This window comes from Monodon monoceros, unplaced genomic scaffold (assembly GCF_005190385.1).
Source record: "Monodon monoceros isolate NGI ecotype Baffin Bay Population unplaced genomic scaffold, NGI_Narwhal_1 Super_Scaffold_14, whole genome shotgun sequence".
NCBI classification, from domain to species: domain Eukaryota; kingdom Metazoa; phylum Chordata; class Mammalia; order Artiodactyla; family Monodontidae; genus Monodon; species Monodon monoceros.
The window spans coordinates 4,150,827-4,439,184 of NW_021703770.1; positions in this window are offsets into that span (position 1 = coordinate 4,150,827).

Here is a 288,358-nt window from a genome sequence, read left to right on the forward strand (position 1 = left end):
TTCATTTAAATTCTTAATTTGCATTTTAAACGTAAGTTTTCTCAAACCATTTCCAAACTTAAAATAGTTGCCAAACTTTGGTATAAATAAGTACAAAATATAAGTGTATTCCAGAACCTCAAACGCACAAAACAAACATCAGAATCCTTAAATGGGGCCTGGTCTCTAAATTTTAAGTAAGAAGACCTAGGTTAAAGTCAGAAGTCTGCTACTTTTTGTTGTCAGTTTGGACAAGTTACTTTAGCTCCCAGGGCCTCAGATTCTGTAAGGGATAATGGTAAATACCCCATGGTTTGATTCTTTTATCAGATTTCCCCAAGTGAATGAAATTCTTTGAAAAGCAGATCTTGTGGCTTATTTTACTTAATCCTCAATTACAAGTAAGCTACTAAGTTTATACTAGGCACTCCATTTATACTGAATGAATGAATTTTCATTAGACAGATTAATTTATATAAAATAAATTAAGAAAGACTAACGATGGAACAAGATAGGTAAATAGAAAAGGAAGAAGAAAATAATGGTACATCTTAGGTGTTCTCAACCATGACATCCCCAAGGCCCTTCAGTATTTATTTATTGGTCATACTTCCACTTCCAGCAGTAACACTTTCTCAATCATAGACGCCCCATGATTCCATCTTTTCTCCAGCATCATATTGGCTCTCAAAGCTGGGCATAGAGAGAGAGACAGTTTCTGTTTCAGGAATCATTTTCTAAAATCATGTTTCCTGTGAGAATTCTGCCCTCCTTCTAATCTTCTAACCTTACGTGTGTACGTGTGTGTGTGTGTGTGTGAGTGTGTGTGTGTGTGTGTATATATATATATGCAACATATAGAGATAATATATTAGGATCATTTAAAGTCTCAATATTAAGGTTCCCTTGAAATTTAACACAGAAAAGAAAGCAAAAATGGCCAACATTAATAGAACTTTACATATTTTTATAGAACCAGAGCTGAATTAATTGTAGGAATAAGAACATAATATTAACTTTTTGCATTGCATATAAAAAACATTGACTCAGCTTGAAATTCAATTCTTTTTGCAGAAATTATTGCCTAATAACAACAAAAAAGGAGTGAATAGAAAATAGCATATCAGTGATGCGATATAAAACACAACAAACACTAATGCTTCTATGTGAGACAGTAATATTATTCTGTCTATTCAAGAATTTTCATAAGTTGCCTGTCTCCCTTGATCCTATACTTTCAAGAAATCCCAACACTCTCATGTCCTACATGATTGCTATAACATAGTTACCCCCATTATTCAACAGTTTATGAGATAAAGAGGGGAGAAGTATTAGAGAAAGTATCTGTTATCAAAGGTAAGCCAATTTTTAAGATTTTCTTTTAAAAATTTCTATTTCCTAAATGGAGAGATTATTTTCTTGAATCATAAGCATACAGACCCTTCTTACTGGTTTCTGCTCTAATTCATTTCTGTCTTGGCTTCCGTTCTTTAAAAATTATTTACAGCTTGTTTCTATGGCTGCTGCTACCTCAGTTTCCTCATAAACGCTTTGCCTAATTCTTTATTATTTCTCTATCTACTTTTGTTTTTCCCAACCTAATTTGACTTCTAGGATCTAACTACTTAATACTGATTTGTTAACTTCTTATGAGAATAAGATAAACAAGTCAGTCCAGAATAGGACTGGAGAAAAATGAATCAACAGTGCCACAGCAAAAATTGCACTGGACAAAGTTAAACAGTCAAGGAAGATTTCATTCAAGGCTATTGCAATAGGGGAGAGCGACTAGAACTAAGTCTACACTCCAATCTGCTGCGACAAAGGGCAGAAGGGTTTTTAAAGGCTGGAGAGAACTACCAGATAAAGCACTGGAGAAATTCAGTAGGGAGCTTAATCACTGGGATGTGTTGGACACACTGGGTTATCTCCTTATTTTGCAGATATTTTCATCTGTGATTAGACCATCTGTGTTTGCTAACTGGCACCCACCAAAGTTCCACAGGATAGGGATAATATCTTCTTTGATGATTACATTTCCAAAGGACAGCTCCCAGGTTCTTGAGAAAGATATGCCTGCTTTGTAAAACTGGCAAGAGGCTTTTGAAAAGATTTACCTATATCTAAAGGGGGCAGAGAAAGAATTTACAGTTGCAAGTATTTTAAAGAAAATTCTTAGGAAAAGGGAAGTCAGTGCCTTGAGTCAGGAAGAAGCCTAACTAAAGTTCTGTCAAACTTAGGGCAATGTTAAGACATCTGTAAACAGAAAACTGCATAAAGCAGGATTTCCCATTCTTTTGCAAGGTTTTTGCTTATTTGTTTGTTTTTGTTTTTCTTCCCAATTATTCTATTTCCTATCTCCTTTACTTATTAGTAGATCTTACACTTAAAAAACAAACACACGTTTAATGATGAAATATATTTTGGAAATATAATATTGTATACAAAGTTAAAGTTATTTTTGGAGGACTTCTCAGAGTCTCACTTACGCTGATATTCATTATGAATCTTACAAAGAAGATTGTATTATGCAGTGTTTACAGTGGATTGTTTTTAACAGAAATATCTTCAGGTTTAATTTTATATAGAGTCAAATATGAGAACAATTACTCTAGAATATACTGTTTTCTAAAATATGTTTCGGTAAGTTACATCATTTCTCTGTCAGGATAGGAGGCAAGAAATACCGGAGAAAGTAAAACAAATTTTCAAATTTCTTTTTTTGAAAACTTTATTTATTTGCTAACACATAAATTATTTGACTAAGTCATATCTGCCTTCATTTGTCATAAGTCTTGCAATAATTATTCTATATAAAATACAAAACACCAAAACTAAAAGTGTATAACCAAAGAAACATCTTATTATTTTTCAATTCTTCTGCTTTTCAGAAAAATTTGATTTTACCTGTCTACATTTACAAGATTAAAAAAAAAACAAAAATGATTCATAATTTATCTTATGACTTCTCAGACTTGGATCTTGGCTAGATCAACTGAACCAAAATCAACTTCTGTTTCAATAGCCAACATTAACCAAATAGCCAGAAAAGAGCCTATGCAATTTTAACTTCACTAAATGGTCTAAATAATGCCCATCTTTGTTTCACCCACACCACTGATGTACGGATATGTTGGAATTACTTGGTTCTGAAGAGCAGAGTTCTATTTACCCTTCAGATAATCATCTTCTGGAAAGACTTAACTTAAAATATAAAATAGTGTCCACAGAAAACTTGCAAAAGGACTCCCCTTCCCCAAAACAAAAGATACCAAGTTGAGCAGTTGGAACTGGCAAGAGAGACAGAGCAACACCAAGCAGCCCATTCTGGGAAGTCTCTTTGTCACTCTGGGCCTGAGATTCCCCTCCCCCAATGAGAGACACCTGGAAGTTCAGCTTGGGAAATTTTTCCCTAAAGGCAGAACCACCAGGAACTAATCGAATGCCTGGAGGCACCATATTTTTTTTTAAAAGTCAAAATAGCATTATAAGGGGTCTGAAAATCACTGAAACCACAACCCACAAAATTAGACTATCACCTTACGTAGAGAAAGCATGTGACGAAATCCAACACCCATTAATGGTGCATTTAACAAAATCCAACACTTATTCATGGTATAAACTCTCAACAAGTCAGGAATAGTAGGGAATTACCTCAACTTGATTAAATATTATCTACAAAAAACTTACAACTAACATCAAATTTAATGATGTAAGACTGAAATGCTTTCCCCCTAAGATCAAGAACCCGGCAAGGAGGTCCACTCTCACCAATCTTATTCAGTATAGCACTGAAGATCTAGCCAGAAAAAAAGAAATAAAAGGTATAAATGTGGGAAAGGAAGAAATAAAATGGTCCTATTTTCAGGTGACATGATTGTTTACAAGGAAAATCTTAAGGAATTTATAAAAACTTCTATAACTAATAAGCACATTCAGCAAACCACAGGATACAAGATCAGTACACAAATTTTTTTTTTTTTTTTTTTTGCGGTACGCGGGCCTCGCACTGTTGTGGCCTCTCCCATTGCGGAGCACAGGCTCCGGACGCGCAGGCTCAGCGGCCATGGCTCACGGGCCCAGCCGCTCCGCGGCATGTGGGATCTTCCCGGACCGGGGTACGAACCCGCGTCCCCTGCATCGGCAGGCGGACTCCCAACCACTGCGCCACCAGGGAAGCCCCAGTACACAAATTTTAATCACAATTCTAAATTCCAGCAAACATGAAGAAACTAAAATTCAACACAGTATGATTTACAATTGATCCAGAGAAAATGAAATATATAGATGTACATTCGTTGAATATTATAAAATGCTAATGAAAGATCTAAATAATGAAGATCTAAATAAACAGAGAGAAATACTATGCTCCTGGTTTGGAAGATTCAACATAAAAAATATATCTATTCTCACCAAATTTATCTTCAGGTTAAATGCAATTCCTAACAAAAATCCCAGTAGGATTTTTTTTTATAGAAATAGGCAAAATTGTTATGAAATGTATATGAAAAGGTACGGGCCTAGAATACCCAAAACAAACTCGGCAAAGAAGAATAAAGTGGGAGGTGTCACTCTATAGCGTACTGAGACTCACTGTGTAGCTACTATTATAAAAACAGTGTGGAATTGGTGAGGACATGAACACATAGATCATGGAACAAAATAGAGGACACGGAAATAGAATCATATAAATATGCTGAACTGATTTTTGACAGAGGAGCAAAAACAGTTCAATGGAAGAAGAATAGCATTTTCAAAGAATGATGCTGGAGCAGTTGGACATCCATAGAGGGGATAAATGGACTTCATCTTAAACGTCATGCTTTATACAAAAGTGACCTCAAAATGGATCACAGATTTAAATGTAAAACATAAAATTAAACTTTTCTAGAAAAAAAAAAACAGAAATCTTCAGGATTTCTATAGTTAAGCAATGGGTTGTTTGACTTGACACCAAAAGTACAATCCATAAAAGGAAAAAAAAAAAAGAGAAAACTGAATATAAAAATAATTTTTAAAAGTTTCCATGAAAGTACACATGAAAAAGATGGAAGAAAAAGTTACAGAATGGTGCATAAAAGGGCAAAATAAAACATACTTATATTGAACATACTGTTCAATATCTTAACTCTGTGCATAGATACACAAATCACACATGTGGTAAAACTGTATAGCGTTCAGCACCTGCATACACATACAAGTGAGTATAAGTAATACTGCGGAAAACTGATTAATGTTGGTGCACTGTATAAAGTGCATGAATTGACACAGTATCGATCATTATCAGTATCCCAGTCCTCACAGAAGAAAGGACAAAGGTTGCAAGGATTAGTAGGTGGCAGAGTCTAGATCTGAAACCAGGCATCCTGGCTACAAAGCCTATTCTTAACCAGCCTACGTACGTACCTCCCCTTACTGAAGGGAGAGATGGAAGTGTGGGGAGCCCATCTGGAAATCAGGCACAGCTTGGATTTCTATTCTGGTCACTAATTCTCTGAATGACTTGTGCAAGTTGTCATTTCTTCTCTAGGTAGCATTTTTCACATGAAGTTAGAAATATAGCTTCTGCTATTACGTAGACCTGAGTTTAAATTCTGTCTCTGTGATTTTGGGCAAAGTGCTCAACCTTTCTGATATCCCTTACGTCTCAAGCATATTCTCCTTAAGGAATGTTATATGTATTAGGTGAGATCACACTTGAAAAGTGTTTTGTTCATCACTTGGAACATAGAAAATATGCAATATAGTATGTTCTTTTTTTACCTCAAAGTAGAATAAAGGAATTATAAGTGAACAATTTATCTTTGAGATTTTATGATACAAATATCTATTTTTAAAAGTCATATTTAAATCACTTCAGAGGTCCTTATCATTGCCAAGATTTTATGAAATTTATATGATTGGGATTTGTTAGTAAATGTGTCAGGGGGAGTCACTAATTACCTTCCAGTAATGTTATTTTAATTTAAAAAGCATTTAGTGAGGGTCTAATATGAACCAGACATTGGAAAAAAGGGAAATGAGCCCATCAATCCTAGAGAAAGTTCTATTCTGGTAAAAGCAAAGTCTGCAATACAAATTCTCTCTAGAGCAGCATGCCTGGTAGAACTTTCTGTGGTGATGAAAATGTTTTATATCTGCTGTGCTGCTGATACCACAGTCTCTAGCCACATGCAGCTACTGACTGCTTGGAATGCGGCTACTACAATAGGGCAATTGAGTTTTAATTTTATGTAGTTAATCTACATTAGACAGTCACATGTGGCTGGTATCTTCTGTGGAGCAGCATAGGTCTGGGGGAGGAAGTGTACAATAAGTGAGAAAGCTTTAAATTTAAGAAGGCAAAGCAAGAAGCAGGTGAAAAAGCAGAATAGTGAAGTCTATCTTCTTTACTTTCTTTTTTTGTTGATTGCATATATGCTAAAATAAGATATGTACACCCTCACATTTTTAGATTATATTATAAAACTTTTATTTGGGGTTAAAGTACTTGCAAAGGATACACTAAATATTGGCAATTTTAAATTCAATTGTTATTTTATTTTAGAAATGAGTTGAAAGCTAAATACCAAAATAATTTGAAACCCATCAAAATTCATTTAGAGCAACCAGTAAATAAGTTCCTTTTAATAGTCTAGAATAGTATAATATTCATTTTTCTCCTAAAATGTACATTTCTATTCAAATTCTATCTCAGAATTTCATTGTAATGAATATTTTATGTTTAAAGTATTTCATCAATAAATACCCATAGTTCTTTGCAATAATTTTTACAAAAATAAAAATCTTTGTGATCATCTCTAATGCTAACACATTTTTTAAAAATTATTGATTGTACTTATCATTATCATTATGAGAATTAACAGGCTATTGACGAGATAAATGTACTCCCACATTCACTGTAGCGTTATTCACAATAGCCAAGATGTAGATACAACCTAAGTGCCCATCAACGGATAAATGGATAAAGAAGATGTGTGTGTGTGTGTGTGTGTGTGTGTGTGTGTATTTATATATATATTTCATTGTGTGTATATATATACAGATATATATCCCTTCTATAGATATATACACACACAATGAAATATTTTTCATCTGTGAGAAAGAAGGACATGCTGTCATCTGCAACATCAGGGATGGACCTTGAGTACAGTATGCTAAGTGAGATAAGTTAGACAGAGAAAGTAATCAAGTACTGCATGATTGCATAATATATCACCTATATATGGAATCTAAAAAGGCCAAACTCAAAACAAAACAAAACAAAAAAAAGCAGATAATAGAATGGTGGTTACCAGGGCCTGGGGGATGGGGGAAATGGGGAGGTGTTGGTCAAAGGGCACAAACTTTCAGCTGTAAGACGAATGAGGTTTGAGTCTAATGTACAGCATGGTGATTACAGTTAACACTACTGTATTAAATCCTTGAAAGTTACTGAGAAAGTAGATCTTAAATATTCTCACCACAAAAAAGAAACGGTAATTATCTGAGGTGATGGAGGTGTTAGCTAACGCTACAGTGGAAAGCATCTTGCAATGTATCAGTATCTTAAATCTACACTTTGTTCACCATAAACTTAACACAACATTATATGTCAATTATATATCAATAAAGCTGAAGGTAAAAAAAGAAACACATCGAATGTGTTAAAATCATCCAGCCAGTAAGCTAAAGGACCAAGTTGACAACAAAGTCTTTGTTCAAGGACTCTATCTCAATTGATCCAATATGCTCTGGAAGTGTCTACACGCCAAGACAATGTATTATATTAAGTTTCTGGGTAGGTGAGGGACAGGCTCTTATGCAAAGTGGAAGAAGGACAATTGTGAAAGGGGCAGTGGGGAAGGCAAGTCTCCTACAAAGGCCCTTTACTAGGCAGATCAATATTAAGAAAGAGGAAATGAGGAAGATCTTGTAATCAACTCCTTTAAAACTGCTGATGCTATCTGTTTCCATCCTACAGATGCACCTTCTCTGTGTAGATGCCCACGGTGTGTTTCTGGAGCAGCTGGCTGTATGGTGTGCCTGGAGCATAATGTACGAGGAGCAAGAACTTGTGGCCAGATTAGGACAGTATCATACACACGATGACAGTCACAGCTTCTACCCAAATTACTGACACATCCATTCATACATGTATGCATATATGCATTCAGAAGGTTTTGTGTTCAGGGACTTCCCTGGTGGTGCAGTGGATAAGACTCCGTGCTCCCAATGCATGGGGCCCGGGTTTGATCCCTGGTCCGGGAGCTAGATCCCACTTGCATGCTGCAACTAAGAGTTCGCATGCCACAACTAAAGAGCCCACATGCCACAACTAAGGATCGGGCAAGCCACAACTAAGGAACCCACGAGCCTGCCTGCTGCAACTAAGACCAAGTGCAACCAAATAAATAAATACATATTTTTAAACAAAGAGAGGTTTTGTGTTCACATGTGTGCCAGACACCCAGCTAAACCAGTAGTTCTTAATCTTGGAGGTGACTCAAAGTCAGAAATGGAGATTTACAAAATTCAGTTACTGAATCAGACTCTCCTAGGTTTTTATTTATATATTTTAAATTTATAAAGAAAAATTTAACATTCAGACAGGAAGAGCAAACTGTGTATAAAAGTGTAATGGGAAGACAGTTAATAGCCAATCCCAGACAAGAGGCTCTTACAAGTGAGAGGAAAGAGAAAGAGAGACATCATTTTAGCAAAGAGGCAGAGCAAGAATGTGAGGGTTTTATCCAAACACATGCTGTGCTCCACCTCAAGGCTGATGCTTTCCACCCCATCCTGTTTTCCCTCACCCTCTTCAGGACCTCACTTATGACATGGGGAGTGGCAGAGTTGGCATAGACAGGGTTTGTTTAATGAAAAGATGTAAATATGCACTTTCATAATGCTGGCGGCAGCTCGGTACAGTTCAATTGAATCCCAGCAAGATTATTCCTGCCCCAAATTGCTTTAAATACGGTTATATTTATTGTGTATTATCATATCCTAAATTACTTTTCCTATTTTATCTGCCTTTGTCCTTAATCATCAGGCACGTCACCCTAGTCACTGGCAATTTCAAGGAAGATTTTCCGTTTTGTGTGTGGGTATTAAATTGAGATTCTTTTAGGGTTTGAGCTTCAGCAGATGCATGGATTCATTTATTTTTTCATCACTCACTCATTCAATACACTCCCCTTGTGACCCCGAGCTAGATGACGCACTGAGCTGGGAGTCGAGGAACAAAGAGAAGAGGACACGTACCCCCTATGTAGGCAAAAACCCCTTCCACTGTAAGAAATCTGAGGCTTAAGGTGGTGTGGTGACTTTACCAAAGTTCCATAGCTCAGTGATGGCTAAATAATGATAAAATATTTTACATGTCTCTTTGTGTTTTGTCTCTTTACTATATATTTATGTTAGGGCTATGCATGCCTATTCATGAGGAAGAAGACTCCTGATGACAGAGATCCATAAATATGTCCACATCTACTGGAACTATGAGTTGCCAGATTTCTATCTCAGAATGACCATGCCTTTCTCTTGCTCGAAAACCATGCACAGCTTTTGAAATGTATGCAGGGCTGGTTTTAATTACTTGCTTCATAAGGAATCCTGTGATAATCACACCCTAACCTTCTTCAATAGGCTTTTCTTGCATTCCACCTTGCCTCCACTTGTATTTCTGGAATTAGAAATTTCATGCATATCTGACGAACCACGCATTATGATGTTACATACTTTTGTAAATATTGTTCCATTTACCTAGATTCCCATACTTGCTGCATTGTCACGTGGGAAAGACCAATATTCCTTCAAACTCTCTCCAACCATCTTCTCTGAAGCTTCTCTGGAGTAACCTCTGAGAGGGTCAGGCTCTACTCTCTCGGAATACACACCGCTTTAATATTGGGGAACACCCTGCTGTCCTCTACCTACTTCAACTTTCACTATTATTTATTTCTATTTCCTGGGCTAGTCAAAGAAGAGAAATTCTCAATTTTTTTCATCTCTTTCTTAGTCATTAGTTAGTAAGCCAACATGTCATAAATAACCGCACACACATTCTCTTGTGTGTAAAATATATACGAAAATGTATAATGGAAAAAAACCCCAACAGAACAGAAGTTTATTTTTGCTCATATAAAAATACCATGGGGCTTCCCTGGTGGCGCAGTGGTTGAGAGTCTGCCTGCCGATGCAGGGGACACGGGTTCGTGCCCCGGTCCGGGGGGATCCCACATGCTGCGGAGCGGCTCGGCCCGTGAGCCATGGCTGCTGAGCCTGCGCGTCCAGAGCCTGTGCTCCACAACGGGAGAGGCCACAGCAGTGAGAGGCCCGCGTACCGCAAAAAAAAAAAAAAATACCATGAAGGTGAAAAACAGTTCAGCAGGGCAGGGGTGCCCCTGACTGCAGGCTAACGGGGCACTGCCCTCTTCATCAGATGGCTTTTGAGGTCAGCCTTGGACTTGTCTCCATTAAAGCCAGCTGCTGCAGATAAGGGCATGGAGAAACATGCGTGAGGATTTTAGAAATAGGTGCCATCACTGCTACTGTTCAACTTTCACAGCAAGACTTTAGCCATGAAGCCACTTCTGAATGCAGGGGAAGCAGGACTAGGTAGTCTAGTTGTGTGCCCAGAAGAATAAATGGGTTTTTGTCCAAAGCTGTCAATCTCTGTTAACAATATAGACTTCTGTTCACCAAACATTCATTTGCATCTTTCTTCCTAAACAGAACTCTATTCATCCTTCCTTAAAGGAGATGGCCCAACGTACATCCCAGTTACCTCATCCAACTAACTGGGGTTTCTGGGTGAAGAGCAGTCCTCTCTGTTACGTCTAGATGTGGCTTACTGCGCTCGAGATAATTAGGAACTACAAAGGAATAAGCACTCTTCACTATTCAGGCACCACAACACACACACACACACACACACACACAGTATTAAAATAAGAACAGGATAAGCCTGTTTTTAAAAAACACCCATTAAAAATATAGATCTATATGTAATAGACAAAAGTACACTTCTTATATTTAATATAAGGTGTTTCTCAATTTTCATCGGGTTGAGTTAAATTTGTAGACTCAGAACAGGAGGTCTCGTTGTCCTCCCCTTCCCTATGGTAATTGTCTTCCTACTGCCAACGTGCAGGGTTTTTTGATTTAGACACAGAACCTGAGTTCTTGGCCTTCCACTCTTCGTCAACTCCTGTGTACTAGCTCTTTCCTTTCCCTGTAATTATCCTCCTCCGTCTCTTCTGGCTCCTTCTTGCTATTCAGTTCTCTAAACTTAAATGTCACCTTCTCTGGGTACCCAATCCAAGGTCATCAGGCATTAACTATATAACACAACATCAAATTTACTTTCATAGAATGTATCAGCATCTAAAATGATCTTTTTCATGTATTTGCTTATTGTCTGTCTCCCTCCAGCTAAAGCCAGCTCCATGACAGCAAGGTTTTGTCTGTCTTATTCATTGCTTTTACTTCCATCACCTGGAATAGTATCTGATGTATATTTGTCACTCAGTAAATATTTGTCTAATTGATTGATTAAGTAATGAATAAGTCATTCCTCTATTTTGAGCCTCAGCAGCTTCATTCTGGCTTCATTCACATGTAAATTCAAACTGGCCATCAACACACTGTAAAGTCTACAAGTCTAGTTCTCAGAAGCAGTACAGAGGAGTGGTTAAGGGATGCTTTTTATTGCCACTTATCCATGGGTTTTAATGCCAGCTGTCACTATGATTGGCCACAGGACAGTTATTTCAACTTTCTTTCTCTTTTTTAAAATAAATGTATTTATTTATTTTTTATCTTTGGCTGCGTTGGGTCTTCGTTGCTGCGTGTGGGCTTTCTCTAGTTGCGGCGAGCGGGGGCTACTCTTCACTGTGGTGCGCGGGCTTCTCATTGCGGTGGCTTGTTGCGGAGCACGGGCTCTAGGCGCACAGGCTTCAGTAGTTGTGTCACAGGGGCTCAGTAGTTGTGGCTCGTGGGCTCTAGAGCGCAGGCTCAGTAGTTGTGGCACACGGGCTTAGTTGCTCCGCGGCATGTGGGATCTTCCTGGCCCACAGATCAAACCCGTGTCCCCTGCATTGGCAGGCGGATTGTTAACCATTGCACCACCAGGGAAGTCCCTATTTCAACTTCTAATTCTAATTTTCCTTATTGTAAAATTGGAATAATTAAAATATTATCCACAGTAGGTTGTTACATGAAATAAATGTTATAATACCTATAAAATACAAAGTTGTTCAGTAAAGGTTAGCTTTGATACTATTCATATTTTTAATTCCAATATCTCTTGGTCTCTGGGATCTTTTTTACAGAAAACATGATGGGTTGAATCTGTAAACGACAGGGTAGCCCATGAAGGCAGGGACCGGCCATTAATGTGTCATGAACTTTAGTGTCCATTAGTCTTTCCTATTGAGGTCATTGGCTGTCCATGAAGACCCTGCATTTGTAATGACTTTGGGGATGCTTTCATCCCTGAAGGCAGCCAGATGTTCCTCTAACTTTGGGTACCATAGATGTCTTTGGATTATAAATAGTGTTCTGTCTCATTAATTATGGATTTAATATTCACTTCCTATTGAAGTAATAGACAACTAATTGTGCTAATAAGTTTAAATTGGATGTGTGCTTATGAGCTTCAGTGTTATACTGTGGCATGGTTTCAAGCCACAATTTAGCTACTGGGGAGAATGAGAGCGGCTGGTTTTGTTTTTGTTTGTTTTTCTATTTTTCTTCTTTTCAATTTGGTAGTGGCCAGGAGCCTGTCAGACCCAGCTCTGAAATTACTGCAAAGACTATGATCTCACGCTAGTTACACCTCGTCTTTGAGACTCATCTTCTCTATCTTTTAAATAGAGTTAACAAGTAATACTAGCAAAATGTTTTGTGTTTGCTACTTGTTAGGCACTGTCCTAAGCACTTTACATACATTTACTCATTTAAACCACATAACAGTTCTATTAGATATGCTAATATCATCACCCCATTTCACAGATGAGAAAACTGAATTACACAGAGAATTAGTAAACTGTTTAAGATTGCACAGCATACAAAGGTAGGCTATCTGGCTGTGACATCTGTGTTCTTGACCACTGTGACACAGTGCCTCTAAACTGAAGCATCCACTGAAAGGAGACATGAATCCTTGAACCTCTTATTAAAACTTCTCTGTTCTACCAACTTAGGTAACTCTCCTGGAAGGTAAGTACAAGGCTTTAGGTATTGAGCAGTACCTTGTTTACCATAGACTCTCAATATATTTTGGTTTCCTTCCCTTCTGTTTGCCCTGTAGGTGAAGTGGTAGACTGGAAAACCAGCTCTGAGAAGCACTGGATTGCAGCCCAACACCTAAGCTAGAATGTGACAATGGAACCAGACAGCTCCTCACACACATCAGAGAGAACCACGAGGGCACTTATCTGTTATGTACTTACAGAAAGATACTGTCCTTTTTACAGGTCTCCTCCACCATGCTGTTTTATGGTAGTGGACAGGGAACTTATTATCATGCCATGGAGATAAAGGGTGTGCAACATCAAAGTCTAGCTGCATACACTGTGTGATCTAGAGGCCCTCATTTGAAAAGACCTTGTCAACATCTCTTGTTTCACTGGAACCAGAAGAGTCTAATGCAGGGGACATGGGATCACTGTATCTGTGACACATCATGTGGGCATTTTCTGCCAAACTTACACTTGGTAGCTTTGATGTACAGACCACTTTTCTTCTGGTGTCTGTTCGTCATCAATACCCCAGGGGAAACCTTCCAGTACATGCTATAACTCTCACTTTTGGAACTGTCTCAAATTTATAGCTGTCCCTAAAGTTTTCACCTCTCCTTTTCTATCCCAAAATGAAATTGTCCAAAACAGCCCAAAATTTAGGGACTAAAGAGAAGGCATGAACGGGGGAATGAAGTGAGAGGACTTGGCTCTGTCGTGGGGCAATTTCTTAGTAAGAGGTTGATAGCAAATGCCCTGGGAGTTATCAACACGAGGCCCCAGTGAAAGAGACCCTATCTTGAAGATGCTGGTTTACATGAGGAAGGCATAACCAAGTGATTTGTCTATCATATCTGTGGAAATGTATTATGATGGGACTATCAGGGTCCCAACGTTCCTGCATGTGATTTATAAAAATTGAGCAATGTCATCAAAAACTGGACTCAACATTTCTTTCTCTCTCTTTTTTTTTTTGGCGCTACCTCTATGTAGCTTTTTATCATGGGCAGCTGGAAGCCACGCGTATTACCTTGTTTACCTTGTCCTACTCTTTAAAACTTAAAAATCTCCTTTTCTCTATCTCCGCTGACAATTTCTTACTTCAGAACTTTATCTTTTGGTCATACATTATCAAGCAATTAAAAATAATGATACACCCTTATGGTCAGAAGCTTTAGGAGGAACACTGCCTTACCACACAGTACCCCATGGAGGCCAGCAGAGAAGGATCTGGATCAAAAGAGGGAGACTCCCCAACAGAAGATGTGCCTCAAGGGGCATGATTCATTCTCTGGTACGTAGCTACCCCAAACCAAGAGATGATTTTCTCTCCACTGACAACCTTGGACTCTTGAATCCTCTGAAAGTCATTTATTGATAGATACCAATGAGGAGAACAAGTCTAAGAGACTAAGAGACTCTCTTTTTCTTTATGGCTCATAAAGCAATGCCAAAGGGATTTCCAAAGAGGAAACAGAGATGTCTTCTTTAATCTAATATTCTCCAAAAGTATTTTTAAAAGAAAATTTTATGTTATCTATTTTAAAAAACCATACAACTATTGATATCTTCACCAAATACAGAGAAAAAACTCGTGCAGCAGTCTCCGACAAACCTCTTGGGGAATACTGTTCTAATTTACTATCTTCATTTAATAGATGAGGGATCTGAGAATCAGAAAGATGGCATGACTTGCCTATGGCCCCCAATTATTCAGCAGCAGATCCAAGACCTAAACCCAGAACTTCTGAATAATGGGTCAGGGTGAATTTCTATTATACAAGGTTGCTTCTCTATGCAGCATTTAATCATCTTCACTTTGGTCTTATAAGGGATAAGAAAGCAGGTTTTGATCAAGAGATATTCACGAAGAACCATGAGGGCACTGCTTTCCCAAAGGTGGATGGCCAGGCATAAGCCACCAACTGTGGGGCACAGCAGGGGGAAGAAGATCAAACAAAGGCCTTAAGCATATATGATGCACACCACATATTCGGCTAACTGCTTTATATATGCTATTTCAGATAATTTACAAATCAAGTCCATAACATGCACGTAATTAGCCCTAATTTACATGTGAGGATGCTAAGTTTCCAATATGTTAAATAACATTATCATCTCTCCCTTCAGGTAAGCTGTGAATCTGGTTCTCAACCTTGGGTCTACATGGAGATTCTATAGATGGAAAGACTGAATCAATCTGCTTTTGAATCTTACCAAGGGTTAGGGAAGCCCCTACAGAGAAGAGAGAAGCAGAAGTTCTTTAGAAGTTGATTTTTCTATCCTTTTTTGTTTCTTAGTCGTTCTTTTGTTTTTCTTTAATAAACTTCCCTCTCCAGTTCTCTTATCTGGATCCCTGCACACTGCTGACAGATGTTTCATTCTCAGTTCTCAGAGGAGACATCAATACCTTTACTATTGTGAAGAAGCGACATGAGGTAAGCCTGTGCATGTCACCTCAACTATGTGAAAACGTGAGTGTGATGGGGAGTCCAGCTGTCTCATGCAACTGCATTACTACTGGGAAGAGAACGCAATGTGAGCCCGTGGACTCTTTCAGAATCTGCAAAATGCCATGGGATACAAATGTCAACCTCATGTTTTCTTCAATATCCTGCAGCAGTGAGTACTGAGCTCTCAAGCCAACATACAGAGATGATGTTGGGAAGTGTAGTCAGTCATCTAAAAGACTTATTTCAAGGGTCACGGAGAGCATCTCCCTGCCTTTACTGATTTTGTGTTGCTAGCAATGCTCACTTTAGTTCTTGAAGATATTTTTTTGCTAAGTACCTTCTGATAATGTCTTGCCACTTTCCTTCATTTATACTATGCTCCAGTCACTTGACACTACTTGTGGATGCTGACACATGCTATGCACTATCACATCTTTGTGCCATTCCATATGCTGGCTCCCATCCTCTTCTCTGCCTAGTGAACTCTTAAAAGCAGTATAAACTTTTTCAGAGTCACCGTCCACACTGAGTTGATCCCTTCATTGTCTGAGTTCCCCTGGTACTTGTAGAGATCTCCTACCATCTGCCTAGGTTTATGCTAAGTTTTGGTTTGTTGAGGATCAACTTGCCATACGGTTTTTGTCCTGGTAGAGTTTTTTATAATGCCCCACTTACATACTCAAATGTACATGGTTAGGATGATAAATTATATGATCCTCTACTCTTATCCTGCTGTGGATATTCATCTATTTCCTTCCCTAGATTGTGAGCCCCTGGTAGGTCATGTATCACATTTTATATGTCGTAGTAGCCCCTGTGGCTACCATAGTGCTTGACTCAATAAACTTTTGTAGAGTGAATGCAAACAAATATTTCCCAAGGTCACCCAGGTCTGTCTTAATCCGTATTTCCCACTCTCTGCAAGATATCACATTGGAAATGAGACTAATTCATAGAGACACTGGCTGACGTCTTTCTCTTCCTTGAAAGCAAATGCTATGTTTTAATCAGCAGTGCACACAATACCACAGATACTCTGACTACTACTAATTGCTAACTGTGGCTTCAGGTTTCCTATAATTTAGATGTGGTGCCAGGTAGTTTATGTGTATTATCTTACTTAGTATTCTCAACAATGCTGTGAGTGGTAATATAATTTTAACCAATTTTACACCTAAGAAAACTGATATTCAAAAAGTTAAAATAATTTATCCAAGGTCATAGTACTTATAAGTGGTAGATTTGAGATTCAAACTTATGTTTCTCTACGTATAGATCATATTATTACATATACAGTACATATATTTTTTACCTGATGGGAATCCTTAATTTCTTCATTTATGTCAGATTTTTTTCTATATCTACATCTCTACCTGTATCTTTTTTTTATAATTTTCTTTTATTAAACCAAAGAAAGGTTTTTATTATTTATTTATTTACTCTGGCTGTGTTGGGTCTTTGTTGCTGTGCGCGGGCTTTCTCTAGTTGCAGCGAGCGGGGGCTACTCTTCATTGTGGTGCACAGGCTTCTCATTGTGGTGGGTTCTCTTGTTACGGAACACGGGCTCTAGGTGCACGGGCTTCAGTAGTTGCAGCACATGAGCTCAGCAGTTGTGGCACGCGGGCCCTAGAGCATGCAGGCTTCAGTAGTTGCAGTGCATGGGCTCACTAGTTGTGGCTCGTGGGCTCTAGAGTACAGGGTTAGTAGTTGTGGCACACAGGCTTAGCTGCTCATCGGAATGTGGGATCTTCCCGGACCAGGGATCAAACCCATGTCCCCTGCACTGGCAGGCAGAGTCATAACCACTGTGCCACCAGGGAAGTCCCCTATATCTATACCTTGCCAGATATTTTTTCTCCCAGAAATCTAAGCCCTGCTTCAGATGTCTTCCGAAAAAAAAAAGTCAGAATATACAGTCTTCCTAGCTGACATTTCTGAAAGAGAGGCATCTGGACAGAATTGGCAGTTATTGAATGGCATGTGATTTCTTCACTGTTCTCTATAGAGATACCCATTATCCCTTGAGCCAAACTAAAGGAGAGCCTGATATCAAATTCTTTCTTGCCTTCAGCCCCAGTGGAAGGAATTTAATTCTTGGCTTATTCCACAAAATCCACCAACACATCTTTCAATACTTTAAGCCAGAGACATTGCTAAAGAAATTTTTCATCACAGGTGTCTGGTCCACATGGGAAGTGAGGTTCTGTATCCACTTATGAGCTGTGTTTCACATCTTATTCTATTAATGATGCTGCCTAAGTGCAAAGAACTGTTCAATACATAGTCCCAACAGGCATCTGTTAACTTTGGACACATACCGAACACTTGACAGTTCACAGTTTTTGTGCATTATCTCCCTTGATTCTGATGAGATAGGCAGAGTGGAGATTAATGAGGCTGTTTTCCAGAAAAGAAAAATTAGACTAAGAAAGTTAAATGAAACAATCATAAACTAATAAGAGCAGAGATGGGTCTCTAACTTTTGTCTTCTAACTCCAATTCCAGTTTTCTTTCTACTCCTTGTATTCTGTCTTGCTCAGTTATAGAACTCTGAATTATTAAAAGTTAGGCTATTTTACAACCAGATCATGGGATATCTTGAAAAAGTTAAATTCATGAGCCATTTATTTAAAAAGTATCAGTTATGGTTGCACATTAAAATATCTCCAGAGACCAGCCCATATTTGGAATAAGTGAAAAGCAGAGTTCAGCAACCACTGTTGTGAGAGCCATTAGTATCTGCACAGGGCAAGCCAGCGAAAAGGCATTCATGCAAAGAAAGACTGATACGCCAGCTTGTAAACTGTTTTCAAATTCAGGATAGTCTCATACTCAAACCAGAATTCCTCAAACTTTTAAAATAAATTTTCTACAAAAATAATGTTCCAGAGTCAAATACATTTGGAAAATATGGAATCTATATTGTGTTCATGAAAATTCAAAGTGTAATTAAAATATTAAAACCTCTGAGAAGTCTTTCACTTAAAAATTAAATTTTAAAATATTTATTTTTGCTAGAGTTTTGTATTGAACAATTTAAAATGAGACTTTTCAATCCATTTGTATACATACTACTATCTTTGGTGTACATTTTAAGATAACTTGCTTAAGACAGTACATCAGTTACTGAAGGACACTTAAGGTTTAAGAATTTGTATCTCTCTTCATATTATTTTAGTTTCCCTTAAATTCCACTGACAGAATCTGGAGTAGTAAATCTAGGACCTGTAAGCACAACGTTACAGAGAGAACAGCAACAGATTTCTTTCTGGTATACAAGCCATTAGGGTAAATGAAAGGTTTTCTTTGAACCCTTGACAGGCACTTTTCAATTGATTCTATTATTTGTTTTTCACAGCACACTAAAACCAAAGTAAATCCACACAGTATCTCCTGGTGATGCTCTTCTTTGTGGTAGAGATACCTAGACCACAAGTCCAGATATCTGAAGCATCACTTTAGGTTTTACACTCTAGTGTGTGTGATGGTTTTAAGCTGTGTCCACGGTTCTTTAACAATCCTACCTGCAAAAGGTGAAGCCTACTTCCCTCCCCTGGAGTTGTTCGACAGGCATATTTAATTCTGACACACACAGAACACTTTGCAGTACACAGCTGAGTATTGTATGTTGTCTTTACTGATCCTGATGAAATAGAGACTTAGAGACTCTCTTCTAATGAATAGAATGTGGTTGACCCTGGTGGTGAAGCTGTCAGCAGTGAGAAGAGATGTAGTATGGAGTTTATGTTAAACCTCAGTGGACAAATCCAACTGCAGGTCCCTGGGATTCTGAAGGAAGCCCATTCCATCAACAACAAGAAAATGTTACGCCCTTTTAGAAACGGTGCTTGGTGTGTTACTGGACTCTGGTAAGGATGGAACACTTGATCCTGGGACACTACAAGACAGGGCAGGTCTTTTCTCTTTGTAGCTTAAATTAAAGTTGGTCAGACTGCTAGAGCCTCTTTCTTTGTGAATCTCCAAATATCAGCACCTTAGGATATTTTCACTGGATCATTTCAACTTTTCAAGAAAAGTATCTCCAATGTAATTCTTGAGGATGCAGGTGAAATTGCTAAGCTGCGTGCTGGCTGTGAAGAGTAGGTCTGGGAAACTGGGGGTTTAAGTAATCTGTATAGAGAATCACAACTGATAGCCACTACTCCCCACCCCACTTTTCCACCACATGTTTCAAAACCAGCTCATAGCCCAGGGTGTTTGGTTTTCCTCTGGAGTGCTCTCAGGGGAACTGCTTCATATTTTAAGAGAATACCCCTATGAAGTCTCTATGTTATAACTTCCTCTCTAACTTTACCTTTTTGAAACTTGCTGCAATTACTTGTGTGTTACTATCTCCTCCCATATTACCTTGGGCCTTATGAGATACTACTTTTTTAAAATTGAGTTTTACTACAATTTTATAGGGGTCCTAAAAGGGGAACCAAATGCCTGTTGTTAATCAAGCACCTTAAATTCTAAGTCTAAAAATGTTTTATTTATGTTGAATTGCCTAGTATGAGGCAGTGACACCCTTTACATCAATCTTTAAGATCCACAAGTTAAAAAGAAATATGAAAAAAATGAGATGACATAGATCAATTTTCTGAACTTCCATCTCTCTAACAAGCCAGATATATGGTTCTTCATACTTTTTGATGTCAGTCTTTACTGAATATCCAGTTTGTGCCACTTTATTAAGTGCCTTAAGATGCTGTGTCTCAGACCTACTAGAGAATGGACTTGAGGATATGGGGAGGGGGAAGGGTAAGCTGTGACAAAGTGAGAGAGTGGCATGGACATATATACACTACCAAATGTAAAATAGATGGCTAGTGGGAAGCAGCCGCATAGCACAGGGAGATCAGCTCGGTGCTTTGTGACCACCTAGAGGGGTGGGATAGGGAGGGTGGGAGGGAGGGAGACGCAAGAGGGAAGAGATATGGGAACATATGTATAACTGATTCACTTTGTTATAAAGCAGAAACTAACACACCATTGTAAAGCAATTATACTCCAATAAAGATGTAAAAAAAAATTAAAAAAAAAAAACCAAGTGGAAAAAAAATAAAAAAGATGCTGTGTCTGATCCTCGTGACAACACATGGGTATTGTTTCAGTTATGCAAGATGAACAAGTTCTAGCAACTTGTCTCTATACTTCTGATAACATCTGGCTATCTGGTACTTCACCTCAGTTTAAAGGTGCTTTCCCTCTTTAAAATAATATTTTTTGTTAGATAGGATGAGTAATGATTAGTGAATTCAATAAATATGTATTCCAGGCTGTGCATTTTGTTGTTTGCTGGTGATAAGGAAATGAATAAGAAACAGCCATGGCCCTAAAAAATTTACATTTTAGTGGTAGTAAAGATATGTAAACAAGTAATTACAATATCACCAAAATTACAAAAATTATAATTATATTAGTTGCAATATTTATTCTAAATAGATATCTATAACATGAATTGGGATCAGGCATCTAACCCTTTCTAGGGATGCCCCCTCCACTTTAGGCTCAGAGTTGAAAGTAAGTTAATACCGTAAATGTCCCACACGTAACTCCAATAAGGCAACTAAGGAAACATGAAATGATGAAAAGCCCAGCCACTGGAGGCAGGCAGATATGGATATGAGTCCTATAATTCCATTTAGCAAAGTCTAAGCTTGGAATACAGGTATCACTTAGATTCTCTAGGCTTTATTTTACTCATCAGTACAATGGGAGAATTAATATCTTGCAATGTTGTAATAAGTATCAGATATAGCATCATAACTGAATTGGCTAGCTCTAGACTTTGTCCAGACTGTGATTGCTAGGGAATCGGGAGGTAGAAGTTTATTTCCCAACAATATGCTACTCAATGAGAAATTTTACCACAAGGGAAGGAAAACTGCATTCAGACAATCTAACGAGGGACATATATACTAGAAATATTACTATAATTAGGATATTTGCATTTGTCATAAGTGGAGGCTCACATGCTCCAGACCTCTCTGAGAAATTGCAAGAGTGGGATTCTAAAACAGATATGTCTGACTGTAGAGTCAGGGTTCTTTTTTTTTTTTGAGTTTTAATTTTTTTAAATTTTTTACAAATTTTTAAAAATTTATTTTATTGAATAGTTGATTTATAATGTGTTAATTTCTGCTGTACAGCAAAGCAATTCAGTTATACATATGTACACACTCTTTTTCATATTCTTCTCCATTGTGGTTTATCACAGGATATTGTGTATAGTTCCTTATGCTATACAGTAGGACCTTGTTGTTTATCCATTCTATTTCTTTTTTTTTTGGCCACGCTGCGTGGATCGTGGGATCTTAGTTCCACAACCAGGGACCAAACCCATGCCCTTGCAGTAGAAGCACAGAGTCTTAACCACTGGACCACCAGAGAAGTCCCTATCCATTCTATATGTAATAGTTTGCATCTGCTAATCCCAAACTCTCAGTCCATCCCTCCTCTACTCCCCCTCCCCTTTGGCAACCATAAGCCTGTTCTCTATGTCTGTGAGCCTGTTTCTGTTTCATAGACAAGTTCATTTGTGTCATATTTTAGATTCACATTCAAGTGATATCATATGGTATTTGTCTTTCTCTTTCTGGCTTTCTTCACTTAGTAGGATCATCTCTCGGTCCATCCGTGTAGAGTCAGGATATTAAACCACTTTACTGTTCTCCTTCTCCAAGTAATCTCTTCCCAGACAGGCAATAGTTAATGAAAACTTTGTTCAATGAGAAGTGCTGTCCAAATGCAACAGATTCTTGCTCCCAACTACATTTCTTAGATGCGATCTTTATAGCTATTTAAAATAGTATATCATAGGAGGTACAGACACTAACATTGCTGCCTGGGTTTAAATCTTAGCTCTGTCACTTACTAGCTGTGTGATTTTGGACAAGTTATTCAATTATATGTGTTTCAATTTTCACATCTATATAACACAGGACATAATAATAGAACCTACTTCATATGATTGCTGGGAAGATTAAATGAGCTAATATATGTCAAGTGCTAAATGCAACACATGTGTGAGATGTTATTACTATCAGGGTTAGGGTTTGAAGCACTGGGGTTTGAGTGTTGCCAATCACAGGCAGAAACAGTACACTGAGAAGCAATGTATGGAGAAAAGATAGCCCTTTTGACCAGTAGGGGAGGATAACCAGAGAATACATGCAAAGGGTGGTCCTGATAAATGCAGGTGTGAAATGAATTCATGTTCACAGTCTCACTCCAGGATGAGAAACTTCCCACTCATTCTAATAGTTTGTAAGAGCCATCACTTTCTCTAAAGCAAAATTAAACAAACAAGAAAGATAACTGCTCCTCACTGGAAGAATTTCTCAAAGGTCAGCAGATCATTTTCTTTTGTGATTCCAGTGACTAAAGACACATGCATACACATAATTTAGTTTCGGTCCCCAGCAGTGGCAGAAATGGGGCTACTTTATGATAACAATATGAAATGGCTTAATTTGAAGAGGGATTGTGCAATTTTATTCTCTTTTCAGCTTGGACAGCTGGTGTGTGCAAGCACACAAGTACACTAAGGAGGCAAAGACAGGTTCTTCTTGCGAACCATGAGAGTTCCTTAGGTGTCAGACAGCCCATGATATCCCTTAGGCAAATAATAGCAATTATGCCTAGAGAAATGCCAAGGTGTAATGAAACAATTCTGAAGACCTAAACTGTGGTGCATATTCAGCCACTAGCCAGAGCTGAGAGTCTGCAGAAGCCCATTTACCTCTCTGGTCATCAGCAGCTTCTTCTAGTAAGTAAGAGAGTTGATGTAAATGGCCTCATGTTCCTTTCAGGCTAACATTTATCTGCAAGGTACTTCTTGTTCCATTGTGGTTGATGTTTGTTTCTTTGTTTTTAAACCCAGGGGCTTGTAATAGTCTTCTCAGGTCTTTTTGCTTCCGGGAATCGCACCAGTTCTTCCCCTCCCCCTCTAAGACTTTCAACTGATTAGCTTCTCAACCCCATCACAGGGCTGGACACATAATCTAAATTCGTCAGAATATGATTTTTTTCTGGCCGCATAGCCTTAGCTGGGCCAATCACAAGCGTTCCTAGAAATTTTGATGACACCATGAAAATAAACCACTCTTTTTCTGCTCCTCTGAATTTCTATTGTAAGAAGGATATTATTCCTAGAAGCTCCTGTAGCCTCATGTGCCACTGATTTGGAAAGATCTTGCCTAAGTATGAAGATAAAATCTCCAAATTCCATCCTTTGAACACGTGGATTAAGCCATACCTGAAGCTGTTTGTGACTTCTGTTTCATTTGCACAAGCTAATGTTTTTGCCCATTTCACGTTCCATTTGTTCAACTTGACTCTCTGATACTTGCCACCAAAAGCTCTCCGGCTAATACACTGTAGTTGAGCAACAGAAAAAACGTACCTTTGACAGTTGAAATTTAGCCTCTGACAACACCATTAATGCACAAATGATCTGTAATATCTTGGACAAAGCATTCACCTATAGTGAGATTTGGCTTCTGTGTTTACAGAATGATTCCCTAAATGGTGACTCTACATTTTATTAGATTTCCACTACTTGGGTTTATATCTTATCTCCTTTATGAAACTGTAATCTTTTTAAGGATTTTTTTTCAAATTTTGATCTCTATAATGCCTATTGTCTAGCAGACCAGTGTATGTAGGATGAAACAAAACACTGAAAATCAGCCTATGTTATATTTTTAGGAATTTCTTCATAGGCTCTATTATATGGTAAGATGGCAACTGCCTGAATTAAAATCATTTTACCATCTTCCCCTTTGTTTCCTGAGTATTTCATGGCCAGAGACCATGCTGACAGCTGTTCTCCACTGCAGTGCAAAATATTCCTGCAACAACGATGTGTTATTTGACCAAAATTTGTCAGTGCAGAAGACATCACATAATAATTCTCAACATTCGTTCCATCTAAAATTTCACATCAATCAATTAAAAAATTTCAACCTCTTAGCCCTCCTACCTGATGAACGTCCTGGAGAAGACGGAGCCTTCCAGAGTTTCTCAGTGTGACCCAGGTAAGCAGCCTGGAGTGGTGGAGAAGAATCGAGTGCCTCACACTCTCCCAGCTGCTCAAACCTGAAAGAACATTGTTGAACTCATCTGTAGACACAGGCTGCCATTCAGTATGACCTCCACTGAATCAGAGCCATACACGTCACTCACTGACATGTTCTTGACTATAAGAACCATCAAATAAGCCAGTCCCCAATTTGATGACGCTGTTTACAGCAGCAAGTGGCCAGGGAACAGAGAGTAGAACTTCCACATGTGGTGTACCAGGCCCCAATTCTGAAAACAGTGGAATTGCCTCTTATGTACTTAACTGTATTTAGCCCTTGAAACCACGCAGGGCATTATGTGCCTGAGAGCAGGGAAAACACTCAGAACAAGCAGAGATCAGAGGGTACTGGAACTGCAGAGAGGAGCAGCCAGGATATAGAATGTCTGAAACTTGTACTGGGTTTTGTTACAGAACTAGCCACCCAAGTTGTTGCTGCTAAAATTTCTTAAGTAAATCAATAACAAACTGGTTAAATCAGATTTTGCTGTTGGATTCCTGCCAATGGTTCTCAAATTCTACTCCTTGGAAAGGCAAGATTCATGACGAGCTCTCGAGGAAAGAGACATGGTGAAGATATGTTTGAAGGGAGAGGGTAGTCACTGTAGCAGGAGTCAAAGAGAATATAGCAGATTTCAGGCTTCCTTTCCCCATTTCAACAAAAGAATCTAAATATTTTACACATTGAGGTTTCCTGTCAGATTTTGTTTGGATAAAATAAAGGGATGGTGCAGATAAATGAAAGTCACTCTTCTAGGTCAGGTCAGGGACCAATGGGCAACATACCTTCTGATCATGACACTGCACAGGCAACAGGAAAGGTGTCAAAAACACCTATTAAGGGAGATTTTTCACATCCAAGAACATAGGAAGATGTGTGTGCTGTTGAGGGGAAGTTCTATAAATGATGTGGAAGACTGTGATAACTGAGAAATTGGGTGTGGGGGACTGCAGACTGCAGCACTCAAGGGCGATGGGCTGAGCGACGTGTTCCATCTACAGGCAGATGGCAGAGCTGTTTGTGCATCTAGCTCCCTTGGTTGAGCATAGGGCCCAAAAATTTTTTCTAAAAAGTTTTTCTATGGTTGCTTCTGAGACTCAAAGTATTATCGATCCATGTCTTTTTGGTTCATTTGACCACGTTAAGCTAAAATGTATGTGGAAAGTTGCTGAGGCAGTCATTAGACAATTTCCATCTGGTCTTATTTCTGGGCAAGTTTCTGGCTCATCACCCTTTTCTGAAACAAACTAAAGTCATAGAATTTTGTTTGTTTTTGTTTTGTTTATTTTTTATTGTTTCCCTCCTCTTGTTGCTTCTCATTTTTTTTTAACCTCCATTGTCCACTGATTAAATGTATTTTTACCATAGAGCAACGGCATAAGGCACAGTCCCTCTCCTCAAGAAGCTTGGAGTTCGGTGAAAAAGACAAGCATATGGGACACTAACTGCAAAGAATTAGGTGTAATGGTTAAGAGCCCAGGCTTCAGGATCAGAGTAACCGGGATGGATCTTGCTCCTGCAGATTAATGTCTTGCTGACCTCAGAACATTCACTGATATCTCTGTATCTCAGTCCCCTGATATGAGCGATGGAGAAAACAAACATACCTGCCTAACAGGGCTGGTGTGAGGACTAGCTGAGGTAAAATACATGGGTGTTGAACAGAATGATGGCTCCCCCAAAAGATGTCCACATCTTAATCTCTGGAACCAATGCATATGTTACTTTATGTAGCAAAAGGAACTTCGCAAATGTGATTCAGTTAAGAATTTTAAGACAGGAAGGTATCCTGCATAATTTGAGTGTGCCAAAAGTGGTCACAAGGGTCGTTAGGAGGGAGAAAGTAATTCCAGAGTCAGAGAAGGATGTGTGATGATGAAAGCAGAAGTCAAAAAGAGAAGCAGGAAGATGCTACTCTCATAGCCTTGAAGATGGACAATGGGGCCATGAGGAACAGAACACAGGCAGCTTTTCAAGATGGAAAAGGGAATGAATTCTCTCCTGGAGCATCCAGAAGGAATGCAACCCTCCTGATACCAGTAAGACACATTTTTGATTTCTAACCTCCAGAGCATAAGATAATAAATCTGTATTGTTTTAAGCCCAAGTTTTGTGGTAATTTGGTGATAGCAGCAATAGAAAACTGATACAATATGAAGAGCATTTAGAAAAGAGCTTAGAACATAGAAAGTATGCAGTAAGTATAAACCATAGTAAGTAATAAAAGAGAGGAAAGTGTGGCAAGAAGATACACATCTTGGAGGATTCAGATGAATCAGAATTTAGCAGACAGAACATACCACTACTGTGGAAAGCTCATGGATTGTGATCCACCAGTTTATGACCAGCATGTCCTTTGGCAAATTACTTAACCATATGGAGCCTCAGGGCCCTCATCTCTAAATAAAGGTAATGATGCAGGTCTTGATGGGCTGTGTGAATATGCACTTCTGTAATTACATAATCATTGAGCTCTTTCTCTTGACTCCCAGCTACTCAGGAGCAGGGTCTATTTTTTATGCCTCAGACCTAACACTGTTAGGACTTAATAGAGTTTTGCTCAATAGATATAAGTGTGTGCAAAGTAGTATGAAAGCAAAGAGACGGGAAGGACTCACTGCTTGCAAGAAGATGGGGCTTTGGGAATGGTTCAGAGAGATGGCTTTTGAGCTGGTTCAAAATAAGACAGATGCACAGATTTCTACCTCAATTTACTCTCCATTATGAGATACGTTTAATGTAAATAGCTATCGCTTACTGAGCATCTACTATGTTCCCTTTATTAATGCAGTATTTCTGATCTTCCAAGTCCTTACAATTTATTATGCTCCTTTTACACAAAAGGGAAGTGATGCTCAAAGAGGAAAAATAACACATGCAAAGTCACATAACTTACAAGGAGTAGAGTCAGAATTCTAAGTCACTCTGTCTTATTCCAAAGAATCCTGCCCAGATCCCTGACATAAGCTCTTGGGGAGGGGCAAGACAGACAGGCAAGTGCTGGTGCTGACTTGTGATAGATCTGCATTCATTTTCATCCTCCCCTGCCAGGCTCCCGGTTATGCTGTCCCTGCTTCTGAGGAGAAGCTTGCAGCATCTCTAGGTCCCAGCTGCTACTCTGTCTGACCACAGTACTGAGAAGGATATCTCTGATCCCAAAGATGGCCTACCTGATTCCTCATCTTTCCTGAGGCCTCAGAATGTTCCACAAACACGAGGAAACAAGTCTCTGGTGGGGTCCCGTTCAATAAACGTCTAAGACCTTCCTTGGTTTGCAATCAGGATAGCATTTTGGGAAAAGGTGTGTCTGAGTGAAACTGCCCTGTTTCTTGCAATTCAAGAGAAACCTAACCACGGGTTGTCCTTGCTGTCAATCATGCATGCTGTGTCCCACGCAAGGACACGACTTTTAAGATTCTGCAAGAAATAATCCTGGATGTGACACTTTTTTAAAGCAACACATTATTTTTAGGACAAAAAGCTTACACTGTTGATTCATCACTTAGTATTTTTTGTCAAAGTCCTCTGCATCTTCTGTAAGTCCATTCTTTTCAAAAAGGGGAAAAAAAATAACAGAGTAAAGTGGTTCACCCAGAGAACTGAAGCCAGGATCAAAAACAATGTAACAGTAACCAGACATTAAGCGATTTCATTCTGAGTAAAATGGTGGCCTTGAGCAAGCAAAGGGGTCCAGAAAGTTATGACAAATCCCAAACATATTTACAACATTTGGTCTTTATATGCTTTCTTTAAAATAAAAGGGTCCGTAACTCATATCATATTCTCAACTGAACCCATGACTTCAAAGTGGCAAAAACCTACTTCTCCAGCTGATAACTAAACTCATTTCCAATCACAATATTATTTTTCCATGGCATCATTATTCACATCATATTGCAGACAGTCTGCTGCAGGTACAGGAGGGATGAATAGTCAGAACACAGGGTATTTTTATGGTACTGAAACCACTCTGTATACTACCATACTAACTGATACATGCCATTATTCATTTGTCCAAACACATAGAAAGTACAATGCCAAGAGTGAACCCTAATATTAAACTATGGACTTGGGGTGATTGTGACGTGTTAATGTTCATCAGTTATAACAAAATGTGCCACTCTGTTGGGGGATACAGATAACAGGAGAGACTATGCATGTATGGGTGCAGGAGTTGTATGGAAAATCTGTGTACCTTCCCCTCAATTATGTTGTGAACCTAAAATTTATTTAGAAAATTTTTTTTTAATTTTTAAATTAAAAAATTTTCTTAATAAAAATATATGTTTATTAAGCACACACTGTGTGGTAGGCAACAGTCAGAACAAAAGAGCAAGCAAGGTAGTCAAGGTTCTTGCCTGCAGGTACTTAAGATCTGAAGGGAGACATAATTAAATACAACAGAAATGAAGCTGGATGATGGTCCCATAGGGGTGTTCATAGGAGCCCTAGGAACACTGTGGCCAGCCAAGCACCTGACTGGGTAGGGTAGATCAGGAATGTTCTTCATGGTGATTTTAAGACTGGCTAATTGCACCTAGCTGTGCAGGCTGAGAACTACACCGTAAGAGGTACCATTCCCATAGTTGTGATGGGAATCATCTTCCTTGGAGGTGATACAGTGGAGTGGCCTTGTCCTATGTATAAATAAATGAGTAACTACTATATATCTGCACCTTTATATTTTTGGAGGACAAAAGAGAATAAGTGAGCATCCCTTCTATCCTGAAGCTTAAGTTTTAATAAGAACCACAATCCTGAATGAAAAATACAATCACAATAAATGTTACAGTTTGTGACTAAGATGATCATAAAATTTATTATTAAAATGGAGACACTTTTAAGAGAACAGGAGATGCTTTGTTATGCTAGAAAAATAGGAGTAAACAGGACTGTCCCCAGGAAACCTAAATAGATGGTCCCCCCTGCTTTGATGGGCAGTGAAGACATCAAGAAGTGGATGTCAACAAGAGGATCCTGAGTTACTCTCTCAGAATGAGTTATAGCTAAGGAAGTAGCAGCTTAGCAGAGCAAATGTGGGCCAGATAAGCCTCCACCCTGCAACTGTCAACTTTCCACCTTTGGTAAAAGTAAGTCAACAGGAGGCAAGAGGATGAATGGTCCTGCTAAAGGCACTGAGTACCTGCCAGCCTTGCTGAGGTATGAAGGAATGTGGGCACTAGGAGATGTACAAAGAGGCCAGATCTTCTGGTCCAATTATGTAGATTAGATTTTTTTCCTGAGACAACTGGAAGTCATTTAAGTATGCTAATCAAAGATGGGACATGACCCATTTTGTCCTTAAAAATATCTCTGGCTGTGGTAGGGAAATGAATTAGAGGAGGCCAGGCAGGAAGAAGGGAGGACAATTTGAGGGCGCTGTGATAGTACAATGTGGTGGCCATGGGGGAGGGGCAGGGGGATGGACAGAGTAGACAGAGCTGCGGGCTATTCAGGAGGTAGAATCACTAAGATTTATTGATTGAATGTAAGGAACTGAGGGGGGAAAGGGAAGTTCGAAATGCAATTTATTAAGAATGTTAAGTTGAGAGAAGGAGGGACATTTATGAGTTCACTTTGCTGAGTTTTAAGTGTCCTAGGAATGTCCAAGTAGAGACATTAATAAACATGGTAGACATGAGGCTAGGATTTTGACTAGAGACAGAGCTTTGAGATCAATTATAATTCTAATGTAGATTGACATATACGAATGAAAAAGTTCTCTGAATTTAATGAGAAGAGAGAGACATAAATAGAATTTAGAATTACCAGTATTAGAGGCAAAAGAGCAGAACTTTGGAAGATTCTGAGAAACAGTGCCCAGAGAGGCAGGAGGACATCCAGAAGAAAAGGGAGTAATCCTTCCCCCCAGAGAGACAAACAGACATGGAAAGAGAGAGGTTCAAAAAAGAACTAGTAGGTAACAACAGTCACTTATTAGTATCACAAATTAGATGATGATCGAATATTTAAACTATACTTAATTAAAAGTAAGACACCAGTAACCCAGAAGAGAATAATTTTATTTGCTCTTACTTCTCCCCTTTCTCCACATCCACACATTTACTAGAAGACAATTCCTTACGGACAGAAATTCTGTATTACCGATCTCTGGGTATTCAGTACAGGGAACAACGTCCAGCTCATGGGTGATGCTCAGTAAGCATTTGTTATTAGATTCATGGAAAACAAATAAGAAGAACAGAACTGTGGAGAATGCTTTTCTAGAAATCTTGACTTCCAATGCAGAGGCAGCCTGAAGGCGTGGTTATCTCAATTAATTTTAAAACAAAATTAATTCTGAAAAAGTACAGGAATGGACTGAAAATAGTATGCTCTAAGTAAAGAAGTTTCCACCCAGCCTAGATTTGACAAGTCGGGAATGAAATTGAACAAGATAGAGCATTTTTAACCCTCAGCCAAAATATGCCAAAATCCATCTCTGAAGCCGGTCTTAATCACAGTCAAATTTCTCCTCAAAGTGCATTAAGGTTATATAAGCCTCTGGGCTCCATTCAATTGAGCAAGAACTCTTTCTGTCTCTTGTGTTTTTTCCCAATTATCATCATCGCGTTATTAAGGCAACAGATCATACTTAAGTATGTTCTTGACAAGTTCTAACCAATTTAATATAAAGTTGAGAAATGATTATTTAAGGAGAACACCACACAAAGTTTACTGAGGAAGAAATGCAGATCTTCCACTTTGCAGACCACCACCCAGAAATTTGTGTTTTGGTAATATCAGAGCTTTTCTTCCTCTTCTTTGTTTATCCATTTGACATTCTGTTCTCCCATGAAATGTATCTGAAAGCCCAGGAATATGAATGTGAATATGGCAGGTCAGGGGACTTTATCTATTAACCACTATTATCGATATTGCTTTCTTGTTTCTTAGAAGAAAAAGAGGACTCCAAATTAGACTGAAACTTGGATTTCCTTTTCAGTGTATTTCCTGGTGTCATTCCTTCCTCTCTTATTCCTGGCTTGCTATGCCTGAGGCAAAACATGAAATTTTCCTAAGTCAGGATAACCACAAGGCTACTGACATCATTGAACTGCAGCCAAAAAATAAAATCAGAATTTGTTTCTCTCCAGTTTCTCATTACATACAAAATGTAAATTGTTATCTACTAACCCACTGTTGTTTCTTGGTCACTTGCTGATAAAAATCACTCTGGAGAGAGCCTGTCTTCCAATTAGGGTTCACGTCCCCTCCTTTCCACACATACTGCAACTCTTCACACATTTCAAGATCCAGCTAAATACAACTTCTTTCATCAAACATTTCCCTATGTCTTAAATTGACATTAATCTTTCCATAATCTTTGTCATACGCCTCTACAATTTCACTTCTGAATGTCTGTTTACATGTATATACAATTATTCGCATGCCTGTCTAGAACATGGAAGAATGCCATTATTTTTGGCATCTTTTATAGCAGGGGTCGGCAAACATTTTGTGTAAAGGACCAGGGAATAATATTTTAGGACTGTAGGCCATATGGTATCTGTTGCAACTACTCAATTTGCCATTGTAGCGAATTGAAAGTAATCATAGACAGTATGTAAATGCATGGGAATGACTAAGTTCCTATAAAACTTTATTTACAAAAATAGATGGCAGGCCTGATTTGGCCCATGGACCATAATTTGCCAACCTCTGTAACAGAGAATCTGTAACATCCCCTTGAATATTCTGAAAAAAATATTCACTGCATGAATGAAAAAAATGTATGAATGGACTATAACAGACAATTCCCTTTTGTTTTCCTCAAGTTTACGCCACATATTAATCCCGGAATAAGTAAGCATCAGACGATGAGAGGCTGTATTGTGAATTACAGTATTTCCCAAAATGTGGGATAAAAACCATTACTACAAATGGCTTTTTGTAGTTCACAAAATAAATTTAGGAGTTAAGAAACTTGCCATTAAACAGTATAATTCACACGGTTTTAATTAAGGTCTCAGTTTAGTGCTAATCTCTCTTAAACACTATAATTTTCCTGTTCGAAAAGAAAAAAAAACCCTGCAAACAACAAAAGAGCAAGTCTTCAAGCAAAGTATATAACATTAATACTGTTTTGTATCTATATTTAAAATTATTTATTATAGATATCAACCCACCATACACACCCACATATTTCTTTTAAAAAACATTTAACTCAACAGAATTAACTTCAAGCCATGAAAAGATATGGAAGAAACTTAAATGCATATTACTAAGTCAAAGAAGCTGATCTAAAAAATTTACATATTGTATGAGTCCAACTATATGACATTCTGAAAATGGCAAAATTACGGAGAAAATAAAAAGATTAGTGGTGCCATGGATGGGGGGGAGGGTATAAGTAGGTAGAGCACAGAGAATTTTTAGGGCAGTGTAACTACTCTGTATGATATTATAATGGTCAATACATGTCATTATGTATTTATCCAAAACCATAAAAAGTACAACATCAAGAGTGAATCCTAATGTAAACTGCACACTTTGGGTAAGTCTGATGTATTGACTTAGGCTCATCAATTATAATGAACGTAACACTTTGGAGGGGGATGCTGATATTGAGGTAGGTTGTGCATATGTGGGAGCAGGGGGCATACAGAGAGTCTCCATAACTTCCTAGCAATTCTGTTGTGAATCTGAAACTTTCCTAAAAAAGTCAATATATATAGTAAGCAGAGACTACGTGACAGGTGATAGAAATAACAGGGTTGAGTAAGGTAGGCAAGGTTCTTGTCTGCAGGTACTTCAGATCTGTAGGGAGATTGACAATTAAATACTATAGAAAAAAGCTAGATGATGTTATGATGGAGGTGCTAATGAAGCCATAGGAACACTGTAGCCAGTCAAGCCAATTCAAACACAGAATTAATGGATTTATTTTTAAAAATCATAATTAAGTGGCATGCAGGCGAAGTAAAAAATTCTGAAGGTGACGTGAATGACTGCAGTTAGAGAAATGTTGCAATTTTAAGGATGGATGGTTGGGTTACTCTCTAATGAAAATAACTCTCTTCAAATCATGGCCTTGCCATCGACAAGCTCTATGGCTTGAGGAAAATCTTATGATTACCTAAAGCTAAATTTCCTCTTTTGTAGAACAGATCATAGAGGGTCAACTTACATAATGCATGTTAAAGTTCATTATAAACCACTGTACAAATTTCAGTTATTAATGACAAATCTAGTTCATCCTGAATCTGAGAAGCTTTCAGCAGGTTTTTCTAAATCATTAGTATTTCTTTGCAGCCAGTGCCTGAGACAAAAACGATCAAGTGTTTTATTAAACATGAAGACATCAATTTTCTGTTTTAGAATCAATGTACAGACATACTTGACCACCAGTTTAATGAAAAATGTAGGCATTAGTAACTCATTTTGGTTGTAAAATTAGTTATTTAACATATAACTACATTCTAATTTGTAACATGTTTCTCAAAATTTAGTGCCTTGTCGAGAATGCCTTCTTTTAGGAAATTTATTGCTCAGTTTTACTCTAGCCTTATAATATTAGCAATAAATCCAAGAGTTATATTATGGCATTTTTCAATTGATTAAACTGAAATCATGGGTACAAATTAAATGTTAGTGATTACATTTCACTGCTGATCTATAATACGTAATTTATGTAAGATACGTTTTAAATGGTCAAAGTGTTCAGAATATTCAGAGAGAATTCATCCAAAATATACCTCAAAATATGATTTCTCTCTGAAATATCACCAAAAGTAAATAAAAAGCTTTATAAGCCAAATGATCTTCATAAGAACAGAAATTAATTGTATTAACGGTGTCTGGCACATGGTAGGAATTCAGTAATTGGTAAAGGTCCTGCATTAGTTTCCTCCTGCTGCTGTAAGAAACAACAACAAACTAAGTGGCTTAGAGCAACACAAATTGATTATCTTAGATTTCCAGAGGTCGGATGTCCAAAACTGGTCACACTCGGCTAAAATCAAGGTGTGGGCAGAGCTGCATTCTTTTGGGAGGCTCCGGGGAAAATCTAGTCTTTGACCTTTTTCAGCTTCTAGAGCTGTCTGCATTCCTTGGAAGGCTCACGGCCCCTTCCATCTTCAAACATCTTCAAACCAGCAACATACTTCTTCACATCTTGGACCTCTGCTTCCATCAACACATCTTCTCTCATTTCAACCCTCTTTCCTCCTCCTTATAAGGACCTTTGTGATAACATCAGGCCCATTCTGACAATCTGGAATAATATTCCCAACTCAACATCCTTACTGCTAGCACATCTTCTAAGTCCTTTTTGCCATGTAAGGAATAATATTCCTCACCTTAGGTCCCAGTGATTAGGACATGGACATCTTTGGTGAAGAAGATGGTCATTATTCTACCTATCATAGGTGTGTAAGATCAATTTTTTAATTATTAAAGGTTTCATTATATCAATTCGCTACTACTCTTGCTATATTAGCACAGTCATATAACTGTTAAATACTGCCAAAATATTATTTTTTGTCCCGTAAAAGTATTAGTGTCTAATGATAACATCCAGCGTTCATAGAGCACTGCTTTGAGTGCTTTCCATGCAGTATTTCACTTAGCTCAGGAAACTGAAAAGATGCCAGATAGAATTATTAATATATAGAAATTATAGGATGCATGAATATGGTTTTATTTTATTCAAGAAGAAAATTCATTCAAAGTTAAAGTATTACCAAGTACACAGAGATCTACTATAATTTATCAATAAGAAGTTCAAAGGAGATTGGGATTGACATATATACACTAATATGTATAAAATGGATAACTAATAAGAACCTGCTGAACAAAAAATAAAATTCTAAAATTCAAAAAAAATTTTTTTAATTAAAATCAACATAAAAATAAATAAATAAAAGGTTTTATTTAAAATTAATTATTCTCATGGGCTAATAATTTGTACTTTAAAAGTAATAATAAAATTCACACAGAATATTGCTTATACTGTTAATTTACTTTGTAATACATTTATTCTTTTGCATTGCAAGATGAAAACATATAAAATGCAAAAATAAATATATTTGTCCTACAACAAATCACAAGAAAGTTTTTGTTACCAATTCTTATTTATTCTGTGCAGCATTTTGTGAGTTAAGCCTGGCAGATATTATTACCCCCTTTTATAGATGAGTATCTGAAGTCAACAGGTGCTAAGAGACCAGTCACAGCTGTGCACACAGTAAAGGTTGGAGATAACTCAGACATAAATCTCCATACTCTAATCCTGTTAATTTTTCACACATGTGAACATAAAGTATTATTACATTTACTTAGATTGTATTATTTGTTAACCCAAAACAATTTGGTGCCAAAGAAAAAAATGAAAGGGAAAGAATTAGAGGGATGAAAAAGGTCAGCAGTAGAGATCGAGGCAGAGGCAGAGATACGTTAAACTGACATCTATGATGAAATAGTTATGCCATTATATGCCTGTGGTTAGAATATAGGGGCAGAATGTCCCTAATGTTAAATACTTATCTTGCCTCTTCTAGTGTAATTAATCTGACCCTAAAAACTATACGTGAATGTTGATTTAATGAAATTGTTGTTGGAGATTATGAAAGAGACTTTGGTTTTTGTCTTAGGTCCTACGGCATAGTAATTTTAATAAATCTTCCAGCCTAAAGCAAAAATTAAAAGACTATCACTCTCTTCCCCCACTCTACAGCAGTGTCTTAATTATATGTTAATTTAACAAGCTTCCATGATGTCAAGACAATTTTCCAAACACCTCAACACCATACCTGGAGCGTCTTAAGATACATCCCTTCCATCATAAGCAGCCTCAGAATCTTTTTCCTGTACTTTGCTTGTGATCATTTTACTTTCTCCAATTTAGCTCTCTAAGCCTCTGGCTGTAAGTTTTTATTTTCTGTTATATGATATGTATGGTGCCAATATCGTTCAATATGTTACATAAACATGAAGGTAGAGATTGGGGGGAATGTGTCTCCAAGCCGAGGAATGCCAAAGATTGCCAGCAAATCACCAGAAGCTTGGAGAACAGATTCTTTCTCGGAGCGCACAGAAGGAATAAATCCTGCCAACACCTTGATCTTGGACTTCTAGCTTTCAGCATCGTGAGACAATACAAATCTATTTTTTAAGCCACCCAGTTTGTGGTACTTTGTTGTGGCAGCCCCAGCAAACTGACACAGTGACTACCCTTAATTTGCCTGTCGACCCTCTGGCCACAGAATGGTTGCACTTCTTTCCCGAACAAAACACACTCACAACCTCCCAAGACACTCAAAGGTCTCATCCCATTACTACTTCAGGCTCAAGCTGGAGGTCCAAGATCTCATTATCTAAATTAGATCCAGATGTGGAGGGAGCACCTGGACTCTGGTTCCTCTTAAGCTTAAAACTTGTGCATTAAAGAGACCTATGATCTGCAACTCCCCATCCCCTCAACATACACAAAATATTCAGTGGTGAGCCAGGCATACGGAAACTGTAATAGATAGTTCTCTTCAAATAAGAGGAAATAGAAGCCATGCAACTGTCAATGACCTATAGTAATTCTGAATCCAGGTGGGCACACGTTTCTAGCTTTTTAATTAGGAAATGATTCCCTGAAACTGATTCCTGTACCTTTTTCAGCTCTGGGCTGCTCCCTCTGAGACAACTTTTTCCCTATAAAAATTAGTATTTGTAGCTAAGTAGTTTTCTCTGCCAGATTATTGCCCATAATTAGTGATCTAAAGGGTTATTTTAATTAATTTTTTCCCCATCTCTCTCTCTCTTTCAATCCAAGCTGGTATAATTTCCTTAAAAGCTTTATGGGACTCCAGTATATCAAATCATATTCCACTTTATTAGCCACACCCATATTTATATTTTGAAACTTTGAAAAACCTGTAAAGCTACAGTGAGACAAAACTCAAGATTCGTAGGGGCCCTATTGTTTGAATGAATGGGTCTACAGGTCATATAAGTAGGTCTATATGACACTTAGAGATCCATTTGTTTAATTAAGAGGGTCTTTGAAGTAACTCCTTACATCTTTCTGAGGTCTCATCAGCTGATTTTGCAATATATCCTTGATTTGAAGTTTACCATGAGGCCACATGTCAAATGAGTGGCACTACTCTGAATTTGATCTTGTCCCTTGGGCTGTTTTACTTTGACACCATTTGCTAGTTAGAAATGTGGCTGATGAGAAACAGTTTTATGTTTCAAACCAGATAAATCATGAGTCATTTATATTCCCCATAAATTATGTTAAAAACTCAAATAGGTTCTTCTTTAACTGGTCTAGCTCTACCCACACCTTTTCATACACATCTAAAAGGAACCAGTTAGCACTTTCAACATTCTGCCTAAAAAAAATCTCCTTACTCAGATCCACCAGTTCCTTAATACATAAATATACGCATACATATATATGTACAAGTATGTATATATTATACACACACACGCAGGCACGCATGCGCGCACACACACACACACACACACATGACCACAGGTGACAATTTTGCTGAACCTTCCAACACCACGAAACACAGTTCATCTTTTCTCCTCCATCCAGTGATACTTTTCTTGCTGCCCTTCAAGCCTTCACCAAGAGGGTCCTCAAGCCCAGCTCAGATTCAGTGTACTAACCAGACCCAAAGCCAATACCACCTGTTTAAGGTAGCATTCTGATTCCAGAGACCAAATCATGTTCCCAGTGTCTAATGCTACACCATTAAAAAAAATCTCAAAACTTAGTGGCTTAAAAGAAACTTTAATTTTCCTCATGATGTTGTAGTTCAGGTATTCAAAAAGAGATCCGCCAAGCTGATTACCTGATTCACAAAGGATCAGTTAGGATATGGGATCACATAGGGCATCTGAGGTAGAGGATCCTCTTCCAATGTGGCTTCTAGTCTCACATCTAGTACCTTGATGATCCTGTCCAAGCTCTCTTTCCTCCTGCTCTTTTATCCTCCAGGACTTCTTCTCATGGCTTGACTTTCTCACAACAGGGTGGCCTCAGGATAGGTAGACTTAATCTAGTGCTGTTGTCCCCAACAGCAAGTTATCCAAGAGTGAGTATTCCAAGAGGCAGGAAATGAAAGCCACCAGTCTCCAAAATACCTCAGCACTGACACCAGCAGCATCACTTCCTCTGTATTTCATTATTCAAAACATACACAGAGCCCACTCAGATTCAAGGGAAGAAAACATATACCTCAACTCTTAAAAGGAAGAGGGCCAAAAATTTAATCTATCACACTTACTTTGCACTTTATGACTTTGCACAAATTATTTAACCCTCTCTGAATCTCAGCTTTCTCTTCTATTAAGAGTAGATGAGATAAATCATAAGTATACCATACTGCTAAGGCAAGAGTTAAATGAGACATCAAGGGTGCAGTGCCTATTACAGTAAACCTGGTATAGAACAATCAATAAATAGTATCTGTGATGAAAATGATTATATTAGCATGAAAAACATTTCCATTTGCTTGTATCATCATAGGAGCAGTTCACATTACAGTATCCACTGTTAACAATTTAGACGTAGTTATTTTCTGATACATATCTTCAGCAGACAAGGAAATCCCATGTCGAAAAGGAGAAACGTCTATGGAACTGTGAGTGGGCCACACATCTCTTTGGGGATGTAAGTATATACTTTATATTTATTACCTGTTTTTTTTTAATATTACCATAGTTTGTAAAATCTCAGCTGGGGTTTATTAAGGTATTGTTTATAAAGATGTGCTGCATAAATATGCCTGACCTAAGAAGAAAAGCAAAGCAAAAAACACCAATTTCAGAAGGTATCAACAAATCTGCCAAATACCTCTAGAAATACAGGCACAACACACACCTCCCACAAATTTAGTAGAATAACACAATAGGAAATCACCTACAATGGTCATTTAAAACTTACATAATGGCTCACTTCTGGAGAAGGGTGGGCCCTTGCCCCTTGTGTCAAACTACATTATGCCCAACCTTCTCAACTTTATGCCCTTCATCTTCTTGAGAACATGTTCTACATCTCTGGACATAGAATGACTCTCTTAGGATCTTTGCTTGTACTGGCATGAAAGGCTTTCTCTGCTCTTTGTAACTACAATTATGGGACCAGATATTGTATAATGAAATTAACAATGAATGCATTTTAAGAAGAGGTGGGATCAAAATCTCAAAGTCTTAGCCAAGCAATTTGTTTACTATTTGTCCTTAATGGCATTATAATAGTATAAGTGTGTCAATCACTGTAATCATGGTGGTTTACTAGATCATGCCACTATGTCTACAGAGGTTGTATGGGAGTCAAGACATCTAATTCAGCATCTCATTGAATATAATTAAGAGTCTTGCCTCTTTCTCTCTTTAGGATTATTTTCATCCTAATGCTGGTTCTCCTAGCAATGAAATGCCAGCAGCAAATGAGACTATGTTCAGAGCCAGCAAAAGAAAGTGTGCTTTTCTTATAGCACTGGAAGCGAGAGTTCTAATATTTACTTTGAGTTGACCATGTAGCTCACAAATCAACCCCTAATAACAACAATAACGATGGCTACATTTTAATGAGCACTTACTATGTGTCAGGCACTATTCTAAACACTTAACTAATAAGATTTAATTTATTCTTCTCTATAAATATGTAAAGACATGCCTATAACTATTCCCATTTCATAAATATAGAAAATACAGCATAGGGTTATTAAAAATGCATACATTTAGGCTGTGAAGGAGCTCAGCTCTGACCCATGCAGCAGATTAACTCTGGATAACTTTTATTTAATCCTGCGCTAACCTTCCTTGCTGAGCCAATAATCTATTAAAGAAAGTGTTGTTTGTCTTGCCTTAAGGCCATCAAGGGCCCCTTTCCAGAAGCCATGGCCCACATGTACGAGGAGTGCTCAACTGAATGAAAACATTCGTTTAATGGGAGAATAAGACCACTAGGCATAGAATTTTAATTAGCAGATTTCCCAAACATGCTCTGTGACTTAGCTTTGTAGCCTCCAAAGGGCCGCCACATAAAAGAAGAATGATTCAGGCCAACATATAAGGCTTAAAGCAACAACAGGCAAAACTCAGGTCAATATAAGGAAGTTCCATTTTCTAAACACAGAATGAGATTCTAGTAAAATGTGCACCCAAAACTGACCATAGATGAAGCACCATGGTGTTTGTTGTCTAGTTCAACAAAAATGATTTTCCTGGAGTGATGGCTACAGCACCTGGCTTGAGTGAGTTTAAAGGGAATGAAATATAAAGAGGGGAGCCAGGTTGAACAGAAAACTCTTCTGAGTTTTACTGTAAAGGAGAGTAAAGAAGCAAAGGTTGAGATGAATGAAACATTATGTTTTACTTGTTTTATTTTGCGTAAGGTGGGAGACATTTCAGCCAATTTATCTTCTGGTACATGTGGTTTAAGAAGGAGGTACATTCATAACTTTGGTGGAGTATTTCTTATTTTTAGTTTATGAAGAGAAGTTAAGTACAAATAAATCATGGTCATCAATTGAGTGGGTGGAAGGGAAGGACACTTGGAAGTTATCACCTTAAGCAGAAAATAGCCTGGGTAAATATAAAGTGATAGGACAGTGCTCAGGGCCCATGGGAAACTTGTGAACTGAAATTAAATGAGATACCATTAAACCACAGTTGCATCTCTTTCCTTTAACCAAGTTGAGCATGTGGGGAAAAGTACAACACAGGATCGATGTAATATTTCTGTTTTTCCAGGGACAGAGGACTGAGTACTTGTTAGTGATTGCAAGGGAGAGGTTACGATGATGGTCTTAACTGGTTTTATAAGGAGAGAGCCCAGGACAGTGTGAAGGCCTGTGGAAAGATAGCACAATCAGTGGGTTTGATGCCCCTGGGAATTCGTCACATTCTTGAGAATGAGGTTTGGCAGGGAAGCCTCATAAGCTTTGCACAGGTTGCACTGCTATCCTTTTGCTTAGCTAGTGTTGTACATGGTCTTCTCAAAGTTGTTCCAAATACCTCTCTCTTCAACATTTTTTTTTTTTTTTTGCGGTATGTGGGTCTCTCACTGTTGTGGCCTCTCCTGTTGCGGAGCACAGGCTCTGGACGCGCAGGCTCAGCGGCCATGGCTCACGGGTCCAGCCGCTCTGCGGCATGTGGGATCCTCCCAGACCGGGGCACGAACCCGTGTCCCCTGCATCAGCAGGCGGACTTCCAACCACTGCGCCACCAGGGAAGCCCTCTCTTCAACATTTTTAAATTGAATATATAACTTAAATATTCAGTGTGTTCTACTATGTCTAAGAACCTCACTTCCATGAAAGAATGCTGCCCAAATTAGAGTACACACAATTTACCTCACAGACTGCAATTCCAACATAGTAAATGAAAGCGATAATTCTGTGCTTCAGGCAAGACCTCATGTGTGTTTGAGTGTGTGTGAGTGTGTGTGTGTGAGTGTGTGTGTGAGAGAGAGAGAGAGAATTTTCTCTCAATGGAAAAGCCTTTGCATTAAGCCACTCTCCTTTTTAGTCACTGCAATTCAATGAAACAGACCACAGTAACAAGCAGTTTGTTCCAGGTTTTCAACATTCAATGCAGACTCCATTTTCAATAATTCACATTTTCCCAGGTGTGCTGGACATTTGTTGGAGCTTAATCATTTTCTCTCTTTCATGAAATTAATTTTCTAATACATTTTTAGTATAAATGAGACTGTGAGAAAGAAATGGCCATTACTCCCTGTCAGAATAAAAGGGAATTTTTAAAGATGCATGATTGCAAAGAAGTTGGAACCAGGCGGTTGCTAGCACAGACAGTTTATTTCAGTAACTATTTATCTTAAGAGAGAAATAATTATAGTTAAATGTTAACAAACATTTTTAACATCTATTTTTTTCCAATTATTGTTCTAGACATTGGTGATTATAAGGTGGGTAAAACAACAGTCCTGCTTTACAAAATAGTAATAATAGAAAGAATAAATTATTTAACAATACATTTTTATAATCATCTTACTTTTATAATGACGGTGATAAATAAGGTTGTAACTATCATTATCACTGTCTTTCTTTTAGTGTAGTTGACAGATAAAAGGACTCAAGGGTTGAATTTTGAGGAACATCAATTAGGATGAAGTTACATCCATAAAAGAGAAAACAAAGGATTGTATAAGCTCTCCCCTCCCACATACATGTAGGATTGTGTTTTCTGTAACCCTTGTGGTTGGGTTGATAATGGGGGGAAGAGTTAGTTGATCTTAAATGTTTCGTTGTAATACTCCTTCTAGATATCCACCACCTTGTTTTAAAACAGCATCTTTCTTTGCAGATGGACCATATCAGCACTACTTCTCAAAAGGCTGTGGGATGTGTGATTGTATTCTTCCACCACCACAGCCTAGAGGAGTAAATTAATCAATTTGGTGCTAAATGGCAGCTGAAGTGATAAATGCCATAAAAGAATTACATAATCTTATATAGCACTGGTCAGAGGAGTAATCTTAGTGTTGCGATACCTTTATATGGGGTGAGACAGCCATAATCACATCTCCTTACAGAGGCTATCCACGAAATTCTCTCATAATAATGGAAGGACATTTTGCTTTTGTCTTAGATGATAGTTACATGGACACTTAGCTCCAATATATATCTATTCTGGGAAGATTATCGTGGCTCTTAAAATAAGGCAGAGATTTTTTTCCCCTAAATTTCTTTACTTTCTCTAGTATTCTTAGTGGATTATTCAAGCAAAAAAAAAAAAAAAAAAAAACAATGGCTAGAAAAGATTTAATTCTCACTGGCATTTGCCATTTAACTATAATGACCTCATTATTGGCACACCTTAGCAGAAACCTGGTGAACTAATTTAGTAGCCAGTTAGCTTCCCAGCAGCCCCAGCTAGATTGTTCAGGTTGCAGGTATGTATGCCAATTACAACAACAAAACACTTCAAAATAAGCACAGTAGAGAGTGTTAAGCTACTTAATGTGTCATGTTAAGATTGCCTTGTCCTTTATTCTTAAAAAAGTCAGGAAGACAGCTTACAGGAAACAAATTGCTCAGACAGGTCTAGGAAGTACATATTGAGATATTTCTCCATATGGAATCTCAGCACTATGATGGCAGGGAAGGGGCCATAGTAAAGGTAACATATAAATGAAGTCATGTGCCATGGAGCCACACACTGGGTCCTTAGTAATAATGAACCACAGCAGTCCTTTTTGTTAGTTCAAGAATCCTTGGATGATTCCAGTTTTGTCAGAAAAAAATAATACTTGAAAGAAAATGGAAAGGCTTGGGCATAAAATAGCCACCCTTTATTGAGGATTACATAAATGCTAGGGTTAAGGATTAAGGATGAATTAAGATTATCTAATTTTACAACAATCCTGCATGATATTATTTTTGCCGATATTTTATGTCAAATGAAGAATCTTGGTTAAATTTTTTTATCTTACATATATGATATTTAAATATTTTAAATCAATAACCATTTTTGTGCTTTTTCAATGACATACTGTATTAAAACTTTGCAGTTTTGAAATACAGAGGTTAGATTTGAGGGAATGAAGATTGGCAGTTGGGAGACGAGGTATTTCGCTATTGAAAAAGTGTAGGGAAGAAGTGAGGATAGAATCAACTAGAGTAACAAGCGAAGGGATAATAAATTACGCATGAAGGGAATTTGCCAGGAAAAGCCAGAACTTGGACACTGGTTGGATAACTGAGATGTTGAAGTAGTGTGGGTGAACCGTTAAATGATGATGTCACTGGTTGACACCTGAACTGGGGAGAAGCATATTTGAGACAAAGTTGGTGAATTCCTTGTTTTAGACTTACATATTTTGAGATGCTGATAAGGCAACTAAATTTTACACTGTGCCCTAAAGTCATCCCATCAGATGGCAGAAATCATCACCTAGAGCCATTCTATCACAAAGCTGTACCTTCAGAGCATACCTCTATTCTGGGAGCCAGACCTTATATTTGACTGCCTACTCAATTATTTTGCTCAAAATATTTAGTGTCTTTTGAATTAACTAAGCCTTAATTCAAGGTTAAACTTTTGAATGAAGTTAAAATTGATAACGTAGTCAAGTTTTTCAGTAGAATCACATCTGTGCCTAAACCTCCAGCCTGTTTTGCAGCATTGTTCTTCACCACTGTGATCTGCTGTGCGCCTTTAAGAGTGGCCAGCTCTGGTCACTCTGGCTTGTCACTTTTTGTGCTTGTCTTTCCTTAAACAAATCGACTGGAATGTGTTCAGCTGCCCCAACCTTCTTCCCTCCATTCTTCTTTTATCTCATTCTCACCAAAGTGTTCTTCAAGTCTTAGGTTCAGTAAAACTTTTGTGGAAGCTTCAATTAGTTGCCTAGACTTGGTTATCTACTTCCAGCACTAATATCCTCAAGAGTGCACTATAATTTTAGCACTTATCACATTTGAATCCTGTGTATTAAACTGTAAGCTCCATGATGGCAAAGAAAAATGTATGTTTTGTTTCCTCTGAATTCCCAATATTAAGCAAAATATCTAACATTTAATATGTACTCAATAAATACTTGTTGAATGAGAAAAGTAAGACTAAGCCCACAGACCAATTTTATTTATGAACTTAGATGTAAAAAATTAATAATGGATTATCAAATCATATCCAGCAGTATAATAAAAGAATTATTCAACATAATAAAGGAAAACATATATAAATATTAATGCATACCTTCAGTTTAAAAGTCTTATAAATTATGTAAGTAATAAGAAGGTAAGTGTATCTAAGTGTGATGAAACAAAGTCAAAACTGGTAAAAAACAAAAAAAATTAAACAGTAAATAGGATTAAATAGTGAAATGTTAAAGCCTTTGATTACTGTGAAAAAAATCAAGAAAATGTGCACCATCACCACTTTATTCAACATTGTCTTGGAAGGTCTAACTAATACCATGAGGTAAGAAAACAAAATTTGTAATATAAATATAAAAGAAGGGACAAATGTATCTTCATTTGCATTTGATATGATCATACATGTAGAAAGTTCAGGAACCTTAGTGAAAATAATTTAAATCAAAGGAGAATCTGTTAAGATGAATAGATGTAAGAAAATTGAAAAACATATCAAAAATAATCTAAATTGTAATTATAAATATACTAAACTTATGTCCTGGCCTAGTGTGTTAGAAGAGCCACTCATATGATTTGAAATTAGGGTGCAATTTCAGGGCTGTAGAAGATGACGTTAAATAAATCATTATTATGAATATCACTTATTGGGTGCTGACCATGAGTCACGCACATTGCTAATTGCTTTACAGCTCTTGGCTTGTTCAATCAACATTTTTTGACAAGAATTATCTACCTTTTCATATTAAGATACCAAGCCCTAAAATGTTTAAGCAACTCAACTGCAGTCACAAAACCTGTAAGGCAGAGAACAGGGATGAAGAGGTGACCTCTTGAATCTAATGCACTGTTTGTAATGAATGAGATCCTGTCAGCAGACACACTGGGGAGGGAAACATGTTGGCTCTGGAGGCTGCCAGGTTCCCAGGGTTTAGGGCCATGTTCCCAAATTGGCTGGGGGCCAGCTGGGTTCCAATTACTTCTGCTAGACATATATCTCACCCAACTGGCCTCCCCTGGGGCTTCTTTTATTTTTTTTTAAATATATATTTACACTTTTATTCGAATTCTTCAGAACTGTGAACAACAATTGGGCAACATATCAGGCAAAAAACACATAGAACATCAACATCCTTTAAACTTGCACCACTTACATATTTACATATAAAGTTACTGTATAGGGGCTTCCCTGGTGGTGCAGTGGTTGAGAGTCCGCCTGCCGATGCGGGGTACGCCGGTTCGTGCCCCGGACTGGGAGGATCCCACGTGCCGCGGAGCGGCTGGGCCCGTGAGCCATGGCCACTGGGCCTGCGCGTCCGGAGCCTGCGCGTCCGGAGCCTGGGCTCCGCAGCGGGAGAGGCCACAGCAGTGAGAGACCCGCGTACCGCAAAAAAAAAAAAAAAAAAAAAACAAAGAAAAAAAATAATAAAGTTACTGTATATATAAAAAATATTTTCAAGGACTCACGGGCTTGGGAATATTCAAAAGACATTACTGCTACATTTCAATATTTACCAAAAAAAGCCACAAAATAATTTCAAACATTAAGCCACTGCAAAGAAACATCGGATGTAAAAAAAAAAAAAATTATAAAAATACAAACTTTCAAGAATATCCAAGACAAAACTCTCAGTGAAGTGCCCCTGAAGTACCTAAACATCTACAATTAAAAACGATTTTTCTTACTATAACCAAAGTCAACAGAAACACAAAGGAAATTTTCAAAGTATGGCAAACAGCGACAACCTCCTACGTTACAACAAAACGCCCCAACCTGTTACCTTTGGAAAGGTGCGAGAGCATAGAACTCCAGGGCAAATGGTTACTTCCAGATAAATGGCCACAGTTCTCTAAATGAAAGCTAAGGGACCTAGGAGGGTCATTCAGGGTTTGACAGGAAAGCATCAGGGCAGCGCTGAGAAGACAGTGTCTTGCAGAGGCATGTTAAGCAAACTAACATTCTGGCTAGGCCTACAGCCTGCTAAATAGACAAGCAGCATCAGGAGCTGCCTGCCTCCCGGGGAAAAGGGCAGAGATAAAAAGAGCAGCAACGTATTTTTCTTGTTTGTTTTACTTTTCGCTTGTTTTCTTCTTTTCCCCAAAGCTCCTTTTATCTGAGGAAATGTCCTAGACCAATCCATGTGTTAGTGGTTCAGCTGCTCTGGGCTGGTCTTTTCTGGGCTAGGCCTACTAGGCTAAACTCCAGGCTTTGATTCAGGGTCACATCAGCAACACAGAGCTTCATCACTCTGGGAACATCAGAAATGTACCTCACGTTCTTCTCATGGTAGGAAGGCCAACATGCAGGGATCCCAAGCCAAACACTGGTGAACATTCCATTAGTAAAAGCAAGTCACTTGGATAAGCCCAAAATCAATGAGAGAACATACATCCCACGTGGAGGCGCTATGAGGCCACAAGGCAGCACAAAGGATGAAAGGACTGAGAACAGTAATCCAAGCTACCACTCTTAATTCACATAAATGTTGTAGAAATGGAAAAGTGTTCCATAGTTTTGTCCTTCCCAAAATTCATCCATATCAATTTTACCTACAAGATATTTTTCCATATCTATATACCACCCATATGATTACTTCCTTTCTGGTTTCCTTTTCACTGGTGGTTTTGCAAATTTATAGAAATCTATATTTAAAAAGAGCTTTGCATGGCGACTATACTTAACAATACTGTACTGCATATCTGAAAGTTGTGAAGAGAGTAGATCTTAAACGTTCCCATCACCAGAAAAAAAGTTTGTAACTATGCATGGTGATGGGTGTTAGATAGACTTATTGTGGGGATCATTTCACAATGTATACAAATATCAAAGCATCATGATGTACACTTGATAGTAATATAATGTTGTATGTCAATAATACCTCAGTAAAAAATATTTTAAAAAGCTTTGTTTCACCATCTTAAATGAAATAATTTGTTTTACTCACCATTAATACAAGATAATTATAAAAATAAATGATTTCTTTTAAATTATAGCAAGATACTGTGGCTACCAGAAGTGCTGAACCTCTCTTTCTTAAATATGTAATTAGCAAGTGCTATAATAGTATAACGTAATAAACCTTTCTCCTTGAAGTCATCAGGAGAATTTAAAAGAAATGAATGATGATGATGCCGTCATGATTTATTTAATGCTCTGTCTCAGCACCACCTAAAATCAACTCCTGCACTGATAAAACCATCTGATGTACCAAATTTGGGAAACACAATCCTAGTAAAATCCCTTATTTCCCATTATACACATGGGGAAAATGGTACCCAAACACTGCGAGACAAGACCAAGTTCCCACAAACAATATCAGAGACAGAACTAAAGCATCATGCTTGTCCCAGTGTTGCAGAACACAGCCGATTGTGGCAGTCTGCCTCAAAGTACTTCAGGGATGAGTTAACACTACTTAATGAGGCAAGATTTAGAAAGAAAAGGAGAAACATGAACAGAGTTGATATAGGGGAAGTCGATGAGAGCAGGGTTTTGTTTATGGCTCTGGCACTGATTCACTGTTTATCCCTGAGTAGCTCGATTAATCTTCCTGCATCTGTCTCTTGTTCCCATTTGTAAATGAGAGGTAATGAATGGGCCTTACAGAAATGATAGGAGGGATTAGTAATAAGGTAATGCATGTTCATTGCTCTGAGCTCATTAAGGAAACAGCTCTGTGTATAGATGCAGCATGTTGCTGTGATCAGAAAGGCAACAAATTAGGAGAAAGGATAAAAGGAAGAAAGGAGAGAGGAAAAAGAAGAGGGGTGAAAAAAGAGCAAGTGAAATAAAATGAAATGGCAATGGATTAAGAAAGAGGGAAGGGGAAAGAAAGAAAAGAAAAAATATGTAATAATGAAAGAAAAATAGATTCAGAAAAAGTAAGACTAAATTTACATGGATCTGAGAGTCTTGGCTCTAATTGCCAGCTGGAGGAAATAAGTAGATCAGAACATAAAACAGTACAAAAACATGACAGACAACCCAAGCTGTGGGTTAACCCGATAGTAAGCAGATTTTGTTTCCACCAGCTCCATAGCTATGGGAAAGTCATTTTACGGCCTCTAGCTTTCCTCATCTGTAAAAGGATGATGCTGAAAAGCTTTGAGATATCTTTCAGAGAGACTGTATGAGTACAGGATGTTAAGAAAAGCTGAAAAGAGAATACTGGCAGAAAGAACATTGGAGGAAAAGCAAGGAAGACAAACTGCCACACATGAAGAAGTCATTTTACTTTCTTCAGATTGTAAATAATAATTACAATCACTTTCAGTGAAGAAAAAAAAACATTGCCTTTTTGAACCCTAGAGAAAACCAGTCTCTGTCAATTCACTGTCCAAAAACTCTCTGTCAAAAAAGGCAGGCAAAATTATTAGCTCTCTCTCTTTTCTCCCCCTCTTTCTCTTCAACCTATATAAAAATTAATTTTTTAATATTTTAAAAACTGATTTTTTTAATGAAAATATTTCAGTAGCAATGGAAACTGATGCACCAGGAACCTATGGGAAGGAAAAAGGAAGAAAAAAAAGAAAAACAAAGGAAGAAGGACAGAAAGGAAGTAAGCAAGAAAGGAAGGAAGAAGAAGGGGGAAAGAGAAAGGAGGAAGGAACTCACTTGGATATGTCTCATGCAGATAATGTTCTTTTGAGAAGTGGTACAAGCATGTTTGGCCTTGGCTGGGAGAAAATTCTCTCAAAAAGGAGTTAACTTAGGTAAAGGGAGTAAAAGAAACAGATGCTACCATTTACTACAGTTTTCAGGACTAGATTTCTTATTCCCCTTCACCCCCAAAGTTTGCACCACTTCATATCACTGTTGGGCTTTTCCCTCTTTTCTGCAGACATTTCACAGTTCTAGAGATGAGGGCTACTTTTTACCCTGCATACTGACCTGTCCACCAGTTTCAATGTACATGTGGAGCTGTCCCCGTGGCTGAAGTCCTGCTCCTACCTCAGGCCTCCTGGGAAGCCCAGATCTGCCCTGGTTACCTACTTACCTGGTGCTGGTGTTTATTTCCTGCCAGGTCATCAGGAAACACCAGCCCTTAACATCCCCATCCTCCTCAACTATCCACTTGGGTACCCTGGCTGTTTGGCACCAAATTCCTCAGTCCCCATCCCGATTCCAATTACAGTTGACCCCTGAACAGTACCAGTTTAAACGGCGCAGGTCCACTTACAGGCAGATTTTTTTCAATACTATAGCACTACATGATCTGCAGTTAGTTGCATCTGTGGATGCAGAACCGATAGGAAGGAACCACATACACAGAGGGCCGACTATAAATTATACTGGGATTTTCCACTGCGCAGAGAGTGGGCGCGCCTAATTCTTACCACGTTGTTCAAGGGTCAACTGTGTGTGATTACACATTACCTATCTTTCTACACTTCAGTTATCGTGTTTTTCCTGCCAAACTGCCTGAAGACCAGGCAATAGCTCACTTCATAACACTGGAGAAACCGAGGCTCACTCATGGAACTATGCAGCTTGGACAGCCCTTCAAGAGAGAACTAGTCATTCAACGGCGAGGGTGCTGGAAGCTGATAGCCTCCAGCAGCAGAGCCTTTGGGGTCCCTTGCAATGTTTGACAAGGGCCAAGACATCAGGATGGAGAAGGGAGGGTTCACTGACTTGGGGACACTCCCTTAGGATATCTCACTTAATACACTGATGAGGATTCCAGGGCTTAGTAGAAACTATTGTCCCTTGAGGCCTGGGAAACTGATAGCCCAAGGTGAGTGAAGTTGAAATCCCCGAATTTCTATAGCAGATGGTTCAGGAAGGGATTAATGGCTGAGAAAATTCAGCATTTTCAAGTGTATGTTATGTGATGACATCAAATGACCTCCCCCTGCCCCCAGCACGGTGGGGAAACCCGGAAGACTCATCCACAAGGTGCCGGTGAGAGAAGCCCTAGAGTCCCTGAGAATTGCAGTGGTAGCCTTGCCCTGCAGGCCAGAGCTAACGGTGGGAGGGGTAGTCACAGAGCTGGGTTCATTGATAAAAACGAGGATGATGGTACCGTGAAGCAACAGAGGCCAGGTGGAAGTAGTTAACCAGAAGTCCAGGAGAGGCCAGAGTGGCAGCCAAGTAGGCTTGGTCTGCCGAGCACTGTGGAGATGATTAATGACATATGGCATCCTTAGGAACAAAATAGAGGCAAAACAGACAGACAATGAGGGTACTGCTTACTATATATACTAATAATTTTTTTTAAAGAACAGAACAGCAAGAGGACAAAGGAAGTTACCCTAATAAAAAGTAAAGATCAGCTGCCCAAATCCCAGACCTGAAAACATACAAATAGTCAACAAACTCAAAATTTGTTCATTGAAAAATCTAATAATTTGGCTGTACCCCGGCAAGACTAAGTAAAAGAAAAACAGTATCAATATCCAGAATGCAAAATGATACATCAATATAGATCCTACACGTAAGAAATGTAGTAAGAATATTGTTTAATAATAATTTCATGGCAATAAGTTGAAGTTTAAATAAAAATACAAACTCCTATACAAAAGAACTTAAAATTGACACAGGAACTAACAGAATATCTAGTCTGAAGTCTATTAACAATAGTAAATCTTGACTACTCTTCCCCAGACAAAATCACTCCTGTCCTGAATGCTGTCAGGAACAAATATTTCTAAACATTTAAAAAAGAAAGAAATCCAATCTTACATAAACTCTTTGAGAAAAGTGGAACAGACTGAAATCATTTTATGATGCAACATAACGTTGATACCAAAATACGACAAGGACGCTACGATGTGGAGACTTATAGGCCAATCTTTTTTATGACTACAGATGACATACTCTTTAATAAAACATCATCATGCTGAATTCAGGGATACACAAGCAATATATATAATAAAACACAAACTGCATTTATTTCAGTAATTAAGTTTGGTTACCATAGGGAATCAAGGTAATTCTCCACATTAATAAAAATAAGGAGAAAAATTATTCGATACTCTCAACACAAACACAAGAAATCTGTATTAAAATTCAACACCCATTCTTAGCAGTGCTATCTGATCAGATATCCCTATTATTTCTTCAGTGAATAACAGACATTTATGGAGTAACAAGTCTATCTACTAAAACTATATGTAGAGAAGCCACGATAATCAAGGTGTTGAAAATGCTACTCGGACTGTTCATTTGTGGTGGTGTCAGTTTTAGATGTCAGAGTGGACCTGCTATCCATAACCACTGCAATTTATCCTAGTGGCTGTATCTGTTTGAGACTCAGTTTCCCATGCCCCTCATCCCAGGAGAGTATCTAATGTCAGGATCTGGATCATTCTTGTAAGTGTTTACCCTATGGTAATTAAAAAGATTATTTATTCCCAAGTATTGGAGCATATTGCTTATTTTGTAATCTGTAACTTAAATATCACATGTGTCTCCTATCCCCACAAACTTTACACACCAGAGAACAGAACAGTGATTTTTTTTTTTAAGTCTTCAGTGGATTGGAAGCCAACAATGACATTATTTAGAAAGTGAATTATTGTTCTATATAGGTATTTCTGGCCTCAGAGAATTGGTTCCTGAATCACTTCATTTTAATTGTGAGCTATTCCTTAGAGATTTTCTAGTGAAACCTTCTTATTTTACAGATGAGGAAATTGAAGTTAGGTGATATTATCAGGCAGGATTAATTAAGTCTGGAGGACTGAGAAAATCTTGGCTTCTTCTAATAATGTTTTCTCTATGCAACAGATGATCTTCTCTATTTCTCACTGAATTAGCAGAAAAGGTAATTATAAGATAAATCTCATCTTTAAAACCTCAAATAAAACAAAAGTAAATTAAAACACATGAAACATTCTAAGACTTCTCCTATTTGCTTAGTATTTAATAATTGCCTACTTAATGAATAAAAAATAATTGCTTCAAGCTAAACGGTGGAATGATTAAAGGGTGCTCTAGGGATTAAAAAACAAACAAACAAACCACAAACCCAAGCTGAGACAGGCCATATAGGATGTAAGAAATGTGGATACTCTAGAGGAAAAATGGTGCTTTAGGATGAAAGAAGATACATAGTTTTTCTGAGATCATATCTTGACACATGATTACTCATCCCAAAGTTAAAACGAGAGCACCAATGAAAAGAAAGAAGTCTGGTTTATGAAAATATAATCTTTTCTTTTACCAATTCAAAAACCATTTCTTGGCAAAAGCAGAGGAAGAGCACAAGCAAACACATATTGGAATGAGAGAGAATGAAAAATTCAGCAAATACCAAGATAACTGGAGTTTGGAAGCAGCCTTTAATGAAGTTAGAAGTAATGAGGTGAGAGGCATACTTAAAGATCTGATGAGGGAGGTTTCTGTGGCAGTCATTAGGCGGCTAGTTCTTCTCTTCTGAACACATACTGGGATTGTTTTCTGACTAATATTGGCGAACAGAAGTGACATTTGAGGATTCCTGGCCAGAGTATGTGATTTCTGGTTTGAGAACTTCCAGAACTCTCTTTTCCCTCTGGTAGTCAACAACATTCAAGATGGTGGTTGTTCTGTTAGCCACCATCCTAAGTAAATATATTAAGTAAAGATCCCCTGTGACCCATGATGCATAAGTTACATTAGTGAATACTAAAACTTTGCTGTTCTAAAGTTTTGATTTGGGGAGTGGTTGTTACCAAGCGTAACTTCATTTGCCTGTTATAGTCTCATAAGAAATTTCAGAATTTGGGTCTGTATACTGTCCATGGACGAGTTTAGTTATCCCAGAACCACGATGCAGCAGGCAGTTATGTGCCTATCAGGTACCCCTTCAGGGAAGAACTTGTCTGCATCTACCAGCTGCTTGAAGAGATTGTTTCAGCTGCAGGTAAACACCACAGGCATGCTCACCTCTCTGCGGCAACTCACACCTAATGGCTCACTGCGACGGGGTCTAAAGACTCGGAAATTTCAGGCTCATTCTAGACAACTGTGCTGAGCCAGTTTCGCTCCAGCCCTGCCCGCGGAGCGGGCTGAAGCTGTTCTCAGGCTTACGTCATAGCTCAACTTCTCGCCCTGCCCAAACCGCTTCCTTCCTCTTCCTTCTACAGGTGGACACCAAAACGAGTAATGGAATTCTCCAGAAATGAGCACTGACCAATGCCAACGCCCCCCCTCCTCCCCAGAGGACATGAGACCCGCCTCTGACCGGCCTGGGTGGCTCAAGCTCTCCCCAGACCCCTGGACGACTTGAAAACCAAGTGGCATCTCCAGGCCAAAGTCTGGCCGACTTGAGCAAGCCTTGGAGGACTACGTTAATTCTCATTCCTTCTAGAAAAGGCCCACCCTGCCAGGAGCGCGGCCCTGGAACCAAGCCTGGTTCCCGCTCTGAGGAGCCGCGGGGACCCCCCGGCCGGCCCAGGACGCTTCTGGTCCCGACAACAGCGCCCCGTGGCGCGACCCTCGGGAGGCTGAGGCCCCGGCCCCAGGTCCTCGAAGGCACAGCCGGGGCTGGGATGGGCGCCCACCCCGCCAGACCAGGGTTTCCCTTCCCCGACGCCGCGCAGCCGAGGGTACCAACCTGGGCGGAGAGCGGCCCGAGGAGGCAGATGACCGAACGCTGACGCTTGTGGGGCAGCGGTCGGGCCGCGCAGGACTCACCCCGGAGCGGCGGCGCCTCCCCTTCCACGGAGACCCTCTAGGCGGCGTCCCGGCGCTACGCCTCCTGCGGCCCGGAAGGCCGGGGCCGGCGCCAACGGGGCTGATGGAGCTTCCGGCGTGGGGCCGCGGGGGCGGGGCGGGCGGCCTGGGACTTCCGGGTTTAGGAAACGGCCCTGCAGCGGAGGCTTAACCAGCTCCGGGGACTGCGCGTGGGCGTACGCGCCCCTCAGCCCGCAGGAGGCCGCCCGAGACGACGCGGCGGCGCCGGTTCCCCGGGAGCTCCCAGCGGGCGGGCGGGCGGCCCCGGGGCGGGCCTACTCCGCGTGTCCTGGGCTCGGGCCATCGTGGACGAGCTGCAAGGCGGCCCGAACGACGTGCACGCGATGCAAAAGGAGACCCTGCGTCTCAAGAGCCGGCCGAGGCGCTGCGGGAGGCGCTGGAGGCGGGTCGGGGTCGGTGTGAGGGCCTTGAGTTGAGAGGCCCGCGCAAAAGAGAAACTCGAACTGTCCGAGAGCAGGTGGTCCAGGCCCGGAGCCAGGCCTCCGGACGGCCTTGACTTCCACGTGAGCCTGAGGAAGAGCAGAGGGGCATCCATTCACTGGAGGAGAACGTTGAACAAAAGACGAAAGAAAACGAGGAACGAACTGACCCGCGTCTGTGACGACCTCCTTTCCAAGATGGAGCAGATCTGACGTGGAGTCGCCGACCTGCTCAGCCTCCCTCCTGTCTGTCCCGCGCGGTCTGCTAGAAGGTTTCATGTTCTTCCTGCTCTTCGCCTCGAGTCGTTTTCAAATTCGATTGCTTTGAAAAGAAGACTAAAAATGTTGTCTTTAAAGTTTAAGAAAAAAAAAAAGTCACCACCTGGTAAATGCGCTGCATGATTAACTCTGCCTCAGAGAATAAAGGCAGGGAACGTCGGTGCTAGGAGTCTAGACCGCAGGCAGGAAGATGGGGTGTTGTAGATGCATCCCTCATCGCTTGGCTGGCAGTGAGGACTCCATCAGGGGTGTTGGGGGAGCACGTTCTGTCCCTGGGTACTGTGGTGGCCCAGTTGCTCAGACTCTCACTGGTCATGAATTGGGATATTATTATATCTGTGGGAGCACATGCACTCCTTGATACAGTGTTTCAGCCATTGGAGAATTTGGGGAGAAATAGCAAGGAAAGCAGACCTGGATGGCTGTTTGGAGACTTCATGAATGATCCAGAGGAAAAATAAAAAACAAAAGACAGCGAGGGAGAGGCTGAAAGCCATGAGTGAAAGCCACAGGGTCTCCTTTGTACCATGAAAATAAGCTCTTCTGCATTGGAAGTTTAGAGAAAGCCGAAGACAAGTACTGGCTCTTAATTATCAGATAACCAAGTGCCAAAGGATGTTTTATTACCAACCAAGGCACAAGCTAAGGACCCTAATTGAGAAAGAATGAAACTTTTAACATTTGAGATGGGGACATATGGATTCTATGACCTTAGGATCTTGAATTCCCAGATTCACCTGAAGTGTATGAGTCGTCTGAAGTGGTCCACCGTGTCCTATTAAGAGTGAGTACCCTACTGTTTTTTAAAGATAATTAAGATGTTTCTGTCTTTCAATACAACCCTCTATCCAGGAGTTGCCCCCACTTTTCTTACAGGATACTAAGTCTCTACCTAGTCTTAAACCACTGAATAATCCAGCCAGGAGCATATTGGGTCTGTTACTAGAAGAAAGGGACTATATCCCCAAGGAGCTGTAAGACTTAGCCAGCATAAATTGATAGCAGCTAGGAGGTGTATGCCCAGAAGGCATAAGGACTCTGAGGGTGGTTATTATAGGGGACTAGGAAGCAGTATTGGATAATGGAGAGTTTTTTGTTTGTTTGTTTTTTAATTTTGGAGCATTCTTCCAAGATAGAAGCTTTAATACTCTGGCAAAGACCCTAGGAAATGGTTCACACTTGATACTAGGCTGGTTCCTAGAAGCACTTGAAAAACAAGTGCTTTCATGTTATATGAAATTTAAATATCTGAATTGCCAGGGCAGACAGTAGAAGGAGGATTTAAAAGTCCCAGGGAGGTGGTCACACCCTACCTGGAGTGTCCTGTGTCGTTGGACGAGTGGCATGGGTATAAGATGCCCAGCCTTTTTGGCTCGATATGGGACGTTTGCTGAGCCATTTTGTTCCCGAGCTCTTCCTACAGTTAGACAGTGTCTTTGTTGGAACCTCATAGAAACTCAACTTTTCCCTTTGCTCTATCCACTTCCTTCTTATCCTTTCCAAAGGAATTGATCCCATTTGCGCTCCATCATAGATGCACTGCGTGCTCATCTACGTATTAGCACAGCAGAAGCCAGTTTGTGATGCATGATTACAAGCATCTGGAGACAAATTTGTGGGCAAGTGAGTTGCTGAGCACCAACTGCTTGCCAATCACCATTCTGACATTCATTTTATTGAATTACTTATCATCATCTCCATTTTACAAATGAAAATATTGTTTCAGATTATGACTCGTTCATGATTGATTAATAAGTTATGCAGTTAAGTCTCATGTTTCCATTGTAGAAGCTTTTTCTTGCCCTATTGTTGTCTATAAAATGGTTTCTTCCAAAAAGATCTTCAGAAACCTACTGGTTACACAAAGTTTCAATGAGATAAGCATCAAGAGAACAGGCTTAGGGACACCCATCCTGCTCAAGCCAAAGTAAAGCCACCTTTATCCATTTTAACACTGATTCAAATAAGATTTTGTCCAAAAGAGATGCTACTGCTACAAAAAAAAAAGGAAATCACTGCCCTGTTATGACAAAATACAATTAACTGAGCTTAGCAGAAGCTTCAGAATTGAAAATGAATTATCTTGAATATTTTACACACACACACACACACACACACACACAAACACACACAGACAACCCCATTGTGACTATTAGGATACTTAGAATTTCAGATCACAAAATCTTCCCTTTAGTTAATTTTATCATTGTTATTTTTACCATGGTTAATTTTACCAAGATTATTGTACCATATGATCTTGGTAATTACAATGTACATAACAATAAAATCGCTAACTTTGCTATAATGTTTATGGGTATAAACATACTGTGAGAAAACAAATAATTTTGAAATTCATAAGGCTTAAGGATATAAATATTGAACTGGAATATAAAACGTCTGAAATTATTTCAGTTTGGGGGGGTACATTTAAGGCCAATGTTACAGAGATAATTATGTACACAAAAGATTTATAGGATGCCTGGGCATCAATTATTTTATGAAGAATGATAATCATACCTTAAAATTATATTGTGACACTCAAAATATTCCAAATTTTATTTTCAGTAATATTGATTTCCACTTTATCAATATAAAACTCTTTCAAATGTTTAAATTTATGTGTCACTGGATGCTTTTATATATTATGCAGTATTTTAATATCACAGTCCAAAATAAAATCAACCAAAATGGAACAAAACAACAAAACATAGATAGGTCAACTCAGTGACCAACAATGATATTAAACACATTTGAACAACCAGATGCCCACATGAGCAATTTTTCTGTTCTTCACAAAATAGAAATAACAGTAAATCTTTAGTGTGACAACTGAAGTACTGTTGTCATGAGAAAGAAATCCCATTTTCAATATTTCAAAAATACAGTTCATTTATCTTTATATATTTTGTAAAGCTTCTTTTGAGAAAACAGAGTATCATAAAAAAAGATATTGACTATAAAGTCCCAAAACTTCAATTTCAGCAAACTTCAAGATTTCATGCCTCTGAATTAGAAGTCCAAATATTTAAGAAATATAATCTTTAAGGTTCAACTTGAGAGAGGTATCCACCTCCAGTAACTGACCAGCAATATTATATTACAAGTATAGCTAGCAGTTATCCAAATATATGAGCAGTGTTGAGATTATATTCTATGAAGAAAGGAAGTCAATGTGAGTTTGGAAGATAGCTTATAAGAGATGTGTGCTGGGCAAGAAAGGAAAATATATGGAGATGGAGATGGGGGTGGGGTGGGAGAGATCTCAGGAATTTCTCCTTAAAACCCAGAGAAATCTAGAATCCATGCTAGATCATGACCATTACCTTCCTGTCTACGTCTCTTTTGTTAAATACTGCAATAGTTTCCTAACTTTTCCAGGATCCACTCTTAATTCTCAATTGATTCTCAACAGAGGCAGAGTGATTTTTTAAAAATGCAAACATAGTTGTGACATATATTTCCTTAAAACCTTTGAAGGGCTCCCCACGGCTCCTTACCACAATGGCCACAATCCTTAGTTTGGCCTTTTGAGTAATGTGGACTTTTCAAGCCTCATCTGCTTATATGCATTCCTCCTTGCTCACTGTGTGTTGTCAGGCCGACTTTCCTCAGTTTTTACAAGCTGGCCATGCAATTTCCTCTGTCTCTCTCTCAGTTTATCAACTCCTACTCATCTTCATATCTCAATTCAACTCTTAAATTCTTCTGGAAGGCCCTCCATGATGCCTACAGACCAGATCTGATTTCTGATATGCACTGTCCACTTTTGATTTTTTTAAAAATTTATAATACATTTTTTTATTACAAAGTTTTGTAGGTCTGATTAACATCAGACTCTACCAGTAAACTATAGGCTCTGTGAAGGCAGACTTTTGTCTGTTTTATTCCCTTTCTGGTTTCTATATCAAGCACTGCAAACCTCAATAAATGTTTGGGTGATTGTGTGAATAATTAAATAAATAAATAATTGATTCTTATTGGTTATCTGTTGGGTCCAATCCAATCCTCGTTCATATAGAAGTGTTAGGTTAATCTAATTATGAACTTACTTTCTGTTCCTAGGAGTAAAGTTCAAAGTAGAGTCCCTCAACAACAACAACAACAAAAAAGTTAAAATAGGGAGAGGAACTCTTGACCCAAGGAACAATCCAGAGCCACACCTTGTATGAGGCCATGGTAGATCATGGTCTATGTATATGGTATCCCCTGGAATGGAGCAGCCATACCCAAAGCTCCTGGAGAACACAGCCCTGACTCCATGAACTGGGAAAATACTAGCAACCTTTAATGCTGCTTCCTACCTTCTCTGGGCCAAATTTAAAAGAAAAAGTAAGAGCAGAGATGGAGGAAAGAAGAGAACACTTAGCTAAAGAGGAAGGGTTCAATTTTACAGCATATTCCAATCCAGATGGATGTAGTGCAGCTAACAGTAGAGAAAAGGTGGAGTATTTTTTTAACTTGCCTGCAGGTCCTTGAGGAGTCATATGCTCATATTTTAAACATAAATTCAATCCGTGTGGTTATAATTACATTTTGTCAGCTGGATTTATAGTTAAGACACTCAGGCTGGAACTAATTTAGGGGGATGTCTAGTGGCCAAAGAAATAAAATTTTGTTATAAATTGGTATCTTCTTTGGGTGCCCCAACCCACAAATGGAGTTTCAGGGACCTCTACCAGGCTCTACCGATAAGAGGGTAATAGGTCTAGGTATAGAAAGGATTCATGTGGGTCAAGGTATTTGGGTTTTATACATACTTCAAAATATCCATATTATTAAGACATTAGATGGATAAGCTAATACTTTAAAATGAAAACAAATTCTATATTAATGTTTATCATCATCATCACCATTATCATTTTCATTATTGTAAAACGTATTTCTGTAACTTATGTACTACCATTTAATGTACCATTTAATAGTTTGGGCAGGGGGCGGGGGACAGTTGCCTTGATAAAAGACTGAAAGCAAGACAAACCTGGTTTAAAGGTTTGGGGACACATTTTTGTTTCCCTAGCCCCTGCCAGAATCATAGGTGCAGGCAATTCAACAAATCAAACTGCATCCCAAATATAACAGTCCCAAAAAGATTAGTGTAGGATATGAACCATTCGCAGTTTAAATATTACCCTCCTACCTTTTCCCTCCCACAGCTGGAAAAAAACCCTGAATTCCAAAACAATTCTCAGGGCTATTAGTAACAATTTTTGAAATGGTATCTTTCTGAGAAAAAAATACAAAGATCTTGTTATATCTTTAAGAAAAATAGTTAAAAGTCACAAATGGTTTTATTCATCTTTATTTTTTTCCCATAAGAGAGGAAAGAAAGTAATTAACTATATGGTAGGTGTTAGGGAGGCTTTAAGCTGATATTGAGGCGTTTTAAGTGGGTCTCCTGGAATAACTCTACATGTAATATTGCATTTTGTCCTCCTAACTATCCAATAAAGTAGATTATACTCTGTCTCCATTCTATAGATAAGAAATTTACCTGTGCTCCCTCACTACATGGAGTAAGCAGGATTCAAAAACAAGTGCTCACATTCTTAGGCACTATTTCAAGAATAATCTCTCCTATTACCAAGGATATTAATTAGTAGAAATTAAATGTGTTATGCCAGTAACAAGGTTAGGGCTTTAAGATAAACAAATGAGATAAAGAAAAGTGATTGCAACCGCAGGAATGAGGTGAGAGAGGGACAGATTGTGACCCCAAACCAGTGAGGCCGAGACTGCCTAGGACTAGACTGTGAAGGCTCCACTCCCAGGAACCCCAGTGTACAAAGGCTCCATCTCTAGTTAATTATATTGTAAGTAGAGAAGTCACATATGAATTTGGAGGATAGGAAATAAAGAGCAAAGAGTGGAAGAAGAGGGCCATGAGAGGAGTTTGGGAGAGGTTGTGTTTGGGGTGTGATAGAGCATGAGATCAGAAGACATCAACCTGAGCAATAATTGAAAGGCAAGACATGGGCTTGAGAAAAATAAGAAGATAGTCTATGGAGGTCGACTGCTGAGAAGTTCTTGGAGACCACAGAATTTAAAATCCCCCTTATCCTTGTATTAGCATTTCTTCACCTGTTCTGTTAATTCATGAGTGGAAACTCCATTATTGGGAGACAATAAGGCAAAAAGAATTTATGCCTCTCGAAAGATGGAAATGAATGAAATGTGCAGTTGCTAATCCTTACAACAGTGTTTAGGGTCATCTATAAACTCACCAGCTGGTATTTTTAATGCCTCAATTAAAATTTCTCCTGTTTCTTCACTCTCAAATTAGTTCTAATTGATATGTGGAATTTATTTAATTTATTGAGGTTTTATAAAATCTTGGCACTCTGCTAAGTATTTTTACAGAAATCATTCTTGCCTCCATTTATTCATTAAAAATTTTGATTACCACCAATACTGTAGGCATTGTAAATGATTCCAAAGATGCAGAAAAGAGTGGCCAGGTGTTTTATCCCTTGATGTTTTTGCTCCTGCTGCTCTTTCTATGAGGACCATTTATCTTCTCTCTCAGATAAGCAAACACCTACTTGTCTTTCAAGACTCAGCTCAAACATCACTATGTGATTATGTGATTGGATCTTTCTAATGTACTATAACTACATAAGGGCAATATCCTTGTCTGATTTATTTTCTATTCCGAACACTAAGAAAACTATCTGAAAGCAAGTTATTGTAAAGAAATATTACTTGAATTACATATAAAATGAACATATAAATGAATAAGAGAGGTAGATATTGTTTAGGTGGTTTAGTACTAGCGTAGAGAACAGATGATTTCATCATACTGTGGTATGAGCACAAACTGATAAGAGCGAACAAAGAAGTAAGAACCAATCAATATAATACAGTGGAAGGGGCACTTGAGTCCAATGGGTTGGTAAGAGAAAACTTCTCAGAGGATGTCATTTTAGCCATGAGATGTGATAGAAAATCAGCAGTTAAGTGGGGAAATAAGGGTGAAGGAGTAACTGAGCAGAGAAGTAACTTTTAAAGGTTTTCCTTGCTAATATTTTGGGTACTCCAGGACTTCTCTGACTGTAAGTCTGTTTTTTTTTATGTTATTACTCTGCCCTACCTCCAAATCAACCACCCCTAGGTTAGATGAAGAACAGCTACATTTATTGAGAACCCCAACTATATCCCAGATACAACATATGTATAAAGAGATTATATAGATAAATAACTGAAAGATGGTAGATGATTAGATAAATATATATGCAAATGATAGGTCAGATAGATAAATACATATATTCTAGATGCATAAAAAAACAATTCATTTTAATTCATATGCTAATTTACATTTAGTAGTCATAGGCTCAGAAAGGATAAGGTCTTTGACCAGACTCCTACGGTTGGTAATGTGATCTCCCTGAAGGTTTATGGCTTTGTATTAATTACAACAAATCTTGGAAACAGATATACTTATACATTTAAAATACATTTTAAAATCCAAATTGAATTCATACTCTGGAAAACACATTTTATTAACTTCTAAAGCTGACAGCTTATAAAAATAACTTTATTTCAGCCTCACCAATCCTTTATCTGCATCATTAAAAAGCATGAGGTAGTCTTATAATATTTCTTAGATATTGTAATAAACTTTCAAACTTTTTGTTATTGAGGCTCAGAGTAAATATTTTCTAACATCCAACTGTACAGTTATCTGAACTGACTACAAATGTCATATAAAGGCCACACAATTTCTTTAACCTCTTATATGTTGTGGACTCAAATAAAAACAAGAAGGCATCAAGAGGACATTCTTATTGGCCTATATCAAGAAGTACTATAATAAAGAATAAACCTATTTTGTCCAGGCAAGTGGCCTAAATCCACAGGATTTTATGTATCTCTTTAGTGCTTTGGAAAATGAGAAGAATAAATTAACACTCAATAAGATCGACAGTATGCTGAGGAACAATAGGAATGGCATTTAATAAGAATGCCATGTCCCTAAGATGAAAAGCAATATGAAAACGCTAAGTCCAATTTCCATTAGGCTACAATTTTTAGTTTTTAGATGAACAGTTTGAAGAAAATGATCTATAATTAGAGTTTTCAGAAATATGCAAATAAAACAATGGCATTAGATTAAAAAACTCTCAGAAAAGATTCAACTATGCATTTAGAAGGGATATTTCTAGAGGACAAGTAGAAGTCAAGAAAAATGCTTAAGGAGATGTACTGTAGTAGAACAAACTGATGGTCTGTTGACTATCAGACAGTATTGAATTTATCAAATTGCATAAATTAGGAATTAAGAAATCAGATCTACTGCTATGGCCATTGCACTTCACCAGAAAATAGATTTCCTCATATTTAGGTATACTGTCATGAGGTAACTCAGTTTCTCTTAGGAAAATAGTTGAAGAAAATGCAAAGGAGAAATTCTGTTTTTTTATATACTGGATAAGTTAATGGAAAATGATCAGGTTTCCAAGCTATAATGAGATCCTGACTTGGTTATGAATCACCATTATGTAAAGTTATAACTGGGATATGAGCTCACTGGTAGGAGTGAAAGAAGAATTATAATCCATAGTCTACTCTGATCTTTTTAAAATTCATTTTATTTTTATTTTTTTGCTTTTAGTAACTTTATTCATAATAGCCCAAACACAAAATAACTCAGATGTCTGTCACCAGGAGAATGGCAATCGACCATGATAAATATGTATATTAGAATATTATTAAAGTCACTCAGCCGCTTGTTGGCTGAGCAGAGATAAAATGTGCGTTTATTTACTCCACTTCTCATCTCTCCTCAGTCCCACAAGATGATTTTTCCAAGTCTCATCTAAATCTCTATGTACTTTTCAGTAAAGCCAACCCTATGACCAAGACACGGGAGCTCCAAGACTTTCTCTTTTAAAACTCTTCCTTCCTTCTCTCAAAGGGAAGTCCTCATCGTTTTATTCACTATAGCCTCTAAGAACCTGCCACCTTGCATCTGGTTCATGAAACTTGGATCTAACCATTGCCATAACTGATGGTGGAACCAACCCTGCTCTCAGCAGGAGAGGACATGAGCATTCAGGTGCCCTGATATTCCTGGGCCCTGGTTTTACCTAAAAACTTTTACCTTTTTTTTTTCGTTTTTTTTTTGTGCATTATAAATGGTATTTTTAAAAAACTTCACTTACTAATCATTCATTGGCAATATGTGAGAATGGAATCTAGTTTTCTTATATTAACCTTGAATCCTATAATCTTGCTATATATACTTATTAATTCCAGGACTTTTGTTGTTGTTTTTGTTATTGACTCTGGGATTTTCTTTTTTTTTTCCTTAAAACTGAGAAAAATATATGATTTCACAACATGGTTTCTATGGTATCAAATTAGGAGTACTATCACTATCAATTAATATAACTGGTTGGGCAATACTTGGGCTTTTTTTTTCTCTGAATTTTATTTTATTTATTTTTTTATACAGCACGTTCTTATTAGTCATCTATTTTATACACATCAGTGTACACATGTCAATCCCAATCTCCCAATTCATCCCACCCCCACCCCACCCGTCCCACTGCTGCTTTCCCCCCTTGGTGTCCATACGCTTGTTCTCTACATCTTTATCTCAATTTCTGCCCTGCAAACCTGTTCATCTGTACCATTATTCTAGGTTCCACATATATGCGTTAATATGCGATATTTGTTTTTCTCTTTCTGACTTACTTCACTCTATATGGCAGTCTCTAGATCCATCCACGTATCTACAAATGACCCAATTTCGTTCCTTTTTATGGCTAATATTCCATTGTATATATGTACCACATCTTCTTTATCCATTCATCTGTCAATGGGCATTTAGGTTGCTTCCATCACCTGGCTATTGTAAATAGTGCTGCCATGAACATTGGGGTGCATGTGTCTTTTTGAATTATGGTTTTCTCTGGGTATATGCCCAGTAGTAGGATTGCTGGGTCATATGGTAATTCTATTTTTAGTTTTTTAAGGAACCTCCATACTGTTCTCCATAGTGGCTGTACAACTTACATTCCCACCAACAGTGCAAGAGGGTTCCATTTTCTCCACACCCTCTCCAAGCATTTGTTGTTTGTAGATTTTCTTATGATGCCCATTCTAACTGGTGTGAGGTGATGCCTCATTGTAGTTTTCATTTGCATTTCTCTATTAATTAGTGACGTTGAGCAGCGTTTCATGTGCTTCTTGGCCATCTGTATGTCCTCTTTGGAGAAATGTCTGTTTAGGTCTTTTGCCCGTTTTAGGATTGGATTGTTTGTTTCTTTAAATATTGAGCTGCATGAACTGTTTATATATTTTGGAGATTAATCCTTTGTCCATTGATTCATTTGCAAATATTTTTTCCCATTCTGAGGGTTGTCTTTTTGTCTTGTTTGTAGTTTCCCTTCTTTGCAAAAGCTTTGAAGTTTTATTAGGTCCCATTTGTTTATTTTTGTTTTTATTTCCATTACTCTAGGAGGTGGATCAAAAAAGATCTTGCTATGATTTATGTCAAAGACTGTTCTTCCTATGTTTCCCTCTAAGAGTTTTATGGTGTCTGGTCTTACATTTAGGTCTCTAATCCATTTTGAGTTTATTTTTGTGTATGGTGTTAGGGAGAGTTCTAATTTTATTCTTTTACATGTAGCTGTCCAGTTTTCCCAGCACCACTTACTGAAAAGACTGTCTTTTCTCCATTATATATCCTTGCCTCCTTTGTCATAGATTAATTGACCATAGGTGCGTGGGTTTATCTCTGGGCTTTCTATCCTGTTCCATTGATCTATATGTCTGTTTTTCTCCCAGTACCATATTGTCTTCATTACTGTAGCTTTGTAGTATAGTCTGAAGTCCAGGAGCCTGATTTCCTCAGCTTCGTTTTTCTTTCTCAAGATTGCTTTGGCTATTCAGGGTCTTTTGTGTCTCTATACAAATTGTGAAATTTTTTGTTCTAGTTCTGTGAAAAATGCCATTGGTAGTTTGATAGGGAGTGCAATGAATCTGTAGATTGCTTTGTGTCATATAGTCATTTTCACAATGTTGATTCTTCCAATCCAAGAACATGGTATATCTCTCCATCTGTTGGTATCATCTTTAATTTCTTTCAAAAGTGTCTTATAGTTTTCTGCATACAGGTCTTTTGTCTCCCTAGGTAGGTTTATTCCTAGGTATTTTATTCTCCTTGTTGCAGTGGTAAATGGGAGTGTTCCTTAATTTCACTTTCAGATTTTTCATCATTAGTGTATAGGAATGCAAGAGATTTCTGTGCATTAATTTTGTATCCTGCAACTTTACTGAATTCATTGATTAGCCCTAGTAGTTTTCTGGTGGCATCTTTAGGATTTTCTATGTATAGTATCATGTCATCTGCAAACAGTGACAGTTTTACTTCTTCTTTTCCAGTTTGTATTCCTTTTATTTCTTTTTCTTCTCTGATTGCCATGGCTAGGACTTCCAAAACTGTGTTGAATAACAGTGGGGATAGTAGACATCTTTGTCTTGTTCCTGATCTTAGAGGAAATGCTTTCAGTTTTTCATCACTGAAAATGATGTTTGCTGTGGGTTTGTCATATATGGCCTTTATTATGTTGAGGTAAGTTCCCTCTATGCCCACTTTCTGGATAGTTTTGATCATAAATGGGTGTTGAATTTTGTCAAAAGCTTTTTCTGCATCTATTGAGATGATCATATGGTTTTTCTTCTTCAATTTGTTAATATGGTGTATCACATTGATTGATTTGCGTACATTGAAGAATCCTTGCATCCCTGGGATAAATCCCACTTGATCATGGTGTATGATCATTTTAACGTGTTGTTGGATTCTGTTTGCTAGTATTTTGTTGAGGATTTTTGTATCTATATTCATCAGTGATATTGGTCTGTAATTTTCTCTTTTTGTAGAATCTTTGTCTGGTTTTGGTATCACGGTGATGGTGGCCTCATAGAATGAGTTTGGGAGTGTTCCTTCCTCTGCAATTTTTTGGAAATGTTTGATAAAATTCACCTGTGAAGCCAGCTGGGCCTGGACTTTTGTTTGTCAGAAGATTTTTAGTCACAGTTTCAAATTCATTACTTGTGATTGGTCTGTTCATATTTTCTATTTCTTCCTGGTTCAGTTTTGTAAGGTTATACCTTTCTAAGTATTTGTCCATTTCTTCCAGGTTGTCCATTTTATTTTCATAGAGTTGCTTTTAGTAGTCTCTTAGGATGTTTTGTATTTCTGTGGTGTCTGTTGTAACTTCTTCTTTTTCATTTCTAATTTTATTTATTTGAGTCCTTTCCCTCTTTTTCTTGATGAGTCTGGCTAATAGTTTATCAATTTTGTTTGTCTTCTCAAAGAACCAGCTTTTAGTTTTGTTGATCTTTGCTATTGTTTTCTTTTTTTCTATTTCATTTATTTCTGCTCTAAACTTTATGATTTCTTTCCTTCTGCTAACTGTGGGTTTTGTTTCTTCTTCTTTCTCTATTTCCTTTAGGTGTAAGGTTAGATTGTTTATTTGAGATTTTTCTTGGTTCTTGAGGTAGGCTGGTATAGCTATAAATTTCCCTCTTAGAACTGCTTTTGCTGCATCCCATAGGTTTTGGATTGTCATGTTTTCATTATCATTTGTCTCTAGGTATTTTTTGATTTCCTCTTTGATTTCTTCAGTGATCTCTTGGTTATTTAGTAATGTATTGTTTAGCCTCCATGTTTGTGTTTTTTATGTTTTTTCCCCTGTAATTCATTTCTGATCTCATAGCCTTGTGGTCAGAAAAGGTGCTTGATATGATCTCAATTTTCTTAAATTTACTGAGGCTTGATTTGTGACTTGAGATGTGATATATCTTGGAGAATGTTCCGTGCACACTTGAGAAGAAAGTGTAATCTGCTGTTTTTGGATGGAATGTCTTATAAATACCAATTTAATATATTTGGTCTTTTGTGTCATTTAAAGCTTGTGTTTCCTTATTAATTTTCTGTTTGGATGATCTGTCCATTGGTGTAACTGAGGTGTTAAAGTCCCCCACTCTTACTGTGTTACTGTCGAGTTCCTCTTTTAGAGCTGTTAGCGGTTTCCTTATGTATTGAGGTGCTCCTATGTTGGGTGCATATATATTTATAATTGTTATATCTTCTACTTGGATTGATCTTTTGATCATTATGTAGTGTCCTTCCTTGTCTCTTGTAACATTTTTTATTTTAAAGTCTATTTTATCTGATATGAGTATTGCTATCCAGCTTTCTTTTGTTTTCCATATGCATGGAATATCTTTTTCCATCCCTTCATTTTCAGTCTGAATGTGTCCCTAGGTCTGAAGTGGGTCTCTTGTAGACAGCATATATATGGGTCTTGTTTTTGTATTCATTCAGCAAGCCTGTGTCTTTTGGTTGGAGCATTTAATCCATTCACGTTTAAGGTAATTATCAATATGTATGTTCCTATGACCATTTTCTTAATTGTTTTGTTTTTGTACGTCCTTTTCTTCTCTTGTGTTTCCCACTTAGAGAAGTTCCTTTAGCATTTTTCGTAGAGCTAGTTTGGTGGTGCTGAATTCTGTTAGCCTTTGCTTGTCTGTAAAACTTTGATTTCTCCATCGAATCTGAATGTGATCCTGGCCAGGTAAAGTAATCTTGGCTGTAGGTTCTTCCCTTTCATCACTTTAAGTATATCATGCCACTCCCTTCTGGCTTGTAGAGTTTCTGCTGAGAAATCAGCTGTTAACCTTATGGGAGTTCCCTTGTATGTAATTTGTCATTTTCCCTTTGCTGCTTTCAGTAATTTTTCTTTGTTTTTAATTTTTGCCAATTTGATTACTCTGTGTCTCAGCATGTTTCTCCTTGGGTTTATCCTGGATGGGACTCTCTGCACTTCCTGGACTTGCATGGCTATTTCCTTTCCCACGTTAGGGAAGTTTTCAACTATAATCTCTTCAAATATTTTCTCGGGTGCTTTCTCTCTCTCTTCTCCTTCTGGGACCCGTATAATGTGAATGTTGTTGCATTTAATTTTGTCCCAGGGGTCTCTTAGGCTGTCTTCACTTCTTTTCATCCTTTTATCTTTATTCTGTTCCACAGCAGTGAATTCCACCATTCTGTCTTCCAGGTCACTTATCCATTCTGCCTCAGTTGTTCTGCTATTGATTCCTTCTAGTGTATTTTTCATTTCAGTTATTGTGTTGTTCATCTCTGTTTGTTTGTTCTTTAATTCTTCTAGATTTGTTTTAAACATTTCTTGCATCTTCTCAATCTTTGCCTCCATTTTTTTCCCAAGGTCCTGGATCATCTTCACTGTCATTATTCTGAATTCTTTTTCTGAAAGGTTGCCTATCTCCACTTCATTTAGTTGTTTTTCTGGGGTTTTATCTTGTTCCTTCGTCTGGTACATAGCCCTTTGCCTTTTCATCTTGTCTGTCTTTCTGTGAATGTGGTTTTTGTTCCACAGGCTGCAGAATTGTAGTTTTTCTTGCTTCTGCTGTCTGCCCTCTGGTGGATGAGGCTATCTAAGAGGCTTGTGCAAGTTTACTGAAGGCGGGGACTGATGGTGAGTAGAGCTGGCTGTTGCTTTGGTGGGCAGAGTTCAGTAAAACTTTAATCCACTTGTCTGCTGATGGGTGGATTGGGTGTGGCTGGGTTCCCTCCCTGTTGGTTGTTTGGCCTGAGGCAACCCAACGCTGGAGCCTACCCGGGGTCTTTGCTGAGGCTAATGGTGGAACCTTGGAGGGCTCACGCCAAAGAGTACTTCCCAGAACTTCTGCTGCCACTGTCCTTGTCCTCACGGTGAGACACAGCCTCCCCCCGCCTCTGCAGGAGACCCTCCAACACTAGCAGGTAGGTCTGGTTCAGTCTCCTATGGGGTCACTGCTCCTTCCCCTGGGTCCCGATGCGCACACTACTTTGTGTGTGCCCTCCACGAGTGGAGTCTCTGTTTCCCCCAGTCCTGTCAAAGTCCTGCAATCAAATCCTGCTAGCCTTCAAAGTCTGATTCTCTAGGAATTCCTACTCCCATTGCCTGACCTCCAGATTGGGAAGCCTGACGTGGGGCTCAGAACCTTCACTCCAGTGGGTGGACTTCTGTGGTATAAGTGTTCTCCAGTGTGTGAGTCACCCACCCAGCAGTTATGGGATTTGATTTTATTGTGATTGCGCCCCTCCTACCGTCTCATTGTGGCTTCTCCTTTGTCTTTGGATGTGGGGTGTCTTTTTTGGTGAGTTCCAGTGTCTTCCTGTCGATGATTGTTCAGCAGTTAGTTGTGATTCTGATGTTTTTGCAAGAGGGAGTGAGCGCACATCCTTCTACTTCGCCATCTTGAACCAATCTCCTCGACTCTGGGATTTTCTACATAGGCAATCATATCATCTGTGAAAAAAGACAGTTTTATTTCTTCCTTCTCAATTTGTATACCTTTTGTTTCCTTCTACTGTCTGATTGCACTAGCCAGGACTTCCTTAATGATGTTAAATAGAAGTGGTGAGAAGGGACATCCTTGCCTTGATTCCAGTTTTAGGGGAAGAGCATCTAGTTTCTGACCATTGAGAATGATGTTACATTGGTTTATCCAACTGACCCCTGTCCATGGAGGGCAAGGAGAGACCAGCGAAAGAGGCAGTCCACTCCAGATTGTTATATGGCAGGTTAAAAAGCAAGGAAATTTACTTACCAGGCTTGTCTTGTGTCACTATAAGATGAGTAGGTCTCTGCACCCACCCACCAGAATCTTAAAAGTTTATATAGAGGCCTTAATGGGGTTCAGCCTCATATGCCATCCAGATTATCTCAAAAACTAATTGCTCTTTCAAGACTGTGTCCTTAAAAATGGCTCCCACGGTGGGCAGAGTGTATGTTCTGAGGAAGGGGAGAGAGTGAGGAGCCTGCAATTGCTGGGCTCCAGCTCTCAGATCAGCCAGTGGTCACATCTCTCAATGACGTCTTCTAGTAGTTAGCTGTTGGGTTTTTTGTATATGTTTCTTATCAAATTGTGGAAACATCTATTTCTAGCTTGCTGAGAGTTTTTATCATGACTAGGGGTTAGATTATGTCAAATGCTCTTTCTGTATTTATTGGTATCATCCTATGATTTTTCTTGTTGATATGATGGGTTACATTAATTGGCTCCTAAATATTGAACTATTCTTGCATACCTAGAACAAATCCCCGCTAGTCATAGTACACAATTATTTTCATACATTGTTGAATTCAATTTCCTGTTGTTTGTTGAGCATTTTTAATCTATGTTCATGAGTGACATTGGTCTGTAATTTTCATTTCTTGTATTTCTTGTATTGTCTTTATCTAGTTCTAATATTAGAGTAATCCTGGCTTCATGGAATAAGCTAGGAAGTATTCCTACTGCTTCTATTTTCTGGAAGAGATAATGGAGAATTGGAATCATTTTTGTCCTTAACCTTTTTAGAGCCATCTACATTTTAAACAATCTTATGAACTTCTTCCCAGAATGAAATTTCCAAAAGTGCATAGTGAAATTATCATTGGTGATACAAGAAGAGGACTCACTGCCTCTGTGAGCCTGAAGCTAAGTGCCCAATGGTTGCCCTGGGACTGTTAGTTTCAGCAGGTGCAGCTGTTGGGAAGAAAAGCTGGACATGGAGTAGATGAAAGCAACAGTCAACTGGGAGCCATCGGGCACATCTGTGTTTTTCAGTCCCTGTGTCTGATCTTTCCAACCTTGGAGAGTAATGATGTCTGCTTCATTCCTTTCTTCTAAAACATGAGTACATTCCTCTCTTGGCTGATTCTTAGCTAGACTTCTATTACATCTACAGAGAAGGAGAATCAGGGAAATACAGTTCCCAGTCTTAGACAAGTTGGCCTCACAAAGTCCATCCCATGACGTGAAACAACTTGCCTAAGGTTTTCTTATTATTTAATATCCCGCATTTCTCTTAGTTTAGCCTGAATGACAAGATTTTCCCTCTATGTTTATGATCCTACCATCCACTCACACAGAGAAGGGGGAGGACTACTGTTACAGATCAAGATTAAGATCAGTACAATATTTGTCTACTTATTAGGGGGTATAAATGTCACTTTAGATGAATATCGTTCAATTTTCTTCTCCTGTGTCACCTTGTCATATTTGTTTGTAACACTTAATGTCCATCCATGTATCTGGTGTCATAAAATTGGCCTATGAGCATGCAGGGCAGAGGATGGTAAAAAAAGGAAATTTTTTGAATAAAATATTTAGTTACATCAAGTGTCTACCTTAAGGAGTCTCTCTCTAAGATTAAAGAGGAAATAAGTTTTCTCTTTACCTTGTTGTACTTCTAAGATTTGATCTGCCCCCTTTTTTTTCTTTAATCATATGAATGACAAGACTTTTAGGACAAATTAGGTTTTGAACTTGGGAGAATTCCAACATTTGTACTAACTTATTTGTTTAGTGTGCTCAAGGCCTTTGGCCACTTGGCAGAGGAGACAGAGTGGATGAGAAGTGCCCAAATTTTACCCCTTCTTTAACATTGCACAAGAGGTGACCAGAATATCAAACCTCCATCTCAAGTTCAAAAAGACATATCGGGCCACTTTTTGTAGAGGTGGAATGTTGAAAAGGAATACATGTCATAGCACACAGTAGAAAGGTCTTCCCCCTCTCTTTTTTTTGTAGCAGTCAGAGTGATAAGGGTCAGAGAATGAGTCCATCACAGAAGAGTGCAGACGTTTTTGCTTTGAACTCCCATACAGATGACTGCCCACCCCCCGCTCCAGGCCACAGGGCAGCTGTCCTGCCCTGATAAGATCTCAGAAGGCAAGCAACTTTCTGTCTTTCCTGAACTTCTGTTTTCTGATGCATGTGTGTATGTCCTTCCTTTCACTGGATTGAAAAATTCACACTGTCTGAACCAGGTTGTAAGAAGCCTGCGGAGGAAGACTGCAGTTTGTTCCAGGTCAGTCATTTTCATCAAGCTGAGGATGACAGAGTGAGTTCCCATTATTAGAGCTCTCAAGGGAGTCGGGGGTCCCAGACTTACAAATGATAACTATTAACACGGTGTGTCTTTTTTGATTATCTGCCTCTTTTCTTCATGAGATTGCTTTGGATAGAATTCTGATATGTTGTGGTCATTTAACAAAACTTTTCATCAGTAGTTATTTTAGGGTCCCACATGAGGCCAAATTTTATAGTGGTGAAAAGTATGATTTTTTTCCCGAAGTTTTGTTTCTCTGCATAAACTCTAAAGCACTTTCAGAAGTAGTACATCAGGTTCAGAATCTAGCCGTCTCCTCACAGCTATTAGTAGAAATTTTTCCCACTTTAGAAATTAGAAACCTGAATCTGCGAGAGAAAATCAGTTCTCTCTTTTCCCACAGCTATGAAGTGGTTAAACTAGGATTCCAATGCAGGTCTCTCATTCGGTAGTAACTATGAGCTTTTAAATTTTTAATAATGCCTTCTGTAGTTTAACTGATGTCTCAGGAACCTCTATTTCTCTATCGAGAATGGAGTTGTATAAGGATACTCTTATTCACAAAGTGGAGATCTTAATATAATTATAGATTTTAATCTAGTCATCGTTATCATACCTTATTTTTTGTATAGAAATATATAATTTAAACAAATCCGTTCTGTAAACCAAACTATGGTTTTTAAAGAAGTAGGCATTTCTATCTTCATGTTTTTCCTCTATTAGGAAACTAAAGATCTAAGAGTTGAGTATATGGGGATTTTAGGAAATATTCTTTTTTTAAACCTTGTTTTTAAGCAAGGCTGAAAATCTTTCCTCCATGTTTTGCTTTTGGAAACTTTTTGGCATTCTAGGTGCATTTTCTAACTTTATTTAGAATCCACACAAGGGCTCTAAACCTCAAAGGCATGTAAGGATGAAAGGTTGAGTGCTTTGGTTTGAATTATAATTTTTGGTGACGCGGCACCTTTCATCTGAGAATTCAAAGCCATCCTCAAGAAAATACATTCATTATTCCAACACCCCTTTGAGGCTGCTAGAACCTACTTAGAGATGGAGAAGCAGAGACATAAATGGGGAAAGAGAAAGACTGAAGATTTATTTTTAAAAGCGGAGGCACAATCCCACCAGCTACCCCAACTTCCCATTCTGTTCTTCTGCAGTTGGAACTCACTCTGCCTAGAATGAGAAGGTGTTATTTCTCCAGGAGCTCATATTTAAAGGCTCAGTTTCTGCACATGCCACACCCTGTTACGAAGTTATCCTAGAAAGAATATGAGGAGAGAGGGTGGGAGAAAAAAGCCAGACTTTGTAGAGAAATGACACAATGGTTGATCAGAAAACTGAAAACACGGTCAGTGAACCCAACCCCTCATATGCAATATTCAGGTGAAATCTCTTAATTCTACTTAAGCTCTATCTTGGGAACCCTTTCGTTCCTCCCTGTTATCAACGAACTAGTTGGACCTTTCCCCTGGGCTGTTTCAGCAGCTTCCTATCTAACTGTCCTGCTTCAGTCTCTCTCCTTTCCAATTGAATTTTCACCTACAGCCAAAGAGATTTTTTTAAATGTCTTTTTACTTAAAATCATCAGTTTTTTAAAATAAAATTTATTTTACTGAACTATTCTGAAAGTACACTGCAGACATCATGGCATTTCACTCCTAAATAACTCAACATATATCTCCTAGGAATAAGGACATTTTCCTATATACCCACAATACTGTTATCACACCTAAGAAAATGAACAATAATTCCATATTAGTTAGTACCCATTCCATGTTCAAGTGTCCTCAGTTACTCACCCAGTGTCTTTTCCCCCCAGCTTTATTGAGGTGTAATTGGTATACGAAAAACTGCACATAATTAATGTATACAATTTGGTGAGCTGGGACATATGCCTACAGTCCTGTTATCACCGCAATCAATTCTTAACCTCTGTACAGAGCCAGTAGGTGGCAAACACTTTTGCTTGGGACAGAGCCACCCTAACAAAAGTGGCCTTAACACAAATTTCTGTCCACGTCAGTTGACATTCCTTCCCCCATGCTCCCAACTCCACTTAAGCTAGTGTTATTACTTGCTACAAACACTGCTTCGTAGATTCTTATCACATTAAACTTTTCCTTCTTCTCCAGACACTCAGCAGAACGTTTCACCCCTCTGTAGTTTTGTGACAATCATTTCCTCAGCCTGCCATGTTCTTTTCCACCTTTCTGCTCCTTTGTCTGGCAAATCACTGTTTAGACTTAATACCATTTATTCATAGATCATCTCATTAGACCAGAAGACTATGTTGCTGATGTGTGTGTGTGTGTGTGTGTGTGTGTGTGTGTGTGTGTGTGTCCCAGCATTTAAATTCTGTTGATTCTTATAGTTTTGCATTATGATCCTCCCTGTTCAGTTTGTAGAATAGGAGAGAGTTTGCCTTGATCCTCTTAGGGTCCCTGGCTCAGTTGAAAATTAAACTGACAAAGAGACGAACAGGACAAAAAGCACACAGATTTATTTAATACAAATTTTACCTGATACAGGAGCCTTCATAAGGAAATGAAGACCCCCCCCAAAAAAAATAGTTCAACTTGAATATTTTTATGCTACATTTGATGAAAACTAGACAGTGGTGGAGAAGTATGACAAGTCAAAGAATATGAGTCAAGGGTATTAAACCAAGAGAAACTTAGCAAGTCCTGTTTGTGTGGATTCTTCTCAGTGTCTCTTTGTCTTTGGAGGTAAGGATGCTCATTTTCTCCAGCTATAGGGAGGACACCTCTCAAAGGAGGGGTTTATGACCTGCTTCAGGGGAGTAGGGAGGGGGGAAGGTCAGAGTGAAAGGCAGAATGCTTCTGATGTTTCCTCAGACTACTTCAGCTTAAAATATTCGGTATGCCAAGGTGCAGTATTTTGAGGTGTGTTCTGAATGCCATCAAGCTTTAATGTCCTTTATGGCAACACCACATCTCATTCACTCTGTATGGATCTGAGTACCTGGCAAAGAATGGGGCTGGAATCAGTATACATATGAATATACATATGAATTTATAAATACGATTACTCAATAAATATATTTAAATAAGGTACCTTGAGAAGCACACAACCCAATTCTATGTGCTCGTGTAACAGACACTGTTTCCAGTCGTATCTCAATGTTCAGTGTTCCCGTGCACAACTGCGGCTTCATACTGCAAGTACCCGCAGCTCTGCCAGACATCTTTCATGCTTAGACAGTGTCTAAAGTCACTATGATTTTAAAGGTGACCCCTGCAGGAGTAGCTCCAAGTTGTCATGAATGGGGAATTGCTGTGTGACTACTCCAGCCTCCTTTCCCTTTAGTGGGAAAAGTGCTAAAGAACATCCGTGCTGACTCCCAGAGGTTGGCAGAGGGATTGAGCTTCTGTTTTCCAAAGCAGTAGCCTGCCCACTAATACATTGTGTATTAACTTACATCTCTTCTCTATCTCACTCCCCACTTCCCTACCAGAACATTTTAAGTCCTTCCACCTAATAACCACTTCTACTGAAATCCTTTTTTGAGGACCTGCTTCTGGAAGAACCCTCCCTAAGACAACTTATTATTTTTAGCCCACAAAGCTGTAATCATGGAATGATAAACATCAGTTACACTGACCTGACTCTCCAGGATCTTTCTAATGGAGTTCAGCAGGAAGGTGTCAGGATGCCACACAGCGGGGAATCTGAGTTTGTACTCCAAGCAGGAAATTACTTTTCTGATCAAGAGAGTTTTAAAATACCTCTCATATTGCCATAATGTGCAGAATGTCATCTAGAAAATAATCCAGTGATTCAAGAGAGTAAGGACAGGGTGGAGCAAAAGCTCACATTAAAGAGAGATGCGTAGAGTCAATCGGAAGGTGTTTCTGAACTTGAAAGCAGGTAGCTAGCACTTTGCAGAACAAATTGGAGGAAAGCAAAACATCAACAGAAGTCAATAAAAGATGTTCTTTGTACAAGATCTTCAGTTAACATTGAGAGTAAGGATTCTGAGTCAAAGAAGCAACAACTTCAGCCCCGGAAACCTCAGGACAAGCTACTGAGTTGCATCTGAGAAGAAGTACACATGCACACAAAGACGAATTCAAGAACAGACTTACCCCGGAGCCTGACCTGGTATCTGGCATATAGTTGGCATGCAGTAAATGCAAGAAGTGAATGACATTCATGTGGAGCCAGGACAGAGTCCCTCCATTAGGCTCTGCTAACTGATGATGACTAACACTTACTTGTCCAAATGCAAGCTAAGTGGCACCTGCAACAGAATCACCAGAAAAAAAGAATTTGTTTGTAATGCAGATTACTGCATGTCACCCAGAATTACTGAATCTGAATTTCTCAGCAGTGGCCTTGACAAAATAATGGCTTAATCATTAGAGAAAATGAATAGCTAATATTTACTAAGTGTGTATTAATTGTCAGGCACTGTTCTAATCACTTTACATGTATTATTTTAAAATCCGTAGAATCTCCATGAAATAAGTAATAATATTAACTTCATTTTATTAGTGAGGTGTCTGATGCAAGGAGGTGTTAAAGATCTTTTCCAAGGTTATGCAGTTAATAGTGAAAAAGCTGGGATTTGAACCCAAGATGCCAGATTCCATAATACTTGCTCTGAACCAAAATATGACACTGCCTCTCCCTTAAAATTATTCATTACAATACCTAGTCCATTTGTGTCTGAGGGTGGCTGTGAGGGGACTCAGGATACAGCTGCTAAAATCCACACATGAAGGAAAGGTGTTCCACTAGGCACGAATAACTGTTAACTCTGTAGTGAGATTTATTTATTAGGGTGTGAGAAACAAAAGCCAAGTAAGAGGGAAAGGGTCTGAGTATGACACTGATAATGATCTGTAACCTACTCTCATATTTATGTTTATAACAGTAAAAGACACTTTTCTCTGATGTTTCCTACATCTTGATCTCTTATACAGCCTTGAAAACCATATGAGTCAGGTCATTACCATGTTATAGACGTGAACACTGAGTCTCAATGAAATTAGGTGATCTCTTCTAGCTACACAGCTACTATGCAGGGGATCCAGAATTTTTTTTTTTTTTACATCCTTATTGGAGTATAATTGCTTTACAATGGTGTGTTAGTTTCTGCTTTATAACAAAGTGAATCAGTTATACATATACATATGTTCCCACATCTCTTCCCTCCCTCCCACCCTCCCTATCCCACCCCTCTAGGTGGTCACAAAGCACCGAGCTGATCTCCCTGTGCTATGCAGCTGCTTCCCACTAGCTATCTATTTTACATTTGGTACTGTATATATGTCCATGCCACTCTCTCACTTTGTCACAGCTTACCCTTCCCCCTCCCCATATCCTCAAGTCCATTCTCTAGTAGGTCTGTGTCTTTATTCCCGTCTTACCCCTAGGTTCTTCTTGACATTTTTTTTTCTTAGATTCCATATATATGTGTTACCATACAGTATTTGTCTTTCTCTTTCTGACTTACTCTGTATGACAGACTCTATGTCAATCCACCTCACTACAAATAACTCAATTTCGTTTCTTTTTATGGCTGAGTAATAGTCCATTGTATATATGTGTATATGTGCCACATATTCTTTATCCATTCATCCGATGATGGACACTTAGGTTGTTTCCATCTCCTGGCTATTGTAAATAGAGCTGCAATGAACATTTTGGTACATGACTCTTTTTGAATTATGGTTTTCTCAGGGCATATGCCCAGTACTGGGATTGCTGGGTCATATGGCAGTTCTATTTGTAGTTTTTTAAGGAACCTCCATACTGTTCTCCATAGTGGCTGTACCAATTCACATTCCCACCAGCAGTGCAAGAGTGTTCCCTTTTCTCCACACCCTTTCCAGCATTTATGGTTTCTAGACTTTTTGATGATGGCCATTCTGACCGGTGGGAGATGATATCTCATTGTAGTTTTGATTGGCATTTCACTAATGATTAATGATGTTGAGCATTCTTTCATGTGTTTGTTGGCAATCTGTATATCTTCTTTGAAGAAATGTCTATTTAGGTCTTCTGCCCATTTTTGGATTGGATTGTTTGTTTTTTTCTTATTTAGCTGCACGAGCTGCTTTTAAATTTTGGAGATTAATCCTTTGTCAGTTGCTTCATTTGCAAATATTTTCTCCCATTCTGAGGGTTGTCTTTTGGTCTTCATTATGGTTTCCTTTGCTGTGCAAAAGCTTTGAACTTTCATTAGGTCCCATTTGATTATTTTTGTTTTTATTTCCATTTCTCTAGGAGCTGAATCAAAAAGGATCTTGCTGTGATTTATGTCATAGAGTGTTCTGCATATGCTCTCCTCTAAGAGTTTGATAGTTTCTGGCCTTACATTTAGGTCTTTAATCCATTTTGAGCTTATTTTTGTGTATGGTGTTAGGGAGTGATCTAATCTCATACTTTTACATGCACCTGTCCAGTTTTCCCAGCACCACTTATTGAAGAGGCTGTCCTTTCTCCACTGTACATTCCTGCCTCCTTTATCAAAGATAAGGTGACCATATGTGCGTGGGTTTATCTCTGGCCTTTCTATCCTCTTCCACTGATCTATATTTCTGGTTTTGTGCCAGTACCATACTGTCTTGATTACTGTAGCTTTGTAGTATAGTCTGAAGTCAGGGAGCCTGATTCCTCCAGCACCGTTTTTCGTTCTCAAGATTGCTTTGGCTGTTTGGGGTCTTTTGTGTTGCCATACAAATTGTGAAATTTTTTGTTCCAGTTCTGTGAAAAATGCCAGTGGTAGTTTGATAGGGATTGCATTGAATCTGTAGATTGCTTTGGGTAGTGTAGTCATTTTCACAATGTTGATACTTCCAATCCAAGAACATGGTATATCTCTCCATCTATTTGTATCATCTTTAATTTCTTTCATCAGTGTCTTATAATTTTCTGCATACAGGTCTTTTGTCTCCTTAGGTAGGTTTATTCCTAGATATTTGATTCTTTTTGTTGCAATGGTAAATGGGAGTGTTTTCTTGATTTCACTTTCAGATTTTTCATCATTAGTGTATAGGAATGCAAGAGATTTCTGCACATTAATTTTGTATCCTGCTACTTTACCAAATTCATTGATTAACTCTAGTAGTTTTCTGGTAGCATCTTTAGGATTCCCTATGTATAGTATCATGTCATCTGCAAACAGTGACCGCTTTACTTCTTCTTTTCTGATTTGGATTCCTTTTACTTCCTTTTCTTCTCTGATTGCTGTGGCTAAAACTTCCAAAACTATGTTGAATAAGAGAGGTGAGAGTGGGCAACCTTGTCTTGTTCCTGATCTTAGTGGAAATGCTTTCAGTTTTTCACCATTGAGGACGATGTTGGCTGTGGGTTTGTCATATATGGCCTTTATTATGTTGAGGAAAGTTCCCTCTATGCCTACTTTCTGGAGGGTTTTTATCATAAATAGGTGTTGAATTTTGTTGAAAGCTTTCTCTGCATCTATTGAGATGATTATATGGTTTTTCTCCTTCAATTTGTTAATATGGTGTATCACGCTCATAGATTTGCGTATATTGAAGAATCCTTGCATTCCTGGAATAAACCCTCTTGATCATGGTGTTTGATCCTTTTAATGTGCTGTTGGGTTCTGTTTGCTAGTATTTTGTTGAGGATTTTTGCATCTATGTTCATCAGTGATATTGGCCTGTCGTTTTCTTTCTTTGTGACATCCTTGTCTGGTTTTGGTATCAGGGTGATGGTGGCCTCGTAGAATGAGTTTGGGAGTGTTCCTCCCTCTGCTGTATTTAGGAGGAGTTCGAGAAGGATAGGTATTAGCTCTTCTCTAAATGTTTGATAGAATTCGTCTGTGAAGCCACCTGGTCCTGGGCTTTTGTTTGTTGGAAGATTTTTAATCACAGTTTCAATTTCAGTGCCTGTGATTGGTCTGTTCATATTTTCTGTTTCTTCCTGATTCAGTCTTGGCAGGTTGTGCATTTCTAAGAATTTGTCCATTTCTTCCAGGATGTCCATTTTATTGGCATAGAGTTGCTTATAGTAATCTCTCATGATCTTTTGTATTTCTGCAGTGTCAGTTGTTACTTCTCCTTTTTCATTTGTAATTCTATTGATTTGAGTCTTCTCCCTTTTTTTTCTTGATGAGTCTGGCTAATGGTTTATCAATTTTGTTTATCTTCTCAAAGAATCAGCTTTTAGTTTTATTGATCTTTGCTCTCGTTTCCTTCATTTCTTTTTCATTTATTTCTGATATGATCTTTATGATTTCTTTCCTTCTGCTAACTTTGGGGTTTTTTTGTTTTTCTTTCTCTAATTGCTTTAGGTGCAAGGTTAGGTTGTTGATTCGAGATGTTTCCTGTTTCTTAAGGTAGGATTGTATTGGTATAAACTTCCCTCTTAGAACTGCTTTTGCCGCATCCCATAGGTTTTGGGTCATCGTGTCTCCATTGTCATTTGTTTCTAGGTATTTTTTTATTTCCTCTTTGATTTCTTCAGTGATCACTTCGTTATTAAATAGTGTATTGTTTAGTCTCCATGTGTTTTTATTTTTTACAGATCTTTTCCTGTAATTGGTATCTAGTCTCATAGCGTTGTGGTCGGAAAAGATACTTGATATGATTTCAATTTTCTTAAATTTACCAATGCTTGATTTGTGACCCAAGATATGATCTATCCTGGAGAATGTTCCATGAGCACTTGAGAAAAATGTGTATTCTGTTGTTTTTGGATGGAATGTCCTATAAATATCAATTAAGTCCATCTTTTAATGTATCATTTAAAGCCTGTGTTTCCTTATTTATTTTCATTTTGGATGATCTGTCCATTGGTGAAAATGGGGTGTTAAAGTCCCCTACGATGAATGTGTTACTGTCAATTTCCCATTTTATGGCTGTTATTATTTGCCTTATGTATTGAGGTGCTCCTATGTTGGGTGCATAAATCTTTACAATTGTTATATCTTCTTCCTGGACCGATCCCTTGATCATTATGTAGTGTCCTTCTTTGTCTCTTCTAATAGTCTTTATTTTAATGTCTATTTTGTCTGATATGAGAATTGCTACTCCAGCTTTCTTTTGATTTCCATTTGCATGGAATATCTTTTTCCATCCCCTTACTTTCAGTCTGTATGTGTCTCTAGGTCTGAAGTGGGTCTCTTGTAGACAGCATATATGTGGGTCTTGTTTTTGTATCCATTCAGCCAGTCTGTGTCTTTTGGTGGGAGCATTTAACCCATTTACATTTAAGGTAGTTATCAATATGTATGTTCCTATTCCCATTTTCTTAATTGTTTTTGGTTTGTTATTGTAGGTCTTTTCCTTCTCTTGTGTTTCTTGCCTAGAGAAGTTCCTTTAGCATTTGTTGTAAAGCTAGTTTGGTGGTGCTGAACTCTCTCAGCATTTGCTTGTCTGTAAAGGTTTTAATTTCTCCATCAAATCTGAATGAGATCCTTGCTGGGTAGAGTAATCTTGATTGTAGGTTTTTCTCCTTCATCACTTTAAATGTGTCCTGCCAGTCCCTTCTGGCTTGCAGAGTTTCTGCTGAAAAATCAGCTGTTAACCTTATGGGGATTCCCTTGTGTGTTATTTGTTGTTTTTCCCTTGCTGCTTTTAATATGTTTTCTTTGTATTTAATTTTTGCCAGTTTGATTAATATGTGTCTTGGCGTGTTTCTCCTTGGATTTATGCTGTATGGGACTCTCTGTGCTTCCTGGACTTGATTAACTATTTCCTTTCCCATATTAGGGAAGTTTTCAACTATAATCTCTTCAAATATTTTCTCAGTCCCTTTATTTTTCTCTTTTTCTTCTGGAACCCGTATAATTTGAATGTTGGTGCATTTAATGTTGTCCCAGAGGTCTCTGAGACTGTCCTCAGTTCTTTTCATTCTTTATTCTGCTCTGCAGTAGTTATTTCCACTATTTTATCTTCCAGGTCACTTATCCATTCTTCTGCCTCAGTTATTCTGCTGTTGATCCCATCTAGAGTATTTTTTATTTTATTTATTGTGTTGTTCATCGTTGCTTGTGTCATGTTTAGTTCTTCTATGTCCTTGTTAAATATTTCTTGCATTTCTCTATTCTATTTCCAAGATTTTGGGTCATCTTTACTATCATTATTCTGAATTCTTTTTCAAGTAGACTGTCTATTTCCTCTTCATTTGTTAGGTCTGGTGGGTTTTTATCTTGCTCCTTCATCTGCTGTGTGTTTTTCTATCTTCTCATTTTGCTTATCTTACTGTGTTTTGGGGTCTCCTTTTTGCAGGCTGCAGGTTCATAGTTCCCGTTGTTTTTGGTGTCTGTCCTCAGTGGCTAAGGTTGGTTCAGTGGGTTGTGTAGGCTTCCTGGTGGAGAGGACTAGTGCCTGTGTTCTGGTGGATGAGGCTGGATATTGTCTTTCTGGTGGGCAAGTCCACGTCTGGTGGTGTGCTTTGGGATGTCTGTGGACTTATTATGATTTTAGGCAGCCTCTCTGCTGATGGGTGGGGTTGTGTTCCTGTCTTGCTAGTTGTTTGGCATAGGGTGTCCAGCACTGTAGCTTGCTGGTCGTTGAGTGAAGCTGGGTGCTGGTGTTTAGATGGAGCTCTCTGGGAGATTTTCGCCATTTGGTATTATGTGGAGCTGGGAGGTCTCTTGTGGACCAGTGTCCTGAAGTTGGCTCTCCCACCTCAGAGGCACAGCACTGACTCCTGGCTGCAGCACCAAGAGCCTTTCATCCACACGGCTCAGAATAAAAGGGAGAAAAAGTAGAAAGAAAGAAAGAGGATAAAATAAAATAAAGTAAGATAAAATAAAGTTATTAAAATAAAAAATTATTAAGAAAAAAAATTTTTTTAAGTAAAAACTACGGACAGGTAGAACCCTAGGACAAATGGTGAAAGCAGAGCTATACAGGCAAAATCTCACACAGAAGCTACACATACACACTCACAAAAAGAGGAAAAGGGGAAAAAATAATAAATCTTGCTCTCAAAGTCCACCTCCTCAATTTGGGATGATTCGTTGTCTATTCAGGTATTCCACAAATGCAGGTACGTCAAGTTGATTGTGGAGATTTAATCCGCTGCTTCTGAGGCTGCTGGGAGAGATTTCCCTTTCTCTTCTTTGTTCTCACAGCTCCCAGGGGCTCAGCTTTGGATTTGGCCCCGCCTCTGCGTGTAGGTCGCCGGAGGGCATCTGTTCTTCACTCAGGACGGGGTTAAAGGAGCAGCTGCTTCGGGGGCTCTGGGTCACTCAGGCCGGGGGGGAGGGAGGGGTACGGATGCGGGGCGAGGCTGCGGCGGCAGAGGACGTTGCACGAGCCTGAGGCACGCCGTGCGTTCTCCCGGGGAAGTTGTCCCTGGATCCTGGGACCTTGGCGGTGGCGGGCTGCACAGGCTTCCAGAAGGGAGGTGTGGATAGTGACCTGTGCTCGCACACAGGCTTCTTGGTGGCGGCAGCAGCAATCTTAGCGTCTCATGCCCGTCTCTGGGGTCCGTGCTGTTATCCGCGGCTCGCGCCCGTCTCTGGAGCTCCTTTAAGCAGCGCTCTTAATCCCCTCTCCTCGTGCACCTTTTGGGAGGTCTGAGGTCTTCTGCCAGCGTTCAGTAGGTGTTCTGTAGGAGTTGTTCCACGTGTAGATGTATTCCTGGTGTATCTGTGGGGAGGAAGGTGATCACTTCTTACTCTTCCGCCATCTTCCTTGTTTTCCAGGGATCCAGAATTTAAATTCAGCTCTGGGATATGGTTGTTTGCCCAATGTGGGGTAAAAGGAAGACATGAGTGAGTCAGAGAATAGGAAAGAATAAGAATATTAAAATATATGTAGTAATTTGAACTCAGTGTTGCATATCTATCACCAGCAAAAAGGAAACTTATTGATGGGTCGTATGGATGCTTGCAAAGTACAAGATGGATAAATGACATCTTTTAAACTGTTTTGCTGGTCCTTTATAAAACTGGCCTTTGTAGTTTATTTAGTTTACCAACAATCATGGTGCTACAATCCATGCTTTAGGATCTGATCACAATGGTTTCAAAGTTGAAATGTTTTAAACGTGTAGGCATTGTGCTTTGGCATACGCAAAGTGTTAATTTTTAAGTTAAAGCTAAAAAATAGTTTTGACATTCTCAGTCAAATTTAGTTCTTACTAAATATAATATTTAAAGGTGGTAAATGAATTTTAACCTTTCACAAAAAGACATAGGAAAACCAACATATATCGTGTTAAAATGTCCCAGTGTGTTTTCCTCCGTGCATTTTTCAAATGGAATATCCCCTTCCTTCCTCTTACATCACCCATCCACACTCTAATTTTTGCTTAAATCCTTCTGGTTCGCAAACTTACCATCTACATTCCTTATTCCATATTTGCTCCTCCTCTTTCTTTAGCCAGGAAGAGTCTCCCTCCTTCTCTACTCTGTCAATCTCAACATGTCCTTCAACTGTTTGCTCTTACATAGCCTTCGAAATGCCTCTGTCCTCTCTTCTCTCCACTGACAGGTTCCATGAAGAATTTGAATCAGCTTCCAGACCAAAATGATTGAGTTCTCTGCGATCGTGATGCAATATTTTACCAATCTCTATTAGTACTTCCCTCACATAAGTACGGTTTTGAGTAAGCACATGCCCATCTCATTTCATTGTGGGCTCTCTGAGGGCAGGAGCTGAATCCTGTTCATTCCTGATAGAGCCCTAGTGCAGCTGATAGGTGGCAGGTTCCCAGGTCGTGGCTGCCTAGCATGCACTGAATAACGATACTGTGTTTTCTCCCTCCTCTTTAATGGAACCATTTGAGCCACGGTAATGAGGAGTTAGAAGTAGCTGTCAGTTCCCCTCTTCAGTGACAAGTATCAGGCCAATATGTGATTTCCTCAGAGGATATTGTCCAGATGTGACTAATATGCAACAAACTGCTCTCTAGCAAACCTTACCTCAGTTTCCATTATGAATTCTATAATGTGTTTGCAGGTGCCTCTGCCGACCCTGAAAGATGCGCACACCTAAACCACATAAACTCGTGCCTCATTGCCAATTCCAGAGAGGCAGCCTTACTCATATTCTCTGAGTCTTGAATCTCTGGCCCCATTCCTGCTGCCTCAGCTTGCGTGGTATGCCTCTTGCCTTCAAACTCCCATGCCGGATGTCGCTGACCTCAAGAGGAAGTATAAAGCATACTTAGCTCTTAGAATCATGCTTTCAGAAGGTGTAGATGAGAAGTAGGTAAGGACGTTAAAAACTGGGCACAGTATGTGCCCCGAGTCATGCAGGTGTGGGGCACACTTAGTTGAAGCCCCTCATTTTACTTCAAAGCAAGGGGTCTTAGCTTTCTACAGCACTGAGCTACTGCCTCCCAACTCTCATGTTTGTTTAGAGTCACAACCACACAAGTCTGTAGCAGCCAGTAGAGTAAAGTAGTTGAGGGATGCCAACTGGAGCGAGACAATAGGGTATGTGTGGGCACCTGGCTAACTAGGGTGGATGTCCATCCTGATGGCACCCCATTCAATTTTTAAACACTGTGTGGCCTAAACAAGCATGTTAATTGTCAAGTTCATCCCTTGGACCACATTTTGTAACCAAAGACTGGTTGGTCTACTTAAAATATTCCATAAACCCTAAAATCAAAAAGAAAAAGTAATACATTGCAGTGGTATAAAGTCTTAAAAATAAGTTAAAGAAGAGTTTATATAAATAAATGAAGTCAGATCCATAGTAGGTCAAAGAAAACAGATAAACAGGACAATAACAAATAAGCATAAGTGCAAATTCTGTAATTTTTCCTACTACTTTTGCTGTTAATTATATTTTTATTAATTACCAGAGGGATAAAAAGGAAATGTGCCAAATGCATCTAAGATTTGGAAAATTATTATAAAACAAGCCATTCAGTTTAAAAACAATATAACCGTCAACTTTAAGGTTCTGTTTTAGCCTCTCTAAAATTCAGTCATCTTTTCCTCCTCAGAACTAACCACTGTCCTGAGATTTGTGTTTATCGTATCTTTGCTTTGTATTCATAAGCAATACCGTGTTTGGTTTTTAATGTTTTTAAACTTTTCATAATTGACAGCATACTCCGTGTGTTATTTTACAACGTTCTTTGTTTGCTTAGCCTTATACTCCTAATCACCCATGCTTTTAGTGTGCCTGTATTCATCCTTTTTTTATTGCTTTATAGGCCACTATTTATCCATCACCTTGCACTACTGAGAAAATTACAGCTTAAAGTTTCTTGTACTTGGCTCCTGGAGCATTTATGCAAGAGTTTCTCTGTGGCTTCTTAGGAGGGGAGTGGTAGGGTCACAGGTACATTGGACACCTTGTGTAATTCTGCACGAACTCTTGGTCTCTCCTGTAACTTGGAAAATGCCTCTGATAAACCATCTCTTGAAAGTTGGCCAGTTTTGTTTTGGCAACACTACATCTTAAAGATGCGTCATGCATCTCTCATTTCCTGCCCCCAGGTTTTTCTGCAGAATCAGTGGGAGACACCTGCCAGACTCTGCTCAATGCTCACTCTATCTTCCTGCACGTATGCCTTTGTCTTAGGCCAACTCACCCACCTGGTAGGCAGAACTCTGACACTACCAGACAAGGGCAAACTGCTTCCAAAAGTTCTTGTATCAATTTACACTCTCACCAGTAGGGCTTAGGATGTTCCACCCTTGACAAGACATAATACTGTCTGACTCTGTGCTTTTTAACTTCACCAATCTGGGATCTGTGACATGGTATCTCAGTGTCTTTCATCATTCATTTCCTTGAACACCAATGAGGTTGACCATCTTTTTTACACATTTGGTAGCTATTCCTACGTACATTGGTACACTTCCTATGTGAAAGGCCTGTTGAAGGTGTTTATCTACTTGGTTGATTTTTTCTAATGGAATAGAAGTCACTCGTTATAAATTTTAGGTACATGTATTTTCAGATTTATATTTTACAAAACTATCCTCTCACAGTTTGCCTGTGTTTTCTCTTTTGATGTTTTTTGATGAGCAAGTATATTTGATTTATTGTCATGGGGATTACTAATATTTTCCTTTCCTTTTAGAATATTCTTAGTTTTGATTTAAAAGTTTCTTTCTAGCCTGAGGTAAAAAAAGTTTCTGGATTACTTTCTACAAATTGCATAATTTCGCTCTCACCTTTAGATAGTTAATCCACACAGAATTAATAACTTTGCATCATGAGAAGTAGGGCTCTGATTTTACTTTATTTTAATATGGAAAATGAACTTTCTCAGAGCCACTTACACAGATATTCCTACTCCCACTAGTCTGATGTGCCAGATATTCCATAATTAAGCTTACAAATCATCAGGGGTCTCTACCCCTGCTTTTATTTTTCCCTATGAATCTTTACCTCTATTTTATGTTCTAGACTTAATGTCTTAATTAGTCCACATTTATAGTAATATTTATTATCCAGTAAGGCAAGTCCTCATATTCATCTTCTACGAAAATGTCTTTATTATCCTTGACTCTTTGCATTTCTATTAAAATTTTGTAGTCATCGTGTCAATTTCCAAAAATATTCTGTCAGAAATTGTGTGCAGCATTTTTGAAATTATGACTTGATTTGGGAAAGATTAGTTATGATATTAAAATTTCCAATACAGGAATACTATCATTTCTCTCTACATTATTTCCTTTTACTTAATATTTTTTTAAATAATTTTCTTGATAACTATGCAAACTTTTGGTTACATTTATTCCAAAATTCTGTATATTTTAATATTATATAAAAGTACCATTTAAAATTAAATATTAAAATATTTTTGCTAGTGAGAAGACATGATTAATTTTTTGTATATTACTATTTTTATCCAGTAAGTAGACAATCTCTGTATTGATTCTCATTATATATATCTGTGGCTTATATTGTTTTAAGAAATCATACCATTATTTAGGAACAAGAGATTTGCTTCTCTTTTTATTCCATATTCATTGTATTTGCTTCTATTTCTGTATAAAAATTGATGTGATATCCAATGCAGTAATAAACACATGTGGGTATGACGTACATCCATGCCTATTTTCTAATCTTATAGGGAATGTGTTCAATACTTTACCATTAAATGTAGTGTTTATATTTATTTTTATAGATATTTTTCATCAGATTAATGAAATTGCATTCTATTCCTAAAATAGCCAGAATTTTATTTTGCCTTATTTTTGTTTGTTTGTTTTATTTTCAATCAGTGCTTTTTGAATTTTATCAGATGCTTTTACTGTGTCTATTGAGTTAATCATATGCTTTTTTTCTGTTAGTATGTGAATTGGAGAAACTTCTGCCTGTAAATTAAAATTCAAACTTCATCCTGGACACACAGCTAAACTCCACTTTGCCCCCCTCCCTTTCAGTTACATATGGCCGGGTGCTTGGGTTTTAGCTATCAGAATGTAAGAAGAAATGACCCATACCGCTATCAGGCCTGGCCTTATGAATCCTCCTTGATCTCTCCTCCATCATCTTTCTCATCCCTAGTTGGTAGGGATGCAAATAACCACAGCATACTTGGAGCAAAGACAGCAAAGCCTCCCTCAGGTCAGGTTTCTGAAAGTGGTCTATATTTTTAATATTATGAGACTACTCACATGTCATTTTTCTTCTTGAATCAGTTTTATTGAGATATGCTCTGAATAGTTGTCAATTTCATGTAAGTTTTCCAAATTTTGGCATAATTTTTGTAACATCCTCTTATTAAATATATCATGTTGGCAGTATCGGCACTTCTATCTCCTTTTAAAATTCTAATATGCATTGTTCATTTTATCTTTTAAAAGAAACAACTTTTGAATTAGTACATTCTCTCAATTTTTTTGTTTGATTTATATTTTATTAATTTTGGGTTTTACCTTCATTATTTCATTCTACCTAGCTGTGTTGCGTTTGTTCTACTGTTCTTTACATAAATTCCTGAGACCAGATGCATAGATCATTAATTTAAAACTACCTTCTCTAATATAAATACTAAACTGTATATTTTCTTAAAAATACTGCTTTAGCTCCAACTCAGAAGTTTTTTGATGTGATATGTTATAGTTGGATTCCCAATATTTTTCATTTTATTTCATAATTGATTCTTTGATGACTAGGTTATTCATGCATATACTTTTAAGCTTATTTCGTGTGTTATGGATTTTTACCAAAATTACATATGCTCAGAAAATGTATTCTGTAAGTTACCAATTACTTCACATTTTTGAGACTACCTAAATGGCTAATATGTGGTCAGTTTTTGCTAATAAACTTTATGTGCTTAAAAAGAATGTGTATTATGCAATTGCTAGATGTTTTATATGTGATCATTAGGTATAGGGTTTCCAGGTAAAATACAGGATGCCACGTTAAATTTGAATTTTAGGTGCACATATTTTTATGTTCCAAAATATTCATTGTTTATCCAAATTCAAATTTAAGGAGGCATTCTATTTTTTCTTCTCCTGCTCAGTCTGGCAACCCTACTTATATCAATCCTATTAATTTTGTTGTTTTAATCTTCCATATTATTATTTTTGTCTGCTTGATCTATTAGTGAGAGAAGAACATTAAAACTTTCCCTGTGATTTTGGACTTGTCAGAGTCTTCTTGTATTTATGTCAAGTTTCATTTTATACCATTTGAAATTATATCATTGCACACATACAAATTCACACATTTATATGTTTCATGTATTCGGTTTTTTCTTAAATTATTTATTGATCCTCTTGAGATCTAGTAATGATTTTTGCCTTGCATTCTGTTTTCCCTGGTGTCATTATAGCTACAACAGCTTTCTATTTGTTTGTGTTTCATTCATTCAACACGTATTTATTAAGTGTCTATTATATGCTATGTACATACCAAAGAAATAAAAACAAAATAAGTCCCTGATCTCACAAAGCTTGCATTCTAGTGGTACAGGATAAACAAATTAGTAAAATATATACTGCATCATATGATGACATATGCTATAAAGAAAAATAATCAGAGAAGAGAGATAGGGAGTGCCAAGGTTGGCCTCACTGCTCTCAGAAAAATATGGAGATTAGACTGAGAGATGAGAGATGACCTGGGTTTCCTTAATTTATTTTAGTGGCTCATGGAAAGAGGCAACAAGAATTTAAAGAGTTTAGTTCTGATAATCTCAAGGAAAACATATGCACTGAGGTTGTCAGTATTGGGGGATGTGGTGAATAGGTCCTTGCTCTAAGTTCTAGGGCCTCATCCTCACTTCCACTAATAATTGAATATTGGGTAATAGGCAGGCCTTTTCCCAACACAGGAGATGCCAAGCAAGTGACTTCTTAATTCCTGACTTTGGAGGTAAGGAGTGACATGGATGTATACATAAATAGAGAGGGCAATATAAGCAGACTATATAGCAGAACTCACAGAGGTTAAACATTTCTTTTGTCAGTCCAAGGGTCACTGATCTTTACCCTGTGCTCTTTGCATTTTAAATATTTATTCAAGACTTATAGAGATGAGCAATGTTTAGCACTCTGAAAATGACTGCTTTTTAAAATTAATTTGAACCTCTTCCTCATTAAGAATACTACAAATTTTTGAAAGTTCACATAAAGTAAAAGACAGCTTAATAAATTTTTATAGCTTGAGAACTAACATAATATCACTGAAGTCTAGAAATATGATATTACCAAAGCCTTAGGAGTTCTCACTGGGACTCACTGTAAGCCCCTCGCGGGGCCTCATCCAGTCTCAGCGCTCTAACCCTGTAGTGTACCTTATTTTGTTTATTTGACTCCGTGCTGACAGTGCATGTTGTGTGTTGTGTAACGTGTCTTCCATTTCCTGAGGTCAGGAAGACGTCTTGAGGTCACGCTGAGAAAGAGTGGCTAAGCCAGGAGCAAATCTGAGTCTGAGGAGTTGCAAAGGTTGACCTTCCCACACTGCCAGCAAGGCGCTGGTCCCATCTGAAAACCCAGCCAAAAACCAAAAACTTGTGCGCTGGAAATATGGAGTGGTCCTTATTAGAGTTGTACAATATGTAGTGTGAATGAATCATTTGTCATTTCTTATTAATGAGCTAGATCCTGCCTTGGATGAACAGGGAAGAATAAACAAGTACTTCAGAGCAGTCTGCTAAGCAGAATGGAACAAATTCTGCAGCCTTGGGCACGGGGTAGTGTTCAGTAAATTATCTTTGCCCATGAACTAAATGGCACCCTTAAAGAGTTCATTCACCTCACATGGACGAGCAGTTTACATCAGATCACAGATTCTTCACCTCCATGATCCTGCCTGCTGCTATTATCTCAAAGATTTGTCACTGTCCTTTCACTTACGTTTCTGGATCAGGCTGGGGAATTGGATGGCTTTGAAGGCATAGACAGTTTTTCCTTTGCTAATCTTCCAGACATGAATGTGCATATGGTGAACTTCTTTACGGGAGGGAAAAACTATGGCTTAGAAATGTTTTGAGGGATGGAAGGACACATGTTCTTATTTCATGTAGCATAACCCCTTGCTGAGCTGTGATTTGGGGTTACTGAAAAAAACAATTAAACAAAGCACATTTATAATTAGTATATTAATAGTGGTTAACTTTAGTGACTTTTTTTAGTATCTCGTACTGTATATTTTATGTACCTGTAAACAATAAGATGCTTTAGATTTAAAGTACTCTACTTTTGGGGACTTCCCTGGTGGCACAGTGGTTGGGAGTCCGCCTGCCGATGCAGGGGACGCGGGTTCGTGCCCCGGTCCGGGAAGATCCCACATGCCACGGAGCGGCTGGGCCCGTGAGCCATGGCCGCTGAGCCTGCGCGTCCGGAGCCTGTGCTCCGCAACGGGAGAGGCCACAACAGTGAGAGGCCCGCGTACCGCAAAAAAAATTTTTTTAAAGTACTCTACTTTTAGATGTCAAACGCACACAGGCACGCACACATACATGTATGTTAATTTATTTAATTTTCAGTGAACAGATGGCAGATATCATTAGCCAGATTTTAAATATTTAGAAACTGAGGTTTAGAGAAGTTATCATGCCTGAATTTACACCAATAAGTGGTAGAAATGGAATTCAACTTGCATTAATCTAAAGTGCATGCTATTAAATGCTGTGCCTGGGCACTGGAACTTAGTCCGTCGTGGACTAAGACCAGAAATGGGGTAGATTAAAAGGATTCAGAAAATAGAAGTTGATTTGGTGCTTGGAAAATACATGTCAGGTAATTAAATTCAAGAATAACAGTAAAATGAGAACAAATGTCAAAAACTCTCAACAAATGAAAAATGGGATACAATTAATAAGTTGAAGTGGTCACAGATCAACTTAAAATTAAAGGAAATGAATAGTGACATAGTTTATGTCTTGGCATGGCACTATTCTTGGCCAGTTTCACAATGGCCGTATAAGTGTGTGTGTGTGCATGTGTGTCCAGTAGCACTTTATGAGTCGTTTTGGATTTGATCTTCACAACAAAACCAGCAAGGTAGTAATTATATTCCCCAATTTACAAGTGAGTAAACTGAGGCAGAAAGAGACTATATTAACTCTAGAAGGTCAAAAGTCAACATGTAGTCAAGTCAGATTTTAAAACCAGGTCCATTGGGTATTGATTTCAGTGATTTTTTTTTCCCCCTCTGTATCTTCCTGTACCTTTGTCAAGTGTAGGGATGCTTACTAGTTCTGAGACTCTCAGTGAAAGATCTGTGTACCAGTGAGACTTAGAAGTGACGATGGTCAGGAAATGCCTTCTACGGGCTATTCTTTGGTGAGGAAATGCTGAATTTGAAATTACTTTTATTATTTTAAAGTTGATTAATAACTAGACAGGAAAAATATGAGGGAAGGGTTGAGAAGTCGATGCTGTGCCTTTGTGATGCTCAAAATTACACAAAGAGTCACTCTTCTGTAGCACAGTTATCTCTTTTGTTTCACATCATCTTAATTCCGCAAGTGTTTATCAATTTCATTGCTTTTGCAATTCAATTCAGACTTTCAATGGAAAGCGTACTTTCAAACTTCTTTTAACATAAAAACTCAACTTTTTCTTTGCCCTTTCTCAGGGACATTTGAATCTTTTCTGGATTAGATAAAACATCCTCCCCTTCTGGGAATGGATACCTGACCCTTATATGTCTGAAGAAAAATCCTCTTTGACCTTGAAAAATAGGGGAAGAGACCAGCATTTGTGTTTGAAATGATTTGGGCTCCAGTTTTGCAAATAATTAAAGTTCTTCCTGAGCAGACACCCAAGGCTATTATGGGAGACAAGAAGAAAATAGGGTTTTTAAAGGAGGGATAAAGGGGTTTGGTTTTAAAGTTTAAGAGGCAGGGGAGGAGGGGCATGGAGGGAAAGGTGAATGCTGGGAGTCTCAGAGCTGGATCTGTGCCAGAAAGATGTGAGTGTCAGCTGGTAGGTGCTTTGTGGTGGGTTTGCAGGAGGGCCCCTGTGAGAAGCATCACTCAGGTGCTTGGGGCTATGATGGATTAGAGTCATGTCTTTAAGGGCTGAGAGCTTCATGCTCACCTGAGCCCAGGTATGTGCTAGATGACATCATTTTCTAAGGACAGAGAAATCCATGCTACTGATAATGCAGGTGTCCTCACCAGCCACAGACCAGTCACTTCAGCAATGGGAGTGAGGTCCAAGTGATGCCACAGTGCTTTCCTAGACCCCCTCCAGGCACTTTCTGAGAAAGCCCCCGTGCAGCTTGCCCCCTCCAAATGCTAAGAACATTTACAAGAATGAAAGGAGACCTCTACACCCTTGTCAGGGAAGGAGTGGTTCTTTCACTGTACCTGGCATTGAATTGGGCATAACACAACCATCCAGAGCTGGTACACTGCAGCTAGATTACAGAGATCGTGGTAAGCATGCTGTAAATCATCACTGACTGGGCATGTAAGGATGAAATTACAGCAGAACTACTGTGTGCCAGGCATTGCTATAGTAACTGTGTATATTTTATGATCTTAATTCCCTTTCTTTTTTAACTCTAAAGATTACACAGTGAGGTAGATATTTTCATCTCCTCTTTAAAAACAGAATGAGTTGAAGCTTAGAAAGGTTTACAGAATTTGCTTATGATCACTCTCATTAAATGCAAGAACAGGATCAGATACTTTGTTGTTCTAGCATCAAAGCTTTCCTTTTCTTTTATGATATAACACTGTTTTTTTGTGCTAATTCTCTGAGTGGCTTTAGACAAATCATTTAACTGCTTTGGACCTGAAACCACACAACTAAGGAAGGTAGAACAAAATGATTATCCTCTACACTTTCTTATAGGTTTGCATTCCAGGGTAGAGATGAGGAGGGGTGGGCCACCTTTGCAAATGGTTTCCCCTTGAATAACACATGCTAGCATATATTGAAATAACAAACTAAGTATATCAGAACTGTTGAATCTCTGCCTCTCTGTCTCTCTCATTCCTGCTTTGCTGTATGTGCTTTTCTTGGAGATTCTGGGAGGAGGTGGGAGTGCAGCAGGGTTCTTAAAGCAAGAGCAGCCTTGCCTTAAGTTTGCTTCTTAGACCAGAAGGTCTTTACTCTTGTCCTGGACAGGTAATGGAACTGTGGTAATTTCAAACCTATCCTTCTTTCACCATCATCATCAAGAAACAAACAAGTTCTAAATGTATTTAGGGGACATCTGATTGCTTCCTCTCTGTTCTGAGTGAGTCTTCTCTGAAGGGTCATGGTTGATATGGGAACAACGAATGGAGGATGCTTCTCAGAGTGTTTCTCACGGTGAATCATGCCAGCTCCTCTGTCACCCCCAGGTTGTCTACTTGGATTGATATGGAAGGCTTTATGAGTTAGAAAAATATAACCAAAGATAAATTCCACAGTATTGGGTGATGAAGCAGGAGAGGGTGAAAGACCAGCAAACTCTGATGTCATTCCAGAATCCTTCCTCTGAGACGGCTCCCAGAAAGGAAGGTCACACAGTATTCAAGGCAAAATAATGGCAGGTTCTGAGTAGAAGTGTCCCTTAGATTTAACTAGTGAAGGGAGAAAAATAAATAAGGGGTGAGCAAACATCCTTCACACATCCCTCTCCTCTAAGGTGTCACCACTAATCCCTGTCAGATGCCACGCTGAGTTGGAGAATGTGGTGGACACTTTGAAAGAAGTGCAGTGGCACCCTCATGATGTGTGGTGCTTGTGGAGACATCCCCAGAGGCCATGTTTTGTGTAACACTGTTACATCCCCATCTGGTACCATCTGGCTACTCTCCTCCCAAATGAGAAGGTCAGACTGGGAAAAAAAAAAAAAAAAAAAAAGCCAAAACCTTGACTTTAATATAGATTCAAATGGGTGGGGGGAGAATATGAATCTGTCTCCATTTTTGAAAGTATCCTTGCTCTTGAAATGATGTAATTATCAGCTGATCGTGTGCTGGCATTGCTCTTATGTTTACTGTCTGAGCCACCAGCCTCCTTTAGTAGGTCTGCGTGTTCCACAGTGTGTGCTGAGATGGTCAATAAGGAATTGCAAAAGGATGGAATGGAAAAATAAAAAGGCTCAAGCCTTAGCACACGATTTACTAACTCTGAGGTTGAAATCTCTAGCAGGTGGGTCTGCACTGGATGGAATAAGATATTTTTCTTGTGGCTGGAGACACACAGAACCCAGGTGGAAATGAGAGTCATATTTGAGGAGAATAGGGACAAAATGAAGCATCATGTCTGCAGTTCAGTTGTTGCACAGAAGACCAGAAATGAGTTCATGGATTGGGGTACCTGAGGACAGGTGAGCGGTAGAAGACAAAGCAAAACAGCTTAAGATGTAGACCATGACCAAGCAACATGGGGTGAGAAGAGTCTGATCCACTTTGGAACCCAGGCTTTCTCCCCAAGAAACCTGTGTTCTAGACTTAGGTTGACGTCCTGGTGGTAGCGATCAGCCAGGAATTGTTGTGGAGCTGGGGAGGAGCTTAAGGGCATGGAGCAAAGGGTGATGGAAGTTCCCTTTCTGAGGAGAGTTAAGCATAGTGATCACAAAGACTGTCTAGAGTGTCAAACCTGAAGAGCCAGTTTAGGGAGACACAGACAGGTTTGAAGCAGAGAATCTAAGCCGAAGTCAGCAGAATCTGAAGCACTGAGCACTTCCCAAAAGGGAGGTATCCAAATAGAGGGAAAAAGCCTCAGAGGGAGATGCCTCTGTGAGAAGGGAAACATTAAGAACACTGGGCTTGTGTGGATCTTGGATATTGGACCATTGTTCAAGTTTAGTCCAACTGTTTAAAGGCAAAGAGATAGCATGGACCCTGAATAGCTATTAGGAAGCAATTCAGTCCCTTGAACCACAGTTTTCTCATCCACACAATGAAAAAAAAAAATGATGCTCTCCAACATAAATTATAAGTATCAAATAATGTAATGGATGTAAACAATTGTATAAATAATTTAAAAAATACTGAAGTATTTTACTATGTGCCAAGCAGTGTGTTCTATGCATTTATCTCATCTGTTTCTCCAAAAACATAGTGCGAGTGTATCCTTGCAACAACCCTGTGAATTACAAATGCTTTTTATCCCCAGGAAAGTAGGTCAGAGAGAATCTGGGTAGTTTGTCACTGGTCACACAGCTAGTAAGTAGCAGAGCCAATATTTGAATCCAGGAACTTATGCCAAAGCTCAAGGTTATGACTACTAAGCTCTGTGTCCACTCATGTTCTAATCCAGGTGACAGTCTGGCAGGAGGATCTGCACAGGAGGGTGGTCCAGATGAGGGGCTGTTAACATTTAAATGCCTGTTGCCAAACAAGGTTTAAAAAGATATCTGAGCAAACCTATCCTTCCTGGCTGACTTACCTCCTGCCCTTTTACTGTCTTTCTTAGAATCTAAGAGGCATCATCACTGACATGTATTTATGGTAGTAGCGAAGACCTGGATGTTCTAGCACTGCTCCATTATGGTCCATTGCATCAAATGGAACAGTGGAAGCTTCTTTTTCTCTCTTCCATCATCATCTTCATGTAACAGGAATTGAATAGGCTGGAGCAGCTACTGCTGATCATGGTCCACATCGATTTTACCAGCTCCTTTAGTTGTTAAAACTCTGTGGATGATCCCTAAGACTGCATCAAGCGCTGAAAGTTTATGAAACTGTGACTTACTGAGCTATTTCTATCAGCCCCCATAAGAAACAAAACGTGTTTAAAGGTTTGATTCCTCCACATGATTACAAACTTAAAATACCGATGTGAAATGCAAGCAGACATTTATGCTTGTCCCCTTCTGTTGTTACTTGCCCATGGTAGATGCGAAAGCATAATACTTCCATTCCCTGTACCTTGATAGCAGAAACTAACTAGCATTAATTTTTATACCTTAACACAGATACAAACACCCAGATACAGTCTGACACATGATCGTCTTACACACGGTCTAACACGAGTGGTTCTACATTACAAACACACATCTGCAGACTAACACATATAGTCAGACAAATGTAGCTCCTCACCAGAGTATACCGCTTTGTCCTCTTTCTTCCTCTGTCTCTTTGTTCTTCCCACTGTTCCTTAACGGCTTCCTCATCTTTACACACTGCTTTTTGTTGGTTTTGGTTGGTGTTCACTTTCAGCAAGGTACATATATGTGTTCATGTATTAGTTGAACACATATTTATTAAGCACCCACTGCCTGGCAGGTTATGCTGTATGTCTAGGCTGAAAGTATGAATGCGTCACACAAGTTTCTCTCCTCATGGAGGATGCATTCTATTGTCAAGAGACAGAAAAGACAAAAGTCAGTAAACAAGTATCATTTCAGAGCATGAAAAATGAAAATAAAAGCGAATTTTCACCTTCGGAATGCATTTTCACTCTACTCTCCATTCACTCAACTATTCTCAGGCACTTAGTATCTGCCAGAAAGTATGTTAGGGGCTGAGAATAAAATGGTGGAAAATGTAACCTCCAGCAGGGCAAATCACAGTAGCTCAGGGGATGAAGGGAGATCAGGAGACACATACGACCCAGAGGTAAAGAGAGTGGATCCTTTCCAAAACAGAGATGTGTGTGCCGTAGACGATTGCATTAAAACACAGTGAGCCAGAGGACGATACACGGAGCCACTAGTTATTTGTCCATGGAGATATTAGATGTTACGGGGTGGGGGGCTTCCATGGCCTCATAAACTAATGTGTGAGTAGCAGGTAAAGTGGAGAAAGTGAACGGGGCCCCTTTTGTATAATGTTGATGTTGAATAGGAATAAGGTAGGCTAGTCGATTTATGGAGAGGCAGTTATGAAAGGATGTTTTTCAAAGTGAGTAAAATCTTATGTTTGTAAGCCAAGAGAATGTCAGCAGAGGAGGAGGGCAGTTGAATATAAAGGAAAGAAAAAGGGAGCAGGGCTCAAAGGAGCAGACCATGGAGGTGTTCAGGATTTGGGCAGATGAAGTAGTTCCCCTTCCAGAGACTGGAGGAAAGGAAACAAAGACGTGTGTTGTTGTGCATACGTTTAAGGCCAAGGCGAAAGAAATTGAGGGAGAACAACGATCAATTGGCGTCCTTTGTCTTTGTCCTAATAATTGTATGACTAAGATTCAAAGTCTCTCTGTCTCTTGGTCCCTCATCTCTAAAACAAAAATACTGTACCTCACAAGATGACCCTTACAGAACTAATGGGAGGATGTGATGAGGTAACATGTAAAAGTGTTATAACAGTGCTTGGCACAGAACAAGCACAAACTGCTTCCACTCTTTTATTATTTATTGTGTATGTATTTGCTTGTATGATGATGATAATGACAATAATTAGAAAACTAACGGTTTTACCCAGTAACTCATGATTACCCCTTAGCTCCACGTTCACCATTTATCTCCAAACTCCAAAATAAGCATCTGTAACACATCTCGTGGCGGTTTGTACTTGCTGTATCATAGGCACAAATTCTAAATTCAGCTCTGTCTCCAAGGCTGCCGTCCTTGAAACCAAAGCAAGCTGTGCTTTTGGCATTGCCGAGGCTCAACATTATTAAAAGGACATGGGTAACAGATTCACAACACCCTTCTGGTTTGATATTTGGCAACTTGCTATTTCATATGATACAAATAATCATAAAATGCAACAGCATCCACTTATAATTTTATAGCAGTTGCTCACATTGCCTTTGCCAGGTTTCCCATAATAACTTCACATATAATTAGTATATAATCTTCAGGCATAAATAACACTCTAATTAGTCTATAATCTATAATTATACTTACAGGGAAGGTGTACATATGTGTAAGTGTGTGTATCCTTGAACTGAGGCAGGCTGAAAAGAACACAGCCTTTTTTTAATAAAGGAAATAAAAGGGATTATGTAGATTTTATGTGTAAACTATTCTCAGTGCTATTAAAGAGTAGGGGAAATTACATAAGCCCTGTTCAATGACTTGCTGTCCTCATATCATTCACGGCAACACCTCTATTTACAAAACGGCAGTAACAAATGTGTGTCTTACTGGTCACGACTGAGCAAGCACATCTTGAGCAGCGGATACGCAGAGAAGACAACAGGGCCTCTGGCTGCTCAGCGCTCGTGTTCAGTGTGAAGGACGGAAATGACATCGTTATATAGTTTAAGTATTGTTGTAAAACCTTTTTCCCAGATGAAGAGATATTTAGAGATTAGTAAGTAAACTAATCATAAAAATTGAGCTTGACTTTGAAGGTTTTTAGATTAAAATAATATATTCTTGTGACACCACCATTTTAAGATACGAATCAAACTATTTGGAAAGAAAATGATTAGGAAATACTTGGCCCCAGAAGATCAACCAAGAAGTTAATCTCTTATGTCTGGAGCCAAGTATACAGAGGGGAAAGAGCTTGGCAGTTGAGCAGGAGGGAAGAGAGAAGGGGAGATGGGGATGGACAGAAAAGTGTCTTCTTTTTAAGGTGCTTACCAGAAATGTTAATGAAGGAAATAGGGAAATAAAAAATTTTCCCCTGATTTTGTAAAAAAAAATCCTGCTGTCAATTAACAAAATTTGAGATATGAAAGTCTGCAGATAAAAGGGTTAAGAAGGAATTACATGTGCCTGAGTACATCTAAGCTTCCCTAAAAGAATCAGAGAATGACATCAAAAGAGGACAATGTGATTAAGACTGAGACAATATTAGGTTAATTCTAGACCGTGTTTAATTCCCAGAAGGACCTGGTCAGAAAGACGTTTCTATTCCAGAACAAGCATCTGTTCAATCTAAAGGATGGTCCTAAGGGAGAATATATTTACTTCAGTTTCTTAGTTGTTTGCTTTTCACCTGCTTGTGACCATAATTGGATGGAATCATTTATTTGTTTGCAATTTTCTGGTTGTCATGATCACTTGTGACCTTATAATATGAATCTTGTTTATTAGGAAGTTTAAAGTTCAGCAATAGCTTTAGCTATGCAAGCCATGAACATAGGCGGTGAAGAATACATGTTAATAACATTCACATGTGTCAAATGTCGAACGTGTCAAATGTAAATGTGTCAAATGTAAAACATAAAATAAAAAGATGTTTTCCTCTTTAGGATGGTTGAAATATGACAGAATATGACTAAAATTAATCCATGCAATCATTCAGTCAAAAAAATATTTTTGAGTACTTTCTACCTACTTGGGAGTTTAAAGCTAATGGTGACAGGTGAAATGCTGTCCTGACGATTGATGTGGAATTCCACACTTAGGACATGACTGCAGTTGGGTTACAGCCATGGCTCTGGGGAAGGTGGTCAGTAATACACAGCAAGTGGATTTAAAGAACTTGGAATACTGACATTCAGGCATCATCTGGGAGAATTTCTAGGCAGAGTCATAGGACTCAGATCAAAAAAAGTGGAGTGCCAGGGAGGGCAACATGAAGCAAGAAATTTAAGAAATCAGCAGGGATGGGGATTATCATCATCTGGGAACTCTTTTCTGAGAACGCTCAGGACAGGCTTTATAACCAATGTGTAGACCCTTGACAAAGGAAATAGAAAGAGCGTCCGGAAGTAGATGGGACCCACTGAGAAGCCTGGTTTAGACAAGTGGTACTATCAGAACCAGTGGAGGCTATGCACAGGAAGCTGACAGATAGATGTAGTGTTTGATAGCAAGTGACAGATTCCAACTCAACTGACATAAATTAGAGTCTCACATGGCCAAAAGGATCACATTTAGGCTTCGTTTCAGTCTTAGAAGAATCAGGGATTTCCAATGCTGTCTCTTTCTCTGTTTTTATTTTACTCTCCTCAGTGATGACTTTATTCCCAGGAAAACTTTCCTTGAAGAAAAAATGGTACCGTGAACTTTGAGACTGTGTTTACTGGTTTAGGTGTTACAGAGAACTTAATTCCCAATAGTTCCATCAAAATATCTGGGCACGTCTTCCATCGCCCCAATCTTGACTATGGTTCACAGGTCTTACCCCATTACTGTTGCTAGGAGGATACTGGTGGCATCCACACCACATGGACCTAGTGTGGAAGGATCACGGTTCCTAAAGGCAAATCAGGTGCTGTGGCCTGGAGATGGGGGGATGGATGCTGAGCAGTAGATGCATCCTCTGAAGGGGATTGTCAGACTTTTCTCTCTCAGGTATGCACACACACACGTGCATGCACAACTCTTAGACTGTAAATATAATTACAAATTGTCTATAAGTAGGCAAGTGGTAAAGGATTAATGCAGACAAGAGAAAATGTAACTTCTCAGTTGCACATAGAAAAAATGTGCTCAAAGGAATGAAAATTAGAAAAACAATGGGTAGCATGTTTCATACTAATCTAGCAAATTGTTCCATGAAATGAATGGCTGCTGTAAGTGTAAATTATTGCTGGTTACTTTGGAGCATTTTATTCTTCAGCCTATGTCAATAGACTTAAAAAGTATATATATATTGATCTGGTAGTATTGATTTTTGGAAATGAACCTAAAGAATTAATACAAAGGAAGAAAAAAGAAAGAACACACTATATAAAGATTATTTCAGTGTTACATGTAGCAAAAATGAAGTGCATATGAAAATTAACATTGAGAAGAATTTTTTTTTAACAGCACAAAATTATCAAGTTATCTTGAACAAGTTATTCAATCTCTCTGAAACTTAATTTTCTGATTTATAAAACATTACCTGTTTAATAGTATTTATTAAGTTAAGAATGAATTGATAGGGTGTGTAACGCACCTAGTGCAGTGAATATAGTTGGTTGGGAAATTATAGCTTTTATTAAAACTAGAATCATAATTAAATTTAAGTTTTATATAGTACCAAGAAGAAAGTGCATTACATAATGTTAAATAAAAATAAGTCAATAGAATAAATGCACATGAATAAAAAAAATCAGGGATTCCTCGTTACCATCACTGTTGTGTTAGGGTAGCTGCTTATGATAGCTTTTTTCCCTTCATTTTCCAAATTTGCTTTGACCCTATGTCTCATAGAAGATGTTGGTGACTCTTAGAACAACTAATGTATGTGAAAGCAGATTACAAAATGAATAGTGTCGTACTACAAAAGAGTGATAGTGACTACTTCAATGAAGTGAGAGAGACAGGGGACTTGCAGTACTAAATTAACATGTCATGGTAAAATACAACAGTATTTCATACATAAAATGAATACTTAAGAGGTTGGATATCTGTCCCTGCTCCCTGGAGGAGAAAGCTCTGAAGACTGGGTGGTATGCCAGGGTCTTCCGCAGGGCAGAGCGGTGGGGTTACTCATCCTTCTCTTGTCAAAGCCTGTGTGAAAGCAGCTTGCTGAGCCCAAATGATAACCAAATGAGAGCTTACTGGGTTATAAATCTAAATATGTTAGGGACTAAATGAAGCCAGTGTAGGATCAAGTTCAAAAGAGATAGGAGAAAGTGAGAATTTGTGCATAGTAGCTCAAGCTATTGCTGGTTTTATTTGAAGCTCCTGTGGGCATGGACACAGAGATGCCTTAGGTCATTAAAAGAACAGACCGGAGAGTGAGTCTCCAGCAGACAGAGGCCGGACATTGGAAAGAGGAGATCTGGGTTCTGACCGGGACCATGAGTGGTTACCAGAATGGCCTCAGGTGAAAATTTTTGATCTCTCTGAACTTCAGTGCCCTCCAATATAAAATGTGGCACAGATATCTGCCTTCCATGCATGGTCGCTGTGAAGAACAGAGGTGACTAAAGGGGAATGCTTAGCCATCACCATGTGGTTCCTCCCAGGGAGGTATTCTGGTGGATAAAACATAACCTGTGCAAACAAAGGTAAATTCTCAATAACCTGGGTTCTTCAATTCCTTTACTGTATATACACACACATATACATATACACATACACATACATATATATGTGTGTGTGCGTGTGTGTATGTTTCAAACTCCATGAAGGGAATCCAGTGTTCCCTCAAGATTTCTTAAAACCTTTTTTTTAATACCTACTGCTCTCACCTCAAAAGTGTGACATCCTCATGCCTCTTTTTGCCTTCTGGCACTCTAGCATTCCTCCTGACTTTCAGAAGTCCAAGAATCAGTCTTACCAGGCAGAACCCTCCTTAGAATATAATGTCAGGGAAAGACCAGGTAACAGATAACAATATGTACAGACAGAATTGTATGCATTTAAGGGAAATGTGGTAATACTTGGTGTACACTAGAGTCTCAATAAATAGTAATGTTATTATTATTGTTGTTGTTATACTTTTGGAAAGCCCATCTAGACTTTTGAGTTGCACTGGTCTCTGATTTTCTGTGATTAGGAGGGTAATAAAATATTTTTCAATGAGTTTTAATGAGGATTATATGAAATGGCCTTTGCTATGTTCACAAATTGGTATAAAGAATTCCTCTATGGGATATCTACCTAATAAAAAAGGATGGAATGACATTTGGGCTAGGAAATCACTGGCTTTTTATTGATCAAGGCATCTAATGAAATATTTGTCTTTTTCCTTTAAGTAATTAATATGCTTTTCTTTCTTCAGTGTTTTTCAATTCACTTTTGTTCAGTTGAGCATGTAGGAATGAGTCATCTTACCATGTGCTAGAAAATAGTGATAAAACCTAGGAGATATAGAGCTGAGTATGTCATAGTTGCTCTGGGTTTTGAGTGCTGTATATGAAACTGATGGGGCAGAGAGCTGATATGAAGGGGATCGATGCCTCCAGGCTCCCATCCAGCCTCACTCATCCCATCACCCATATGCAATAATTGCAAGGGAACATGACAGAAATACAGTCTATACTACTTATAGATTAGGCTCACCATACTCGGAGACTAATAGTCGTCAGCTTCCCATGACACATAAAGCAAGTACAGTCTTCCTCACTGACAAACTTTAATTGGCCATACGTGAACAATTGCTGTCTGTAACGAACGGTTACCTCCAAGAATCCCCAGCAAGCTCTCAGACAGACAGTAAAATATAAGGATTCCAGAAACAGATTGCTTGGATTTGTTTCAAGCAATGCCACTTTCTCACTGTACATTCCTGGACAGGTTAGTTTATCTTTCTGTGCCTTCATTTCCTCATCTGTAAAATGATGACAGTAATATTTCCTGTCTTAGAGTTGTGAAAACTAAACAAGCAGTTATATATGAAGTGGTCAGATCAATGGTTGTCCATAAGCCATAGCTGTTAATGTTGTTATCTTACCAGTGAAGCCTGGTGTTGTTCAAATCTCTCTCTCTTTCTCACTTGTACATCTTGAGTATATCTAGTAAATGTCTCTTGTTTCCTATTATCAATGCAGATATCTCAATAGCAATAATGTTAACACAAATAACAATTTTATTGAACATTTACAGTGAACCAGACACTGTGATGAATGAATTATATCACTTGGGTCGCAACATTTTTCTTAGGTGAGTAATACCACTATCCACACTTTATAGATGAGGCTTGGAGACAAGATGAGGTCCAGCTAAGGCACACGTTTTTAATGAGGTGAGCGATAATTGAAACCCATGTATCTGCTTCCAAAGTATCTGTCGTTATTTGTGAATGTTCATCACCTCCCTGAGTTAGGCTCTTACATTTCCAGCCTGAGCTATCATGGAATCTTCCACGTGGTCTCTCTTCCTCCACTTTGTCCTGTATTATGTGGATAAGTGAGGTTTTCTAAAAGCAAATCTAACCGTGTTAGTCCCAAGCTTGAGATACTTTGATGGGTGTATCAACAGAATAAGATCTAAAGTCCAAAATTTGACCTAATAGATCCTCATATCTGGCCCTGGCCTAACTTGTGCATTCCCATCTCTTCCCCCAGCCCTGTCCTTTGGTTATTGTAATCCGTAGCACTTCTGGAATATATGATAATATTTCCTCCCTCTTTGTCTTTATGTATTTGATTATCATTGCTAAGTCTGTTCCACTATTCTACCTGACTCCCTTTCCCACCTAGAAAATTCCTTAGTCTTTGAGACTTGACTGCACCAACTAACTGTGAAGCTTTTATGACCTTCCTTAGATGAATAGAATGCTTCTTTATTAAAACCTTTAGTATACTTTTTTTTTCCTTTTAAAAAATCCAGGGACCATGGCATGTGGTGTCCTCCCAGTACTTGAGGTGTTTAGTTGTCTGATACAGTGCTTTATTTCTGAAAGCACAGAGTTTGGCACATAGTGAATGTTTAATAAATGTTGCCTTATTGAATTATGTAGATGTAGCAGGATAAGCTGAAACTGTCACTGCTGCTATCAGGGGCTGATAAGTTATGTGAGATTTAAAAACAAACTGTTTGGACACAGCACCATTAATACCAGATGACTGAGAGCAGGAAGGAACATGCCATTAGTCAGGGTTCTAATTTTGTGAGCAATAAGGTCAGTCAGTTTAATAGGAAGGATATGGATCTTCTATGCAGACTGCAAGGAAACTTATTAGAGTAAATTAATTGTTTCTACCAGAAAATAATTTTAATGGTAGAAAATTATGTTTTCCTTTATATTTTTAGGAGGAAATGTGCCTCTGTGTCACTGGCAGAGAGAAATAGGTTTGTTGCCATGAAATCAGGAAAAGTTTAAACAGGGGAAGACTCTATTGGACATCCTCCAAAGTCTGAGGGGAAGAATTTGCAAGACATAAGAAGGAACTAAATCCAGCTTTCCATTACATGGTGGAGAGACATTGGCAGGTCCTGTAGAAGGAAAAATGGCTTCCAGGAGGCCAAGGGAAGGACTAGGAGCTCGACAGGAGCTCGGCAGGAGCTCAGCAAATCGCTGGCATCCAATTAGTCTACTTTCCAAATACCTACAAACAAGAAAGCAGATTAATTAAAGTTACTGTACCTTTTTAAATTAAATAAAATTACTCATACCTCACATTATATTTAGACTAGAGGGTGTGAGCAAGGAGCTATTCAGAAAGTGAATTATTCTGTGGTCATCTGATAAGTGCTACCTGATAAATTATAAAGCAAGAGACAGGGCTTCCCTGGTGGCGCAGCGGTTGAGAGTCCGCCTGCTGATGCAGGGGACACGGGTTCGTGCCCCAGTCCGGGAAGATCCCACATGCCGCGTAGCGGTTGGGCCCGTGAGCCATGGCCGCTGAGCCTGCGCGTCCGGAGCCTGTGCTCTGCAACGGGAGAGGCCACAACAGTGAGAGGCCCACGTACCGAAAAAAAAAAAAAGCAAGAGACATCCTTGGGCAGCTATTGTATGTAGTCTAAGAGACAGAAAGATTGATTCCCTTAATTCCTGGTCCATTATCCTGGAAGAACATTGAGAGACAAACACTACAGGCCAGCAAGACATACATTTGTGTATGAAGGCATCTTCCCTACATGGCACTCAGAGCACCAATAACAGTAGCTTTGAATTGTATTCCTTGTCCAGAAATACATGGTACCATCTAGCAGTTCCATGAATTCTATAAATAGCATGGTGATAGCAATTAAATAATAAAGATAAGAACATCTTTCATTTACTGATTGTCCCTTGTACCTGACACCATAGTTCGTCACTATATTGATATCTTCACTCTTTATAAGACACTACTCTAAACATAAATTCTAGTATTCCCATTCTATAGGTTAATAGGTTATGTCAGAGCATGTCATAGAGTTTACTTAAGGCTAAATTTCTATAAAGTGGTGGAGTTGACATTTGAATCGCAGTCTGTTTGTCTCCAAAGTCCATAGTTTTTCTTAGTAGAGCATCCTTCTAACACTAATTAATTCTCTGGTAGTATTCATAAATATATTCATATCTGCCAGTAAAGAGGGGAAAGTCATTGCTAGATAGATGAAGGAAGTGAGGAAAGGAAGTAAGTTTGTCTGGAGTCATAGAACAGAAAGGAAGAAAAGGAAGAAAGATGCCATAAATAAAAGAAACAGGATAAATGAAAAGTTTCCAACTAAGAACCCAGGTTTCTCACCAGATGGTTCCTAAGAATAAAAGGCCTAAAACGACTTAAAGAGGATTTTCCGTGAGGCAAAGTTAGGTCTCCTAAAAATTCTCAGCTTGATAAGTGCAAATTAAATGTAAAAATAGACATTTTTCATAACATCCCCTATGGAATCTTATACATTTCAAACTTCAAGAGAAAAGTGGATAAAATTGAGTGGAACTGTCAAAATGCATGGGCCTAATCTGATGCAGCCCTCACTAAGACGGGATTTGCTGGTTGGAGCTGAAGCACTTCTTTTAGTCTTTAAAATCATCTTTCATGGCTCTCCTCACACACGTCCTGTGTTCCTAGATCCAAGAGCTTTGCCGTCAGGGTCTAGGATGGCTTCTCAGCATCTACCTGCCTAAGCTAGTGCCCAGCGCACACCGGGTTCTCACTAAGTTTCCTGTTTTTCTTCAAATCCAGCCTTTGCCACTTACTTTCTGTGTCATCTACAACAGGTTACCCAGTCACTGTAACCATCTTTGTCTCAGTCTCCATATGTGAGTTCAACTAGCAATGATAATAATATCTGTCTTAGAGAGTTGTTGACAGCAGTGTTTGAAATAACATGTACAAATGCGTGGCACAGTAGCTAGCTCCATGTCGAAAAATAGACTCAAGGCTAGGGCTTAGAGGATATGCAGAATGGAATAAAATACTTCTCCTGATTTCAAAGAATCTATAATCTAGCCGAAGAAGGTACATTTAAAACAAGTTGGTAGAATGGAATGAGCTTTAAAGTCAGGCATGGGCTTGAAAACTGCTTTTTTCCCTTACTGTGTGATCCTACCTAAAATCCCTGAACCTCATGGTCAACTTAAGTAAATGGATCCCATAATACTTATCTCAGGGAGGTGTGTGAAAGTTAGAGATATTGTAGGTTATAAACTGCAAGAAGTGTGGCCTATTGTAGATACTCACAAATCATATGCATAATCATTGTTAATTCAAATAACAAACTCAGGAAAGCAATAATCCAAGATTATATACATAGCAAATATCATTGGGGGAGCATAAATGTATACAATGCTATGGTAATTTAGGAGAAGAGAGGTGCATTTACTTGGAGACAGGAGGACATGAAAAATACTAGAACAGGATTTCAAGAAACAGATACAAAATGGGGAAACTTTTAAGCAGAAAGAACAACTTAAACAAAATGGTGGGTTCAGGAAACTTGGCATGGATTTATGTAACAATATTTGTTCATTTTAAAACACGGTGTAAAATGCATAACAATGAAAAAGATTGAGGTTTGGATTGTGTTTGATCTATAGGTAAAGGACAACCACTGAAGCTTTGAGAGCAGGAAATATTATTGCAGATATTTTGGAAGGATAATTGCAAGCCAGCTACAGATTTAAAATGTAGGGAAATATACTAGGAATAACAACAGTTAGAATAAGGTGTCAGTAGTCTAGCTAGCAAGCAAGTAATGATAATGGCTAACATTATGATTATTTACTATGTGCCTGATAGGTACTCAATGCTTTATTTTTATTTTTTTAACATCTTTATTGGAGTATAATTGCTTGACAATGGTGTTAGTTTCTGCTTTATAACAAAGTGAATCAGCTATACATATACATATATCCGCATATGTCCTCCCTCTTGCGTCTCCCTCCCACCATCCCTATCCCACCCCTCTAGGTGGTCACAAAGCACCCAGCTGATCTCCCTGTGCTATGTGGCTGCTTCCCACTAGCTACCTATTTTACATTTGGTAGTATATATAAGTCCGTGCACTCTCTCAATTCATCCCAGCTTACCCTTCCCACTCCCCGTGTCGTCAAGTCCTTTCTCTACGTCTGCTTCTTTATTCCTGTCCTGCCACTAGGTTCCTCAGAACCATTCTTTTTCTTTAGATTCCATATATATGTGTTAGCATATGTATCTATTTTTCTCTTTCTGACTTACTTCACTCTGTATGACAGTCTCTAGGTCCATCCATCTCACTACAAATAACTCAATTTCGTTTCTTTTTATGGCTTAGTAATATTCCATTGTATATATGTGCCATATCTTCTTAATCCATTCATCTGTCAACGGACACGTAGGTTGCTTCCATGTCGTGGCTATTGTAAATAGAGCTGCAATGAACATTGTGCTACATGACTCTTTTTGAATTATGGTTTTCTCAGGGTATATGCCCAGTAGTGGGATTGCTGGGTCATATGGTAGTTCTATTTTTAGTTTCTTAAGGAACCTCCATACTATTCTCCACAGGGGCTGTATCAATTTACATTCCCACCAACAGTGCCAGAGGGTTTCCTTTTTGCCACACCCTCTCCAGCATTTACTGTTTGTAGATATTTTGATGATGGCCATTCTGACTGGTGTGAGGCGATACCTCATTGTAGTTTTGATTTGCATTTCTCTAAAGATTAGTTATGTTAAGCATGCTTTCATGTTTTTATTGGCAATCTGTATTTCTTCATTGGAGAAATGTCTATTTAGGTCGTCTGCCCATTTTTGGATTGGGTTGTTTGTTTTTTTGATATTGAGCTGCATGAGCTGCTTGTATATTTTGGAGATTAATCGTTTGTCAGTTGCTTCACTTGCAAATATTTTCTCCCATTCTGAGGGTTCTCTTTTCGTCTTGTTTACGGTTTCCTTTGCTGTGCAAAAGCTTTTAAGTTTCATTATGTCCCATTTGTTTATTTTTGTTTTTATTTCCATTTCTCTAGGGGTGGATTAAAAAGGACCTTGCTGTGATTTATGTCATAGAGTGTTCTGCGTATGTTTTCCTCTAAGAATTTTATAGTGTCTGGCCTTACATTTAGGTCTTTAATCCATTTTGAGTTTATTTTTGTATATGGTGTTAGGGAGTGTTCTAATTTTATTCTTTTACATGTACTTGTCTAGTTTTCCCAGCACCACTTATTGAAGAGGCTGTCTTTTCTCCATTGTATATTCTTGCCTCCTTTATCAAAAATAAGGTGACCATATGTGTGTGGGTTTATCTCTGGGCTTTCTATCTTGTTCCATTGATCTATATTTCTGGTTTTGTGCCAGTACCATACTGCCTTGATTACTGTAGCTTTGTAGTGTAGTCTGAAGTCCAGGAGCCTGATTCCTCCAGCTCCATTTTTCTTTCTCAAGGTTGCTTTGGCTCTTTGGGTTCTTTTATGTCTCCATACAAATTGTGAAATTTTTTGCTCTAGTTCTGTGAAAAATGCCATTGGTAGTTTGATAGGGATTGCAATGAATCTGTAGATTGCTTTGGGTAGTAGAGTCATTGTCCCAGTGTTGATTCTTTCAATCCAAGAACATGGTATATCTCTCCATCTGTTTGTATCATCTTTAGTTTCTTACATCAGTGTCTTATAGTTTTCTATATACAGGTCTTTTGTCTCCTTAGGTAGGTTTATTCCTAGGTATTGTATTCTTTTTGTTGCAGTGGTAAATGGGAGTGTTTCCTTAATTTCTCTTTCAGTTTTTTCATCATTAGTGTATAGGAATGCAAGAGATTTCTGCACATTAATTTTGTATCCTGCAACTTTACCAAATTCATTGGTTAGCTCTAGTAGCTTTCTGGTAGCATCTTTAGGATTCTCTATGTATAGTATCATGTCATCTGCAAACAGTGACAGCTTTACTGCTTCTTTTCCGATTTGGATTCCTTTTATTTCTTTTTCTTTGATTGCTGTGGCTAAAACTTCCAAAACTATGTTGAATAATAGTGGTGAGAGTAGGCAACCTTGTCTTGTTTCTGATCTTACTGGAAATGCTTTCAGTTTTTCACCATTGAGAGCTATGTTGGCTGTGGGTTTGTCATATATGGCCTTTATTATGTTGAGGTAAGTTCCCTCTATGCCTACTTTCTGGGGGGAGGGGGTTTATCATAAATGGGTGTTGAATTTTGCCAAAAGCTTTTTCTGCATCTATTAAGATGATCTTATGGTTTTTATTCATTAATTTGTTAATATGGTGTATCACATTGATTGATTTGCACATATTGAAGAATCTTTGCATTCCTGGGATAAATCCCACTTGATCATAGTGTATGATCCTTTTAATGTGCTGTGGATTCTGTTTGCTAGTAGTTTGTTGAGGATTTTTGCATCTATGTTAATCAGTGATATTAGCCTCTAGTTTTCTTTCTTTGTGACATCTTTGTCTGGTTTTGGAATCAGGATGATGGTGGCCTTGTAGAATGAGTTGGGGAGCGTTCCTCCCTCTGCTATCTTTTGGAAGAGTTTGAGAAGGGTAGGTGTTACCTCTTCTCTAAATGTTTGATAGAATTCGCCTGTGAAGCCATCTGTTCCTGGGCTTTTGTTTGTTGGAAGATTTTTAATCACAGTCTCAATTTCAGTGCTTGTGATTAGTCTGTTTGTATTTTCTGTTTCTTCCTGGTTCAGTCTTAGAAGGTTGTGCTTTTCTAAGAATTTGTCCATTTCTTTCAGGTTGTCCATTTTATTGGCATATAGTTGCTTGTAGTAATCTCTCATGATCCTTTGTATTTCTACAATGTCAGTTGTTACTCCTCCTTTTTCATTTCTAATTGTATTGATTTGAGTCTTCTCCCTCTTTTTCTTGATGAGTCTGGCTAATGGTTTATCAATTTTGTTTATCTTCTCAAAGAACCAGCGTTTCGTTTTTTTGATCTTTACTAATATTTCCTTCATTTTTCATTTATTTCTGATCTGATCTTTATGATTTCTTTCCTATGCTAACTTTGGGGGTTTTTTGTTCTCCTTTCTCTAGTTGCTTTAGGTTTAAGGTTAGGTTGTTTATTTGAGATGTTTCTTGTTTCTTGAGGTAGGATTTTATTGCTGTAAACTTCCCTCTTAGAACTGCTTTTGCTCCATCCCATAGGTTTTGGGTCATCATTTTTTCATTGTCATTTGTTTCTAGGTATTTTTTTGATTTCCTCTTTGATTTCTTCAGTGATCTCTTGGTTATTAAGTAGTGTATTGTTTAGTCTCCATGTGTTTGTATTTTTTACCGATTTTTTTCCCTGTAATTGCGAATTAGTCTTATAGCGTTGTGGTCGGAAAAGATACTTGATATGATTTCAATTTTCTTAAATTTACTGAGGCTTGATTTCTGACCCAAGATATGATCTATCCTGGAGAATGTTCCATGAGCACTTAAGAATAAAGTGTTTTCTGTTGCTTTTGGATTGAATGTCCTATAAATATCAATTAAGTCCATCTTGTTTAATGTATCATTTAAAGCTTGTGTTTCCTTATTTATTTTCATTTTGGATGATCTGTCCATTGGTGAAAGTGGGGTGTTAAAGTCCCCTACTATGATTGTGTTACTGTAAATTTCCCCTTTTATGGCTGTTAGCATTTGCCTTATGTATTGAGGTGCTCTTATGTTGGGTGCATAAATATTTACAATTGTTATATCTTCTTCTTGTCCCTTGATCATTATGTAGTGTCCTTGTTTGTCTCTTGTTGTAGTCTTTATTTTAAAGTCTGTTTTGTCTGATATGAGAATTGCTACTCCAGCTTTGTTTTTGTTTTTGTTTTTGTTTTTTGCTGTATGCGGGCCTCTCACCGTTTTGGCCTCACCCATTGCGGAGCACAGACTCCGGACTCGCAGGCTCAGTGGCCATGGCTCACGGGCCCAGCCGCTCCGCGGCATGTGGGATCTTCCCGGACCGGGGCACGAACCCGTGTCCCCTGCATCGGCAGGCGGACTCTCCACCACTGCACCACCAGGGAAGCCCCCAGCTTTCTTTTGATTTCCATTTGCATGGAATATCTTTTTCCATCCCCTCACTTTCAGTCTGTGTGTGTCCCTAGGTCTGAAGTCGGTCTCTTATAGACAGCATATATATGGGTCTTGTTTTCTAATCCATTCACCCAGTGTATGTCTTTTTGGTTGGAGCATTTAATCCATTTACATTTAAGGTAATTATCAAAGTGTATGTTCCTATTACCATTTTCTTAATTGTTTTGGGTTTGTTATTGTAGGTCTTTTCCTTCTCTTGTATTTCCTGCCTAGAGAAGTTCCTTTAGCATTTGTTGTAAAGCTGGTTTGGTGGTGCTGAATTCTCTTAGTTTTTGCTTGTCTGTAAAGGTTTTTCTTTCTCTGTCGAATCTGAATGAGATCCTTGCTGGGTAGAGTAATCATGGTTGCAGGTTTTTCCCTTTCATCACTTTAAATATGTCCTGCTACTCCCTTCTGCCTTGCAGATTTTCTGCTGAAAGATCAACTATTAACCTTATGGGGATTCCTTTGTATGTTATTTGTTGTTTTTCTGTTGCTGCTTTTAATATTTTTTCTTTGTATTTAATTTTTGATAGTTCGATTAATATGTGTCTTGACATGTTTCTCCTTGGATTTATCCTGTATGGGCTCAATGCTTTAAGTACATTATTTTCTACATCCTCACAATTATGTACTATTTTAATCTGTGTTTTGAAAATGAGGAAACTTAGGTTTAGAGAGGTTGAGTTAAAGCTCTAGGTCGTGATTTAGTTGAGTCATTTTGGGCCTAGGATTCAAATGAGGCATGTTTCACATCAAAATCTACGTTCTCAAATGTTTCACACACTGGGTTATATTTTTTAAATTCCAAATGAAGAGACAATATAAAACAAGGCCTATCCATGAGGATAATGTCTGGGCCTTTAAAAGAGGTAAACTATTTTGTGCTTGCATTTGTCTCCCTGATTTGGAACATAACTCCAAAAAGTTAAACACATACTAATTTACTACATAGTAAACACATAATTATATACATATATGTATATTTATATATATATATATATATATATATATATATATATACACACATATATGTATATAATTTGTTTTTTGAATGGCTAAATGAGTGACTGTGCATATTTTCTGCCAGGCCTGTTAGACATGGGGTATACTGACATCAATAGTCTGGTCTCTCCCCTAGCTAGGAGTTCTCCCATGGCAGTATGTGGAAGAAGCATAATACCAGGCATGTTCTTGGCGAGTGACATAATGAATCTTCCCATATCTACCTTGTTCTTAAAATCCTGCAATGACCTGACAATGGTCCCTTAAGTTCAACCTCAGGAACATGGCAGAAGAGGCCCTTGTGGCAGGGACTGTGGTTAGCTTTCAAGACTTAACTTTCTCTCCTTTTCCCTTATGCCTGGGGCCAGCACACTGAGTTTTTTAGACATTGCTTAAACATGTCACGCTATTTCATGTTTCCTTATCTTTTTACTTGTCATTTCTTTGATCTGGGGTGCTTTTACATGTTTTCATGCTGTTTTTTTCTGGCAAATAAAGTCCTTTCCCTCTGCGGCCTCCCGTATGAACTCTCCCTGGGGCTGTGCTGCTCACATGGTTGGTTGCTCTCCCTTTTCCAGCACATTGCCCTTCCCTCCACGCTTTTTTTCCCCACTGTGTCACAAGCACCTCTTTTCTGCTTTCTAAGCACCCAGCATCATGCACGGGCCAGGAAAGTCAGACAAAATATTTATTCATTGAATTGAAATACTTATATAGCACTGAACACTAATACGTTTTTTGGGCCGTGTTGGGTCTTCATTGCTGCCGTGGGTTTTCTCTAGTTGCGGCGAGCAGGGACTCTTGATTGTTGTGCGCGGGCTTATTGTGGTGGCTTCTCCTGTTGCAGAGCACAGGCTCTAGGCATGTGGGCTTCAGTAGTTGTGGCATGCGGGCTCAGTAGTTGTGGTTCATGGGCTCTAGAGCACAGGCTCAGTAGTTGTGGTGCACAGGCTTAGTTGCTCTGCGGCATGTGGGATCTTCCTGTACCAGGACTTGAACCCGTGTCCCCTGCATTGGCAGACGGATTCTTAACCACTGCGCCACCAGGGAAGCCCAACACTAACACTTTTAAAAGTATTTAGTTGCCTATTTGTTCTCTCCATAAGAGGACCATAAACTAGTTGAAGATAAGAAAAGTGGGTTAGTTAACTTAGTATCCATAGTTTGCAGGTGCTTAGAACTGTTTATTCACTGAATATATAATAACTATTCTGTCCTAAATTGTAATTCTACTCGGGAAGTACTGCTCATGCACTTCATCTCACCACCACAGTAATCACTGTCATCATAACATCGCCATCAGCCTTTCAACACCAACACCACCAAATCATTGTCACCAAACTAATTTGTTTGGTGGCCAAATTATAAATGCTTTGCAATAAGACATAAGGTTAAAATCCTGGTTTATCAGTTACTAGCTGCATGAACCTGGGCAATATCCTTATCTTTAAAATATGTTACTGAGTCCAAGCTTGTACTTCTTGCCGCTCAACAGGCCAGTAAATTAAGAGACGAGTTGTTGGGGCAAGGAATAGTAACTTTATTCGAAAAGCCAGCAGACTGAGAAGATGGTGGACTAGTGTCCCAAAGAATCATCTTACCGGAGTTAGAATTCTGGCTTCTTTTATAACTAAAAGGGGAGGGGGTGTGGTTGATTGTTGCAGACTTCCTGGTGTTGGAATCCTTTGTTCTCACAGCTGTCCACAAAGGTCAGGTCACAATGTTCCTGTAATCTGCCAACAAAACAAGTGTTATTCTCCGTTCTGCAACTTTTTATCTCTTTGTGAATGGAAAATTGTCATACCTTTAAAGGTCAGAGCCTTGAGAGTGAGCTGTCCTGTATATTTCAGGCTATAGGCAATATTCTTAACTTGTAACAAAAGCAATAGAATACAAAGGTTAAAGGAAAAGATCCAATATGGAGTCAGATTTGATCTTCCCTATTACAAATAGACACACTAATGCCAATCCATAGGTGTATAATGGTGTTTAAATTAGAAAGGACTGCAAGTGCTTAGTGTAGTGATAAGAATAGAGTAAGGGGTAAATGCATGGTATATACCTCCTCCTTCCTCTGTTTCAGCCCATGCTGTCAGCTCAGATGGATGCCCCAGTCCCTTCTGAAACCAACAGATTATGACAGTGCCTTTGGTGGTCAGCAGGCCCCTGCATTAGAGCCGTAAGAGGGGATCATGGAGGTCTAACTATCAGGGAGCGAGTTCTGCTCAACATTGGGCAAGAAAATGAGCTCATCATTTCATAGACTTATTACTAGAAGAACAGGCAATATCAATAACGTGTAGGAGGTCCTTGATGGTTGCACCTCAGTAAAGATTTCGTTTAGCCAGGAGGTTTTTCTTTCTCACCACAGAAAGATTTGTGGCTGAAATTCCCTTTATCATTGTAACAAGGCAGATAAGGCCTTTCTTGCAGGCTGCACTGCCTTCTATAATCTGGTGGCACATCAGAGAGCACAGAACCTAGAACATAAATTCAAAGGTTCAGTGAACCGTAGAGCCCCCGCATATGAATAAGACCCTGCATTTTCTCAAGCTAGCACTTCTGAAGAAAACTGGGTACTAGTTTTGCAGCAGTATATTGAAAACTCACATTTTCTCAAAACTGCAGGTACTTGAGTCTGATATCTCAGAATGAAAATATCCAAGCACTAGAATATGTTTAAGGAGAAGGGGAAAAGGAAAGAAATAAACGTTTTAATTCTACGTAGAAGTTCGCTGCTTATCCCTTCAAGTGTGCTGTCCCGTTTACTCTTGCTAACCAACCATAAAGTCATGGCTCTGCCCACTTCCCAGGTGTGACAGTGAGATTTTGAGAGGTCAAACAGCTTGTTTTAGTAAAAGAGATTCATAACTGGGGTCCCAAACCCCAGAATTTGACTAAATCCTGTGTGTTTTTATCTTCCCAGGAAAACTATAAATATTTTAATGTCTTAGTCACAATGATCTTAGCCAAGCATTTGAATCACCCAAGTCATTAAACAGCTACAAAATGGGAATACAATTAGTCTTTTCTGAAAATATTATTGGGAAGATAAAATGGAGTAATACACACAAAATATAATTTGATCGTTGTCTCACAGTTAGCAAATATTCAATTAATGTTAGTTATTTTTTAAAAGTGTTTGAGAATGACTGGGTCATAGATGTATTGTTAACTTTTTAGGAGTCAGCCAAGCATTCTCCCAAAAGGTGTTTGTACGTACTTCTGTCAGTTCCACATCCTCACCAGTGTGAGGATGTTTAGTATTGATATCTTTTTAAAATTTAGCTCTTCCAGTGTATGGCAAAAGGCATTTTATTGTAGTATCAGTTGGCATTTCCCTGATGACTCAGTGATGTTTAGCACCTTTTCATGTACTCATTGGCCATTCATTTATCTTCTCTGTGTAGTGTTTATTCAAACTTCTGCCCATTTTCATTACTTTTTTATGGCCAAATTATAGGAGTACTTCACACACACATATACATACACACACATATAGTTCTTCAGTTTGTGTCATCCTATTAATTTTCTTAGCAGTAATTTTTGAAAATCAGAAGTTTTATTTATTTTTTTAAATTGAAGTATAGTTGGCTTATAATATTATATTAGTTTCAGCTCTCCAGCACAGTGATTCAGTATTTTTATAGATGATTATGCACCATACTGAAAGTTTTATTTTAATGATAGCAAATTTATATATTTTAATGTCTAGAGTTTGTTTTTCTTTTAATGTCCTAACATGATATTGCCAACCCAAGCTAGTAAAAGATATTCTCTACTGTTTTTATCTAGAAACTTTTTGGTTCTAACTTTGAAGTTTGTTATGATGCATTTTGAATTCATTTTTCTGTATGGACAGAGGTAGAGTTTAAAATATTTACTCCAGATAGATGAAAATGTATGTCCACAAAAAACTTGTGTAAGAATATTCATAGCAGTGTCATTTAAAATAGCCAATAACCAGTAAAATGGTAAATGTCCCCCAACACAGAAACAAATAAAGTGTGTGTCATATTAATACTACTCACTAATAAAAAGGAATTAGCTACTGAAATATGCATAACATGCATGAATCATAAAGCCTTATGCTGAATTTAAGAAGCCAGCCACAAAAAGAAATTAATGTATGATTCCATTTATGTGACATTCAAGCGCATGCAAAACCAACCTGGTGCTAGATACAAGGAAATATTTAACTGAGGAGGTAGGGTTGATGACTGGAAAGGGTTAGGAAGGGACTTTCATTATATGTTGTATTTTGGGCAGTGATGCATGGGTGTAGACAGTTGTTGAAGTCAACAAATAGTATAAAATGTATGCATTCTATCTAAAAAGAGTAAAAATTAATTAATTAATTAAAAGACAGGAGTGACTGGTTACATGGTTCTCTGCATCAGCCAGCCAGTTAATGAGGGGACGTGCGCTAAGACTTCTCCTACCTTCAGAAACTCCTACTTCCTCTCCTCTGTTTCTGACCGGGGCCACTCTTCACTTTGGCCACCTGCGAGTCCAACATTCCCCTCCCTTGTGTATGCAGCCACAGCTCTGCTGCCCACGTCTTTCACCAACTGCAGATAGCTGCACATTATTAAAAATCAAACATCATGATATCCTCCTCATTCTTGCCCTCCCCTTGTAAACTCTTTGCCCACTGATACATCTAGCTTCTAAGAATTAAAATTAGGAGTTTATTTGACATTGAAGAAACTGAAGCTCAGAGAAGTTAAATAAGTTTTCAAAGTCACGGAAATATTTTTTAAGCACTAAAATCCAGATCTGTGTGAGCACAAATATGCTTGTTCCACTCTAATGCATGACCTGAGAACAAGAGGGCTTTTAGAGTCATCTTGAACAAAGTTGCATTCTGGAGGAAATGGTCCAATAGAATCTGCCTGTTTTAAAATAGAGCAAACACTTTTGGCCCTTCAGATTCCTACATGTATCAGTACCGAAAAGCTAAGTATTTCATGTCAGTTCGAGGAAAATTATGTTAATTTACTGTATATTAAATACATTCTTGTCTCTGTGTCCCAAAGTAGTATTGAGTTTAGTGTGTCTAATTTTACTTCCCTCTCAATTAATTTATGTATTATTACTCAATAAATATTGATTAATTCATTTATCATTCATCAAACACCTAATCTGTGAAAATCTGAGTGACTCTACAGAAAAACATATGTAAAAGAGAATTCCGTATTCAGCACGTATTTTGTTTAAAGTGCCTTCTTCTTGCCTAGTTTTAATATATAAATGCAATATCTAATTTTTTGAGCATTTACAGTTGAGGTTTGGGAAATAAAAACATTTCTTTTTTATTTAGTTTATCACTTTTACACTACTCTATCAACATTTTTAAAGGTTTTAAAGTAGCTAACTAAAAACCAAAAAGGAACCAAAGAAACAAAATTAACAAGCAAACAAAATGATTTCTATATTTTTCAACAGAAATCTTAAACATAACTGAAGAAAGTAGGACAAAAATAATAGTAGAAAAAACAAAACCAGAGGTAGTCTGGTCCACAAATACAGAGTTTCCTATAAACTTGCTATTGTTTGGCAACTAATTTCATTCTGATTTTACTGGTGGTCCCTTCAAAGAGGGAAATACGAAATTCTGCAGTTCCATTTTAAGAAAAGCAGTTGCTCAATAGAAAACAATTATTACCTCTTAATAAGTAGGAGACTGTAGTACAATGAAAAATATTTTCAATTATATTGGAAGGGGGACTATTTTTAATGAAAATTCTTCAAGAAGGTTGATAAAATAGCACCAAACCATAAAGCATGACTACTGATTCTAAAAAACTTCAGCTGTGACTCACATCAATTCCAAATATTAATAGAAGGACACTTTATCTATTTCTAGAGGAATAGACATACTACAGAACTTGCTTTAAATCGTATGAAAAATAGCAACCTTTATGATTATTGGACACCTGTATGCCAGAATTTGTGACAGACAGGAAGAGATTTCCTGTTTGCAACCACAGGGTTTTAAAATTCCACCAAGACAGAAGGTAAATGCGAGACAGTTATAACAGGAGTTAAAATAAAAGAGAAAAAGACCTCTGCTTCTAGCTATGGAAAACTAGATAGTATCAGATTAATATTCCCAAGGAGAACAATTTGAAAAACTGGATAAAATTTTTAAGAAGCATATGTGTTTGAAGCCACCACAGAGCTACCAAGCTTAGAGAACTTGAAGGGAAAAAAGTTCTGTAAGTAAGGGAAAAATAGAAAGATAATCCAATAGGTATGCCAGTTTTCCACACAAGAAATTTACTAATTCCTTAACAATGGCTGAGAGGTTGAAAAGCAGAACAGAATTAGGGGAAAGGCTGAAAAGCTAAAATGACTCAGTATTCTAACAGATCTGGGAAGACACAAGTTGGATGACAAGATCCACCAGGAAGAGGGTCCCTAATAAACATGTAGCCTCCCAAAGGGCTACGTATGGGAGGAAAGGGTGAAATGGAGATGAACAAGCTCTAATAAAGACTGAATCCCAGTTTCAAGTCATATTAATCTCAGACTGGTTTAAGGTGATCTGTTCCTATCCTAACTATTTGGGAGAAGGGAAAATAAGTTTTAAGGCAGGAATATAACACCATCCAGAACCTTAAATAATTTCTAAAGTATCTCATGGCATTCAGTTAAAAATTAGCATGCATATCAGAGACAAAAATAAAACAATCTAAAATTGAGATGAAAAAACTAGACAGAAAAAACACTCAAGAGATCCATATATTAAAATTACAGGACAGAAAGTGAAGTGCAATATTGTGTTTGTGAGAATAGATGATTTGATGGATACTGTCAACAGAAAATAAGAATCAATAAAAATAGAGTTATAGTGAAATTCTAGGTGATAAAATAAAATAATTGAAATTACGAACTCAATGCATGGTATTAACACAGATTAACATTAATGAGAAGAAGATTATTACACTGAAAGATATGTCAGTAGAATACATCAGGACTAAGATGTGCAGAAGAAAGAAAGGATGAAAATGAAGAGGAATATTTTTGTATTTAATGAAGGAAACCTACAAAAAGTGGAGGGATATGTTACAACCATGATTAGAAGGCTTTGGTATTTTTAAGGATTCAGTTCTCCCTAATCTGATCTATCAAGTCAATGCAGTTTCATTTGAACTCTGAGCTAGGAGACCAAAGGGCCAAGAAAGTGAAGACAGTTTTCAAGAATGATAGAGTCATTTGTAATTCACTACCAGATATCAGCCTTACAGAAATGCATTAAGACCATTGGTTAATGGTATTAGGATAGACACATAGATTAATGGGAAAAATGAGTTCAGAAACAGATCTACTTTTATGCAGCATTAGATTTTTAAAAAGCAAAATGTACACAAATGGAGACATATTCTTTCAAATAAGGATACTGTATCAATTGATATTTATATGCAAAAATAATTTGGCTTCTATCTCATATTTTAAAGTCATTCCAAATGGATTTTAGATATAAATATGAAAGCTGAAGAGACAAAAATTGGACCCAATACAATGCCTGTCAGCAAAGGAATGGATATTAAATGTTTATACAATGGGACAGTTATAACAAGAGTTAAAATACAGTAGTGTAAATAAATGAAATACTGCTACATTCGACAAAATTAGTGACTCTGACCAATAATATGTTGTTGGTAATAAAAGAACTATAGTACAAACTTTACGATTATTTCATATGTATATATGTGTATACGTATGTGTGTGTATATATATATATATATATATATATATATATCAGGCAACACTAATCCATGATGTTAAAAGTCAAGATGATAGTTATTGGGAGAAAGTGGTGGGATAGTGACTGGGAGGGGCATTAGAGATATTTGCGAGTTGCTAGTTATATCCCATTTCTTGATGGTTACCTAGGTGTCTTGTTTTGGAAAATGCATTTACCTTTACACTTAAGATTTGTGTATATCTCTCTCTTTCTCTGGAGCAGGCATGATTATCTCCTTTTGAACCATCTAGAACCACATAGAACAGGGTTACACACAAAAGAAAGATGAAAAACATTCTTTTAACTAAACATGAAAAGATGTTATCTGCCTTCATTGACACTGAGTGAAACCCTGGAGAATCACATCAAAAGAATATATTCAGAGGTTGTGGGGCTGTGGGAAGGTAGACTGCGGAAAGAAAGGGAAATGTTCCATCAGAGAAGTTAAAACAACCTGTGTATCCTTTAATGGGACTCTTCTGCTATGTCTTGCCATTGCCCATCTTATCCTAAGGATGTGCAATCAGGTGATGGAAAATTAGAGAAGCATTGTCTTACTCTCCAATATGCACAACAAATCATGGCCACAGTATTTTTTCAAGTTTTAAATGGTGTATGTTTTATTATGTCCTTTAAATACAATAAAGGTTGTATTCCCTTGAAGTTTTTAAAGACTATTTCAAAAACACATGATAAATATATGTGGATAATACTTCTTCTGGGAAGATGGAGGAGATGCAGTGTTCTCTTTTCCTCCTGCTAAATACAACTAAAAACTTTGGACATTATATATAAATCAAACATTAAAAACTCTGAAAGGTGGAGAGAAGAAGGCGTATCAGCTAAGGGATAGCAGGACCTGAGGAATGACACAGTGGAGAGTTTGCTTTTGACCTCACATATCCCAGACTTGGAGCTGAAGAGGCTGGCAAACCAGAAACACACACACACACACACACACACACACACACACACACACACACACATGTTTTTTCTGGCTGAAGGACCAGGAAGGAGCAACCTTCTAATACCTCTCAACTTCAGCCAGATACCACTGAAATACCGGTGTCCTACTGTACTCACACCTGCAAATTCCCAACGGAGAGCCTAGACTTCTGCATTTGCCTGGCAAGACTGAGCATCAACCTTAACATTAAACCTGTACAACAATGAATTCAAAATGTATCACAGAGTTAAATTCGAAACATGAAAGTAAAGTTTTTAGAAAAGCACAGAGGTGAAAATTTTCAGTATGGAGAATAGTACAAATGCTCTTAGCCTCCATACCAGAATTACAATTCATAAAAGGAAAAACTGACAAATTTAACTTTATCAAAATAAAAAAAAAATGTGTGCATTGTGGAAAGTCCTGTTTAGAAGATGAAAAGACAACCTGCAGACTGGGAGAATATAGTTGCAGTGTCTAGTCCAGTCTTGTAGTGTCTAGTCCTACAAAGAACTCTCAAAACTCAACAGAAAAAAAATCCAGTTAAAACATGAGCACAGGACATGAGCATCCATTTCTCCAAAAAGGATATAGAGACTTCAAATAAGGACATAAAGACCCTTTCAATACCACTAATCATTAACAAATGCAAAATAAACCCACAATTATTTATCACGACCCTTCCTTCTATCAGAAAGACTAAAATAAATATATGGTTACAACGCTAAGTGCTGGCGAAGATGTGGAAAAACTGAATTGCTTGTGCATTGCTGGTGGGAATGCAAAATGTTGCAGACACTCTGGAACACAATTCGGCAGTTTCTTAAAAGACTAAACATGCAGCTGCCATACAATCCAGGAGTTGTACTTTTGGACATTTATCCCAGATAAATAAATTCTCATGTTCACACACACACACAAAAATCTGAACACAAATGTTCATACGAGCCTTGTTCATAAAAGCTCCAAGCTGGAAAGGACTCAGATGTCCTTTAGTGAGCAAATGATTAAACAAACTGGGGTACATCAATATCATGGAATACTATTTAGCAATAAAAGAAGAATGGATTATTGATACACACAACACCTGGAGAAATCTCCCAAGAATCACGTTGAGTGAAAAAGCCAATCTCAAAATATTATATACTGTATGGTTCCATTTCTATAACATATTTGAAATGAGCAAACACTTCTCAGTACTTCAATCCATGATTTTATTTATCAGAAACACATTCTTTACTTGACTTCCAATGAAATGGAATTTTTGTTTGGCATCCCACAAAGTAACTTCTTTAGAGAATAGGTTGATATACATGAAGTTGATTTTAATTACCTTTTTCTATTCAAAAGACATATACGTATTCTTATTTTTATTTTTTTGTATAAATAATATGTTCACATGGTTCAAATTTCCAAGTGCTTAAAGAGTTTATGGTACAGTGACTCCTGCTCTCAATGTTTCCTTTCTTCCTAGACAGCCTCGTAATTTATTACTTTGTGGTATATCCTTCAAAAGTGTTTTTGTCTTAGCCCTGGAGCTTCATATAATTTTAATTGATCTGTGTTTATCAAGTAAGTCTCCAGATCTCTGATTTCTTTCACCCACAGCACTTCAAGTTTTTGTTTTTAACTTTCCTGCTTATAGTGTTCTCCTTACAACATCCTTCACATATCAAATGGGGTGACTGTTAAGTATTAACCACACCGTGTCTCTCACTTCTTGTTTTAAAAAACTCCCCATTTTTTTTCCTTTTACAAAGAAAATGAAACCTTAACTCCTAACAATGGTATCTGCTCCATATGATTGGCTTCCTGCCCTCACCTGTGACATCAACCTAAACAGTCCCCTCTGTTCACTACACAGGGACTTTGCATTTGCTGTTCCCTCTGCCTAGAATGCTCTTCCCCAGATCTTCTCAAGCTCTTCTGGCTTTCAGAGCTCTGATTAAATATTACTTTTTCATAGAAGCCTTCTTTATATACATCCTGTCTGAAACTGTCCTTCTCTATCAGCATCCTCTACTTCACACTACCAAATTATTCTACTTAATTTTCTTTGCAGCATTCCACAATTTAAATAATCTCTTTTATGTATTAGTTTAGTTTTTTTTCAATCTGACTGATCTCAAAAATATATGCCTAATCAGGATCAGGACAGTGATGTCACTTGTCTTGTTGACAAGTGTATTTTCAGATCCTAGAACAGGACTTGAACACCAAGGGTAATTGAGAAAGTATTTGTTGAATGTATAAATGAATGAATAAAGCACTAGGTAATTACTACACAAGTTATACGGCCACCACTTGTATGACTTAGACTAAGTTATGGAACCTCTGTGGGATATTTTTGCCATGTCTAAGTGGGCAAAATTACATACGATATTACTCAGAAAGTCATAATATTAAATCTATGATATATTTTAAATAATAGATATTATATTGGTGATAACTCTTTTCTGCCTTTCTTCCTAAGATCCTCATAGCTGGATCCTAAGGGAAGTGAAAAGAGGTAGAAGACAGAGGAGGAGAAGAGGGGGAGGTGAGGGAGGGGAAGATGAGAAGAGAGAAAAGGAGGAGCTACAGGGAAAGAGGAGAAGAGAGAATTCTAAAAGGCTAAGATCTGAAGAAAAACTAAATATAGTCAGTTCATTGAGTGTGCAAACTTTCATTCAGTTATTCAACCACATAGTGTTAAATTAGGGATCCTGCCAAGGTAATGTCAGAGTTTTCACAAAATTTGATGTACGTACTCATAAATTACAGGGTTTATTTAATCAAAAAAGAGACAGTTATTTTCAGGGGCAGGTTAAGCATTTTTTTTACAAAAATAAAGGAACAACCATTTGATTGTTTGGGGAGCTCTGGTACCCAGGCTGTATATTTCAGCATATAAGCCAACTTAAGTTAGGACAAAACAGACAGAGTATAAAGAGATATAGGTGAATCTGATACCGACCAGGGTTCTTGGCCTTCCCCAATCAATAGAAATTGACTAGAGGCCAGACAACAAATTCAGGCAAGGCTTTATTGAGGCCCCTGCTACAGCAGGGGGGATTGAGAACAAGTAAGAGGTTCCCTTGCTCGCTCCCTTCCAAGGAGGGGCAAGCTGGTTCCTTATATGGGGTGAGGGAAGGGCTGTGTCCACGGGTTGGGCTGGAGGGGTGGCTTAGTTGTTTTGCCCACCCCTTAGGTGGTGTTGAGTGCAGGGCGCATGAGCGGTACCCTGCTTTTGCTCCCGACCTGTTTTTGCTCCCAGCTCTTCAGAAGCAGCAGTTGGGGGTTTTTTTGGTCTTTTTGTCCAGAATTTGCCCCAACTGTGTGTGCACACAGTTATTTTTAGTCTCTTACAGTTTCTTTGTATTTTTTTTGCTGGAGGAGACGTTTCTCCAGGTGCGAGCATTGCAGCACTGCAGCTAAGGGTCCCAGGTCCCAGCCTCAGGTCGGAGTTAAGTTTGCCAGATTTTAGAGTTAACTCAACTTGGAGGCTACATAAGTTGGGGGCTGATTTTGGATGCATGTGACAGAAAAATAAAATAGCAATGGGTTAAAGATGATGGCACCCTCTACTCAACCCAAAATACAACCCAGACTTGCGTCAAACTTACTACATCAAATTCAAACTCCAGGATCTCTGAATGTCATGGGAACTTCTCCATCAAGTTTTCATCTGACTCTTTGCCAGCTAATTACCTTATGGAGAAGAACCATTTTAGTATAGGCTTCTGCTGTATAGACCTGAGTTTGACATCTATTTTAGAATACCGATTCCTCAAATACTTAGTGGTTAGCCAGAATGTTTGTCTATAGTTAATTTTATGTGCAAATAATCACAGCCAAAGGTATTACATCATGGATTTCAAACACGATAGTGTTTGCCTCTTAACCATGACCCTCTCTGGTCCATTCCTCCTTTTCTTTAGTAGCTTAAGGTCATTTGAAACAATAAGCTTAGACGGGAAATCCACTGACTCAGTGCTCTTAGACGGAAAATCCACTGACTCAGTGCTGGTCTTCCCAAAGTCTAGGAGGAATACTTGAAGAATTGGTGGGGATTTTGAAAATGATTCTGTGCCACATTCTTTTTTTTTTGTTTGTTTTTTGTTTTGTGGTACGCGGGCCCCTCACCGTTGCGGCCTCTCCTGTTGCGGAGCACAGGCTCCGGACGCACAGGTTCAGCGGCCATGGCTCACGGGCCCAGCTGCTCCGCGGCACGTGGGATCCTCCTGGACCGGGGCACGAACCCGTGTCCCCTGCATCGGCAGGCGGACTCTCAACCACTGCGCCACCACGGAAGCCCATGTGCCACATTCTTAAGTTCTGCTCTGGTTGCCATTTTACAGTGACCCCTTATGATTGTTTAAAATTTCTATACAAAAACAATTTTTTCCAACCTTGCAGTGCTACAAATACTATGTTTCTCAATGAGCTTACAATACAAGCCACACACAGATAGCACATCCCTTAGCACTGTGATGTTTCCTCCTTTTCATTCTGCGGAGTGGCATGGTGTAATATGAGTTTATCTCCATCATGTACAAGTTGAACATATATTTCACTTCACTTGGTGTAATCCTGACTTACATACCTCATCCAGACATATTTATCAATAGTTCTCCCTGTTACTGCAGAAGAGTCTGGGTTTGGAAGATAAATTATGTTTATTTTCTCTTGTCAGACTTTGCTAAATGGATCAACAAGAAACTATACACATCACCATTCTAAATGTTTTCTCCATGTTGCCTAAGACCCCATACTTGGTCCATTGCATGGCCTGAGCCTAGAGATAAAGCAAACAGTAGTTAGGCAAAATGATTTGACACTGCTTGAAAGCAGTCACAAGCTCTCCAGACTGCAGTGGCTAGACTCTTCTGCCTGCTGATAAAATCTTTCCACTAAGCTAATGTCACATTTTAGATTCTCATAGCAGTAGCATTCTATTTTTTATACCAAATTCTATATGAGCTAGTGATTAACTTTGACCATGTTTAAAAAATACCTAATAAATAGTGGCTTACACAAAGATGTTCACATATCTCAACAGAAGAAGAATAAGTGATATTATCATCCCATTCTAGGACGGCAATTTTCAAATTGTGCCTCTGGACACAAAGATCCCCAAGACACTTCCAGGGGGGTGATGAAGCCTACACCAGTTCCATAATAATACTAGGACATTACTAGCCTGTTTCCATTTTGTGAAACACTTACATTAATGATACAAAAGAAGAGGTGGCTGAAACTGTTGGCATCTTAGTACAGGTCAGGGCAGCAGAACCATCTATAATGGTAAACATTTGTCTCTTTATTGGCTTATGCTCAAAGAAAGAAGAAGAAAGTCTGTTTTACTTTAAAATGCCTTGATAAAGCAACAAAAATACTAATTTTATCAAATTATGAGACTTGGATACTTATATTTATAATATTCTGGGTGGCACAATGGAAAGTACATATAAAGCATTCCTGATGCAATCATAAGCACAATGGTTGCCTCAAAAAATATTGTGTGTGTTTAAATTGAAAGCTGAACTAGGTGCTTTTTTCCTTGACACTATTTTTCACTTGAAAAAATTACTTGGAGACAGACTGTTTTCAGACATCGGTGTGTGGCAGGTATTACCTCAGGAACAAACTAAGTGAATGTGTCTCTTCGAATAAAACAGTTAATATCATGTGTTGCCAGAGATGATATTTGAGTTTATGAATGAAAATAGAATTTTGGAAAAACTGTATCACCCACTCTGAGATTGGTTGTTTCTCAACACTTAAAGGCTTAGGAAAATATTGGGAATATTAACAAATTATTTTTTTATGTTTTAAATATGCCAACAGTTAGAAAACCTACATAAATCAGTGAACTAATATTTTTAAATGAGTAGGGCGTGATGTTACAAAATCATACACAGGTAAAATACCCACTCAAAGTGCAAGACAGACCAATGGATGTTTACGTAACACAGTACAAAGAGTTTGGTCTGGATTTTAGATTCTACATTGCAATTCATTTTTAAGAAACTTAACACTAATCAAGTTTGGTTTAGGATCAACGAAAACTGTCTACAACTATCTAAAACAGTTATTAAAGTACACTTTGCTTTTCCAACTACTTATCTGTGCAAGGCCAGATATTCTGTATTATATTTAAAAAGTTAAATAAAATAAAAGCTCACAGCAGATTGAATGCAGCTGCTGATACGTGAGTTAAGCTATCTATTATTAATATAGGCATTACAGTTCTTTCAAATATCTAAAATTAATGCCACTGTTCTCTCTAAATACTTTATTTTTGAAAAATATAAACATGTAAAGCACGTTTTGAAAATATAAACCCATAAAAATATGCTATTCATGTTAACCTGTAATGTGATTAATATAGTTTTTTAAAAATAAATTTTATTTATTTATTTATTTTTGGCTGCGTTGGGTCTTCGTTGCTGTGCACGGGCTTTCTCTAGTTGCGGCGAGCAGGGGCTACTCTTTGTTATGGCGCACGGGCTTCTCATTGCGGTGGCTTCCTTTGTTGCGGAGCACGGGCTGTAGGTGCGCAGGCTTCAGTAGTTGTGGTGCACAGGCTCAGTAGTTGTGGCTCGTGGGCTCTAGAGCACAGGCTCAGTAGTTGTAGTGCACAGGCTTAGTTGCTCTGTGGCATGTGGGATCTTCCCAGACCAGGGCTCGAACTCATGTCCCCTGCATTGGCAGGCGGATTCTTAACCACTGCACCATCAGGGAAGTCCTATAGTTATTATTTTTATTTTTTAATTTTTGGTTGCGTTGGGTCTTCGTTGCTGCACGTGGGCTTTCTCTAGTTGCAGCGAGCAGGGGCTACTCTTTGTTGTGGTGCGCAGGCTTCTCATTGTCGTGGCTTCTCTCGTTGCAGAGCACAGGCTCTAGGTGCGCCGGCTTCAGTAGTTGCAGTATGCAGGCTCAGTAATTGTGGTGCACTGGCTTTAGGGCGCACAGGCTTTGGTAGTTGTGGCATGCGGGCTCAGTAGTTGTGGCTCGCAGGCTCTAGAGCACAGGCTTGTTAATTGTGGTGCACGGGCTTAGTTGCTCTGGGACATGTGGGATCTTCCTGGACCAGGGATCAAACCCATGTCCCCTGCATTGCCAGGCAGATTCTTAACCACTATGCCACCAGGGAAGTCCCCATATAGTTAGTTTTAAATGAATAATGAATAAGTTAAATAATGAATGAGTAAATAAATAATAAGTTAGTTTTATTAAAATGAATAAATACATATTTAATTATTTCTTAATTTAGAATTTCTAACATGCTAATTATCAATAGATATAACCAATATAAGCATAAACTCTCTTGAACATTCAATAGAGGAAACTTGTGGCCAAACTACTTGAGGGTTACAGATTTATAAGGTGAATAATTACAACTTGAAAAATATGACCTCACCCTTTTTTATGAATACATAAGTAATGATAGATCATTAAAACCAATAAGATTAAAACAGAAAAGAATATTTTGATACCTATTGCTAACTTCTTACCTATAATAATAGATTAAAAGACTGAGGATCAAAAGTTTTTAAAGTTTTACCCAAAGTTAAAGCGTTAAGAGATTCAAGCAAGGGTCAACAGAATGGCCCATTTTCTCAGAAATATATTCTCCTAAGCTAGAGAAATTAATAATTGTGGCAAAACTCCATATCTCACATTGCCGATGATACTAAAATAGTTATAATAGCTTTACAAAAATTAATTCAGGGTGTCAAAAGAGCTTTAAAATACTCATACCTTTTACTCAATAAATAGTTTTAAAAGCCCAGAGTGATCAAAATGTGAATTGGAAGCAGATCAACCTTAAGCACCTAAAAAAATTGTAAACACAGATATTTTTCACAATATCATTTATAATAGTAATGTGCTGGAAATAATGTATATACCAGAGAGTAGTAACAATGGGATATTCTGCAGCCAGAAAAGTTACGTGTATGAAGCGTATGTGGATACAGTGTGGTCATAGAGAGGACATGACCACAGGTTGACCCAAGAGCGGGACTGGAGCAGTTGGAGGCTCCACACTCCCTCCCCTGTCCTTGGAATGTGTGTTCTCCCCACAGTTTTTACAGTGGGAGCTGTTCCAAGGACACAGCCTTGAGAGAGCGTGTGTGGTTGAGACCATCTGGATGGTGTATATGACAGAACCACATTAAGACCTCTCTATAAACTTTTCAGACTCTATCTTGCGGCACGAGACAAGCGTGGTGTGTAAGTCCCTTGCCTGTTGAACCTGCTACCTGCCAGTCGGGAGTAGCCTGGCTCTTTCTTCAGTCTCTTCTTGCTCTCTTTGTCCTCCTTGCCAACACTTATATTAGACACTGCTAAAGCAGTACTTACAGAGATATGTATAGTTTTAAATACGTCTGTCAGGAAGCAAACAAAAAAGGATACAATAAATTACATGTTAAATTCAAAATATTGTAAAAGTATCAACTAGCTGAACCCAAAGGAAAAGAGACAAAAGTAATAAAGATAAAGGCATGATGAATGAAGTAGAAAACGTAGCAACCAAAACAATAGCAAATACTTCTAAATCAAATTAAAAGATCTCACTTTAAAAGTAGGTTAGACAGATCTTTGGTCTGGGAATATTATTTGAGAAAAGGAAATACATCTGAGACTAAAAATTAATATTATGGACCATTATACACAAATACATTTTAGAACAAGAGGAAATATGTAACTTCATAGATATTAAATGCCAAATTTTGTCAAAAACAAACAGAAAACTCATAAACTAATATGTATTAAATAAACTAATGGTCAAAGACCTTTCCTTCCATAAACTCCAAATAATATCATCAATAAATGTTCACAACATGCCATACTTACCAGTAAGAGTTAAATTGTTCAAGAAAATAGAAGAACACTTGGCATATGAATTAATGAGGTGATTATTATTTGATTCAAAACCAAATGAGGAAAATGCATAAAATGAAAATTATAGGCTAAATTCACATATTAATACACAATCAGAAATTATAAATAAATATTAGCTATACAAACCATACATTTTATTACAAATACATAATGACTGCACTTAGACCAAAATGGAATTAAACTAGAAGTCAATAACAGAAAGATAACTGAAAAATCCCAAGATATGTGGAGATTAAACAGCACAAGTCTAAATAACACACACATCAAAGAAAAAAATCTCAAGAGAAACTTAAAATATTTTTTAAGTGAATGAAGATGAAACTATCAAAATTTGTGGGATTCGTTGAAAGCAGTGGTTAAGGAGAAGTGTATAGCACTGAATGCCTATATTAGAAAAATGTTTTAAAAGATCTAAAATCAGTAATCAAAGTTTCCACCTTAGGACACTAGAAGAAGAAGAACAAACTAAGTTCAAAACAAGTAGAATAAAAGAAGAAATAAGAATTAGAGAAGAAATCAGTGAAATGGAGAACAGGAAATTAATAAAGTCAGTACAAATATAAGCTTGTTCTTTGGAAAGATCACTAAAATCAAGAATAGCTAGACTAGGCTTCCCTGGTGGCACAGTAGTTAAAAATCTGCCTGCCAATGCAGGGGACATGGGTTTGAGCCCTGGTCCGGGAAGATCCCACATGCCGCGGAGCAACTAAGCCCGTGCACCACAACTACTGAGCCCCACATGCTGCAACTACTGAAGCCCACGCATCTAGAGCCTGTACTCTGCAACAAGAGAAGCCACCGCAATGAGAAGCCTGTGCACCACAACGGAGACTAGCCCCCCGCTCGCCGCAACTATAGAAAGCCCACCTGCAGCAATGAAGACCCAACGCGGCCAAAAGTAAATAAATAAAATAAATTTATTTTAAAAAAATAAAGAATAGCTAGACTAAGAAAAAAAGAGAACGGGAGCAAATTGCTAGTATCAGAAATGAAAGGGGATATCACTACATATCCCGTGGGAATTAAAGTGGCAATAAAGGAATGCTATGAACAGCTCTGTGTTTGAAATGTGATAACCTGGACGAAATGGACAAATTCCTTGAAAGACACACTGTGCCAAAACTCACACAAGAAAAGGTAGACTATCTGAATAAGTCTATATTCATTAAAGAAATCAAAGCAATATTTAATAACCTTTCAAAACAGGAAGTACCAGGCCCATATGGGTTCACTGGTGAATTCTAACAAACGTTTAATGAAGAAGTTATTCTAATGTTTTGTAATCCCTTACAGAAGATTGAAGCAGAGGGAATACTTCCTAACTCATTCAATAAGGCCAGCTTTACCTTAATACCAAAATGAGACAAAGATATTATAAGAAAAGAAAACTGCAGATCAATATCTTTCATGAACATAGATGCAGAAATCCTCAATAAAATGTCAGCAAATTGAATCCATCAATGTGTAAAGAAAATTATACACAACCAAGTGGGATTTATCCTATGTATGCAAGGGTTGTTCAGCATTCAAAAATCAGTTAATGAAATCCATCACATCAACAGGCTAAAGAAGAAAAATCATATGATCATATCAATAGATTCAGAAAAAGAAGTTGACAAAATCCAACACCTGTGCATGATAAAAACTCTCAGTAAACTAGGAGTAAAAGGGGGACTTGCTATACTTGATAAAGACTATCTACATAAAACCTACACCTAACACCATACTTAGTGGTGAGAAGCGTGATGCTTTCCCACTGAGATCAGGTACAAGGCAAAGATGTCCCCTCTAACCACTCAGGATGAATCGTACCTCAATTTTTACCCTTATCTGATTTAGATGGTATTTAGTTAGACTTTGGTCTTTAGACTTGAGAGTTGATGTTGAAATACGTTAAGACTTTGGGGACTGTTGGGATGGAATTAATGTATTTTTCAAGTGAAAAGGGCATTAATTTTGGGGTGCCAGGAGCAGAATATTATGGACTGAATGTGTGTGTCCCCTCAATATTGATACGTTAAAGACCTAACTAGCCCCCAATGCGGTAGTATTTGGGGATGGGGCCTTTGGCAGATAATTAGGGTAAGATGAAGTCATTAGAGTGGGGCCCTCAGAATGGGATTAGTGCCCTTACAATAAGAGACACCAAAGAACTTATCCTCAAAAATCTCCCTGTACACACATGAAAAAGTGGTCATGTGAGTACACAGCTAGATGGCAACCATCTATAAGGCAAGAGAAGAGTCTTCAGAATGAAATCTACCTTCCCAGAATCTTAATCTTAGACTTCTCAGCCTCTAGAAGTTAGAGAAATAAATTTCTTTTGATTAAGCTACCCAATCTTTGGGATTTTGCTATAGCAGCCCAAGCTGTAGGATATGTGACCTTGAGACTTGTTTCAAGGTGAGTACCAAGCAAACTCACCTGACTGTTGTATGACATAATTAAGAATTTAAGGGTATAAACTTTGAAACTAGATTCTCTAGATTGACTCTCTATTTCATAATTTTATAACTATAAATATTAAGGCAAGTCAGGTAAACTACTTCTCTCACTTGCTTCCTCTTCAGAAAATTAGGCATTATAGTAAAATCTTCCTCATAGCATTGTTGTGGGAAATAAAGGTGTTAGTAGTATCTATTATAGTGTTGTGCTGCATAGTATGTGCTTAATAAATGGTCTCTAAGCCAGTGTACATTCAAATAGTACTCATTTTCTCTACTTCACTGTATCTTTACATGTTCAGGTTTTGTAATTCATCCCTCAGCCTCTGTCCCACTTTCTTTAGCTTCCAGCCTGCAGGGTCCTCAAACCCAGCCCTGGTCCTCAAGTCCTGGAGCACCTCTAGTCCTGGCAGGAGATACCTGGCAGCTGCAGGGTGCAATTAAAATGCAAGAAAGAATCGTGGGAAATATAAAAAAGGGAAAACTGGAGTTACCTCCAATTTTAGTTTGCCTACTAATTAGCAAAGGAATTAAAAAACACATGGGCTAAGCTGACAGATCTATGCAATCTTGGCATTCTGAGTGACATCTTCCTGTGGTGAGGAGGGATGATTGATGGACCCGTCCTTCCCTTCTTTTGTTTTGAAAGCTCTGAGCTGCTTTGGGCTTTGGCAAAGATACTGCGTGCATCTTTTTTTTTTTTTTTCTCCCATGGCAAATGCACAGATCTCAATGTCTGGCCCAAGAATTTCGGCTGCAGCAGTAATGCTTCCCTGCTACTTGGTAATTCGCAAACCGGGAAGACCTTCAAATACTTAACTTTAACTCCCACAGCAGCCTTGTAAGATTGGCAGGGTATACTTTCCCCATTTTACAGATGAGGAAATTGTATTCTATTCCAAACAGGCTGTGACCTAGTTGGGAGAGGAGGTCATATTATATTTATATGTGAATCTCAAACATAGGAACCTGTCTGGGGAATGCATGAATGAATCAGTGAGTACATGCAGGAGGAACACAGATGTCTCAGGGCTGGTGGGTGGCAGACGTGTGTGTCCAGTAGCCAGCTGTACTGCGGGCTCTACCACTGACCAGCTTTGCGACCATCAGTGAATGACAAACTGTCTGATGAGACCTTTGCGGAGGTTTAATATAAAATTATCAGAAAATGCCTGGGACATAGTAACTGCACATTAATGCTAGCAGCCTTGATCTTCTGCTTTCTACTCTATCTGCTTTCAGTACTTACTGATTTTAACCAGCAGTGGTGGCAGCTTGCCTGGTTTGGAACATGCACGAATGTGATGGTGAAATGTGGAAACATCTTGTCAGTAAAGAGAGGAATTTTGATTTATTAACTCATTGTGATCCAACACATGGTAGAATATGCAATTGACTATAATATGTAAACTACCTCATTCAAATTAAAACTAAATATTTTAGACCCTGTCCTCATTTGGCATAAATGAGAAAGAGCACATATGAAGTACCTACTGAAAGGGAGCATGTAAAATAATGCTTTCCACATATATGCTGTCATTTAATCTATTCCAGCCTAGAAAATAGGCATTACTGACTCTGATTTGACAAATATGTATATCACAGGTCAGAGAGGATGGATGCTGTTCCCAAGGCAAATGGTTAGAAGATGAGGTTGATCAGAAGTGTCTTTGCTTCTCATGCCAACATGCACATGTACACAAACATGGGATATGTGTATGCATGTACCTACTATATGACAGTGCTTACTTTTAAGTTTTTGTCGTCTTGAGCTATTTCAGTTATTGCTATAAAAATAATATTAGATGTTTTCTTAATTTTGTTCACTGGGTTTCATGCTTCATTTTTTTTCTAAGAATAATATATCCCTGAAACAAGTATATGAAAATACTTTAATATGGTTATATTCTGTAAAAAAAATGTATAATGGATTAGCCAGTATGGTTAATAGAATAACCTTAGGACTACTTCTCTTCACTCATATTCTTCTGAGCGTCTCCCTGTGTCCTGCTAAGTTCTCATATACATGACATGATCATATTAATGTAGGATGGGGCCTAGAAGAAGGCACTGCAGTCAAGGAACTTACATAGCTGGAAGGCAACAAATGCACCCTAAGAAGCTGGTCAGAGGCAAGGATGTACAGTTCAAGAAAGGAAGTAGAAGAGGGATGCTGTAGAGGTCCCCTTTACTGTGTGGATGGTGTATGAAGTGGACATAATTGCAGCTCTGCTGCTTGCTGGCTACACACCCTTAGGAAGGATACTTAACCCTTTTTGAGCTGCATTTTCTTATCCTCCAAAGGGATGAACAAAATGCAATGCATATCACAGTGTTGTTTTGAAGATTGTATATGTCTATGTACAAAATCAGGGTTCAGTAAATGTTATCTATTTTCACTGTTTTTATTATCAACAAATTTAAATATTTACAGTTTATTGCTGAGGAAAATAGGGTAGAAAGAAGGGAAATGTTCAAATTCACAAGGGTAGAAATGGTAGAGCTTTCATAATATGTGAGTCTAACATTTGGCTTAGATACCATTTTCCATCTTATCACTATCTGACATACTACATAAGCTAGTTATTATCGTTTTGACTTTCTCAGTCTCCTTAAGAGAGTATTAAGCTCCATTAGGGCAGGATTTTTTCTCTCTTTTTTCATTGCCTTACCTTTAGTGGCTGGAAAAGTGTTAGGCAAGAAGTAGATGCCCAATAAATATTTGCTAGTTTAATAATAGACAGATGTACAACTTATTAATGGTAGAAAATAAAGACAAGTTCATCTTGTTGTTTAGGATAATCAAGGTGAAATTTTATAGAAGAAATGTGGGCTAAGGAGCAAAAAGGCATTTCTGGCAAAGACTAAAGTAGGTGCAAAACTATGAGCTCATGCATGGACTTGTGCATGGATGAAATGTACTTTTCATTAGGGAAGACTAGAAGGATCTAAGATTAGCAAACGAAACGTTCTTCATATTTTGATTTTCAAAATGTGTATTTCTTGCAAATAATAATAATTGTTCACCTGATTGATCTGAAACTAAAAAATTTTCAAAGACTTTCTCCAAAATTGAATGAATTTTTTTTTCTTTTTTTAGTGTTAAGCAATTGACTATCCATCAATAATGTTTTATGAAACAAGAGATGGTAGAGCATATTCAGGCCCACTATTTAATGAGAGAAGGCATTTACTTAGGCAAGGAACTAGAGCAGAGCTGCCCTCTTCACCACGCAGGTGCAGGTTTCCACCTACACCTGGCGCCCTTTCTTCCCCTGAAGGAGACTTGATCTGCCCATTAGACATGCAACAAAGAGCTAGCCTGTGGAGCATGCATTCATATTCATAGCTCAGGTCTCCTGGAATTGCTTTTTACATTTCTTTCATTCTGGGAACTCATGGTAACAATGACCAAATAACCAAGCAGCACAAGTGAGACTGGTATGTGGGTCCTTGATTCAACCTTCTCCAGCCCTGCCTGCACACTGCTGTCTGGTGGTCTTTTTAGCAAAGTAATAGGACTATGTCACTTCCCTTCTTTAAAAACTTTCAAAGGCCCATATCCTCTATAGAATAAGGTATAAGCTTTTTTTTAAATTTTCTTATTATGTAAGGATCTGAATTATCTAGCTCTCCACATTCAGATTATTTTTCTTTATATTTCCATAAATATATTTTTAACAGACTTATGGTGGTATAATTTACAAACAACAAACTGCACATGTATAAGGTATATATTTTGATAAGGTTTTCACCTACGTATATATCCTTGAAAGCATTAGGACGATAAAAATAATGAGCATACCTCCATCATTTCCAACAGCTTACTCATGCCTCTTTGTTATCACTCCTTCTGTCCTCATGAAATGACTGAGAAGCTTTCTTTCACTAAAATGTAGTTTATATTTCCTAGAGATTTGTGTGTGTTTACCATTTCTCTCTTTTCCCCAGTTCTCTCTTCTTTCTTAGCTGGCGAATAGAACTGGAAAAAATATACTGTTAAAACAGCTTACACTGGCTCACAATTATCAAATGTTTACATCTCTCTGTACTACGTCATGTTGGTAGCTTATAATTGGACATAGAGGTAGCATTTACTTCCACAGAAATCAGAAAATGCAACAAATCATAGCTTTTTTTAATAGAGTGTTATGGGTTGAGTTGTGTCCCCACAAAATTTATAGGTTGAAGTCTTAACCCAGAATGTGACTGTATTTGGAGATAGGGGCTTTATAGCATGGACCCTAATCTAATAGGACTGGTGTCCTTATAAGAAGAGATTAGGACATAGACGTATATAGATCATGTTAAAACACAGCAAGAAGACATCCATCGGCAAGCCAAGGGGTGAGGACTCAGAAGAAGCCAGCCCTGCTGATATCTTGATCTCAGAATTCTAGTCTTAGCAACTGTGAGAAATTTAATTTCTGTTTTTTCACTCATCCAGTCTGTGGTACTTTGTTATGGCAGCCCTAGAAAATGAATACAGATGACAAATCGTTCAGATTTATCAGCACATCATTGCTAAAAACCCTTCAGAGAGTATTAAAATGGCTCTGATACTAATAAAGAACACCTAAAACTTTAAAAACAATAATATTTAACATTTATTGAGAGAGAGCTTGTTATATGTCCACTACTCTGCTTGAGGTATGCTGTCACAATAGTGACTGTCCTACCTCCCTCTATAATGGGGAGGGTGAGTGGGACCTGAGGGGGTAGAGGTAGGAGTGCAGGGAGTGAGAGCAGAGAAATAGAAAAGAAAGAAAATGGGTTCTTACACTTTCCTTTTCACTCACTAGCCATGCAATGTGAAGACTATTCACTATACTCTTTAGTCCTCATTTTCCCTACCTATAAAATGGAATTGTGTGATTTCATGAGGTTGGTACCACATGTACCTACAAGTCCATTCATCTTTTGTCTTTAAGTCCATGTTTCCATGATTTTACACAAGGGCGAGCTCTTAGTATTACCTGGTACAGGTAGAAGGCATAGTCACTGCTCTCATGGAGCTTACATATAATTGAAAAATAAATAAACAAAAATATTTTATGCCCATACCTTGGAAGGTAACATGAAACAAACACATTATCAGTTATAGAGAAAAGCAGCCTTTGGATTCCCTTCCTTGACTCAATGCTCATTTAACCAGCTCTCCTCCTCCTTCAGTAACCAAATGTAGTACCAGTCACAAAAAGGACAAGGTAGTTTCTTTCATTCTCTTGAGAGATCACTGTTACCTGTTGCCTAGTTTCCCAGGTTGCATTTGTGCAGCAGTCATCTCCCAGAACACTAGTTCTTGGTTGCTCCACTGGGTCGCAGAAATATGGCCCATCTCCACTCCGTTGCAACCATGACCCCAGCCTCTGGGATCACCACAGTTCTGCCAGAAGCAAATCTTCTTTTTCAACTACACACCACTTCTCTGAATGACGCCTACCTCAATTCACAGTTTCATTCCATGTCAATTATTTTAGAAATTGCCTGGTTGGAATACATTCTACAGGTATATATATATGTATTTATATTTTTTTTTCTCTTCCTTTTCTTCAGATTTTATATTGGTTAAGCCTAGCTCTGAAACTAGGTTACTTCTGGTAAGCTTCTGGAATTTCATCCAGAGCTTGTTTTAGCCTGTTGAGGCTGTGAAATTGAACTCCAGTCTTATGAGAACCTCCATCCCCAGTAGAATTTGTAATAGTTTTATTTTGGGTCAGATGCAAAAAACTTTTGAGGACAGCTTGTCTGTCAGCATCAATTCTGGTTTAATACTGAGGGAGAATCACAAACATATAGTTTTAATGGAAAAGACATTATGAGTCATCTAATCACTCTATCAACATATCAATCCTTTATTTTCTACCATGTGCCAGGCACTGTTCTATCCCTTCATTATACAAAAATAATTGTACCACCATCATTCCTTGCAAGTAAATAAAACATATTAGAAGTATCAGATGTATAAATAATCACACGACCATGTGTATGTGCCCTCTTGTACAACAATGAAGGGATTCCTCATCTGTAATGTTTGGATGAGTCAAATAAGGCTTCACAGATATATGCCTTAACAGATATTGTTATTAGGTTAATAGTATAATATAGAAAATAGGATATGTAGCATAGCATCCTATTTTACGGATGAGTACCAAGAAAATCATTATGTAAAGGCATGAAAATACCATTGGTGTCAAGAAGACCAGGGTTCAAATCCCAACTCTGCCATTTACTGACATAATACCTCTCAAATTATGTTGCATTATTAGTAAGATGGTCTTCCCTCCCACAATACATTGTGTCATTATATCTCCAGAAAGTGGAAAAATGGGGTCCAATGGGGTGGCAATGTACACCTATTTGGGATACTATTCACAGGCCACCTCAACTCTTTTTGGTACTGAAAATGCTGCAAAGTGAGTAACTGCCTTTCACCTCTCTGTTCAGTCAGAATGTTTTCCATCTTTGCCATTGATTCAATTCACTCCTGTAGGCCACCTCTCCATAGCAACTCATCCCCTCATTCTCCTTGGCAGATAAGGCTTTTTTCTCACATTCATTGGGAATATAAGGGCATTTTGAGACCCATTCATGCAATACTGGAAGCATATAACTTGAGAGAGCTGAATTCTTGTTCTTTTTCCCTGTGACAGTGTACACGTTGTAGTAGATTGCATTATTGGCAATACAACACTATTATTATAGCTTAGCTGTAAGTCTTCAAACCAGATAGAGTCCTCCAACTTTTTCTTCTTTTTCAAACCAATTTTGTTGCCTGAGTTCTTTTCATTTCTACATAAATTTTTAAATCAGCATGTCAACCTTTACAAAACATATTGATAATATTGATTGGTATTGCATTGACTCTGTTCCTATATTAAGTTGAGAAGAATTGACATTTTAACAATTTTAATCTTCTAGTCCAAAAACATGATATATTTTCCATGTGCTTAGAACTTATTTACTTTTAGCAATATTTTGTAGTTTTCAGTTTGATGTCTGATGCATATAGATCAATGGAATAGAATAGTAGTTCCAGAAACAGGCCAACGCATACACATCAATTAATTTTTGACAAAAAATGCCATGTTAATTCAATAGGGGTAACAACAGTCTTTTAAATAACTGTTTATTCAGCAACTGTATATTCACAGGAGAAATAACTTTTTCAATTTTTAATTCACAACATATGGAAAAAATTACCTTGAAATGGTTCATATACCTAAAGAATGATACAGTTGTAAAACTTCTAGTTGCAAACATGGGAGAAATCTGCAATCCTGCAGGATCTTGCAGCAAGCAGTATTTTCTTAGATAGAACAATAAAAGCATAAGCCATATAAAAATGGACGAATTGGATTTCATCAAAATTGAAAACTTCAGCTCTTCTTAAGCCATGGTCAGGAGATGAAAGGCAATCTGAAGAATGCAAGAATATATTCTCAGTCCTCATATCTAATAAAGGATTTGTATCCAGAAATAAAGAACTCCTTCAACTCAATTCTAAGTCCAATTAAAAAGCGGACAAAACTTTCAAACAGACACTTCACTAAAACATACTAATGGCCAATAACCATTGCTCATTAAAAAAAAAAAAGCTTAGCATTATTGGTCATCAGGGAAATACAAATTAAAACCACAATGAAAAACCACTATGTATCTACTGTAATAGCTGAAATTCTAAAAAGCCTGGCAGTACCAGTACTGGTGAAGCTGTAGAGCAACTGCAACTTCCACACACTGGTTTCATTAAGTAAAATAACACAACTGCCCGGGAAAACTGTTTGACAGTTTACTATAAAGTTAAGTATACACTGAGCATATGACCCTTTGATTTCACTCCTCTCTATTAATGAATACCTTCTATAGATCCATTCTCAGTATCAGTCACATTTCCTTGACTCCTCAGAACTTCAGGCAACACAATGGTAGTGTCAGAAAGACACTAGTATTTGCTTTCTGTGCTCCTTTTTCTTTTTTGCTGCTTGTCCTAAAAAGAGAAAACAGATGCTAATGGACAAATTAATGTTAGCAATTTTTAAAAGAAGCCAGTGAAAATGCAGATATTTTAGCAAACTTGAGAAAATAGATTAAAACTGGTCTCATGCCACCAAAAGTGCTATGCATTTCTTAATTTCCTGGTTTTCTTTTAGAACAATATGGTAAACATTTGTCTTGTTTTGAGTTTTTCTTTTCTAAGAGAAACTTTTATTTTCTGCTGAGATGATGATTCTTTTTCTTCTTCTTCTTCTCCTTCTCCTTCTTCTTCCTCCTCTTCCTCTTCTTCTCATTCTCCTCTTTCTTCTTCTCCTTCTTCTCATTCTCCTTCTTCCTCTTTTTCTTCTTCTCCTACTTCTCCTTCTTCTCCCTTCCTTAGCTCAGTGCTCACTCACTTAACCAGCTTTGATAAGTGATGTATATGTTTATATTCTTTTTTTTTTTTTTGGGCCCAGCCGCTCCACAGCATGTGGGATCTTCCCGGACCGGGGCATGAACCCGTGTCCCATGCATCGGCAGGCGGACTCTCAACCACTGCGCCACCAGGGAAGCCCTGTTTATATTCTTGATGTTGACAGTGCTTTCGTGGGTGTATACTTATCCCCAAACTCATTGAGTAGTATACATTCATATGTACAGCTTTTTTATATGTCAATCATAACTCAATAAAAACAAAAAAATAAAAAAACAAAAATTTTATCTTTTAGAAATACCTATTAAAATATTTAAGGATAAAATGATATATCTCCAGTTCCCTTCAAAATAATATGAAATGGAAATAAATAAATAAATAAATAATATGAAATGGGAAACAGGTGAAAATAGATATAAAACATGGTTAGTTACTAGTTGATAGCTATTGAATTTGGGTGAAGTACATGGTAAATAATTCTCTCTAGTTTGTGTATGGTTAACATTTTCTATAATAAATTTCCTGAGTTCTCAAAAATACATACAACAAATAGCTTTTAGTATTAAGAAAAAAAAGAAAAAGCCTTCATAAAGGAGAAGAAACTTGAAAGGTCGATTTGAAGGATGTGACCAAGGATAAGAGGAGAAAAGAGGACTGAGAATCTCTGGGAAGACACTTCGTTTGCAGAACCAATATTTGGCAGCAGCTTCAGAGCTTCCTTTTTCTTATTTGACAGGCTCTTTAAGAGCAGAAGATGTGGGGAGAAAAAGCAAAGATAAAGGAAATATGGTTAATTAAGGAGTTGTGAGGACCTTGCAAAACTACCTGCATCAGAAATCGGATTAAGCAATGTGTCCTTGAAAAATGAGATCATATTCAGATAAGTATAGCCAGATGACAGAAAAATCCTCAGTAGAGTAATTAAGAGAATGGGTTAATGAAATTACAGAGTCATTTAAAGTTACTTAGGAAGTGTGTAGTATAACTAGACACTGCCAAAAACAGAAAAAAAAAAAAAGAGAAAGAATGGGTATGCTGTACACATGCATGTGCATATATGTGTGTGAACACATACACACACACACACCCATACAACTCCTTCTTTAGTTCTCTACAAGATAGTGGATGCCCTCAAATCGTATCTACACTTTATTTAGTCTCTAGTTTGATGATGTTCCTTGCTGATCGAGTTCAGAAATAGTAACAGGCATTTCTTCTTTATTATACACATTTTCTCAAAATTTTGCTTTTTATCAAAATTGGAAATCAGTGTATCTTCAACTATTTTGTGAAAGAATTTAAATATTTTTAAAATAAATTTTGGGCTTCCCTGGTGGCGCAGTGGTTGAGAATCTGCCTGCTAATATAGGGGACACGGGTTCGAGCCCTGGTCTGGGAGGATCCCACATGCCGCAGAGCAACTAGGCCTGTGAGTCACAACTACTGAGCCTGCGCGTCTGGAGCCTGTGCTCCGCAACAAGAGAGGCCGAGATAGTGAGAGGCCCGCGCACCGCGATGAAGAGTGGCCCCCGCTTGCCACAACTAGTGAAAGCCCTCGCACAGAAACGAAGACCCAACACAGCAAAAATAAATCAATTAATTAATAAACTCCTACCCAACATCTTAAAAAAAATTTTTTTTGCTAAGATTAAGTGGGTTTTAAATTCACCTTTTCATTTTTCAAAGCAGAATTTATTTGAATTTTCTTTCTTTACATTTATATAGTGGAATATTTTTCTGGGCTTAAATCCCAGCATCTGTTTAGTAAGTCACTTACCAAAATGTGACATGATTTTGAGAGATTTTGTTTTTCTTTTGTAATCTTGATGTATCACATATGATGACTTTTTCTAGTGTGGAAAAAGCTGGCAAGTAGGAATCAGGGAGGAAATGAGAGACGCAGGAGGAAGTGAATGAGGGCAAAAGGATGGAAGAGAGCACAGGATCCATAATATGTTAAAAACGTAATCCTAGCCAGGTGTTCTCAACGTATCTTTTTTGGTGTGTAAGCTGGATCAATAAGGTATTTGTGATTTGAATATCATCATTCCCATTTCACAGATGAGTAAAATGATTTCAGAGATGTAAGTCCATTATCATATACAGTAATAGTGACAGTCAAAATCTGAAATCAGGCATGCCACTTTGAATCCATCCTCTTAGCCTGCTTTTATCAAAGTTAAATGAGCTCTTTGTTTATTGTAAACATTATTTTCCCGACAGTAAAAATATATAATTAATCAGACTAACAATAGGAATAATCTATAAAGATTCCACTTTCTCCTGCTACTTCTATGAGATTTCATGTCCTGATTTGTGAAATGAAATGATTTTAAAGTCCCTTTAAACATTAGAATTTTATAATATATGACTCCAAAATTTTGTAAAAAAAAAGCTGACTGTTATTTTGTGTACCTAGCACATCTATAGGAATTAATCATGGTTTTTTGTCACCCAAGATATAATCAAGAAAACTTATGAAGCACTATAATATTCCAGGCTATCTGCCACTTCCTGGGATATAAAGATAAAAGACATTACCACTGCCTTTCACAAGTTCATGGAGAGTTACAGTGAGAAGAAGAAAAACAAAAAGCAAGTAAAGAAACAAGTGCAATGTCATGGGATCTCAGAGAAACAGTGACAATGCCTACCTCCAATTATCTTCAGGTTGCCATTAAAATTAAATATTTTAAATAGTTAAATATTTCACCATAGAAAGTTTTTGAAATCTGGTGTGAGTTTTGTATTTACAGTGTGTCTCCATTCAAACTGGCCCCATTTCAAATGCTCACTGGCCATATGTGTCTACCAGATTGGACAGCACAGCTCTAGAAGTTTGAAATTATGTTTACCATAAAGTAATAGAGCAGCTCTATTATAAAAAAAGGTCTAATTATTTTCCCATAGTGATAAACAAAACTATGTCATGTTCCCACTCGTTTCTTGAGTTAATTAAAATTTTCTCCTACTTTAATAATAACGAGGCGACCATTATTGGGGAATGTACTTCCAAACTCATGCATGAACAACAAGAGACTGTATTATGGTCAAATGTTAATGAAAGCCTAGATTTAGGAGTCGCTAATATATCTAATATGGTAGTCTTTGAATTCTTTTCCATTAGGCACAGTGATAAAGAAATTCGATGACCAGTTGATGGAGCAAATTTAAAAAATAAAGATCACACTTTATTGTCAGCTCCTGCTTCCTTTCTTTCTCCTCCATTTTGTGTCTCCAGATCCTACTGTTGAGATTTATTCATAGACCCCACCAATATTTCTAAGCCAGCAACAGTTCCATCTCAGGCTGTAATACTGGGCTAACACATACATATATGCAATAGTCTGGTAACCTTCCCAGTACCACCTATCAAAATCTCACATACCAGTATTTCATTATTAAGTTATTTGAAAGAATATGGTATTATTTTCATTGTTATTATTGCCATTACTATTATTATTATAGTAACGTGATGACACATATAGTTTGGGAGAATTGTGTTTTGTGTAAACTGTACATTGCTTGTAGGAAAAATTTTCTTCACTCTGGCTTATTTTCCAAATACATCCTGAAATTCTTCACTTTCATGCCTGGAGATTCAACTGAATCTCCTATTGCTAACTGATGAGGCTTGGGGGCCCAAACATGTATCTTTCTTTCCCTCTGAAATTTGAAACCAGCTAGAGAACAAGTCAGATGAGGCTGGGGCCCTCATGATGGGGTTAGTGCCCTTAGACGAAGAAGAACAGACATCAGAGAGCTTGGTCTCTCTCTTTCTACCATGTGCAGAAATAGCAAGAAGGTGGCCATCTCCAACCTAGGAAGAGAGCTTTCACCAGGGAAATGAATCTCCCAGCACCTCAATCTCAGATTTGCCACCACCAGAACTGTGAGAAACAAATTCTGGTGGTTCAAACCACCCAATCTATGTTATTTTGTATGGCAGCCTGTGTTGACTAATATACCTTATATCCATCCCCCACCCCTTCTCTGAATCTCAGTTTCATCATCTATAAGGTGGATATCAGACACTCCATCCCACCTTCCTTGTTGGCTTGTATGGGGAACTGAAAAACTAATAAGATCATGTCCTAAAAATTGTTTTGCAACTTGTACAAAAGCTATTGTAAGTAAAAAGGCTGACTGTCAGTACTGTTTCCGTGTCTCTTGTTTTTCCTCTATGGAATTTCCATCTTTCCAGGCTTGGCTGTCTGCTCCGTCCATGGTCACTGCTTATCAAAGAGTGCTAGTAACATTAAGGTAAAATGATCAGTGATCATGGCATAGATTAAAGAGCTGCAGTGGCACCATTGGGAAGTATTCTTGCCAAGCATTGTTGTTTAAACTGAATTAGCATCCCATGAGCAGTAGGCACACAGCAGAGATTCGACACAAGCCATCCATCAGTGGAGACTATCAGCAGACCTGGGTCAGAAACAGCCCTACACTGATAACCCTGCATCACCTTGGCCAAATCACTTAGCCTCTCTGAACTTGAGTAGTAAAAACTGCTAAATTGTATTAATAGGAGCTCTTATTTTACAAGCCTGTTGTGGAAAACAAAAATCCTCTGAAGCCCTGACAATTTCTTTATTTCATGGTGAGGCCCAGGAACAACGCTCTAATGGGAGGAAGGGGAGGAGCCGGCAGTAGCCCATACCCTGGGGAGAGCTCTGGGGCCAGTGTCAGTGGATGCAGATCCAAGGCAGGAATTTTCTGCTTACTGCTGCATCATTCAATCACATCATTTAAAAAATATTATAAATTACTTTTGGTGCTGGGCATACAATATACAAAATATACAAAGTTCTTATCCTCATGAAGAAGGAAGAACATGAAGAAATATAAGAAACAGAAAATGAAGAAATATATCAAATATTCTATACAATCAGATGTAACAAGTACTATGGAGGAAAATAAAGAGATGATGAAAAATATATAAATGATGTGTGAAAAGGAACCTTGCTGGATCGGAGGTAAAAGCATTCTAAGAAAGGAAAAGCCAGTGCAGAAGCCCTGGCAGAAAAGGACATGACGTTTATGAAGAAAAACAAGAAAGCCAGCGTGCCTGGAGCAGAATGTGTGAGTGGGATTGTGCCGGGAAATAAGAAAGTGAAGGCAATCAACTTCAAGTTCATCAGCTTTGGACAGCTTATTATACACTTTACACTTATTTCTGCAGAATCTTGTATGTTACACCTAACTGACTGGGATTTTGTCAGGGTAACATGAAATAACCTATATGAAAGCACACTGCATCCTGAAATTACAAGAAACCTTTTAAACGGTAAGAAATCAGCTGTACATGCCTGCTGGATGCAGTTTCATTCTTTCCTGATGAATAACGCACCAGCTACTCTTCTGCTTCTACCCCTTAAAGTCTCTGAAACACCTTGCAAGAGTCATGCACATTCTCTGAATTAACTCAGACTTTTGCCCTGAATTCTTAAATGATATAATAGACACAAAGCTTTTAGAAGAGTACCAAGAACATCAATTTTAGCCGCTATTATTATTTTCCCATTACCTTGTAAGCTGGTCAAAATAAGAACAAATGGAATTTGCAAGATCCTTGCTTTGGAATCTCTCCCTAAAAAGATGAGTGGACACTGGACTAAACGTCTTTATATTTCTTCTCCTCGGTGATACAATCAGAAAGGAAAGAGACATTCTTAAATCAATTACGATTACATTTCTAATAAAGGATGAGAACTTCAAGAAAGTATTTTCTATGGAGTTCCAGTATTTTTCAGTGTATTTGAGCAAATCTAGTTCCTACTGCTCATGGGATGCTAATTCAGTTTCAACAACAACGCTTGGCAAATCTTAACCTGAGAGTAAAAAATGAATAAAGGTAATGGGGGGAGAGCTGGTTATGTATATGATTATATATATATATATAATTCTTAGTATTCTTGCACAATTTTTTAAATTGAAGTGTAGTTGACTGACAATGTTATATTAATTTCAAGTGAACAGCATAGTGATTCAAGATCTTTATATATTGCATACCATACAAAGTTATTATAAAATATTTACTGTATTCCTTGTGCTGTAAATTACATCCCTGTGGCTTATTTATTTTATAACTGGTAGTTTGTACCTCTTAATCCCCTTCACCTATATCACCCCTCCCTTAATACCTCTCCCCTCTGGCAACCAATAGTTTATTCTCTGCATTTATGACTCTTATTTTTGTTTTGTTATATTGTTCATTGGTTTTGTTTTTTAGACTCCACATGTAAGTGAAAACATATAGTATTTGTCTGACTTCACTAGGCATAGCGCCTCCAAGTCCATTCATGTTGCTGCAAATGTCAAGATTTCATTCTTTTTATAGCTGAGTAATATTCCACTGTGTATGTGTATATATATATATAGACCACATCTTCTTTAGCCATTCATCTGTTGATGGATGCTTAGGTTGCTTTCATGTCTTGGCTATTGTAAACAATGCTGCTATGAACATTGGGATGCATATACCTTTTAAATTAACATTTTTGTTTTCTTTAGAGAAATACCCAGGAGTAGAATTGCTGGATTATATAGTAGCTCTGTTTTTAATTTTTTGAGGAACCTCCTTACTGTTTTCCATGGTGGCTGTAACAATTTATGTTCCCACCAACAGTACACGAGGGTTTCCTTTTTTTTTACATCCTTGCCAACGCTTGTTATTTCTTGTCTTTTTTTTTTAATAGATCTTTATCAGAGTATAATTGCTTCACAATATTGTGTTAGTTTCTCTTGCACAACAAAGCAGATCAGCCATATGCCTACACATGTCCCCATATCCCCTCCCTCTTGATCCTCCCTCCCCTCCTCCCTATCCCACCCCTCTAGGTCATCGCAAATCACTGAGCCCATCTCCCTGTGCTATGCTGCTGCTTCCCACCAGCCAACTATTTTAAATTTGGTAGTTTATATATGTCGATACTATTCTCACTTTGCCCCAGCTTCCCCCTCCCAGCCTATGTCCTCAAATCCGTTCTCTAGGTCTGCCTCTTATTCCTGCCCTGCAACTAGGCTCATCAGTACCATTTTTCTTTTTTTAGGTTCCATATAGATGTGTTAGCGTACGGTATTTGTTTTTCTCTTTCTGACTTACTTCACTCTGTATGACAGACTCTAGGTCCATCCACCTCACTACAAATAATTCAATTTCGTTTCTTTTTATGGCTGAGTAATATCCCATTGTATATATGTGCCACATCTTCTTTATCCATTCATCTGTCGATGGACACTCAGGTTGCTTCCATGTTCTGGCTATTGTAAATAATGCTGCAGTGAGCACTGTGGTACATGTCTCCCTTTTTTTTTTTTTTTTTTCTTTTTCCTTCCCTTTTGCGGTACGCGGGCCTCTCACTGCTCTGGCCTCTCCCGTTGCAGAGCGCAGGCTCCGGATGCGCAGGTTCAGCAGCCATGGCTCACAGGCCCAGCTGCTCCGCGGCATGTGGGATCCTCCCCGACCGGGGCACGAACCCGTGTCCCCTGCATCGGCAGGTGGACTCTCAACCACTGCGCCACTAGGGAAGCCCTACATGTCTCTTTTGAATTATGGTTTTCTCAGGGTATATGCCCAGTAGTGGGATTGCTGGGTCATATGGTAGTTCTATTTCTGGTTTTATAAGGAACCTCCATACTGTTCTCCATAGTGACTGTATCAATTTACATTCCCACCAACAGTGCAAGAGGGTTCCCTTTTCTCCACACCCTCTCCAGCATTTATTGTTTGTAGATTTTTTGATGATGGCCATTCTGACTAGTATGAGGTGATACCTCATTGTGGTTTTGATTTGCATTTCTCTAATGATTAGTGATGTTGAGTATCCTTTCATGTGTTTGTTGGCAATCTGCATATCTTCTTTGGAGAAATGTCTATTTAGGTCTTCTGCCCATTTTTGGATTGGGTTGTTTGTTTTTTTGATATTGAGTTGCATGAGCTGCTTGTATATTTTGGAGATTAACATTGTCATTTGCCTTGTTTGCAAATATTTTCTCCCATTCTGAGGATTGTTTTCTCATCTTGTTTGTGGTTTCCTTTACTGTGCAAAAGCTTTTAAGTTTCATTAAGTCCGTTTGTTTATTTTTGATTTTATTTCCATTACTCTAGGAGGTGGGTCAAAAAAAGATCTTGCTGTGATTTATGTCAAAGGGTGTTCTGCCTATGTTTTCCTCTAAGAGTTTTATAGTGTCCAGCCTTACATTTAGGTCTTTAATCCATTTTGAGTTTATTTTTGTGTATGGTGTTAGGAAGTGTTCTAACTTCATTCTTTTACATGTAGCTGTCCAGTTTTCCCAGCATCACTTACTAAAGAGGCTATCTTTTCTCCATCGTATATTCTTGCCTCCTTTGTCAAAGGTAAGTTGACATATGTTTGTGGGTTTATCTTTGGGCATTCTGTCCTTTACCATTGATCTGTATTTCTGTTTTTGTGCCAGTGCCATACTGTCTTGATCTGTATTTCTGTTTTTGTGCCATTGCCATACTGTCTTGATTACCGTAGCCTTGTGGTATAGTTTCAAGTCAGGGAGCCTCTTTCCTCCAATTCCGTTTTTCTTACTCAAGATTGCTTTGGCTATTCGGGGTCTTTTGTGTTTCCATACGAATTGTAACATTTTTTGTTCTAATTCTGTGAAGAATGCCATTGGTAGTTTGATAAGGATTGCATTGAATCTGATGATTGCTTTGGGTAGTAGAGTCATTTTCACAACATTGATTCTTCCAATCCAAGAACATGGTATATTTCTCCATCTGTTTATGTCATCTTTGACTTCTTTCATCAGTGTTTTATAGTTTTCTGAGTACAAATCTTTCACCTCCTTAGGCAGGTTTATTCCTAGGTATTTTATTCTTTTTGTTGCAGTGGTAAATGGGAGTATTTCCTTAATTTCCTTTTCTGATTTTTTGTTGTTTTTGTATAGGAATGCCAGAGATTTCTGGGCATTAATTTTGTACCCTGCAACCTTACCAAATTCATTGATTAGTTCTAGTAGTTTTCTGTTGGCATCTTCAGGGTTTTCTATGTATAGTGTCATGTCATCGGCAAACAGTGACAGTTTCACTTCTTCTTTTCCAATTTCTATTCCTTTTATTTCTTTTTCTTCTTGATCACTGTGGCCAGGACTTCCAAAACTATATTAAATAAGAGTGGAAAGAGTGGACATCCTTGTCTTGTTCCTGATGTTAGTGGAAACGCTTTCAGTTTTTCACCGTTAAGTATGATGCTTGCTGTGGGTTTGTCATATATGGCCTTTATTACGTTGAGGTAGTTTCTCTCTATGTCCATTTTCTGGAGAGTTTTTATCATAAATGGGTGTTGAATTTTGTCAAAAGCTTTTTCTGCATCCATTGAGATGATCATATGGTGTTTATTTGTTAATGTGGTATATCACATTGATTGACTTGCATATATTAAAGAATCCTTGCATCCCTGGGATAAATCCCAGTTGATCATGGTGTATGATCCTTTTAATGTGCTGTTGGATTCTGTTTGCTAATATTTTGTTGAGGATTTTTGCATCTATGTTCATCAGTGATATTGATCTATAATTTTCTTTCTTTGTGATATCTTTTTCTGGTTTTGGTATCTGGGGAATGGTGGCTTCGCAGAATGAATTTGGGAGTGTTTCTCCCTCTGCTATCTTTTGGAAGAGTTTGAGAAGGATTGGTGTTAGCACTTCTGTAAATGTTTGATAGAATTTGCCTGTGAAGCCATCTGGTCCTGGACATTTGTTTGTTGGAAGATTTTTAATTTAGTTTCAATTTCATTACTTGTGATAGGTCTGTTTATATTTTCTAATAATTCCTGGTTCAGTCTTGGAAAATTGTACCTTTCCAAGAATTTGTCCATTTCTTTGTGGTTGTCCACTTTATTGACATATAGTTGTTTGTAGCAGTCTCTTATAACCCTTTGTGTTTCTGCAGTGTCAGTTGTGATTTTTCCTTTTTCATTTCTAATTTTATTGATTTGCATCCTCTCCCTTTTTTTCTTGATCAGTGTGGCTAAGGGTTTATCAATTTTGTTTATCTTCTCAAAGAAGAACCAGCTTTTACTTTTATTGACTTTGCTGTTCTCTTCATTTCCATTTCATTTATTTCTGCTCTGATCTTTATGATTTCTTTCCCTCTACTGACTTTGGGTTTTGTTTGTTCTTCTTTCCCTAGGTGTTTTAAGTGTAGGGTTAGATTTTTTTTTTGAGTTGTTTCTTGAGGTGAGATTGAGTTGCTATAAACTTCTCTCTTAGAACTGCTTTTGCTGCGTCCCGTAGGTTTTGGGTCATCGTGTTTTCATTGTCATTTGTTTCTATGTATTTTTTAATTTCTTCTTTGATTTCTTCAATGATCTCTTGGTTATTTAATAGCACACTGTTTAGCCTCCATGTATTTGTGTTTTTTACAGTTTTTCTCCTGTAATTGATTTCCAGTCTCATAGTATTGTGGTCAGAAAACATGCTTGATATGGTTTCAATTTCCTTAAATTTACCAAGGCTTGATTTGTGACCCAAGAGGTGATCTATCCTGGAGAGTGTTCCGTGTGCACTTGAGAAGAAAGTGTAATCTGCTGTTTTTGGATGGAATGTCCTATAAATATCAATTATATATATCTGGTCTATTGTGTCATTTAAAGCTTGTGTTTCCTTATTAATTTTCTGTTTGGATGATCTGTCCATTGGTGTAAGTGGGGTGTTAAAAGTCCCCTACTATTATTGTGTTACTGTTGATTTTTCCTTTCATGGTTATTGGCATTTGCCTTATGTATTAAGGTGCTCCTATTTTGGGTGCATAAACATTTTTAATTGTTATATCTTCTTCTTAGATTGATCCTTTGATCACTATGCACTGTCCCTCCTTATCTCTTGTAACAGTCTTTATTTTAAAGTATATTTTATCTGATATGACTATTGCTACTCCAGCTTTCTTTTGATTTCCATTTGCATAGAATATCTTTTTCCAGCCCTTCACTTTCAGTCTGTATATATCCCTAGGTCTGAAGTGGGCCTCTTGTAGACAGCATATATACGGGTCTTGTTTTTGTATCCATTCAGTCAGTCTGTGTCTTTTAGTTGGGGCATTTAATCCCTTTACATTCAAGGTGATTATCGATATGTATGTTCCTATTACCATTTTCTTAATTGTTTTGGGTTTGTTTTTGTGGGTCTTTTTCTTGGCTTGTGTTTCTCGCCTAGAGAAGTTTCTTCAGCATTTGTTGTAAAGCTGGTTTGTTGGTGCTGAATTCTCTTAGCTTTTGCTTGTCTGAAAAGCTTTTGACTTCTCCTTTGAATCTGAATGAGATCCTTTCTGGGTAGAGTAATCTTGGTTGTAGGTTTTTCTCTTTCATCACTTTAAGTATATCCTGCCACTCCCTTCTGGCCTGCAGAGTTTCCACTGAAAAATCAGCTGATCAGCTTTTGGGGATTCCTTTATATGTTATTTTTTGTTTTTCCCTTGCTGCTTTTAATCTTTTTTCTTTGAATTTAATTTTGTTAGTTTGATTAATATGTGTCTTGATGTGTTTTCCTAGGGTTTATCCTGTATGGGACTCTCTGTGCTTTCTGGACTTGGGTGACTATTTCCCTTCCCATGTTAGGGAAGTTTTTGACTATAATCTCTACAAATATTTTCTCAGACCCTTTCTTTTTCTCTTCTTCTTCTGGGACGCCCATAATTCTAATGTTGCGTTTATTGTCGTCCCAGAGGTCTACGAGATTGTCTTCAATTCTTTTCATTCTTTTTTCTTTATTTTGCTCCTCAGCAGTTATTTCCACCATTTTGTCTTCCAGTTCACTTATTCGTTCTTCTGCCTCAGTTATTCTATTATTGATTCCTTTTAGTGTATTTTTCATTTCAGTTATTGTGTTGTTCATATTTGTTTGTTCTTCTAGATCTTTGTTAAACATTTCTTGTATTTTCTCAATGCGTGCCTCCATTCTATTTGCGAGATTCTGGATCATCTTTATTATCATTACGCTGAACTCTTTTTCGGGTAGATTGCCTATGTCCTCTTCATTTATTTGGTCTTGTAGGCTTTTACCTTGCTCCTTCATCTGTGACGTATTTTTTTGCTGTCTCTTTTTTTTTTTTTTTTTTTCCTATGCGATTGTTTGCCTGTTTTACTGGTTGTTTGGCCTGAGGCTTCCAGCACTGGAGTTTGTAGGCTATTGGGTAGAGCTGGGTCTTGGTGCTGAGTTGAAGAACTGTGAGACCTCACTCGGATGAATATTCCCTGGGCTCTGAGGTTCTCTGTTAGTCCAGTTGTTTGGACTCAGAGCTCCCACTGCAGGAGCATTGGCCCAACCCTTGGCTCGTGAACCAAGATCCCACAAGCTGCATGGGACTGCAGTAAAAAAAAAAAAAGAAGAATAACAAAGTAAAAAATAAAATTAGATTAGGAAACTAACAGATATGTTAGAAAGAATATAAAAATAAAAATATAGATGAATCAACAACCAGAAGGTACATCAGTACCACAAAAGTAAAAAAGAGGAGGAGGGAAAAGAAAAAGAAGGTGTGTGTGGGGGGAAGGACTTGGCTGTGGAGGGCGGGGACTAAGCAAGGGTTCGGGCAGTGGGCAGGGCCAATCCTCAGGACGCCCAGGACTGGAAAAGGCCCTGGGGGCTGTGGGGGGTGGGGCTTAGGCTCAAGGAACAGGAGAGGTCCAGGCGTGCCCTCCACCCCTGGTCTCAGAGGACAGGGGACCTCACCTGGGAGCCTAGCAGGCTTCCTGGGCTCGAGTACATTGGGCAAACACCCTCCCCTCCTCTCCTCTCCTGCTCCTCCAGTCTGGGAGGGACCCTCCCACCTGCCTCTCCTGATCTCCCCAGCCTCCTTCCTATGCCCCCAAGGACCCACACGGCCTGGAGGGGGCTTTGCGAGGAAGCAGAGTGGCCTGGTAGCTCAGCAGGCTCCCTCTGCCCAAGTGGATGGGTCAGTTGCCCTCTGCTCCTCTCCTGCTCTTCCCGGAGGGCCCCTCCCACCTGCCTCTCCTGATCTCCCTGGCCTCAGGGGCACCGATCCTATCTCGCTGCCACTTCTCCTCACTCCTCAGTCCCCCTACATCCTATCAGTTCACTTTGGGGTTCCTCCCATCTCCTTGGGCATCAGAGTCCCCCACCAGCGGCTAGCAGGCACCCTAGTTGTGGGGAGACTCTAACTCCACGTCTTCCCACACCGCCATCTTGACTCCACCTCTCTCTTGTCTTTTTGATGATAGCAATTCTGACATCTGTGAGATGATACCTTATTATGGTTTTGACTTACATTTCCCTGACAATTAGTGATGTTGAGCATCTTTTCATGTGCTGTTGGACATCTGTATAACTTCTTTGGAAAAATGCCTATTCAGGTCCTCTGTTCATTTTTAAATCAGATGGCTTTTTTAATATATTGAGTTATATGAGTTCTTTATGTATTTTGGATATTAACCCCTTATCAGACATACTGTTTTCAAATATCTCCTACCCTTCTGTAGGTTGCCTTTTTGTCTTGTTGATGGTTTCCTGTGCTGTGAAAAAAGTAAATGGAAAGACATTCTGTGTTCAAGTATTGGAAGAAATAATATTGTTAAAATGCCCATGCTATCCAAAGCAATCTACAGATTCAATACAATCCCTACCAAAATATCCATGGAATTTTTCACAGAACTAGAACAGATAATCCTAAAATTTTATCAAACCACAAAAGACCCCAAATAGCCAAAGCAGTCTTGAGAAACAAAGAAGAAAGCTGGAGGTATCATGCTACTTGATTTCAAACTATACTACAAAGCTATAGTAATCAAAAGAGCATGGTACTGGTGCAAAAACAGACACATAGAGCAATGGAATAGAATAAAAACCACAGAAATAAACCCATGCACATATGGTCAATTAATTACAACAAAGGAGGCAAGAATATACAATGGGAAAAAGACAATCTCTTCAGTAAGTGGTGTTGTGAGAACTGGACAGCTACATGTTAAAAAATGAAAGGTGGACCATTTCTCACATCATATACAAAAATAAACTCAGAATGGATTAAAACTTAAGCTTAAGACTTGAAATCATAAAAATCCTAGGAGAAAGCATAGGCAGTATGCTCTTTGACATCAGTCTCAGCAACATTTTTTTTGGATGTGTCTCCTCAGGCAAAAATAACAAAAGCAAAAATAAACAAATGGGACCACAATTTTTTTTTTCACAACTTGTTTTTGACCTAAGAATAAACTTATGATTCTCTTCCAGCAACATAATTCCAAAAAATGAAATATCATTGTACTGATGTCTGAATTTTCACCATCAGTATGTGTTTTTGATGTATTTGAAAGTACATTTTATTAATAGAAAAAACTGAAAGGTTACTTTGGTTTTAAAAGTTAATATTTAAAGCATTAATATAACAAAGTTAACTCTGATTCTTGTGCTTCTGAATTCACAAATTTAATTTACAAATCATTTTATTTTCTATTTATAAATACAGAATATATTAACAAAACTTTTAAGTCAGCCTTTACAACTAAATTAAAGTCCATTACATGTTTTAAACTTTATAAATTTGATGTGTTCATTTATTTAAAAAATTTTTTTATTTTCGGCTGTGTTGGGTCTTTGTTGCTGCGTGTGTGCTTTCTCTAGTTGTGGCGAGTGGGGGCTACTCTTTGTTGTGGTGCACAGGCTTCTTATTGCGGTGGCTTCTCTTGTTGCGGAGCACGGGCTCTAGGAGCACGGGCTTCAGTAGTTGTGGCATGCGGGCTCAGTAGTTGTGGCTCATAGGCTCTAGTGCGCAGGCTCAGTAGTTGTGGTGCACGGGCTTAGTTGCTCCATGGCATGTGGGGTCTTTCTGGACCAGGGCTCGAACCCGTGTCCCCTGCATTGGCAGGTGTTTTCTTAACCACTGCGCCACCAGGGAAGCCCTAATATGCTCATTTTTAAGTACTTCAATTCTTTTTTAAGCTAAGCTTCCCAAACACTTAACCAAATTCTATAAATCTAATAAATCAAAATTGTAAGATGTTCTAATACTTTTAGCAGATATAGTAAAATTTTCTTAGACTATTCAACTTAGAATGACAAGCAAAATCAGATTTTCAATTCCGCATTTTAAGTTGGAATCAATTTAATTTGCTAGATACTCTACGTTGTCAAATTATACTTTAGTATGCCAAATTCTCCTGTTATAAGTGATTAAAATGTCAAGTAAGCTCAGATTATTTTCAAACTTAACATGAAAATATTAACACCATGAGTTATAATTCATTTCATCATTTTCAGAATTAAGTCTGTTGTTCCCTGCAGTTAAACTACTCACTCACACATCAATTCATTCTACAACCTTCAGTACCTACTATGTGCCAGGCACCACTTAAGATGCTGGGTCTAAAAAAAATCAATATCCCCAACCTCATGAAACATAAATACAAGGGGAGTGCAAAGGCAGAGAAACTAACAAAAATAATAATAAATAATTAAATTAACATGATATTTCAGAAGGAGAGATTACCATGAAGAAAAGGGAGTTCCTGAGTTACTAGGGTGGCACAAAAGACTCCTGGAAAAGATAACAATTACTAGGGTGGCATGAAAAACACCTGGAGGATATTAAAACGTTTGCCTTGTGGAATCTGAGGCAGGAGGATTCCAGGCGGGGGGAGGAGAAGATACAGAGGTACTGAGAAGGGAACGTGACTGGCAGGCAGGAGGACAGCCAAAGGCCAGCATGGCTGTAGCAGGCGACAGCAGGAAAAAAGAAGGAGGGGCTGAGGTCAGGGAGAGGAAGGAGTCCAGGCTGTGTGGGGTCCTCCTGGACAGTTATTCTGAATGAGAAGAAATCTCAGTGCAGAACTTTGAGGGTAGGAGTGTCATGACAAGACATGATGTAATACAGCACTTAGCAGGATGACTCTAGCTGCTGTACTGAGATGAGATTGTGTATGTAGGGGGTGAGGAATGCCAGGGCAAAAGCTGGGAGACAGATTGGCACACTGTGTACAGCAACATGCCAGGTGAATGGCAACGGGGGTTTTGACCAGTGTAGAAACAGCAGAGGTGTTGAGAAGTGGTCAGATTTTGAGTATATTAGAAAGGAGACCAAAAGGATCTGCTGATAAATTAGGGGTGAAAGTGAAGCATGACCTCAAGATATTTGGCCTGAGCCACTGGCAGGATGAGATGGAGAAGACCATAAGTGAAGGGAAAGGACAAGAATCCATGTTTGGGGCATGCTGAGTTCGGGAGCTGTGTTAAACATCATGGGGGGTTATCATGTAGGTGGTTAGATCTATGCGCCTGGACAGAAAAGTTTCTGTACTGAGCAAATTTGGGATTATCTGTATACCAAATCAATTGGGATTACATATTAACCAACAGTTTTCATGGGACCTGAGACTTGGAGCTTAAGGTAGTAGAGGTGATTTTTTTTCCCTCATCCTCTTTATATATGGAGGAATGTGAAAAGGATCTCTAAGGCCATGTCCTTCAAATGGAGTCTTACAGCCCACATCCCATGGATTCAACTTATATCTAAACTAATTATTAAGCCAGTTTGTGTGTGCTTTTAAAACCATTTAATAGGACACAACTTATCTCTTTATTGTCTGATCCTGTTCTGAAATTTTTTTTTACTGCTTTCCCCTCTGACAGGGCCACCATTCTCATGGATATTTAAATGGATTTGATTGGATTCTATTTCTATCTTACAGTCTTTCCGGAGTTAAGTTCCCACCTCTAAAAACAGTCCAGCAAAAATCACCCTCATCACTTTCCTTTTCTTTTTTTTTTTCTTTCTTTTATTTTTTTTGGGGGGGGGCATTTTGTTTGTAAACTCTACCCTCTCCAGGCTTGTTCAAAGATGCAAATATTGGTATGGGGCATTACTTTAAGATCAATCACACTTTATTTTTTCTTGATCTGAGAGAGCTAAAGTGGAGAGAAAATCTTTGGACTTCTCCAGAAGTTAACAAAACTGTACCATATGAATACGCAGAGCGTTCGAAGACCAACTTTGCCTGCTTACTTGTGGGGCTGTTGGCCTTATTCAAAGGAGAATGAATTTTTCCAGGCTGTGCGTAACGTGGTAGGAACTTGCATCCTCTCTCTGAGCTTAGTCTCCCAGTTACCCTACCACCTCCACTGTGACCAACATTGCTGAAAAGGAAAAAATATGTTCTCTGCAGGGTCCAAGTAGTGTTATGTAAACACGTTTGTGAAAACCTGTGCATTTTACTTAAAATACACCCCATCCCCAAGGCCTCCGTAAGGCCCTCTTCCCCCAAGTTTCGTCAGTGCTTGACGACTAGAAGGGTGAGAGAGACTGTTGTAGGAAGGGCTGCTGAGGGCTGGAGGTGGCGTCTGAGCAAAAAGGCCAAGAGAGAGACACTTAAACACAAGATTCCCATCTAGAATCACAATCAGCGTGAATTCCTTAAATTCACTAGGAAGGGTGAATTGGCATTAATACCATTCATGTAAGAAAGCAGAAACAGGTGCAACCAATTTGTAAGGTACCCGAAGTTTTGCTGTAGAATAAAATATTATTATTTCTAACAGAAAGCTTCAAATCCATTTTCTTTAAGTGGAAACGTTTCCAGGAAACTTAGGTGATTTCTTTCCAACATCACACAGCATGTTAATATCAGAACCTTGATTAAAACTAAGTTAAACAAAAACGTCCAGGATGGAGTTTTATTCAATCAGTTTTTGAGTTAACATGTAAATTTCTATTCTTTTCTTTTTTGCCACCCCCTGATAACATCTAAATTTCTATTCTTTTCTTTTTTGCCACCCCTTGACTATGCTGTGATTTTTAAAAAAGAGCTGAAAATGGGATTTGCCATTTTTCTTATTTATTTCACGAAACGTTTTATTTTCATTTATTCGCAATCATCTGGATCAAGTTTTATCTTTCAAGGACCACATGACCTGAGGCCAATTTTAGACTTGGCTATTTTTGCCACATCTTTAGTGTTCTCTAATTAGCCAGACTGTTTTCTTTTCTTTGAAGGCCTAAGAACAGACAAAAAATTTAGTAGTGTACAGAGTTCTTGTGTTTAATTTCTACATCAGGATTTTTTCTTTCATGTAGTTATCTTGTTTGCCAGTGAAATATGTAATTACTATAAATCTAACAGTTCCCCAAACATTTTGTTTCATTTTATTTTGGGAGTTCGGGAGGCCTCTTTCTAGAACATTTTCCTGTTCAGTCTTACAATAACCTGATATAATACACAGCATTGGGATTATCAGGGATTTCAAGCACCACACACTAAGTGCCAGTACTAAAGACTAAACACATTTCTCACTTCTTCCTCCAAACTGTTCTGTATGTGGACTAGTGGTCATAGCTATCTCCAGTCTTTTCAGAAGACCGTAATTATAATCAAGAATCAATCAGTATTACCTATCTACTAAAAGTCAATTGCTTGAGAAGACAGTTTTTTTAATTTGGTCTCATTTTGAACATTTGTGATGTAAGTATTGCAGAAATACATGTAGCAGTCCTGGGTGTTCTTAATAAAGTATCTGCACGTTCTGTCACCTTTCCATGATACCTCAAGATCGCCATCATGAACAGTAGGCACCAAATTACTGCGTCTAAGCCATGTATCATCTCCATTTCCTGTCTTTTAAGCTCTAGATAAGATCAGCTGAAACTCCATTCTATACCTCGTGTGAGGTTTAATGTTCTAACCAAAGCTTATGCAGATTCAGAGCCTCAGTTTCCTTCTTCTGCTAGATTGTCATTTCATATTGTCTTCTCTACACATTACTCCTCCTCATTCTTCCTGGTACAAATTGCAAAAAAAAAAAAAAAGCCTTGAGTTGAGTTTGAGTGCAGGAGCTGAAGAGGGCTGGGTTCTCAGCATAATAAAGTCAGTGCTCTTGCATCAGCTTATGGGAGGCAGAGGGATGAAGGTATCCGAGTCATTTCCACCACATTAACACTCACTAGAGCAGAGGAGCCTTTCCTCTGGTAGCATGTGGTAGCATTCATGGGTTCTATACCATGTTCCACGTTAACAAAGAAAACCTTATAATTACCAGCTTATGTTCCTCCATTTTATTTTCTTATCTAAGGAATCTGTTTCTGTTTTATACTGATTTCCAGACTTTATGATGCAGAATTTGGTTTGGGAAAACAAGGGCAAGATCAGATATCTTGTTTTAATTATGTCATCTGTACATCCATGTGTCTTGTCTTTCTTTCCTGTGTCTGCGGAACCCCATCTGTTTTGTTCGTTTTTCTACTTCCTGTGCCTAGAATGGTGCCTAACATATAGAAAGCATTTAATAGTGAAAAGTTTAGTTTTCAAGTCTATTTTCTATAAAGCAGTTACACTGATGCTGTTTCCTGATCATGAGCATGGACAAAATTGATTTGCCGAGAGAAGGAAAACAGGATGGCAGAAGTATCTGTTATTTATTTAGTGCCCCTTAAATTTCAGGCACTCTATTAGGCATATTATATTTACCTAAATGTGTAATTTAATTCTCATAACTTCTCAGGAGAGTGATCACATTTAGAAATAAGGAAACATTAGCTTAGCTATGTTAGGTAAGTACTTCAGTCTCATAGACTGTAAATGGCAGAGTAGAGTAAGAATACAGAGTCACTTCTGATTTGTGTGGTTTCAACCCTACAATAGCATATCCATTTGCTGACCAAGGAACTGAGACCAGGAGAGGAAAAGTAACCTCTCCAGAGTTGCGTAGCTGGCATGTCCTTGAACACCAATTCCTAATACAGATAGACCTTTAATGGTAGGTTAGAGCCCTGTTCCTCAGATTGTGACAGACCATCAGCATTAGCAACATGTGGTAGCTTTTTGGAAACACCATGTCTGAGGGTCTGCTCCAGGAAGACTAAGAATTGTCCTAGTAATTTGCCTCTCAAGAACCAAATGAGGTCTCTGGATGGCGTGGAACCAACAAAGATGACACGTAACCCAGATCATATATGACAAGAATTACAACTTAAACCAGCCTGAAACCTGTTCACTACAATCATTTGTGATATCACTAATCTAAACTTCAGGGGCCCAGTGAAGAGACCTGACACATTAGAATTTAAGGTTTGGAAAATCTTGGCATATAGTTTCAGGACAAGACACAATTTATCACAGGAATTATTATTTCCCTTTGTTTTTCTCTGTCTAAAGTGAGAATAAAGGCTGATGGAAGATGCTCTTGGCAGTCTATTAATGGATGCTAATTAATGTCTTGCTTTGGACAAAAGAAAACAGATGAAGAAGGCAAAACACAATAGAAACTCACAGATGGACTCCTGGAATAAGCAAGGTGGGCTGGAGAGGGCTTTGGTGATTAAGACACACACAACACTGGAACTTTCGGCAGCTGAAGCTGTTCTGTTCCTCATCTAGACACAGTATGAAAGTAATTATTCATATGTAAATTGTATGATTTTTTTCTCTATCCTTAAAAATATGGCCCTATTCACTGTAAGTACAAACTCTAACAAATGAATCCAACTGCACATTATTCTGTAGATTCTTTTTTTATTTTCTTCCTTTTCTCTTTTTTTTTTTTGTTTTCTGTTTTTAATGGCACTTTCCTTTTAGATGTGACTTTGCAAATAAAAAAGCATGTAACATCTGGAACTGCTTAAAATCAATTTCTTTTCTCCTTTATTTTTTCCTGTTCTATAACTAAAAATGGACTTTGCAATTTGCATCATGCTTTTTTCCTCCTTCCTTTATAAAATAAATAAATAAATAAATGCCATCTGGTCTAACAGCTCAGTTGCCAATTACCAGCCTGAGGCAATCTAAAACTGCCAGATAGTCAAGGCAGAAAATATGGTTTCAAGAAGAAATGCTAATGGAGCCCTTGCTGTCTGTATGGCTTGGCACTCTGCCAAATTACCACCCGTGCAAACACTGTCTTATCTCCTAGGGACTTGCGAGAAATCCTTGCAATCTGCATTATGGTATATCAGCACCTTATCTTAATGAAGACGTCTTAAAAACTCAACTGTTTCATAATGAAACGTATTGACATCTCAGAAAATCAGATCAGCACTCTTCCTGTGGAGCTGTGAAACTTGCAAGTGACTAAATTTCCAACTTGTTCATTTTCCTGGGATCACGGTGCCTTTTGGGCCCTGACCAATGGAGAACAGCAGCTCCTGTGTGTTGTGTTCAGTTGAATTAAGGTCATGGGGTCCACAGATGGTAATTATTCACTTAAAGTCAGTCTCATCAGGAAATAATCACTTAGTCTACCTGGACTGAGTACTAGTTTTGGTTGTTTATTTAAATTACATCAGTGGAAGGTTTAGAGTCACCATAGAGCCCTCATTCCCCTTTATCCTGTATGTATCTAAAGCCCAGTAAGTCCTAAAAATTCTGCTCCTGGTATTGGCCCCCCTCCTATCCATGTTCACTCCCACTCTCTAGATTCAAGCTATTAAAATTCCTTTCCTGGTTCCCATTCAAAACCTTCTACATGGTCTTATAAAGCCTCTTCTCTCTCCACAGTCAGTAAATCATCTGCTTAAAATAAGGCAGTGTCTTTCCATTGCACTTACGGATAAGATCCAGAATCCTTAAATTGGCTAAGGTTCTCTGTGAACTGATTTTTGATTTTGCCTCTTAGAACAAATTGATCCTTTCACTATTTCTGTCTATAAACTGGTCTGTTGGATCCAAAACAGCAAATACCATGTCTACTTTGTTCAATATTCTTGATTTAGCACCTAACGTGTGGTGTGTAATAGTCACTCAACATACATTCTTTGAATTAATTCAGATTAAATGTTGGTTCTTACTATCTTTGTAATCTTAGACAAAGATTCTGACAGTTCTTAGCCAAAATTACCTTATCTATAAGATGAGACAACTAATCACTTCTCAGAGTTTTGTTGGGAGGAGTAAAGGAGAATATGCTTGTGAAGTTCAGTTGGCTTCACACACACAAAAATTTGTTAAATAAATTAATATTAGACAAATATTTTAATGCTGGCTCTTCCATCTCCTACTATTATGACTTTAGGGAAATTCCCCTGAACGTTTCAAGCCTCATTTCCTGATCTATAGAATGGAATAATAATATCTTCTGAAGAGACTTGCTTGGAAGGATTAGATGAGAAAAATATTGGTAGAGAACAGAGACTAGTACATAGTAACTGTCCAATAAATGGAGTAACCATTGTTGTACTATTACTGATTTATGACCAGAAAAATAAATTAAAAGCTATGAATTCTTTATTCCACCAGTTTCAGAAATTTTCACCCTTGTATTTCCCCAGCAGTACTCTTTGTTGTGTCTCCTACTCTGGTTCCATTATCTATGCACAACTACATGTAAAGAGCCTGGACTGGCCTGGGGTAGAAAACTTTTTCAGGAGCCTAAATTTGTATTTCTCCAAGAAATCTCTGTTTTGTTGTTCCACACACATTCCTATCATTTTCTGTTTCTCTATATCCTACCTCTCATTCACACCCAACAATCTTTACCCAACACACACAATTTTTATACCTTGTCTCCCAACCTGAATCAATACCTTTAATCTGTGATCTATTTGGGGCTTGTCATCTCACTTTTACCTTTCCTCTGCGATGTCCCTTCAAATTGTGTCTTCTAACTTCATTTTAGTAACTCATGTTTCCCAGTCTACATTAAGTGTCCTATGTGTGCTCTGTCTTCTCTCTACCCTAGCAAGTATTATACCACAAAGGTATGCTGTATTATCCTTTTGAGGTTAAAGAAACCATCTACCTTGCCCATCTAGCCTAGTACCTGCTGTATGATTCCTAAATAAATATGTGTTAAAAAAAATTAGACCACAAATTTGAGGTATCCCAACTTCATGTCCCAAAATGCCTATGTGGAATACTCCAGTCCTGTCTGAGCCAGTCCTTCTTACACCTGATAAGAAATATATTTGAGCACTGGGACAAAACAAAACAAAACAAAATCCCCTTTTACATGAAAAGGTTAGTATTGTACCTACTCTTCTTGCAACTTCTTAAAAAAGGAGATAAGAGAATTTAGATAACCTCTTAGGGCATCGTTTCTTCATCTGAGTAATAGAAATAAAAGTAGCCACCACATAAAATTGTGTGGATTAAAATACTTATACAGTACTTATGAGAGAAATGTCCATTAATTTTGTTCTCCCCTCTTTTTTTTTTTTTTTTTCTTTTTAACATCTTTATTGGAGTATAATTGCTTGGCAGGACAGGAATAAAGACGCAGACATAGAGAATGGACTTGAGGACATGGGGAGGGGGAAGGGTAAGCTAGGACGAAGTGAGAGAATGGCATGGACATATATACACTACCAAATGTAAAACAGATAGCTAGTGGGAAGCAGCCTCATAGCACAGAGAGATCAGCTCGGTGCTTTGTGTCCACCTAGAGGGGTGGGATAGGGAGGGTGGGAGGGAGAAGCAAGAAGGAGGAGATATGGGGATGTATGTATATGTATAGCTGATTCACTTTGTTATACAGCAGAAACTAACTCCCCTCTTCTTATATTAGAATGTAGAGAGAATATCTTATACACAAAGTTACAAAATATGCCAAAAACATTTTAAGAAGACCCATTGATATCCACATGCCCATTTTATTACAGAATAAGGTTGGAGTTCCCTTCTTCCTTGAAATGTTGCAAACCTTCCATGCTGCACTGTATATCCAGGTAGAGATGAAGGATGGGAGAATGTCCTTCCTGCCACTCAACAGAGAATAGCTTTGAGCCTTCAGGTATAAGACCCAATTATCCTTATTATCTTACTTTGCATAGGTAAAAATGTTGTGATTGCACACGAAATTAAATAGCATCCTTTTCAATCTGTTGACATGGATTGGCTTGATGACTTAAAATAAATGGAAATATAAGAGAGCTGAAAGAAATTCCAGGCAGTGGTTTTCATAGCCAAGAGTCATATTTTTACACTCCAGGTGTTTAGATGAGCATTTTTCTATATGATAAAGCAGTAGAATGGTAATTATAGTTGGAAGACTTGTATTATGTTTGTTAAATTCTTTGGCTATCATAACTATTACAGCCTTTTTTTTTTTATTTCACAGCTAACCAAACCTAAATTATTTGTTTCTTCAGTCGATGATATCGCTATGCGTTATTTATTGGGACATCATTGACTTCATGAATACAGTGCTTTCCTATGAGGCAACTATACAAAGCACAGAATTATCTTGTTCATTAAAATGTAACTGGAGAGAACATCTGTTAGAATTGCGGGAATTTGAATGAAAAACATAGGTAATGCATGGACCTTCTATACTGATGAGGAGAGCTTAAACTCAGTAACTCGTTCATTCAAAACATTTTTATGGACCTACTATGAGCCAAGCACAGTTCTATTGACTGAAGATACAGAGATGAGTAAGTCATTTTCTTAGCAAAAATTATGAAGGGCTTCCCACATTAAGACGGGAAGGGGGAATATTTTTTACAAGAAACCTATAGGGAGTCATCGAAGGATTTTCAGCAGAGGTGAGATGCTATTGGATATTTGTTTGAAACTATTAGTTTGAAAAATGTGTGGAGGGAGAATTGGGCAGATCCAGGTGAGAGTCAGAGACCAGATGGAGATGATATTATAGTAACTCGAGTAAGAAATGATAAGTCTTTTAATACAGGGATATATGCATGGAGGAAATAGACTCTTCATGGTTTGAACATTAATCAAATGTGGTGATATTTGGCAAGGCTTGGAAATGGACAACTAGATGAATGTTTCTGCCATTGTGAAACATAATAAGAGTGGTAGATTTGGATCACTGGGATGAGGAGATTGAATATTTTATCAGAAGACATGCTTTACACTATTAATTATAGTTGCAATATGAATTTTTAAAGTAAAGCATACCGTATCTTATCTACTCATGAAATCACTGGGTTCTAAATTATTGATGTTTTGCCTTTGTTATATAAAGGAATTAGTGATTTAAAGGGAAATGAGTCATCATGTATTGCATCAGACTCATTTTTCAGGTAAGTAAAGTAAGCCTCAGGGAGAGAAAAATATGTCTCCTAAGATTAAGAATAGAGGCTTCTACCAAACTGAATACTGACCAGATTATCTTCAAATCCATTGTCAATTAGAGATCAAGGAAGCCTGTTCCTGATTCTTTACCTCTTTCTTCACCTCTTCCTCAACACTCTGAAACCAAAACTACTCATGTAGTCTTCTCTAGACGTTATTTCAGGCCTTGAGTCAATCTCAGAGAAAGCTGGAAAAACAAAACAAAACATGTTATGTGATTTCCCAGCTCAAAGTCTGTCAATGAACAGAAGGCAAAACTTCTAAGTGTGCCTGGAAGCACCACTATAATATGTCATTTGCCGTGACCTTCAGTGTTGCCTTTTCAGAGGTAACCCTTGCTTCTCTGGATTTCAGCCACAGGGAGTTGCTGGCAGAGTGTTAAAGGTACTGGCTGTGAGGTTCATGTAGGCTGCAGTTCAACTCCCCAGGGGTGACCTTGGATGAGGTACTTCTCTACGTCTCAGTCTTCTTTTCCATAGAACACGGATAATTAAGGGACACACCTCTGGGGAAGTGCAATTGAGACAGTATATGTGAAATGGCATGGACTTTGGAGCATGTAAATTCCCCATCCTTTCATGTTAACACTCATTTAATATTAATTAATAACTTCGTTAGATTTTGTTGTTATTGAACCCGTAAATTTGGGTTAATCCCTCTTCCTGTGTGCCCCTGCATTATCCTCTACATACCTGCGATATTGTGATTTACAATAAGAAATATACATTTGGTCTTTGGTCCCATTTCCCGCACAGAGCTCTGAAAACCCTGGACATTTCCAAACTGAAGAAAGCCATAAAGGTATCTCCTGTTGTGTTAATTACATAACTTTTGGACCACACCTAAGGATGAGGATTGGTTGCCAGGGGAACCATCCATGTGCTTAGAGGGTTGGAACTTTCAATACCACCCCCTGACCTCAGGGAGGAGAGAAGGGCTGGCGATCAAATCGATTACCAATGACCAATGATTAAATCAGTCAAGCTTATATAATGAAGCCTTATAAAATCCCCCAAAGGACTGGGTTTGGAGAGTCTCTGGGTTGGTTGAACATGTGGCGATTTGGGGGGAATGAGGAACTCCGAGAGGGCATAGAACCTCTACCCTCTTTCCCACAAACCTTGCTCTACACATCTCTTCCACCTGGATTTTCCTGAATTACATCCTTTACAATACACTGATAATCTAGTAAGTAAAATGTTTCTCTGAATTCTGTGAGCTACTCTGACAAATTAATCAAACCCAAGGAGGGAATTGTAGGAACCTCTGATTTATAGCCAGCTGGTCGGAAGCATAGGCAACACCCTGGGCTTTCGATTGGCGCCTTAAGTATGTAGGGGGAAAGTCAAGACTGAGCCCTCAACCTGCAGAATCTCATGCAGTCTCCAGGTAGACTGTGTCAGAATCACGTTGAATTGAAGGACATCCAACTGGTGCTTGAAAATTACTTGGGGTTGTAGGAGAAACTCCCCGCCCCATGTTGAAATTGGGATCAGAAACCCAAAAGAATACCCCTCCCATGGTACCTACGAGACTTTACTGCAGATACTGGTTATTGGTGGTTATTTGTGGTTATTGGATATTGGTTATTGGTACTGAGTAGCTGAACCTCAACACTAAGTTCCCTGATGACGACTGGACTCATTATCCTGTGTTTTAAAAATGACCCCAAAGCTTTTTTTAGTACTGTGGCTATAGTCCATGAGATTTTCTCGTTTAAGACCCCGTTTTCCCGTTTCTGCCACGTCTGGATTTCATGTGCTTGTCCAGCTTGTCCACGGTCCCCCTGCCCCATGTCTGCCATCGCTAAGGCCATTCCAGTTCCCAGGCTCAGGAAGCACCACACCAGGCCTGGCCACATCATTATCATTACAACTATAGCCCGCCTACAGTCACCACCATACGAACTGTGCTTCTTCTATCAGGGATTTGTTGAGCTGTATCTGAATTTTCTGCCTTCTTTGTTCACTGCTTTGAACCCCAAGTTTCCATTGTCAGTGTTACCATCGGCCGTAGCAGCCTTGGAGTCTTCTAAACCCCTGGAGAGTCTTGTCTTTTCCCAGAAATGACAAAGCGTGGACTTTGGAAACATGACCTGGGTTCAAAGCCCTGCTCGGCTCGTGTAACAGATACTGATTACGGGGTTTCCTTGGTTAAAATGCTAAATTGCTCTGAGCCTCTGTTCCCTCATAGCTAATATGGACAATATCATGCTTTCTCACAAAGTTATGGTGAACACACCGTGTGAAGCTCTAAGTATCATCCATATAATTACCTCCATTCATACTGCTACAACCCCCGTTCAAACAATCATTGTAATCCTGGACCTCTGCAAGGAGTCTTAACTGGTCTCTCTGGCCAGAACCCTTTAAAAATGTTAATCCGGTTACCCTTCTTTAAACCAAGTACTGTCTTTCCATTGCACTTGGAGTAAAAACCACTCACCAAGGCAAGTCTCCTTTCTCTTGCCTCTACTCCAGACTTGTTTCTGAGACCCCCCAGCTTGCTCACTGTGTTTGAGACACTCAGGCTTTATCCCTGGTCCTTAAGCCTGTCATGGTCACAAAAGCCTCAGGGGCACGCAGCTTGCTCTTTCCTCCAGTGGGTTAGTAGCCCACCCCACTTTTGGTCCCAACTCCACTGTAGCCCATGTGCCTCAGCCTTCACTGCCCATTACTCTCTGTTGTGTCATCTTGTGTCATTCTGTGCAAATAACTTTTTGCTCTCTGAATTATTAAATTTTCAGTAATGCTTGTCTTATTTACTTATTTATTTACACCATCTATTTCTTTTTCCCTCATGTGTATGACAGCTTCATGTGAAATGGGACTTAGTTAGACCTGCTTCAGGAAAACAGAGTTGTTAAGAACACAGACACTAGATTCAGACTTCCCAGGACTGATTCCTGGTTTCACTTCTTAGTAGCTGTATCACTCTGGGTAATTTGTTTAACCTATTTTTCTTCTCTAAAAAATCAACTAATTATAAAGCACTTAATTTAGAACAGTATACTTAGCACAGAGTAAATTATCTGTAAATGGTATTATTATAATTGTTGATATCATCCCCTCACCTACAATAGTGATAGGCACACAGAAGGCACTCAGCGAATAGGTACTAGCATAGCGCTTGGACCACAATCGGTGTTCAACGAATGGAGTTTGCCCATGTTACTGTCCATAATACTAGTGCTGAAAAAAGATAATAATAACACCATTGTTCATCAGCAGCAACATTAAAAATTCTGAGTGTCAGGATTTTGAAAAGATCTATAGAAACCATGAACTAACCTACTCTTGCTTTACTTTTCTTACTTTTTCTTCATACACAGATTTCAATGCCTGTAAGACGTTTCCAAAAAAACCTGGAAATACAGAGGTTAATAAAAAAAAACCCTCACACTCCAATACAGATACAAGTATTTAAAACAATCACCCTGCTCATAGAAATAGGGATAAAGTGCTTTGGAATCTTTAAGGAAGTGATTCCCCATTCTTCCTAAGGGGGGCAGAATGTTTTCACAGAGTAGGCACCAAATGAATTGTATTTGGAATAAAAATTAGGAATTCTTCAAGTGAAGAAGACAGGGAAGCGATTCCAGGAAGATAGAAAAGACTGTGTTGGTTTAAAAAAAAATCACTATTCAGGGAAGCATGAGACATTAGGAGGAATTGCAGTAGTGTACAGGGAGTAGGAAATAGACTGGGGATTCAATTGCTATTGAGGTCAGATCAGCAACTGTAACGATTTTGGGATTGAGTTTTATAATACAGTTAATGGGGGAATATCAAAGGTTTTTAAAATTTGGATGTCAAATGATCATATTTGAATTAATTTAATTACCTTAAATTAAATTATTAATTTTAATTAATTCGTTATAATTAATTAAACAAGAATAGTGTGTGTGTGTGCGCACTTTTGAACGAGCAGGAAAAAAGAGAAGACAGAAGTAAGATCATCCCTTCGAAAGCTTTCATGAGATTCATAACTGGAATTGGGCTCAAGCTGTGTCAGTGAAGAAGATAAAAGGGAAGCAGATTTTAAGAGTATTTAGGACAGAGGGTCATACAAGCTTGGCAGCCCTGGAGATAAAGTTATTAAGAGAGGAAGAAAGCCAAAGATGCACTGATATATCTGTTTTGGGAGGTAAATTCTTTATGCCAGTCTTGTATATGGGGAATATAAAATTAGAAATAAGTCAGTGGCACACAAGTCTGAATTTGGAAATGATACTTTTGATTTGTGAGGCATTGATCTGTAAATTTTTAATTTGTTAGTAATTTATTAGCTGTTTCCTATGTGAATATGTTTGTGGAAGGGCTTATATGTAGGGTAACCATATCAATTTAGTTAGGACAGTGCTGGTTTTTGACTTATCCTGGAGTAATTATTAATATCACCCCCTCTTCTTCACTAAAGTATCCTAGTTTGCATCATAATTGTATGGTTCCTAAGTTATAAGGAAATCCAAAGCTAAAGAATTGAGAACTCTCAGCCTCAATAGAAATTTATAATTTAGTGTAAGAGGTAGACATATTTGAATATTTTTTTTTCCAAATGTTACCAGGATGAAGAAACACAGGAATAAAAAAGTGTCATGGGGCTTCCCTGGTGGCGCAGTGGTTGGGAGTCCGCCTGCCGATGCAGGGGACACGGGTTCGCGCCCCGGTCTGGGAGGGTCCCCGTGCCGCGGAGCGGCTGGGCCAAAATTTAAAAATACGCTTCTAGGGATCCTACTCAGTGAGATGACCATAACATTTACCATCTGTCTGAGTCAGCTTGGACTGCTCCAACAAGCTACCGTGAACTGGGGATGAGGGAACATCAAAAAATAGAAGTGTATCTCTTATAGTTCTGGAAGCTGGAAGCCAGGGATCCTGGTGCCAGCATGGTCAGGTTTTGGTGAGGGTCCCCTTTCTGGTTTGCAGATGCCATCTTTTCCTTATGTCCTCAGATGGCAGAGAGCAAAGACAGGAAGGGAGCTCTCTCCCATCTTTTCTTACAAGGGCACTAGTCTCATTAATAGGGCTTTACTCTCATCACCTCCCAAAGGCCCCATCTTCTAATACCATCACTTTGGGGGTCCAGATTTCAACATAGGACTTTTGGGGGGAACAGAAACATTCAGTCCATAATATCATCCAAACTGGACTTTTAAGATAGAAAAGAGATAATTAACGATCACAGTAGGACAGCAGATACAAACTAGCCCTGCCCAGATAAGCTGATATGCATGACCACTTGTGAGTCATTGAATTCAGTATGGGAGACCATCATTCTCTAGGAACCTGGGATAGATTTCTTTGTGTTTGGCAGGTAGACAATGTAGGTGCCACATACCTTACTCAAATTGTCTTTTTCTATCTCAGACCCTACTCTTACATGTAGATGAAGGTGAGTACTCAAAACTGCTCTCCTCTCAGGGTAATATTCTTACTTACCCATTTCTTACTGTGATAGGATATAGGAGGGAACTTGGATAGCTGCTTGTATTAAAGCTTTAATCCTAATCCTAATCATTTAATCAATCACTGGCCTTCCCAAGAGCACTTTGGACCCTCATCCAAAGAGATCACCAGCATATTCTTTTGCTGGACCACAGATGAACTAAGAAATTCACTGTATTTGTTTTATATCATACCCAATCAAGGCATTTTACAATCTGGATTCCATCTTCCTAGGCTCCTTCTATATTAATGCCTAGTATAACATGTAACAATAATAAAATCATGCTTGTATATTATGGTTATTATGCCATTTCTATTATCAGTGTCACAATGATATGTGAAATTGACACACCATTATGTGAAATTATGGGTTTGCTTTTCTGTTAGAGCTGTCAGGGAAATCTCTGGGTATGAGGAGCTTGGGCTGAAATCTAAAGGAGTTGTTTATGGTATGAAGGGCAGTTTCTGTAAAACCACTGGTTCACAGGTTGAAATCAAATACGGTCCTGCTTCATTAAAATCAAATGTTAACCCTGTGTGTAACCCATGTAACCTCTGCAGACATGGATATTTTTAAGAGTGCTACTCTGAGAGGATCAGTCCAGCCATGATTGATGTGCCACCTTGTTCAACAAAAAATTTTAATTCTGTATCATTCATAAAACCCATTCTTATTTTAGAGATTTAAAAAAATCCTTTCCTGAGATATAAATGTTTAATAGCTCCTTTAAATATTAAAGGACTCTCCTCTGTACAACGTATTCCAAAAATGTGAATGCTTCAATGAAAAAAGCCTGAAAAATTTGGCATATCTTGTGAACCCTGTTTTCAATGAACATTGTCTCATGTTTAGCTACATCTGTCCCATAACTAAGATCTGTTGTAGTGAAATACTTTCCACAGTGATATAATGATGCACATAACATCCACATTATTTCAACCCTACATGTCTGTTCCTTGAAACATGGAGTTTCTCATCCGCATGTGTTCCCTGGGTGAACACAGCTCAACCAGGACATTTTAAATACAGCTCTAAAATGCTTTGATAATCAGTACCTGAGGAGCTTCATCAGTCCTGGACTTGATTTATAGGATGAGATCCTACCTTGAACTTAAACGTGGCGCTGTTATGAGATGGAACTTTGATGTTCTTGGTAGGGAGAGGGTTTGTTTTGCCTTTGGGAGGAATGTAAATAATGTGTGGCCAGAGGGATGACTGGAAGTTCTAAAATGTGACCTCAAAATTCTTTGGTGATCGCCTCTAAACAGACGGGTATTGTTCCCTTCCCTTTGCATCTGGGCTATGTGACTGATTTACCAACAGAATACAGTAGAAGTTATATTCTTTTTGGGGGCCCAGGACTCTGGGAATGCTGCTCTCTCAGAGCCCAGACTCCATGTTGTAAGGAAGCCAAAACTAGGCCACAGAAAGAGACCACGTGGAGAGGCCAAAAATAGGGGTTCCAGGTATGAGCTAAAAGCCAGAATCAATCACCAGTTCTATGAGCGAGAACACCTTTAGATGACTCATCCTCTAGCTTTGGAGTCTTCCCAGTTGAAATTCTATGTATTGCGGGGCAATATAAGCCATGCATGCTGTGCCTTGTCTGAGTTCCTGACCTAGAGAAAGTTTGAGAGAGAAAAAATTATTGTTTTAGATAATAATGTTTAATAATGTGGTGGGAGAAATAATGTGTTTAATAGTCTGACTGTAAAAATACAAACTATTGAAACCATATCATTTTATTTTTTCTTTTAGCCAATCACAGCAGTTGCTCATATAGTAAAAAATCAATAAATCTGTATTGAATAAATGAATGAACAAATGAATATGTGATCTGAGCAATAAATTTATGAAAATCCATTGTACGGGTAAAGTACAATATAAAATACTGACATTCTCCTCAGTAGCCCCACCACTGTATTAACACAGTGTTTGAAATAAATAACCTATATGCAAAAGGCATTCTTCTGGTTTTCGTGTCACATGAAGGCAAGGGTAAAAGGTGATAGGGAACTTACTTGGCTTGGACACATTCCTTGTGTGTAGGCTAAAGCTCAGTCATACAGAAAGGGAGGGGGTAGGACGGCAGGCCAAAGATGGAGCTGACAAGGAGTCAGTGTGGTTCAGCCACACGGTACAATATCACAGCTGGGTTATTGACATCAATATAGTCAAGATATATAACATTTCCATCACCACAGTGATCCCTCATGATACCTTGTTTCAGCCATACCTACTTTCCTCCATCCCCACCCTCTCCTTGGCAACCATTAATCTGTTTTCCATTTATATAGTTCTTTCATTTGAAGAATGTTCTATAAATAGAATCATAAAGTGTGTAACCTTTTAAGACTGGCTTTTTTCACTCAACATCCTTCTGTGGAGCTTCATGCAGGTTGTTGCATTTCATTTATTTTGTGTTATTCCTCCTCCTTATTGCTGAATAGTACTCCATGGTATGGATGTACTACAGTTTAACTGTGCAAGGACATCTGGGTTGTTCCCAGTTTCGGGCTGTTACAAAGTAAGTTGCTAAAAGCAGTTGTGTACAAGTTTTAGCATGAACATAAATTCTTAAGGAGCATGCCAAAATGTTTTCCAGGGCTTCCCTGGTGGCGCAGTGGTTGAGAGTCCGCCTGCTGATGCAGGGGACGTGGGTTCGTGCCCCGGTCCGGGAAGATCCCACATGCCGCGGAGCGGCTGGGCCCATGAGCCATGGCCACTGAGCCTGCGCGTCCGGAGCCTGTGCTCTGCGACAGGAGAGGCCACAACAGTGAGAGGCCCGCATACTGCAAAAAAAAAAAAAAAAAACAAAAACAAAATGTTTTCCAGAGAGGCTGGGCTCTGTTACATTCTCACCAGCCATGTATGAGTGATCCAGCTTTTCCACAGTCTTTGTGAATGTGAAAGCATTTGATATGGTCACTAATTTTTATTTTAACCTTTCTGATAGGTGTGTTGTGATATCTGATTATGGTTTTAATTTGCATTTCCCTAATGATATTGAAAATCTTTTCATGTGCTTATTTATCCACTGTATATCCACTTTGGTGAAATTTCTGTTCATGTTCTAGACCTATTGTCTGTTTGGATTAATGGATTTTTTTCATGTACCTTTTAAAAAAAAACATGAGATTTGAGAGTTCTTTATGAATTCTAGATATTAGTCTTCTTCAAATATGTGATTTTCAAATATTTTCTCCCACTCTGTAGCTCATCTTCCTCTGCTCTTTTTACAGGGCCTTTCATAGAGCAAACATTTCTAATGTTGATGAAGTCTAATTTATCTATTTCTGTCAGTGATTTGTAATATTGGTGTTATTTTTCATAAATGCTTGGTAAAATTCTCCAGTGAAATTATCTAGGTCTGAAAGTTTCTTTTGGGGACATTTTGTAATTACAGCTATGATATCCTTAATAACTATAAGGCTATTCACATTTTTTATTTCATTATGGCGGTTTCTGTTTTTCAATAAATTAGTCCGTTTCATATAAGTTGTCAAAGTTTTTAATTTTTATTTTCATTCAGTTCAGCGAATTAAAAAAATCGCTTAATGCATTGAGACTTCCTTTTCAACTCTTGAAATATTTAGAATTGTGTTATTTAGTCTCCAGTGGTTTGGTATTCCCCTTTTGTGTTTCTGTGATTAATTTCTAGTTTGATTCCAATATGGTCAGAGAATACTTTCTGTATGATTTCAGTTCCTTTTAATTTGTCAGGATTTGCTTTATGTCCCAAGATATGGATTATCCAGATATTTGTGTCCCATGTGCACTTGAAAATAATGTGTTTTCTGCTGTTGTGTGAAGTGTTTTATAAATGTAATGTAGATCTTGTTGGTTGATGGTGTTTATGAGTTCTGTATTCTTGTTGACTTCTTGTCTACTTGTTCTATCAGTTATTCAAAAACATGTTGAAATCTCCAGATGTAACTGGATGTGCCTGTACCTCCTTTCAGTTTAATCTGCTTTAGCTTCACATATTTTATAGTTACGAGATTTGGTGCGTCACCCTTAGGATTGCTGTGTCCCATGGAGGTTTGATATTTGGGAGGTCCCCAAATATCCCTCTCTGCCTCTGGTGATTTCCTTTGCTTTGATGTCTAGTTTATTTGATATTTATATTTATTTGATATTTAATAGTATATATTTAGTATCTGATCCTGCTTTCCTTAATGTAATATTTTCATACTATGTCCTTCCTTGTTTTGTTACTTTCAGCCTTCCTATATTGTTATATTTGAAGTAAGTTTCTTATAGACAACATATTGTTTGTTCATATGTTTTCATCTACTCTGACATTCTCTGTCTGTAAATGTAAAAGAATAACAGTAGAATGAGAGTTAAGGAAATACTTTATTAATATCTTAACCAAATAAATTCCAAAACAGAGAGCTCTGATATGAACTGGATTGGAGCACATCTTTAAGTTAGTTTGAAATCTAAGCTAGGTTTCCCTTTCCTACTGTAGCTAAACCTCAGGCATACTCAGGAACATGAGTGGAAGGATGGATAGACAGACTCTGGTCTAATACTCCACTCACCTTATAGGTATGTAGAAACATGTAGAAAAAGTGAGCTGGCTGTGTCTATCCCTACAGATCTTGCCCCAGTCCCTTTAGAAAGAATGTGATTTCCAATGCATCAACCCTCTGCTTAGTGATAAGCTACTTCCCACAGATGTCCTGGCCCTAGGCAATGAGATAATTGGTAAGTAGCAGGTAGGTAGCAGTGTAGGAGACTGATGAAGGGAAGTTAAGACTCTTCTTTTCTGACTGGAGACATTTTTTTATTATGGTTAACTTTTTTTCTTCAGGCTAAACTTAAGAACTTTACATTTCTTCCTGTTCCTTTTTCATCTTTTTTTTCACTTCAGACTATCTCTACAGGCAGCCAAATTTTCCAATAGATTTCTGGATTTCATCATCTTCCCCCCCTACTTCTTCCTTTCACACATGACATTCCAGGGATTTCCTGAGATCAGGTACCCATCATTCCTGCTCAAGGCAGGGAGTGACCTTAATTAGAAACCTTACCTATGATTTCCTTTAGGGCTACATTACAATTTTATGGTGCCTGAGACAATCAGCCACGCTCTTCCCTCTCTTCTAATTAGCTCTCTGGACACTGCAGCAACTCAACAATGGTAGAAATTGAAGTGGGTGATTTATCACTGAACAATTCCCTGGGTGATCCAGGCCTACCTCTCCAAGTTGGGAGAAAGACCGTTGAGACCCACACAGTCACTCAGACAAGTTTCTGATGATTCTTCAAGAACCAATTAAGTCAGGAGTAATTTATACCAAGAGCCAAATGATCATGTTAGGATACCTCCCAGGAAATTTTACGTGGAAAAGCACAGTAGAAGACTATTGAAAGGTCCCCTATACCATCTATAATAAATCAGTGACTGATTTATCAAAATAATCCCAATTCAGAAATGCATTCTTTCAACAGATGTGATTATTCCTAGTAGCAAGGCTCCACAAAAAACAGGGTCACCGTCCTCTCTCTTTAGTCAGAAAAACATTACTCCATGGCAAGTATATTCATACTTAAAGATTTTTAATTACTTTTATTTAGAACATCAGACTTGAACCTTAAAATGGCTATATGAGATGGATGGAATGTGGATTATTGTTACCTAATGAAGTTAAAATACAAGAGTTTAAATGACTTCCTCAAGGCAACACTATTTAGAATTGATAGTGACTGAATTTGAATCCATGATTGTCTAACTTCAACTTCCATGATCCCTGGATATCTCTTAAAGAAGTGTTAAAAGGGACAGTGGAATCAGAAACAGGGAGGCCCTTCTTGCTAAAGATGGTTCAGTAAGAAACATATGGGACTCTACCAAATTCAATGTCAAATTAAAAAGAAGAGTAGAAGGAGGTAAAAGAAAATGGGGGAGAAGTAGAAATAATGACAAACACGAAGTTAATGCATAAAACATGAGTAAAAATGATTTTGTTAAACTTTTAAAATACTTCAAATACCATACAAGCTCTCTGACTTTGGGGTCTCCAAGATAGGAACCATGGTATATGTAGTAGTAGAGTGAACAAATTACACTGGTTTTCCTGGGACCGTTCTGCAATCCCACACAAACCAGGACCTTTGGTCAGCCTATGTAGTAGAGGAAGACTGAGGGTTAAAGGGGATGCTTGGATCCTACTGCCACTTCCAGTCCAAGACATCCATATTTGTCAAGTCACCTCAACTCTCTGTCAGTTTCCTTATCTCTCAAAAGTGGATCAGTTTACCCAGTTCAAGTGTTGTGAAGTTAAATACAAGATCAACTTAGCAAAAAAGCTTTCAGCCAGCAGGTCAATCCTTTTGTGTTTCAAGGCTGAAAAGAAATGTTGCAGGGCCAAAAAACACATCATATTTGGGAGTTGATGGCTTATCAAGGGGGGAGAAGAGAACCTAATTGAGGAGCCGCTTTGTGGAAGGGAGAGAGGGGAGGTAATGGAAATACTGGCAGGTTAGAGGTTTAGGAACTGTAGAGATCTGTGCCCCGCTTGCCCACTGTCCCTCCATTGTGGGGTGAGTCCTGGATATCAGCAAAGGCTTGACATGAAGGCCTGAGGCCTCTGAGAGCTGTGCTGAGGGTCTGCACCAGCACTCGGAGAGCTAAGGACTTAATTACAGTGCAGTGTGGTAGACAGAGCCAACGGTGATGGTGCCCATGGTGACTCAGGACCGCACCCTTTTCCTGTTTTAGGTGTGTGGACTTAGCGCCCAGGAAAGACAGGTGGTCCCCACAATGTGATAGATTGAATTAGCCAACTGCCTTGGTCACTGGGGGCTCGGATTTGATTTCATTTAAAACAAATAGAGTAAGTTTCCATTATTCTAAACATTATAAGACAAAATTTTTATCATCTACTCAAAGAAAAATGAGACATTTTTCTGGACTACAGATATTCTCAGAGAACAGTTTAGGAGAAAGCCCCATATACAGTCAGTTATCACATAAGAAGGTGAGGTAAGGTTTGCGCACAGGTGAGGGTCTGGGGAGAGCTAAGGGAGGAACTGTCTGTGAATTTCCAGACAGACAGGTGGGCAGAGCAGCTCTGAAACTCTCTCCATGGTAATCGCTGGGACAAAGCACTCCTCTGAGACTCTCAGGCAAGCAGGCTAAATAGGGGAGAGGATGAACATGCTCAGAGTGCCATCTTCATGCATAAGAAAATAAAGGCAAATACACAGGAACAATATTCAACTCTTGTTAATCTTTCTGTTTCCTGCAGAAATTCCCTGCTGGGGTAGGAGAGAAGAGAAAAGCTCTCTCACAGAACACTTCAGCATGTAAGTAACACTTTGGAATGTACTAGTCTTGATCTGAGGAGGAAAAAACAACTACAGACCCCATCAAATGTCAGAAAAGTCACTTTGTTCCAAATGGGCTACTTTTAACCACATTTGTTATAATCTGTTGCTAATTCCACTGAGAGTATAAGAACTAGCTTCCCTTTAACTGGCAATTGCAAAGAAGTCTCCCCAGGAAACTTCCTTCAAAGGGAACATTTTAAATTCCATTAGTGACAATGACAGCACTATAGCTGAGAGGAGGTAGGGTTGGTTGAACCTTTTGTTTAAAATATTCAGAATAATTGACGTCAGAGAAGGGCAGGGAGGGAGGGAGAAATAGAGACAGAGAGAGCGGGAGCCAGAGGGCGCGCATTAGTTGAATGATTGATGATAGAGCGTTTCTAATTACATCAGCCTTTCCAGAGGAGAAAGGTCATGGCGAACTTACAGATCCACAGCTACAAGTTTAAGAGTTTTTGACAGATAGCTATAATGTAAAATACAATTATTAAAAGACAAGACAGATGTGAACAGCTTGTTTCTTTTTTCATGTAGAAGTCAGACAGGGGCAGAGAAATTTTGCTACCATCATGGAACTAAGACTTACAACTTCAGTGGATGGTTTGAGGTTGGTAAAGTTAGATTACAAAGTACCAAACCAGTGAAATTGAGGTTACCTTTAATTTCATGGGGAGAAAAATGCAATTTGTCCTCTCATTTTTCATCCTCTAGAGATTTTTAAATAGTATTTTATTTCTGCTTGTAAATGGCATACACTCTCCTTGTAGAAGTTAACATAAAATAAAATGAAATAAAGTAAAATAATAAAATAAAATAAAATATCGGCCACAATCAATTCTCAGAACTAACTACTGCCATGGCTTTTTCCTGAGTACCTTTATATAGTTGAGATTTTATACAATCCAGGTAGAAACCTAATTTTGTTCCTATTTAGTATTAAAATATGAACATTTTGCAATGCCATTGAAAATTTTTCTACATTTAATTTTAATATCTACAGAATAACTGGACACTTCTGAATTCTGAAAGTCTGTTTTTAAATTTAATAAAATTTAAAAAAGTAACCTAACAAAATGTACTTCCTAATACGGCTATGAGGCATTTCATTTATTTACTCTTGTAAATAGTTCTCTGAGAAATTAATTTTATTGGATAACATTAGTTTTGCCAAATTGCTTTCTAAAACCTCTGTGCATGTTCTGTACTTTCCCCACATTCCATCAAGCAAAAATTAACTTATATGTTTCTTTAACTCAAGTTCCTGGATAAGTTCACCACCAAGATGGATTACTAATTAGCGGCGCATATTCAGTTTTGGAAAAATGCCTGTCTTTCAATTCAGTTGAGTTCATCAGGTTTCCTGTTTTAATTCTGTCACTCTGCAAATTCCATTTTCTCTTAAAGGTTTTTCCACATCAGTTGTAGGGGAAACAAGAGCTCTTGGTCATACCTTAAAAAGTTTGCTTGGTCAGTCTTCTACCTTTAGAGGACTTTATTTCTTTTATTCCTGGGTTTGTTGTTGTTGTTTTGGTTTTGGTAGTTCTTTACTGTTGGAAAAATGGTGATTGCTGATTCATAGAATAGAAATTTTCACTGCTAGATACCATTTTTTGCTAATATTAAAGCAAACAATAGCTAATTGTATTGAGTGTTTACTATATGCAGGTACCATGCTAAGGAATATATATATTTTTTTTTCCCTCGGAATTTAATTCCCATAGTAAATAGTGTTACTTCTGGTTTATAAATGAAGGAACGGTAACTAAGAGAGGTTGAGTGCCTTCTCAGAGTCACACAGCCACAGAACTAGATGGGATTTAAGTCAGGATTTAAGCATTATGACATCAGAATTCATGCTCTTTCAGCATGTAGAGTTTGAAACATAAATTAAGCAATTTCTGTTTCAGTAATGTTCTGGATATATAAAAGACCAGTTATTGGATTTCTTAGGCTTTTATCTCTAAAATTGCCCTTGGCCATGCTTAGGAACAAGGGGCGGGAAATAGTTTTTCTCTGATATATCTTAGCTGTCTGTTATATTTGAATCAGGAATGTGATTGTTTGGAGCGGTTATACTTACTTATCCAAATCCTTATGTTCCTTCTACCCATTGGTATCAACTCTTTAAACGGTAAATCCTTGGGAATCTGGTTGTTTCCTCAGTGAGCAACTAGAAAGGAAGATCTGAATATACTGATTTTAGGAAAATAATCACTGTTAATGGAGATATGATATAGTATAAAGGGTTGTAAAGCTGGTTCTATCAAGCTATGGCTTGATAACTTTGGATAAATCCCTATATCTCTCTGTCCCTCAATTTCATAGTCTGAAGCATTAGGACAATAGTAGATTTCTCATAAATTACAAGGATTTTATGAGATAATGGATATGAGCGTGTTTTATAAAGCATAGCAGCATGATAAATACCTGTGAAAAGAAGAGAGATTGTCCAGTTACCTCATTTTGCTGATAAAGAAGGAAAATAAACCCTAACATCTGTTCTTACATAGGCTAAGCGCACTGCACATGCTATGTCAGTTAAGCCCCACAATACTATCTGAAATATATCCATGTATAGATGGGGAATCTGAGGCTCAGAGAGAGTAAATCAATGCCCCTCCCCTGTTCATATGTGTGCTACATAACCTAGTCAGTATTTGAAGCCAGTCCCCCTTTCTAGAAGACCCGTACTCTAGCCCAATGCCCCACTTTCCCTTTCTTCATGCCAAAGACACTTTCTCCTGCATTGGACCACTTTCCAATTCTGACCAGGCCAGTTCCTTTGGTATGTATTGGAAGGCAATGCAACCACCACATTCGAGACTCAGACTTTCTCCTCAGCGTGCATCTCCCTCCCTGGAGTTGGGTCTTCATCCCTATTCCCAATGTAGAAAACATTCTCCATGCTCAATTCTCTTCTCCCTCCTGCACAGAAATTCTCTGCATAATGGAAAATCACAGTAGTTTAAGTTCCTGTGATGTGAGGGATCCGTCTCCAACCACAAATCACCAGTTGTAATTAGAGCATAATGAAATACCAAAGTCAGTCAGGGCCTAAAGGGGCCTTTTCTGTGATAGTCACCTCCTACATTAATTCTCTAGTTACACAACTACACTTCATCTTTCCATAATCCCAGTTCAATATGTTAAATGATATTGGTTATTTTTAATATATAGCTTATATTTGGGATCTAAATAGTTGCTATGGGCAAAAGGGCTCAAGAAAGGGAAACAGTGTTTCCAAAATTATACTATTTCTTTGGAATATGTAGCCCAGACCCCTAGACTATCACTATATTCTTGTCATCATCTTTCAACAACAGCAACTTAAACAACAACTTGCCATCTATGCACTCGTTTGTTCATCTTGTCAGTAGATAAATCCTGACCACCTACTGTGCCAGGCACTGTTGTAAATGCTCAGCATAGATCAGTGAGCCAAACAGACACGATCCCTTCCTTTCAGGATTGATATTCTAGCAGCGGAGGTAGACAGTTCATTACCAATAGTCATGATGCATGTCGTGTTGGAATGAATACATGGATCAGGGTAAGTGACATCAAAGGGCGGGATGTGCGGCAGTTTACAGTAGTAAACAGAGTGGTAATGTGAGCCTAATTTAAGGGGGAGAGAGGCTTGAGCAAAGGGGCTTGATGGGGCCAGAGAAGGTTAGCCCAGAAGGGAGCTGGGAAGAGTACTTCTGACAGAGGAAGACCATAGGCAAAAGCCCAGAGTGTTTAAGAATCTATTAGGAGATCGCCGTGACCCTGTAGGACTCGCTGAGGAACTCTGGCATTTACTCTGAGTAAAATAGGTAACCATTAAAGATTTTTGAGTGGAGGACAGATGTGAGCTGACTAATATTTTATTTAATGAGAACTCATTGGTGCCAGACTGCTGTGGACTAGATGTGTGTGTCCCCTACAATTCATATACTGAAGCTCTGACCTCAAGTGTACTGGCATTAGGAGGTGGGGCCTTTAGGAGGTAGTTCGTTTTAGGTGAGGTCATGAGGATAGGGTCCTCACAATGGAATTAGTGTCCTTATAAGAAGATGAAGCGACCAGAGTTCTCTCTGTCTGCCATGTGAGGAAACTGCAAGAAAACATACACCTGCAAACCAGGAAGTGGAGTTTTACCAGGAACTATCAATAAGTCAGCCAGCACGTTGAGCTCGGACTCACCAGCCTCCAGAACTGTGAGAAAAGAAATTTCTGTTGTTTAAGCCACCTGGTCTATGGTATTTTTGTTACAGAAGCCTGAACTGACTATGACACAGGCCCTAAACTAAGTCATTTAAATTTAGTTCTGAACAACTCTGCATGTTCACAGCCGCGGCTCCGTTTTACAGATGAGCACACAAAGGTTCTGAGCCATGAAATGCCACAGGAGGGCTGCTCAAGAGGGACATAAGTCATAGTCAAACCACAGCAGAAACCTACTACACGCACCCCGCACCACGCTGATTCTCATCCAGGCCACTTTCCCATGCAGGTCCCCAGACACCCCCAATCCTAACTTCCAGAATCTTCTGTCGTCTTATTTTTCAGAACTGAGCTTAAACTGAATGTCTTGGGTAAAGCCAATCCTAAACACACTAGTTAGTATTGCAACTTGCAACCCCTTCTTGGTTCTTTCATAGTACCTATCACAATCTGTATCTATTTATTTACTGATTCATTTTCTATCCGCTACACTGAACGTAAGCTAAATTACTGTAAGTGAGTTGTGAATACTGCCAACCTAGCACAATGCCTGGTATTTTATGGGTGTTAAATAAATATTTATGGAAGGAGAGAGTAATGAACACTTAAAACAATATAAAAATAGACAAAAACTCACTTTCTTTTCTTTTTGCGGTACGTGGGCCTCTCACTGCTGTGGCCTCTCCCGCTGCGGAGCACAGGCTCCGGACACGCAGGCCCAGCGGCCATGGCTGACGGGCCCAGCCGCTCTGCGGCATGTGGGATCCTCCCGGACCGGGGCATGAACCCGTGTCCCCTGCATCGGCAGGCGGACTCTCAACCACTGCACCACCAGGGAAGCCCCAAAAACTCACTTTTTGTTATTTTTACAAATGAAACAAACATGGTTCCTCACTACCTACAGAACCAAAAGCTGAAGCCCTCTATATACTATCCTTCACAGTTTGGCCAGAGTGTGCTTTTACAGGGTCAGCTGCCTTGTTCTTCCCACTAGAAGGTATCTCCAGTGTATCTGGATCGTTATTGATCATCAGCTACCCCAAAAGGCATATAATTCCTGATGTATTCCTTCTCTCACTAGAATTAAGCTTCTCAGGAGTAGGCTCTATGGTTTAATTCATAACCTCAAATTTTACTAACTCAGTGGACATTAAAAAATACTCAGTAGGGGCTTCCCTGGTGGTGTAGTGGTTAAGAATCCGCCTGCCAATGCAGGGGACATAGGTTCAAGCCCTGGTCCGGGAAGATCCCACATGCCGCAGTGCAACTAAGCCGGTGCGCCACAACTACTGAGCCTGTGCTTTAGAGCTCGTGAGCCACAGCTACGGAAGCCTGCGCTCCTAGATCCCGTGCTCCGCAACAAGAGAAGCCACCGCAGTGAGAAGCCCACACACCACAACGAAGAGTAGTCCCCGCTCGCCGCAACTAGAGAAAGCCCACACACAGCAACGAAGAAGCAATGCAGCCAAAAATAAATTAATTAAATTAATTAATTTAAAAAAATACTCAATACATAAATGTATAAAGAAAGAATATTAAATTGAAATGTTTAAGTTTATAAAGACTATGTTAGTATTGGTTATTCATATTATTATTCCATGAACTCAGCCCTTTAGTCAAGCCATTAAGTATTATTTAAGTCACCACTGATTCACCCCAGAGTCCCCTGCAGTAGGGACTATGATTGTTATCTTCTTTTAGGAACGAGGAAGCGCAAGTGCAGGGGGGTGGAGTCACCTGTCTAAGAAGACTTACCTAGTAAGGGTTTAAACCGAGGCCTCTGTCATGAGAGCCTGTGCATTTGAACCCAACAGAATAGCTGCGTCCTGTTACACACAGTAGAAGGCATCATTGTCCCTGTTTTCCACATAGGGAATCTGCTTGCAAATGGTAGACAGAATTCCAAAGCCCACACTCATTCTATTAAACAAACTTGCTTGTCCAAGGCTTAAGTTTGTTCTTGGGTGTCTCTGACAATCGAGGGTTCTAGAATTCCGAAGGATAGTTGTACTGAAATTTTCTCAACAAATGAAAGAGCACATGCAATGAACTCCATGCAGGTATGTATAAGAGCAAACAGCCAATTAAACTTATCCCCGTGGGAGCTCCCAGTAGAATTGAGACTTGTTGAGCTAAATGGGACCATATTTTTCAAAATGAGAACATGGAGGCCCACAGAAAGTCAGACACTTGCTACACATCACCAAGAATGAACTTTCCCCTGACAGCACTGGAAACCCCACTTTTCTTCACTTAGTCCTGAGCTACTTCTACCCCTCCTTGAAAGATCCAGGTTGATTTTAAGCCATTAATTTGGTGCCAGGACAGACTGAGTCATCTTCTCTAAAGTGACATTAAAGAGATAGACATGTGCAAAATGTCAAGTGACCCAGCTGAAGCAGCGACCTCACTTATTTGATTATTATGATAATACTGACAGTTGTAATAATCCTTGTCACAGAACAGATGCTGGTTATTCAATAAAAATTGAATAATGTAGCACGGTTTTTTGACATTGCTGCCCTGCTTAATGGAAACAGTACGTAGGAACACAAACATATATCATTATGTAGGTCTGGCAGAGAAATTACTGCAAATGTGGAAAATTGAATAGCACATTAATATCAATGTTAGGCCTTAAAGGATCTGAGAGGTATGAGACAGCAGAGGGTCTGGAATACCTGCTACAACTCCTAGTGTGAGAAATATCACGTGAACAGGTCAATAATCAGTGTTAAGAATACTTAGCATCCTCTTCCTGACCATAGCTCCTGGCTACTACAGGAGGCACCTGCTATATTATAACAGATATCTGCCAGAGCTTCATCAGGGAAGCCATGCCTCCAGGAAAGGATGACTCTAGGTGGATGCAGTCAAAAGTATATGGACCACAAGTATGGCCCATAATGAAACACTAAGAGGAGTGCTAAGAATGAGGTTGGTCAAGGAACATTGTGTGAAATCTAAGAGGAGAATGGGGTAGAGGTGCAGAACTAGAAGGTATAAGTTCTCAGTCATTTAATAGCAGAGCCCAACATCAGCTTTCCATAAGCCCTGTCCTAGGGGACAGATTGAATATGAAAAAATAAGGTCCCTGTCTTTAAGGATATTGCTATATATCACCGGTAGGGAGAAACATGAACAAATGGCTGCAATGTAATGTATATTTTTTGCAATACAAAGAGAGAGCTCTGTGGGCACAGAGAAGGACCCTCCATTCTGCCGGAGGGAAGAAGAAAAATTTGAATAGTGGAGAAAAGTTACCACTAAATTGAATATAAGACTAAGTCAGAGAAAAGGGGATCATTTTGAGTGTGAAAACACATACTGATGGAGGTAGGAGGTGACAGAGAGTTGCATATGGTACAGGAACATAAACTAGGGGGCGGGCATGGTTGGTAACTGGGCAAAAGAGGATCCTGGGAGAGACTGGACTGCGTGTGCATGCATGTATGTATGTGGGCAGGGGGAGGTTATGTGGTCACAAAAGGGAGCCTGAACTGCTCGGGAGAGACTGAGGGTCCGGGAAGCGCTAGAGAGACTAGGCTAGTCTGAAAGTGGAAGTCGAAGGACACAGAACACTTTTAATACATGCGACTTCATTTTATAGAATGAATATTTTAAATGGGTTAAAGTGTCAAGATATGAGACTTTTTAACAGATGACACAACTTTCATTATTTTTGGCAACAAAATCATACCATGATAGAAATATTTCAAAACATTGCATACCATATGCTCTTTTTATTATATGATTTTCTTTATGGAAAAGAGATATAAATTGCTAAAATGACTTCTTTCCCCTAAGGGGATATGGATATAGATATGGATATGGAAAGAGGTAGAGATACAAAGATATATATTTATATCGATATTGATATAGACCTATAGATATATTTAGCCATCTGTTTACTTCTACGGATATCCATATACCTGTAAATGCATATAAATATATGATGATAGGTATAGATAGAGATACAGAGATATAGATAAGTAAAGATAGATAGATAGATAGATAGATAGACAGATCTTACATAAATATAGATAGATACCCCATCAGTCAAGTTTCCCCAGAGAAACAGAATCAAGTATAAGGGCTCTTGCATTCTCTCTCTCTCTCTTTCTCTGGCTTTGCATTTTGTAAAATTGCATTGGTCACAAAGTGCATGCAGGGGGCTGGGGGGCAGAGCAGGCTATTGGGGTGACCCAGGTAAAATAGGCAGTAGAACCTAGAGTGAGGCTGAGGCAGGTGGTCCAGTGGCCATTGGAAGCTTTACACGAGCAAGCACGTTGTGGCTGGTTTTGTCCTGTGTTTGATAAACTCTGTTGCTGCTACAACTAATATGGTTAACAGACCCACTACCTAGCAATTATGCTGATGGTGGCACAGCACAATTTCCAAAGCTTCTCAGCACTTGAGAACTTCCTCAGGAGTGCCCCTCCACTAGGAGATACTGGAGCCATGCCCACGAGGAGATGCCAGGTGCTTGGTAAAGAATGGTGTTGGTGGCTTCTACTAGGACTTCCTTGACCTGGAAGGGCTACTGGTGCAACATTGGGCTCTGGGACGTAATGACACAGCCCCAACTCTAGCTCTGCCATTTGTTAGCTGTGCCATCTTGAGTGAGCCTTTACTCCTGTGATTCTGCTTCCTACTCTGGCATGCTATTCCCAGTGCAGTAAAGCTCGAATGGCCTGATGTATATGGTGGTCTCACAACACCCAGCACTCAGGATGTGCTTCCCATAGCTGGCTCCATTTGCACACCCGTCCCTAAGTGTTACTGATAGAAATACATTTCGATAACCTCACCCTATTCAGAGTTGCACACCCTGAACACAGAACAGAAATTTGCTAGAGAGCCTCTAAGACTGCAAATATCTGTCTTAATTAAACTAACATGTTCCTGTTTATGCCATCCTAGCACTGGACTTAACCTGAACCCCATTGCCTCAGCCCAGAGAGGCCAACTAAGCAGATACCTCTTGACAGTCTTCCTTGTAATTGCAACAAATCGCAGCTTCTCAGGGTGACCTACACTCTGAATATTAAATACATACAGCCGCATCTTATTTTATTGTGCTTCACACATAATGCGTTTTTTACAGATTGAAGGTTTGTGGCAACCCTGTGTCGAGCAAGTCTATCAGCACCATTTTACCAACAGCATTGGCTCACTTCTTGTCTCTGTGTCACATTTTGGGAATTCTCATAATATTTCAAAGCCTCCACAAGCAAAAAGATTACGACTCAGTGAAGGCTCAGATGATGGTTAGCATTTTTTAGCCATAAAGCATTCTTAAATTATTTTCTTTAGACATAATGCTGTTTCACACTTAATAGACTACAGTATAATGTAAACATAACTGATATATGCACTGGGAAACAAAAAAAATTAGTGTGATTCACTTTATTGCGGCGTTCACTTTATCGGGGTGATCTAAAACCAAACCCACAAATATCTCCAAGATATGCCTGTAGTTGAACCATACAAATTGCCATTTGTGTAGGTCAGAATAGTCAGATACTGGCAACATCACATGGCTAAACCTGATACCATCTTTGCGGTAGATTATCAAACTATGAAAACTAAAAAAAAAATTTTTAATTAAACTAAAAATGCCCTTCCTTATCCCTGACACTCAGTTTAGTTTGATAAGATATTCAGTGCTGACTATGAGCCAGGCACTGGCTGTTCATTGCAAACAGAAAAAACTTCTTGCTTCCAAGGAATTTACAGTTTAGTGGTGGAAACAGAGTTAAACGGTTGGTCTCTGGACACTGAGATCTCAAGACTTAAGTAGCTGGAAGCTGAATGCAGGTGACAGTGAGGTGTGTAGGAGCATTTTACCAAGAAAGCTTCCGTAAAAGGCTTGCTCGAGGGGCCAGCACTGTCGCAGGTTATCATGACTGTGAACATCAACATCACTGCGCAGTGGAAATTTGCTCTTATTTTTTGGTGGGTCAGAAAACATATTTCAGAGTTTTGGTGAACTCTTTCATCGTTTAAGCCTTAGTGGGAGAAAAACTGTGACCCTCACTATGGAAGACAAACGGGAGAAAACGCTTCCCTCCTCTCCTCAAAGCAAGCACGTGGCCACAGGATCTGAACTTGGCAATCAGATGCTTCATGCTCCGTTCTTACTATTGAACAGTTGGCCCAAGGACAAAGGGGCACGTTAGATATTACAGGGTGACTAGCAGCATTGGGGGTGGTGTCTAGCAGCCGGGTCTGGCAGTGATTGTATTTTGGAGGAACAGCGATGATGGTGTCTTTATCAGCACCCTAAACAAACATTTCTTGGGTGTGCCCTCCTGGGCTGTCCTTCATGACCCCAAGCTCATCTGGTTCCTGCTTGTTTGAAGAGCCTGGTTTTCAGCCTTCCCATAATTCTGTCAGTTACCAGAAATCCTTCTGCTAAATAGCTTTTCTACTCCTCCAGGATTGTTTCTTTTGCTTGCAACCCAGAAACTTAATGACATAAGCCTTTCTGTGAAATGTAATCAGAATGTGGCAACCAGTGTACCGGGCTCTTTACAGAAAACTTTTTTGTGTGTGTTTAGTTCTCACAAAGAAACCGTGTAAAGTGGGCCTTGCCTCCATTGCACAGGTAGAAAATTGAAGTTGAGAGGTTGTGTTGCTTAGAAGTTAGGTTTACGGTCTCTGGAGCTGGAACACCTCAAAGCACAGTGAGGTATAACTTTTCATTACCTAAGAAATGGAAATCAAAACAGCATTTCTCTGAAGGGGATTTGTGAAAATTAATTGTTTATACATACAAACCACTTAGATCAGTGTCTGGCAATACGAACTTCTCAGTAAGTGTCAACCATCAGTACTGCTAGGTAATTTAGCTCAGGTCTTAGAGATGATAAATGTCAGAATTGAGGTCAGAACAGAGTCAGGATCTTCCTGACTCTGAATGCTGGTGTCTTTCTGTGACAATGTGCTAAAATTTAAAGTCTCACATTCCAAAGAATGCTTTTCTGAACAAATCCTTTTCCTCCCTGGAGTTAAAAGTTAGGTGAATGACTCATGCTTCTGTTTCCTTGATTTGTCCACATAGACGATAAGAACAGGAAGAATTTGATAAAATATCAAAAATGATAATAAAAATGCTAAAAGAAGCAGTTCACATGTATTCACTGCTTCTGTGCATCAGGATAGCATCAGAGAGGTGTCCATTTAATATTCACAATAACACAGTGAGGAAGGAATACTTTCTTAGCAGGTCTGAAGGAGCTGGTGATTAGCACTCCTCTATTTTGCCAAAATTCTGACTAACTGAGGTATATAAAAAAGTGAGACTATGGAGATCAAAATATACCTTTATGTTAATAAATCTAGTATTGAAAAATATGCTTATTTCTGCATGAAAGTGGACTTCCTTACATTGAGCTGCAGGATTAGACAGATAACCAAGCAGCAGCAGACCATGGAAGCGGGCTTGAACTTGGGCCCACGTGGCTCTAGACCCTGGGTTCTGACCACCTCGGCACACTTCCTGACAACTGCAGCTGTGTGGGACCTCGCTCAGGGCACAAAGTCACAGACCAAAAACCGTGCTCAGGGAGTAGCCAATGACACATTTCCTACCCAGTTCCCGGCAGAGCTTCACCTCACTGTCTTTCCGTGGCCTTGCACTGACCACCCCTCCTTCCTCCACCTGAATTCCGTGTGTCTGCCCTGCATAGAGCCCTGAGCAAACTCTCACCTTGACCAAAGGTGCTTCTCCTGAGGCCTCAGTTTCTGTCCTGGAATTTACACCTGCAGTGATGGTTAAAATGGGGACATCCTTCCATTTCACACGCAACACATATTTATTGAGTGCCCACCCACCTGTCAGTGCTGACAAAGACACACAGTCGGAAGCTTTGGTCAGACTGGGAGCTGGACCTCCGAGTAGGATGCACACAGATGGTTGGGTTTCATGTGGGGTAAACCAAGTGACAGCGTCATGGCAAGAAGGCTCAAAATAGAGCCTGTGTCTTATTTAGGCTATTTTCCTTATGAAAATTAATTCATGAAGCTGGTTGCCTGAAGCCAGAGGCAAAGGACATTGTGTCTGTGCCTGAGAAGAATGTGGAAGGTCATAGTTGACAGATCTTCACATTGTCTTTACCTCTTGTTCTTGCCTTTAGCCCCAGATGAGAAAGAAGCAGGGCTCTCTAAGCCTCATGAAGGTAACGTGCATCTCATGGCAGGTGGAAATAGGCATTCACTGGACACTTAATAAGGTGCCTATCTGATGAAAAAAATGGAATTTTTGTTTAAAGCCAGGAAAAGTAAAGGGTTATAGGGAAGATTTATTTATGTATGTGAAAGGTTCCTTGTAAATGAGAGAATAGCTTTGTCATCTGACCATTCCAATAGATTTCTGACAACAGCTTAGAGGTTATAAGTGATGCAAATTTCATGTCACTGCATAATTTTACTGCCCTATGCTCTCAAAATAAATGGTATTTTCCTGTTATTCTCATATTATTATGATCCACACCCTCTTTGGGACACTTGATCAAAATTAATTGTCATTCAGTGAACCGGAATACTTCCTGCTTTTCCTGGGAGTTTCACAGCACACAGCCTTAGGTCTTCTGGGAGAAAAAAAGCAGCCTCTCAGTTGCGTATGTTTTATCGTGCTGCTCCAGCTAAATGCCCTCATGGTTGGTTGCTCTGATGAGCACAGCTGTCTTCACTGGTGATTGCAGTGACCGCCCCTGCTCCAGCCTGAGAGATGGGTCACTTACTTCCTACTTAGAGGATTAAATCCAGTTTGCTATCATTATTTACTAGTGAAAACAGAACTCAAGGATGGCTTGTGTCACAGGACTCTCGGCTGCTCTCTAAGATGTAGGCACTTCTAATAAGTGGATGTTTTGTTTTTGTTAATTCTGCCATGGAAGCTGCCAATAAGTGAGAGAGGGAGGGAGGGAGAAAAGGAGAAAGAGAAGGAGGAAGAAGAGAAAAAGAAGAAGAAGAAAAGAAAGATGAGGAGAGAGGAGGGGGAGGGGGAGGAAGGAGACAGGAAGGGAGGAGGGAGGAGAGGAGGACAGAGGGGAGAGGGAGGAGGCAGAGGTTTGCTGACACCCAGCCTGCTCCCCAGCGGTCAGGTCAGCTCATGCCTTCACACAGCCTTCACAGATGTAGGCAGCGCACGTTTCCACAGCCGGCCCCATTACGGTTCCGCTACTCTCTTTCTTTAGTTTCTTCTTCAATCGAGACCAGATTGAACTGGTGAGGCTGTAAGAACTAGATTCAGGGGAAGCCAGAAACTCTTCTTGGACTAAGACTAAGCCACAGGTGCCAACCCAGCCTTCCCATAACTCTGCATGGAGGCATTGGGTATACATCCCTCTATGTCACAGCAATTCTTTAATTTCCATCGTGCTACCGTTTCTTGTGTCCGTAACTCCCTCAGGAAGCCTGAAAGAGGTAGGTTATCAGTAAGTTGTTGCCACAATAATGTTCTATAACACAACAGACAAAATTCAGTGGCATAAAACAGAAATGATTTATTCTTTTTTTAGATTAATTTTTATTGGAGTATGGTTGCTTTACAATGTTGTGTTAGTTTCTGCTGTACAGCAAAGTGAATCAGTTATACGTATACATATATCCCCTCGTTTTTAGATTTCCTTCCCATTTAGGTCACCACAGAGCATTGAGTAGAGTTCCCTGTGCTATACAGTAGGTTCTCATTAGTCATCTGTTTTATACATAGTGGAGTATATATATCAGTCCCAATCTCCCAATTCATCCCATCCCCCCTTCCCCCCCTTGGTATCATATGTTTGTTCTCTACTTCTGCGTCTCTTTTTCTGCTTTGCAAATAAGTTCATCTGGACCATTTTTATAGATTCCACATGTAAGTTATATTATATGATATTTGTTTTTCTCTTTCTGACTTACTTCACGCTGTATGACAGTCTCTAGGTCCAACCACATCTCTGCAAATGGCACTATTTCATTCCGTTTTATGGCAGAGTGATACTCCATTGTATATATGTACCACATCTTCTTTATTGATTCCTCTGTTGATGGACATTTAGGTTGCTTCCATGTCCTGACTATTGTAAATAGTGCTGCAGTGAACATAGGGTGCATGTACCTTTTTGAATTATGGTTTTCTTTTCATTTGCAAATGAAGCAACTGACAAGGGATTAATCTCCAAAATATACAAACAGCTCATGCAGCTCAATATCAAAAAAAACCCAACCCAATGAAAAAATGGGTGAAAGACTTAAAAATGATTTATTCTTGATAATGTATTGCTGGTCAGCTTGGTGCCTAGCTTCAGTTTCAGCCCAGATCTATCCCATGTCTTCGCTCCTCCTTGGGCCAGCAGCTGCCCTAGGCAAGTGTTCCCACGTTGAGAGCAGGAGTGAAAGAGAGGTGGACAGAGCCACTGGATGCTTCTTGAGGCTTAGTCTTGGAACTGAGGACCAAAATCCCATGAAACCCAGCATCGATGAGGTGGCCTCTAGTAAAAGGAATTGCAAAGTTGTAAGGCAAAAAGGTAGGAGGCACGAAGTACTGGAAACAGTAAGATAATCCACCATAGGTGGGGTTCAGTTATTACTAACTGCCAGTGATTTTACCACTTAAAAGTGTCTAAACCTCATCCCTTTCCTAAGATTGTCATCATATAAATTTAAATGCTGTCATCTTTAACCTGATAGAAAAGTGGGTAGATTAATAAATTATAGTAAAACCTTAACTACCTCCTAATTAGAATTTCATTAAGGGTAGAAACTGGACCTTACCCACCGTTGCAGCCCTAGTGTTTGACACATATGTTTATTGAGAAAATGAATCGAAAACCAATTTACTAAAGAGTTCCAATCCTTTCCTAAGCCGATTTTCTTTTAAAGTGGCTAATGAGCAACATTATTGGATAAAACTGAATAGTACAATTTTTCCAACTGATAACAGGTTCTAATTGGTAATAAAATAAAGAAAAACCTCCCATGAGTTTGACTAGTATCTGAATAATACATTAGCTGGATAATCAGAAACAGCAGAAGGAGATTGTACAATGTTAAATGAAAACTTCATAAAGGAAGATTAAACCTCTTTTGATTTGTTGGCAAGTGATCTGGAAACTATTAAAGGGAAATGAATGCCTTCAAAAATCTAACTTTTTACAACATTCATAGTACATTGCATTTTCTTTTAGTGATCACTGTTAAAACTTTAATGGGATATGGAAGAGGAACACCCTTTCTTAAGAAACGTAGACTTGATGGGTACGTAGGCTATGCCCATAAGAAACAGAGGAGAGAAAGTGGGCTGTTGTGTCGTTAAGAACATCAATGTGGGAGAAATGTTGAGAGCGTGGAGAAAGGAGCGGGAACCTTAACTAGATTTTACCAACTGTAGTTAAATTATGAAGTAGGATATGACAAGAAATATTTGTCTGGTCAAGGAAAAAAGTAAAAAGTGTACTATATGAAAATTCAGATTCACCTTGCTGTAAATGAACCTTCTAAGTACTTTATCTAAAACTGACTTCCCTTCCTGTGTTCTTTAACGCGGTAGGATGATAGATGTCAAGGAGTTAGTCTCCCAAATGGAAACCTGGGAGTTCTTCTTGGCATTTTCTCTCCCCCCGCACCTCACAACCAAGAAGTCCCACGATGTTTCAAACATTTCTTTGATTAAATATTTTTACATATATCCTCTTCGTTTAATTACGAGTGGTTGGGTGCACCTGGGGGTTTGACCTGGGGGCTATGCCTGCATGTGGAGATCCGAAGCATCTGTTGAGGGAAGCAGGAGGATGCTAGTTAGGAATTAGGGGATTTCTGAACAGAAAGGATGACAAAATAGTTTGTCATAGGAGTGGTAATAATCCACTAAGGGAAAAGGAGAGTTATCATAGCCATTTGGTTTTACCATGTATATTTGCATCTTCAATTCTATTCCGTAGTAGTCCAGACTCTGTGCTGGGTCAAAGACTTAGGGGGGCGCGGGCTCCTGAGTGTACCTGTGGGCCACTCATGTGTGCAGTTCCTATTTGGTGAGGGGGCGATAAAGATCCCCCCAGTGTCCCCCTCAGCTTCACTGAACTTTACACAGGCTCTCCCTGACTCGAGGCTTTTTACTCCCTTTTCCTGGAGCATTTACTTCAGATAACTTTCAGTTGTAAATTCTTCCCTTTTCCTTTGAGATGTAAATCTTCCCCCAGCCTCTTGCCAGTTTTTCTGCCCAGGAATGTCTTTCTTGAGGTGCTGGGAGCCATCCCTTTGAAATACAGTCTTTGAAAGGGAGAGCGCTCCCCTGTTTCAGGTCTCTGTGGGAAGATAGAAGGCTAAATTTGATGCGCCCAATGAACAAACACAGATGACAACACAGACCAACCTCTTCCTAAAGTTTGCCAGTACTTTTCCACTAGCTCACACCAGCATTTAAAAACCCTGCTGCCTGCTGTTTCAGTGGAGTTGAGCCAATCCCTCTTTCCTATGGCAATAGTCTTGAATAAAGTATCCCTTGTCTAATAGTCTGATGCATTTTTTCCTTGGTGGGGACACTATTGGTGAGCAAATTTGTTCTTGGATAACCCACTGAGAAAATGTTTTGTCCAGCACAAAAGGCAATGGATTGACTCTGGAATGAAATAAAGAGACTAAACTCAGGGATGAGACAAATGATCTTTCAGTCACCAACTTGGAGGACAAGTAGACAGTCATCTGAAAAAGTAAGGGAATATGAAAGAGGGGCACAAAGACTGATACCAAGTTGTGGGCCCACCACATGGCAGCTGAGGAGCTGCTTTTATAAACAAGGTGCATGTGCTACTTTGCTGCAGTCAGGAATGGCCTTGACAGTGGAGAAAATGCACCAAAGTTGACACTCCAAAAGATGTGAATTAAGCAGGGTGGGTGCTCAGCCTGACTGAACCGAATGTCATTGACCTTCAACAAACTGCTCCTCCCCCTGGGTGCCCAGTTGGCTAAGGGCATCGATGCCTGTGCTGCTTCCCAGGTAGAACCCTCAAGCATCTTAGGCTTTTCGTCTCTCTCCTCTCCCACCTCAATGGCTCCCTCTCATTCCCCAATACAGCCTCAGGGAGAGGCCAAGACTGGGAAATCAGAATCTTTCCTCTTGGACTACGCTTTTTGGGTTAAGTGACTCACGGATGAAAAGGACAAGGACCAAGTTCATAATCAGCAGGCTTTCCGTTCACTTCCGTGTTAATGGTTCCCTTCTTGTCCAAAAGCAAGGCTAGAGGAGCCTAAGGATGTGTCTCTTCCACTTCCTTCCAGCATCTTTTCTGGCCCTGAAGAAAAAGGGAGGGAATTTGAACTTTGTGAATGTGTAGGAAACGATTGTGCCCAGGCTCTAGGCATAATAGTCTGTGTACATCGTATACACAAACCATCCTGGGAAGAAAAATTATCTGATGTTCAAAAAAGATGAAATTCAGACTCAGAGGAATTAAGCAACTTGTTAGGGACCACAGAGATGACAAGATGCTGAGTTAAGGTTTAAAACCAGGCACTCTAGGCACCAAAGCCAGTACACTGATGAACACCCTGTACTGTAAGACTGTTTTCAGGGTAATTGCTTCTCCTAAGACAGGCAGCTTTTTCCTCGACCTCCCTCTCTTGCCACACTGGGGATACCGGGGTTCGTTAGGATGCAGGACCTCAGGTGACCTGTTAGGCATTTGAGTGCTGTGCATTTGTCGGCATCTGGGTTACTTGCTCCTTCTAGTAAAATCCTTTCTAGCAAAATTCGTTCCTCCTGAAAAAATTCAATAAAGACTGAAAGGTGGGGGAGCAAGATTAGAAAGGTTGCAAAAGGAAAGTAGGTAACTAAGGAGGAACAGCCCCAGGAAGCCCGTGTTCCTCTCCTTGGAGAGTATGGGAAAGGGCTGGCTTGGCAGGAATAAAAAGGAAAGTCCTTTTTTATTAAGCTCACTTGTATAGTATTATCTCTTCAGAGGTGTTTATGAAGACATTCACACACAGTAAAACTTGCCTCCCTAGACCCACTTATATTGAATTTCTGTAGATCTCCATCAAATTTTAAAATCCCTGCCTATTACTCCATCTCTACATAAATCATACCCCATGTCCATCAGACTCCAGCTTCGACGCAGCTCTCTTTAGCTCCTGGTAATTTGTTACAGAACTGTGTATCACACTGAGGAGGCATCTATATCCTGGGATCCCAAATCACCCAGGGATGCATGGAAATTGCCTTGTTTCATTTTTTGTGGGGAGAAAATGAACCAGGATCCAGAGGAAGAAATGAAAAGGCCACTTGCAGTTTTACTACTACAGATCCTCAATTATTCAGCTGCCAGTGACCCATCCTCCGACTTAAACATCATCTCGATCCTGCTATATCCCTGCTCAGAGCCTGTACTAGACTTCTGTGTTGTTGATCAGTCCACACCCCTCAGGGAAGGGGAGCCAGCTAATGTAACAAGATCGTTGACCTAGTGAGTGAGGGAGTCGTGTATGGTGGCTGAAAGAAGCCCCCTCTGTGGATTCCAGGAGCTGAGAGCTGAGGACAGCCCTGGCTTTCATAAGCTGGGACTAAATCAGGTTTTGTTTTGAAGGGTTTTGATGGCAGACAATGGGCTTCTAGTCTTCAAAATTTTACAAATTAAAAAAAGTGCTAGAATATTCCTCTCCCAGACCTACCATCCTCCTGTGCTCATTGATTCATTCATCATTCACTGATTCAGAAAGCCAATCTTGCAGTCATTTAGTCGACATAAAACAGTTAAACATCACTGATGTGCCAGTGGAATGTAGGTGTTGGATATAATGACAGAAAAGGTAGGCACAGTTCTCACCCTCATGTACTTATATTCCAGTGAAGAATGCATCTAAGAGAAGAACTTGATGTAAACTCATGAAGTTCAGCATATGCATGTAATACCAGAAAGTCATGGGTAAGGCCAACATGAGAAAAACTTTCAAAGCTTTTAAGTTATAACGATGCATTTCCCTTCTTTGGATAGACTACAAGTCCCACATGAGTGAGACTGCACATTGGCCGATGGATTTGTTATTTCCACCAAATGTGTCCATCCTAACAAGCTCGTTCATTTACTGGCATAGAGGTATATCAGTGTCTGAATACTGCACTGGCACAGATCATTGATACCACATATCGAGCCACCACAGAGAAGAGCTGACCCTATGGGGAGAGATGGGTAAGTCATTAAAAATCAAGAACCTGTGTTTCCATTACTGGAAAGGCTTCTAGAAGTTCTGTTCTCCCTCATTTTCTGAATATTCTGTTCTGTTGTCGTCACTGTCTGTGGGAACAGGAGCATATTCATCTGTGGTGAATCCCTTCAAGATAATAGCTATTCACACTCTGTGACCACTTTGATCTCCAGAAACTTGTTTCCGGAGGAAGAATGAGTCTCTCCTTGGTCACATAACCTTACTTCTGCTTTCTTCCAATTTCCCCCCCCCCCCAACTGTGGTCGCTCCTGCTGTGCACTCTCTTCTGGAGCAATCGGCCCTCATCCTGGGCTCTAGGATTGACAAAGAGCTTGCCCACTGCTTTCCTCCTCCACCGCTGCCCTGGACTGTGACCTTTTCTGCTCCTTTCCTTCTTTCTACCCACTGGGGAATCCCTTTTCATAAAGCTAAGGTTGCAAAGGACCCTGAAGCAGAGGAGCACTCTGGCTCTCATGGTCATCCCCACAAAGATGACAGGATGGCTACAGACTCCCAGGAGGGACACCCCCAATGCCCAACAGTGATTGAGTGGAAGATGCTCAAAGGAGAAAAGAGATTAGCCACAACACGGAAGGACCTCAGGAATGGATTCACTCCAAAAAGTGGTTGCTGAGCTCAGAAAACAAGGATTAGAGACATATACTTAGCCAGGTAGAATCAGGCTTTGCCCAGTTGAACAAATGTTGAGTGCAGAGGTCAAGAGCAACGTGATTAAGACAAAGGTATTTTCTGTCATAAGACAGGAGCCACTCTTAACGACTTCCAGAGAAGTTGGGAGAACAGTATCCCTCTATAATTGTTACCGAATTGGTCAACCGGACACGAGCCAGAGTCCTAGCCCAGGCTGAGACCCCCTGTCCCGGCCAGGGAGGCTCTTTTTCCGATTGGATTCGCACAGCCTATAAGGAAACCAATGCTGAGACTGGAACAGCACAAACTTCATTCAGTGGCCAAAGAATGGAGAAGCGGGAACCTAGTTCGCAAATCAACTTCTCAACCCAAATTGGGCGGAGACACCAAATATATAGGAGGGTCCAGGTAAAAGGGAGGGAAGTGAAAAGAGTGGGAGGAATATTCATACTAACACCTAGTATGTTCAGAGGAGTTTAGATATAACATCTACCTTACTTTTTAGTTTTAATTTTATTCTCAAAATAAAAATATTCAGAAAACATAAAAATTTCCCATGTTATAGGGAAGGGAGATACATTTCAAAGAATTCAATGGACAAGCAGATGTCAGAACTAAAATTTGAATTTATCTCATTGGGTTACAGATACAAATAACAGGTAGGGCATACCAGACATGGTAGGAACTCCGTAATTGACCACTATTATTATTGTAGATGTGCTCACTTAAGCTACTTTAATTTATTCTTCTGAAGTTATTATCTTATTCACCTTGCCTGGTTATTCCCTTCTCTTTCTTTCTAGGCCCAACTTCAAGGCATCTCCAGCTATAAGAACTGTGGTTTATTAAAATATAGCGTGGACATCTCCACGTGGAGTGTGTAGCACTGAAGGATGCGGGCTGTGGGATCAGGCATTTCTCAGCGAGCATCCTGACTCCATACACCAGCTGTCTGGTCTTAGGAGAAGGCTTGGACTTCTCTGGGCCACAGCAAACACAAAACGGGAAATCATACCTGTCCCACAATATTTTTGAGAGTTTTAAATACCAAGGTACCTACCCGAAATTTGGTGGCTAGTGGGCAGTTGATGTGTGTTACTTCTACTCTCAGCCTCACCCCAACTTGGATATCGTGAACACAGACAAAAAAGCAGTGCAGGAGCCATTGGAGCCCTTGGTGATTGTGACCTATTATTCCCAGTTCTCCTTCTGGGCACATGGGTCTTCTCTGTCTTTGGAAGTTTGCTTTGGCCGTGTGGCTGGTGATGGCCTGTCAGTTCTATCAACTTCAAATGGAAGCGCTACACCATTTTCACCACGTCCCCTTTCCTCGCAGTATGTATCCCATAGGAGGCTCTGACAGTGAACGCTTGAATAACCACAGTGGGCAGGATCCCTAGATGAGCTGGGCTGACATGAGGTATGAGCTAGAATAAGGCTTTTGTTGTGATAAGCCACTGAGATTTTATTCAGCCACAGTGTAACTTAAATATCCTGACTGATACAGGCAAAGTCTACCTTGAGCTTCCCTTCCATTTTATTTTTCACCCAAGAGGCTGATTTTAACGATTTTTTTTTTCTGTTTTCTGAGAGGTCCAGAGGAGCTTGGAAGCAATCTGATCATGTAAGTGAATGATTTATCACTCCCATTTGGCCCTAAGCAAGGATTTGCCCTGTACCATTCATCTCTCAAGATATAATTGGACTTAAAATTAAAACTGCATTACCTTCCAGTTCATTGAGAGGAAACTGATGGTTTTGACTTAAACAGCAGTTTCAAGCAAGGTATCTATTAGGAGGCTGTGAAAAATTGTTCCAGCCTGCTATCCTCAGAGCCAGCATGAGAAAAGAATTGTTTTTCAAACAGTACCTGATTGAGCTTGAGGTCCTCAGGACAAACTTCAGCCCTGGGGGTATCAGCTAGCTGGGCTCTGTGGCCCTCCCCACTTTAGCCCAAACTGCTTCTTATGAATCTATGTTTTTATTATGTTTCATCTTGAGATTTGTTTGTGAAAATCTTTAATTGCTAACATGAAACACCTGCAAGAGGCATGAACAAAGAGGTCGGGGTCAAGGAATGTGCAAACAAACTAAGGTCAGAGCAGGCTTCAAAGGGCCCCCGCCAGATGAGGTGGTGGTGTAGACAGGGTTGGCTCCTCCTTGCCTGTGTTTCAAGCTCATCTTGGTTTGTCCGTTGAGTTCAGGAAGATGGTCAGAGTAGAATCCACTGAAGAACACCTGGCATCAGCTCCTTCAGAGTTTGAAAGCCAAGATGTGGACAGAAAGGCTTTTTACCTCCTAAGTACTCAAAGTGTAGCCTGTAGCTGTGTCTTCTGGGTTCTCCCGAAGGCAATTACTGACATGGAGTTTAGAGTGCGGAAGAATAACACGTATGAAAAATAAAAAGGCAGGGGCTGGAAAGGGTGGGGATCCCTCAGAGGGAAAGGCATGCCTGGCACTGCCTCTGTCAACCCGATGGAAGTCCAGGAGTCTCCTTGTCAGTGGGAATGGCCGGATCCTTGGACCAACACCATGCTTGGTCATTCACAGGGGAGGTTCTCTACGAAGACCATGACCCCAGCTCAGCAGTCAAGGTGGTCTCCGAAGGAGCTCACACTGGCTCCTTCAGGGACCAGTGTGAGTCCCCGAAAATTAATTAGTTGAGTTAATTTTTCAATCAAGGAGAGAGGTCACTGAAGAAACAAGTTTCATCAGGTTTCTGCAGTTGAAAGCAGCACGCTAGGTATAGAAGCAAATGAGGGAGCGAGAAGGATTTCAGGTGTGACATTCTGACTGGTTAAGGGTAGAGGATTGTGAGGGATGGTCTTGGGACTGGCCATTGTTCTAAGTAACGAAAGTGCTGGCAAGCTTTACAAGGGAGTCCAAGAAGGACTGTGGGGCTAAGAGTTTTGTGAGACACTTTTAGATGTACATGCTTGGTCTTGACAATTTTTCTTTCAATGGTCTTGATGCAAACTCCTGTGAACACTTACCTGGTGTCAAGCCTAGTGCTGGGTACGAGTAGTGCCATAGGAACAGCTGAGCCCTTGCTCCCAGGAGCTTGGAGCTTGAGAAGTGATGGATAGAGGTAAGTGCAGACTGTTCTGGGAGAGTGAGAAGGCATTGCAGAGCAGAGGTAAAGAGAACAGACTGTAAGCCACACTCTTGTCCCTGGAAGATGGCTCAGATTCTTTTTAGCTAAGTGACCATAGGCAAGTGGCTTTACTTCTTTGTCAAAGCATCCTCACTTGAAAAATAGGAATAAAAGCAAGCCGATTTCATAGGACTTCTACGAATATTAAAGCAGCACATTTACATAAATCACTTAGAACAGTCCCTGGCATAGGGTAAGCACTTAATACATAGTTGTTATGCTAACAAGTATCCATTCATTTGGTGGAACATAATTCAGCCACTCCAGATACCTCAGGAATATTACAGGTTAAGGGAATCCACAGATGTAATTCCAAGTGAAGCATAGGACAAGTCTAGATTCAAAATTGCAAATATTAAGCATTCAGAAGGTGTTAACTATTATTACTACTTAAATCAGACTAGGGAAGTTGTCTCTGACAGATACATAATAGGAGCTCCCTAAATGCCAATTTCCCTGACCATTTATACCTTGCATTTAATTCTCCAGCGACACCAAACCACTTTTTGTTCCCATCATATACCCTATGCTGCTTCTTCCTTCCATGCCTTTGCTCAAGATCTTCTGTCCCCCTCAGTGCTTCTCACGCTCCCTTGTCTGGAGGCAAATCCCCTTTGGCTATTAAGACCCAATGAGCACATCCTCCAGCAAAACTTTAGGTGGCCCTCTTTTGAGGATTTCCATAGCACTTGTAAACTTTTGCTTTCGTAACGTTCACCATGCAGTACTGTAACAGGGTCTCTGAGATTCCGCGTCCGCCCATAGACTATAACCTCTCCAAGGGCAGAAATATAGTTTTGCCACTTTTGCGACCCCAGGGACTGGGACCCGACTGGTATTAAGTAGTTTCTCATCTATAAATTTTGAATAGATGTGTGACTCTTGCTTCACAGCAGGCTGGCCTCTCACTCTTCCAAGCTTATTAATTCCATCTGTATCTTTTCCTCAGCTAATTTTTCAGCCTAGATTGCTATACTCTTTACCATCTCCCCTTTTCATTTGAAAACCCAGCCCTTCCTTAGAAATTCTGTCCATAGTCCATCTCCCTGTGAAGACAGGCTTGTGAGACAGGCAGATGGTAATTAAAATCTGGCGTGGTCTGCTCTTGCCAAGTAGCCTCAGACAAAGCTTCTCAACCTCCTCTCTCTTTCCTCAGTTTTCCTAAATGGGAAAAAAATAAGAAAGAAAAGAAAGGAAAAGGTATATGTGTTCTTTTTTAGATTCTTTTCCATTATATATTATTACAAGACATTGAGTACAGATCCGTGTGCTCTACAGTAGGTCCTTGTTGTTTACCTGTTTCATACACAGTAGTGTGTATATGTTAATCCCAAACTCCTAATTTATCTCTCCCCTCAACGCCAGCTATCCCCTTTGGTAACCATAGGTTTGTTTTCTATGTCTGTGAGTCTGTTTCTGTTTTGTAAATAAGTTCATTTGTATGTACACTTTGCTGTGCACTTGAAACTAACACAACACTGTAAATTAACTATACTTCAATTAAAAACTTTTTAATTAAAAAAGGGAAAGAAAATTTTTAAAAAGGAAAAGGTAGACCTATATCATGTAAGGAATACAAATATTTAAAAGTGTGAAAGTACCAGCAGTACAATGTCCAGCACAGAGTAGGTATTCAAGCAACAATTGAAATCCACTGCTAAAATGATTAATCTACTACCGGTTTCCCATCGCAGTGGTACAGCACTATTCTTTCTCCTAATCTCTATGTGCACGTTTCTCTGCATAGCTCACAATCACCTCAGATTTAACATGTCCAAAACTACCCTCATCGTCATTATTCCAAACCGGCTTTTCCCAGCTAGCTACTGCTGTAATCATTTTCCCTGCTGCTCAGACTTGACAACTAAGATTTCTTAACACCTTTTCTCTCTATTGGTCCTTGGTTGCAGATAACAGTGACATAACAGGGCCAGGAGTCCTGTGGGAACAGTCTGCCCCAGGGAGGAGGAGTATTTTATCACTGAGATCATTTAGAATTACTGGCACATGGTGATAATAAGAAGCAGACTAACTTTTTGTTAATCTTGTTATTGAATTTTAAATTATCTGCAAATAATGTACCTCCTTCTTACCTATACCCAGTGCAGACTGTTCCCACCTCTCCACCCATGGTAGGTGTGCTGCTATTAAGGGATATTTGATGGTTCACAGAATGTCTGGAATGGCCATAGGGATATATCTAACCTGAGCTTCCAAGAACAATACCCACCATGATCTGATCTGTAAGGGGATTATTGTTGCCAGAACTCCAGTATAGAACTCCTCTGCTATAGTAAGAAAGTGAGCAGTGTCACCCACCACCTCTGATCCCAGAGACCCTCTGCTTCATGTCAGGTTTGCTGCGATGTCAGAAGAATCAATGCCCTGTGCGCAGTCTACACCCTCATAGGGCTCACTTCCAAATCAAAGACTCATGGAGAAGATTAAGCTAGGACAACCTGAGCCTCAAGGCTGCAGCCGAGTAGCACATGAAGCAGAGGAATATGACACACACATACACACACAAACACACACACACACACAGAAGAAATTCTTTCTTTGCATGCCTGTGTGTAAACTGAAACTTGTACATATTGGAACTGTGTCCTCCTGTTGCACAATTCCCTGTCACTGCATGGAAATGTGCAAATCAAGGATATGGCTCCCCTATGCATGAGTTTCCATTAACACAGTACCCTGCTGAAGTGAGAGCTGATGTACGTATGCATACATTGGGAGCATTCACAAGACTGGTACCACTGAAACATGGAAAGACAGTGCATAAGATTTAAACCTCTACTAATGGTGGGTTCTACCAAATCCTCCCAACCATCTTCTTCCAGTTATCTGTCACATTCTGTCAATTCCACCTCCAGCACATCCCTTCCTTTCTGTCCTTACCCTAACGCCTCAGGTCAAGCCCTCATGACCATCTTGCTGACCTCTGCTGGACCTGTCCGTCTTGTCTCCTTGGCTCCAGTCCCCGCATCCCTGCTTCCAGAGTAAATTTCTAAACATATGACTGTGATTATGTCATACTCTCAGTGCAGTGACTATATATCCTAACCACCATTACTTGTTCCTAACTACCTCACTATACTATTTCTCAAAGGTATTGATTGGCCAGATTTAGGTCATATGCAACCCTAACCTCCTAAAGCAATCATAGGTATAGTGACTGATATTACTGAGAAGCAGTTAGCTCTCATTAGACATGTGGGGAGAGTACACAGAAACACTTGCTAAATGAAGAGGGAATCATTCCTGAAAGAAAAGAAGGTTCCTGAGCCCAAACCCAGAAAGTATCCACTATAAGTTCCATACAGTGAATGTATTCAACAAGGCCCTAAACTGTTCTTCCATCTCGATTCCTCCCGTTCTCCTCCCTGCACCCTGCTGTATGGTTTTCTTACACTTTTAAGCCTCTGGTCCTGACCCAGGACGTAATTCTTCTGCTTCCCTGGATGCCATCCTCACACCTTTCTGCCTGTGAGATCCCTGTCCTCTTCTTCAATAACCACAGTTAACTGGCCCTTCACTGTTGTTTCCTGTGGCTTCATGGGTGGGCTAAGCACGGTTGGTACCATGTTCCTTTCACATAATACACACCTAATCCCAAGGCACTGTAGTTGTCTGATTCTTCCACTGGACTGTGTCCCCCACTTAGAATTACTCATCCCTGTACCTCCAACCATGTGACCTCATTAGATGGTTAAATAAAGGGGTGAAAAAAGGAATCAAATAGTATAGCAGCTGCTCAATAAAGTCCACTTGAATCATGGCTTATTCTTTACATATCAGGGATGCTGGAAAGATAGCTATTATGCATATACTAAATTCTGTCCAACTGTGCAAACTTTAAATAAGTTAGTTTTATTGAATCTTCTCTATAATCAGCAATTTATAGATGTAAAAAAATGAAGCTCAGTGAAGCTAAGAAAGTTGCCCATGGAGTTATCCCTGTAAGTCATGGATATACAGTTGAATCCGGGCCTAGACTCCAAAATGTGATTTCTTTCCATAATACTGCATTTTACATTAGAATAACTATGTCTCCTTTAAAGAAAAGTGAAATTTGAGAACTGAAAATCTATCACAAACACTTTAAGCATACCCAACAGACATAAAATATGGCCATCTACTTTAGCAATTGCATTGATTAACCAATTGATAATCAAGAAACCATACAGCAAACCCATTAACTTGGACATAAAAGCACAAAGGACGGCCTGGTGTTTCCAGAAATGTTGCTATTGATTAAGTTATTGTCAGCCTCGACTTAGAAATGTGTGAATGGTATGTGTGAGTATGGAATCACCATGTTCCAAATGGTAATTCTATCAGACCACTCAAAACCCTGGGGTGCGATTGTGACACTGATACCCTCAGCTGCAGGGTTCTTTTGTATCTAAAGAATCGTTTGGTTCCCAGGGTCCATTCTTCGTGTTTTCACTTATCCAGGAGTCTGTCTTCTTGTAGTTTCAAATAGCCCCTAATCTCTTTTACTGTTTCTTGCATCAATGTGTGTAGAAAAATTCACCCCGCAAGGAATAAGCTGCTAAATGAACCTGCTGTTAATAATAAAAGTCCGGGATGGGCACTGTTTTACGTCGTTATTTATTTACTTATTGCTAAGGTACTACAAGAACTTGCTGTGCTGGGAGAAGCAGGAGTCCAGGTGTAAAAATAAGGGAGTCTACTTGTAAAATTGCTGGGATAGAAACTTTTTAAACCTTAATAGGCATGAAAGCATAACTAGAAGAATTCAGGGGAAAAGTCCATTAATAACTGAAGCAAATAACATCTGATTGCAGTATTTTCCACCCTTTAAAAGAAAATCTTACCAAGCTTCTTCAGTCCATAAGACTTAAGATGCACACACAGGAGGAACATTCCATGCTCAGAGATGAGAATGTAGAGGCAAGCCAAAGCCACTCTCCCCACCTGGGTGATGCTATGAGACGATTATGGGAATCAGTAAATGAGGGGAGGTCATCTGATGGATTTAGGCACGGGGCAACCTGGACATGTGTGTGTGTGTGTGTGTGTGTGTGTGTGTGTGTGTGTGTGTGTATGCATGCTGACAGCAGTGTGCAGAAAGGACTTCAGCTGAGTGAGACTGGAGGCTGGGACATCACACATGAAGAGGTATTGGTCAGGGTTAGTTGGAAACAACATAAACTGTCTGGCAAATTTGAGAAGGAAAGGTACTTATTGAAGGAAATTATGGGACTTCCCTGGTGGCGCAGTGGTTAAGAATCCGCCTGCCAATGCAGCGGACACGGGTTCAAACCCTGGTGTGGGAAGATCCCACATGCCACCGAGCAACTAAGCCCGTGCACCACAACTACTGAGCCAGCGTGCTGCAACTACTGAAGCCCGCACTCTAAGGCCCATGCCCTGCAACCAGAGAAACTACCGCAAAGCCCACTCATTGCAACAAAGAGTAGACCCCCACTCACTGCAACTAGAGAAAGCCTGCGTGCAGCAATGAAGACCCAAGGCAGCCAAAAAATTTAAAAAATAAAGGAAATAAATAAAGGAAACTAAAGTATCTAACGTATTTCTGGAAGGTTCAGAGACTTAGACTTGAGGCAGTCAAAAACAAGGATTTCCTTAGATACCCTCAGGCTCTCATCCTGATTTACCCACCACTGTCCCAGTTTTAAAGCTGAGAGTCTTCTGTCCTGGGATACCCTTCTATCCCAGGCAAACTGGTAGAGTTGGTCACCCTACTCTCAGGGCAGAATTGGGCCTGTGAAGATACCACTGCCGAGATCAATGGAGACAGAAATTATATTTTGCACATCTCTGACACTGGGCATAAAATCTGCTACTAAAACCTGGATAGTCATCCTTCTAGGACACGGTTGATTCCACTGCCACTAAGTCATCACCACAGTTAGTTAGTGTTGAAGGGTCCCTGATTTCTGGTGTTCCTAGCTCCTGATCATCTAATAGGTGCATCTAATTAGTAGATCCTGGGATCGGCTTATTGGAGCTTTCAGTTTAAGACTAAGAGGACTCTCTAAACACAAAGGAGGATCAAATGTTGCATTTCCCTAAAACAATGACAAGTCTCAACTCTGGTAGCTCTTGCATTGGGCTCAGAGGAAGATGGCAGAAAGCTGAACCACGGCTTGGAAAAGATGTAAACTGAGAAACATTTAGAAAGAAATTTGTAAGCTCGACTGAACGTATGTAGCCAAGGACAAAGAATCAGTTGTTACCCCAAGATCTCTAGATTAGGTAACTTGAGGGATTTTATTGCAACCTACTAAAATCAAGACTTTAGGAGAAACAGAGTGTATATATAGAGGGAGGTAATGAAGTTATTTCCATTGAATTTGAGGTGCCTCTGGGGCATTCAGGTCGAAAGACCCATTTGGCTGAAGCTGGCAGAAGTGCTAAATAAGCCAGTTCATAGGAGGGAAAGCTACTAAAGGACAGTGTGTAATGTGGCCAAGGTAATAAAGGCGGAAACAGTATTTACACCTAAATCTGATTCCAAGTCCTTGATTTTTCCAGTACTTCATATTGCTAGGTTGACTTTTGTACATATGTGTTCCATGGCACAAATGTGCCTTTTCTGATTTCAGAAGAGGAGAGGGAAAGATAACAAATATTTAATAATTGTCTTGGAAGTGACACTATGTGGTAACCATCTAGACGAATTCAAAGTGAAGTATTTTACAGAAGATGAAAGTGTGTTTCTGAGAGATTTATTTGCTTGACATTGTCTAGCTGGTAAACTGAATTAGATGAGCTTTCCTTTCACTTTTTTTTTAAGTGTGAAAAGCTTATGGCTTATAGTGGTGGTTCTGGAAGTGTGGACCCAGGACCAGCAGCATTAGCATTGCTCAGAATCTTCTTAGAAATGCAGATTGCCTGGCCCCACCCACATCCCACAGAATCAGAAACTCTGGGGCGGGGCCACAAAATCTATGTTTTAATAGCCCTCCAGGTGATTCTAATACATGCTCAAGTTTGAGAACCACTGGCTTATTATATCTTTCCAGATATGAGAAGGACAATTAAAAAATATCTTTCTTCCACTTTTGGGTGAGATAAATAATTTAAATGAGTCCTTAGCAGCGAGCCAGGCATATATTAGATTCTTAATGACTCTAACTGAAATATGATGAACCTAATAATTCAAATAGCAGAACAAATTTCACCAAAGACATTTTAATATTTTTACACTAAAAAAAGCTTAGTTTGAGCTTACAATGAATTTGTATATTTTATGTATTTTGATTCATTTGTTTTTTTATAAAACTTGCAAGATGAAGTTTATGGCTTCAACTAATTTAGAAATGTTGCATACCTAAAACTATTTGTTTTTAAGATTCCTATCATGTCTGCTAACAACAAGAGTTAGGAAATGAAAACCTGGACATCTGAAGGTGATTTTAGGAAATTTGATTTATTTATTCCTGTCCCTGTTAATGTTCTGATCCCAGCACACAATCATTTCTCTTAATACTAGAAGTTTAGCACTCAGAGTAGCACATTTCTGGTCAATGCAGAGAGTCTTAAAAAAGGCTTAATGGTCATCGTTTGTTGGTAATCCAGAGGGGATGCATGAATTGGAGAGAAGAAAGCACCAGACACTTTGTTGGCTCCACTCCAGACTTGAGATTCCAGTTTTCAGTGAAGCATGTGGTATAATGGTAGGGACATTACTCAGAGTCCCACCTCCCACGTTCTGAGCTCAGTCCTGCTACTTTTTATGTGTGAAACCCTAGGGCAATAACTTGTTGTCTCCACTGCTCAGAGCGTTTCTTCATGAAATAAAGTACTTAGGCAGTAAGATGGCAAAGCTTCCTGCCAGCACTGGTGTGAGCCTAAAAAAGAAAGATTTACCCAATAACAAAGAAATATTAGATGAGGAGAGAGAGAGAATCTATTCACTACTGTGTCACACTTTACAGAAGAGTATAAATTGTTCCCCTGGAGATGCAGATGTTATTCATTACACTGTAGATAAATTCAGAAACTTAGTTTACCCTGATTTAGCATTATGCTTAACTGTTTTGAAGACTAATGCAATACAGTCATCCCTGAATGCTGCTTTGTAGTTATACTTAAAAATGAATGCTGTACTGATTTGCTTCATGAGGTTTCTCTACAGGAAGAACTTCTAGGTTTGTAGCCTGAAGATTCAGAAATGAAGGTATAGCCACACTAGGGGATCTAATTGTAAGAGCTTCATTTTTTTTTTTTCCCTAGCACATAGTTTGGGCCAGCCAAGTGCTACAACCCAGAATGTTAATGCATTGTTCCTAATCCTCAGAAAAACAGTAGAGGAGAATTTAACACCCCATATTGCAAATTAAGACAGCTGTCTCAAAGCAGAGACGTGAGTTGCTGTGTGTGCCCTGGGAAGTAAAAGATAGAGTTGGTATCCAAAAATCATTTCCACTTGACTCTTTGCCCCAGAAAAACAAACAAACAAGGAGACTTAATTGAGCATGAACTATCTGCTCTACACCAAGTCTTTGATATTTATTTACCTCATTAGCTGCAGCACCTCTCAGTAGGCCTTATTGTTAGCCCAGTTCTGCTGAGTAGGAAACAATTTGCTCTAGGTCACGGAAGTTGATCTGAGAGACTTGGCTCTAAACCTAAGTGTTGGAGTCCTGAGCCCATGCTCCAAATGCAGTGCAGATGAAATATAGAAAATAAAGATAGAGCACTGTTAAAATCACAATGAAAATCAATCTACGCTCATCTAGCTAAGCATGGATAAAAATGGTTTTGTAAATTTCTTCTCACATATCATGACATTTTGCAATGTTAAGTAATAATAAAGCCTGGGAAAATATTATATCAGAACAAAAATTTCTCAAAAGTGCTCTTAGGATCAACTGCTTGTCTTTTAGAAGGTATCAGGTATTCTCTCTTCTTAGAGATGAAGATTATGTTTCGGATAATAAATGCATTTGAAGAGAGCTGTCTTGCATCTCTCTATGCGCTCATTTTTTTTGTGTGTGTGATCATATCTGTTGGGGAAACACTGAACAAGCATTCCACATTGTTTTGAACAATGGTAAAATACCATGAGGGAAAACTAAAAAAGGCTGATCTTTTTTTCCTTTTAAATGGTAGTAAATAAACTATATAAAATTTGGAAATCATTTAAAGGTATATCTTTTGAAGTTATTATTGTGCTTATTGATATAATCCAGCTTTGAGCCTAAAAACTGGGGGCCAGTTCCTTCTGCACTTAGATGAGAAAAATGGCTAGATCAGGCTATTCCCAGGTCACAAAACTAGTTAGCAGTTAGGCTGAGAAAGGAATACATACCTCCTCTAAGTGTGAGCTGTTTATTCCGTTAGACTTGATCATACCAGAAATTAGATTATTATACTGCAGTGCAGTGTAAAAAAACTATGGTTCAAATTCCAGCTTCACTTATGTACCAGCTGAGCATTTTACATAAGATATTTAACTTCTATTAAACTGTTAGTTTATCTTTAAGATATATGAATAATACATACCTCATAAAGTTTTTGTGATGATTAAATAGATTATGTATGCAATATTTCTAGCACAATAAAAGAACTCCAAAACTTAATTCCCTGTTCTTCTTCCCATTTTTTCCTCTAAATCACAAATAGTTACAAAGAATAGTGTGTAGCCTAAATAGTACTCTGAGTCAACCATGGGTTCGTTGAGCACAGGCAGGTAGCATACCTGTTGTTTGTAAATAGGGGTGTCACCTTGTATTTCAGAAACTTGTAGTAAACCTGTCCTGACATATAAACTCTCCTGGAGGTGTATTTATTTCACAGAAGCTAACCCCTGGTCTACACAGTTGAATTGCAAAAGTAGCTCAGAACCATTTGATATGCTAAGCATGGATGACAAGTGCTGATGAGGTTAAGAAGATGATTTGAAAAGAAATTGGGTAATCTCCACTGAAAATAAGAGTAAACCTCAGGGTTCTATACTCTTCAGAAAGATTATATTTATAAAATCCATGAATAAAAAGTTCAGTAGAGAAGAAGCAAGGCAGTAGTGAGTAGTAAAAGACTATGGGCTCTGCTGACATAGGACTAGAATGTGAGTTCCAGATGTGTCACTTGTACAAAGTGTGGAACTACATGTGAGTGTATCAGTTAGCTATTGCTGCATAACAAAACACTTCAGAACTTAGTGCTTAAAATAACAGCCATTTTTTATTTCTCAGGAATCTGTAAGTTAGTATTGCAGTGCTACAGATCTAAGTTGAGCTTGGCAAACTTCACTCATCTATGTTTGGGCAGCTGCAGATCAACTCAGTAACTTTTCTAATCCTGGTGTGGCTTTCTCAAAAGCCTGAGGTCTCAACGGGGCTCATCTCTCCTGAAGGCTAACTTGTACGTGTTCTAACAGTGAAGGCAGAGGAACAATGGAGAGAAAAGAAATTCACAAGGTCTATTGAAGCTTAAGCTTGGAACTGAGAGAAACTGATGTTCCACATTCAAGTCAGTCTGCATGAATAGGACTCAGACGAGTATTTTATTATTATCTCTTTCTTTTCCTCCTAGCTGTGATGCACAAGTAAGTTTGAAGACAATGTCTTTGCTGTTTGAATCATGTATTGATCATAATACTTTTCTATTAAAATGTTATAAGCCAAACAGAAAGTGGAGTAAACAAAAAAATTATATCTTTATTAGCTCTCACAACTAAAAATTTCAGGGATAAATACAACTTCTGTCATGGCTGGATCCAAGGGCTCCAAAGATATAGTCTCCCTTTCTCTTTCTTCAACTATTTCCTCAGCTTTCCATCATGGAAGTCACACTGTGAACGTAGGGTCTTTGTATGTGGTGGGGAAAGTGGCCGTCAGCAGTTTCCATAGTCCTTAGAACTTTATTAACTACAACAAAAGAGAGAGGAGAGAGACAGAGACACAGACAGACACACAGAGAGAAAGCTTCTCTAATTTTGAAACACAGACAAATTCTACTATGAATTCTCACTGGCACAACTTGTATCACATGCCCACCCAGGAGCCTGGATGAGTGCATTCAACAGATGTGGACTGAGAATGGAGGAAGTGTGCATTCCCAAAAGGAAATCAGAATGTTATTACCAAAGGAAGAAAAAAAAGGAGAGAGAGACTGGATAGGCAAATAATGGCAGATGTCTACAACAAATGATATATTCTATATCTGCTTTTCCACAGCATGCTATTATATCCCTTTTCATGCTCTTATAATCATGTGTTTTATTCTGACTTATACTCTGTTCTAATATTTTCTTGAGCACAAGGAAAATGAATTATATCTTGTCATATCAGTGTCCTTAGCACTGTGTGTAACTCTTAAGTAGGCCATTGTTATATCTACTTCTAAAGAGATTTTGTTAGTAGTTTCAGTCTCTGGTTCAGAAGGGACATATGCATGATTCCTCTTTTTTCTGATTTTTATCACATTTGGATCCAGCTCTGTATTTCCATTTGTTCTGTAGCCCTATAGAATTGGGTGAAACAGAGGCCTCCTTTTGTCCTGACTAGAGTAGCGTTAAGTAGCCCAGTCCTTGGATATATTCCACTAGATTTACATCTGAACCTTGAATAGACAGATTCAGAATTCTAGCTGCTTGAGGTGGTAGCCAATAAAAGAAGACAAAAATTTTAAAGCCTAGAGCAATCTGGTCTATGCACCCTACTTCCATTTTGTGTATACTTTGGTCCAGTATTCTAATTTTGGATTGTCTTTCAAACAGGGGTTAGATCACCTGACCAGGAAAAATGTACATAACTGGTGTCACAATGGAATGAAGAAAGCAAAGCACACAGACATTCAGCAGACCAGACGTTACAAAAGAGTAGACCATAGGAAGAAAAGAACTATTAATATTTTCACTCCTTCATGAAAGTTTCAGGTGCTCTGTATGGCATAACTCTGGTGGTCTTCATCCAAATCAGAGTCCGTCTCCTTGTCTTCTCCCGTCCAAGGTCCCATTTGAACTCTTGCCCCCGTCACCACCATGATGACCAACTCTGCAAAGAGTTGTCATCAGTGACTCAGTCATCAGGAGACTACCAAGTATAAGTGGGACTTATCCCAGCTGATAAGCCAGTCTAGGACTGGCTGTTGGCAGACCCTAACATGGAACCAGGGGGCAAAAGAGAAATACAGTTTGCAGAGTCTGGTCCTCAAAATCACAAGCAGGGCAAAGCAGAGTGGTTTAGGAGCTGACAGACAACAAATGAATTATCTGCAGAGTCTGCCCTTTGGGATACTCAGCGTTCATGAATACCCCTCTGCACAGCTTTGGACTTCCATACTAAAGCAAAACAACTATGCTTTTACCGTATGAGAGGCTGCTAGCCTCTGTACAAGTGTCCAAGCTCTCATATTCTCCCCCCAAGTGAGGAGACACACAGTCTTGACAGTCATTGTGTTAACTGTTAATTGCTATATTATTTACTACTACAATTAATCACAGTCCCATTAAATATTCTGGTACTAAATAATACTATGAAATTTAATCTGCAACAAACTTGCAGAATTGTGTAGAATTGTAAGTGGAAGAAGGGAAGAAAAAGATTAATATGTAGGAATAATTATGTACACAAAAAAAGAAAAAGAAAACATGCAAACTGCATACACTTCTTGTTTCTACAATTTCCTCTGAGGTCATAGTTGATATCTATGGCTTCCTTCTTTCCACTATCCCTTCCATGTTTCCACTACCCTCAGCCACAAACTCATCTGATTAAAATTCTTCACTGGGGGAATGATCCAGACCTTTATTTCTGAAGGGTTTGAATATTTTATGATCATCTTATTTTGGTCATAGCAGTTTTCCATTAACTTCTACTATTGGCAAAGGAAATATTAATCATCTCAGAATCCTCTGGTTTCCTTACATAGTTCTCTTTGTCTCTTAAGTGTAGCAACTACCCAGTTTCCCCTTAATAATGTGGATCAGTCACTCTAGTCAGTGTAATAACTCCCCTCCCTACTTATTAATTTAATTTTTTCTTTGCCTTTTGGTTCAACGGCGTAAGGATCCCCAAATGGTCAGAGGTCAGTCTCAACTTTCCTTTCATTGGGATCATTGTTATGTGTCCTAATGGCAGCATTTTCCTCTTTCGAGCTAAGGCCTCCAAACCAGCAGGGCTCAAAGCTGCCGGTATGGGAAACAAAAATTCTGTGAGTAGGTTATTAGGTATAATAATGAGAGGAGCCACTTCAGTACATCCCTTTTCCAATCCCATCTGTTTTAGCTATAAGGAAGAAGGCACCTTATAATATTGATTGAAATTGTTTTAAAGCATATAAAGTGCTCTGTAATATAGAACTCAATTCTTTTGGGATGCTCTCTCCAAACTGACATCATAACTGAGTCCTCAGTAAGCCAACCCATCTCCCCATTACACTGGTATCAGTACTTCTGAATGATGGGATATGTAGTAAAACCCCTTAATTCCATAGACATAAACATTGCTGTACTTCCTTCACTGTGAAATGGTTTTCTTGATTAGAAGTAATGCTATATGAACTGTTATGACCATGAATGAGGCATTCTTTGGGTCCACAGATGGTAGTGCTGGAAGAGGCATTATGACCAGGACAGACAATTCTATATCCAGAATACATGTCTATTCCAGAAAAGAAAAACTTCCCCCCCTCCATGATGAACAGGGTGCAATGTAGGCAAGCAGGTTATACTTACCAACTGCTTTAGATTAATGCAGATTCATATTTATGGCCATCTTTCAGTTTAGACAAAGTAGATCATCTAACTTGCTACTTGAAATTCTGTCCACTGTGGGGATTTTCTTTGGACACTATGTTTCATGGACACCCCTGAGTAGGGTGACTATGCAGAAATGTCATAAAATTTTCTTTTATCCTTATATGGACTTTCTAGAGCTTGTGTACAGGTGATAAGACTCAGGAAAGCAGTGAGCTGTGATTGGCAAAGTAGAGGGGTAAATGGTAGAGTCAAGAGTTGAATCAGGACTGATCAGATTCCAATGCTTATGATATTTCACTTATACTGAACACTCTCATGAGTGGAAAAGAATCACAGGCTATTACAAGCGCTTAGTACTAATATTATTACCATGCTCAACACAAGAGCAAATGTATTTCCAGGAATTTTAGGCATGTTGCAGAAAGGGAAAATTACAGATTTACTTGCTGCTGCTTCTCCCATCTTCTTCATGGGACATCACCTCTACAAATGGGTAAAGCCTTTCTTTGTATACAGCCCATCAGAAGTTGCCAAGTTAGTCCGCAAAGCTCACACACTGAAGAGGCATCACTTACACAAGAATAAGTCATGGCTCAGAGATGATTAATCAAATCTAATTACGTGGCTCACTAATTGATCCCACAAGTTATCACCATTTGACCTGTAGTAAAAGGGCTGGATACATTCAACCTCCTCTGGAGACAAATGAATAGAAATTCACAATTCAATTATAATACTTAGTGAATTCAAGGGTTAGTCAAATCATTCATTTGTATATTGGGTTTCAGGAAGAGATTGAATTAGAATTTATCATTTTCTTGTCTTTTGTTGAAAGCTGTCTGGATTGCAACATCTTAGATGCAAGCTTCAAGAAATGGTAACATAAAATATGGTTGGTCACTACTACTGTGGAATCTATTCCTTACTATTTTCCTTCCTCCCTTTATTTTTTCCTTCCTCTCTCCTTCCCTCCCTCCTTCCCTCCCTTCTTTCCTTTTTTCCTTCCTGTCTTCTTGTTTAATTTTCAAAATTCTGCAACCCAGATTCTGTGCTAACAGAACAAGTCTAGATTAATTCATCAAAGTAAGAAGTGACTGGAATCTATAATCATCCAACCTTATGAAATAAAAAGGTAAATTATAAATCACCAAAACACATCACAGATACTAGATTATTTAATATGTGAAAACCCTCCTACCAATAAATGAGGAATCATAGATATATAATAGGAAAATGAGTAAAGAGTATGAATATTCCATTCCAGAAAGAGTAAATGGAAATAGCCAGTGTTAATATGGGAAACATATTCTTTTAAGTCCTCATCAAAGAAATGCAAATTAAAGCATCAGTAAGACCATACTTATGTCAAAGTGCTAATTCACTTAAAGCTTCTAACAAATTATTTTCTAGAAAGATTGTACCATTTATAAGGGCATTGATAATATACACCAATTCCAATGCCCCACAGAAAGTTAAATGTGTCTGCATGTAAAGATATTGAATTTTTATCAATTTTGAAGTACAAAAATGTAGGTTACAAATGAGACTACAGAATATAATAGCATTTTGTGAATTAAAACAAAGATTCAGATATATAGGCTAAAGTAGCTAAAAAAAAGCTAATAGTTATTTTTTTCCGAATGATAGGCTTATAGGTCACATTTAAATTATTCTATTTATTTATTTCAGTTTACTACAATATTTTAAATGGTTGTTACTTTGGGGACAAGAAAAGGTATCTATTTTATTAGAGTATTCAAAGAAAAATGTCAATGGTAATATTGACAAACATCTCTGGAATTTTATCCATCCTTCTCCCATCATAGTATCTCACCTGAATCTCTCACTTTCCTCTTCCTTGACTCTCCAGTTTCCATTTGTCCCTGTACAAGGCCTTTGATTTTTTTCCCACAGATGCTTCCAGATTTTTAAAAGTATAATTTCAATATAACAATCACCCTATGAAAAATCCTGGTAATTCCCATTCTCCCTCCCTTCTCCCCTGTGATCCAGTAAAATTGACTTGGTCTCTCTACCAAACAGAGGAGCATCAAACTAAACAACCAGAAGAAACCTATAGTACTCAGTGCCAAGGAGGAAACAATATATATTTAATTTACTTTTCTGACTCTGGAGATACTGTGCCCTGGTTCTGAGAGCAGAACTTGCATTAAAGAGTAAAAGGTAACTTGCATTAAAGAGTAAAAGGTAACTAAGGTTTGGATCCAGTATAAACATTTTCCTCCATAAATCAGTTTCATTAAACTGGAATAAACTGCCTCAAGGCATTCAGATTCAATACATAATGGAATATGGATATATTACATGCCTACTTTATTGGGCATTTAGTTTGTAGTCTTATATTTATTCTTTACAACCATCTGGTGAATTAGGCACTATCTCCATCTACTAGCCCAAGTCGGCGGCACTCAGAATTGAGAAGGGATTCATTTAGGGTCACCGAGTAAGTGGCATATTTAAAATTTTATGGGGTCCTGAGACCCTGCTTCTTTCCCTTACCCCGCAAGTAATTCCAAAATACAGTTAGATATCAGCACAGTAAAAGTGAAGATTATATAAGGCAGAAAAGAACAGTGTAACCCCAAACAGAATAAAAATAAGGGGAAAAAAAGCAAAAGCAATGAGAGTAGGAATGACAGGATGGCTTCACAGAAGAGAGGAGATTGAGTGTCTCTTCAGTTCCCCACCCCAGATGAGACTAGTAGGGCTACCATAAAAAGAATACATACCGGGTGGCTTTAACAACGTAAGTTTATTTTCTCACAGTTTGGGAGGCTAGAAGTCTAAGCTCAAGGTGTCAGTAGGGTTGGTTTCTTCTAAGGCCTCTCCTTGGCTTATAAATGTCCATCTTCTCACTGTGCCTTCACTTGGTCTTCCTTCTATGTATGTCTGTGTCCAAATATCCTCTTATAAGACACCAGTTATATTTCATTAGGGTCCACTCTAATGACCGTATTTTAACTTAATTACCCCTTTAAAGAACTTATCTCCACATACAATCACATTCTGAGGTACTGGGTGTTAAGGATTCAATATATGAATTTGAGGGGAACACAGTTCAGCCAATAACGTTCTCCTTCTGTGTGGAAAAGGGCATACTACCGCTAATATTTCTCTTTTCTAAAGAAATTTTCTAAGACTTCATCCCCAGTAGACGATAGTAAGTCAATCCGTCACCGGAATAAACATTGAATTATGTGTTGTCTTTTGTGTAGACCATTTCACTCTGTATAAACATTATTCGTTTTCAGTCTTTCTCATCAGAATTTCAGTTCCTTAAGGATATATCCAGTGTGTTATCTGTATTACCTAGAATAGTGCAAGCACATACACACAAACAGTATGCAATGGATACTTGTGGACTAAAGCAATAAATAATAAATTAATTCATAGAATTCATAATTCAAGGAAAAACAAATGGAAGTATGTTGAAGGAGTCCCAAGGAGACAATAAACCCCTCTCTGATTTAACTTTCCCCGTGTGGAGACAGGCCTCGAATGACATGGACATTGAAAGAATGGATATCAGAATAGAGGATAACCATTAATAGAAACTCAAAATTGAACCGATAGGCCCTGTGTGCTCCACACAACTCAAGGACAAAGATCATGTTTATTTTATTTAAAAATAAATATTCAGGGACTTCCCTGGTGGCGCAGTGGTTGAGAGTCCACCTGCCGATGCAGGGGACGCGGGTTCGTGCCCCGGTCCGGGAAGACCCCACATGCCGCGGAGCAGCTGGGCCCATGAGCCATGGCCGCTGAGCCTGCGTGTCCGGAGCCTGTGCTCAGCAATGGGAGAGGCCACAGCAGTGAGAGGCCCGCGTACCGCAAAATAAATAAATACATACATACATACATACTCAGAATCTGGTGTCTGTCATGGAAAGTGATTTGTGGAATCAATAGATGAATGAGACAATGAATTAATTAACAAATGAAACGAAAGAAAAACCAGTGAAAGAGAGAAGGAACAATCAGAGAGGTAGGAAAATCTTCAAAAGGTAGCACCAAATCACATCTCCCTTCAATGATCTGCAAAAGGCATCTTTACTGTTACTAAGTTCTCCCAAATAATTCTGATATAAAGCAAAGTCTGAGAGGTCCTGACCAACCCAGATCTGTTTTGCAAGTGTTTACAAAGTGGATGGCTTAATTATCTGAAAGTTTGCCTCCCTCGTCCACGTTATTTTTTTTGTATAGACCTGCTCTGGACTCCAGATTTCTGAAATGAGCACCTTGGAGGAGTTCCATGGCAATCTCCCTGGAGACAGAGTGGGGATTACTGATATACCTTTGGAAACAACGGCTCTCAGACACTGTAACTCACATTAATGTGCACTAGGCAGACCGTTCTCTCTGCAGATGGGAATGCAATGTACTCATTCTGGTTTATTATAAAAGCATTAAAATGTGCTCTGTTGATTAATCATGATGATACTTTCATCTGTTTGGAGTTGTTTTTTGTGTAATTTAATCATACTCTTCTTGAACTTTACCTTCTACAAATGAGTTTGAGACATTTGGAGCTGGATCCAAGCAATGCACGTCTTTAGCATATGTTTTTGGCAAATTAGAGCCTCACTCAAAACTCCTTTCAGAATCACGAAACTTTAATCAATGTGCACCTACTCTGTGCTAGATAAGGGAGGGGACATATGTAGACCTTGACAGTGTAATGTCTTACCGTAAGCCTCAAAACAATATTGTGAGGGGAAGGAAATTTTTAATTCATCAGTTTAAAAGATGGGAAAACTGAGCCTCAGGAAGGTTTATAGATCAGTTCAAGTCATTGAATACGTTTCTCTCATCCTGCTTTACTTTCTTGACCCTCAAGACAGCTCATTAGATGACTGGGGTCCATTGTTCATGAAAACTTGGGCTTTTTCCCTGTTTCTGTTTAGTGATGATTGTATAATAATTATCAAAGAAATAATAATTTAAAAGTAAAAAGCCAGAGAAAAGTTCAGTTGTGGGACTTAATTCTTCAGACATTTTCATTGAATTATAAAGATATTTGGAAACATGTAACAGTTCACATGTTCTCTAATATCTCATCTTATCCCCTCTGCCACCCACTCCCAGTTACCATGTAAATTTAGAAGTTAGATTTCAAGTACTTTTACATTTCATTTGTCCCTCAGGGCTTCTTGAGGTTGACAAGATGGATCAAACTCTTCCTGTATGATTTAGTTGAAGACATGAGACTCAGTGAATATTAAGTGATTATTCATGGACACAGAGAGAGAGATTCAATTAGTAGTGACTGCACCTTTTCAGATTTAATAATCAGAAAATATTATTTGAATGCCTACATATAACAGGCAACACTCTAATCTAGGGAGTGGCAAATGTTTTCTGTAAAGGGACAGATGGTAAATACACAGTCTCTGTCACAGTCACTGTGCCATTGTAGTGTAAAAGCAGCCAGACAGTTTGTAAAAGAATTAGTGTGGCTGCATAACAAACAAAAACAATCACACGCACACACACACACACACAAACAAGCTTACTCGTGGACAGTGAAAATTTTTAATTTTGTATAATGTTCATGTACCACAAAGCATTCTTCTTTTGGGTTAGTTTACTAACTTCTTAAAATATAAAAGCAAGTCTTAGCTCACAGGTCGTACAGAAATATGCGGTAGGCCATATTTGGCTTAGATCTCCACTCTAAGCCTTAGGGATTTAGCATAGAATAAATCAGAACAAAAATTCCTTGCGCTTTTCGAGCTTACTTTCTACTGGGAGTAGGTGAGCTAGGGAAGAAATACTTTAAACATAGAGAACGCTCGGCAGCGTAGGAAGGGGCTAGAACCCAAGCAGAGAACGATGAGCATGGAGATACATCAGTGAGTGTATTTTCAAGTGACCCCGTGGATGTGCTCATTTCCAGTGGGAATGCAGGAGTGGAAGGCTGGTGGTGGCGTGAGATTCCTGAAGGATTTAAGCATAGGGCTAGCTAAATACAAATGAATCTATTTACAAAACAAAAACAGACCCACAGACATAGAAAACAAACTTATGGTTCCCAAAGGGGAAAGGAAAGGTGAGGGGATTACATTAGGGGTATGGAACTAAGAGATACACACCACTATGTATAAAATAGGTAAGCAACAAGGAGTTATACTGTAACACAGGGGACAATATTCATTATCCTGTAATAACTTATAATGGAAAATAATCTGAAAAAATATATATAACTGAATCACTTTGCTGTACACCTGAAAATAACACAGTATTGTAAATCAACGAAACACAGGAAACAATATTCAATATCTTGTAATAACTTATAATGGAAAATAATCTGAAAAAATATATATAACTGAATCACTTTGCTGTACACCTGAAAATAACACAGTATTGTAAATCAGCGAAACACAGGGAACAATATTCAATATCTTGTAATAACTTATAATGGAAAATAATACGAAAAAATATATATAACTGAATCACTTTGCTGTACACCTGAAAATAACACAGTATTGTAAATCAACGATCCTTCAGTTAAAAAGAAGGCTAGCTAAAATGCAATTGTTAACTTTTCCACACTCCCGTGCGCTTGTTGTGCTTTACCGTACTGTAACCAACTTACTTATTTTTTTTGTAGAAGTCAGCTGTACATAATGAGCTGTTATGAGTAGTGTTTTGTGAAATTGAAGATAAAGGGACTGCATTTCACATTTACGTCAACACAGCAACTGATAAATGGGAGGGGCCCCCTGAAGGGAGCTTCATGACAGGATTCAGTAGCAGCTGAAAATGAGTGCCCGATGAATTCCCCCCATTCTCCACCAAAGCCAAAATTCCTGTAGATATTGGGAGGGCAGTGGAGATTGCCATGAAATGTGAGAGGAAGAGAGTTAATTTTATTTGAATCTGCTAATAGCTGGGTTGCAGAGAAAATATTCTTTTATACAGGGGTTTTTATATGCATGCTCTTGTCTGAGCCTTTCAAAATTCAGAGAGGTGTCTGAAACAGATACCAGCTTTGCAGATTTTGGATAACTCTTTCACTGCTACTCTGGGACTCAAATATTATTATAATTATAACATATCTTATATAATATACATAATAATACAATATTATATTCCACTGGAATAGAAGCTTCATGAAACAAGGTATTTTTGTTTTGTTTTGTATTGTTTTGTTTGTTTGTTTTGTTCTCTGCTGGATCTCCAGATCTCCAGTGCCTGACACCTAGAAAACACTTAATAAATATTATTGAATAAACAAAAGAACGTATGAACAAAACTACTCATTTATTTAAATAGACTAAGTGGGGACTCAAGTATAAAATACCTTAACTGTTAATTTTTTAACTAAAATGAGGGAAATGTTCAGGTTTAATCATGAAATTCTCAGTACATGTCCATATTGAAGAACCTTCTTATTTCAAACTCTTACTACAACCATTGATATCGGGTAACAACAAAAATTCCTCAAATTTTTACATAACTGATCATTTAAAACACTGCCTTTTTTTTCTGATAGAGTTGAAAAACATGTGGCTATAATTATTTTAGGTATTCAACAAATATTTAATTCTAGCATCTATGTGACAGATGCGGAACTGGACCCTGGGGTCTCATGGTAAGCATCAGGTCTCTGCTCTTAAAGACCTTCCAGCCCAGGGATGGGCTAGAAAGTATGAATCGTATTGTGGAAAAAAAGTGTCATGAAGAGAAAGAAGAGAGATCTATAGGAAAGTATACTATATGGAGGATGGAGAATGGATAGGGGAAAATCTCTCTCAGGAAACTCATTTAAGCTAAGCCTTGAAAGTTCAGTAAGAATTACCTGGTTAATTACTTAATTGTATCATGAGTCAGAGAAAGCTCTTAACTTGGGACCCATGGAAATATATGAATTCAATTCTGCCTCTCTGTTACCTTAAGTACCTCCTTAGTTTAGTTGAGGTTCCCATGGATTGCTTGATTGCTAAAATAAACCTCACTTTGGCTGTCTCTGTGCCTTGATTTCCTCATCCTGTGAAATGGGAGTAACTGATTCTTATTTCTTTAATGAGGATTGTAAGAGTTAATACACACCAAGCATTTAGAGCTGTATCAAGATTATTTTAAGCTCAATAGATATTAGAAGTTGTTGCTGTTGTTATTTTTATTAATGAATATAAATCTTCTGCCATATTTCCCTTATATATTGATTGAATTTGCACTGAGAATGAAGAAACATATTTTCAAATGAGTGAGAAAAAGTCGGCAAATTAACGTATACTTATGATGCTCAGTTGGACCATTTCTCTTCTGCTGCTGTTGTCTGATTTCTCTATCTCATGAGAAGAGTAAGAGCACGCATTAGAGAAGGAGTGGAGAGAGGGCTTGGTTAGCTATTTTCACCAAATCAGAGTGCATCAGTAGTGGAGAGTCTCAGAGTGCCTCAAGGTGGACAACAGCAGAACCGTCCATCCTCAGTGGGTTTGCAAAGTCACCTGTATATTGGGGGAGGATGGACAGTCATGGAGTGCAGCTACAGGTATATTGGAGGGGTGTTTGAACAAACATTAAAAACGGAAATAACTCTAAAGTGATCTCAAGATCTGAGTCACCCATTTGCCATGTGTGACTCAAATGTAAAAAGCTCCAGGAGGAGTCAGGTGATGATCTTGGGGGAATAAATAGCTAGACAAAGAACAAAGAAGGAGTTGGAGAAATCATTTTAGGGGTATTTTATAGCACAAACCAAACCCCAGAATGCTAGCAAAAGATGGCAGATCAAGAGACCCCAAAATCGCATGGAATTCCTGGAGTATGTGGTACAAAGGAGGGGAACAGATAGATGAGGCTAAAGAAGCAGACTGGGGTTAGATGATGAGGATCTCTGTATGTTGTGCTAAGGACCCTATTAAGTCAAACTATGGTAAACAGCCTATTGGGAATTCTATTGTCGGGTTTTCTCTCAAAGTGACTCCATTCAAATGGATAGGAAGAATTGAAGACAGTAGAACTGTAGTTTCGCCTGTGTCCTAGGAAATAGCTACAGGGGCAGCTAACAGAAATTGTATCATTGCCTAAACATCGCAATGTGAAAACACAGATACATGCATGCGCGCACACACACAAGCATACACACACATTCCCATCAGGCTGATTAACCGTAAAATGATATCTCTAACAATGGCCAAGAAACACAGGGAATTAGTTAATTAGAATACGTTTCACAGGATGTTCAGGGTTTTAGGCCTCACATTTTCATCTTTCAAAGGTGTAATTATGTCAGATAATATACCCGGTGCCGGAATTTTTACATAAACACTTGTGGTCTAGTTCAGAGTTATCTCTACTGTGTGGAGCAGCTGTTGGGAGAAAAATATAAGCTATTAAAAGCAGTTTGAATTAGATGTGTTCTACTTGCTTAAAATATACAATGCCTAGTCATTTACCAAGCAGAGGAGTGAGTTAGTATTTATTATGCAAAATGTGTGCCTGGATAAGGTATACATTAAGTGGCCTGTAGAAGGGTGTGTTACCAGAGCTGCAAGAAGCTTAATAGCAAGTCACTTTAAATATGCATTGCAATTCCAGATAAAGTCTTCATCCACAGGCCCACAAACAAGAAACAAATATTGAAGGCCTATGACCAGGGAATGAAGCAATAGGAATTTCCTCCCGTTTTTCACAATGGTCTTTTAATTCTACTTGGTGATCATAAACAAGATTGCCCTGCTTCCACGGAGTAGTCTTTAGAATATAATGTAAAGGATATTTTTAAACCTGTTCAGTTAAAGTTCAATCAGAGAAGCAGAAGCAGTGTATGTATTATGGAATAAGAACTTTATATCAGGAATTAGATCTTACACAATTTTAAGAGAAGCTGGGGAAGTAAAATTCTCAAAAGAATCAGAAAATAGTCTTAGCCAGTTCTTCTTTGGAGAATGAGCCACACTTTCTGGGAAGATGGGCACCTGCAGCTGCTGGAGTGTAACCATGAAGAAGGGCAGGTATAGAGTCGATGGGTGGTCATTGATTTTCATGGCTCCTACCTCTGTGAATTCACAGCTAAGCATCTGGGGATGGGCCTGGGGTTGCTGCTGACCCACAGGGTGGAATTGAGGAAGGACTGCTGGATGTAGGCAGGGAAAGGAAAGGATATCTGCCACTAACTTTTTCTAAAAAAAATCACAACTTTGCAGGTTTTTTAAAAATTAATAGAATTTATTTTAAAAGCAGTTTTAGGTTTACAGAAAAAAATTGAGCAGAAAATACAGAGAGTTTCCATATATTCCCTGTTTCCCACCCCACAGTTCCCCTATTTTTATTTTTATTTTTATTTTATTTTTTAATTTATTTATTTATTTTTGGCTGTGTTGGGTCTTTGTTGCTGCACACGGGCTTTCTCTAGTTGCAGCAAGCGGGGCTACTCTTCATTGCAGTGTGCATTCTCATTGTGGTGGCTTCTCTTATTGTGGAGTACGGGCTCTAGGCGCGTGGGCTTCAGTAGTTGTGGCACACGGGCTCAGTAGCTGTGGCTCGCGGGCTCTAGAGCGCAGGCTCAGTAGTTGTGACGCACGGGCTTGGCTGCTCCGGAGCTAAGTATACATCGAGCTCTGCCCGATGTACCACAGTTTGTTTATCCATACAGCTAAGGAAAAGCATCTTGGTTGATTCCGGGTTTTGGCAATTATAAATACAACCTTCGGGGCTTCCCTGGTGGCGCAGTGGTTAAGAATCTGTCTGCCAATGCAGGGGACACGGGTTCGAGCCCTGGTCCGGGAAGATCCCAAATGCCACAGAGCAACTAAGCCCGTGTGCCACACCTACTGAAGCCCGCACGCCACACCTACTGAAGCCCGCATGCCTAGAGCCTGTGCTCCACAGAAAGAGAAGCCACCACAATGAGAAGCCTGCACACTGCAATGACGAGTAGCCCAGCTCGCCACAACTAGAGAAAGCCCGTGTGCAGCAACGAAGACCCAATGCCACCAAAAATAAATAAATAAATAAATTTATGTAAATAAATAAATACAACCTTCAGATTTTAAAGGTTGTTCTTCAGTTCTGCCACCCAAATCTCACTCACTTTTTTTTGTGGCCAGTACTAATTCTGATTAATACAGGAAAGGGAATTCTGGAAAAGTTAGTTATAGCTTAGCCAAGTTAACACAGTACAAAATCACCACAGTCCACTCTTGTTACGTTACTATCCATATGCACCCGTAAACCAAAACAGTGCTTTCATCGAACAGATGCAAATATCCCTCCCATAAATAAAAACCTGCTAATCCTCTCCATTAAAGAAAATATCAAGTTTCATATATCATTTTATTCACCTTTGGGTAATATTAATTCTTTTTCAAATGGCGTCACATTACCTGTTAGATCTCATTTAATGTAAACATTGAGACATAATGTTAATGGTGATTAACATATCTGCAATTAGGAGACAGGAAAGGGGAAAGTTTATTGATATATTCACAAATGTATCCATACTAAAATTAAAAAGAAATACTTATAACTATTATGGTGCTTATTCCTGTAACTGGTCACATGTTTGTAGTTTATAGTTATAATTTCCTTCTATCTCTACGATTCCATATTTCCTTTGCCCTCAGAAAACACCTTAACTGTTCATGGTTCCTTAACTAGTGGTTCTAAATCTTTGTTTCTAAAAAGACTCTGGGCTATTAGCTGTCCTTACATGTATTGGACTGTGTAGAGTTCCATTATTTTTTATCAGAAGATATGAAAATATTAGTAGGCATCCAAGGAGATTTCCTGCATTCCAGACATAATCTTCTTTATCATTATTGTGTGTAGCAACCACACTCTTCCTTATCCTTATTTTGTATGATTAAGACCAGTCACCCCAAGTCAGGACAATAATTCCATTTTTTTCTTGGTTTACTGGCCTGAGAAGCACAAAGTGGTCAAATTTCAATCACTGTAAATTTATTAAGACTTGTTTTATAACTGTGGTCCCTGATGAGAACATTCCTTTTTTTAGGAACAAAGATCTTCAAATAAGCAGATTCCAAAGTTGTGGAGATAAGAAGAAAAAAATCACTAATGAATCTTTAGAGTTAATAGTGAGAGGATCCACTCCCATTTTCTCTTTTTGATTTTAGACCCATAGGTCCTGGCTAGGGGAGATACAGCCCCATATATTGCTGGTTGATTTAAGGCATATATGTATATCCTAAGGACATTGCATCAGCCTGTAAGTTATTGCCTCTCAGCTGGCACTGTAATTGAGCCTCCAGAAAGGCCATTCAATTTTCTCTCAGGCCCTCTGCTTTCAGGTGATGGAGAACATCAAAAGACAAGTGAATTACATGAGCGAAAGGCCGTTGTTGCACTTTATATTCTGTAAAATGAGTTCCTTGGCTATAAAGAATCCTGTGTGGAATACAATGATAATAAATAGAGAATTCTGTAAGTCCAAAGATGAGTTGACACAGAATTTTGGGCAGAGTCAGTTGCCCTGAGTAAGCAGTAGAATAAACTATCCCCTGTCCATAATAGGCATGGTCAAATATAATCAACCTGCCATGAGGTGACTGACTGACCCGTCTGGGGAATGACGTTCATCTGTGTTATTAGCAGGTTGGCCACTCAGCAGTGGCTGTAGCCAGATCACCCTTGGCGAGAGGAAGCTATGTAGCTGAGCTCATGCATGTTTTCCACTGCTGTTGTCATTTCCATTTTGTCCATAAACCCATTGTGTAAGGACAGATGTGGCTGGGAAAGAGGTTGATTGATATCCACAAGATGGATTAGTTTGCCCAATGATGATTAAAATTTTTCTCTTCTGAGATTTTTCTTGGTAAGCATTCACAGGCATATAAATATTTGTACATTTTGTTTACATTTAGAAAAGTTTATGTAAATTTGCCTTCTCTACATCTCCATATAACCAATTTTCCAATTTTATTCTTTCCAAGTCAATGACATTAGGCCAAACTATTAGCCACTAACTATGAATCAGTTTATATCCATACTTCTGGTCATCTCTCCTAAGAGGAAAAATGAGAAACTTGTTCACCAGACCTAGAGCTGTTTAGCTTATCCCAAACATTACAACTTTAGTAGGCTGCCCACTGATCTTTGTCTAGGGACACAAAGATCAATTAGACCTTTGCTGGTCAAACCATGGGCAATCGCCATGTCATGTCATTTCTTCTGCCCATTATAGTAACTATTTCCACCCTTCTCTTGCTGTTAGGGGCCACCACTTGGCCCCTGGAGAATCTTATCGTCTCCATTGAATTCAGAGTGCCCAGGTTGGAGTCAGCACTTCCTACTAGCTTGCTGACAACTCAACTACAACACCCTTCCAGAGACTGTGTCCTCCTCACCAATATGTCAAAAAATAAATAAATAAAACAATATGGATACTTCGGGTTTTGTATGATTATGACTTTCTGAACAACAAAAATTGGATGCTATGAAGATAGAGAATGACTCTTTCCCCCATAACTATTTTATCTGTTCATTGTAAGGGTGGTAGATCTGGAACCATATGTCTCCTTTCTGGTGTAAACATGTACTCTCATTACAAAGGTAATGAAAGTTTTCTTATATCCCTCAGAGCTAAACACTTACCTTCTGAGGTAGGGACCTTCCTCTACTTTCTCCAGAGAGGAATTATTTAGATTAAAGAGCAAAGTTTTTCCTCTTCTCTAGATGTGAGGGGGGTAGATATGGGGCAGCTCTTCTATAAGCTCAAAGTTTCGTAATTTTGAGGTTTCCTCTTATAGTACCAGCCCCTCTGTACATGGAGGATGATACCTGCCCTCACCACATCACCCCAAAGAAGAACTGAAGCATGGAGAACATACACAAGATAAATATCCTGTAATTAAATAATAGATCTGACTCTGACCCAGGAATCTGCCAGTTGACTGCCAAGAAAAAAAATAAATGTAGATATAAGAACTTATCAAAATGTACCTCTCAAAGTCTTGGTGAAGGGCTCTGGCAAATATATTGGTGAAGAAGGCAGTTGACTTAGCTCTGTAGTCAAGGCAGGGGCAAACAGGTCTTCTATAACAGATCTCTTATTGCTTTCTGATCTCCCTAAACCTTTGGATACCTCCCTATAAGGCAATCAATAAAGTTCTGGAATTTGAACTTCATCCTATGTAGACTAACCTTGGGTTCAGGTAGCAGTCAACAAATTAAGCAAACTATATGATCCACTCCCAGCCACTTAAATGAGCACATTGAATCTGGTATCTCTGTTCAGTACATCTATATCACTAAATATGTCTGATAAATATTTGATTCCTTCCCCCTGAGCCAACACATTTAGAATCCATTCCCACATAGGCTATCTATTGTCTTTCAATATAAATTAGCAAGACTGTGTATCTTTTCGGTATAATTGTTCCTCATACTTTGTGTGTCACCCTCTGGGGACATTCAGAATTGATTGTGCTTGTAGGTGTAGAGCAGTGAAAGGTGGTGGGAGCGGGTCCTGAGGATTCCCTGCCGGACCAGATCAGAGGAGGCTGTTGCGGGTTCTTCAGCCCAGGGGAGATTAATCTACTAAGGCAGGGGAAGAGTTTATTTCTACAAGCGAGAGAGACTTAGCAAAATTTAAGGTTAAAATCTCCTCAGGTCATCAGAATCCGTCCGTTTGTTTCTGTACTGATTTTTAGAGTTTTACTTCTTTCCAAACAATGCCCTACCTTTAACATAAGTGAAACTGAGAGGCTGTGAATTCAACCTGTGTTGTCATTCAGCTGCCGCCACCGAAAGGATGAGACTTTGGGTCTTGCTTTCAGGAAATCCCAGACCTGTGGCTACGAAAGGTGACATTTCTTTCACAGCAGCCCAAGAAACTTTCTGGTCCTTAGCCAGGTGTTGAGGTTGGGACTTAAATATCTGAGCTAATCATGTTCTTACTCCAAGTTCTTCAGCGTACCAACATGCAACCCGTAACTCCATATTACTGCTTATTCTGCCCAAAGTACTCTGTGGTAGCAAATCCTTGGTCATCCAAAAGCTTGCCTTCTATGAGTGTTTGGTCATTTCAGAGGAGATATTTTATGTAATAATTCTGTCACAGGATGCTGTGGGCTATCAATGTCCCTTTCATAACTGGCAATATGGACATCATAGGCTTAAATATAATAGTATCAGGGAATCAATTCCAGGTTCTCATCTTTACATTTATTTTTTTCTGGAAACACTTTTAGGACTAATGATTAAGTTAATAGAGTCCACTCGGAGAAGTGAAATAGCTGAACATTATATTACAAGTAACGTAACATGGAAATTAAACATTGCACAACTGTGGGAAGAGCTGAGGAAATAAAGGTCAGAAAAGAATAAGAGAAATATTACCAAACATCCCAGGCCTGGGTGAACAAATCAAAGACTGCAGGAAGCTAGACATGTCCAGTTTCTGGAGTGGAACTGCAAATGTGGGTTAGGGTGTAAACCTGTATTACCACTGCTCCTCTGAGTGTAAAAGGACACAAGCGGCAGTACCCTCTCAATCAGCAAGCCTGGCGCTTGAGAAGGAGAGCTGGATTTGGATACAGCAAGTAGCAGAAACTCATTTGGGATACAGGCTTGAACAACACTGTTAATCAATTTGATTTAATTTATATTTATAGGACACTCCACACAATGACATCGAATACCCATGCTTTGCAAGAGTGTACAAAACATTTACCAAGAAACCCCATATCCTTAGTTATAAAACAAGTCTTAATAAATTTACAGTGATTGAAATTAATGAAACATATTCTCTGACCACAACTGAATTAACTTAGAAATCAACAAGAAATACAATCTCCAGCAACATTCCAAATATTTGGAACTTAAATACTCTTATAAATAACCCATGGATCAAAGGAAAAATCAAAAGAGAAATTAGAAATCTACCTACTGTTGGTTAATGTCGTCTTAAGAACACCTTCACAGAACATCTAGAATAATGTTTTAGAAAGTATCTGGGCACCATGACCTAGCCAATTTGACACATAAAATTAGGCATCACAGTGTATATTTAACTTAAAATCACCTTCCAAAGTACTGTTTTAAACATCCATTCACAGTATTTGACAATTCTGGTCCAGTTGTTCCATGTCCTCTGCTCAGTATCGTCCTTTAAAAAATATGCATGTAATGCTATCTACTTGTGGCTTTAATTTGCATTTACTTGATGAATAGTGACATGGAATTATTTATAGTAGATTCACTAGCCGTTTGTGTATCACATTTCAAACTTTTTTTTGCTATATTAGCAATATTTTTATTTGCAGCAGCTTTCAACTCAGTAGCAGTCACAGTGCCAAGGACCACAGCTACTGTTAACTCTCACCAAAAATGCTCTTTTAGAAATCAAGCTACACAAAACTCAACTATACACCTTGTGTTGAATAAACATATTTTTATGACAGTGTGACAAGAGGCATGCATATGTGTGCAGATGTGTATCTGAAACGGGCAGTATCCCTGGCAGCATCCTCAGTTCCTTAACATCCAAGCATGGCCAGTCCCTGAACTCTGATTTCATGGCTGGGATTTCTTAGAACATAGGGTAAGGAGAAAGAATTCTGTTTCAGTTAACTGGTGCATTTGGAATCTGCATGAGTAGCTGCTGTTGACATATTTTGAATCTAGTGGATGTAATTGGTATGTGAAGGGCACATTTTAGAAGAGACCCTCTACTATTGTAGTTTCTATGTTTCAGTTTCAAGAAAGCAGTTTATATATAAAAATAAATTGTTTGGTAATTAACATCTAACACTGTTCTGGCATTTGCAGTTATCATATTTTCATATCTATTGTATTACTGTTATCCTTATTTTATACAGGAAAAAAATACCCTAAGAGGTTCTAGTGATGTGCAAAAGTAGATAGTAAGCCTGTCCTCCATTACATAAATATTGTTGGGTCATTGCCATGCCTGTATCTGAGCTGATTCGGAGCAAGACTTCAATACTGCTGGCCGTGATGCAGCACTTGTCCCCAGGTAGCTCCCAATCTGCTAAGGGAAATAAGATTGTGTAGGTAAACTTAGGGAATATCAATACAAAGGGTAGAGACAAAGGGTAGAACACACATATAGCCTTCCTTGCTAAATGTAATTATCCACCTTTTACAACAAAGAAATCAAGGCTCAGCGAGGTTGACTGACTTGCTACAGTGCACAGATAGCTGGCGAGAGAAGACACAGTAGGATTTACTTCTGATTATTGGAAAAACCACACGCTTTATCTTCCTCCTTCCTCTCTCTATCCACTAAGTTCATTCCTCCTAAATTTCTCGTATTGCTGGCGCCTGATGGGGTGGTGAGCTCTAGCTGCAGCTTTGTATTCAATTAGATTGCACTGTTCTTGGGGTTAATAAGCATCTTTGTTTCGTGAGTGTTTTGATGTTACCGACCGTGACTCATGCTACTTCTGCTTCTCCCATGGCCCCCAGCATAGGGCTGAGTGGATGGCAGATCATGAACAGATACTTGAGAAGTAGTTGTAGCATATATAGAACAGACGAGATATATAGATATGGAAGATAAATAGAACAGACAAATGAAAAGTTAGATTCACGACCAGTATTCCCGTGGGAGCTGCACAGACTAGTAACCTTTTTTATTTTATCTTTTTCTTTCAAAAAAATGTAGCTGGCACCACTTGAGTCATAACAAAATAACGTAGGCACTACCCTTAGCTCATCGTCTGTACATCACATGATATCATTTGAAGTCGACCACTTAATTATCGTGAGACTTCGGTCTCTTGTCATCATCTCTAAGAATTGCAATTTGTCCAATCTGTAAAACAAAGAAGGAAAATCCACTGGCCAGGACTGTTCATAAATTAAGGAAATAACTATTAACAAATTGTCCAGCACCTAGAAAGCATTCAACAAGGTACAACTTCCTACTGCCCTGAACCACCTCCTTTATGTAGTGGTTGGGGAGTTCACGTGAAAAAAATGTTTATAAAAAGGTTTTATAACATGTAAAATGCTATCTGGATCACCTGTTTGTTAATTAGGAAAATAGCTCAGCCACAATGGAGGGTTGTGAATAAATTCCAAAAGTTACGGTGTGTTTTTGCATCTCGAGTCTTGAGCCCCATAAGTTTCATGCTGCCTTCCTCTTGAGAACAGATTCTCCCAGGAGATTCTGAACGCTTCCTTGAATAACTCTGGACCAAAAATACTTCTTTAACAGTTGGCTCTTCTGAAACTATTCCCAGTGGGAAGGGGAAGGCAGGAAGCAAATAAACAAAGTGAATGTGAAAATATCATAAACCTTAAAACATGTCTGTTTGGAAATAACTTTTCCTAGTGTGTGGCGACATAGGCATTCTCTGGCCGTTTTTCAGTCAGATGTCTCATTAACCCTGGGCAAACACTGATCGTCACCCCATGTTTCTTTTTTCTTTTTTGCGGTACGCGGGCCTCTCACTGTTGTGGCCTCTCCCGTTGCGGAGCACAGGCTCCGGACGCGCAGGCTCAGCGGCCATGGCTCACGGGCCCAGGCGCTCCGTGGCATGTGGGATCTTCCCGGACCGGGGCACAAACCCGTGTCCCCTGCATCGGCAGGCAGACTCTCAACCACTGCACCACCAGGGAAGCCCCGACCCCATGTTTCTTGCTGACGGAAATGACCCCCTAAAATAGAGTCTAAAATTGACAATAATCTTCTTTATCTTAAGGGTTGATTGTTTTCATTAGGATTCAAATAATGTTCATACATTGTTTTTGCTTGTTATATTTCATAGGTATATTTTAACTTGTAGATTCCTCTACCCATCTCTTTAATTTTTGAAATTTATTTTTCTGATAGATTTTTCCAGAGTGTGAATTTTACTGATCGGATCCCTGTTGTGTTGTTTATCATGTTACACCGTTCTCTGTATTTTCTGCAAACTGGTAACTGGGTCTAGAGTCTTGGTCAGTTTTAACGTTTGGAGCAAGACCCCTTCACCCAGCAGGAGGCATACCAGGTCTGATTGCCTCTTTTATGGTGGAGTCTGCAGTCTCTGATAATTATTGGCTACATCCATTCATTCATTAGGACTTGCAAAACAATTATGTTCTAATTTTTTTTATTCCTTCTTCATTTGGGGGGCATTCATCACTGGTCATTGAGACACAAGAGATTTTTCCTGGGACCAGAAGCAGGGTGGGCTTCTAGGCAAGACATCCCTTCCTAATTAAAAGATGTAACAGTGGCGAGTTTGCTCATATCTTCCCATTTACAGGCATTGCTTTATGAGGCCCTAATCCCTGGAGCTGTCACAGCCATCTTACAATCATGTTGAGACATTGCCAATAGGCTAAGGAGGCAGATTTTTTTAAAAATCAGAAAAGACTGGAAATTTTCTGACATATTTGAATTGTGAACCAAATCTCTGAACTTATTGTTATCTCATAAAATAACCCATGTTATCTTAAGCCACATTGATTCAGTTATTATCTTACCTGCAGCCAGAGGCATGCTGAGTAATACAGGCTCAGAGGCAGGCTAGTTATATTCTTATGGTGCCCTGGTACGCCGGGACACCAACGTCCATCCTCAGCTACTACGTGGTGATCCACATGGCAATATATTCTAGTATGGACTTGAGTTACATGAGTGGAGCCAGTAACTGACCCATCTAAACCAGACCCGCCCCTCACTGTAAACACCTTTGACACTGATCCATACAATTGTAAGTTATAAGCATCTTATGGAATGCTCTATTTAGAGCTGAAAAATATCAACAAATGTATTCCTCTCATTATACAGAAGAAGGCTAAAAGAATAAAATGATTGCACGCCCAAGTATGGAACCAGTAAGATTACAACATGTTCATTCAATGTTCCGTATGGTGATAAGAAATGTCCTAACATGGTGTCACTGATATTTGGTCTGTGCCTCCTTTCAGATCGATTCTTTGCCAAGATGTCTATCTTTATTGAATCTGGTTCCACCTATCCCCATATACTGTCTTGTGACTTCCCATTCAAATATCTAAGGCTCAAATGTTAACTATCCCCTCACCCAGCTGAGATTCTTAGAATCCTTTCTGTGTCTGAGATTGTATAGTTATCTAGGAAAATAACACAGATTCTTTTCAACTAAAAATAATGAATCTTAATTCAGAGGAATTTGTAAATTCTTTGGGAACACAGTCTGTTTTTCCCCAATTTATGATAGGAAAAGAAGACTTTCTGGGCTTTTTCCTACCTAGGCCTGTCTCTGCCCACTTCCTCATAGGTCACCCGCAGGAGGAAGAAATGTTTTCTCTTCGACTGTTTTTGTGTGTTTGTACTTAATTTTATTTATTTATTTATTATTATTTTGGCCATTTCGGGTCTTAGTTGCAGCACGCGGGATCTTTGTTGAGGTGTGCGAGATCTTTCATTGCAGCGCGCGGGCTTCTCTCCAGTTGTGACATGCAGGCTTTCTCTCTCTAGTTGTGGCGCAGGGGCTCCAGAGCACGTGGGCTCTCTAGTTGAGGCGTGCGAGGTCTGTAGTTGTAGCGTGAGGGCTTAGTTGTCCCACAGCATGTGGGATTCTAGTTCCCAGACCAGGGATTGAACCCGGGTCCCCTGCACTGGAAGGGAGATTCTTCACTACTGGACCACCAGGGAAGTCCCTGTACTTAATTTTACTTAAAAAAAGAAATTATAATTAAAGAAATGTTTTGCTATTTTTCTCTCTTATCCTGAATTAGAGTTGTGAGAATTAGAGTTGTGAGACTTAGCAATTAAAAATACAGTCTGCCAAGACTTCAACAGACCTTTTTCCAAAGAAGACATATAAATGGCTAACAGGCATATGAAAAGATGCTCAACACCACTAATTATTAGAGAAATGCAAATCAAAAGCAAAATGAGGTATCAACTCCCACCTGTCAGAATGGCCATCATCAAAAAGTCTACAAATAATACATGTCGGAGAGGGTGTGGAGAAAAGAGAACCCTTGTACACTGTTGGTGGGAATGTAAATTGGTGCAGCCACTATGGAAAACAGTATCGATGTTCCTTAAAAAACTAAAAATAGAACTACCATATGATACAGCAATTCCACTCCTGAGTGGAAAAAAATGAAAACACTAATTTGAAAAGATACGTGCACCCCAGTGTTCATAGCAGCACTGTTTACAATAGCCAAGTCATGGAAGTAACCCAAGCGCCCCCCAATAGATGACTGGATTAAGAATATGTCGTCTGTATATGCCATGGAATACTACTCAGCCATTAAAAAATGAAATTGCCCTTTGCAGCAATGTGGGTGGACCTAGAGAATATTAGGCTTAGTGAAATAAGTCAGACAGAGAAAGACAAATACTATATGATATCACTTATATGTGAAATCTAAAAAATGATACAAATGAATGTATATGCAAAACAGGAACAGACTCACAGATATAGAAAACAAATTGTGCTTACCAAATGGGAGAGGGAAGTGGGGGGGGGGACAGGTTAGGGATATGGGATTAACAGGTACATACTACTACATATAAAACAAATAAGCAACAAGGATACGCTGTATAGCACGGGAACTTATACCCATTAGTTTATAATAACCTATAAAGGAATATAATCTGCAAAACTAGAGTCACTATGCTGTGCGTCTGAAACTAGCACAATATTGTAAATCAACTATACTCCAATATTTTAAAAAGGATAAGAACATTAAAAGGAATATCTGTCCAGCTGAATTTGAATTTTAAATAAAAACAATTTTTTTAGAAAAAGTACATCCCATCCATTTTGGGGTTCATACTTTTAATTAATTAATTGTTTATTTAAAATTCAGATTGAGATGTGTGCCTTATATTTTATTTGGCAACTCTATTCAGAGCTGCAAATTCCAAAGGGGAAAAGGAGGTAAATTTTTAGGACTGCTGTCAGAACAGTGAAGTTTACCAAGTCCCAGGAACTTAAATTCTGAGTCAAGGTGAGATTTGAGGAAGAAGGGTGTGATTTATAAACATTTTGCTTGAGGGGTAGGACGCTGCTGTGGTTAACAGTGCAAACTCTGTATTCAGCCCAGTCTCTTAATTAGCCTCTGACGTTACAGACTTAGGAGGCTGACGAGCCACAGCTCAGGACTAAGAATGCCTCCATTTCGCACAAGGGTGGAGAAAACATACAGGGCAGGGTGATGACATCCCTGATGGGAGCACCCTGCACTGCCACTAAATCCAGAGGACGTGGGTTGGGGGCTGACTAGGATCTAGGAAAAGCTGAAAGCAAGAAAAGTGTCCCTTTCACTCTTTTAAATTCTGAAGATCGTCCTTGCCACGATAGCATTACTGTCTTCCCTTTGGCCTTTGCCTGATGAGAGTAACTTCTACTGCACAGTGGTTTTACTTCGGAAATGCTTTTGCTGCAGGGTCACATTTGATTGAAAACAATTGGTTGTGTGTGTACGAGTTTGTGTGTATGTAGGTTGATCAGTCTGTGAGTATATGCATAAGTGTTGGTTGTTATTTGGGGGTTCCTGGACCCAATTCCAGCATGGGGTTGTGGTTCCACAACAATAAGGAGCAATTCTCTGCAACACCAGCTGCAGTGTCACCTACTCCACTGTGACACTATCTACCCAGAGATAACATCAGATGCCACAGTAAAGCACTCAAGACTGACCCCGCCCCACTCTCCCACTTCAGCCGCCAGTCACAAGGCCCGGGTGTCACTGGTACTTCTGACTGACAGGCTATAAATCAGAGGTTCTCATGACAGCCCTCCGTGGGTTCAATTAATTGGCTAGAGTGGCTCACAGAACTCAGAGAAACATTTTACTTACTAGATTACTGGTTTATTATCAAATGATATAACTCAGGAACAGCCAGATGGAAGAGATGCACAGGGCAAGGTGTGGGGAAGGGCGGGGAGCTCCCGCGCCCTCTCCAAATGAGTCACTCTCCCAGCACCTCCACGTCTTCACCAACCCGGAAGCTCTCTGAACCCAGTCCTCTTGGGTTTTTGTGGAGACTTCCTCACATAGGCATGATCATTAAATCATTGGCCTTTGGGGGCTGATTCCACCTCCAGGTCCTCTCCCCTCCCCAGAGGTCAGGGTGTAGGACTAAAAATTCCAACCCTCTAATCACATGGTTGATTTTCCAGGCAACCAGCCCCATCCTTAGGTGGGTCCAAAAGTCATCCATTGACATAAGAGAGACACCTTTGTTGCTCTCATCACAGAGAAAACCCCAAAGGCTTTAAGAGGTCTGTGCCAGAAACAGGGACGGGGATGAAGACCAAACACACATTTATTATAAATCACAACATCACAGTGGTAAGTAAAGAGAGAATATGTGTCCTTGTGTCTGCGGGTGGGATTATCTGTGGTATTTAAGGTGGCCTTAGATGTTGGTGTCTGTGTGTGTTTATGTGTGGGTGTGTGTGTAATGCTGAGCGGAGACGTGCAGGTTTGTGGGGCACTGTAGACGACCTTTGAGCGAGCAGTGCGTTAGTATTATCTTTCCATCTGATCTTCTGAAATTATTGAAAAATTGCTTGAAAATTTCACAAATGATTTTCCTTGGCTTCTGAAGTTTAATTAGAATTTTGTTGTAAAAATGTGATTCGTACTCCGTCTCTCCTGTCTGGTCTTTGTGGCTTCAGCCCTTTCTTCTTTTATTGCCCTGTACTATATATAGCCAGATGTTAAATGTATGACACCAAGCAGAATAAGGCACTATTGACAGATTTTACATATGATCTGAGAGAAAAGAGGTGGTTCAGACAGCATCCTTATCCTAGAAGATATGTGCATTCTGTCTGAAGTTTTGTAACTGAGGCAGGGGGCTCCAGAAGGAAGATCTGATATTAAATTTTGGAGCGATTTGGACACGATTCACAAAGTGCCTTCAAGTTTCAAGCCAGCTCCACACACATCTGCAACAGAACGTTAATATTGAAGTAAACAACAAACCTTTTATCACACTTTTTCTTTTGTGTTCCGCCCCTTTGAATCTTCGCAAATTTGAGGAGGAAAAGAGAGATGGCTCGATGGGAAGAACAGCCATAAGTTGAAGGTTTATATCACTTAGAGTGCAAAGGATAACAACATCAGTTATTCACAGTATAAAATACAAAGTGTTAATATTTTACTTCATGTCAGGGACCACATGGTATGTAAAAGGCAGATGTTATGAGTTTCAGAGGTATTTGAAGATGGTGTGTGAGACACTCAATGTAAACAGTAAACATGTATTTTCCTTTAAACACAAAATATACATAATGCAGAAAATCTTGAATCAGGCTTACAAAAATGAATGTAAAGAACAGTTTAAAGTTCTTTTAATAGCTACTTAATTCATAAGTCTTCTTCTTAGCACTGCATGGGATGGCGCACTGTACAAAGCCATGGGGGTAGAGGCACCGTTATCAGGACACTACCAGGAGGAGAGACAAGCACATGCCCTGCGCTTCCAGAATAAATAGAAACACCAACTCAGAGGCAATATTGGTACCCTATCTGCACTCTGGCAAGCTCAGCCTAGTGAAAGGTGGAGAAAATATTAGTGAAGCACTAAATTGATTTAAAATATAATTCACTGAAGAAAGCAAGAAAAATATCAAAATCTGAAGTAACAAAGTAAATTAAATTAATTTAAAAGGTATTTCACACAGTAATGACATAATTTAATTCATATTATTTTACAGTTTTATATATTGCAAATTATAGACGTTGCTTGGGAATAACTTCTCATAAAAAGACCTTTAAATGATTTAGATATAATAAACGCCCCTCTTCTCTTGTATACCTTCATCTACTAAAGTAAGGATGGAGATTATATTTTATGTAACTTATATTTTATCATCTCTATCCTTGCTTTATGTATATGTATGTTATATAAATACGTAGTTATGTATTTGTTTCATGGATTTATGTACTTCATTTTAATTGTGTAATATAATACAATTTTTTAAAAATTGCTTTCAAGTAGTGTAAAATTTGAAAATCTTTCTGGTTAGTGTACAGAGCTATAGTCCATTTTCTATAATCTTTATGGTATGGATTAATGATAGTTCATATAAACCTGCTTTTAATAGAAATATAAAATTATACTTTATCAAATTTCAATCCAAGCAGCATTTTATGAGAATATATATCAATTCCATCAACTTGCTGACAACATGTATAATATATTTTTTAAAAACCTGCTAACCTATTTTGTAAAACAGTTTCCTCACAGTTTTAATTTTCCTAATTAGCAGTTAGATTAAGTATTTTTTAAATTTTTATTTACAATTTGTATTTTCTTTGAAAGGATGCTTAAATTGTGGAACTTTTAAAAGTTATAGGCTTTTCAGATGTATTTGAAGAGGTTCTGTACATATTTTGGACAATTTGATATATTCCAGCATATATTTTTTCTCAGCACTTTACTTGTCTTTTGATGTGTTTATGAGATAGTTTTTCACAGAAGTGAAGTTTGATTCAGTTGAATTTTTAAATTTTTTTCCTGTATTGATTTTGCTTTTTGTGTCTTTTTACAGACAGCTTCTTTATACTAACATTATAATCATACAGTATTCTCATACAATTTCTTTTAAACTTTTTGAAGTTCTCTTTTAAGACTGTGTGCTTAAATCACTTACTTGTCTAAATGTATGAAGTGTTGGTCAATTTTATTTTATTTTTTCAAATTTATGACTAAATGATCCTAAACCATGTAAAGGACTAATTTACTCCTTTCCTAAGACAAGAGGTTTCTTGTGTGATCCTGCAGGTAGTGCACGGTCCAGCTCACTAGGGGGCACCATTCACATAGCCGTCAATATGGACTCACCTCTTAGAGTTGTATAACAGATGTCTCACTCTTCACTGTCAACCATTAACTGAATTTTCAAGTGCAAGAGAATTTATTAATGGACTCTCTTATCTGTTCTAATGATCAGTTTGTATGCAGTTTACACTTATACTACAATCCTTTAATTAAACTTTAAAATAATTTTTTGTTTCTGATCAAACTAATCTCATTTATACTGAAATATTAGCTATCTTATTCTATTTTTTTATTGAAATATAATTGTCATACAACATAATATTAGTTTCAGGTGCGCAACATAATGATTCGATGTTTGCATAATTTACAAAATGATCTCCACAATAAGTCTAGTTGCCATCTGTCACCATACAGAGGTACAAATATTTTTTCTTGTGATGAGAATTTTTAAGATTTACTTTCTTAGCAACTTTCAAATTTGCAATACAATATTATTTTTTTTTAACGTCTTTATTGGAGTATAATTGCTTTACAATGGTGTGTTAGTTTCTGCTTTATAACAAAGTGAATCAGTTATACATATACATATGTTCCCATATCTCCTCCCTCCTGCATCTCCCTCCCTCCCACCCTCCCTATCCCACCCCTCCAGGTGGTCACAGAGCACCGAGCTGATCTCCCTGTGCTATGCGGCTGCCTCCCACTAGCTATCTACCTTACGTTTGGTAGTGTATATATGTCCATGCCACTCTCTCGCCTCGTCACAGCTCACCCTTCCCCCTCCCCCATATCCTCAAGTCCACTCTCTAGTAGGTCTGTGTCTTTATTCCTGTCTTACTGGCTATAGTCACCATGCTGCTCATTACATCCCCATGACTTATTTCTTTTATAACTGGAACTTTGTACCTCTTGATAGGCTCTGCTATTCTTATGCATTTTCTGTTCCATATGAATGTTAAAACACTTTATCAACTCCATGAAAAATCCCATTGGGATTTGATTAGGATTTGCTTTGGATGCAGAGATCAATTTAAGGAGGAAAAGGTCTTTACGATATTGATTCTTGTCATCCTTGAACTAACTAGATTTCTTCATGTACTCAAGTATGTTTTTTAACTGTCTAGTTAGATGAGAATATTTTGTTTTTCTTCCATAATCTTTTAAGGAGATGAAATATATTGATATATTTTCTAATGTGGAATCTTCCTTACATTTTTGGAACTAAAATGGTTTCATTTAAACTTGGTCTTTTATTGCTTTTTAACATATTGCTGAGTTGTGTTACTAATGCAGGGCCACTCATTATAAGTACTCATAATGTGAGTCAGCATTTGAGGTTGCCTAGGAAGAACCAAAAAGAAAAGAAAATACTGATCTGATGAATTATGTTAATTCCCACTCAAACATCCCTCTCCTCTTAACACTGGGTTTCTATCGTTGTTCATACAGTAAAACTTACTCTATCTCTTGTGATTGTCAGATATCCTAGTCATCTGATAAATACAATAGGAGTATAAACAGATTGCAAAGTAAAATTTTGGATATCACAGAAGATGTAGACATTTAGGAGTTAATAATTTGGGCATTTGTAGAATGCCCAAATCATTAGTTCATTCAATAAATATTAATGAAATATTAATGAATCAACTACTATATGTCAGGAATTATTTTATCTGTCAGGATTTATTTTATCTGTCAGGATATAATAGTGAAACCAAATGAGTAAGATCCCAGCACCTCATAGAGATTATACGGTATTGGGAGATACAGATAATAAACAAATTATAAATAAAAATAAAATAAAGTACCAGTTAGTGATAAATGTTATAAAGGTCTACAAAAGCAAATAAAATCAGAGTAAAGAGACAGAGTGTGAAGGTGGGAGAGGGGTTATTTTAGAAATAATAGTCAGGGATATCATGCAAAAACAATTGAGAAACATTTTCATATTTCAACCAGATAAAAAAATTAAAGAGGATAAATGATAAATGAAAGATATATGTTTTAATATCAAAATAGTAAAAGGTCATTAGAAAAAGTGTAGAAACTCTCAAAAGTATTTTGCAAAAAAAAAAAATGTTCTACCCCAATGATAACTTTCAGCAAGCACACATGTAGCGAGTGAACAAAAAGTAAAATTCTGGGGCTTCCCTGGTGGCGCTGTGGTTGAGAGTCCGCCTGCCGATGCGGGGGACACGGGTTCGTGCCCCGGTCCGGGAAGATCCCACATGCCGCGGAGCGGCTGGGCCCGTGAGTCATGGCCGTTGAGCCTGCGCGTCCGGAGCCTGTGCTCTGCAACGGGAGAGGCCACAACAGTGAGAGGCCCGGGTACCGCAAAAAAAAAAAAAAAAAAAAAAGTAATTTTCTGGCATGTTATGGTTTTAGGAAAATGACAATAAGAAGAGCAATAATTAATACATTTTGAGTTCTGATATTTAAGATTTCTAGTAACTTCATCATAGTGATAACACAAATTTCAGTAAATATTATAACATTGAACTATATTTATAAATGTAAATGATTTTGTCAAAGTAAAACCAAAATAAACTAAACTTTTCTTTATGATTTTCTCTGAAATGTTGGTCAGTGTTTTAATTTATTGGAATTTAGTAGCATTTCTGAGTCTCCATAGACTCAGTTATGAAGGCCTCTGATTTTTAATTAGAACTTATGAATTTAAATTTGTAACTTACTTTGACATATTTTTATTTTTGCTACTTTATTCCAGTGTGGGCATTGAAGGTTTTGCAGGCTTTGTAAAATGTGTAGTGGAACTTTCATGTTTTTCTTCATTCTAGAAAAATGTATGTAATATGGGATACAAATATTTTTAACATTTGATCCTATAAACCTGTTTGTGTCCTAGGTCATTTTAGGGATTAATAACTAACTTTTAAAAGTTTTATTTTTTCCCCTGTATTCAAGTGTTCTAATTTGAATTGGATAACTTTGATAATATTTTTTTAGCATGGTGTCTAAATTGACTAGGTATTAAAATGTAATGTTATATTATTGTGCATATTATTATCTTATAATGTAAAAATTTTGAAGTAAACTTCCTGTACATTGAAATATACAAATCTTAAGTGTGTACTCTTAACAAGTGCATGCACTCATGTAACCTATCCCTGTCTCAAGATACAAAACATTTCCATAATGTTTCTTTCCAGTCGACTCCCACTCCTACAGAGAGGCAACCACTTTTCTGACTTTTGTTCACCATAGATTAGTTATGCCTGTTCTAGAACTTCACGTTAATGAATGCATTCTTTTGTGCTAGGCTTGTTTCACTCAGGGTAATTCCTGTAAATTTCATTCTCTCTCTCTCTCTCTCTCTCTCTCTCTCTCTCTCTCCCCGTGTAAACATCAGCTAAAACCTCTTCTCAGTTCTTTCAGTTTCCAGCTTCTGTTCTTTCAGTTTCCAGCTGTTCTTTCAGTTTCCAGCTTCTCTTTCTTCACTGGGTGCCTTGACATTTCCCAAGATCTCTGACGCATGGTTTAGAGCCAGAGATTACACATGAGGTTTTAGCACTTCTGCCTTCTATAGCTCCTTCCCTTTTATCTCCCCCTCTAAATATCCCTCTGTTCTTCCTGACTTTAACTCTTTCCTTTGACACCGCAAGCCAGTGAGATTGTAACTTTCTACCACCTTTCAGGTAGTCTGAAGAATAACCTCATGCAGAAAAAAAAAAAGCCACACAATGTCACATCTCTCTTGGTACAGTTGACATCTTTCTCCAAATTCTTCCTACTTTTAATTACTTTCAAAACGGGTGGTGGTTGTTGCTTTTTTAATCTTTTTTCCAGATTTTGTAAGTGTTACTTGTGCGCACTGTAGTTTCACCAAACCACTTCATCAACTAGAAGCTGTATGTACATGACATTATTTATAAAATCTTCTTTGCGGATAGTAATCTGTAAATGTTTCCTCTCCAAGTTTCCATCTCTTTGACTTTTTGTTTTATTTCCCAAGGGCTTTCTTTGAATTTGTCTTTAGACTTTGAATTGATATTTATTCATATTTCAGATGATGTTGTTCTCATTTTATAGAAGCAGTATCTGCTCTAATCTTTCCGGGGACATCAATTATTTCTTTTTAGACGTTTTATTCTGTATTACACATAAATATTTCACATAAGAGGCAGCATGGAATGGGAACGCAATCTGGGCCTATATTTTTACCTCTAAAAATCTATGGGAATTTGGAAAAGCTTCTGTGTGAATCAGAGTCCAGCAAAAGAAGATAACATATTAGCCATAAATTATATAGATGGGTTTTGTACAGGGACTTGGATTCACAGGCGATGAAACAGGTGGAGGGGCCCAAGCAATGGAGAATGAGGCAACTGAGGTATTAGCAGGAGAGGAAGCTTCTATTACCTCTTTGTGGAACAAAGGGAGAAGGTGTTGTTACCAGAGTCTGTGCAATAAACCCAAAAGAAGAAAGTAAGGTGCACCTACCTGCTGAGAGATGAAGCGTCACATCAGAGGCAGCGGTTGTTAGACTTACAACCTGAGGCAGAAAAGCGAAAAGAGAAAAGTCCTAGCTTTTCTTTTCTCCTTCCTTTCAGTGTATTTCTAGTGCCTCCTGTTGGCCAAACCTGGAAAATATCTGATATAGTTGCTTGAGAAACGTGGCCTGAAGACAGGGATCAGAACATGGAAAGGGCCAGCAGTAGATATGAGAGCAAACAGTGCTGGGAACAGCACCTCTGATTAAAACTTGACTTATTTTGCTTTGAAGTGGGGATCTTAATGCCTAACATTATGCATTTGAGGGAAGATTATGTAAAATAATACGTGCCACTTCCTGGCTCAAACCTAATGAATGATAAATGTTAGGTAAAATGTCCTCATATAAACTGCTTATACTTGTTTTTATTTATTATAAGAAGAGCCATATTGTTATTGAAGGCACATCATACGGGTATCTGTGTTGTAGACCGTAAAAAAAAAAAAGACTACAAATTCTTCCCATTCCTTTATGTATACACTTCTGTTTTTTGTTTTGTTTCGTTTAAATTTTTTTTATTGTTTTATTATTTTTTTAACATCTTTCTTGGAGTATAATTGCTTTACCTTGCTGTGTTAGTTGCTGCTGTATAACACAGTGAATCAGCTATTCATATACATATATCCCCATCTCTCCTCTGTCTTGTGTCTCCCTCCCACCTCCCTATCCCACCCCCCTAGGTGGTCACAGAGCACCGAGCTGATCTCCCTGGGCTATGTGGCTGATTCCCACTAGCTATCTGTTTTACATTTAGTAGTGTATATATGTCCATGCCACTCACTCACTTCATCTCAGCTTGCCCTTCCCCCTCCCCATGTCCTCAAGTCCATTCTCTACATCTACATCTTTATTCCTGTCCTGCCCCTAGGTTCTTCAGAACTTTTTATTTTTTTTTTAGATTCCATATATATGTGTTAGCATAGGATATTTGTTTTTCTCTTTCTGACTTACTTCACTCTCTGTGACAGACTGTAGGTCCATCCACCTCATACAAATAACTCAATTTTGTTTCTTTTTATGGCTGAGTAATATTCCATTGTATACATGTGCCACATCTTCTTTATCCATTCATCTCTCGATGGACACCTAGGTTGCTTCCATGTCCTGGCTATTGTAAATAGAGCTGCAATGAACATTGTGGTACATGACTCTTTTTCAATTATGGTTTTCTCAGGGTATATGCCCAGTACTGGGATTCCTGGGTCATATGGTAGTTTTGTTTTTAGTTTTTTAAGGAACCTCCATACTGTTCTCCATAATGGCTGTATCAGTTTACATTCCCACCAACGGTGAAGAGGGTTCCCTTTTCTCCACACCTTCTCCAGCATTTATTTTTTTGTAGATTTTTTTTTTTTTTTTGCGGTATGTGGGCCCCTCTCCCACTGCGGAGCACAGGCTCTGGACACGCAGGCTCAGCGGCCATGGCTCACGGGCCCAGCCGCTCAGCAGCATATGGGATCCTCCCAGACCGGGGCATGAACTCGTGTCCCCTGCATCAACAGGCAGACCCCCAACCACTGCGCCACCAGGGAAGCCCCTGTTTGTAGATTTTTTGATGATGGCCGTTCTGAGTGGTGTGAGGTGATACCTCTTTGTGGGTTTGATTTGCATTTCTCTAATGATTAGTGATGTTGAGCATCCTTTCATGTGTTTGTTGGAAATCTGTATGTCTTCTTTGGAGAAATGTCTATTTAGGTCCTCTGCCCATTTTTGGATTGGATTGTTTGTTTTTTTGATATTGAGCTGCATGAGCTGCTTGTATATTTTGGAGATTAATCCTTTGTCAGATGCTTTGTTTGCAAATATTTTCTCCCATTCTGAGGGTGGTTCTTTTGTCTTGCTTATGGTTTCCTTTGCTGTGCAAAAGCTTTTAAGTTTCATTAGGTCCCATTTGCTTATTTTTATTTCAATTTCTCTAGGAGGTGAGTCAAAAAGGATCTTGCTGTGATTTATGTCATAGAGTGTTCTGCCTATGTTTTCCTCTAAAAGTTCTATAGTGTCTGGCCTTCCATTTAGGTCTTTAATCCATTTTGAGTTTATTTTTGTGTATGCTGTTAGGGACTGTTCTAATTTCATTCTTTTACATGTAGCTGTCCAGTTTTCCCAACACCACTTACTGAAGAGGCTGTCTTTTCTCCATTGTATATTCTTGCCTCCTTTATCAAAGATAAGGTGACCATATGTGTGTAGGTTTATCTCTGGGCTTCCTATCCTGTTCTGTTGATCTATATTTCTGTTTTTGTGCCAGTGCCATACTGTCTTGTTTACTGTAGCTTTGTAGTATAGTCTGAAGTCTGGGAGCCTAATTCCTCCAGCTCCATTTTTCTTTCTCAAGATTGCTTTGGCTGTTCGGGGTCTTTCGTGTTTCCATACAAATTGCGCAATTTTTTGTTCTAGCTCTGTGAAAAATGCCATTGCTAGTTTGATAGGGATTGCATTGAATCTGTAGATTGCTTTGGGTAGTATAGTCATTTTCACAATGTTGATTCTTCCAATCCAAAGACATGGTATATCTCTCCATCTGTTAGTGTCATCTTTAATTTCTTTCATCAGTATCTTATAGTTTTCTGCATACAGGTCTTTTGTCTCCTTAGGTAGGTTTTTCCTAGGTATGTTATTCTTTTTGTTGCAGTGGTAAATGGTAGTGTTTCCTTAATTTCTCTTCCAGAGTTTTCATCATTAGTGTATAGGAATGCAAGAAATTTTTGTGCATTAACTTTGTATCCTGCTACTTTACCAAATTCATTCATTAGCTCCAGTAGTTTTCTGGTAGCATCTTTAGGATTCTCTATGTATAGTATCATGTCATCTGCAAACAGTGACAGTTTTACTTCTTCTCTTCTGATTTGGATTCCTTTTATTTCTTTTTCTTCTCTCACTGCTGTGGCTAAAACTTCCAAAACTATGTTGAATAATAGCGGTGAGAGTGGGCAACCTTGTCTTGTTCCTGATCTTAGTGGAAATGGTTTCAGTTTTTCACCATTGAGAAAGATGTTGGCTGTGGGTTTGTCATATATGGTGTTTATTATGTTGAGGTAAGTTCCCTCTATGCCTACTTTCTGGAGAGTTTTTTTCATAAATGGGTGTTGAATTTTGTCAAAAACTTTTTCTGCATCTACTGAGATTATCATATGGTTTATATCCCTCAGTTTGTTAATATGGTGTATCACATTGATTGACTTGCATATATTGAAGAATCCTTGCATTGCTGGGATAAATCTCGCTTGATCATGGTGTATGATCCTTTTAATGTGCTGCTGGATTCTGTTTGCTAGTATTTTGTTGAGGATTTTTGCATCTATGTTCATCAGTGATATTGGCCTGTAGTTTTCTTTATTTGTAACATCTTTCTCTTGTTTTGGTATCAGGGTAATGGTAGGCTTGTAGAATGATTTTGTGAGTATTCCTCCCTCTGCTATATTTTGGAAGAGTTTGAGAAGGATAGGTGTTAGCTCTTACCTAAATGTTTGATAGAATTCACCTTTGAAGCCATCTGGTCCTGGGCATTTGTTTGTTTGAAGATTTTTTTTTTTTTTTGTGGTATGCAGGCCTCTCACTGTTGTGGCCTGTCCCTTTGCGGAGCGCAGGCTCAGCGGTCATGGCTCATGGGCCTAGCTGCTCCAAGGCATGTGGGATCTTCCCGGACCAGGGCACGAACCTGTGTCCCCTGCATCGGCAGGCAGACTCAACCACTGCGCCACCAGGGAAGCCCTCCCTTGCTGCTTTTAATATATTTTCTTTGTATATAATTTTTGATAGTTTGATTAATATGTGTCTTGGCATGTTTCTCCTTGGATTTATCTGGTGTGGGACACTCTGTGCTTCCTGGACTTGATTGACTATTTCCTTTCCCATATTAGGGAAATTTTCAACTATAATCTCTTCAAATATTTTCTCAGTCTCTTTCTTTTTCTCTGCTTCTTCTGGGACCCCTATTATTTGAATGTTGGTGCATTTAATGTTTTCCCAGAGGTCTCTGAGACTGTCCTCAATTCTTTTCATTCTTTTTTCTTTATTCTGCTCTGTGGTAGTTATTTCCACTATTTTATCTTCCAGGTCACTTATCCGTTCTTCTTCCTCAGTTATTCTGCTACTGATTCCTTCTAGATAATTTTTAATTTCAGTTATTGTGTTGCTCATCATTGTTTCCCTTTTAGTTCTTCTAGGTCCTTGTTAAACATTTCTTGTATTTTCTCCATTCTATTTCCAGGATTTTTGATCATCTTTACTATCATTACTCTGAATTCTTTTTCAGGTAGACTGCCTGTTTCCTCTTCATTTGTTTGGTCTGGTGGGTTTTTACCTTGCTCCTTCATCTGCTGCATATTTCTCTGTCTTCTCATGTTGCTTAACTTACTGTGTTTGGGGTCACCTTTTCTCAGGCTGCAGGTTCATAGTTCCCATTGTTTTTTAGTGTCTGCCCCCAGTGGGTAATGTGGGTTCAGTGGGTTGTGTAGGCTTCCTGGTGGAGGGGACTGGTGCCTGTGTTCTGGTGAATGAGGCTGGATCTTGTCTTTCTGGTGGGCAGGAGTGCATCCAGTGGTGCCTTTTGGGGTGTCTGTGAACTTATTATGATTTTAGGCAGCCTCTCTGCTAAGGAGTATGCTTGTGTTCCTGTATTGGCTAGTCATTTGGCTTGGGATTTCCAGCACTGGAGCTTGCTGGTCATTGAGTGGAGCTGGGTCTTAGCGTTGAGATGGAGATCTCTGGGAGAGCTCTCGCCAGTTGGTATTACATGGGGCCAGGAGGTCTCTGGTGATCCAATGTCCTGAACTCGCTTCTCCCACCTCAGAGGCTCAGGCCTTACACCCGGCCGGAGCACCAAGACCCTGTCAGCCCCACGGCAGTGAATGTGGCAGTCTCCATTATGAAGTCAGATTATGAGGGTCTACCGTAGCTGTTCATCTAGAGCAGGCTGACTTGGGAGCACTTCGTCTACGAGGCTGTCTCCAGCAGCCTGTGGCTAATGGCTAAAAGAGTAGGTCTCCGCATGCACTGCCAGAACCTTAAACACTTATACAGTGGTCTTCACTGGGTTCAGTCACGGATTTGCTACAGATGGTCTCAAGAACACCCTACTCTCTCAAGGTTGTGTGCTTGAAACAGCTCCTAAGCCTGAGGGTCTACAAGCTGCAGGAAGACGAGACCCCCCAGGGAGGCCTGCAAGCCGTGATTCTTGCCACGAAGCCTGCTGCTGCCGTCGTGGCATCCGGCTTCCCCTGCCGCTCGGCAATGAGTTTTCAGTGAAGCTTTCTGTCTGTGCTGAGGAGATTCATGCTACCTGAGTTGCCCAAAGCCATAGAGCACTTAAATGTTGGGGCGAGGGTAGAAACCCAGCAAATCTGGCTCCGAGGTTGGTGTTACCTCACCCTGTCTGAAGCAAGGTCCTGGAGCAACACCCCACTGTGTGCGGCAGACAGCAGGCAGGACCCATGTATACACCTTTAAAATGTTAAGATACTGTTTCTTTCCAACTTGATCTATAGATTAAAACTTGTCCTAAATAAACATATGAAAAGATGTTCAACACCAAAGGTTATTAGGGAATTACACATTAAAATGAGATATCACCATGCACAGACTAAAATGGCTAAAATCTAAAACACGGATAACACCCAGGGCTGGTGAAAATGTGGAGCAACAGGAGATCTCATTCATTGTTCCGGGGAAGGCAGAATGGTGAAGCCACTGTGGAGAATAATTCAAGTCAATTCATCTAAAAAATTAATTTGCATTGTGAAAAAAAATGTGATTTTTCTGTGCCTTTCATCAAAACTTAAAATTTTTCTCTTCATCCTTTAAATCTGGCCTTGGGCATGTGATGTGATTTGACCAATAGCACATCAACAAATGTGAAAAAACAGAAGTTTGAAATGTGCTTGTGGACTGGGGATTAGCTTCTCTACTACCAGAAACTCTTATCACCACCAAGGAAGAAAGCCCAGGCTGGTCTAATAAAGGAGGTGACATCATAGCCCAGAGACAAGCCATCCCAGCTTAGGACCCCTCGACCGGCCAACCCATTAGTTGACTAAAACTGCAAAAGTTACTCTAAATAAGTCCAGCAGGAAAAACACCCTGCTGAGAATCCAGCTTAAATTGATAACCTACCGAATTATGAGTAAATGACAGGAGTGTCGTTTAAAGCCACTGAATATGGGGTGGCTTGTCACACAGCAAAGGATAACTGATGCCTCTGCATCCTGGGTCTTGGTCACAGCTCTTCCACCAGCAAATTGTAACCCTGAGGAAGTCATGTCGAGGTATGGTTACCAGTTTTCTTGATTGTAAAATAAAGTAGCAGAGCAGAGAGGCTGCACTTATTTCTAGTTTTCTTCCAACTCTGAAATTCTGTGATTATGCAGAAGGAAGTTTGATTTTCTTTTCTCATTTTTTTCCCTCAGAGTTATTCAAAGATCTGTTTCCTCTTTCCAAATAATCTAGCTTGGAGGATGGTTTATAAATATATCATTGTGATAGCACAGATCTCCTGTCAATGAAATGAGCTCCAAATGTCTACATTAAAAAATTTACCAGAAATTCAAAGAACTCTCAGAGCCAACAGCTAATTCAATACTAATGCTGTCTGTTTCCAATGCTGTCATCATTATACCATACTGCAGGAAACGGCTTGATTTTAAAATCTGAATATTTAGGTTTGAATACCAGCCCTGTGGCTCTGTGATTCTCAGAAAATTACTCAATATATGGTTATTGGCCAGAGGATACATATAAACATATGAGGATATCTTCCTCTGAATTAGTATTCAGGGAAAGACAGTAAAGATCGTGAAACATCCTACCTCTGCCATTCAAGTAATAAAAGTGGAAAGTAAACCTTCCAGTGGTTAGAAAGATGTTGCATCAATAGGGTATCTAAAAAATACAAAAAAACATGGAAATTTCTCAAATTCTCATTGGCAGAAGAATGGAAAAATAAATTAGTGTACATTAAGCACAGTGTTAAAGCTGCTGAAATGGACAAACCACCCCCTCCCTTCAATATTGTGAATGAAACTTAGCTGCATAATTTTTTTAAAAAAGGTTCCAAAGGATTACATAAAATATGAGTTGAAATAATGTTAGAAGACCCAAATACCCAAATATGCTTTTTCTGAGTACACAGAGATGTGAAAAAAAATATTAAAAATGCAAAGCAAGGGAATGTTGAACACCGAATTTAGAATACTGTTTACTCAGGTGGGGGCATAGGGCACAGAGGATGGAGACACATCACACTGAGGGATTTACGGTTTTTGTTGGGTATACATTGGGTATAAAACTTTTCATTGTGCCTGTTATGAACAGAGAGTAGAGAAAAGGGGGCCTTGAATGGACCAAGGAAGAGAGTGTCATGTATCAGGATTAAAATTAATTCATTTTTGTGTACTTGTTGACCTTGAACCCATGAGAAAAAAGAAATAATTGATGACCTGAAACTATGTAGACTTCTGATTTTGAGTGGGAAAATGCATCAGATTATATATTCAATAGGATTCCAAAGTCATATAATGGTAAACAACAGTGAGAGTAGGGAGAGGAAATGTGAGGCTCTGGATCATTTCTTCATTTGCCCCCAGACGTTATCTGGGATCTCGTGGTAAATGAAAAGGTTTTTGGATGAATGAGGCTGTTGCTTTCTGCTGCCTTACATTTTACTGTCAATCTTCACATACTTAAGTTAAAAAATTTTCTTCTCCGTGTCTCAGTGTCTGGCTCTGTGATTGGTAAATATTGTAATAGTAATACACAATAGTAACAGCTAAACTTTATCGAATGCTTATAAGTGTGTCTTAGGCATTAACTCATCGAATTATCATAAATATTCCTTTTTTTTAACCCTCATTTTTACGGAAGAGGAAAAAGGCTCAGAGAGGCTAAGGAAATTGCCCAAGAAGTGACAGAGAAGGGATGTTAATCTAGGCAGTGTGCTCCAGAGACTACATTCTCAACTGCTGCATCTTCCTGCCTCTTGGTACCACATGCACTTAATCCATGTTGAATAGACGGATAAGGAAACCCAGAGTCCACCATGCTCTGATGAACATGGAGGGTTTCTCCTGCAGAGAAGCTGTGTTAGTAGTCCCCAGAATTCTCTAAATAAAATCCATCTCCTCCACCTGCTGCTCATTGCTGAGGTCCCAACATTCTTTGTGCCCATAGTTACATACCATATGATTCCTGACACACAAAATATAATAATGCTTCTGAATACATTTTTGAATGAGTGAATAGCTCTATGAATATCTGTTCCCTAGGGCTAGTATCTGGGGCTATTGTCTTCTTAGTGAGAAGGAGACATTCACCAGTCTGTAGTGTAAATGACCTATTTTCTCAAGGATGTCAATAGACACTGCCCTCGTGGTTCAGATGAACTGGAGTCACTAGCACTGGAAGCTCATGCCAGAATCTTTCCATCAATAGAAACATCTCTGGCAATCCATGTTCCCACTTTAAAGAAATATTGAATATATCCAAGAGGAAGTGAACCAGAGGATCTAGCAGTAGATGAAATCTAAGTTCATAAAGCATCATTACAGACATCAGAAAATGCATTCCTCTCCCTTCAACCTCACCTGCTCACAAAGTGGATACTGGGGTTCTGGAAGCTCCCTGTACATACAGAAACAAGAAGGCCTCAGCTGCTGAGACCCTGTATGGCAGAAGGCAATGCTATGTGAAGGGAGCTGGGAGGGTTGTAAGCAGATACTGAATTCCAGCAACTCAATCTACTGGCAGTTTGCACTTAAGAAAGTTAGATAGCCTTGTGGAGCCTCAGTTGCTTCACTTTAAAAATGAGAATCCTGTACCAAACACAAGCTTTTATAAAAACTGAATGGGACAAAGTAGATGGTTCATTCCTACTTTCTTCAAGGTTGTTTTGATGCAGTGACCTGCCTACTTATTTACATGCTTAGCAAATATTTGTGGAAATGAAGTCTCTGTGGAACTAATATCCTAGATGGGAAATCAACAACAAGAAAACTATATATATATATATATATATATATATATATATCCTCAAAATATAAAATACGGTAGGTAATATGGATTGGAGAGAAGGCATGAGTTTAGAATTAGGCATCTATTCAAGTCTTAACACTGACTTTTGTGTAGTCTGGGCAAGTCAGTTTGCTTCTCTGCCCTCAAGGTTGCCTTCCAGGTTGAGTGAGATGGTATCAATGAAAACATGGAGCACAACTTCTGAATCTTAGTAGATGTGATCAGTGCAGTTACCTTTCCTCATACCTTTTGCCACAGAAGAGCAAGCGAGCATGTTGGCAGGCATCCAGGGGCATTGACCAATTAGTCATGATAGTCAGTTTACTTCTTCCTCTGGACCCAGAGAGGGCAACTGCGATTTGAAGAAGGCTCCCGCCCCATGAATAAGAAGAGCTTTGGATAGGGATTCTGTGGCCCCATCCTTCCCGAGGGGATGGGCAGTCCCCAGGTGTGATCGGGCTTCTGCCTGCCGTGTTGTCAATATTCCATGGGACTTACTGGTCACCTACATGCACAGGTCTCTTGGATAATAATAATTAGTAACAACCAATATTTAATTAACCATGAACAAGGCACTGTTAGAAAACTGTTATAATCTCTTTGCAATAAAAGAGACATCTGAGGCTTAGAGAGCTTAAGTCACATGCGTCATAAATGGTTGGACTTGAACTCAGCTGATTATTACTACATTACTTACCCTGCTAGAGTTATTGATCCATGCCGAGTATCTTACAATTAAAAAAAAATCTCTGAAAAATCCCACAGTCTCTTCTTCTAAAACCAAACCCTTGCCCATATACCTACAGGGGTGAACTATTCTCACTTTAATCCTTAAACATAACCCTAGATCTCACCTGAGTTTGAGTCACGTCTCCACTTTATACTGACACCATATCAACTGCAATTACTGAAGCATGGCTGTCTTAGCATCCTTCCCAACACCACCTCCCAGATTCACAGTGCTCTCCTCCTTCCCAGCAGCCCCCAGAGTTGGTTTGGCATTCTCACCGCACGGCTCCTGCACCTCCCTGGAGGGATCACTTTGTCCTTGGCGTTTCACAGTTCAAACCTGAGCCTCTTGTCTTCTGAGCTAAGCTGGTGCTCATCCAGCTGCTATGAACCTACACCTTGGTAGTCACATGTGAGTGCATGCAATCGGGCTTAACCCTATGCAAAGTGCTTTCGTATATATATGTGTATTGAAGCTACTTCACAAGAATAAAATAAGAAAATATGTGGAAAGTGTAAATTTAAAAAGACATAAAGATTCCCAAAGAAACTTACCAGAAGAATTGGAAATAAGGTTTCTCATTTGATCATTATAGCAGAGGTGCTCATGTATTTTGGCATCCCATTAGTTTAAAATCAAATTTATTTTCCAGCTCTGCCACTCACCTGCTACATGACTAGGCGGAAAGTCCCTTATCTTCTGTAAGTCTCCATATCCATGCAACAAGAATCACATCAATCTTTCCAGGCTACAATGGCGATTAAATCATTTAAATATAAATAGCCTACTTGTATGTTTTGTACATTTTTTAAAAAAAGAATCAAGAATTCTTCCCATTTTATAAGCAAGATACCTGAAGCATAGAAAGACCAAGGCTCTGCAAGGTCGTAGGACGCATTAGCATTCTTTTCTCCAAAGCAGAGGTCAGCAAACTTTGCCCATGGGCCAGATCCTGCCTTCAGAAAGAATGTTCTGTTGGAACTCCGGCACTCTTACTTGGTTATGTAAAGTCAAAGGCTGGTTTTGCTTTATGGTGGTAGAGCTGAGTAGTGGGGATACAGAGACCATATGACCCACAAAACAAGTTTCCTTCACCCTGAACCTTCAGGTTTAGGTTCAGTAGAAAAGAATGGAAACAAGAACCAAGTTAGAACCATGTTAGCTCCAGGAAGTACACTTGTGCCTGGATGATAAAAATGCTTCCATATTTATCCTCTTATATGGACAAGCAAACTTGCTAATGGGGTGGAGAGAGAGAGAGATTTAGAGGAAGAGATAGAGAGTGTGTTAAAGGCATAGAAAAAAAGTTGTAAATAGAGAAATGGGAAAGAAGTATTAGGTGTACTTTTCACCACTTGAGTTTCCTCCACTTGTGGTCAAAGTGCTATATTTATGAGTGACAAAGGTGCCCACTCCCATCTGTTAGCTCAGTGTGTGTTCACCAATACACATTCCCATGGCTGATTTAAAATAAGCTCAGGCTGCAGAGACATATTGCGCATAAGAAATATGTTACGTTGCTTATGTAACATTTCCTTCCCAAATTACCCACTGCATTGCCAGTTCAGAGTCAAGCAGCACAGGAAGGGGGTCCTGCCCCTTGCAATGTGGCAGAAAGGGGCAGTGTAGAAGCAGACCGATCTGAGTTCAAATATTCTCTCTGCCATTTATTAGCTCTCTGACCTTGGTCAAATCTCTTAAACCCTCTGAGCTCCGCATTTGTAAAAAGCCTCGGATGTGCCATGAAACTCTCTGGGTGTTATTTTCACATACAAAAATGTTGAGATTATACATATTGAAGTGCAATGTGATGGAAGATGCATTTTAGAAAGATTTTTCTACCAGTAGTCTGTCTCAGGGAAGGGACAGGTGCTGGTGATTGATAGAGATTGTACGCTTAGAGTCTGTTTCTAGTTTAAAGTCTGTTTCTAGTTTCCTCGGTGAGAATCTTAGAAGAAAGGTTGAGTTTTCTGAAACCACTACACATGGCTTCCTGACTTGTAGCAGGAACACAGAAGCAACTGGAACCAACTTTGCCTGAAAAAGGCATGGATGGCTTGACAGGGGAGGTTCCACACTTGGATGATGAATAGGAGTTTTACAAGCAAGAAAATGGTGATGGTGCGTTCCATGGAGAAGGGAAGGAGAATACCAAGGAGAAAAGTACAGAAGTATGTGCCTTATGAGGATAAGGTGCAGTTATTTAGTGAGGTTAGAGTGCCTGGGATTTACGATGTGTGGAGAGGCTGGGGAAGGATGAATGCAGGCAGCGATAGGAGCTGAAAGTGACCAAGAACCGGGACAGATTGATTATAAAAGTTCTGATTCGGCTTCCATGCTTTTGTTTTTGTTTTTCAAAATAGGCCAGTTCACTTATGAATACCTGTGCCACTGACTTACAAAAGCAATTCCGATTTCCATATTAACACTAGGTCAGCACAGCACCCTCTTCACCCACCACCACGATTATATTGTGTGTCTTCTTCTGTCTTTCCCAGCCGGCAAACACTTTGTCTTTTCCATGACTTTGATAACTGCTTCTCTCCACTCCCCCTACACTCCTGATTTTTGACGTCTCAAATTTCCTAACTCACATGTTTCTACTCAGGACGACTCGATGCTTTAAGATTGTGCAATTCCACAAGTCTCAAATGAGCTGACACTGTCCCCAGACCCATGCAACTCAACCTCTTAATCCCCCCAACAGAGTCATCTTCCACTCCAACACGTCCCCACCAGGTGAAGAGCCACAGTATCAGCACTTGGTGTCCCTTCATCCTTCTGCGCTGACCACCAGTTGAGGCGCAAGGTGGGTGCTGGTAGAGCTCAGGTGAAGTGGTGACTAGGGGGAAATCACACCCGTCCCTTCTGACCCACAATCCTCTTCATGACGTGTAGTTCCGAAACTTCTGTTCATTTTAGTGTAGATCAGTGTTCTCCCCAGCGCCCCAGGTGGCGCACATGTGACTGACTAGAAGACTTTGTGAGGGAATCCGTGGACTTACATTCCTCTCAGACTGCTACACTGATGTGAGGACAAACGTGATCCAATTTCTCATTCCCTCAGGGGTGTCCAGAGCTTTTCTTGGGCCAAGTAAACCTTTATCTTTAATTTGTCCGAATGATTACAAAATTAGTAAAAATGATGGCCCATACATATTAAATCCAGCACTAAGTGTCCTCTTTTGGAAATGGCTTAAGACTACATTGGTTATCCCATGTTGGTGAAAATAATTAATTTTGATGGTTTTTCTCACTGTGTACATATATGTAGTAATATGGGAGCCGTTTACCTGCACATGCACACACATTAATTACCTGCTCACAATTTTTCAGGGTATTTTTCATTCTTTAGGTAAAGAAATAAGGTAAGAAAGTTTATCTATTTTCCCAATTTTACTGTAATTAGTGCAGAGGGTGGATGTGTGGGAGGGGGCCTGCGGGTTCCACTTTTCCTGGCAGCTACTCAAGTGCTCTCTCACCAGACCATACTCTTCATTCATATTTATATCTCTTCTCACATCATTTGTCGTAGATCATGGAACCTAGGATGTCCTTAATTTCTGTACCCATGATGTTAAAGATAAGGAATCAGATCATTTTCCTAGAGCCTGTTTTTTTTTTTTTCTTTTTTCCATTTGCCATAAAAGAGAGAGACGAATGAGATCGTTACGCTCTGGGCTTTGGGTGTGGAGAATAATGAGGTTTCAGTATTGAGTGAAGTATTTATTTGAGACAGTGTTGATGAGAGAAATGAAACAATTGTCTCAACCATTCTGGATAAGACAGAAGTAGGGGTTAAAGTCAGGGTGTAGATCCTCAGAGATTATATCAAACAAGGTAGTTTTTTTTTTAACATCTTTATTGGGGTATAACATCTTTTTGGAGTATAATTGCTTTACAATGGTGTGTTAGTTTCTGCTTTATAACAAAGTGAATCAGTTATACATATACATATGTTCCCATATCTCCTTCCTCTTGCGTCTCCCTCCCTCCCACCCTCCCTATCCCACCCCTCCAGGTGGTCACAAAGCACCGAGCTGATCTCCCTGTGCTATGCGGCTGCTTCCCACTAGCTATCTACCTTATGTTTGGTAGTGTATATATGTCCATGCCTCTCTCTCGCTTTGTCACAGCTCACCCTTCCCCCTCCCCATATCCTCAAGTCCGTTCTCTAGTAGGTCTGTGTCTTTATTCCAAACAAGGTAAACTGTGACATGAGAAAGACTATTTACAGTGTCCTCTGTACAATGCTACAAGAGTGGGGCTGAGTGTGTTAGCGATTCTCGAAAGCACTATGTTCATGCCATAGTACTGTATTACTTTGTTTTATATAATGTGCTTTGCGGAGAATGATGATCCACCATTTAAATAAAAATCACTAACTGAGAAATTGAGGTTTTTCACTCATCTGAGAGAAAAAATATATGAACTGTTTGATAAGTGTTAGTGATGGTGTAGGCAAGTAGGTATGTGTTCGCTGCTGGAGGAAAAGTAGACTTACACAGCCACACTGGAATTAGTTTTGAAAATTATATTACAGTATGAAATTCACAGGCATCGTGCCCTAAAATAGTCATTTCTGCTGGCTAACCTGGGGGAAAATGAGAAGAAATGTACAAAAAGTTTCATTAAAGCACTGTTTATAATACTGAGCATTACAAACTCATCTAAACGTCTAACAATAGAGAAATGGCTAAGTAGATACGTGCATTCATTCTTTATAATATCATGAAACAGTTAAAAGTAATGAGATGTTTGGTTTTCTCTTTCTGACTTGCTTCACTCATATGACAGACTCTAGATCCATCCACCTTACTACAAATAACTCAATTTTGTTTCTTTTTATGGCTGAGTAGTATTCCATTGTATGTATGTGCCACATCTTCTTTATCCACTCATCTGTCGATGGACACTTAGGTTGCTTCCATGTCCTGGCTATTGTAAATAGAGCTGCAATGAACATTGTGGTACATGACTCTTTTTTGAATTATGGTTTTCTCAGGGTATATGCCCAGTAGTGGGATTGCTGGGTTGTATGGTAGTTCTATTTTTAGTTTTTTGAGGAACCTCCATACTGTTCTCCATAGTGGCTGTATCAATTTACATTCCTACCAACAGGGCAAGTGGGTTCCCTTTTCTCCACACCCTCTCCAGCATTTATGGTTTGTAGATTTTTTGATGATGGCCATTCTGACCGGTGAGGGGATACCTCATTGTAGTTTTGATTTGCTAACACATATATATGGAATCTAAAAAAAAAATGCATCTGAAGAACCTAGGGGCAGGACAAGAATAAAGACTCAGATGTAGAGAATAGACTTGAGGACACGGGGAGGAAGAAGGGTAAGCTGAGACTAAGTGAGAGAGTGGCATGGACATATACACTACCAAATGTAAAACAGATAGCTAGTGGGAAGCAGCCACATAGCACAGGGAGACCAGCTCAGTGCTTTGTGACCACCTAGGGGGTGGGATAGGGAGGGTGGGAGGGAGACGCAAGAGGGAGGGGATATGGGGATATATGTACATGTATAGCTGATTCACTTTGTTATAAAGCAGAAACTAACATAGCATTGTAAAGCAATTATACTCCAAAAAGATGTTAAAAAAAAAAAAAAGTAATGAAATAGCTGTATGTGCCTATACAGAAAGTCATCCAAGTGGTATTGTTGAGTGATGAACACGAGTGGAGCAATACATACAATGTGATACAATATATATGCACATTCATATAATAAACACTTCATATGTTTTACAGAACACATATAATTAAAGGTATGAAAGGGTATGCACCAACCCAAAATAGAAGGAGATCTTCAAAGAAGATTTTAACTTCTGATAGATTGCACTATTGACCCTGATTCTCCCTCCTCCTTATGCCCATGCCCTGAGCATGAGACTTTTAAGTTACTCTCACTAATGTGCAGGATATGTGTACTTGCTACTTGACTCTGGTTTAGCCATGCTTGCTTTGGTGGAGATAGCTACACCAGGTCTGAGTCCAGGCCTTAAGAAACCTTACATGTTTCTGCTTTCCCTCTTGCCTCCTGCCGTTCTGATGAGAAGGAAATTTCTGGGACAGCCCACTAGTCACAGATGAGGGATGAGAGGAACATGGATCAGTGCTGCTCCAACCAACATTCAGACCTTCAGAGAGAAGCAGAACAGAGCCCAGACCAGACCACCTGAACCCACCAACCTGCACATGCAGGGATGATAATAGGACAGCTGTTTTAAGCCACTGATCTTTGGGCTGGCTTGTTATGCAGCATTATTGTGTTAATAGTTGACTAATACATAGCCTTATTTCTGATATTTCTTTTTCTAGACAAGGAGAATAAAGCAAGGCATACGATTACCATACAAAAAATTAAATATTAAAGAAGTTCAGCCAACATTTGTCTACTTGCTTTTTAGGAGCTTATTGTCTAATAAGATGTGAGAATGACAGGCTGCCTTTTAAAAGCCGAGGGTAGACAGGACATATTGCAGAATAAAATGTGTACAAATATTTGTGTATGTAGGTATACATGTCTGTACTTTATCTGTGACCACAAGTAATGGGTGTGACCATGTGCAAATCGTTTCTCACTACTGGAGCTTCTTTTCTCTTCAGGTAAAATGAAGGCTAGGAATTGAGATTAATGACCTATATTCTCTTAGAGGATGTACATCCTAAGATACTGCATCCTGCCCAAAGCTTCACTGTGACATATACAATTGCTCCAATCTCTGATGCTTGGCTGTCTGGCCTCTGTATTCTGCACTAAGGGAAAGTGAGGGAGACACTCTTAATTTTGACATATGTTTCTCAGAATCTCATGCTTTCTTATTTTTCAGCCCTCAGAATGGCAGTCTCCTGCTTTAAGAAAAAAAGACAAACTTTGACACATAATTGTCTTGCTTTTACCTTCCCACAAGGCCATTGTATTGCCATTTTTTCATGAAAAACACACATTTAGTCTTCCTTACCATATTAGAAAGAGAAACTAAGTAATTTATATTTATCAAGTTAAAATTATTTACTGGGGTATGAGCAAGAATATTTTATACAGATTAGAAGCAGTGTGACACAGTTAACACCGGATCTAGGTCTGGAATTAAATGATACCTCTAACCAGTGTGGCCCTTTGAAAATTTACTCAACTTCTCTGAGGCCTCTTGGCTAACTTATAAAATGAAAATAATAGTAACATACACTTCAGTGGCTTCAAATGCTTCATTTAAGAGCATTAAATGAAATAAATGCAAGTAAAGAATTTAGAAGACAGCTAGGGTATAATGACAGAGGATCAATGGCTCTCTTGTCCAGCACTCCTTACAACAAGCCTATGAGGTGAATTTTATCAAACACACTTGATAAATAAAAATTCTAGAGTTCAAAAAACGTAAAGAGTTTGCTAAAATTAGCATGCTATGGTCAATACTATGGTTAAAAGCCTCAAGGATTGCACATCCAGCCATGTAACAGGTAGAAAACCTTCCCTTCTGCCATAAATAATGAAAATAACTAGACAAAATATGTATGGAGAAGAAAAAAAAAAAAACTGTCGTTAGACGTGAGAAAACTAAATTTTTGTGAATTAGACCATAAGGCAATACCGCGATCCCTAGGAAAATATAAGGCATGTGATGGCATCATCTTCCTGCCCGGGGGGAGGTAATGTTTGGAATGCAGAGCTAGCAGCGCACAAGGTCTCACTGAGATGAGCCACGGATAGGAATTCAGGGAGACCAAGGGTGCTGGTATTTGGGGGGCAGAAGAGTGGGTTAGAAGAAGTTGTGTTGAGAAAGAGCTCCAAGAATATACACACATTTTCCTTGTGATGCTGGCTGAATACTAAGCTGGTCACGTGGAGAGTGAAACTCCTTTAAGTCTGGGCAAAAGGCACATACTAAGGAGCTGTAAGCTGAACTCCAGAGAGCCACGTATTAAGTAAGGATAAAGTAGACCTAGATTAAGGCTGCTCTAAAAGGAGAAAAAAAGAAGCGTTAAAAATCAAAAAATTCTGTGAGTATCTTAACTGAGTTCCAAAATTGGACTCAACACTCCTTATAAAAAGACAACTAACACTGAAATTCAAAATCAAAATATTTAAGTGTAAAATAGCTAGAAGTGAAAGCATCGGTAAAATGACCCATATAAAGACACAAAAATAATCCAATAAATATGGACCCGGAAGTGACAGAGATGATGGAATTAGCAAGTAAAGTCTATATAAAAAGAGCAATACAAATGCTTTTGGGGGTATTTAAAGAAAAATATGAACACAATGAAGAGACGAATGGAAGATATGAAAAAGAATAAATTGAACTTCTCAAGCTGAAAAAAAACCGTGTACCATCAGAAATGAAATATCTTACAGATGATTTTAATAATAGATTAGATAATAGCAGAGAACCAGAAAGCCTGAAGACATAGGAATAGAAAGTATGCAAGCTGAAGCACAAGCAGGAAAAAAAAAATTGGAAAGAGGTGAAAAGACTCACTGACCTTTGGAAATATATTGCTGGCTTCTTACCCCTCTGACTTTCATCCTCCCTGTGGATTCAAGGCTATCCGGGAGGACAGCCTGGATTAAGGGCTATCCAGGAGAAGCTACGTAATCTGAGGGACCCGGCACAAAATGAAAATTCAGGGTTCCTTGTTCCATAATTATTACCCATTTCAAGACAGAACAGTAGAGCATTAAACCAGTGAGAGGCTCCTCGAAGCCCAGGGCCCTGTGAGACAACACAGGCAGCAGGCCCATGGCATTGGCCCTGGGACTGCCTTGAGCTGTATCAGCCGGACTACTACTCCAGCTGATACAATTCAAGCCAACTTAAATGCTTAGTTAAAATGCCACTAGAAGACAGTACAATCCTCCTTAAGGGCAGACATCCTGAATTATTTTCTCTTTCTTCCAGTATGCCTAGCATTATGCTTTACACTTTGTAAGCCCTTAAAGAAAGGGAGATGGAATGGCTAGTGAATTTACAAGGGGAGGCTGTGGTCAAGGTCCACAACTTAGTAGATTTGTTTCTGACCGAATCACTTAAACTCCCATATACTCATATTCTTGACTCATAAAAATGAATAAAATCCCTATCTAATAGAGATCTTGTGTGAGAAAATATGAGATAATTTAGCTGTATTGTCTTACTGGTAAAACACTTTACAACTCTTAGTGCATGAGTGAATGGTTTGATTGACACGCAGCTGGTGTATGTCTACACTATACGGAATGAGGAGGGAGGAATACAGTAGACCCTGTCTTTCCTGTGATGGTGCCCGTACCCAAGTCCATAACACATGTCCTGTGATTCCCTTCCATCAAAGCCACCAAATAATCATAGCCAAACCCAACCCGAATTGTATTAGCCAGTATCAGACGGAAAAATAATACGATTCTTCTTGCAGTAATACACTTAAGAAGGCAATGTGACTCAGAAAGAACGACTCCTTCTGGAGTTAGCTTTGGTCTTTTCAGTAGCTATGAGACCCTAAGCGTGTATTCAGTGTTAACCTTTCTGAGCCTCTTAATATACTCCATGAAGTGTGCATAACAACACAGTGCACTGCAAAGACTGGGCTGTGCTGAGTGCCAGAGCCTCCACATCAGGTTGATGCCGTATACAAAGTAGTTTATATAATAACAATAACTATGACGAGGATATTTTTCTTTACGACGAATTGCAAACCGTAGTCTATGAAGCACTGGGCCCCATTGCTCATCATCTTAAAGAATCAAACTTTCCCTTTGCTATTGTCTCACAGAATCAAACTTTCCCTTGGCTTTCACTTTTTTTTCCTTCTTTGAATTTCTCTTAAAACAATTTAACTCAACAGAATTAAAATATATTTCTGGCTTTCTCTTATTAGGGCCTGTGTTATCCTGCTGGTCTTTTAGGAGCTGAAGTTCCTGGGTCTTATCCGTGATTTCACTAGTTAGTGCCTTGTTAGAATTCTTGTTAACGTCAGACTTAATCTGGCTCAGCAGTTTCATAGTGCAGACGGTGATTATGGTGGTATTATTTTATGTTGCAAAACTTAAGTACATCATTTTATAGTTTTTACAGTATCATTTTAAAATTAGAGGTCACTTTACCCATTATGGTCTAATGTATAAAGTGTACACTCAGTATGGTATATTGGCATATTTTTTTTCTGTTCAATTTATTCAGGAGAGAAGATCACGTCTTCCAAATGGAGAGTCTAATTTTCACAGAGAGTCACATTCAGAGACAAACATTTTATTTCATTCATGTATACATTCAATTTAGTCAATCATTTATTCTTTTTTTTTTTTTTTGCGGTACACGGACCTCTCACTGTTGTGGCCTCTCCCGTTGCGGAGCACAGGCTCCGGCCATGCAGGCTCAGCGGCCATGGCTCACGGGCCCAGCCGCTCCGCAGCATGTGGGATCTTCCCGTAACGGGGCACGAACCCGTGTCCCCTGCGTCAGCAGGCAGACTCTCAACCACTGCGCCACCAGGGAAGCCCAATCATTTATTCTTGAATCATTCAATGTGATCTATGGACTATATTTCCAGCACTGTTTTAGGTGTTATTTAGACAAATGAGATGAAAATACTTGGGTTTTTCTATAAATGATTTCACTAGCACAATGTGATCTGAGCTCTAATTAAGGCTTTAACAAGTGCACAGAGATCACAGAAGGAGGAATGCGTAAGTCTACTTGAAGTCAATGGGACCTAAAACTTGAAGACTGAAGTTTGGAGAAGGCAGAGAAATAAGGATGATCATTCCAGGCAGAAGGCAACATGAGAAAAGATATTTTTAACCTGTAACAATTAGGCCTGCATAGTGGTAAAAAAAGACCATCTCATAAGGTAGTGGGCATCCTGTGTGTAGAGACGTTTAAACAATACATCTAGCTACCTATCAGACATACGGGAAAGGATAGTGGGTTGGCCTAAAAGCCTCCATAATCATTTTAAATCCTGAGATTTTAGATAGAGCTGTATTGGCAAGCACTTTACTCCAAATAATTATTTGGAACAAAGCCAAGGAATGAACTGAAATCAGGTGGAGGAGAAAAAGCAACAGGCAAGGCCAAAGAAGTTGTGCTGAGGGTCTGAGAAGTGAGGTCAGAGGGTGATCAGAAAAAGGACTCACAAAGCCAGAGAGCAAGAAGTTCTAGGAATTTCTTGCTGTCAAGGTGAGAAGTTCTGGACACAAAGAATCCGTCATGTGAAGACATCTAGAGTTCCATTATTATGTGGCATGACTTTTTGTTGGAGGTGGGGAGTAGACCAGACCTCTAAAAGGCACCAAAAAAGATAATAAATCTGTAGTGGCTCAACAGAGCTTACAGAGGTGAGAGACTTGGGTACATGGAATCATGAGTCATATGTGGGTATAACAAAGGATATATCCTCTGTGGATCATCATAGTCATCATCTAAATACTTCATAATACAACAGTTACTTCTAGTAAATCCCATTAGCGTCAGAAGCACACTAAGGTGGTCACAATTCTCTGCACTTTTATATTCATCACATTTAACCTTCAAAGCAGTCCTGAGAAATGTGAACCATTGTTGCTCCTGTAGGTAAGCATATTGGCCCGCAGTGTGTGCGACTTATTCAAAGTCCTGCAAGAATTAGGTTTTGCGGGACTTTGAATAAATCTAAAAGTCAGCTTTGGCACTCACGCTTTCTGTCACGGTTTCTTGGAGAGTCTCAGGTGCATTTGTCAAATGGAGATAGAAATAATTCTAAATCCAGCTACTTCAAAGATTTGCTGTGAACATCCAGTGAGACAACGCATTTAAAAATGTTTCACGGGGCTTCCCTGGTGGCGCAGTGGTTGGGAGTCCGCCTGCCGATGCGGGGGACGCGGGTTCGTGTCCCGGTCCGGGAGGATCCCACATGCTGTGGAGCAGCTGGGCCTGTGAGCCATGGCCGCTGGGCCTGCACGTCTGGAGCCTGTGCTCCGCGGCGGGAGAGGCCACAGCAGTGAGAGGCCCGTGTACCGCAAAAAAATTAGCGTAGATTTTAAAATACGCACACAGAGTGTGCATATGCATATAGAATGCACTGGAAAGGAAAATTCAGATCTGGAACTAATTTTTTATGGCTTGGGTATTAGTAATAGTATTGTTTCTTTTTAATTAGTGGGAAGATCAGTGTGTTTTTTAAAATTAGTGTGGACATTATTCGTTAGTGTATGTATTTCTCTTATTTTTTCGGGTGTTTGTAATGCCCTTATATTAGTTTTATAAGTAAAATATTAAAGTAAAAATGGGAATTAAGTTTCATTTACAAATATATTTTTGTTAGTAAAAGACTGCAGAATATGGGGACTGTGTGAAGGAGTATTCTGTAATTTATGTAGGAAAAATGGACAAAGTATGTTTTCTGTGTCCTGGGATTTCTGTTATCGACATAACTTTGTATTTGACAAGAAGCTTTTACCACCAGATTCCCACACTATGTCTGGCTCAGAGGTAGGGTTCAATATTTGCTAAATGAATGTTATAGCTTCTAGTACTACAACCCTCACCATATGAGATTTAAATTACGGGAGTGCAGGAGTTACCTGGACCCACAGAGTGGGTCACAGTGGCCATACAAGAAGGAAGTCCAGATTTCCCACATTCTTCCCCAACTATGTTTCCATTGCACTAAACAGACACCTTCTGCGAAGGTCGTTTTCCCTGTAGTGACATTATCATCAGGAAATTCTCAACCATTCTGGAAAAAGACCCTCATTAAAATTTAATACCCTCCCCCAGGAGGGAACACTTGGCTCTTCAAACCTCATGACTGCTTTTAGTTACAAAAGATGAGCTACCCTTTCAAACTATGCCAACAAAAATAGGTTTTACATGTATCAAAGTTTATTACCAACTCCTAAAGTTCAATAGTAGTCATCAGGAGTAGGGCTCTGTCAGTAGGGCTCTAGGATTTTAAGTACTCGTATAAAGTAACACAGGACGCCAAAGCCCAAGTCATTCTTCAAGTCAGCTCATCTCACTTAGAGGGGATGAGATAAATTGGATATCATATCCTTTCTGTATAAACAGTTATTTTTTATATCATAAGCCCAAAGGTCATAATAGTTTATTGCTCTCAATTATCTTCAAATAAATCACAATGAAATGAACAATTTATGTAAATCATAGAGTTGAATACCTGAAATAAGGCCAACTTCTTTTTAAAAGTCTCATTGATTAACTCTTTGTAATAATACCCATTACATTTGTATAATGCATTGCCATTTACACGTTTTCATATGCATGCTTTTATTAAATTCTGTAATAGTCCTGTGAAGTACAAATTTTAAACCTTATTATTTTACAGATGAAAAACCTTCAGGTCTCTAGGACAAGAGAAGAAGAAATTAATTTTAACAATAATTTCTACAATATTTTAAAATGGGATTCAAGACAGATGTCTATGGTGTTTTCCAAATACGTGCCAGGCATTGTGCACTGAGGATTGTAAATTAAATAAGACACATATAGACCCTGGCTTCATATAATTTACAAGTCAACAGGAAGACATTTAAAAAACCCAAATTAAAATTTTCTAAATTTAACTATTTAATTTAAACTATGATAAAGCAGAAATACGTGTTATGGCACGTGTTATGGTGTTATGGCAGTGAACTTTAAGGGTCTGACCTGGTCTGGGGTGAACAACAAAGATTTCCTTGAAACAATTACTGAGTTTGAAAGATATATGGAAATTTGCCAGGGGAATATGCAGAGCAGGGTAGTGAGAATATATCTTCAGTTGATGGAAACAATATATGGAAAATTACTCAGGTAGAGAGGAGCGTGATGCATGGAAAAAAGGAAGTGAAAACCAGTGCAGCTGCAGAGCAGACAGTGATAAGAAGAGTGGTATCAGTTGATGTTGAGGAAGAAAGCAGGACCCTGATTGAGCCTGCTTTGTGGACCAAGTTAAGGATACTGGCTTTTTCCTGAGAGCTATGGGAAATCATTTTTAGCAGAGGAATGCCATGACTAAGTTTGCATTTTTAAGAGCTCACTCTTACTGTTGTGTAGAAACAGAGAAGAGCAAAAATAAACCTCATGAAGACAGGGTTGGAGACCAGGAATAGAAGAACAGGTCCTTACCATGAAGAAAACGTTCAAAATTAGCGGTCAACTCCATACTGAATTGTGAACACTAACTCTGTTGTCAGAAGCAAAGCAAGGATTCTGAGAGGTGTTATCTCAGAGGGAGGGAGGATGAACTTTAGACAAGAGAGGAAGCAACTGTACTAAGATTCTTAGACACTGTGGCATAGGTACACAGTGATGGCTGTTTTCCTTGATTTTCCCTTTTATTTCTGGACACATCTGAGTAAAGACATGTGTTAATCATGCTTTTTTATTTCTGATACTTTAACATCTGGGACCTTGCTGACCGTGGAGAGATAGCCCCTCCCAGGGCTAATCAATTCCTAGAGATATTACATGATATGCCTGTGAATGTGCCTTTCATATGCAAACTAACCAATGCAAAGCCCACACCCCAACTGCATCCTTTATGGGACTCTTATACTTTGGGCCACTATTCACCTGCCCTAATCACCCAGGACCAGGCACCAGATAACTAGATTCAGCCCTACTCCCCAGTGTCTACTGACATGTTTCAAATTAGCCCATCATAAACCGACTTACTCCGCCTCACCTCTTCCTTCCCACAGAAACCACAACGAAAGCTCTTGCCCACATTCTACCTCGTGCCTCCTGACTGACCTGGTGCTTCCCCTCCCCACCATGTGGTCCCCACCAGCTGTCTTCATATCTGTTGGCCTCACCCTACCTGACTTACAATAAAATGTACATTTTAACAATCTTAACGTAAATCTTTCAAGTAAAGCCTAGCTTTCTGGGAACTAGTATCCAGCCTGTACAGACGGCTCGCTATGTGCTAGGCATTGTTCTAAACACCCGACCTGCACTAACGCAGCTAATCCTCCCAACACTGCATTATTCAGGGGGACTATCCTTACCCCATCTTACAGATGGAAAAATTAAGGCACGGTGAGGTGAAGTGACTCTCCCCCTACATCACATAGCGTGGAAGTGGCAGAGGAGGGCTCCAAGCCCATTTCTGTCTGACTCCGAAGCCCTTCCTACTGACATGACAACTAATTCTTCTGGGGAATGTGGAAGAAAGAGTAAAGAACCTTCTTCGGGGACTAAGATGCATGTGAGAGAGAGAGGGAGGGAGAGAGAGTAAGAAAGTACAGCTCTAGGAGACGCCTAGTCATGGGGCTGTGGGTGAGAAGACGGGAAAACAAGAGCCATGAGAACAGTTGTACACACTCAGACGGGGAAACTGTGCCCCGGCAATGGAGACATACTGGAATTTTCTTTAAATGGGTACCAAGGCCAACAGGGTCACTCTCAGAGGCCACATTTGCCTCTTGGCTAGTTGTAATTACCGGCATCAGTGCTTTCTGTGGGCAATTATCCAGGCTCAGGGAGCTGCCTCAGTAAATAATCGGAGTGCAGGGAGCTCTGGAAGGCTCTTCACACAGACGCACTTACCCCACACCCTTGCTCCAACTTGCCATCAGCGTGGCCTCCGCAAAACTGGCCCAGGGCTGTTGAGCAAATCGCAAAGCTGATCTCTCTGCATTAAGAGAAGCCCATTAGCCCAACAGAGCTATTATAGCTGTCAAATCACTGGGTGCCTGGCCATGCCTGCTTTCTCTTCTTCTGAGCCTGGCTGGCAGGGACCTGGCTATGCCTTTGAGATGGATCAAAGTTGTACTCCACTCACTCTGACTCAGGGAAGAAGGCCTTACCCAACAAAATAAAAACACTAGTTTTCCTCCACTCACACCAAATGTGTAGGCTTTTTTCCCTCACATGGAACAATTCTGACACTAACTGCCCAGAGTTAGCACAGACCCCAGAGGTTAAGGGCTCAGTCCCACAGGACTGGCCCTGGCTCCAGATGGCCAATCACAAGTCCCAGGAGGTCACCTGAAGTCCTGGCTGATAGGCTGTAATTTGGGGATTCCTATAATCCTCCCCTCCGGCTTGATAATTTGGTAGAATGGCTCACAAAACCCAAACCCGGGGAAATATTTTACTTACTGTTTACTGACTTATTACAACTCGGGAACAGCCAGATGGGATTGATGCACAGAACAAGGTTTGTGGGTAGGGGCACAGAGGTTCCATGTCCTCTCCAGGTCCGTCCTCTCCCAGAAGCTCTCCAAATGGCTTTGGTAAGGGTTCTTATGGAGGCTTCTTTACCTAGGCACAATTGATGAAATCATTAATCGTCACTGAGTAATTCAACCCCTGACCCATCTCCCTTTCTTGGAGGAGGGATGGAGCTGGAAGTCCCGACCCTCTAACCATCTCTAATCAAATGGTTGGTTCCTCTGGCAGCCAACCCCTCATCTAGGAGCTTTCCAAAAGTGACCTCACTAGCATAAGCTCAGATGTGGATGAGAGGGGCTTGGTACGAATAACAAAAGACACTTCTTTCACCTCTACCCCTCCAGAGCTATCTCAAGAGCCAGCAAGGAAGGCCAAGTATACATTTTTAATTATATCACAGTATCATGTGGGGTCAGGGGCACATAATAGGAGTAATTCAATTACTTTTTAACACTTCTTTGGTGAGTCGTCAGACTGTCCCAGAAATTGTACTAAATAGGAGAGAGATACGGAGTAAAACCAGCGAGTCCCTGGTATTGGCCAACCATAGTTGGTGCGGCCCACGAATGGCTGGTACAGCTGCCCAGCAGTCAGGACTGGGGAGGAGCCCTGGGGAGACCCACATAAGTTACAGCCTGTCCTGGTGCCACGTGGTCAGTGAAGAATATGATCCTTAGCCCAGTCTGCTCCCTATTTTTCAGACTTGTGTCCATATTGAGTCTTTCTGATGTGAGAACCTAGTCTGTTTCCCTAGTACCTCTTCTAGAATATGCTTTAAATGCTTTCTGCTTCCATCAGCACCTTCTCACAAAACACCCTGACTTCCCACTCTAAAATCAGAAAAATGAGGGAATTCCTTGGCGGTCCAGTGGTTAGGACTTGTGCTTTCACTGCCGGGGACTCGGGTTCAATCCCTGGTCGGGGAACTAAGATCCCATAAGCCGTGCGGCACAGCCAAAAAAATAATGAAATAAAATAAAATCTGGAAAAGGAACCATCTCCACCCAACATATTGCCTTTGCAACTGACCCTTTTCCCACTTGATATCCACTTTTCCCAGCACAATCATTGTGGTTATCAGAAACTTTTCTTGCCTGTTTTTCATGGTTGAAAAACATCTCCAAGTCATCAACAATTTCTCTTTTGTCTCTTTTCCTACTTCTCAACGCTATTTCTATTTTCATCATGCCCTCCCACTTTGCTGTAATAAGATACTTCCCAAGAAACCAGCTTCCTTCTTCTTTCTGCCTGTCTCCTCATGTCCTTATTTATCTGCTGGTTCATTTCTCTTCCCTGCATGAGCTGTGTCTTGGTCGAATAAAGACACTACATTTTCAACAGCACTGAAATAGACATTGTGTTCCTGAAGCTTTTGAAAAGAGAGGGTGGGTTGGCACCCAAACATTCCCCGGGCATTGTGACTAGGAAAGCTGCATCTTTTTTCTTACTAAGCCAAGCCAAGCCCTTTCTGTTTGCCTTTTAATTTACTTCCCTAAGAAAGATGAATTGTAGTACACAATTCCTGAAAAGTGGGTGAAGAATGACATTTTAATAAGACTGTGGGAGTGAATCACGGCTGCTAAGGACTGACGGACAGAATAGAATGAAAATGATTCTCTGCTGTACAACTTAGTTGTATGTTTCCTTGTTTTCCAGCATTTCCCATCAATGGCATCCTGGGAACTTGTGCCTGAACCCAGAGCAAGTTCACCCACCTTCCCATTCTTACCTACAACCCTGTGACGTGTGTCTGATATATACAGAGCGACACCAGTATTTAACAAACACACAGTGACACTCATTCGTTCCTTCAAATTACTTTCTGACAAAGACTATTTCACCCAAACCACACGGACTCTTCTCTTTAGAATTGTCTTCATAATCCAGTGTTTCTATCCCAGTGTTTCTAACCAATGTTAGCTACTTAACTGGATCTCAGGAAATGAATTCAGAGCCAATTCATTCATCTCATAGGAAATGTAGTTTAGTCATTCTGTAGTTACATCATGTGTTTAATTCCAATGATGTTTTCAAGTATAATAAGATCATTTTATTCTCAAGATCCAGCTCTGTCAACTTTTTCTTAACTATACATATTCTTTCAAAACTTGAAAGATTGAAGATATTTCACCACTGATGAAATAAAAGAAAATGCTGTGTAATGTTGAAACATTTTGGGGATAACAGTAGAGCTTTGAAGAGGACAATTTAAGTACAGACATCCAACTTGGAATTAGTAAGTCCTTGAATGTTTAATTTGAAAATGCCAACTGTCGTATCCAAGAAGTTAGCACAGATATCGAAAGTAGACAGTCCTGGGGATAAAGCCTATCTATGACCTTGAAAAATACGTGGAATAGTTTATCTGAACCTTGGTTCTCCAAAATATAAAGTGGGAATAATTGTGTACAGAGGGTAGAGTTCTTGTGAGAACAGAGACGTGCATAAATCTAGATGAGTTAGAGTCCAGTCAGTAAAATAAGACCACAATGAATATTTCAAATAGAGGGGAGCAAGTACACGCAATGGGTCACCCAAGTACCAGAAAGCTGATAGAGCAAGTTAAAATTAGTAACTGCAAAAATCAGTGACTTCCCATAGAGCTCAGGGAAGAAGAGAGAAGAGGGAGTGTTACCAGAAACTAGAAGCCTGTAGGGGGAGCATTTTGGGGCTACTGTTCGCACAGCTAAGAAGAAAAAGCAAACTCAGAATGTTCTCAGCTTCCGACGCCTGATTCCAGGGGGACCTTAAAGATGGCAGAGGAGTAAGACACGGAGATCACCTTCCTCCCCACAAATACATCAAAAATACATCTACATGTGGAACAACTCCTACAGAACACCTACTGAATGCTGGCAGAAGACCTCAGACTTCCCAAAAGGCAAGAAACTCCCCACATACCTGGGTAGGGCAAAAGAAGAAAGGAAAAACAGAGAAAAGAATAGGGATGGGACCTGCACCTGGGAGGGAGCTGTGAAGGAGGAAAGGTTTCCACACACTAGGAAGCCCCTTCACTGGCGGAGACAGGGGTAGGCAAGGGGGAAGCTTTGGAGCCATGGAGGAGAGCACAGCAATAGGGGTGCAAAGGATACAGTGGAGAGATTCCCGCACAGAGGATCGGTGCCGACCAGCACTCACCAGTCTGAGAGGCTTGTCTGCTCACCCGCCGGGGTGGGCGGAGGCTGGGAGCTGAGTCTTGGGCTTCGGAGGTCAGATCCCCGGGAGAAGACTGGGGTTGGCTGAGTGAACACAGCCTGAAGGGGGCTAGTGCACCACAGCCAGCTGGGAGGGAGTCCGGGAAAACATCTGGACCTGCCTAAGAGGCAAGAGACCATTGTTTCCTGGTGCACGAGGAGAGGGGATTCAGAGCACCGCCTAAAGGAGCTCCAAAGACGGGCACGAGCTAAGGCTAACAGCGCGCATCCCAGAGACGGACATGAGACGCTAGGGCTGCTGCTGCCGCCACCAAGAAGCCTGTGTGTGAGCACAGGTCACTCTCCACACCCCCCCTCCCGGGAGCCTGTGCAGCCCGCCACTGCTAGGGTCCCCTGATCCAGGGACAACTTCCCCGGGAGAACGCACGCACGGCACACCTCAGGCGGGTACAACGTCACGCCGGCCTCTGCCGCCGCAGGCCCACCCCGCACTCCGTGCCCCTCCCTCCCCCCGGCCTGAGTGCGCCAGAGCCCCCAATCAGCGGCTACTTTAACCTCTTCCTGTCTGAGTGAAGAACAAACGCTCTCAGGTGACCTACACGCAGAGGCGGGGCCAAAGCCAAAGCTGAGCCCCGGGAACTGTGAGAACAAAGAAGAGAAAGGAAAATGTCTCCCAGCAGCCTCAGGAGCAGCGGATTAAATCTCCACAATCAACTTGATGTACCTGCATCTGTGGAATACCTGAACAGGCAACAAATCATCCCAAAAGTGAGGTGGTGGACTTTTGGAGCAACTGTAGATTTGGGGTTTACTTTCTGCATCTAATTTGTTTCTGATTTTATGTTTGTCTTAGTTTAGTATTTAGAGCTTATTATCATTGGTAGATTTTTTTTTATTGATTTGGTTGCTCTCTTCTTTTATATATATATATATATTTTTTTTTCCCGTTTCCTCCTTTTGTGAGTGTGCATGTGTAAGCTTCTTTGTGTGATTTTGTCACACAAAGCTTTGCTTTTACCTTTTCTCCTAGGGTTCTGTCTGTCCGTTTTGTTTGTTTGCTTGTTTTAGTATAGTTTTTAGTGCTTGTTATCATTGGTGAATTTGTTTTTTGGTTTGGTTTCTCTTTTATTTATTATTTTTTAATTTTTAATAATTTTTTATTTCTTATTTTAATAAATTTATTTATCTTTCTTTCTTTCTTTCTTTCTTTCTTTCTTTCTTTCTTTTCTTTCTTTCTTTCTTTCCCTTTTCTTCTGAGCCATGTGGCTGACAGGGTCTTGGTGCTCTGGCTGGGTGTCAGGCCTGAGCCTCTGAGGTGGGAGAGCCGAGTTCAGGACATTGGTCCACCAGAGACCTCCCAGCCCAATGTACTTTCAAACGGCAAAAGCTCTCCAAGAGATCTCCATCCCAACGCTAAGACCCAGCTCCACTCAACGACCAGCAAGCTACAGTGCTGGACACTCTTTACCAAACAACTAGCAAGACAGGAACACAACCTGACCCATTAGCAGAGAGGCTGCCTAAAATCATAATAAGTTCACAGACACCCCAAAAAACACACCACTGGAAGTGGTCCTGCCCACCAGAAAGATAAGATCCAGCCTCATCCACCAAAACACAGGAACCAGTCCCCTCCACCAGGAAGCCTACACAACCCACTGAACCAACCTTACCTTCTGGGGGCAGACACCAAAAATAACGGGAACTACGAACCTGCAGGCTGTGAAAAGGAGACCCCAAACACAGTAAGTTTAGCAAAATGAGAAGAGAGAGAAATACACAGCAGATGAAGGAGCAAGGTAAAAACCCACCAGACCAAACAAATGAAGAGGAAATAGGCAGTCTACCTGAAAAAGAATTCAGAGTAAGATAATAAAGATGATCCAAAATCCTGGAAATCGAATGGAGAAAATACAAGAAACGTTTAACAAGGACCTAGAAGAACTAAAAGGGAAACAAACAATGATGAACAACACAATAACTGAAATTAAAAATTCTCTAGAAGGGATCAGTAGCAGAATAAGTGAGGCAGAAGAACGGATAAGCGAACTGGAAGATAAAATAGTAGAAATAACTACCGCAGAGCAGAATAAAGAAACAAGAATGAAAATAATTGAGGACAGTCTCGGGGACCTCTGGGACAGCATTAAATGCACCAACGTTCAAATTATAAGGGTCCAGAAGAAGAAAAGAAAAAGAAAGGGACTGAGAAAATATTTGAAGAGATTATAGTTGAAAAATTCCCTAATATGGGAAAGGAAATAGTCAATCAAGTCCAGGAAGCACAGAGTGTCCCATACAGAATAATTCCAGGAAGAAACACACCATGACACATATTAATCAAACTATCAAAAATTAAATACAAAAAAAAATATTAAAAGCAGCCAGGGAAAAGCAAAAAATAACATACAAGGGAATCCCCATAAGGTTAACAGCTGATCTTTCAGCAGAAACTCTGCAAGCCAGAAGGGAGTGGCAGGACATATTTAAAGCGATAGAAGGGAAAAACCTACAACCAAGATGACTCTACCCAGCAAGGATCTCATTCAGATTGGATGGATAAATTAAAACCTTTACAGACAAGCAAAAGCTAAGAGAATTCAGCACCAACAAACCAGCTTTACAACAAATGCTAAAGGAACTTCTCTAGGCAGGAAACACAAGAGAAGGAAAACACCTACAATAACAAACCCAAAGCAATTAAGAAAATGGGAATAGGAACATACATATTGATAACTACCTTAAATGTAAATGGGTTAAATGCTCCAACCGAAAGACATAGACCGGCTGAATGGATACAAAAACAAGACCCGTATATACGCTGTCCACAAGAGACCCACTTCAGACCTAGGGACGCATACAGACTGAAAGTGAGGGGATGGAAAAAGATATTCCATGCAAATGGAAATCAAAACGAAGCTAGAGTAGCAATTCTCATATCAGACAAAATAGACTTTAAAATAAAGAGTATTACAAGAGACAAAGAAGCGCACTACCTGACAATCAAGGGATCAATCCAAGAAGAAGATATAACAACTATAAATATTTATGCACCCAGCATAGGAGCACCTCAATACATAAGGCAAATGCTAACAACCGTAAAAGGGGAAATCGACAGTAACACAGTAACAGTAGGGGCCTTTTTTTTAAACATCTTTATTGGAGTATAATTGCTTTACAGTTGTGTGTTAGTTTTTGCTTATAGTCAGGGAGTTTAACACCCCACTTTCACCAATGGACAGATCATCCAAAATGAAGATAAATAAGGAAACAGAAGCTTTAAATGATACATTAAACAAGATGGACTTAATTGATATTTATAGGACATTCCATCCAAAAACAACAGAATACACTTTCTTCTCAAGTGCTCATGGAACATTCTCCAGGGTAGATCATATCTTGGGTCACAAATCAAGCCTTGGTAAATTTAAGAAAATTGAAATCCTATCAAGTATCTTTTCCGACCACAATGCTATAAGAGACTTGGATAGACCTAGAGACTGTTGTACAGAGTGAAGTAAGTCAGAAAGAGAAAAACAAATACTGTATGCTAACACATATATATGGAATCTAAGAAAAAAAAGGTTCTGAAGAACCTAGGGGCAGGACAGGAATAAAGACGCAGATGAAGAGAATGGACTTGAGGACACGGGGAGAGGGAAGGATAAGCTGGGACGAAATGAGAGAGCAGCATGGACATATATATGTTACCAAATGTAAAATAGATAGCTAGTGGGAAGCAGCCACATAGCACAGGGAGATCAGCTCGGTGCTTTATGTCCACCTAGAGGGGTGGGATAGGGAGGGTGGGAGGGAGACGCAAGATGGAGGAGATATGGGGATATATGTATATGTATAGCTGATTCACTTTGTTATACAGCAGAAACTAACACACCATTGTAAAGCAATTATACTCCAATAAAGATGTTAAAAAATAAAATAAAATAATAAAATAAAATAAAGGTATTAAACAAACGCCCCCCCCCCCCAAAAAAAAAAAAAAACAAATACCTGATTCCATTTCCAACAGACTGATAGGAGGAAGGGAACAGAACACTCTTACAGTGGTGAAGAGTCGGACCCTGGTACCAGGATGTCTGGGTTCAGATCCAGCTCTAGCACTCTGTGTCTTGAACAAACCATGGAACCTCCTTATTCTTCAGCCTGCAGATTGGTGAAATGAGGACAAAAATACCACCCATCTCATAGGGTTGTTCTGAGGACTCAGTGAACCAAAATATGCACTAGATCTAATATGTGTAAAGTGTGACACACAGTCAGTGCAGTATGAGTATTTGCTAATATTGTCAGTAATATTATTTTATTGTCATTATCACTCTTATGCTTTAATCTTTTGGCAAAGGAAGTGCCCTTCTCACATGAAAATTGGAAGAATGTAAAGTAAATATTGTCTCCACTGAGTGGTCCTGTCTTTTCTGATTAGATGTCCCCTACTTAATTATCAGCTCATGAAAGCGAGAATTCTCGCTTTCTTTTTGCTGCAAAGGTTTCTCTGATTTATAGCACTATAGAAGAGAGGAATGCAATGAACATTTACTGGTTGAATGAAATAGATGTAAACTCCTAATTTCTCATTTGGGCACCTGGGCAAGTGGTGGTGTCTTTCCTTTATTTAAGGCCATGTTGAGAAAGATGAGGAAAAGTTCAGTATAGATGGAAACAGTATATATAGGTCAGTATATATAAGGCTGGATGGTGTTGCCCAAGGAAAATGTATGGAATGGGAAAGTGTATTTATTTATTTTTACCACTTATTCTATGCCAGGCATTGTTTTAGACATTGTAAACAACTGTGAAATTGAAGTAGATAAAAGTCCTTGCTCTATGGGGGCATTCTGATAATAAATATGATGAGAGTAAGTCATATAGACTATTCAGAGTAAAGTAAGTGCCATGGTGGAGGTTGAAATTTTATTTATTTATTTATTTATTTTATTGATGTATGGTTGATTTACAGTATTATATTAGTTTCAGGAGTACAGCATAGTGATTCAGTACTTTTATAGATTATACTGCATTAAAAGTTATTACATGATAATGGCTGTAATTCCCTGTGCTACACAATATATCCTTGTTGCTTGTCTATTTTATACATATTAGTTTGTATCTCTTCATCCCATACCCCTAATGTGCCCCTCTCCACTTCCCTCTCCCCACTGGGTACCATTTTTTTGTTCTCTGTACCTGCAAGTCTGTTTCCGTTTTGCATATACATTCATTTATATTAATTTTAGATTCTACATGTAATGATATCAGACAGAGGCTGAAATTTTAAATGTGGTGATCAGCGTAGGCCTAACTGAGGACATTTGAACAAAGACTTAGAAGAAGTGAATGAGTGAACCGCATGGGTATCTGAGAGAAGAATGTGCCAAGAAGATGAAGTAGCAAGTGTGAGCGCCCTGACACAGAAGCGTGTTTCACATGCTCTAGGGTAAATAAGAAGGCCTCTGCGGCCACTGCAGAGCCAGTGAGAGGGAAGTAGAAGGTGAGTCAGGAAAGTGGAGAAGGCCCAGATGGTGCAGGGCAATGGAAGCCCCTCTGAAGATGTGGCTTTGCCCTGAGTGAGTTGGAGGAGTGGGAAGGCTGAACAGGGGCCTGAATGGGACTCACGTTTTAAAGGATCCCCTAGCCCGCTGGGTTCACCATAGCGCTGGGGGCAAGTGTGGATGCAGGAAGAGCAAGTAGGAAGTAGTTGTGATGATTCACGTAAGAGACAAAAGCTGGCTTAGTGAGAGCAGAGGAAGTTGTGAGAAATTGGTCAGATTTGGGTAAATATGAAAGCCAAGCCAAGCCAACAGGATTTATTGAGGAGTCAGATGTAGATTATTAAAAAGAAAAAAAAGTCAAGGATATCTCAGAAGTCTATGACCCCAAATGCTGCAAAAATAGAGTCCCCTTTCATTGTGTAAAGAGCAGGGCTGTGTGAAAAACTGGGACTTTCTCAGCCATGAAACACACTATTTAAGGAAGGACAAAAGAAGACAAATCAATACAGGCTGAATGGGAGAAGCCGGAGAAGAAAGAAAAAAATATTAAAGTGTATTTCTACAGAGAACAAGAAAGTAAATGAGAGTTTAGTTCTTAAGAAGGACTATGGAATAATATTAGCATTTCTTGAGGTTATTCCGTTTATCCTGGGTTTAGACACTGAATTTATCTCAAGTAATGCAGAATAATTTTCCTAATAGAGAAGCAGCAAGGATTGGTGTGTGGATAGGTCAGCCTTGAAACTGATGTGAAAAAGATAAAATGAAAAGTGAGGCAAAAAAGAACTTAAAACTTTTTATCACCCCAATATCGTAGGATGGTAATGAGGTCAGTACTGGCATGTGCTTTGCCTTCTGTGCATTATGGTGGGAAACAACAAATGGGCACATAATGAAAATCTTTACAGGCAAAAAGAGATTGGGACAAGTTCATGGCTTTCTGTTGCTCCCGTAACAAATCATGATAAACAGTATCGAAACAGCACAGATTTATGATTATACAGTTCTGGAGGTCAGAAATCCCAATTGGGTTTCATTGGGTTGAAGTTAAAGTGGCAGCAGGGCTGTGTCCTTCTGGAGGAGAATCGTTTCCTCACCTTTTCCACCTTCCAGAGGCTCCCACATTCCTTGGCTCATCTTTTTTTTGCCCGCACCATGTGGCATGCGGGATCTACTTCCCTGACCAGGGGTGGAACCTGGGCCCACTGCACTGGTAGCACAGAGTCTTAACCACTGCACTGCCAGGGAAGTCCCCCCTTTCCTCCATCTTAAAGAGAGCTGCATAGCATCTTCTAGTCTCCCCCTGACTCTTACCTCTGCTTGCTTTTTCATGGCTCCCCTCTATCCTTCAAATGGTCTCCAGACTTCATACAGAATGTCACAATGAAACAAAGGCCAGGCTTCAGTGGTGAGCATGGGGTTGGGAGCCTTTTCTTCATAATAGTCATTAGAAACAGAAGCTGTCCTAATTCTCTGCGCAGTTGGGTCTTGGGCCCTTTGAGAAGCAGGGTTGAGTAGCCAGGGGAGGGAAGTGGAGTGTAAACCAGTGTTTCACGAACTGCAGTGATGCAACGGTGCCCTAAAGGGTTGTCAGGGAGGAAGCAATGTTCCTCCACCCTTTTAGGTTCTTCTGGCTGGTCTAAGAATTGAACTGGCAAGAGACAGATTAACAGGAGAAAACCAAACAGAGGCTTAATAACATGTATACATGGGAGAAACCCAGGAAAACTGAGTAACTCATACAAATGGCCAGAACCTTCAGCTTCAAAACCAACTTCAGCTAAAGACAAAGGAGAATATTGCAGGTAGTGGTTTGGGATGTCAAAGAGGAGTAAGGCAATGGACGTGGAGATGGAAAAGCAAGTGTTCAGTAAACAAAGGTTTGCTGGGAATACCAACTTCAGCTAAAGACAAAGGAGAATATTGCGGGTAGTGGTTTGGGATGTCAAAGAGGAGGAAGGCAATTGACGTGGAGGTGGAAAAGCAAGTGTTCAGTAAACAAAGGTTTGCTGGGCCAGGCAGAGGCAAAGGGACCCAGAGAGGCATTTTAACAAGCAGACTTGGCTAGGTTCCTCCCTGTCTACACACCTAGTTCATACTGCAGTGATCTATGCTGACAGCTCCCTTCCTAGAACAGGTCCTCCATCTACATTCCTTAGGCAGGGAGGGAGAAGGTCAAAGGTTCTTCCTGAGTCTTTGGGGTCTTGATAATTTTCAGCTTGAAATAATCTGCAGGCCCAAGAGATATTGGGGGAGCAAATTTTGCTCCCCTCTGGGGTATTTAGTAGCTAAGGTGAGGAAGTGAGGAAGGCTGAAGCACTGAGAAAAAAAAACATTCTGTTTACTACTCCTAAGTGTAGACTTAAGGCACTGCATGTGTGAAAACTGATGGGCCAGAGCAGAGAAATACTAGTAACTAATCACCAAGAACGATGGGTAAAAACAGCGAGATTGACTTATACACACTACTGTATGAAAACAGGTAATAAGGACCTACTGTACATCACAGGCAGCTCTACTCACTACTGGCCATGACCTATCTGGGAAAAGAGTCTAAAAAGGGGTGGACATATGTATGTGTATAACTGATTCACTTTGCTGTAACTAACACAACGTGGTGAATCAACTGTACTCCAATAAAACTTAATTTAAAAAATAATCAAACGGACCAAAAAAAAAAAAAACCAAAACCCAGCAGGAGTCCTGGTCAAACCTCTGTAGCAGAGAAAGCCCTTCCAGGCTGAGCAAAACTAAAAGCACAATTAAAGGGAGTTCTGTGTGTAGGAGTCAGAATTCAGCATGAAATGAGAACACACAAAAGCAAATTCCACCGAAATATCAGACAACTGAGAGGCAGGGTATGCTTGCCTCTACCCGGGCAAGCTGCACTTAAGGGCAAAGAGAATTTCTCCACTCCAAGGACCACATAGAGAATATCGTGTCTTCATTCGTTTTAAACTTACAGTTCTACCACAAAAGCTGCTAAGAGCGAACAGGGGATGGAAAGTGGGGAACCACCTGAATCTGTGACAAGACCCAGATCATGGAGCCCGTAGGCTGTCTGGTTGCTCAGGAACGTGAACCAGTTCTTAAAACACTCCCGAGACCTGGGGGTATGCAGCTCAGAAGGGGAAGTGAAGGTGTGAGTGAACTAAAGCAGGGGGCAGCGGGCTGAGAGGGACCCGCTCAGCTCAGGCCTCTGGTTAGTTTCCTGGACCTACAAACCCCATCACCATCGGGTGCTCTGGGCTTATGGAAAAATCCCTAGCAGCCCTGCAAGATGCATGACCAAAAATGCTGAGTCACCTGACCCGTCCTTGTGAAGCTCTCTTCATCTCTGAACAAAATGCAGATAAATCAATAGCAAATAACTCACCTTTAATCACCCCCGTGTCTTCCCCCCTCAATAACGTCCCCTCCACACACAGGCTCACTATGCTGCACATGGGGTGAGGGAAACTCTATTTGTTAGGAGCTACAATGGCGATAGTTAACAAAATTAGTGGGGGGTTTTTGTTTGTTTGTTTGCGATACGTGGGCCTCTCACTGCTGTGGCCTCCCCCGTTGTGGAGCACAGGCTCCGGACGCGCAGGCTCAGCGGCCATGGCTCACGGGCCCAGCCGCTCCGCGGCATGTGCGATCTTCCCAGACCGGGGCACGAACCCGTGTCCCCTGCATCGGCAGAAGCGCCCCCAACCACTGCACCACCAGGGAAGCCCACAAAATTAGTGTTTTAAGATAATTTCCTAAGAGTTGTTCATATAACTCATTTAGTTCAATTCAGTCAACACGGAATCTGTGAGGAAACGAGTATTATCATCCCCATTGTAAGGCACGGCTGTATTGGAGCTTGGCTCCAAACCAGTCTAAAAACGTTTAAGAAATACATATAAGATCAGCATTTATCTTGCTATTGCCTGGCTCTACTTCTTACAAGACAGGAGTAAAAAGACATGGTTCCAAATGAGAAGGCATTATTTTGGGTTTGCATAATTAACATCGTTTTTATCTGTCGGGTGGCTTGAAGAAGCCCAGCAGCCATTATAAGATCATTAGGGAAGGGTAGCCATAGGTCCAGAAGACCAATCAGTTGTGCTCTAATCGCGGGAGGAGCAGCATCGCTGACAGGGGCCTCGGGGAAAAATGGATTGAAGCAGCTAGAAGAGTCTAATGAGTGAGTCAAGGTAGGAAAATCACTACCCGTGCCCCGGTGAATAGGATCATTTTAGTGGGGATGCCGACGAGCTTAGGGACAGTCTCCCTGCCCCGCCCCCCTTCCTATTCCTGACCCCACAGCAGCAGCAGATGTCTGAGCGACCTCAGACAGAGACCTGAGCAAGGATAGAGACAGAGGAAGGGAATCCCTGAAGTACACAGGTAGGCTTGGCTCAGTAGATGGGAGCCTAGCCCGGAGTGCCCTCCCACTTCTGACACGGTGGGCCTTAGGGTAAGAGTCTTGTGCATTTGTTTCCAGAAGCCAAGCTTTGCATCGAACGGGAGTGGGGCTTGAGGAAGAGAATGAGAACATAGCCTCCTAATTGAAGCAAAATCTAATTTTAAAATCTCCTTTTCAGTAGGCATCTGGGTGTTCTGTTTTAATGCGGCCAATTACCTGGGGTCTATTTCCTGCCCAGCAGCCTATGGAGAGAAGTACTGGAAGAGAAAATGATGTAATGAGAACCAGGCCTAGGACAAGCCTGAGTGCCGTGCACAAAAGCATCCCAGTCTACAGCAAGGGGCCCCCTGATGACCACATATCTCAGAAAATCTTGGCACTGGGCTGATCCACATTAGATGCCAACCAGGGAACATCGCTTTTCCATGCATTGTTTCCTTTCCTCTTCAGAGTGATTACATGTTGGATGGTAAAAGGAAAATATTTTAGTTACGTTACATTTTGTAAG